General features: G+C 42.1%; 1 protein-coding gene across 1 annotated transcript; it reads left to right on the forward strand.

Annotated features, from left to right (window-relative positions):
• Positions 1 to 3,366: 3,366 nt before the first annotated feature.
• On the forward strand, positions 3,367 to 229,703 carry FSTL4 (follistatin like 4; the record flags this gene model as incomplete). Its single annotated transcript, XM_082291254.1, has 15 exons — positions 3,367 to 3,389; positions 7,680 to 7,815; positions 18,564 to 18,597; positions 71,328 to 71,576; positions 124,505 to 124,695; positions 129,136 to 129,256; positions 190,962 to 191,128; positions 202,092 to 202,212; positions 209,294 to 209,455; positions 210,477 to 210,611; positions 217,340 to 217,458; positions 220,362 to 220,511; positions 221,111 to 221,218; positions 224,122 to 224,231; positions 229,001 to 229,703. Exons 2-15 carry the CDS (start codon positions 7,687 to 7,689, stop codon positions 229,701 to 229,703), a joined length of 2,499 nt encoding a protein of 832 aa, XP_082147380.1. The 5' UTR covers positions 3,367 to 3,389; positions 7,680 to 7,686.
• Between the last annotated feature and the right edge of the window lie 58,655 nt (positions 229,704 to 288,358).

The raw sequence follows: 288,358 nt of genomic DNA on the forward strand, positions 1-288,358 counted from the left end.
GAAGGCTGGGACTGGCCCAAGTCTCTCCTTCTTCACAGTCCTCAACTTTGCCCATATCATATTAACCTATTGTCTTTGCAGCTTCAATTACCCTAAATTTTCAAGAGTTTTCTGGTTCTAATATATATTTTTTAAACAAAAGGAATGGGATGATGCTTAATTCCCATTACAGTGAACTGGTTATCCTGTGTTTCCATGGAAAAAAAGTTCATTTCTCCCCTTTCTCTGCCTAAGAATTTTTAGGTGCTCAAGTCTGTCTTTAAAACCATCCATTTTTTTCTTCTTTTTAACTACAATGTGGGTTTTATTGGGCCTCTTCAATTCCCAGTTCAAAAGAAACCAACAAGTATTTTGCTTCAAACTCATCCAGCCCTGAAGATGAGGAATTTATCACTTTTTCATTGCCAGCCTGCTCAGTTTATTCCTCCAGTTCTCTGAGAAAGCTGTTTTCTTCGCTCAGCTTCACAAAGATGGGTGAACCAGAGCGCGGAGACAGCAGACTCCCTCCCTGAAAAGCTCCCACAGCATCGGTTCAAAAACACCTCTTGGGATGTAGACACACCTCCACAGGGCTTTTAAAGGTCTCAGGACAGATGGAAAGTGTTTGAAGAAGCGGGGGGATGGAGCTTGCTGGAGTGGAGGGTGCGAGGAGAGGTGCCTCCATCTGCTTTTTATAAACAAGATTTTCAAAAGGTTGGAAACATCAAAAGATTTTGAACGAGAATACCACAGAAATGCACAGGACCCAAAAGTGTGAGAGAAGGCACTAAAAATGCCTGTTGGTACCTACTTCTGTAAATGGTGGGAAAGGGAAATATGGCTTGGGAACATGGACACCCTGAGCACCTGAGAGCTGATGGAAAAGCAGACTTTGCATGGGCCAAGTTGTCCAACACTTACACTGTGCAGAGTAAATACACTCCTTATTTAGCTGTTGAGATGCTCAGGGTGATTATTTAGAGGTTCAGGAACAGGTGGGAAAGCAGCAGGACCAGCACTGTTGGTGCAGGAGGTGGGTGAGCCCCAGGAGCTCCACAGAGGGACCCAACAGCCCTTTGGGGGTACACAGCTGATGGCACAGGGAGGTCATGGCAGGCTCAATCTCCCACCTGCCTTGGCTGCCAGGGTCTTGAAGAAAAATGCCTGTGCATTGAAAACTGCATCAGATGATGTAAAATGAGCAAAATGTTCCTCCTGTTACAAAAGTGAGGTGGCAAATATCACCCAGGCAAGCTGTTGGTGGGGAAGAAACTCTGTATCCTCCAGCATGTGTGGATATAAATAAACACGGACTGTGCAGATACTTCAGATGTCTACTAATGCATCTTGTATTTATGTCTGACTTGAAGAGATACAGAGAGATTAGTAAATACTTCAAATTGACAGCATGGACATATTTTCATAGAATAAATGATGCTGGTAAGTGGAGAGACTTTTCTTCCTTCCCTTCAGGAAATGGAGAAGAGTTGTCTCCACTGATATAATTTCCGATTTTTTTCTCCCAGGAAAAAGAAAAAGATCTCACCGGAGATATCATATTTGTCACTGATTAGATTTCAGTGTTATTTTTTTAAAACCTCAGATCTCTTAAACCTACAGGGCACCTATGAAATACACAGTCATTTCTTCCAGGACACTCAGCAAAGACCTCTGTTAAGTTGCCTGGGCACAATTCACAGTGGATACTCCTTTTTTTAGAATTGCATTTGTGATTTCTTTTTAAAATCCAAACCTTAACTCGGCAACTTCAGATCTGCCTAAAGAAAGAAACCACGAAATACCAAATCCCTACAAGCCTTTGTGCATGGTTTGGGTAGAACAAGCTCCATTTATTTGCAAACATTGAAAATATTTCAGTGGTATTGGATTTAACAGGCCAGAAACAAAGGTTCTGGAAAACCAACCAGTCTGATCACTTGGTATTTCCTGCCAAGAAAATAGAAAATACAAAATAAAATCCCCCAAATTTAGTCATGAAAGAGCCTCTTCTGCAACCTCATGCCTAACTTTGTGGAAGGTTTTTTTACGAAACACATTTTCTCCTTGACTTAGACCCAGTTTCCCAGAGTAGCCCGTGTTTCTTTAACCATCAGAACTAAGGGGTCCTGTTCTTTTCATGCTGAAGCCAATAGCAAATCCAATTTAATTCTGCAGGGTCCAGCTGTAAGATTATTTATAGGAAGAAACACAAAATTTGATATCTTTTATCAGGTCTTTTAGACTGTTCCTCTCTTGTTGCTAATTCTGGGTGCTTCATCGCCTTTGCCTAAACCTCCTCACAGCCTTTGGAACAAATACCCCACATACTCTGGTTCTGTGGTCCTGCCATGCCTCCTGCTTGTGCAAACATCCTTGTTAAAAACTAGATAAGAAATTATTATATTGATTTTTTTTTTTTTTTTTTTTTGTAAACGAGATGAAGAGGAAGAGGAGAGTGAATGAATTTTAATGTTTGCCTCTCTTTATAAACATGGTTATGTGGGAATAGAAGACACACCTCCAGAACATCTCAATGCCGTGCAGTGCCTGCTGTGGCGGGTCACGGAGTCCCACCGCAGACAATCCGGTGTCCCACGATGACATCCCCGTTTGACGGCCACACGGCGAGGACCCAATGGTCCCGTCTCGCCCAGCTCCGGGCATACGCCCGGGATACGCATTGCCCCGTAACAGCTCTCCCGAGCACGGGGGCTGCGGGGGAGCTCAGAACGAGGGGCTCAGCAGCCGCACCCCGAGGTACCACCGGCCCCACGAGGATCTCCCCGTGTTCCTGACCCCCCCGATGGCCCCGTGCTTCTGGCACGGCGCGGGGATGCTCCAACACGGCCCCCATCCCATCCCATCCCATCCCATCCCATCCCATCCCATCCCGTCCCGTCCCGTCCCGTCCCGTCCCGTCCCGTCCCGTCCCGTCCCGTCCCCTCCGCTACGCCCCGCAGTGCCCCGAGGGGGCGTCCCCGCTGCCCCCCACCCCCCGGGGGCGGTCCCGCCGCCCGCTCAGGTGCCGGGATTGGGCGGAATATGCAAATGCAGCGCTGACGTCAGGCGGCTATGGCCCGGAGAGCAGAAATAGGGCCGGCCCGGCCCGCGCCGCGCACTGCCTGCGCCGGCCCCGCTGCGCTCCGCCCGCCCCCGCCCCAACCGGCCGCGCCGCCCCGGCTCCTCCCCAGGTGAGTGCCACCGGGAGCGCCCCGCGGGGTTCCGCTGCGTCTCCGCTGTCCCGCGCAGCACTGCGTTCCCATCCCCGCCCGCTCGCGGCATCCGCGTCGCTTCCCTCCGCTGTCCGCTCCGCGGGCGCCTCGGGGGCCGGGCAGCCTCCCGGTGCCGCCGCCGCCCGCCGCGCCCCGCCGAGCGCGCACTCCGCGCCCGCGGGCCGGGCGGTGTAACAGGTGTGCGTCCGCCGCGGGGCCGGGAGCCGGCGGGGCGTGGGGGGGACGGGCTGCGAACGGGGAACCTCCTCCTCACCTCACATCTCGCACCGTGGAAATGCCACCTGTGGGGTGGTATGGAGCGGACGTGACTGCCGTCCCTGGGGCGCGGGGGCCGTGGTGCCGCAGTGCCTGCCCTGTGGGGCCGCCGTCGGTTCAGGCGCGGGTCCCGCCGCGGTCGCGCGTGGGACCGGCGGTTCCCGGCTTGGCCGCTGGGTGGCGCCGTGGGCCGGGCCGCACAGCGCCCGTCGGGGCCCGCGCAGGGCTGGGGCCGGGACCCCCGAGCCGCGCCGGGAGCCGGCCTGGGCTTGACGATGGCATCCTCAGCTGGCCTCTTCAGTCCTCTGAAACGCTGGGAATGCTCGGCTTCCCGGCGGTGCTGGCCGCTCGCTGCCCAGCGGAGGGTCACGGAAGGGCTAGAATGGGACTTCTCCGAGTGTCATCTCGGAGCAAAGCTGTGTTTGAAACGTGTCGTGGGGGCAGCCTTGAAAACCGAGGAGAAATCTCTGCGAGGTTCAGGAGCTTCTTGGTAGTCCTGCATCCTTGTTGGTTTGATGCTCCCCAGATTTCTTCTGGAGCACTGAAGTGTCTTGGAGAATTTCATAATCAAATGAAATATTTTTAAGTAGCCTTTGCTCAAATGCAAAGTCCGCTTTGTACTTAAACATCAAAGCTGATTCTAATGAGTTCTTAATGCACCCAAACTTTCCGTATTTAACTGCAGACAGATGACGGAAATAATTATTTGGTTTCTTTGTTTTGCTGAGAGAATGGCTTTTCTACTTAATTTTGTCGCTTATTTTTGTAGCACTTAACAAGAAATTATGGATGTCAAAATTATTTTGCCAGCAATAGAAATGCTGTTTAGATAAGGCCAGAGCAATTGGGAAGGTTGATGGCAGGAAGTAAGGACCAGATTCTTATCTGATTTTAATAGGGCCAGTTTGTATAGAGGTTAACAGTTATGTCCAAATGCTTTCTTTTTGCTATAGCAACAGTCAGAACTTCAACTAATTAAGTTCAGCCTCTTTCTGATGTGAAGCCTGTTGGAAATTATTGAAAGCTGTTGCAAACCAGTAATTTCTCAAATAAGCTGCAGTTTAAGTAGCCCTGAAAACAAAACCAATAACTGCTTTCGGCAAATTCTTTAATCTCATTACAATCACCATAATCGAATTCTTAAAGCTTTTGTGTTGTGGAGAAAAAAGTTGTGGGCTCACTGCAGGATCTGGCTGTTGCATGTCATAGAAATGCTTTAAACAGTTTGTGCTGTTCTCCACTCAAATGGCCAAGATGCTTAATCCCTGTCCTTTTTCAAGGTGACCCTTTTTGCTTGAGCAGCTCCAAAACCTGTACCCTAAAACCTGTGCTTGTCTTTATCTTTGCATCTGCTTGCTGATCTTCCTCTTCCACTGGGGCTTAAATTTGAGGCTCTCCCTGTGTGTTGGTGCCTGCCCAGACCCATCTGGCCTCGGCATGGGTGTTTTGCTGTTGCCATTGTTTTTGGGCTGCTTCAGATAACAGTGCATAGCCTGGTGCTGCTGTACTTGTGGAGTGTTTCTTGCTAGAGCAGTGTCAGCTGGAAAGAAAGCTGGAAGGCTGCTCTAGCTCAAAGGAGGAAACCACAACCTTCAGGTAAACTTTTTGACTTTGCATACTATATTCTTTATCACAAAGGCCTGTATTTATTCTTTCATTTGAGTACAACTGCTTGTTTTATGCAAACCTTTCCTGTGCAAGGTTTGATTTATCTGGGCAGCAATGTCCATACAAACTCAAATCCAGCAAATCTGTTCCTCCTGCAAGCGAGAAAAGGAAATGGATAGTAAAACTTGTCTGAGCTTACAGTGGTGGTCTGGATCTATTCAATCAATTTGAGTTTTTCTGTTGACTTCAGGGGACTTTCAACCTGCAGTCTGGTAGCCGTATTGTGTGGTGTAGCTGCAGACCGGGTTCTGCAAGGAGCCTTCCCTTCAGCTCAGGGTAAGGCAGTGCTGAGCTGTGGTTTAGGATGCCAAGTGACATGAAAATGCTGTGTGACTCCAGAATAAGCTCCCACTTGATATTTATGGTATATATTTGTTGCTTGGATAAGGCTATTAAGATATAAAATGTATATTAATGTGTCCTCCTCTTGCTGTGACTGAGAGCAATTAGTGTACTGTCAGCATGCAATAAAAATAAGTGACTTTTAAACTGTCTAAAGATGTTCTAGAAATTCTAGTTATAAAGCAACCAGAGTTTCTATCAGGTAGAGTTTGCCCTTTCAGTTTCATCAGTGTAACAGATCGTAATCTAAACACCTTCATGCTTTCTGTCAGTTGTTTACTAAATATACATTAAACTATTGTGTTCCCTGTTTTGTTCCAGTTCCCTGTTTTTTAATTTCAAGCAGGATATGAGTCAGAGGTCTCTAGAACTGCGATGTTATTTGCTGTGAGGGCATCAACTGAGCATACAAAATACCTCTATTAAAGAAAAAAAAAAAAACAAAACCCTGTGAGAAACAATGTTGCTGTGGAAGAGCAATTCATAAAGTAACAATGTACTTGTCGCTTATTGATACAGTGACTTTGGTTTATGAAACATTTATTTGTAGTCCCAGTAACATTACATCTGAGGTTCATAATTGGAATTTAGAAAGCCTAATAAATTTTGATTTCATCCTGAATGCTTTCCATTCAGTGTGTTTACATTAGTGCTGAGAAAAAGCATTGCCTGAGCTCTGTGGGTGCTGTATACTGTGCTCAATCTAGTGATGGGGTGTCTTTGGGCAAACAAAATAACCTGAGACTGTCACTGCTGGTGTAAATGGTCATGGCTCCAAAATTAGGAGTGATGCACTAAGGCTTGGATAAACTCCGTAGCAAATACATGGCAGGAAAACACTATAAAATGAGTCTTGTCAAGACAAGGTATGTCATGGTGAGTTAATTCAGCTTGGTTGAATTTTGCCATTAGCAGGTAACCCTCCTTGTTGATGTGTATGGCTCAAGCCAGGCAGCAGCCTGTCCCTCATCCTATAGAAATGCTGTCACTTCATTAAGGGTCATTATGCTTCATTAACGGTCCATTTTAGCCTTCCTCAGCCATCTCAGAAATGGTTCCAGGCTTGAATATTCCTTTGGTATTTTAATTGTAAAAAGTAATGACACAATCTTGTGTTATTTTAAGTTCAGAGAAAGGACAGCTCCTGGCTTAGCTTGCAGGGCACCAGCACAGGGCTGTGATGTGTGAAACACAGGAGTTCCATCAGACACCACTTTGAGTAACTGCATTGGTGTTCTTTCCAAATTTATTAAAAATCTACACATGACAAGAACCACTGCTCAAAGTGGATACCGATGTAGTGGAAATCCCTCCAGTTCCCTACAGATGATGTGGGCTGTGGTAGCCTGTTGCCAGGGATGTGGTGCTGCTCTTGAGTGGGGTGAGTGTGGGAGGAATTGGAAATGTCTCTGTTTGGGACAGAGGAATATGAGTGCAGAAATCACAGCCGCAGGTAGGACTCACCTCCATTATGGTTGAAGAAACATGTCAGCCCTCTTCAGCAAAGGGTTTGTTTCATGTCTTTCAAGTTTGGGTATGTTTGGTGACCATCTGGGCAGATGTCCTCATCTGGAGGACGAATGACTGTCCCTGTGTGCTGGGTGCCAGCCATCAGCCCTGGCTGACCCTGCACACCTGATTGTAGCTGAGGGGGGTGGCAGTGGCTGTGTCTGCTCAAGGCAATGTCATCTTCTGAGTCAGAGGAGAATAATGATATTTTCTGTCACATTGCTGGGAGCCTCCAGTGGTCAGAGAAGCAAAGGTGGGTGTCTGGTGTTTTCCTGAAGATCTGCTGCGGGTACAGGTGTGAGTCCCTGACCGTGAGTGACCCTGTGCTGCTGGGGCTCTGGAGAAGGGATAAAATTCACCCTTTGGCTTCCTGCAGTACTATAAGACCGTGTTTTGATATGGTTTGCTTTTGGCCACAGTAGTTACAGAAATCCCAAGACTTTGGTTCTGCAGGTGTTGTGTGGCAACAGGGTGGGAACAGCACATCCTGAGGAAGATAGTTTTGGGGTGAAATTACTACAGTATGGGAACTCATTGCCAATACACTGGAGAGTGTAGAGCTCCATTAGCATTGACTGAGTGTGGATGGACACTGTCAGCTGAAGCCTCTGTGTTACTGAACTGGAGCTGGGTTTTTTTGTAAGATGAATGTTCTATAACTGTTCTCTTTTTTTTTTTTTTTTCCCCCAACAGACTTGAAATGATGACATCAAGGAGCTTTTGGTGCTCTCTTGTATTGCTGGGGGTTTTCCCGTTGGTCACAAGGGGATGGATGGATGTGGACCGGAGCAGAAAGCTGTACTCGGATGCAGGGAGGTTGCATCAAGAGGTACTGTACTCCCTCTGCTGCTGCAGCTACAGTTCCTGGGTTTCTGTTCTTGGGCTGTGTTCAGGCTCTCCATACTGCAAACAGAAAGCAAGTGTGGGCTTATCCATGTATATTTGTATTAAACACCTGCTGAGGAGGTCAGTGAAAAACAGTGAAGCAGAAATTCTTACACTTCTTGTATATACTGACATCATCTGGAAGTGAAACTGGGCATCTGGCTGTTGTGGAGATGGTGTCTTTGCCCCAAAGACTTTACAGTATGCTGTATCCTGGGGCTGCTGACACCAGTGAAGCTAAATTTAACAAGCAAACTGTCCTGGCTCTTCACTTGGGTCAGTGGACCTTTAGGTGAAACCTAAAAAAAGCTCTTTTGAAGGAAAACTGAGCCATAGGCCGTTCGGAGAGAATCAGTAAAATTACTGCTTGAAGTGTTTCCCTCCAGACTTACTGATGTGAAACCTCTCTGAAGCGCAGAGCAATAGAAAAGGGAGCGGCAACAGTGACTAGCGAGGGGTGATCTCCTTCTACCCTAGTGCCCATCTCGATAGGGCTTTGGGACTGGGGCAGGGCAGCAGTGCCTCCTCAGTGCTCAGTCCTGGCTCTGGAAGTGGAGAAGCAGCTGAGCCTGTTTCCAGTGCTGAGGGTGACAGTGTTGGCTGCTGTCACAGGGGTATGGATGGAGCAGGCTGTCCCAGCAGGATACTGGATTTCTGAAGCAGACCTCAACACTGCTTGTGGCACAGATGTACACTGAGATTTTCACAAGTCTGAGACGCGAATAAAGACACAAAAACCTAGAACTGTGACTTTGAGCTGTAAATGATGAATGAATGCTGAAACAATTTTAGTTATTTAATTAGTTCCTTATTGTTGTATGTTTGCTACATGGTTGCTCAAATATCTGAAAGTGGGAGATGGTGCAGGAGGACAGGGAAAGGACACTTGGCAATGCTTTTAGCTGCCATTGCCTTGAACACTTATGTGCTGGCAGACACATCAGTCAGTGCCAGTCTAATGATAAGCCCTTGATGGATTCATGTTGCAATTGGATCTATTTAAGCCTTAGGATTTGGTTCTAGTTGGAGAGTCCCATTTCTCACAGTCACATCCTGTCTACAAATACCCAGTTATCTGCATTATAGTTTAAGCCAATTAAAAAGGTGCTTTTTGCTGCTTAGCAGGGCTCAAAAGTAATTTCAATGGTGTTGGATGTTCTGCAGTTCTGAGGTCTGTTTCAGGTGTATTTTGTCCTTGAGGTATACAACCTCTGTTCTGTAAAAGAGAAGGGAAACCGTTCCCTTCCACACCTCCACTCCACAAAATAACTCCACACGGTTATTTTGCTGCTGTGTAGGCTCAGGTAGTACACTGGCACTCTGTTAAACCTGTTCTTGCAGAATCTCTGATCATTTTTGCTTTTTTTATTAAAAATTATTAAATATTTTGCATTCTTGTGCAGTTAAAAAAATCTTATTCTCAACTAATGCACATTAGTTTTGATTTTTTTTTAAGGAAGTTGCACTGAGGAATTAAATTCATTACTCAATTTACTTTAATGTTAATCATAGAACTATTATATTACTTGAAAGACACTAATTCATTTGATCTTTCTCTAAAGACCGTAATGTTATTGTACCAATTACTTGATCTTGCCTGAGGTGGAAGGATCTCAGCTAAAAGCATATTTACTCAGGTTTGCACAGAATTTAACAAGTGTGAATATTAAAATTATGAATGTACAAAGAATGCAGTTAAAATAGATTCAAGAACTGTAAGTTATAATTCAGATTTTTGAAAAAATATCTGTACAATATTTCTTGTTTCCACAAGAAATAGTGTTTATACAGTGTGGCACCCAACACCAAAATTAATCTGAAAGCCGTGAGCATAGCTTTCAGGTAGGGTCAGTAAAACTGAGATAAGCACCTTTTGAGAGTAAACAGAAGTTACTTTCTCTTGCAGAAAATAACTTAGCCATAATTTTTTTTTAATAATAACAGTTACTGAAACCCTTTTCTAGAGTATTGGGCTTTGTTCAATTTGGAGCTCCTTATCCGTGAGAAGTTTGTTAGGTTCCAAATTTTATGGTTTAATTAATATGTAGATCCATTAACATGCATTTAAAAAATATTGAGTCACAACTAGAAATGCTCCTAGCAATTCTCTAAAACCTCTTTAAAAATGAGCGAAGTGTTAATTTACAGGTCAAGTAATTTTGAAGTGTGCTCTGATGGAAAATTCTTGTGAACCTCATCAAAGCAAATATGTAGGTATCGGTCACTGACCTTCACTAATACTTGTTCTGATCTACATAGGAACAAGTTTACTGAATCAAAAACTTTGCTTAATTTATGTTCGGATTGCTAAATCGATTTCTTCATGGTATGTGGGAGAATTATTGCAGTTGTGCTTTGAATTTATTAAAGAAAATAAGACTACAAGTCCTTCTGATCAGAAATCAACCCTTTAACATAACAATGGTGTGTGTTTTTCTTGATGCACAGCTTTTCATCCCTCAAGTTTATGGGGTGTTCCTGAGAAGAGGTTTGTTTTCTGGATTACTTTTAGTCCTGATTAGAATAGTTGATAAATGTGTATATGCATTATGAAATTCCAGTTTCAATGAAAGAGCTAAAATAGAACACTTAATTAAAAAAAAGGACAGCATTAGTATTTGACTGGAAAGCTGCAACTTGTCTGGTTTGTATTAATTTTGGAGAATACTGCTGTGTTCTGTGAAACTTCTCATAAGCTGTTTCCAGGGGTTGCCAGAAAGCTCTTGAAGCTTCTGGGCATTGCATGTGAACTTGGGTGCATCTTCTCAGGGTTGAACCATCATGGGACTAAATCCTATTCAGTGGAATATATGCCAAAATACCAGATATATAGAGCTCACTACTCTGGGATGTTGTTTTTGGACAAGTTTTTTCCTCTGCCTTCAGCAAGTCTGATTGCATGTTCAAGTTGGAAGTTCTAGAGGTGCCTAAAATTCATGGGCAGCTCTGTGCTGGCTCGGAAGGGCTTTGGGTGGTCCATGGTACACCAGGTGATGTGATCTGGGGTCACCTCTTCCTTCTAGAAAGGAATTCTCAAAAAACATAGCTTTCTGAGTCATTGTCAGTGGTAGTGAAGAAAGTTTCCAGTATGAGCAGAAAAGAGACAAACAATCTGGATCTGAAATGACCCTGGAGTTTGGGTTTGGAGGAGAACTTGGCCAGGAGCTTCTGACAGAAAGCCTACGGTGCTAGTCCGCTCAATATCTACAAGGTAATCCACACTAGTAGCTGAGGCTGATTTTTTTTTCAGCCTCCTGGGGTAATTTGCAAAGCATCTTAATAAATACTGAAATTTGACAGCCAGCTTCCCTTCTCCCATTCCCTGCTTTCTCTGTGAGAGGCTGATTTCCTGTGCGTGCTGAAGCCAGGCTGGTTTTGCCATGGTTCTTGGGGCAGGCTTTGCATCTCCTTTTCTGAACCTAAAATGAACAGAGCAGTGCTGCAGGTCTTCTTCAGCCCTTCCAGCAGCAGAGCTCCTCTAACGCAAGTCATCACAGAGCTGCATTTTGGAAATTTAAATTGTGTTATGTTTTCTGGGGCACTGCTGGTGGGTAGCTTGAATAATATTGTCCTGGCTTGATAGTGTGAAAGTGGAGAATAATCCTGTGTTGTGGTACATGGAGAATGGTTTTGTGCTGCATTGTTAAGTATTTGAATGTCACCAAGCTCCTGAGCAGTGACAGTAAAGACTGGCAGGTGTTCTGTGGTCTGCTCAGGTCTACAGAACTGCTCTGTGGTTTTCTAGAAATACTTAATTGCTTTAATTTGGCTTTCATGCCATGCTTTTTTTGCCACCCATCCTCCTACTTGAGAAGTCTCAGGAGACTGTGCACAGCCCCCCATGTTCCTGTGGGGAGAACAGCTGTGTCCCTGGGCAAGGTCCTCTGTACAGAGCTCACAGGTGATGCCCCATGTGCTCATTTTTCAAGGCACCATAACTTTCTTCTTGTTGGCATTTGGCAGGTATTGGCTCCGTTGGCTATCTATTGTTATTGTTCATTATTACTTGAAGGAGAGTGTAGATTCCCATCCCTAGAAGTGTTCAAGGCCAGATTGGATAGGGCTCTGTGCAACCTGGTCTAGTGGAAGGTGTTCCTGCCCGTGGTAGGGGGTTGGAATTGGATGATCTTTAGGGCCCCTTTGAATTCAAACCATTCTGTGGTTCTATGTTTCTATGGCACCTGAACTGCTTAAAATCCCCAAGTATAAATGTACTGCAAACAGCTGGATCAGACCAGCCCTTCAGTGCCCTCCTGCCCAGAATAAACCATTTCTGTGGAGTCCACTCACAGCTTCAACTTTGCTTGTCTAAGAGTATCAATTATTGCCGAAATTCCTAGTTATAGTCAGATTGTTAAATGTTGCATCACTTACTGATGCATCTGAACACCACAGCAGGTTATTCAGAGCAGCAGAAAAGTAATATTTCCTAATCTGACAGACTAGGAAATAATTGGTTTTGGAAGGTAAAAAATTGCAAAGGCTTTTGATACAAGCTTTTTGCTTCTAATTCAAATAGAGACACAATTTCAGAGGATGAGCTTGGAATAAAATAGGCACAGTGTATCAATTTTATATACAGTTGAAGATCTAATATCCTGGTATTTATTTTAATTCTTAATAGTAGTAGTATATTCTCTACCATGTGAGTGTTCTCTCTGCTTTTCAGTTTGGAGAAAGGAAGAAAAGAATCAGATTTTAATTTAAATCTATACTGTGCTACAGCCTGCTCCTGTTTCAAGCATTAGTGAAAGTACAGGGAGACAAGACTTAAGTGTATTTTTGTATCACTTTGGTATGTAGTGATAATTCACTCCTTGTTACCTGCATTTATGTGGTATCTCTAACAGCAGTAATTGCTTTTTTGTAGAGCATCCTAAATCTTAACAGGTATATTATCCCTGTGGAGATGAGATGCTTTTGCTCTGAGTGCTGGCTACCAGAGCATCTGCAGTTCAAGGTGCTGTGGAATGTTTTGATAATATTTGTCATGCATGTTGAGCTCCTTCCTCTGTGTCCCCAACCTCCCCTCCACTTTCTTCTGTGTACTCAAGAGAGCTTAATAAATACTGTATCTTATGGGATGCTCTTGTGCTTGAAGTACTAGAAAATGTGAATGTTGGAACAAGGCAGGTACTGTATACTTGAATAACACCAGAAAATGAGAAGAATTTTGGTTTACATAAATGGTTATGGCTCAATAGTGAGTGTCAGGGATCATCAAGATGCATCTAAAGCACAATGTGAAGATGAAACCCACTTGTTTGTAGTCCCCTACAGAACAAAAATCCTGCTTCCTTTATGATTTTTAAACTTCTGGTAGGATGTGGTGTGTGATACCTCGTGGTGGTTCTGCACTGCCCAGTTTGCTGGGGACTGTCACCTTCCAGCTGAGAGAAGAGGCCCCCCTTGCTGCATGGGAGCAGTCTGTGGTGCATTGGATGTTAATGACCTTGAATTTTGGGTGCGTGGATGCTGGCCCTGGGGAGCAGAGGGACTTGGGCTTGCGGTGCCCAGCTCTGTGCTGAGCTGTGGCACAAACTGACTGCAGGGATCAAATTCCAGTAAGTTTTTCTCATGTCACAGTTGAGCAACTGTGAAAAATTGTACTGAGATGGGGAAATGCTGGTATGATTTTGAAGAAGAGAATGGGACCAGAGTAAACCATGTTGCAAATATAAAAGGAATCAAGGCAATCTTTACTTGGCTATGATGTGGCAGAGGGTTAAACTTCCTGATACTCTGTTTAGAAGCCACTCAGCCTTAAAAGACTAAATGTTGAGCATTTTTTTTTCTTTCAAATGTAGCATATTCTCCCTTTGAAACAAAGGCTGTAGCATTAGTTTTTAGAGGAAGACGGTTCTATTTGAAGTACTTTTGACTGCCAAGCAGGGGAATTCTCAGTTTTTTAGATTAGCAAGGGTACATCGACAAATTTGGGATTTCTAAAAACAGCCATCCCACAAGCTTCCCCATGACAACGTGGAAATTTATGGAGCTGTACCTGGGTTTCTCATCTGGAGTCCAGAAATAGTAGTGAGTAAATCAGAGATGCAGCAATTATCTCAATTAGCTACCGTATGGATGAGCAGATGATACTGTGTGATGTGAGACATCAGAATTTCTCTCAGTGTTTATACCAGACGGGACAAATCTAAATTGCCAGTGTCTGTACCGATATCAAGCTTTCTCTAAACAGTAGCATGTGATCTATTTTTTTCATGCCTGATCAAAAAAAAAAAGTGGATAATCTCTGCCTGATTAACATGGGTTTTTTTAAAAAATATTCTGTATTCATGGCTGTAAACAGAAAATCCTGATTGTCAGAGTCATACATTGTGCTGATGCTCCAGTCCCCATGCAGAGTGTCTCACCAGCCCTGTACTGGGTGCCATTTCATAGAATGATATGGGCTTGGGTTATAACTAATCTAATTCCACCCCCCTGCCATGGGTGGCACTAGACCAGGGTTGCTCCAAGCCCTGTCCAAACTGGCCTTGAACACTTCAGGGATGGGGCAGCCACAGCTTCTCTGGGCAGCCGCAGCCTGTGCCAGGGCCTCACCACCCTCACAGGGAGGAATTTATTCCTAGTATCTAATCTAAATCTACCTCTTTGCTTGACCCCTCACTGTAGATAAGGAAGAGAAGGCTCTGAAGGGAGGAAAAAAATCCATGGCATGGTAGTCTATTAATAGGAACAGCCACTTCTGTATTAATTTGCTAAATGAGTTAGGACTGTATATTTACAAATTGTACAGCAGTTAGGATGATCCTGAGAGCAGGTCCCTGGAGACCTGGAGTGTGCAGAGGTAACATCTGATTTATTGCGAGACCCAGCATGAGCCCAGCTGCAGGGACTGGGTTTGATTTATCTGCTTGCACTGCTGTGTCTCCCACGAAGGGTCTGGTAAGGTCAGCAATGCAGGGAACCTGTGGATCTGGAATGCTACCTGTTCTTCTGCATCTCTTAATCTGCTGCATTAATTGTTGTTTTGCCACTGATGGTGGTGGTTTTTTAGGTTTGTTTGGTTTTTTTAAAGTTTTGGGGTCTTTTGGAAGAGTCTGCTATATTAAATTTTGGTCATAAAAAGGGGTGCCTTTTGACTAAATCTAAATCAGTATTAAAGGGCAAGAGGCTGAAACCATTGCAAGGTTATCCAATGGGTTATGGTGCTTGAGGTGCTTGAGTTTGGTATCTGCTTTGGTGATCCATGCTGAGCATCATTCTGTACTGGGATCAGAGGCCAGTAACAAACAGGGATGGGAGATGCATAGCCATGTCCAAATTTCTAAATACTGAATTAATCCCAGGAAGTGTTCAAGGCCAGGGTGGATGGGACTAGTGGAAGGTGTCCCTGCCTGTGGCAGGAGGTTTGGAATGAGATGAGCTTTATTGTTCCTCCCGACCCAAACCATTCTGTGATTCTATACAAAACAACCTGAAAGTGGTTTTTCTGCTTGCATCTGTTGCTAATGACCATTGGTAAACCTGTTTGTTGTCTACCAAGCTCTGTCTTACGTTGTGTATTCCCTCCATGGTGTTGTGTTTTAACTCTGCACAACAAAGTTCCCAATGCTCTGTGTTTGTTCTGAATGAAATCGGATTTATCACTAGTGCATCATTACTCAGGAGATAATAACATAAACTAGTTATTATGCCTTGGCATTCCTTTTGTAAGAGCAGAAAAGGGCTTTGTGCAAAACCAGTTGTTAAATTGCATCATATTGACACAGGTGTTGGTACAACACACTGCAGCTACAGGGGAGTGAAGTGTGACAGCAGGTAGTGAATTCTGTTCGATTTTGGTTTTCATCCCTCCTGTTCCAGGTAGAATTATTTATCATACTTGATGACACTGGGGTGCTTGGTCTTTTGGAGATGCAGTTTTTCTTTAGCTACATGTCTGGTGAAAGGCAGTCCTGAAGCAAACATACTACATTGATTTCCACATAATGATTAGGCACTTCAGATACAGAACAGAAGGACCTTTCATTCTGTACTCAATTGACTAACATTAAAAAGTAGGAAATAGGTGCTAAAAGTGAACCTTGACAAATAAAATTGTTGTATTGCACTAATGAAATGCTATTTAAAGCAGTACATGAGGAAGCTTTTTTAGAAGGAATGGAAAATCTAAAACAATTTTTTCCCTTCAAAGCAGATGATTTATGCTCTGATAAAATTAGATTTTTAGTTAAAGGAATTTGCAGTCATTAAATGGTGCCCATGAAATAAGTCTCATTTATAACCATCTGCTTTATGGCTGCTACAGAAAAGTATTCCTCAGGCAATGCATTCAAGAACTTTAGTGTCATTTTTATCAAAATAGTTTAGTTCTCTACTGGTAACACTATTAAAACCTTTGAAACCTCTGTGTGATTTTTTTCTTTTTTTAACTTGAGATCAGTATCATCCTCTTCAAGAGAAGTCTGCCTGGAGCTGGTACCTTTTTGTGCTGTACTTTAAGCCCTACTGTGATTGCCAGGTATTTTTCCTTTTTTTTGTGTACCTTCCTGAAATCTTGAGCATTCTCAGTTTCATTGGAGTTTTCTCCATGGAAGGGATGTTTTGGGGGATGTACCAAGTGCTGCTATTTTCCCCAGAATGAGAAGTGATGGCATGCAGCCTGACCTCATGTTCTCCCATTGCAGTTCTAACAGACTTTTCTTCTGAACCCTTCATGTGTTTTTTGGGATAGTTTATATTCATCAGAGCTTACAATTATAAGGGGAACAGAGTAAAAGAAGGGAAACTTTGAAGACCGTCCTTTGTCTTTCACGATGTCTATGCAGACATGGAAATAACAAAAGGGCGTTTTATGAAAGTGAGCTTACACTTGGATTTTTTTAGTAGAGTCTTGATAGTCTATTTCCTTTTGATCAATATAATAGTTGTGATTAGTTTTAGTGTTTCTAAGCTTTTGAACTGCAGAGAATTCAAACAGCTTGTTAGTGTGAGGGACTCTGGGGGACTTAAAGTATTCTTCCCTTTTGCATCTATTGTATGTACACAGGCCTAATAATAGCAGCTGTAGCTGAGGTTTTTTTTATCCTGTGCCCCACCTCTCTAATATTTTGAAAAGCTCAGAGAGGTCCCTGGAGTTTAACTGGCTGCACAGCTTGGAGCTTTGCTGCCTAAAGAGGATAAATGCTTTGAAGTCTGTACTAATCCTGAATGCCATTTTACATATTGCTCAAGATCACTGAGGTAGTATCCTACAGGGAATAATGACAGTATTTTTATAAGCAAATACCCATTTTGGGTTTATCCCCCTCAGTTGACTTGAAGGCTGCCAAGGAGACCATTTCTGCTATTCTGATCCTTCTCGAGTTTGGTGAAAGCTTTGTTTTGAGGAAGGCTGCTTGTGGTCGTGTGAAGGAAGGAGAAGCAGCATCTGCTGCCTGCACAAGTGGTGACAAAGGACAGAATAAACTGTCACCATGTTTGGGCCAGGACGTGGGTGATGTGAGGTGGCCCCTGGGCTGGAGGAGACCTCAGCTGTGGCTCTGTCCTGCCCTGGACTTCCCAGGAGGTTCTGGGAGGGGGCAGGAGGCAGAAAGGAGCATTTCTGTAGGCAGTAAATGGGTACCTACAGCACTGTAGTGTGTGGTGCCCAGAGCCTTCTCTTCTCCAGGCTGAGCAACCCCACCTCTCTTGGCCTATCTCCACAACAGAGGTACTCCATATGGTCTTCACAATTCCACTATTTCTAATACTGTCTGCAGGAAGTAATTCGAAAGATGGAAATTTGGACATATTTGTAATTAACCCATAAAAAATGTTACTGTGTGGAATTAAATATTTATTCCTCTATAGTCTCACCATTAGTATAAGCAGATGGTATCTGGGAATGCAATACCTGCTACAGTGAGGATTCTGTAACATGATGTACCAAACAAGGAAGCCTTGGAAAAGAAATATTTATGGACTGATTCTTGGTAGATGTTTCAGAGATGTTTATTTCTCCAGCCGCCTGGCCGGGATCTGCTGAGGAACTGCTGCAATCACGGGACCCGAGGGTCCTTCTGCCCGCGCAGGGAACACAAACCAACCCATGGGAACGAGGCTGAGCAGGGGCAGGGAAACCCCGTGCCTGTGCCCTCAGGGCCCCTCTCCCAGGGCTACATGACGGGGGAGGGACCCTGACAAATACCTTTTGACGCAGTGTCATTTTAATACAAGTTTCTATATTAGAGATGGTTCTGATGAGTTGCAAAAAATATGGCAAATTATGTAGTGTGTATGGATTGAAATGAGCCCTCAGCTTTAAGCATGAGTAGTCCAGTGGCTTTGAAATTATTCAGATATTTGAAGAAGTCTCTGCTAGAAATATCTGTAATGGCTCCTCCCTCCTCAACCCTAAATCTTTGGTGTAGTAATAATGCTCCTAACTGTTCCCTTTTACATCAACAGAGAAAAAAAAAAATACATTTTCAAGACAAATGTCCTGTTTTACAATGTAATTTATTGCACAATGAGGAATCATTCTAGGTGTTATATTTATCCATTAAATATCTGTGGACAAACTGAAATGTGAGCTTGTAATTACTCCTCAGTTATTGTATTGAGCTTCAGAGATGCTTCCCTGGGTCAGTGACTAATGTTTTTAGGGGGGTTTGGTCATCCTGCCTTTGAGCAATTCTTATGTTTAATAAAAAACACCACAAAAAATTCTCTTTTCCCTTATAGGACTCCAGAAGGTTTGAAGTTACAAGAAGAAAAGGTAGGAAAACCAGTTTTCTTTGTGTATGTGTTGGTGTTGAGTATGCTTGCAGTAACTTTTTAAAATGAGCATGAGTTCACACACTTGAAAGGTTGTGCTGCTGTGGGATTTCCAGCAGTCTGTGCCTGGCGGTTGTCTGACAGTTCTTAGTGTTGCAAATTGTAGATTTTTTTTTTTTCAATGAAAAGCTGCTCTTTTAGCACAGAATTGCATGATGGTGTTGGGTGTGCACCTCAAGGTTTGGGTGCTGGCAGGGCATCTAAATGGCTTTAAGCTGAAGGAAGATAATTTTGGTTAGATATTAGGAAGAAATTATTCCCTGTGAAGGCACTGGGGCCCTGGCACAGGCCACCCAGAGAAGTTGTGGCTGTCCCATCTCTGGAAGTGTCCAAGGCAGGTTGGACGGGGCTTGGAGCAACCTGGGATTGTGGAAGGCATCCCTGCTCATGCCAGGGGTTGGAACTGGATGAATTTTAAGGTCCTTTCCAACTCAAACCATTCTGTGATAAACTCTGACGCTGGAGTGTTTAGGGAGAAAAAGATGCAGACAAGGCTCTCCATGCATCAGCACACCACAGATCCACCCAAAGGTGCATTGATGCTCCCAGCTCAGATCCAGCTCCTGGGAACTCTGCTGCCTCAGTAACTAATTGGCTGCTGCGAGGAGTGGCTCTTTGATGGCTCCTGGCAGCTGGGGGAGAATAGGCCATCAAAGAGGTCATTCTGGTTATCATTAATTTTGATTTTGTTCAGCAGATGTTTTCTGGATCAGGCCGTTGCTTTCCTCATCTGTCTTGGTAGAATGTGAAGCAGGTGGCACTCTCCTGTTCAATGGATTAATGCATTCCCTGTTCCCTTCCAGTAGCTTCTTGAATTGCTTCAGGCATCCCATATGTTGGGAAGAGGTTATAACTACAAACGTTTTACTGCATAAGCAAAAGAAGGTCAGGTCAAAGGGTAACTTGTCATTTGGGCAAATCTCCTTTTTTTTTTATGGTTGTGTTTTTGTGGTTTTTTTTTCTTCTGTGAGGCCAAGGCAGCAGAGAAGCTTGAATGAATTAAAAATACATCTATTGCTAAAGGTGAAATCTCTTTAGTTTAGATGTCCTGTGAATGTGTGTGTTTTATCAAACTTCTGCCACTCTTCATGAAGAAATCCAGTTTTATTGTGTTTCCCTCAGTCTCAAACTGAGGAGGGCTTTTGGGTGGGTCAAGGCTGCTTTGAGATGCAGAAAAGCACCTTGGCATTGTGGATGTGGACACATTTCAGTCATGCTCTGGCTGTAGTTTGTGGTGCAGTTCATTATAGGCATGGAGACTGAATCCAGTCCCGTGGATGTACCTCTAGTCCTGTTTCAGATATGAGTTCTATTTCCAAAGTTTTCTTCCCAGTGAAAGTAACCAACACATATGAGAGCTTAAAGATAGCGATTTTTGAAATCAGGATTGAGTTTACGGATCATGTGGGTGCTTGGAGACTGTTCAAAGCAATAACTGGATTTGGTGATCAGTGCCTCAAGGCACCAAATTTCCAGGCTAAGTGAGGCTGATTTCTCATTGCTTTCAGAGGATGGGTAAGATTTAACTTTCATTTGGAGGGCTAAAACCCCAATTTTTTTTCAAAAGTGAATTCAATATTATGGACTTCTGTTAGATGCTTCTTAGACCCATGGCTGGAGTGAAGGGGATGGCAACTGAGGGAGTTGAGGTGTATAGATAAATTTGGCTTGTGCCCAGCAAGGCAATAATATGTGAATTATCAAGTCTGTCTGAAGAACTGCAAACTCCTCAGAAGTCAAGAAAATGTTAACAAACATGGTAAATACCTCTTGATCACAAAAGCCTGTGGATTTGCAGAGCTGCCTGGGGATTTTCAGCAATGTTTAAGTATCTTCCTCTCTGAAGTTATTCCTCAATAGTGCCTATAAAATAATTCAACTAAAGGCTCCTTCAGAAACCTCTTCAGTATTAAAATGTGCATGGAGCAGGTACCATTCCATGCCAGGAAAAAAATAACGGGAGGGTCAGAATGTTTATTATGCACACAAAAGGATTTTTTATAAATTTTGTGATATGGTATGAGGTGACATTAAGATTGAGGCCTTTTTTCCCCTTAAAATGGTAATTTTTGTGGGTAATGGTTTTTACCTGAGGAAATGAGATGATTGGAAGAGATCGGGGGTTGGGGGCTTATCCTTGTTCTGTTCCCTTGGTGGAAATTTTCGCATTCTCTTGAAAAGCTGAAAAACTAAAAAATATCTTACAGAAACACCCACAAAGGTGAGAGCTCAGCAGATTAACTCTGTATCTGCTCTTACAATCCCAGGCTCATGGATGATCCAAGGTGATTAAAAACAGAGCTTTTGGTGAAAGGTGGGGCAATCCAGGTTTACACTTTTCAGATTTTTTCTTTATTTTGGGACAAAAGGTTTGAGTCCTTTAGATTTAAAGCAGACCCTTTTCTTTCAGAGGGAGCAAAGCCTTGATTTTTGTTGAGCATGAAAACACTTTTTTCCTATTTTACTTGTGGATGAGTGTTGTTAGACTGGGATGCTTTTGGTTTCCAAGGTGTCAGGACTACATATACTGGAGAAGTTTTGAACCTGCTCCAAAGCCAATTACAGTCAATGAATGGTTTTCCTTTGACGTCCATGGCATGAGATCAGCAGTAATTACATGATGTTTTAATTGCTGTGGTATGGAGGAGAGATGCTTCCCTGACTGCAACTGGCAGCCACCTCTCAGTGATGTTTGGAGACTGATTTTCTTCTCAATTGAAATGAAAATGGCTGCAGAACTGTTTTGTTCCTGGGATCCCTAACTAGTGTGCAAATATTACCCTTTTTGACTAAAAATAATTTTTTAATCAAAAACCCCCTCAATCTAGGATTTGATTAGAAGCTGCAGGAATATTTTCCTAAATTCACTTGAAATTTGGCTCAGAGTTGGTCATACATATGACCCACTGTGTCATCCATCTGAATTATGCTCATTCAGTGGAAACCAGAATATTGGGTAGGGTGCCAGGTTTTGTGCTGTGCTTTGAAAACAAACAAACTCCCAACCAGCCAGAAAACCTCAAAAAACACTCAAGAAACTTGAGCATGTGATAAACAAGCACAGGATTTCAATACCACCCCTCTATATTGCTCTGTTGAACTAAGATCAGGGGGCAAGTTTGAGTAGGCAGACATTTTTCCACTGAGTATTTTCTCTTTTCCCATTTTTGTTATTTTTTCATAATTTTTTCCTGCCATTAGTGCACAGGAAAGGGGAACTGAGCCAAAAGGTGAAGAACCTGCACAGTCCTATCAGCTGTCCAGGGCAGTGTAATACTGCAGGAGAGCAGACGGGGAAGAGCAAAACAGGAGTAGGGAGCTGAGAAAAGCACCAGTTTGTGCAGATCATGTGGACACAGCAGGCATTTAGTGAAAAGGCTGAAGTGTCAGAATGGTTTGGGTTGGAAGGAACCTTAAAGCCCATCCCATTCCACCCCACTCCCGTCATGGGCAGGGACACCTTCTGCTATCCCAGGTTACTCCAAGCCCCATCCAACCTGGCCTTGAACACTTCCAGGGATGGGCAGCCACAGCTTCTCTGGGCAACAAGTGCCACGGTCTCACCACTCTCACAGGGGAGAATTCCTTTCCAAAAATCTACATAATCTGAGGAGAAGACCCTGTGCAGGAAACTGGGAGACTGAAGGGTGTGTGTTAGGTTGGAAGAAACACAGGGCCAAGCTTGTAGACAGCACCTGCAAACATTAGGCTGGACAGTGGCAGTGTTTAATTTTAAAGATTACACAGGGAAAAGTCACCAATGAGTGTACATGAATGTGTAGTACTTACCTGTTGCTGTAAATTACACCATACAGCTTATATATGTAGAAGCCACATACATTTATGTCTATCAAATTCCCCGTGTCTGGCAGAAGAGAGCCTCCAGTGGTTTCCCAATTATTTTAATGGCAAGAACACAGGAACTAATTCTGCAACTTCTGGAGCTGACAAATGTTCCCATTTCTGTTGGCACTGTGGGGCTGAAGGATGCTGAGTACTAGAACAAATTGTCTGCTGTGTAGAACTATGCCCAAGCATATGTATAGTCACATTAAGCGTAAAGAACCAGGTCTTCAGAAGATACAAACAAGCAAAGCTCTGCTGAATTAATGGACCACCTTTGCTTTTTATTAGCTGAGATTCTCACCCAAGCACTTAAAACTTTTAATTTGTTTTTATGTTGTTCACAATCATCTGTTCAACAAATTAGTGTCAAAAGATGCTTTTGAAACCATTCAGCCAAGAAATGTTCAAGCAAATTGCTTCTGCTCTGACCATATAATCTTATTAAATGAGATGCAACTCTAGATTTATTCAGACAGATGACATCACACTGCCATAAGGATACAAAGTTTAAGCATCTGGTTTGAATTAAAACTTATTTGAATTGACACTTCTCTGAAGTTTTCACAAGCTCTGTGTTGTGGATGTACTGTTTGTATATATTTATTGCAGATACACAATCCTCATTGTTACACTGTGATTCCTAATCACAGTGATGAACAATAGAATATTATAGTACACCCTGAGCTTTCTCAAGTTGCCAGTGTTACTGAAAAATCTTTGCATCAATTAGCAGTGGTAGAGGATCTAGCCAACAGCTTAAGAAATATTTCATTATTCTCCACTTGACACCAGTTTTTATGTCCTACATGAAAAACTGACTCATGGTTATAAAATAATAATGCCCTTCAGAAATTCTGTTTACTTTGTCCTTTCTTTTTGCCCACTTCAAATTTTTGCCTCTCCATGGAGGATGACAGGCACTCTAAAATTGGCATAAATGATAAGTTGCTCTCCTCAAATCCTTCAGGAACACAAAGTGGTCAGCTGTAATTACTTTTGTAGTAAATCACCTATTAATTTCCCATTATGTTGGTTTTTTCCTTATTACTGGAGTCCAAAAACTTTGTGTTTTTTTCTTATGACTTGGTCAAAACCTACCAAAAAATCAGTAGCCGTGCCTGTGTTGCTTTTTAGAAGCAACTGTACCCAAAGGATCTTGGTTGTCTGGCTATCTCAGTTACATCCAGATGATACGATATAAAAAGAAATATTTGTATGTATATGCTCTGTATAGTGTTGGATGTTCAGAAACACACTGGCTGTATTTCAGGACATTCCTCCAAAGTTTGAAGGACAGCTTTTACATTAAAAATACCTGTTTTGTTGAATCACAAGTTGGAATATTTTCCATGTTTTTTAGACTGGTTTTAACAGTTACTCAGTCTTTACTTTGAACAAAGTTTTTTGTCTCTGTCCATCTCAGATGCCTTATTTTCATAGAAAGTTTTATTATCTCTGGCTTTGCCATTGACTGACAACATATGCTTTGAAATCTGTTACCCAGGGAAGGACATTTGGGTCAAAATATTAATCTGATGTTTAGTGCCTGTGTTTCTAAGCTTGTGAAACCACAGTTTCTCAGCTTTTTTTATACTTCATCCCACTTGAACAGCCTAGCCCTAGTTGGGAAGGGGCAAAGTTGTTTGCTCCCACACATCTATCAGCAGTGGTGTTTAATTATAATTTGGCATATTTTGTGCTTTCAAGTGGCAAGAATTAAAAGAAGGGAGTAAAACCATGTGGTGGGGGAAGAACCTCAAATAATCAACACATTAACCAGTAGGCACAGTAGTAAATTAAACAGGAATGTGAATGCTCCTGGGTAGTCTTAACATTGCTGTTGGTATTGCACATGTGTCTGGGATGAGGAGCAGAGAATTGCAGCTTAACCAGGGAGTTTCTGGACAGCTCCTGAACCAAACAGGGCTGGTCCTGGTGGTCACATTTGGCTGACAAATGACTGTTCATGGAGATGGATTCCTTCTGAAAATGTGAATGCAGCTGTGGTTTAGCCCAGCTTTGCCATAGCCATAGCAAACTCCTTGCATGCTCAGCTCTCTTGACTGGTGGAAGCAGAGTGGTTTTGCAGAGTTAAGGTTCTTGTAAATAGATCCATCAGTTTCTGTAGTTAAGTACTTTGGGGCAGGAGGAGGAATGAATTCTCTTCATGGCAGAATGGGCATGACTGTTTAGTAAGTAAATATAATAGTGTGGCTTTGCTAGAGCAGCAGATTGATGGACCTGAAGGAGCTGAAGTGAAAACTTGAGTGGCTGTTCAGGAAGCTGTTTCCAGCAGTAGGTCGGATCAAGGAGCTTGTAGGCAAGCTTAGGAAGTGGACAGACTTCAGCTCCCAGTGTGGGAAGAGGGAGAAGATGGGGATGAACCAGAAACCTGTAAGGCCTTGTGAGGACTTATAGGGAGATACAAAATAACTTATATATGTATTCCATCCCACCATACATCATAAATAAGTATCCCCAGTGCAGAGTGCTGAAGTTGGATGTGCCTGAAGGCATCTCTCTTTTCCCATCTGAAATCAGAACAAACTGTGCTGATTTGGCAGCTGAAAAAACTGCTTGTGCTGTTGGCTTCTGTCATCCCTCGACTCCACAAGCTTCTCTACTTTTTCCATTGAAACTGGGCAGTCTTTTGGAAGATGCCACTTTGTCCTACAAACCTTGTTTTGGCTGCATCTTCAGCCCCCGCAAAGCACTTTTCTCCAGCTGACCCGGAGCTGTAAAGCAGGACTGGTTTGCACTGGTCTTCTAAGGTAACCTGTCTTTAAGAATAAGAGAACATGTTTTCAGACAAATGGGCTTTTCTTAAGTATCATTGGCAGCAGCCAGGTTGAAATACAGTGAGACTCGAAGTCATGTTGGATTTGATGTTTTGGTTGTTTTCAGTGGTGCATTGTTATTTCTATGAAATACTACTTTTGTGTCCAGCCACATACCTCTGGTGAAATGCTATTGTTACAGAGAGCATTGCGTGATTTGGAAGCCATTCTCATATGAAGCAGACATGTGATGCTTGCACATGCAAGCATCGAAAGGTGCAAATGCACTGTAACTCCAGACGTATAACATAAACTCATTTGTAAGGGTTGAATAAAAAACTGGCAGCAGATGTTTCTGATAATGGCAGCAAACACTCTCCAACAAATCAGTTTATTTGGCATGTCGTAGATATTAGAAAAATGAGTAAACTTGGACTTTGAGACAAAAGACCCAAAGTCCAGGATTGCTTCTGGGTCCAGTCAGGGTTTTGAGTCATGATTTTTGAACATGCTACTGGCCTACTTAATATGTATAAGAGCATGGTGTATTTTCAATTTCAGACTTAATAGATTTCCACATGCCATTTTTTCCTTAACTGAGCTTTACTTTAAGGTAGAGCAATTAGGTTAATATTTTCAGAGCTTCAACTCACTGCTCAAATATGAGCTAAAAAGAGAGGAATAACCATCTTTGTGTTCTCTTAGTTCAGGTACTTACTCCCAGGTGGTCATGGCCTTGGCCTGTGGAAGATGCAGGTGTTGAGCCTGTTACTGGGTTAGCCCAGCTGGGGGTGGTGGTTTATGGCAGGGGAGGCTCTAAGGGGGCTGTGGTGGCCTCTCCTGGAGGTGACCAGGGCAGTGCCTGAGACCATCAGTGATCCTTGCAGTGCTTATCTGTGGGGATATTATATTCTTCTACCACACCAGCTCTAGCCAAACCCTGTGGGATCATAGAACCCCAGAATGGTTTGGGTTGGAAGGGACTTTAAAAGTCATCTCATTACAGCTTCCTGCCATGGGCAGGGACACCTTCCACTATCTCATGTTTGCTTCAAGCCATGTCCAAACTGGCCTTGAACACTTCCAGGGATGGGGCACCCACGGCTTCTGTGGGCAACCTGGGTGCCAGGGCCTCACCACCCTCACAGGGAAGAATTTTTTCCTAGTAGGATATGAAGAATGAACCATTCAGATGTTTGGTGCCATAGCCATGTCCCTGGCTGCTGCCATAGCAAGTACTCTGCTTAAATTAGTGGTTTTCAGGGGGCCCTGCTTTGCGCGTAAATGGTTCTTTTGGACTTTACATTTCTAAGCAAGATTTCATTTCAGTAATTAGCATGTGTCAGTATATTTTTTAATAAGAACTTAGGAGCCCGTGAAATGGTCCAGTTGTTCTTGGTGCTTGGGAAAGAAAAATCTGCTCTGTGAAAGGTAATGTAATTACTTCTCTAAAGGAGTTTTTATTATGCACCTAACTGCACATTTACTGTACTTGATAGACCCAAATAAAACCAAAACAGAATGAATAAGCCATTTTGGTCCATTGGGTAAATAAAAGAACTAAAGCATTTATAAATATGTATTTAGTCAGCAGAGCTGATTGGCCACTCCACAACTGCTCCAGTGTCTCAGTAATCCAAGTTTAATAGCCTTCCATAAATATTTCCTTGTTTGTCATGAGGAAGGAGTTATTTATCCATGCTATGCTGCTTGCTTGTGTTTGATGAGATCTTTTGAAGAATACTAGACAAGTCTGTTGTTTTACATATAACATAATGGGCACTGTGCATTTATGAAGTAGCGTGAGAGTGATCCTCGTATTTTGTACCTGTCTCCTCCTCATTATTATGCTTGCCTCTCTCTCATAGGTGGTATGTCTTTTTGTCATTCTTTTTTGTTCTCTTTCAGTTTTAGTGAGGTTAAGATGTGCCTTCTTTCTGCTGAACTTCTGAGTTCTGTTTGATAAAGTGTCTCCAACAATGTGACAGTCATTAGGGCTGAATATTAGCCCAGATGCTTTTTCTAATTGAGGGTAAAACTATTTGACTCATCTCATTTTGTATATCATGAAACTCATCTAGTCACATGTTTTACCAGGATGAAACTAGCATATGTGAAAAATGATTCTGGACCTATAGACTTCAAACCTGATTCCTTCCAAAGGCATAGGTTGGATTTTGGCTTTTAAATTTGTTCAGCACAGGGGACCAGCTCTGTTGAGGTTGTCAAGGAATCTGTTCCTGGGGTTTGTGTACACAATAGTTGTTGCAAAAGCTGAAATCTATCTTGCGCAGCCAGCAGATAATAGCATCAAATTATGCTCTAGCTTGGAAAATAAAAAATACAAGAAAAAAGTGTTGTGTTTTCCATCTGAAGATTTGGAAATTTTTCAAAATGTCACTTCTTACAAGATTTCAATTTAGTTTCTCATTGCAACTGCAAAGTAGGCGACAGTGGCATCCAGTACCTCTGCTTCTAGTTGTTTTGCTTTTCCCATTGAAATTCTGTGATGTGAATTGCCTATAATAAGATCTTTTTCCTTTACTTTTCGTATCTGAGTGCTTTAAAGAATAACTTTTCTCTCAGTTATTGAAGTTAGGTTTTTTTATTATCCTGGTTTTTATTCTATAGAATTATTTCTCCTTTACCCCTACTTGTTTTTCAAAAATTATTAGTTTTCCCTAAGTTATGTAATAGTCATATTTAGCTTTGAACTCCTATTGCCCATTAAATGCAGAAGTTCATCAGCTGCTTTTAACAGAATCAACATTGTGGTAACCTGTATTCCCTGGGAAATAGGATCAGTGAAGCCAGAAATTGGAAGCAGCCCTATGCAGCTTCTCTGCTGTTATCAACGTGTCCAACTCTGTTGGCACCCATGGCAGTGAGGGATGATCCATTGCCAGACATATTTTTATGGGAAAACACCAGTTTGTGAAAAGAGAGGGTGGCTGTGCTTTGAGCAGTGTCCCAGCCTGTGAGGTGCCTGTGTATGCACCCCAAGATGCTGATAGGACTTCCCTGGTGTGCAGAAGTTGGGATCCAGGCGACATCTGAACACTGTGCAACGATGAAATAACTGTGTGACCCACAGAAAATTCTGATAAATAAAGAAGTACAGTCTCCTAACTGTGTCATAATACTTTAAGCAGTGACACTCATCAGCAGACAGGATGAGCCTGAGTGGGTCTGTCAGAGGGTGGCTCATGGTCTCACTGCCCAGGTTGACTGGGCTAGTGTGCCTGTTCCCGATGCTGATTTTGGAACGAGCAGCTGGAGTCTTAGGAAAGCTGGAGAGAAGTACAGGTTTTTACATGCTTGTAAAACCAAGTTGGGTTTTGCTGTCACGATGATGAACTGGCCAGCCAGGCCTGCAGTGTGTGTGCTGGATACAGGACTGTAACAGCTTCCAGTGGTCTGGGGGTCTCAAAACCAGTAAGGAGCAACTCCTTACTGTAAGGCAGAGGATTCATAGCCTTTATCAGTACAATAATTTATCCTGAAAGCCCAACTGCTCCTCAGTACTACAAGGTGTCCTCATTAAAGCTAAGTCTTCACATAAAGGTAGCAGTAAAGGAGCAGAGACAGCAGAAAGCTCTTTTCCTTTTGGATGTATAATAAATGTTTCCTGCATGGGGAAGTTTGCATTTGGATGACACCTCTGAATATATTCCAAGCAGGCTGGATTAGAGACAGTGCTAAGTGATCTTTTTTGGTGAGTCACAGAGTTTGTGTTATCACTGGATCATCCTAACGTGTCCTGGGAAGCATGGAGGTGCTGGTGAAGTAATGGGGCCCTGAGTGAACGTCAAAAAAATTTCTGTTTGAGACAATGCTGAGAATAACTCTTTCACCCTTTTAATGTTCACCCAGTATAAATAACATCACCAGAACGAGTCCTGCCTGATCTGTTTGTCAGTGTCTTGGGGTGACTTTGTGATTGCATTGCAATTCCTTCTTCAAAGGAAGTGTGTTCATCAGGCCTTGCTTATCACATCTGAGCTGTGTTCCCTCTGATTAGATGGTCCCATCATCATTCAGACATCTTTAACTGAGCACCCTTTAATATTCTAAAACAGAAATAATAATTGCAGCCCTCTGTCTTTCCTTTCACCCCTCTACCTTTCCAGCAGGCAGAAGCGCTAATGTGATTATTTCTCAGGATGCTGTTTGTTCACTGGAGGGTGAGAGGCTGGTCTTGTTGGGAGAATGGCACTGCTGGCCTCGCTGAACGCCTCTGCACAAACACAGATTTCTCTGTTTGGGAAACCTGGGGGATTACTTTCAGTTTCAAATGTCACACCAATTAATATTTGGAATTACATAACTGAAATACATTTTATTGTACTCATTTAAGAACAGGAACACGATGAAAATCATTAGAAGTATCCAACTTATTTTCCTTTGCATTGAGGAGGTAATTTTGACTCAGTCCTCTACTGGTGGAGTTTCCATTTCACTCTCCTGATTTTGTAGCAATAATTTTCAGGCCTTCCTTAAACCAAGCCTGTTGTTCATTCTTTCAGTCTATTCCCAGGGGACAAGAGGATTTCTGTCAAAACAGAAGAACAATTCCTTTCAGGAAGCTAACTGGAAGCAGGGAGGAGCAGGGAGGGGGCGCGTGGCTCGGTGCGCGCGTGCCCCCGTTGCTGATGTGCTGATCAGCACACGGCTGGTGTGAGCAGGGCTCTCCAGAGAGAGTCAGCTCCAGCGGGAGAGCCGTTAATATCCAGCCATTCTTTCAGTGGGAGCTAAGCATAGTGCACTTATTTAATTTAGACATGTAAATCTCTTTCTTAGCACAAACAAACACTCCTTTGCTGGCTTAAATTTCTCCTCAGCAGCTGTGCAGATAGAGCTTTTGTCTGCAAGTCTGCTCTTTTGGGAAGGGCTCGGAGGGGGAGGTGATCACAGAAATATAGAGTTGTTAAGGTTGGAAAAAGCCTCTAGGATTGTCAAATCCAAGCAGTAACCTGGCACTGCCACGTTCCTGGGAGCTCTCCCAAGCCGTGTGCTGACCTGTGCTGGCTGGTCACTGCTGGGGTGAGGGGTCTTTGTGTCTTTGATGGCTCCAAGGGCTTTAGATCATTAAGTAGTTACAGGTGGTTGGTCAGAACTGCTCTATTGAGTTTTCAATTGAAATAAACGGGCAAACTAGATGTTTTTAGCTCACTTGCAAAATCCTATCTCCAGTGTGTAAACGGGCACCCTCTAGCATTATTTACAGGTAAAGTCTATTTGAGAAATAATGAGATGAGCTAATAATTATGAAAACTGGGATTTGTGGTGATTTAAATACAGCAAAGTTGGGGTTTTGGGGTTTTTTTGACTTGTGGTAAGAAGGAGTGAGTTCAGATTTTGCCTCTTCATGAACAGAGATGAAGTTAAGCATTGTCTAGATCTGCAGTGAAGCAAATTCCTCACTATTTGATGCTACACATGCTGCAGCAAAAATAAATGTTATTTCCCACAAATACCACCTATGTTAGTATTTCTTTTTAATTACTGGAAAGATTGCTGGTACTACCCCTGGTTTCCTACAGGCAATGCTGTTTGACAAAAAGAAGATCTGAGGTTTCCAGGAACGTATGCGTGAGCTACAGGCAAAGTTTTCTAAAGCCAAAGGGTTGGGTTTTGTTTAATAAGACTCATTTAGTCCCTGAGAGAACACACAAACTTTCTTTTTAAAGGTCAGATAAAAATCTATTTTCTGTGCTGGTTATTTATCAGGCACTAGAATATGAAGGTCATGGTTTGTAGGAAGTATCTTTTACTAGGCCAACTGAGAGAAAAGGAAATCTGGGAAGCTGTTGAGCACAGGAACTATTCGTCAGGTCTAGAACATTAATGGCAACTGTCAGATAGTGAATGCACTCCCTTTATACTCAAACAGAATTTGCTGTTTTTAAAGTTAGTGTAAACACAGTCTTTTTACACAGTCTATCAGAGTCTAATGATGTGTGTTTGCCAGCTATTAGGATAAAAATGGCTTTCGGGTCTACTGTTCTTATCGCCTTTGTCTTTTTTTTGGCAGGTTTGTTTTTTGGGTTTTTTTCTTGGTTTTTTGGTTTTGTATTTTTTTTTTTGTCTTTCCTTTTTGAAGGAAAAAATTAAAGCTAACTTTGGAAAGTGTTTCCTGTGATGCCAGCTGACTGTAGGACTTGGATAAGAGTGTGATTTGGCAGCAAAGGCTTTGGGGGTACACTGTAATGGGAGGAGGGAATGACAGTGGAGTCTGAGATGGGCATATTTTCTTTCTAATTTATTTACTTTCTAGCATACAATTTAGATTTGATATTTTTGAATTTTCTTGGTTTTGGTGGCATGGATGTGGCCTCCCTGCTGTGAGTGTCCCCTGTGGTCCTGCTAGAAGTTCATTCTGTCCTCTTGAGAGTCGGGCCAGGGTTCCCATCTATGTAAGAGTAATGTGTGCCATAAGGAGTGCTGCTGTCTTCATGCTGTCACATGAAATGGTTTAGATTGGATATTAGGAAAAATTTCTTCACTGAAAGGGTTGTCAAGGCTGCCCAGGGCAGTGGAGCCCACATTCCTGGAGAGATTTAAAAGGCATGTAGTTGTGGCACTTGGGGACTTGGTTAGTGGTGGGTTTGGCAGTGCTGGATCAATGGTTGGACTCAATGATCTTACAGATGTTTTCCAACCTCAACAGTTCTCTGTTTCTATGCTTCATGTTTGGATGACAGCATGGGGATTGCAGCTGAATGCCCAGTGTGTGACACAATCTCTGCATTAGCTGTCTGGGGGTATTATTTTGCCCAGAGCTAGACCTTATTTGAGAGCTAGGTTGTTAGAAATTAAAATTCATGGAGCAGATGATATTTGTCAGGGTGTGATGCTGCATTCCCAGATCCCAGCTCTCTGCCTGTGGGTGCAGCCAGGCTGGCCAGGCTGCCAGCTGGCACCGAGAGGTGAGGGTTTTAGCTGCAATTCCCTATTTATTTCTTGCACTGAGACCTTGTTCAGGATTAAATAGGAATTCATTTTGATAGAAGAAGTTAAAAAGTAATGATCACTTCAGTGATGCATTTTTCCCCTCAAGATTTCCTTCTTCTGCATCCTCTGGTAGGAAAATACATGAAAAGAGGGTTCACTGGTGTGCAAACATCACCAAAGCTGGTGTGATTTCAGAGATAAAATCAGCTGAAAACTAATTATCATAATATTTAACTTTCTAATACTGTCACAACAGTCAATATCTCGTAATCTGATAGTCATGAGGTGCCTTGTTCCTTACAGAATGCTAGTGAATCCTTTAGGTCTTGCTCCCTGTCAGTGGCAGTCTGTCATTGTTGCTGATCCACCTCTATCGACTCTGAGCTCTAAATAATTAAAATTGTGTGCTTATATACAAAAAAAAAGGCAAGAAATGTCAGTAGCAGAATATTCTGCAACACTAGAGTGCAGCTTTTAGTGCTTCCCTCTGTAATTGCTGTGTCTTAGTTTGCAAGAAAGATGTGACCCTCTGAGTGACATGGGCTGGTATTAGTGAGATTTGCAGTCCCACAGTAATTTGTGTAATTGCATAATTATTAGTCTGAAAAAGTGAGGGTTTTTTATATGGGGAGAAGAAAGCTCTCCTCTCTAGGTGGAACTAATGTGGAGCATATTTTTAGTGTTTCACCTGGAGGAGGGAAATGCACAGGAAGGAGCTGTTCTTTCTTGCTGTTGTTGTATTTTGTTTTTAAGATCAGCGAAGTGGCTGATCATTGAAGGCCATGAGCCAAGACCCCATCCCTGACATGTCATGTCTTACTAAAGCTTCTGAGGAAGCAAACCAAAATACCATGATCTAGACTCTCTTGGTGCCTGAGAGGCTCCATCTATTCTGGTACTTCAGTAGCAGAAGCAAAGAAGAAATTTTATGAGAGTGGTTAAAAATAGTCCTATTGGTTCCTGGAGCTTAGTTAGTCTCAGTGATTTCTCTGTATGCAAACCTCGTTCAGTTGCTATTTTCTGCCATTGTCATGATTTCAGTGAGGGAAGTGTAAAGGAAAGGTACTATCAATTGACCTAAATACAACCTGTAAGTGGAAAAGCAGGCACAGCTTTGGAAAGAGCAACAGGGAGATGCTGGCTCCTCTGGGATGCTGATGCGCTCCAGTGCTTTGTCCTGTGTCAGCCCTGCTTGTGCTGAGTGTATGGGTTTGTTTGCATTAATTCATCAATTAGTTGCTTTACTTTGGCAAGTCAGGGTGTAACTGATAAACCCATTATTTGGTCTTAATGTGTTTGTGTTGCAGCGGGGATTACTGCAACAAGTATATTTCAAACCAGGAGTCCCGTGGAAACCGAAGTATATATGGACAGATTTGTGGTAGATGTTTCAGAGATGTTTATTTCTCCAGCCGCATGGCCGGGGCTCAGCTCAGGAACTCCCGGTCACGGGACCCGAGGGTCCTTGGCCATCCCGGGGAACACAAACCAACCAATGGGGAATGAGACTGACCAGGGGCAGGGAGACCCCGTGTCTCCCCCCCAGGGCCCCTCTCCCAGGGCTGCATGGCAGGGGAGGGACCCCAACATCTCACCCGTTTTATTTTAATAAAAGGAGAATGAAAACAACTGGATAAACAGAACAAGAACAGTTTCAAGACAAAACAAGCCACCCTCCTGAGTCTTTAAATGTCCAAACAGATTCTCTGGAACATCTTAGGGCTGACAGAAGGGAGACAGAACTCTCCGGGCATGCTCTGTGGGGAAACTGAGGCAGGAGAGGGTTTAATTTCTTCCCTCCCCCTTTTCATCCCCCCCTCGGTACCAGAGAGGAATTGTAGGGAAATGGAATTGTATAGGGAAGCCATGGGGTGAAAAACGGATTAGGAATAAACTGGGGATAGGGCAAACTTAGGAAGGGGTTCATATTGGGTATAGGGTAAAAGGGGGAAGTAGGCTGTGGGTAGGGAAATTGCTGGGATGGATATTGTTTATAATTCTGTGCATAACGGCTGCCTTTGACTGGAATACCTCCAGGCCCAGTAACATTTGCTGCTTGTAAACCCTTCTTTCCTTGCACTATATCAAACTGTACAACTTCCCCATCTCCTACACTTTGCAGGTAATTTTTAGGGTTATTCCTTTTAATGGCAGTTCTGTGGATGAATAAATCTTCGCCTGTATCATCTCGTGTTATAAATCCATAGTTGTTTTTGACATTGTACCATTTCACAGTTCCTGTGACTTTCGTGGCTACAACTCCTCCTATCACGTGCTTGCGTGTTCGTCGTGGCTGCTGGTCCCGCGTGGCCGCCGCCTCGCCGGCTCCGACGTCTCGGCCGGGCCCCCATGCTGTGGCTGCTCCGGCGCGTGTCTGGGCTCTGCGCGGCCCCGCGTTGCCATCGCCGCTGGCTCCGTGCCCTGTGAGTGGTTCTGCTCGGCCAACTCCACGCTGCTTTGAGAGCGGCCCTGTTCTGGCTCGGCGCTGCGCGGCTTCTCGTGTCGCTGTGGGAACCGCCGCTTCTCCCTCCGCAGGGCTCTCCGAGCCGTGTGCTCAGAGCGGGCTGCCACGCCAATGCCCGGTTCCTGGCTGCTCGTGGCCCACGGCACCCGCGGCGCCTGCGGCATCGCTCCCTCACTCGCGGCCGCGTGGCCGGGGACCCCGAGACAGGGATGGGGTCCGCGATAAGGAGCGCGCTCCCGAGGGGGCCGGGCGCATCCAGCACAGGCACCTCCGCCGGCACGGCTGCAGTCATGTGCTCCCGGGATGGCGGCCGCGCGGTCTCAGCCATGGGATAAGTATGATCTTCTGCTTTAGGGGTAATGGGACCGTTCAAATGCTCCTCAAGGGCTTCCCTGATTATAAGGTATGCACAGCAAGCTTCTCTTTGATCCCATACTTTATCCCAGATCTCATCCCAGAAACACCCCTCACAAGATACAGGAGGTTCGATATTAAAAAGTAAGTCTCGAGAAATACAGGGGAACCTTTTGAAAAGCCAGATGAAAAAGTGTTCTAGATCTCCCGGTTGCATTACTTTTTTGTTTTGTTGTTCAAAGATTCCTTTTACTTCTAGATACATTTTTCTCTGTGGCTCAGAGAGCCCCATTTCCCACGATTCTTCCATAGTCCAGAGAGAATATCCAAACCAAGATGAGAAGAGAGAGGTCTAGAGTGGTTATTTTACTCACGAATTGTCCTCAGGGATCGGTATCTTGCTCGCATTCCTCCACCAGTTTGTTGCAGCGGGGATTACTGCAACAAGTATATTTCAAACCAGGAGTCCCGTGGAAACGAAGTATATATGGACAGATTCGTGGTAGATGTTTCAGAGATGTTTATTTCTCCAGCCGCATGGCCGGGGCTCAGCTCAGGAACTCCCCGGTCACGGGACCCAAGGGTCCTTGGCCATCCCGGGGAACACAAACCAACCAATGGGGAATGAGACTGACCAGGGGCAGGGAGACCCCGTGTCTCCCCCCCAGGGCCCCTCTCCCAGGGCTCCATGGCAGGGGAGGGACCCCAACAGGTTTGGATGCCCTAAGATGTATCTTGACTATCATGAGTCTAATACCTGTAGCTGAGTGACTTGGATGCAGTAATAATTTAACTTCTAGTCACACCATTTTGAAAATAACAGGAATTCTTTGTATATTTATATTGACTGTATGTATGTTCTCAGATGGGTTTCAGCATTTTATATTGAATTTTATTGACTTGGGTTTTTACCCTTAAAGTCACATTGTTATCTTAATCACAGCAAGTAACCTTTATCATGGGTGAAATGGGGATAACACTGGGTAAACTTAGGAATGTTGCGTGGGTTGGTTGAAGTATTTTGCTCTCTTTAAAATAAAGCTGTGTGCATGTGTGCCAGTAATGTACTTTGCTTTCTGCCCAGGTTCAGTTGATGACACTTTGTGGATCAATGACAGAGCCAGGTACAGAAAGCTGCTAAAATTACTGATGGGTTGAGGGCCACTGTGATAGTTGGGTCAGAACTTGCCTGGTATTGATGTGTGGGGTTTGAGTGTTCCTCAGCAGCATCCCTTGCAAGGTCTGCAGGACATCTCTCTCTTAAGTTACTGAGAGAGGAGGGGTGGACAGGCTGTCACTCAGACTGTCGTCCCCCACTGATGGATGTGTAGAAGCAAAGGCCTGTAGCAGGACCACGACTTGCCCATCAGAAGCCTGGAGTGGGGACCTCTGTGCTTGGTGAGGGCATCATCTGCTGTGCTTCTCTCGTCCTTTATCCAGTAGGGCTCCTTTCTGCAACATAGTTCAGACCGAAGTGTGCCTGATACTGTCAGATGTTAAATATAAAATTATATGGAGACATTACATCTTTGGGAACCTCATTAAAATGTCTCTGGTTCCTGCTGCCCTTGCTCTGCAATACTGCATCGTGTGCAGGTGGGCAGTGAAAAGGATTCTTCAAGTCCCTTAAGAAAGAGCTTCAAAACTCTTCTCTGGAAGGAATCTAAGGGCTAAAGGAAAGTTGATGGGATCCCCAATGAAAACAGCAGCAAAGTGGAAAGGCTGCCAGGGACTCTGCTTGCTGCAGGGAGGAAAACTAGGAGGGAGGTACAGGAAGGTGAGGGAGATCTCAATTTCTATCCTGTAACAATTAGGGTGAAAGAGTGACTGGAACAAAAGGGGGAAGCAAGTACTTGGGAAGGCAAAAGCCCCAGGTCTAGTCTGGTTTACCAACCTAAAACCCTGATTGACTTACTTATTCATAGAGGTGAGGCAGTGACTTCCAGGACCCTAGGAAATGGATTTGCTTTCTGCAAAAATTATTTGCTGGGCAGTTACTGGTGCTTACTGGTACTTTCCAGTGCTTTTCCTGTGTGCATATTTGTAGCCAGTGGTTTTCCTGTTGAAGAACTCAAAAGAATAAAGCTGGACATCCTTAGGTTCACTCTAAAGGGAAACACAGGGAATTTTAGAATGGCATGCCATGACAGATATTGGCATGCTTTCAATGCTGAAAGCTTGCTCTGTGCTCTGGTCCACAGGGTATTGCTGGCCTCACTTCTGCATGGAAAACTGTCCTTCTGCCCCAAATATCCCTGGAAGCCATGGCCTCCTTACCACGACCCTGTGGCATTGCTGTGGGCCGGGTCTGCTGGCTGAGCTGCCTTCAATTCCCTCAGCCCATGCTGCTCACTCCGTGTCTCCGGCAGCAGCAGTGGGAGTTGTGTGCTTGGCTGTGTTTGCAAATTTGGCCTTTAGCTGCTTGGTCTCCCATTTTGTTGACGGCTGGAGAGATCATACAGAACATACAGAGGGATGTGGCTGTGTGCCGTGAATAATGATGAAATGCCTGGTTTGTGTTACTGCTTGAGCATGGTTTGAAAGAGAACCTTCATGGTGTTTGTGTTCAGAGACTCTCTTGAAGCAAGGGCAAGCTTAAAGGGAAGGAAAAGCTGACAGAATTTCACATCCCAGCCAGCACCTCCAGGAGCAGCACCCCTCTGTTTGTCAGACATCACTGTGCCCCTTCCAGAAACCCTCCCTGCCTTTAACAAGTAGCACTAAGGATGCTGGAGGTGAATTATCTTTAGAGGAGAACTGTGCTGTCAGAGTGGGTATGACTTTTCTGTTTAGCTGTGCTGAATTATTTTGAATAGATGTTTTTGTGGTATGGACCAGCCCCCAATGACTCTGTAATACACAGCTCTGCAAAACAGCTTCTTAGAGCTCTCTCTGGGGAAGGCAGTGCTTTCCACTGAGTGAGAGATGAGATTGTAAGGGCTGCACTTACCTCCCTTAAAAACAAATAAACATTTCAACAGCCTGAGGTAATTAAGTGTTATCCTGATATTTTGTAAGAACTTTCTTTGAATAGAGGGAGACTTTGTTAATACTGTAGTACTGGAGCAATACTCTGCAGCTGACATTTGCAAAATCTCTTCCATTTTGTATTTCATTATTTAAACAGTTCTTACTCATCCCTAAAGGTTCTGCTTTAGTAAAGGAAGAGCAGATGTGTGTATATGTGATCCAGACTCATGAAAAAAGAATATGGGTTGCACACTTGCTTTTTTCTTACAAATAGAAGATTCAGACAGAAAAAAAAGGTCTTAATTTCATGGCTATCTGTAATCCTCCATTCAGTTAAACCAAGGTACCCCAAATCCTGGGAGTGCAGAAACCAGGGATCAGGAACCTAGGCATGCATTTAGTGTAAATGCAGTAATGCCTGAGCCAGGCATGGCAGCAACCCACCAGCTCATCCCATTTTCAGTACTGGCTGTCCTGGATTTTGCTCCTGGTTGCTTACCTGTAGGAGGTGAGAGAAGACTGAAGCCTTTACAGATTTATCTGTGGTCATGGGGAACACAGGAAAGGGCGCATGGTGTCATCAGCAGGAATAGATCATGAGCACAGTGCTTTATCTAGAGCTAGTGAAGATTTTACCACAAATAACTCATCCTGCTCTGTCCTTCTTATCTCTCCTTAGACCTTGCAAAATATATTTCACGTACACAGTGTCTCCCTGCTTGAGCCAGTTATCTGCCTTTCAACAGCTACTTATTCTTCCAAAGTACTCTATTACTGCTTGGATTTGATGTTTATATATATACACAATCATTTTGCTATTGTGCTGCTTGTATGTGGATGCAAAACTGCCTTAGTTCCCTGTACTCCATCTCACTGCAGTATTGATATTACTATCCATGGTGGTAAAATTAATTAAATTATGTTCTCTACTTATGAGCTAGTTTATTACTTTAAGTATTTATTGCTACTACAGCTAATTTGATATAGACAATATTGAATTCTGTTTCAGTAACTTTTCCTTTTAAAAACAAACTGCTAGTTTGAATTCATTGGCATTAAGAACCTGTTATTGATTAGTTTGGCCTCAAACTGTGTGATGAGGAAATAGTGGCTGTGTGCCATGCTAAGCCTTCAGCCCAGAATGTTAACAGCGAGCTGCAGTTATTTTTCTGGGAACATTTCTTTGGAAAGTGTATGAAGACTTGCAGGTATGTGAGGAAAGTCAAAGCCCTTCAACAATTTCTGTGGCTTGAGCTTAGCTTTATAAAAAGAATAAAGTAAAGAATGCAGAACTGAATAACTGCAATGCCTCCTCCCGCTTTTGTACCTCAATCACAGTGTTCAGACATGCCCTTTACTACAGAGTTTTTTGTTGGGAATTAGTAGTATCACCTGTAGTGGTGACATTCAGTCTGTTCGTCTGTGTATCTCTTCAGTTCTGCTCTCCAATTTGAAGAGCTTAATTCAAGACCATTAAAATCAATTGTAAGGCTTCCTCTTTCTCTTGTACTTTATTTCATACCATAGCTCCAATAATGACTCCCTGGCTTTTCTCTGTGTTGCTACTTTCTGCTGACTCTTCATGATTTAAAGATGAAGAGGTTAAATGGCTTCTCTTCTACCATCTCCAATTACCTGTGATAAAGCTCAAGGGTTATACTTGAGAACAGAAAACAAAGGTCTTGTTTGTAAATTAGAGTTCAAGGCCAGTTTTCAGAGTGTTCTTGATCCTGCTTTTCCATTCATCCCATAGTGACAGTTTGTATTTGGTGACCAGTCCTGCTGTGACCCTGCAAGGCTGTGTCCTGAGGTGAGGAAATGATCTTGAAGACTTCAATGTCAGTTCTTTTGCTCTACAGTAGCTTCTCTGATCACAGTCCTTCTCTTTGGAAATGAAGAAAGCCAACATGGTCCAAAGGTCGTGGGGACTTTTCAGGTGGTCAGCCACAGCATTGCCACCACATTGGGTTTGTTTACAGGCAATTTGAGTACGTGCCAGTTCAGATCTCTCCTGTGGCCAAGCCAAGGAGGTGGTGCTGCTGCCCAGACAGTGGAGGCTGGGGCTCTGCTCCACTGCATGGTCCTTGCGCTGGGTCCGCACAGCTGCAGTTTCAGGTCTTTGCCTCAAATGCAGCATGTGCTTCCCAACAGATATAAAATGCTGTGGGCCCTTGTGGTTTTCTTGTCTCCTAGAGATGCGCATCATCCTTTATGTTCTTGAGCTCTTCTATGGAAAAGTGAAGGGCTCAGGGAGGCTTTTCTGTAACCTCCTTGCTCTGATAAGTATCCTTTACTTATTCTGTACAACAGTGTGTTGTTTACAGCATATGCAGTGATATTAAACAGCTGCTACATCTCAAGCCGGAGGTAACTGCAGCAGGCCTGGAGTGCCTGTGTAAGTGCACGTCAAATCCCCGTGGATGAAGGTCTCTATTAAAATGTAAAATCATTATCACTAATCTGGAAAGTGGACCAATGCATTTAACATATATGATTATAAACTTTGAAACAAGATGATTTCATCTGGTGGAGCATCTGGGAATTGTGTTTTCATTATCACGTTTTAGAGAGTGAAAAATCTTCCCATTCTCTCAGAGGATTTTGTGGGATTAGTTGCTGCTGTTTCCTGTTGCGTATTCCTGCAAATGTTTGTATAATTATGTGCATCTCTAGTTCACTCTGCATCCTTCTGGGGGGTTTTGCATGGCTTTCCCCAGAGATGTGCTGGGATGGTTCCCTTCAGATGGCAGGGAAAATAAGGAGAAGCTTTACCCATGATCAGTTTGAAAAATGATCTGACAATGTGTGCAGGAGTTTACTGATGTGGCAAAGTACTTTCTTGTGCAATCAGTTTCAGAATAACCATACTGACTCAGAAAAATCGCCTGATAAAGTGATTTACATGAATGATATTTTCAGTATGAAATGCAATAGCAACTACGCACTGGTACTTTCACTGAAGGGTTGTCTGAATTCCCTTCTAAACCCCTGACAGCAGGTCCCACTGTCTAGCCAGCATCTCTGACCACACATTTGTGGAGGTCTCTGGTCCTGGTGATTGAAAATTTTGCTTATGAAGAAAGTGCTTCCTCAGCTGGATTTTAAGATAAGTGATACAGTCAAGTCACTATGAGAACATGTTTTTATCAGATAAGGACAGCTGATCCCAGTATGGATTTTCAAACTATAAGGCTATTTGCTATTGTGACAAAAACTGGTCTTAGACTTTTCTATTAGAATAAAGCCCAGTAAAGACAAAACCAAAGCATCTAAATTTAAAAAGAGTAAAGACTTCATCAGTTTAGCTGCCTGGTTGTTGCTCCTCATTTTCAGGAACTTTACTAGAAAGGAGATGCAGAGGAGGAGAGAGAGTGAGGTAAATAGTGTGAGAATGGGAAGGGAAGGGGGTACTTGGAGATGGTGCAAATTCTACATTTGGCTGGGATATCAAGCTGATGTGTTCAAGAGGTAGCAGCTTTTTGGGAGTGTGGGACTAGGCAAGTGTAAAAGTGGTGGAAATATCTTGTAATGGAAAATGCTCAAGTTCCTACCAGGGAAGGACCATGGTAGGCTTATAATTTTTTTTGCAAAAATAATCTACTTCTGGTCAGCCAAGCATGTTTAAATTAGATCAGTGCATAAGGCTCTTAAATCACATCCTTTCACAGGATGTTTTAAGAGTATTACAAGTTTTTCTTTAGATGTTGCTTTCCTGTTTTTAGAGGTAAGACAGGAGATACTGATGGAGGAGCAGGCAAAGCAAGGTTACTTGGGAATAAGGATACTCCAGAGAGTCTTAAAGAATGAAAGTTCAATGGGAAGTTTCTCCCTGTTCTTCTTTGATAGAAACAGTACAGTACAAGCAGAAAGAATGACAGAAAAAGGAGAAACTTCTAAATAATTTGAGCAATATGAGCATATAATATAATTTGAGCATATGACCTCTCATTATTTCTTGCCCACATTTGAAAGACACCTTAAGGCTGTTGGCTTTACTCCAAGGTCTCAACCAGCCTCAGGTCTCGGTGTCTTAAATCTTAATGATCTTTTCATAAAGAAGATGTGGATAAAATGGAGTCTTTTGGCAGACTTTTAAAACTTAATTATTTTACAAAGGTAAACTTAATTAACAGAATCAACTGACACCTGCAGTTGAACTGACTAACACATTCTCTTTCTTCAAATGTTTAACCTCTACTAATTAATACTATTGTGCAGTCTGCTGTAGCATCCCTAACTTTGTTCAGCCATGTGGAAGCCAGGGGTTTCTTTTTTAAGAATTCAAAGTTTGGACTTAATGGTCTTGGAGGTCTTTCCCAACACAAATGATTCTGTGATTTAACTGTAACATCAATTCCAAATGCCAAATCTACACTTTTCCTTGGAGATAGGAGTGTTTAAGAAGCATTTCTTACTTTTCAGTGGGGCAGTGTAATTACCAAACCTGATTCCACCAAGCTCATCTCTGTGACTCCACATTGGGCTAATTCATTCCTCTAGAAAAACCATTTCAAATCTTGTCAAAGTCACAAACTTAAGAGCACGTACAATATGTGAAGCAATTCAATGATTTAACACTGTTTAAAACAGAGGAACTCCTGTTATGCCTCTTACTTTGTTTTTAAACCAATTCCATCGAGAGCAGTTGAAATCAATGACTTTAAACTCCTCTGTACATCCACATGTCTCAAGGAAGGACTGAGGATGTTGCTGAAAATTTGAATAATGACTTTGGAAACCAATAGCAACATCTGTCAGTCACTGCAGTCCCCGCGTGTGGCAGCAAAGAAGGCTTTAAAATACACCGGGTGAGATAGTGCCCTTCATGACATTGCACACTGAGTTGTACTCCTCTTGATAAAGGTAATTTTTAAGGGGTTTTTTTTCTGTAAGCAAAAAACAGGTGATTAAAGTCAGGTGAAGTTTTGTGCTTGTAAAGTGGCTTGATTATAACTTTAAAACGTGATGGTTAATAAAAAGATCAGAAGTAAAAGGGGATGTTAATTTTACTTGGTCTTTAATATTGCAGCAGTTATGTTCAATCATTTGTGAGACAGAAGGCTGTAAAATACATCCTGTAATGAGCTTACAGTAAAACCAAACATTATCATCAATAACAAAATCTCACTATTTATTTACTGATCTCTAAATAAAGTGTGATTGGAGTAAATATGATGGGAGACATTTAATTAAACTGAATGAAGGAGTGTTGTAAACATCACATAGCAATGAAAACAGAAAATTAATGTGTTGGCAGACCACATAGTTAAGACTCCAAAATGCATTTATAACTATGTCCTTTTGATGAATCTTTCAGTACATCTGTGAATGCCTTCAAACTGATTCAAGGATGTCCAAGTACCTTGCCCAGCCTCTGTCAGGGCTGTTGTCCTTCTTATTTCAGTTAAAACATTGCAAGTAAAGAATCTTTTCCATAAGGAAACCTGGCTAATACCCACAATTCCATAAAATAAAATACAGCTTGCATTGGAAGAATTAATGAGTGCATTTTCACAGATGTAAAACGGTTATGGTCTTGATGTAAATCTTTCTGAGGATTGCTTCTTTTCTCTTTTTGATATTTTCTGTAAAAACATCAAAATACATTTTAATTGATCCAATATTGGCTTATGGGGTTCTGCTCCATTCTTCTGTTTTGTTTTGAAATTGCTGGATCCAGAAATGAGGATCCTGTGCCACCGAGAGGAAACTTTGTCTACGATGCAGTTCCTGTTAGAGGTGTTATTTGGAAGAGCTGATGAAAGCCCGAAGTCTTCTGCCTTGCTGCAATAGAGTTTGTTACTTGTATCCACCGTGCAAAACTACTCCATTGCCCCTATGTAAATCCCTCCTCCCTTTATGTGTCCTTTTTTTACTTTTTGAGGGTGATCTAGTCACTCATGCTCAGATTGCATTTTCCCACTGGACAAGCTGTTGTTGTCCTGTGGCTTTATAGAATCACCACAGAGGAGCTTCTCAGGGCACACTGATGAGTCTGACTCTCAAACACCTCTGCCTTTCACAGTGAGAGCAAAGCTTAAATTTCTTTGCTGCTTTTCCAACCACACCAGTGCCCAATTAATGGGAATCCCATATGCCATCTACAGAGCTGTGTTCATCAAAAATGTCAAAATTCCTTATTACATACAAAATAGATGCTGGGAGTTAGGATTCATGGGAGAGGTGTCAGAACCATCAATGTACCAAGCTGGTAAGTACTGACTTTGTGCTTTTGGAGGACTTTCTCCATAAAACAAGGTGGAAAGGAGTTGAGGTTGCAACACCAAGTACACTGCACAGACAGATGAAACCAGAGACCATTAAAAGCCCTATCTCTTGAAGTGTACTTTGTGATAGAAGAACATGAAATCCCTCAATGCACATCCCCATCTGTAATGGTGTTAATGGAGCTTTGAAATGCAGTGCACCATGACTGCAGTCCCACGGTTTTATCATCCTTTTCCCATTATTCCTACCTCTTCTCTGGGAACCGGACTCATCCTTTCTATTCTTTCTCTTTTTCCAGATACAAAGCATGCAGGATGCTGCCAGGATGGCATCGATGTGTGTGCAGGCACACTGCACTGTCCTGTGCAGCCTCACACACTCTGCAGCACAGATAGATCTTGTGCCTAGCAATTGATTCCTATTTCTGTGCTCCTTTCCTGCCATTCCCCTGGACATGGGCTGAGGAAGATGTGCCACACCCCTGGGGAAGCTGGAAAGCATCGCTACTTGTTTCTCTCTCCAAGTGTATTTAAATAAGTTGGGAGCAGAGCCCTTGCACTTGACATTTTATCAATACTGCCTTCATTAGAAGTTCACTTCTGTTCATTAAAGTTCCCTTTTTAGACATAATGTGTCGCTTCTGCCCAAGTGAGAAGAAGGGTATCTACAGGAGTGGGGTTGCTGCATTATTTTGATGATGTCGATTCACAAAGAAATGGGTGATACCAGCACATTGTCAGATGCTCCCCTCCCATTGCTGGAGTTCATACAGGTTCACATTAAAACTCCACAGGTTAAGACCCCTCAGCAGTTTTGACTGGTACCAACCATCTGAGCTTGTAACTGTGGGTTCTGTGGAGCCAAAGCATCCTTCTCTTCCCTACCCACATCTTCCATTTGACTTGCCAGAAAGCAGCTGTGGACATCACCCCACCAAGGCCAGATTTCAAATTCACTACATGTTTGTAGTGGAAGGTTTGTTTAGAGTCATGTTCTTTGCTTAAAGCCAGTCTGTGAAACTTCAGCTGATGATTCCTATAGTGTCTTTTCTAATCTGCACATCAATGTGATGACACATAGGCTACTGAACTACTAAGGAAAATCCTAGGAAGATACTCAGGCTTAATTAAATGCTTCAAGATATGCTACATGGTTTTTAGGTGTAAAGGAAGATGTAGTTGCTTTTCTCTAAAGCGTAAAACAATCAAGCTGAATGTGGAAAATTGGATAAAAGCCTCTTACCAATAAAAACTTCCATATTTGCAGTGCTCTCAGGTTTCCCATTCTGTGCAAAAATGAGCTATTGGAGGTAGGTGGTTGATCATCCCAAAATGTAAAACTGAAATAGGTCCAAACTGCTGGTGATGTGTATAAATGCTTAAAGGAAGGACCCAGCTTTCTTTGCTCTCTGAACTGACTATGCCTTGATTCATATTTATTCAGTTGTGATAGAAATTCTTGGTGGCTTCTTGAGAAACAAATACAATATTAATGTTGGCAATTAACCCAGTTGTTCTACCATGCAAAAGGTGCAATTTTCTTCTTAATGAAAAATTTAGATCTGCTTTGATCATTTGGAAAGCATGAAGTAAACTAATGAAGCAACTTCAGGACACGAATTCCAACATTCTTACTAGGTAACTACACAGCATTGCTCTTCGTAGGCCCAGAGGATCTAACTACAAACTCAAAACAGAAAATCACAGAAGAAATTGCAATTAAATATGCAATGCATTCAAAGAGCTGGAAGAAATTGTGTAAGGCTTGAAAATGTATCATTTATTCTCTTTGCTGATGCATACAGTCTCTTCCTTCTCCATGAGAGATGGCACCAGCTCTCCAAGTAAGTAGAGAATCTGGCACACAAACATTTTCTAGGGCATTAATAGAGTCAAGCACAGATTCAACATATTGATAAAGCAAACTGCAACATGTGCAGAAGGATGTCTGGGTGTGCATTGTAGGAAAAGCTGTGGTGGTGATCAATAACATGCCCAGGATATGGATTCCTCTGGTGAGAAGAAAATCCTGTGTGGGCTGTCCTAGGGGTAGCTGAGATAGGTGATGAGTTGGGGGGTTAATCTACATGTTGTTTTAGCAGAAAAGTTAATGTCTTGAAAGGGAAAGGTAAATGAAAGGGCAAGAAGTCTGGCCGAGGTGTTGCTCATGGTGCTGGCACAGAGCTGCAGCTCAGGCAGCCTGTGAGCAGCTTCAGATTCCTGGTTTGGGACTGCAGGTTGCCAAAATCCCTGTAATGAAGCCGGGCTCTGCCTTGTGTGGCTTTACATGACTCCTTCAGGAATGTATCTGCTGCATCTGTTCAGGGCAATAAAAGGATGGTAAATCGCAGTGGTGCTAATTAATTGTTGTGGGAAAAGTTTGTATCACTTTCATAGAATCACAGAATCGTTAAAGGTGGAAAAGACCTTTAAGATCATCAAGTCCCACCATCAACCCAGCACTACCACCACGGTCACCACTCAACCACGTCCCCAGGTGCCATATACACGTTTTGTGAACACTTCTGGAGATGGTGACTGTACCACTTCCTTGTGCAATTCAATGTTTGACAATCTTTTCCATGAAGAAACTTTTCCTAATATCTAGTTTAAACTTCTCCTGGTGCAACTTGACACCATTTTTCCTCGTCCTGTCACCTGTTGCCTATTTTGTTCTGTATGTCTACAGTTCAACTGCTGAAGTAATACGAAAGTCTGCCAAGAATGAGGAGCATTCATACCCATCAGCATTTGAGGGCTGTGTTTATTTAGAAACCTTTCAGGAGATACAAATTATTGCTGCTGTGAACCTTGCAGTAGGGCTGTGAATAACTTCTTTTTGACATCTAACTGCATCAGAACTGTGAGAATTCATAAAGCAGACATGCAAGCACAGTAAAAAAGCTTTACAGGCAGCTTCCAACACTCCTGCCTTGTGAAGAGCAGCAGCATCAGATGAGCTGGGATAAGTAGATGAAGCTGTGATGGGAGGACCTGCAGTACCCAGCTGTGCTGGAAACTGAACCCAAGGTATGGTGTGACCAGGAGCCTCCAGGATCAGTCTGGGATGGAAGAGGTGTCCATGCTGAAATAAATACTGCTGTCACCTAGTCTAGAGAGAAAAGCCTCAGCAACAGAAAGACAAGGCTGAGGTGACAAGATAGGACAGAGGAGCAGAGCAAGGAGGGTACAGTTCTGAAAAGGACAACCCATGCAAAGACTTTTTTTTTATACTTCGGTATGTGCATCCATGTGTCTAATTGAAAGAGAAAGGTATTAATTACATTCAGAGAAAAGTGCCAAGATGTGTTTTGAAAAGCATTCAAATATGTTGATAAGTTCTGGAGCACTTCAAGGTGTGGCTTGGGTTTTTTTTCATAGCTTGGCTTGGTGTGAAGAATATCTCTGCAATGTGAAAGGAAATTGTATCTTGAAAAGGCATCTAAGCTTATATTGGCTTGACTGTCATTTTCGTGCTAATAGGTTATTAGAGGCTGAGTTAAATTGAAGACAGGAAACCTGTAGGGTCTGTTTAAGCCATCATAAATATGAATACTGCTGTCTCTTCATGTAACTATTTTTATTAAGAAAAAAACCAGAGCCATCATTTATCTTGTAAAGACCTTACTAAAAAGAATGATCAGTATGTCGGGTTTATTTTGTGATATTTTTTGTATTCTGGAAGTTAACACACTCAGTGACGTAGTCTCACTCTCTGTGCTTACTTTGCACCAAGGTTGCTGACACGAACCTGACCGATGGAACCTGTGCTGCAGGAGGTCTGGTTGTACTCTGAACCGTGGGAGTGGGGAGGGCTCAGCCTTGGGAATCTCTCCCAGAAAACCAGCAGGGAAGCTGTGCACACCCTTCTGCAGGAGGTTTCATTTGTCCCCGTACTTTGCAGTGTCAGGACCCAGCAATGTCAGTTATATGACATCTGCCATCCACTGTCATTGGGCATAGTGGAATTGGAAAGCAGAAAAACACATCTTAAGAGACAGCTAAGTCTTACGGCATTAGTAGAAAATGTGGTATGGAGACCTGTTCTTTCACCTGGCAAGGACAGTGTTTCTGTTTACTTCTTGTCATTAATGTTTTTTTCTTGCTTCAACATGGAAAAAAAACCCCAAAGTCTGGGCACTAGAATAGTTTGGGATGAGAGAAGCAATCCACATGTAATGCTTTAGATCGTGATTTCCAATCTCATCACTGTGCCAAGAACCCAGTTACTATTAAGCACTGAATTTTGATGAGATGTTTATGCACAGGGCTGTGAGGTTAAGTCTGTTGTCTCAAAAAATCAGCCCTCCTTGACATTGTCTGAGTCTTGCTCCTCCACCTTCTTCTGGCACAGCCTCGAATAACAGTTTTGATTATGTGACAGGAAAATGTGAAGGATTTAGAAGGATCTGTTCACTTTGGCTGCATACGGAAACCTCTTTGCATCAAGGAAAATGTTCATTAACACCAACCACACAGCAATTAAGGGTAGTTAATATTTACATGGAATTTTGAAGGGGCATGGTGATAAATTCCTATGTGATTTTCCAGAGGTAAACTTAATGTGAAAGCCATGAATAAACAACAAGCCACAAACAAGACAAAGTGAATGGGTATCAGCATTTTGCATCCCTATCCTTTCTGTCATTTATCCTTCTTACTCCTGATGTATTGCAAAGCAAAGGCAGTGGAAATTGGGATTCTACATCAAAGAAAGTTTCTTACTCTTTACTCTGATTTCTTTGCTCCATATTGACCATGCTCTGTCTCCTAGACTTTATATTAATGGATATTTGTCCATTCTTCCATAAACAGATCATGTAGGTGATAAGTAGCTCTTTGAGAGTGCAGGTCTACACACTCAGCAAAACTGCACACAGCAAGACTTGCCAGAAACAAAATCAATCTGTTAAACTTTGAATATTTCAAAGAAGTTCAGTACTGCATGTGAAAAAAGATGCTGTAATGCACTCAAGCCATTTTTTTGGCTACAAAAGCATACCTGGTGGAAAAATAGCACTGCTCAAATATGCAGAATTAAAGAATGCCACCCAAAAATTAATTGTTAAAATGCCTGGTCTCATCCCTCTAATAATCCAGCTCAGATACAGAGCTTTGATAGTCTGCAAACTGTTGTAATGTGACTGGGCGGCAGAGCTTCAAGGAGAAGATTAAAGCTTCACCCATCCAGAATGCATTCCCAGTTGTCCGAATTAGTTGGGCTTTAGCAGGTCCTGGCAGTGCTAATGCCAGTGCTGCTGCCAGCGTGGCTGTGCCCGTACAGGGACCTCAGCCTGGCAGCGTGTTTCCAAGCCAGAGAATCTGCATGTCCGTGCTGTGGCATGAATGAACCTGCTGCTGCAGCATTCAGCTCCTCCAGCGTCTGTGGTGTGAGTTCAGCAGGAGCAGGACCTGTGAGAGCATTGCTTGGATGCTGGGCCTTTGGGACGAGGTTCTGGCTTGCAGCCAGAGGGATTCCTCTCAGTGCACTGCCAAGATGATGTGCTGTAAATCTGTGAAAATTGCATGGAATTTTATTTATGGTTTCTTGAAGGCCCTGTAGGTGTTTTTTTAAGAATTATTTTACATTCTTTATTGGTCCTTAAGGTTTATTAAATATCAGCATCCTTAAGGTCCATGATGCACAGGAAACAGCCATAAGCTCTCCTCTCCTGTCCTTCAGAAAAGCTGTTTCTGTTGTATTCGAAGGTACATTCCTTTCTCTCTCCACAGCCTATTGCAGTGTACTCTGGTTAGGGCTTTAGGAGAGCTAACAGGGAGAATACATTGCCATGGGTTTATGTTTTAATTTAGGTATGATAGAGGACCTTAGTCTGCAAATCTCCACTGTATTTTTTCTGTGTATGTAATGTTCACTGCTTTTGTGAACACTCTTTTCAATCTTTGCTACAAGTTCTTAGCTGCACAAAATTTTAGTAATAGAATGTATTTAAATCATCTTTTGTACAAAGGGATTAATTTTATTCCTTATAATCTACTGAAAGTTTATTGGAGAAGACATAAAATAATTTTGCAGACTTTTCTGAATTTCAGTGGTATAACATTTGCTTACCAAATGCCCTGGTTTTGGAGCCTTTCCATACTCATCTCCCTTTCCATACAGCTGTATACGTCTTCTCCCTCCCTATATCCAATTGGTTTTCAGCAGCAAGGGATTACATCATTCTATTCACATGGCTTCTGCTGTTGCTGTCTGTAAATTCTTGACTGTGACACTTTGACCTGTCCCTCTGGCTTTCAGGATTCCCAGGGAGCCAAGCAGTGACCAGCTCACATAACTGTATAGATCTGCAATTAAAGCAGTTTCAAATGCAACTAAACACATCAGGAAAAGATGTGCATAAACCCTCTATGTTTTTACTGTCTGTTTTTGATGTTTCCTTGTAAGTGCAGTTGTATTCTCCTGAAATGGGTTAACCTGATCATGAAAATGCTGCAAACAAGTCTCACCCATTAACCAGAGCTGATTAAACAGTGGCAAATAGATGCCACAGGCTATCAGGTTTTTGAATACCGTGGGGAAGTGGCTGCTGCACTTAGGAGAATTTTCTTTGACAGCACAATGTTGAATTTTGGCTCAATATTTGCTTGGAAATGTCCTGATCTGGTGCAGAAAGCAGAGTCTCCCAGCTGGGATCATCTTCACTGATGAGGAAACTAATTCTCCATCCACCAGTTGTGCTGTAAGGAAATCCCTATTCTCAGTGTGGATACGTTGAAGGGACCTTAAAGATGATCTTGTTCCAACCCCATGCCATGGGCAAGGACACTTTCCTCTAGACCAAGTTGCTCTAAGCGCCATCTAATCTGACCTTGAACACTTCCAGGTACAGAGCAGCCACAGCTTCTCCCTCCTAGTTCTTGTTTCCAGGGGCAGGAGCCCTGCCCAAATTACAGAGGAGATGTAACACAAAAAAGATCCTGGGAAATTAATAATTTTCTCTTCCCTCTTACCTATTTCCCTTTTTCACTGAGAAAATGCAACAGTTCTGGCAAAGGCTGGTGCAGCCTCTTCTGATGCTGATAGTGTCTGACGTAGCATTAATGTGGAGTCAGACATGGAAAACAATGCAAGTAGCATTGATTTGTTGTTTTCCAGGTTGGTTAAGTTGCTTCTGATTGAGGAAAGGGACTTAAATATATCTTGGCAGTCTGGAGGGAATACATACAACCAGGAGTTGTGTTTCCACAGATCTTAATGGTGACGCTCCCACACTACTTTCAGGGGATTCTGAAATTATTATTAAGGTTGGGACACCAATAATGCTTCCAGAAAAAAAAAAAAGGGGTTCTTAGTTTCCCTTGGGTCTCAGTGATCCTTATAGGTCCCTTCCAAATCAGGATATTCTATAATTCATTGTGGTAGGTTTAAATGCAGCATCTGCTATCCACATTCATGCTTTAACTCCACTGTCATCAAATTCTGCAGTTTACAAATTGCAAATTTTGATTTTTATATGAGGCAAAATGCAGGTGAAGATGAGCAGAGGTATTAAATGCAGTCTTATATAAATAACCAGAATTCTACACTCTTTTTGAAGGCACTGCTGGTGCTGCTGTACTGCTTTCTGCCAGTATCTGAACATCGAGCTCTGCTGGGCAGGGGGTTGTGCTGAGGCCTCGTGTAAGGGCTGTGATCCCCAGGTGTTCTAAATGGGAAAGGCATTGCAAGGCTCAGGAAGGGAAAGCCTTCATAAGGTGATTCTCAGACAACCCATTTTAGAAGGAAGGGTTTCATGAGTAGAATTGTTTTGTCCCTAAAATATTGTGGATTTAAAAGCTCCAAAAAATTTAAATACAATTTTTTAAAAGGAAAAGTATAAATTTTTCTGAAGTTTCAATTTTTTTGTGCTTCATTTGAAGTGAAAAAACCCTTTTTGCCATGTAACCTGGCTACACCCTGACTCCTGGGAACATCAGTCGGATTAATGTGATGGGGCTGAGACATGGGTGGGAATAGGTGAAGGAAGGCTGAGTCCTGCTGCTGCATTGCTCCTGCTGGTGCTGACAGAAGGTGGGGTGGGGAACCTTCAGTGCTGGTAAATCTCTGTTCCCTTGAGTTGCTGCCTTGGTGTGCCTCTAGTCATTTTGAGACAGTATGGAAGAGGATTAGGAATCATGAGCAGGAGGCAATGTACCAGGCAGAGGTGGATGTCCCAGGTGAGCAAGCTCTGGTGAGACGATTCATGTGGTCTGATGTTTGGCATGACCCAGCAGGACTTTGTCAAGGGTGCAGTGTGGGTCCTGGATCCCCTCCAAGGGCTGGTGCTCACCCAAAACATGTCGCATGGGAAGGTCAAGTGTGCATTTGTTCTGTGCTCCGGGGGACAGGCAATGCCAGGCTCCTTACGGTGGCAGAGGAAAACAGAAACGGGTTGTGTGTGCTGGAAAGCATCAATTTTGCTCCCCCTAAAGTACAACACTAAAATAAGCCTGGGACTGTAAGCTCCCAGTTGCTGGAGGAGCAGTTGTGTATCCTGGACTGCGCACCCTTGTGCTCCTCAAGCAGGTGAGACAGAGCCTGGCTTGTTCTTGGTGGGGGCACATCCAAGTGGGATCAAAATACTTTGTGGAATAATTCTGATTGTAATTGTAATGAAGGACTTCTTTTCCCCCAGGTCAGTGAGAAGTGCTTCTGTAGCAGGGATGCCTTGTTCTCTCTTGAGCATGATTTTGAGTGACTGTACCATCCATAGCCCTTGAAGAGCCCACGGGGATCATTGCAACACTATCAGCTGTTGTTGATAATGAGGCATCCATTGCTCTGCTGTTCCACATGGCTGTGAGAGGACTTGGGAAAAGATGATGGGATCCTTCAACAGAGAACAAGTTAAGGAATGTTTTAAAACCTTCATGCAGAGATACCCTTTTGTGCCTAAAGGAAGCTGCAGAAGTCCTCTGTTTGGATGTTCAAGTTGGAATACAGGATTTTGGTGGTTTTTCCGCTGTGTTTTCTTGACTCAGCCTTAGGCTGTCTAGCTCAGAGAGAAAGATTTTATCAAGTCGCTCATCTTATAAATTTCCTTGAAATGTTTTGCTACTTCCACATATGCCACTCGTTTTAACACTGTTGGTATAAGGTGGCAGCAGGGTTGCATACACTGTGTTTTCTTAGTCAGGGATAATGTAGTCCAGGCTTTTACTGAGCTTCATGGGCATGTAGTGGTTCAGGTGTTCAGAGAAGCGCTGGAAATGCCTATTTAAATTCTTCGCCAGGTACTGGAATAAAGAAGATAATCATAAATAAACTTAAATTATGATCTGCCTTCTTGGCAGATTTCTCTCCCCACCTCATGTAGCAGAAAAATCCATGTTGTAAATGCCCTGTGAAGCGCTTTCTGCTGGCAGTTCCCGTGGCTGCGTTAAAGGGATGCTCACTGCCATATTTCAAATCTTGGACACCTTTTATTTTCCTCACGCAAATGTGCTCCTGGGTGCAACTGGGAGAGAAAGACAGCAGTTTGTCTAGATGATGCGCTCTGCAAGCTCAGATAAGAATATCATGTCCTAGAAAAGAAAAGAAAAAAAAAGGTAAAAGAGGCCAGTAACTCAGGGATTCTGGTTCCTTCAGATAATATGAAGCATGCTCAGCACACCTGGGGATGGAGACCCATCTCCTGGGAAGCAGTGAAATTAAGAAGTGCTGGTGCTGCTGAAGGTAAGAGAGATTGAGGTCCTTCGGGTTTTTCTTGCATGAGGCTTCAGCTCTCCGCTGAACTTCCATATTCTGTTCTGAGAGACAGAAGGGAGGAGCTGTGTCAGTGTTACCTCTTGCCACCGTACCTGCTCCACTTTGTTGCTGACGTTGTCAGCTGAATCATGGCGGGGGTGGGGGGGGGAGGGGAGGCTAGGGGGGTGGTGGAAGCACCTTTTCTTGCTGCTTTCTGCTTACCAGGTTGTGTTTGAAGATTAAATTGGGACGTGTCTCTTCATCTTTGTGCCATGGACATGGATGTGCTGAATCTGCACATGGGATGTAAAAAAGAACTTTTTGACCAAAGATTCAGGCTCTGTGCTCATGCTTTATTTATTTTTTCTTTTGGCACAGCTTAGCCAGACTTGTCAGCTCAGCACAACAGGAAGGAAGCAAAAAAAACCCCTGAAAATCTGGTATTACAGCATTCACTGCAGAAAAGTGGTACTTAGAGTGATGATGGTGTCCTGGTAAGTGCAGGGTGCTGTGAAACCAGGTGAATTTTCATTAACACCTTTTACTTTAAGGATTCCTGTTTTCAAGTTCTCATTTGATTTCTGCAGAATTCCTCTGTTGAGAAGAGTTTTTCTGAAGAACAGGAGCCATAGCCAGACTGTAGGCTTGGCTTGTTTCTAGGTTGTGCATTGCCCCAGTTTAATTCTGCGTTTGTGGATAGTATAAGTTATATTATGCCTCTTCAGAGTCTTCCTATGACTAATTGCAGAGGGACTGATGAGACAGAGAATGGATTGGTTGAAAAAGCTGATTTGCAGGTGGGACTTTTGGCAGCCTCATTCCCAATGCCTGACCCTCATGGGATCCCTCATTTCTGTGAGTTTAGGTTTTCCACTGAAAACAGTATACTATGGGTGAGCCTGAGAATGGTGGGACAAAGCAGTCACTATTCCAGCTTTCTTTTGTTTCCATAAGAAATATTGACTGGTTTAGACTGAATGATCAATTAATACCCCACAGCATGCACACACACTGAATTAATTTGATAATCCCTTGTGTAAAGAAGAATATTTTTTGTTAGTATACAACAAGAAGAAATCATATCCTGTAATGGTAAATGTCATGATATTGATCAAAATTGGCAACAGCATCTCCAAAACTTGTTGCCACTGCTCAATACATTTTTCCTTTCTTTTGCCTTTCATTATAAAGGTACCTTTCAAAACCCACTGCATCACTAAATTTTTCAAGGTGTGGGGATTTTGTTGGTTCTTTCTTCCTTTTTCTTTTTCCTGCTGTTAGTACAAAGTGGTTTGTGCTTGACTGATCATTCCTGGTAAAATCCTGTGTGAAGCAAGCTGTTGGTGGGGCAAGGTGGGGGTACCCAGCTCAGGGAGGGGTTGCTCCATAGCGTAATGGAGCTAATGGCAATACAGCTGTGGGTACATCTGATGTTAAACTACCATTATTTAAACTTTATGATGTGAGAGACTGCCAACTCTCCCACTTGCAGCATATAAATTATGTCAATTGCTCATGCACTTTTTTTAACCCTGATTTCTCTTGAATTATGGATGATAGACAGGGCCAGAATTTGCTTTTAGTGTTCCCTTGTGACTGTGTGTGTGCTGAGTGCACTGAACAATCATAATCTCAGTGTGTGCAGTCAGGGGATGTGTAATATAATTTGGGCTATGACCATATAGCTTGTACCCTTACCATTTAGGGAGTTACGACATCTGAAACTCAGAGCTATTTTGGGGCAGGGTGGGTGCTTTGATGCCAGGTTTGACCCGCCGAGGCTGGAAGGTTTCATAGCTGTGAACTCTGCGTCCCTGATGGGTTTTTGAAAGCCAGTGTGATGTTCCCTTTCAAGACAGTCCTCCATTGTGGGGATTAGAGCCTGTCTTCCAGCCTTTATTGTGGGGAGGAATAATAGCTCCTGTCTGTAATGAAAATATTATGATTACCATGCTTTGAAGTTTTCCAGCCCAAATGTGTGGCGGTGAAGTGCATTCATCAAGTCATTCACTTAGTTGACTGAATACTCTTGTGTGGGTAGGGAATGGGTTTGCCTGGAGCAAATTAAAGCAGCACACTCCAAAGGTGATAGGGACCTGCCAAGCTGCAGGTCCCTTGTTGTGATTTTGATTATTGGTACTGCTCCTCTGCACGGGAAACCTTTTAGAAGGTATCAGTGCTGTGTGTGGATATCGTAGCACTTTTGTAGAAGCAAGTCAAGGCAGTGCTGCTTTTAAGATAATTTCTGCAGCATTTATTGAATAATGTGTGTTTTAAGGTGTACAAACGGCAGGTGGTTTTAAATTATATGGGGCAGCTACAAACAGTGTCTGCACTCCTGTTGCTGCATCTGGATTCAACATTAAATTAAGAGTCTTTTTTTTCTTGCTTAAATATGAAGAAAGCTTCACTCCCTGGCATATTGATTTTACAAGCATTAGCACTTTAATCAAACAGCTCTGAAGTGTTGCACTTCATTAACTGATCTTTAGGAGGAAAGTGCAAACTGTTTGCATTCGGTGAAGCCTGTCCTTGCTGATGGCACTCGAAATGCCCCGTGCTGGAAGACATTAGACATGAGTCGTGCTTGGAGTGGAGGCAGCAGAGCTCAGAGTTGTGGAAATGGCTGGGTGGAAGAAATGAGTGTAGTCAGGTGTTGTGGCAAGTGTTACTACAGGAGAACCCACAGCACTGTCAGGCAACAGGCTGCCCAGGGCAGTGGTGGAGTCACCATCCCTGGAGGGATTTAAAAGACATGTAGATGTGGCACTTGAAGACATAGTGTCATGATGGACTTGGCAGTGCTGGGGGAACAGTCAGACTTGATGGCCTTGGGGGCTTTTCCAACCTAAATTTTTCTATGATTCTGTGATTTCACAGAGAAAGTCTTCTAGGCTTGTGAAGCTGTACAGAAGCAAATCCTGGTTTAGCTCAGAGGAGATGGAGATGGGATGTAGAATTCTTTTATGTGGCCAAATGAATCCTCCTGCAGATCCTTTTGCAGAATGAGGTGCTGCCGTAGAAGCTCATGCAGCAGGACCAGCCAGCAGGAGCCAGTGGGAGTCTGGGCTGGACACTGCTTCCAGCTCTGCTGCCCACTGCTGCACATCAGGCTTCTGTGGGCACTTGGCTGCCAATATTACATTTATTATACGGTAATACTATTTACACGCATAATTATGAGGTCTTATTAATAGCAAGCATTGTATAATGAACACTTTTACAAATAATGACTTCATAATGTTGCCTCATTGCTTTAAAAGTGGCTAGAACATTACCTTATTAGAGTAATGTTTAAAATCTAAAGTATGCCATCAAAGTTTCATTTCCTTTAATATTTTCCTTATCCTCCTGTTTTCTTATTTTTCTTTCCACGCTTCTATTTTTGACATTTTGGCATATGCAGACAGTCACCAATAAGATATACTTACCAAAAGTACTGTGGAAGCATTTCCAAAGTATTGAGCCGTGTCTCTTCACAGCTGCAGTCTGTCACTGGCACACATACATGTAAAATACTGTTATGAGACCATTTAATGGGTGCAGTTCATTAAGAGAGGAGAGAGGGGTGCCTTCTTTTCCCTGCCAAGAGCCATGTGGTCCCCAAGATGCTTTGTGAGCACAGACCTCTCTGAAGAAAATCCCTTAATCCTTGGGTGAGCAAATATGATGGGAACGTTCTGTGCTTTGTTGTGTGCTATGATCTAACTGAGATTTAATGCATTCTGTGATGTCCCTGCTGTGGACTCCCTTTGGACCCTCTGGTACAAAACTCGGTGTTGGCAGGTTTTTTTCTGTATCCCAATTTATGCCTTCCAAGACTTTCAGGCTTTTTTTTTTTTTTAATTTGCACATGTGGAATAGTTGTGCTGGGAGAGATGCCCAGGAAGGGAAGAAATGAGATCTTTGGTTTTCCTCTCAAAAAACAGTATTTGCTTTAAGAGTATTGAATTATGATTCTTTCATACTCCCATCCCTCTGTTTAATAATTACGTATTTGCTACTGATTGTGTTAGATACATTTGCACCTCACACAATGGTATCTACTCCCACAGCAATATTTCAGTATAAATTCAACTGGAATTGCCAGTACAAATGTGTGTAACAAATCCAGCAGGAGGAAGTTTTGGACAGCTTTTGGGGCCCAGTAGCTCTCGTCTCATAAGGGAATTCAAACCCACAAAGCTGTCTCCTGTCCCACATTGTGCCTTTCCTTGCTGATCAGGGACACACACTGGGTTTTGACATAAAATATCCAAGAAAAATGGTCGTTCTCCTCACCCCTGAACTCCATCCCTGTGAATCCAAGCCCTGTTTATAATGGAGAGACATTTACATGGGAAGAGATGTTGTAATTTTTAATTGTTTTATATGTTTTAGCCACTAAAGTGGGCATTCTTGAGGCAAATAAGACTTTAACTCAGTGAACTTTGGGAAACTTGACTGCAGTTCAGGATCACTTCTGCCATCACACAGAGAGCAATTTGCCTTTTTCTCATTTTCCTTTTTCATCCCCTCTCCCCTCCTTGCCAGCTGGTCATTCACTCTATTTCACTGTGAGACCCAAGGGGGTTTTTTTTATTGACAGTCTCAGACCTCTTTCTCCCCCAAATGGGCACTGTGCATGTTCTTCCACCTGAGTAACCTGGAGGCAGCGATTTAGCGCCTGCAGGTCATGTTGGAGTCAGTAAATCACCCTCCAGCATCCCTGTGGGGACCTGCTCTGCAAAGGCAGCTCCCATTGGTGTCAGTGAGGATTATGAACATTAATAGTTGGCAGCTCTGGTTTGTCCATTAGGTAGAGACAAATATTTCCATTGAGAAATGCAAGTTTTTAAGTCAAAGCTGTGCTACATTATTTAGTGCAGAAAATTTTCAAATAACACCTTTTTCCTTTTTTTTTTTTTAACGTGAGTTCTATATCATGAAAAACCTCAGCTTGTAGCAGCTCTGAAGTTGTTTGAATCTCACATGCTGGGTGTTAATGGGAACAGGAGCAGCTGAACACATGCACATCAGTAGGAGACTCGGAAGCATAAAAATTGAATTCTCTCCTGCCTTTTCCTTTCCTATAGAGAAAATAGGCCCCATCAGTACAGAAAGCTTTGGCAAGGTGGTATTTACAGTCCAAGGCTGGAAAGCAGCTGCCATCCCCAGTGTGTTGTTCAGCAGAGGACTTCAATTTTCATTGCTGCCAGTAATCCTATTTACTGTGAGCACAAAATGCCAGTTGGATTTTGGCTGCTGGATGTGATGTTCTGTTATGAACGGGTTGAAGTAGTTTTGTGCTGCAGTGGGTCTGATGGAGCCACACATGGGGACGCACTGCCCAGCCATAGATGGGAACTGTCAGCCTTTTCCAAGCCATGGTGTGATGGGAAGAGCCAGGCAGGAGGGGATCAAACACAATTTTTGTCTCTAAAGCAAATGTTTTTGGAAGTAAACTTTTTTCCCCAGGCATTTCCAGTCATCCCTGCCATGCTGCTCCTGTATTTCTTTTGCAAGCTTTGGGCTCTTGTACTGCTGTACTGAGCTGCAGAATATTCCAGCATGCCAGACTGGCGGGGAGGCATTGGCAGGTCCCGGATGGGATCTGCAGAGTGGGAGGACCTGGGTGTGTTGTCAAAGGGCAGTACCAGCTGCTTCTCTGCTGATAAATTCATCACTTGAGCTCTATGTGCTTATGGAAAAGAGCTGTGTCCTTGGCATAGGATGTTCCTATTTACTCTTTGTATGTATGTATGTATGTATGTATGTATGTATTTATTGCCTTTACTCCTGTAGAGTCAAATGTAGTGACTCTCACTGCTTTTTTCCTTTCTGGTCAGTCATCCAGAGAGATTGGTGCAAACACTGCCCCTCTTTCCTTTCTTTTGGTCTGATTCATCATTGCCTTGTTCCCTCCAAGCTGCCTGAGAGCCCTGTGTGCTGATCCAAAGGGACAAGTGGCAATGACAGAGACTGGAGTGACAGACCAGGGAGTTTCTTGAATTGTCCCCCCTTTCTACAATGAGGAGATTTACTTCATTTTTCTAAGGCATCAAGGAAGGAGCTTGAACTATAAGCTGATAGAAAAGCCCAGTTCCAGTCTCCTATCAAAAATATGGTGCCTACCTGTTCTTGGCTCATGCCAGGCATCTCATCTCTCCACTTTGAACTGGTGCCACTGGTTTTCTGGGGTTTTCATGGCATTCACCATCTCACCTGTGTTCAGATGTAACCACTGTCTTGAGCTCCCAGGTGTCTGTGCTCACCTTGTGCTCCTCTCTTGGTGTAGTTGTGCCATATCCATGTGCATCAGCCCAACAACATGCCCTGCACCAAAATGCCTTTTGTTCTGTTCCCTTTCTTAAAGGAATAAAAAGCCCCATAATGCTGCCTTTGCCCAGTGTACTCTGATGTTGATGACTGATGATTGCTCCTAATTCCAGCTTTTTATCCCAAGCTTTTCGTCTTCTGCTATTAAATGTGACCCTCTTGTTTTCTTTTGGTACCTTTGTATTTGAAGGGAAACAGTGTTCAGTTGATTTTATCAGTTGTTGCTCATTTTTATTCAGTGTACACAGCACTTTCAAAGGGAAGGGAGTGAATACATGTACTCTTACTTTACATCGACCCTTTCAGATCCAGCTCTCCCCACGCTTTCCTGGTGTGGGTGACTGAGGAGTGCTCCCACACTCCTCAGGCTGCTGTCTTTGTTTGGCAGCAGGATAAATCCTGGATGGACTCTTTGCATGGCTGTGGACGAGCACTGATGCCATGGAAAGGAAAAAGCTCATTGTGGGGTGAGGGGAAGGGGCTCTGCCCTCCTGGGTAATTTCCCAAACCAGATGCCCAGCTATACAAACTAAGAAAATTCTGATTAAATTAAAACTGTTTGAAACAAAAATACAGCCATTGCAGAAACCCCTAATCAGTTATGGATTTTTATGTATTTTTTTATCTCCTCTTAATTTTTCTTTTTAGATTGTGAGTCTCAACCTGAAAAACCAGTGATATATTCTACTCCTAACAATAAAAATAAAATCAGCTAATCTTAGCATTTTGGTACTAATGCTCCATTTCTGCACTGATACCTTCAGAGCCAGTTTTAACATTATATGAAGTTTAAAGGCTTTTCACTTTCAAAATAGCTTTTTAGTAGTTTTTTTTCATCTTACTGTGTTATCCTTTCAGTAGTTTTGGTAGCCAATAACTCTTCCATCAGGTAAATGCACTTCAAAACGCTTTCTTCAGCACAGAGCAAATACAGAGAGAGTAAAAGGTTTGTAATGCAGGAGAAATGGCATTAATTCTGCTGTCCTCCTTTGTAGAAGAGCACAGGGAAAAGTAACTGCTGGAGGGTAAGTGGGGATAAAAACGATGTCTTTTTGTTGAATTTAGGAGTTTAAGATGTTGATGCATATACTTAACACTGCTTGGTGCAGGTTGGGGTGATGTGGCAGGACTGGGAAAAGACTGTGAAGGTGTACTGGGCTATTTACTTCAGGAGTAGGAAGTGATCTTGAAATCTCATATTCAGAGAGATAAATCTTTAGTCATAGTCAGGGTAATTTCCATTATTGATGCAAAAGTGAAATTCTCAGGGAGGGGGTGAGAAATAGATTTGCCCTGGGGAGAGAGCCTCAAAAGGCTGGGTATTAACAATGGCTGTTAGGTCTAACGGGCACTTGCTGACAGACTCAAGGGGTTTATCCTATATGAGATGAAGGTTTCCATGTGTTAACATTGTCTTCAGATGGAGTTAAAGAAAATGGTGTGTCCACAAAATACCGGTGTCCTGGAGTTTCATGGCGTGCTGGATTAGACAACAAATAGAAAATTAAACAAGTGGAGAATTACAAAAGTAGCACTAGGTGCACAATACATGCATGCAGTTGCTTTAAAAATAGTGTTTCTCCTTATTTCTTAGTCTTGGAACAGAAATTCATTAACAATAACAGAGAATGGGAAAGAGGATTGCAAATTGTTATTGATCGGTGTTGGCCTGTTGAGATGTTTCAGTCTGGTTTCAAGCTCCTGGAGCATTTCCTGCTCACGCTCGCTGACCAGCACTGAATTAAACCCTGGGACACTGCAGTCTCTTGTGCTAGAGCAAGGGGAACTGCTGGGGCACATCTGGAGTCAGGAATTTGGGGGGGATGTTCGTATTTTTTTAATATATGTTGGTAACATTGCAATTAAAAGCAACTTGCTCTGCCCAGCCATGCACACACCTGAGTGCAGCTTTTGCTCCATGGCTTGGCTTGAGCAATGATCTGAGAACAACCTTTGAGTTGCTGAGCAGATGCCACCATTGAGCAGAACTGGGTTCATTTTAGGGTTATCTTCAGTCTCAGTGCAATATGTACATTTGTCTTCATGACTGTCCCATTGGAAGATGTTGAGTTTGTTTGGATTTGCTATCATTCAGATGTGTTTTGTTCCTGAGTTTTTATGAACCATAACAGACAAGCACTGCATAATGTATATAGAGAACATTTTAAAGGCACATCCTGTTCTTAGTAATTTTTAAAGGCAATCCCAAGGTGGGATGCAGTCCTGGACATGCTGCCAGCAGTGTGCCTCACATGTTGGCCTTGCACCATCCCTGGAAGTGTTTAAGGCCAGGCTGGATGTGGCTTGGAGCAACCCGGTCTGGTGGAAGGTGTCCCTGCCCATGGCAGGAGGGTTGGAACAAGATGATCTTTAAGGTCTGTTTCAACCCAAACCATTCTATGATTCTAGGAAAACTATTTTATAAGATATCCTTTCTTCTGTGTCCCAATGCAGATATAAAACATCTTTCTTCAGTATTTGTGTGATTGTTATTCTCCCCATAATGGACCTATTTGGCTCCTGCCTCACACTTGGGCTATATGGTAACACTTCGGCACTCATAATCTGTGAGGCTCTAAGGCATCTAGTTGGGAAAACGTAAATGAAATGTCTTGGGGAAAAAAATGTGAAAAGACACTGTGCAGCCTCAAATGTTTCAAGCTGGAGGTTTATGCTGATTTAGGTGTGATGCAGGAGGGGCGCTAATCCTTTTGCTGGGGCTGCTCCTCAGTCAAGGAAAGTGTCCATGAGTAAAATACAAGTTTTGCTTTACCCAGGAGAAAAAAACACCCAAACACAAAACACCTGCACTAATACAAATCCCATTACAACTAAATAGCTTTAATATTTTGTCCCCTTTTATTTCCAGCAAATGTCAACTTCTACAGAAAGGCATCAGTTCTCAGAAACAGACTCACAAAGTGAATCCAGTCCCTAATTTTCACGCAGAGCTGTCTGCCTTCCTTTATGTGTAGTAGTAAATGACAGAAGTGTTGCAAGTTGTACATAGATGCAACTATTGATAGATTCCATCTGGAAGCTTTTACCCTTGTAAATTAATCTGCTTGGGATGAAGGGGCAGGAGAAGGAAGTGACAGTAAAAGACTCTATAGATTCATTTTCTCAATAGACCTGAGTTGTTCTTTGAATTACCATCCTAAAGATTTTTTTCCCCCTTCATAGTATGGTCTACCTTATCTCCAGTGACGGGATCAAGCAAGGAGGGCAGATTTAGATTAGATACTTGGAAAAAAATCTTCCCTGTGAGCATGCTGAGGCCCTGACACTAGTTGCCCACAGAAGCTGTGTCTGCCCCATCCTTGGAAGTGTTCAAGGCCAGGCTGGATAGGGCTTGGAGCAACATTGCCTAGTGGAAGGTGTCCCTGCACATGGCAGGAGGTTAGAACAAGATGAGCTTTAAGGTCGGTTCCAACCTGAACCATTCTGTGATCCTGTGATTTAATTACTTTATATTGAGCTTGTAGCCACTGCCAACCTCCATCCTTTTCTATCTCATGTTTCTACCTCTTAATACAGCTTTGGGCTGAGTTTAAACGAAGCTTTAAAGGTGTTCATCAAGAACATGACTTCATTTGTAAGGTTGAAGTGTGTGATATGCACCTCTTAAAGAAAAGGAAATGCTTCTGGAAGTGCTGACACTATGGTGACACTAATGGAGGGTTCTAACCTGTCATGGTGAAACCTCCTGCAGTGGTATTTGAACAGTTTGGTGCAAGTCAGATGATTTTTTAATTTACGTAGAGCTGAGTTATTACACAAAGAGTAGTGTAATAAGGAAACTGAATGGGTATTAATTATAAATATCTTCCAATTAAAAATAAATAATCAGGATAATGTTCTTTTTTTTGATACAAACAGAGTGATGAGCTGTCTTTCTGCTTCTGTTCTTGGGCCTCAATGGGCATTATAAACTGATGTCTGAATGAGAAAATAAGTAGGAAAATAGAAAGGTCTATCTATCCAATCTGAAATAACATTGTGTTTGTGCATATATAAGGGTAAAATAGGCATACAATAAAAAAATTTATTTATTTTCTGATAAATGGTCTTATCACAAAGTAGTGAGTGAAAAAATAGAAATGAAGAGATTTCTGTGAGACTGAAGAATGCTCCTCAGATGGGACCTAGGTGTCTTTTGGTTTTGAACCACTGATAATACTACCAGATGTTTTTACATAGGTGTTGTAAGTGATGGCCAGGCATGTTCCCTGCCATTGCAGCATGTCCCACTACACTTAGTTTATCGATTTCACCCTCCTCCAAGTAGAAATTATCCAAATGAGGGTAAAATTGTGAAAATTGTGGAATCAGATTTTGAAAAGTAGGTGGAAGCGAGAGACTTCTGCTTGGTTCCAAGGAGCTTTGGGGGCAGCTGTGCAAAGGTCTCTGGGTTCATGGTGATGGTGGAGGAGCCAGGGGAGGTGTGAGCATCTTGTGGGGGAAAGCCTTGGGTTGTGTGTCCAGGAGGAGAGGGGAGCGGGGAGCAAACCAAAGGCAACATCCATGGCCAGATTTAATGGTTAACAGCTGGGAAAGATCCAGGCTGTTCAGCTTCCCTTCAGGAGCTCCACTGGTAATGTAATTGGAGAAATCGACATGAAAACAGGCAAGTCATCTATAGTTATTTTATTATTGGATTGTAACCTCCCCCTAGTATCTGTCACAAGAATTTCACTGAAGGAATAGCATAAAGATACATGACACAAAGGATAAAAGCCCACTGAAAACAAGGAAGGGAAGCTGGGCTGGTCCTGAGAGTAGGAGTGAAGAAATAGGACAGACACAAGATTCATGAGCAAGATTAAAGGCAGCAAGACTGATTTTGAGCAGTGACCCATGGGAATTTTATTGCCTTCCTTCCAAAGAATCTATTCATTTGATATGGAGTATCATACCAAAGGAACCAAAGTATTAATGTGATCTATTCCCTCCAGATCTGAGACTGTAAATTTTCAGCCTTTTTTTGGGCTGTGGAATACTGAGAAAATGAAAACCACAATCAAGTAAAATACATGTGAGTGCACATGTGCACGTGCATAAGCACGTTGCTACTATGCTTCACTGGGTTTCTCACAGCACTGGAAATATGGGTACCCAAGGAAACATTGAATTAAATCACAGAATCATGGAATGGTCTGGGTTGCAAGGGACTTTAAGGCTCGTCTTGTTCCAACTCCTCTGCCGTGGCTGGGTATACCTTCCACTAGACCAGGTTGCTCCAAACAGTGTCCAGCCTGGCCCTGAACATTAATCCTTCTGATAAATGCAGGAAATGTATTAATCTTCTGCTAAAATTGTGCTGTTTCTTGTCCAGCTGGTTGTGAGGACCTGCTAAGCAGCTCACAAATGCAGGGAGAGGTGTGATGCCAATGAGGACTGCACAAACTTATATTTGTGTCTATACTTGCTGCACAGGAGTAATGTAATAAAATTGCCTTCAGTGTGCAATACCTATCAAAGATAAATTAAGATAAACATTTAATAAAGAGCAATTCTATGAATTGCCTCTTTGTCGGCTCTTTTGAGAAGAGAACAATCAGGAAAATTGTGCATGGTAAAGTTTCATGTCAAGGATCTAAATATATATGGTCTCATACCTGGGTTGGTGTTTCTTCCTCAGTAATCTCTGTGTATGTTTTACATAGTTTGGATCTTTTCATCTCTACGTGTCTTTTGTCTCTTTTTTCCTGTTAGTACCCTCGCAGACCACAATACCATCCAAAAATAATATTTGATTAAGCTTTTGATCTCATAGTGGTTAGATGGATTTGAAATGGGGCAAAATTAGGCTAATCACACTAAGAATAGCATAGTTACTTCTGATTTTCAAATGCCTTTTCATGATATGACCTCCAATGGTTTTCAGAGTTCTAACCGATACAGAAGGTAACATTAGTTCCCATTTTCAGATGTAAAAATTGATACAGAAAATTTTTCTATAATATTGAGTGCTTCCTTGGTGTTGTTTGCCGAATAACTGCTTGCTGTTATTGAGCTTCTGCTGAGCAATTACAATTTGTTTTCATTTGATATTAAATTGCACAGACAGATTAAGCAGTTCCCTTCATTGTGGTGTCCTTGGTGCAACTATTTGTCACAACCCTTCTTTCCAGAGTCTATTTTCCTTTCCTTTTGGGGTTGGTTTTATTTTTTAAAACTCTGTGAATCCTCCTGAAATCACATGACTGTGTGGGAAGTCTTGCTAATTTTTGTTGCGAGGAGGATTTCCGTATTATCCTGCCTTTTGTTTCATGTAGAGCCTTTAATATGGTGAAATGATTGATTCTCTGTCTTCCTCTTCCAAGGCTGATGAGTCCCTCTCCATCCTGCTCCAAAATGTGCACAAACACACAGAGTTGTCTCGTGCATCTTGAAAGAAAATAGTTTGTATCTGTAGCAATCATATGCTTGAAACATATTTTATTCTCTGTGTTATTCTCCAGGACAAGTCACCATTTTTGCTTTATAACAGAGACAATGAAATTGCTGTTGCCTTGCCCAGGTGATTTACCACGTCTTCTCTGCCTCTCCACTCTCACGTCAGGCATGCAGTGAAAAACCCAGAAACTCAAGAGCAGACAATTATGAAATTCCTGCTTTGTTTCCTTTCTTACTGTATTGTGGCAGCAGCAACAAATGCAGCGCACAATTTGCTTGCTGATCATAAGCTAGGCTCAATATGCAACTCAACTTTGGTTGCTTCCAACCATGAGGTACTCAAGATCTACTTAAGATGTGCTGTTAAGGCAGGTTTAGGAAGCTGTGCTGCAGCATCTGACTTTGTGTCATCAGCAAAAATGAGTTTTGTCAAGGGAAATGTGTGGCTGTGTATAATCTGTGTGTGAATAGATGTATGTAAATACACACTTGAACATCTGTGTGTATCACTGTCATAGAGTTTGATTTTATTTTTATTTTAATGTAACACTTGCAAGGTGCAGCATTGCCTTGGAAGGACTTGGTACAGAAGCTTCCAGTTTCAGTCATATATAATTAAAATTTCTAGTTTTAGCCCTGGTTCTGATGTAATGTCTAAACTTCTTCCTTCAGCAATAAACCTGGATGCCCAGCTGCCTGCTGGAGCTCACTGTTACTTGAGGGCAAAATCGCTTTTTACATGTAAAGGTAGTAATTTACACTTCTGCTATAAATGAGCAGTGATATGATAGAGCTGTTTGGTTTTTGAGTTTGCTATCTGTGGTGGGTTTGTCTGGTTGGTCCTAAGTAAAACCAGTACTTGTCCTGAACCCAACCTTCCTTTGGGAGTTTTGAGGAAGTAAGGAATAGGTTTGTATTTGGGAGTGAAGAAAAAAAAGCACGTGAGCCTTAGTTTGATCTGTAACACATTTAGTGGTGTGCAAAAGGTAGATGAGGTCCTTGTCTGTAAGAATTATTGAGCCGTTAGAGGATGTGCGTTCTCCAGCATGGCAGGAACATCTTAATTTCCTCATTAAAGTCTTTGAGATGCAGGCAGCCTGTTAGCCAGCCTTTTGAAATTCCTGAACTCAGTTATTTCCTTCCTGTACCAAACTCTTGTCAGTTTTCCACTGGAACTCCAAATTTCTCAGGGGCAACTGGGAGCTAATTTGAAAAGTCAAGTGTGTTCATGGATGTATGAGACTGGGCTTCCTCTGTCCATCCTTCTGGCTTTAATACAGTGTAACACCTCAGACTCTAGCCATGTTGAGTATAGTTAATCAGTGTTGAAGAGTGGCTTGTTTTGCAAAATGATAAATTTTTAACCTATGTAAATTACTTTCTTTGCAACTAATAAATTGAATAAATTATGCCTTTTCCATGCAGTACAGTGGGGCTCATAAATACTTTGTGCAGGTAGTTGGTAGTTTCACTTGATTACCTTTCCCATTTCTGTTTTTGATAATCCTTGTAAGAGTGAGGAATTCAGACACTTTTAATAGTTCTAAAAAAAAGCAGTGGAAGGCATGTTTCATGCCTGTGAGGTGCACACCAGGGTCCTGCCTGTGGGATCCACCTTGATGCAATCAAGGAAAGTCCTTTTCCCTGGCTCCTGGTGCTGCTCCAGATTAATTAGTTACTTGGATAAAGATAACAGTGCTTGTACAGTCAAACACTTCCTTTCCTCTCCATTTACACTGCTCTGTTCTGTTTCACACCCTGTTGCTGTCCTTGCTGGGCAGAGGGTCCATTGGTACAGCTGAGTGAGCTTGTGGGGAACTTCAGTTCTTCAAAGGATTATGCAAAAGATAATTGCATTAAAGAGCTGCTGTCAACATTACGGGGTTCTGGCAAAGAAAACCCGTGTTAGCACTCTGCTTGCAGACAAACAGATTTCAGAGGACTTGGACTAGGAGAAGTACATCAGGATTCCCGAATACTTGAATATTTCCTTCCTGGTTGTTTGAGGGGTATCTTTCTTATCTCCTTACCAAACTAATCTGTTTAACCAGGAGTTGTCTGTCCGGGAACACAGAGTAAATTAAACTGTGAACAAAATGGATAAGGCATAAATATAGCCAGGGTTTCTGGGGTTTTTCCAAACTAACCAGGATGGATGAAGGAAAAAATAAGTATTTTGTATTTTTTTATAAGCTGGTTCTTTAACAAATTTTTGATGTATCATTAAAAAACTTAAAAATCCCATTATAATAAAAAAGTTTGTCTTCAGTTATGCAAATTTTATATTAAAAATCAAAATACCAAAAATACTTGAGTCTCCTAAGAGCGTTTTTGCTGCTGTCAGGACAGGGTGCAGCTGTCACCTGCTCAGATGTGACCTGGTGCATTAAATCAGAGCAGGCCACCTTGAATGAGGAGGCAGCAATAACCTTCAGTGAGATGCATGACACAGTCCTTGGCTGGTGCAAGCTCTGAGAGATCAATTTTTAGTGATCAAGGCAGCCCACAAAGGTCTTTGCTGTAGTTTTACCTCAATTACATTTATACAGATAATAGCTCCTGAATCTTGATTTTTAAATAGCTCTCATATCAATAACAGTCTCCAAAATATGAATTTTGAGGCACATTGAGATGGAAAAGGCAAGTGCCTGTACAGATGCAGGTCCTGCCACTGAGAGGAACAGGATGCTTGACCAGAGCTTCCTCATGTCTTCATGCTTTGGGCTGCTCTGATTTAGAGCAGGCGCTAATACAAAATATGGCCTTTACAGATCTCCCTGAGGTCACAAATTTCCATTTCTGAGGATAATTTGCAAAACTTATGGAACAATTAGTAAAGTAAGTAAAGAATAGTCAGATACTCTTTCCACGGACTGTACTTTTTGCACTGCTCAGAGATGCTTTGACCTTCTAGTTTATTACAAGTCAGGAAAAGTCAATATTTCTTAGCTTGCCAAGTTGGAGGAATTTTAATGAGTTATTGAGTCAAATAGTTAATCCTCCAATAACAGACTTTTTTTTCCCTTTTAGATTTACAGTGATAAAAACAAAGGCTTATTGGGGAGGAGGAAAAACGGGGTTTTGTTAGAAACTCTTGCTTGTCTCTGCACGTGCTTTAACCCCTTGACCATGAGTAGATGAAACAGAGCTTCAACATGGAGGCATTTTATATTGGCATGAACTGCTGGGCAGGCAGGGGCTGTGTTGATGTTAGCAGGGAATTTAACATGATAAAATGGGATTGAAGTAGCTGGTACTGATGCTCCTCACTCCTTTTACATGGGATGAGGTGCTATGGATGAGATCTGGTCTGTGCTCCTACGCTGAACTGTTTGGCTGCTGGAAAAGTCTGTTAAGGGGAGAGCCCTGGGTGCACCTTAGAGGATGTTGTAGTGCTCCAGTTGTTGCAGGATGTGTTCCACTGAGTGCTGCAGCACATCTGGAGTAGTGCTTGCACTTGAACATCCTCTGAGAGCTGACACAACCAAAACCTTTCCAAGAGCCAAACCTGCATGTGGTAAATGTAGAGAAAAGGGATTTGCTTCCAAACCATCTTGCTGGTCCAGACTGAGTCCCTGGCTCAGGGGCAGCCAGTGTCTCTGGCTGTTGGAAGGCTGTGCAAGGCTGTCAGTGGGTTTTGCACAAGGAAATGCTTATTCCTGCTATAATTATGCCTTTTGCAATTCCGCTTTGTAATGCTCAACTTGGTGTACTCCAATTAGCATAGAATAATCTAATTTCCTGAAACTCTCTTCGTTGAGTGTAATGCTAATTATTGCTCTGAGTGGCTTTTTTGGAAGCACCCTGTCCTGTGTGAATTATTGTAATGGTCTCCGTAAGCCTTTAAGTGAGGAAACTTCATAAGCAGAAAATGTTACAGCACAATGGCAGCTTCCTTACCCTTTTAATAGTATCAAACAGCAGATAGCACAGTAATACTCAGAATATCATATCCAGTGAATTCTTAATAGTAGAAAGTTATTTTTCACTATATGTCATTACTCAGAGTGTAGGAATAGGTACTGATGGTCGTTTTTACGATGACTAGCATTTTCCCATAACATTCCCTTCACTGTATTCAGTAACATTCCTTTCAGTAATGGTCTTTCTTGGGGGTTATTTTTTCCAAAGCTTTCAGCAGTTTTTTGTCTGAGCTTTCCTTGAAACCTGTGTGAATTTTAGCTTGGAGGATACTCTGCTTCTGGGTGGAAGCTTCTGACTCCCAGGGTGGGAGTTGGACTCTAAATGTGGACGGGAGCTGAGTGCTGGCACTTAGGGCACTTTGCTGAGTTTTGTGGCTGGAGTAGTGTAGGGTTTCAGAATTGCTTTCTGTATGTAACTCACAGTCAAAGTGTGAGCACGGAAGTGCTCTCACTGGGTTTTATTCTAGGCTCTAGCATCGTGAAGAGCTAAAAGAACAGAGGGCCATGTGTCCACCACTTTCCAGTAAAGCACTTCGAGCACATGCTCAGTGTTGTGATAAGGGAGAGCTGGACGTCTGGGAGTGCAGATCTGAGCACTCCCTTCAAGCTGCTGCTGTTCAAAGGGGAGCATTTTTTACTTCCAAAACCTTTGTTCCTTCTGCTCCTGTCAGGGCTGTGGTGCTGCAGCAGCCACGTGTGGTCTGTTGAGGCAAATGTGGCTCATGATGGCATTTTCTGCTCTTCCCAGTGCTCTACGGACAGGATGGCCTGCATGCATCCTGTGAGAAGAAGTACTGCGGGCGGGGCAGCAAGTGTGTGGTGAACAGGGACACGAACCAGCCTGAATGCAGGTGTGTTGAGGATTGCAAGTCCAGCTACATGCCCGTCTGTGGATCTGATGGCAGGTTCTATGAAAATCACTGTCAGCTGCATCGAGCCTCGTGTCTGCAGAGGAAGAAAATCTACATTATCCACAGCAAGGACTGTTTCTTCAAAGGTAGGCCATTGTTGAAAATAAATACTTCTGTAGAGCTTTCATCACTTGTCGTAATCCTCGTAAATGGCTGAATGGTATGTTTTATTTCTAACAGCTAAATTTTTCAGGGATGATTTATTCCAGGACAGCAGAGAACATACACAATGTTTTATGCAGGTATTAAGCCCCTGAGTGCCATCACCATGCAAAATGTAATCATACCGGGAACTGGTAAATAATTAACATCACTGTATGCATTGTGTGCACTGTAGGTGTGCTGCTCAGTACTTTCAGCTGCCAGTGTAATAACTTTTTACAATCCAATTCATTTGAAAAGGCTTTGAACAAGACAAAGATGTTCAGAAAAAGTAGAAGGTATAAACAAAATTTTGCTGCAACATTAAGAAACAAAAACCTAGTTAGGCAAATGACAGGCAAAGGAAAGGATCTGTTTAAATGAAATTAGAGGAGTGGGGACAGATGTTAAATAACTTCAAAGACAGTTCTGGTTACCAGTGGCATGCATACATCGGGAGCTCTTCTACCAGTTCAATAGCAAATTTCTTTGTCATTATTGCACCAAATCCAGTCCATGTCTTTCCCATTAATATTTTGTATGCCATGTACCATCCTGTCATCAAGAGAGACTGCAGGAGTAGGAGCGTGTGATAAAATGCCAGGGAATGGAAGAAGTTGTAAATTATTTTACTTGAAAGCTCATTGTCAAATATGACTCCATACACCTACAGGAAGATTTAGGTGGGTTGTTGCAAGTGTATCCAGTGACATTTACGTGATCAAATATGAAAATAATTCCTTTATCTTCAGTTCACTTAAGCCCCCAAGGAGATTGGCTGTATATAGAGCTACCCATCACTAGTTCTTCTTTACTAACATGATGCTAGAAGAGCCTGTTTAAGAAACAGGAGCCCATTTGAAGAGTCTCATTAATATGTCCTTGTGATACCCATTGGAGATAGAAAAGCATTGTTCTTCTTGTGTCTTGGGGAAGACTTGGAGACTGTGACAAAAATTTTTCCAGAGGTATGTAGGCACTGCTTTGCAGTGCATTGCAAAGTCTCATTTGTTTTGAAGATCTGGATGTAGAGAGGACAACACAGCTGGTCAGAGCATTGTCTTGGTAAACACCCTGGGTTAGTTTGTCACAGGCAGCCTCTAAATTTACCAAAGCGGGTAATTAGAATCAATAGACCTTATATGAAGTTAATCATAGAGAGGGGTCACCCAAAGGCATATTTCAAGCACATGAGCATATCAAGGCAAAGAGGAATTTTTTGCTTGTCACATTAAAAAAGAGCATTTAAAAAGGACACTTGTGCCTTGCTCCAACTGCTGTGCTTCTGCCTCTGGGTATCAAGTCAGATCAGGATAAGGATCAGGCTGGAAACAGTGTCCATCCTTGAGTAAGATGCCGCCGGGCTTCTGCATCATGACAAACCTTGCAAAGAAAGGGGAAGTCTTAATTTCAGAGATGCTCAGCACCCCCCACTCGATTCAGGGGATTTTCTTCCCCTGACTACCAAAAAACAGTCTTCGGGTTTTTCATTTTTGACATTACCCACCTTTTTATGACAGTGCTTCTGGCCTGGGTTTTTATTCATTCCTTATTGCATATAGTGTTAAAGAAAATGAGTTCTTATTGCAGTAATCAGCCCCTGCAGTGGCTGTATTATACCTAATGATACAATGTCACGCATGAATACCTCCCTGAGCACACCATGAAATGATGTCAGAAAGTAGGAGTTTTGTGTCCCAGTTTAAAGTAACCCTCGAACTCTTGCCAGGGAGCACTGCTTAAATCTGTTTTTCAGCAGAATAACAGCTTTATGGAAGGGAAGAGAGAAACAAGCTCACTTCTCTTCCCACGTGAATAAATAAAAATGTACTTCACACCTCTGTCTGCAGAGATAACATACAGAAAAAAGTTTACCTTAAGTGGGGAATAATCCCACAGAGTGGGACTCCATAGAAATACTTGGCTTCAGCCCTTTTTTCTGACATGCGGTTCCTGAGTAACCTGTGTATCTCTCTGTTTATTGGTACTTTAGTCTCCTATTTCTAAATCAAGAATGACAGTGGTTTCTTTTAAATCAAAATTTTCAGTCAGCAATTAAGGTACAGGTTTTTAAGCACCATTATAACTGTAACATGAAGTGTAAGATTTTGACTGGAGAAAAATCTTAAAGGTGCAAAATCATAGAATCCCGAAATGTTTTGGGTTGGAAGGGACCTTAATGAGCCTCCTGTTCCAACCCCATTGGTGTGGTCAAGGACACCTTCCACTAGACCAGGTTGCTCAGGTGTACATCACATGTTTTCTTTCTGCTTTCAATCAAGTAGATAATTTAATTATTTGAGTACAGTCAGACAGATGAGTGGGTTGCTTCTTGGTTTTTTGTTCCAGTTGACTTGTTCAATTAAGACTTAAATTCCTGTGTAGAGCTGAGGGGTGCTGCAGACTGGATGTTTGTGTGTGCTCTGCCAGTTTGCCCAGTTATCAGTGACAAACTGGATGGTCTTAAGGTATGACAGAGATCAAATACCTGATTCTACATTGGCTGAGCTAGGTCTCTCCACAGTAAATTGATAATAAAGCAAACAGCAGAGATTTGTTTTCTTTTGTGTATTTTGGGAAAGGATTTTTTAGTCTTTTAGCATAATTATCAGATATGAAGTGCTTTGTAAATACTAGGGGATAGCACATACCTCCTGTGTGAGTAGAAGCATTGCTCCAGTAGCCCAAATTTGCATTCTGTACCAGCAATAGTATTAGGAAGAGCAGAAGAGAATTTGTCCCTGGGAAAATGACTGATTTCTCCTTGGCCTGGCCTAGAATGAAATAGCTCCTTGAAATCCCGAGAGTCCAAAACATTGAAAAAACTTACAGAAATGTGGAAGAAGCAATGAGACATCTCAGCAGGAGTGATCTCCCCAGACTTTATCCTGCAGCCTCTGTTGCAACACAGTTCCCCATACACAAAACTATAAATGCAGTCCCTTTTCCTCAGCTGACAAAGCAAATGATAAATAGGTGGGAAACTTCACTTGGGAGTTTGAAGTCCCAAGGGAAATACTGTGAAGCAGAAGTCCTAAATCCAGACATCTCAGGAGAAATGTCAATCCCACTCATAGCCATTCACATTCTCCTTGATCTGATTGTCTTTCCTGGTGTGAAATACAGTTTGGTTTTCCCATAGGAAAATGTTCTGTTTAGGACTTCTCTACCATGTGGCAGGTTCTTTCCATTTTCTGTGTTTTCACTGTTTTGTGAGTTTCCATAGTCATTTGATTTAGGTGTTGGTAGTTTTTACAAGGTAAGAAACTACTTAAAGATAAAAGTGCTTTTACTGTGTGCCAGACTGGTCAAGGAAGGTTTTCTTCCCCAAAAGCTCTCCCAGTACCCATGAACACTGGAAAGATAGCTGTGCTTATAATGACAACTGTCCCACAGATGTCCAGAATGAGCACTTGGCCTGAAGATGTTCCTATTTGAATAAATGTCTTGGATAATGAGGTTATATCATTTTAGCACAGTATTTTGGACTATGCTTTGCTTTTTCATGGCACTAGTCCCCTTTTTCCCTCTTCTGTTCATTTTTCTTTCCTTTTGACTGTTTACACCCACTCTGTCTCTTCACTCACTTTTCTCTCATTATTTTTGGCCAGCAAAAGCTGTGCAGACACTGTATAATAGTTTTTCTTCCCTTTCTTCCAGAAATACCAGCAATGCACTTCCCTAGCAGTTCACATACATTAGAGAAATTCTGTTTAGAGCTGCGCTTTTCCATTTTCAGGATTTAGGGAGTAGTTTTTTCCCTTCTTTCTTTCTTTCCCTACCTGCTTTTTTCTGCTTGATCAGCAATCTCAAAGGTCCTGTGCATCAGCCAAGCCCTTGCTAGAGGAAGGCAGCCATGTTTGCTTGCCCAAGCTCATTCGTTATTTTCTGTGGTTCTGACATCCTCCCTTTATCCAGGTGGATTGAGTTTTTTATAAAAATCTCAGCTTTTCTTGCCAGCCTGTACAGCAGCTTTGTGCTGCAGCTGGTCAGATTGAGTTTGTGCTCTGGCATGAATTCGATCCAACTTAGTTGACCAAATTCTTGAACTTTCCATTATGTAAGTGCACTGTACCTGTATCAATTACTTAATGTATTGTTTTTTGTCCATTCAGTCCAACTTGTACTAAAGCTCTAATTTTATGAAATCTGACAGAATTTTATGCAGAGAGACGGTGTGCTTTAAAAGCATCTTCATGTCTGGTATTCTCCTTCTTCTCTGCTGAAATGTCAGTACTAATTTTTCAATAATTTTGTCCCATTGCTTAAAATATGTATGTCTTTTTTAAGCAAGTATCTGACAGTAATTTTCCTCCTTATACAAGGTCATTTCTTGCCCCATAGTAAATAATAATTTTGCACAAATTCTGTACATAATTTCAAAAGAAATCTCTGTGGAAAACCACCTGTCTTTCTCCTTTCTGTTACACAATACAGTCCCACTGTTTGGTTTGAGGCTTACACTGTTGCTCAGAACAATATTTCATGCCATTAATTTATAAATAAAGTCTTCCAAAGTGTGCATGTGCACACATGTGAGTGTGTTTGCACATTGAAACAGCCAGAATAATGTGTTCTCTCAGGACATATATGCACAGGTAGTGTAGTAGAGGATGGAACCTGGCTCTGCATGGAGAGAGAACGAAAAGCAAAGGGCGCAGCTGAAACAAGATGTTCAGCCTGATATAAGGAGATGGCTTTCCCTTGGAGATTGGTTGAGTGCTGGAACAGGCTGCCCAGGTGCCATCTCCATCTCTGAGAGCTTTCAGAACCTGACTGGGAAACAGCCCTGAGCAACCTGGTCTGACCCTGCACTAAATGTTTTGATGGAAGCCTCTTCCAGCCCATATCATCCCATAATCTTATGATTTCTTGACCTTAGGTAATGGCATCTTTCATTTTCAACTACTCTATCTTTCTTCCAGTTCTGAAAAAGTTTTTTTCTAATTAAGGAAAATTATTATCTTCTGCATGTTGACAGAAAATTTTCTATGCTTGAATGTAAATAAATTACAAACCTGGGAAAAAAGCAAACAAGCAGGCTGATAACTCGTATCACTGCAGTAATCTCAAATACATATGAATTCAGCCTCAGGTGGTGGTGGTTTATTTCCTCTGTACTTTATTTGTTGTCCATGTGTTAGATCTGTGCTTTGTTACTTCCGGGAGTAATTTGTTCTGCAGAATAGCATTTCAAAACATCTCTGGGAAGGTGTTGAATGTTTTGCTCATTGTGTGCTTGCAGAACAGGCAGACCCGCTCCATTGCTGGTTTGGAGGCTGGAAGGAAATCTGCTCCATTTAACACTCTCTGTCTTTCCAGCTGGAAAAAATCTGAGTGTGAGCTAATGGCACTTTTCCCAGCTGGCAATTAATATTTGCTGATTTAACTTTGCAGCAGTGCTGACAGACTGCTTCAGTGGCAGCAAGTTGGGAACAGGGCTGCTGGGAGGAAGGCAGTTAATCCCTCTGAGAGGAGACTGGGGGCTTTGACATGGAGGTCAAGCCTCTAATGAGCATTCCAGTGTCCAGTGTAAATATATTAGGAGTTCAAAGTGTTATAAAGAGAGATAAGTGCTATGTAAAATGAAGGAATGTGTTTGCTGTCAGTAGAGCTGATACAGTTCTTATTAAACTGAATTCCAGAGGGATTCCTTTCTATTCCCACACTGCTTTTTCAGCTCCCTCCACTTAGTCTTTTGGGGAGGGATCAATTTTACCTGTCTTTTCAGGTTGACTGCTCTTAAATGTGACTGATAGCTTCACACCTAATAAACAGAGTGCATCAATCTTTGGGGTAAATTATGGAAATTCCATTGATTTATGTGAGGATGTGAACATGGGACTGCTAGTCTGCTCCTAGCTTTGGTAATAGAAATTTTCTAGGAATAGGTTTAAGATCTTGAAGAGCATTTTCCATTTTAAGAGAAAATGGAATGCTTACATTCCTGAAATTCATGGAAGGGAAATCTTGGCTCTCTAAGAGTCAGTTGTGAAACTCCCTTGTATAGGTGGGCTTTCACTAGAAATTAAATGCCGATAACAAGAGCGGGGAAAGTTTAGGCATAAGAAAAAGAATCAAAAGTAGCAGAGATCCTAAAGAAGTCCAACAAAAAGAGATCTTTCATTACATATTAGTAACAGAAGACCTTTGCGGGGGACCTCATGGCCATAATGGGAATCCCACAGGTGGGAGGGAAAGTGGGACTGGAATACTGTGATGGACACTGAATTTGACATAGTCAATCAAAAGGTGAATTATGTGCACTGGAACTTCTCATAGCAGGGCCATTACCTGCTTCTGCTTGGCCAAAATTAAATCTCTGTTTCCCTGGTGCTGGGACTCTACATAGACCAGTGACAGATTTTAGTTCTAGTCAGTGAAGCTGAAATGGAGGAACACACACCCTGGATGAAGCTAGTGGAAAAAGTGGTGTTATCTAATGTGATCCCTATCCAGCATTCTTGGTGTTTTTATAGCTCCAATTTGAGGCAATAGCCATTTGGGGAGTGCAGGAGTAACTGTGATGTGGCTTTTTTTTTTTTTTTAAATATGAAATTGTGTAGCATCTGCTTACAACGGTCATGACCATGACCCCCATGAACAGTTTTATTTGGTGACTGTTATCTGTCTCGTCTTACTTATGGGCCTGTCTATTAATCTTGTCCAGTTGCCAGTGTTGATGTGTATGGACATAATATCTCCCATAAAACCAAATGGCTTCATATTAGGTATCAGATAGTGAACAAAGGAATTAAAGGATATTTCAGCAGTAATCTTAACATCTTAAAAAAGAAAAGTGAGAATTATTCTTTCTAATTTGTTTCTCCCTTATAACTTGATGATGTAGTGGTTGAACTGGAGTCACTGCAGCCCATGGTTAATGGAATGGGCAGCTTGGCTCCCTTGCTGGAGGACCACACCAGCACCCAGTACTGTGTAGTAATCCCTGCCCTCCATGAATGTAAAGTATGAGAGGAACTGCTTACATATTGAAAATAGAAAAGCTCAGCCTAAATCTCCATGGTGTGGAGGAAGACAATGCTGGCATGAGGTGGTCTCAGTTTGAAGCACCCTAAGTTTCAGCTTGATGTTCTTGAGGGCAGGGAAATCAGATGCAGGTGGCTTTAGGGTGGCATCTGCTCCAAGCCTGGATCTGCTAAACCTTCACTGCAGTGCTTTCAGGAAAGCTGAGAGATTATAATGAAGCTTTTTTTGATGCACAGTCTTAGCGGTTGTGGTGGGGGACAGAACAGAGGAAGGAGGATGGAGAATCAAATTAAAGAGTGTGGGAAGAGAAGCAGGGAGGTGGTTTGTATTTACCAGTGGAAGTTCCTGTGCCAACTTTGGTGCCGCTATCTGCAATGTTCATTATGTCGGGGGTGTTTGTCTTTCTATCTGTTTTTGTGTGGTCTTTGCATCTGACACATGCTTGTTGTGATTTGGTGGCAGTCTGACCTCACTGTGTCCACATTGCTTTTCTTTGCAAGTCAGGTTCATGTTTATTGTACATTAATTTGGGAGCTTGAACCATACTGAAATACTGAAGAGCCTTATGTAGGAAACATTAAAGAAAGTTTTTGCTTTTTTTAGTGTGTTAAATCTAGTACTAGCTCTCACCATTCCATCAGCAATTTTCCAAAATGCTTCAAGTGGTATAAAACTGGAGAAATGCCAGCAAAGTGGGGCATAATATTACAAAGTCATGATTAAAAAGTGACACATTTACTGAGCTTCTGCATTGCTGAACCTCTCACAGTCCTGAAAAGAGCTTGGATGCTCAAAAGTTTTATCTGCTTTTTTTCCCAACTCAATTATCTTAAAGGTCTTTTCCAAACTAAAATATTCTATGAAGTGTCTGCATCCATAGTTTTCCCAGTGGAAGGAAAGGCTAGCACATGCCATTGCCCAAGTAATTTCAGATGAATTAAAACAAATACTGTAACACTTTCGAAGTCACTGTCATTTCTCTAAAATTACATAAATTGAATCAATAGAAAAAAATTGCTGATTTACTTAAGGCCCCCACAAGTCACCTTTTGAGAAGTGACATGCAGCTTGATGGCAGGGGACTCTCCATAGGAAACCTCCAGCTCTGTGCTGAGACAGAGGCCAGGGAAAACCTTAATTTCACAGTAAATAAAAAAGCCCCAAACCTGAGAGAGATGGAGAGATTGCTTTAAATGAAAACTGGAAAGGTTAAAAGGTAGAGATGAGCATTAAAGATTAAGATGATTAGATCATGGTAAAGGGTGCTGGGAGCTGAATGAAGGAAAACAAATGCCTAGAATAAATTTTAGGGCTAGGGAAGATTGAGGCAGGGAGATTTAGAAGTGCTTTAAAGATAAAAAGGATTGACACTTGAGAACAGTTGATTAAAAGCTATTTAGCACAAATGCTAATTTTTCTGGGTGCTCAGTATAAAAATCCATGGAGCAAATTGAAATTCTGAGTGCCTGGGAATACCAACAGGCTGGATGGTCCGGATTCATTTAGGTGGCTGCAAGGAAAAAGCTGGTCCAGCTTCCCCCAACCTTGGCTCCTTTCCTGCCTCTCTGCTCCAGGATTTAACAGGCAGTTCTTGCTAATATGCTTGAGAGGGCTGAATCCTACCAGAGATGTCCTGAAGTCATGGGAATACTAGTTAAAATGAGCACTTCACAGCATGGGGTACTGATAAAGCCCTTTGTAATTTCCCAGTTGTTTTTTTGCATGTAGTATTGAAGCTCTTCTCTCATCAGGGGCTCACAAAGTGCCAGGGGTGAGGTTATCTGTCTTTCCTCTCCTGCCTGAAATGGAACTGCTCCCACAAATAATAAAACTTGACATAGGGAAGTAATGAGTGATGTGCAGATTTATTGTGTCTGCTCATGGCTTGAAATCTCTTTGGGTAGAAACTTTTTTTTCTGCTAAAAACCCAATTAATAGAGATTAATTTCAAAAGTAAAGCACACAGTTAATTATCAGTGCAGTTGTAGTAATGGGGGACAGGGTTGTGTAGGAGCATCATAGAACCATCATTGACTGGTTTGGGTTGCAAGGGACCTTACAGTTCATCCAGTTCCAACATCCCTGCCACAGGATGCAACCTTCCACTATCCCAGGTTGCTCCAAGCCCCATCCAACCTGGCCTTGAACATTTCCAGGGATGGAGCAGCTACAGCTTCTCTGGAGAACCTGTGCCAGGGCCTTACCACCCTCACAGGGATTAATTTCTTCCTAATATCCAATCTAACCCTGCTTTCTGACAGCGTGAAGCCATTACTCTTTGTCCTGTCATTGCTGGGTGGTGGTGTAGGGATGGGTGCTGCGGTGGCAGGGGCCTCTGTGCCCCATCCCTTTGCCCAGAGCTGATTCAGGTTGTCCTGGTGCAGTCCAGGGGTGCAGCATTCAGCCATGGATCCCACAGTGCAGGCACCGGTTGTCCAGCTCCTTCCTGTGGATTAGCACTGCTGCTCTTGCTGGCACCTTCCTGTTGGGTCTGCTCGACTGCTGGAGTCTACATGTAAATCCCATTACCTCTAATTGCATGGGGATCAATCACAAATTAAGGAGTAAGAGGAAGGCTTCCAGGTGAGATTTAAATTGAAGGCTTTTACTGATAATATTTTGCATTTTCCATCAAAGTGTCCTAGAATGCTTTACAAAGATTAATGAATTAGACCTCACAACACCTTTGCATGCCAGGAAAATAGTAATCCACCCATTACAGAAGAGGAATTGCAGTCTAGAGGAGAGCCAGAGACTTTCTCAAGGTCACAGAAAAAGGCATCAGAACTCTTTGTTAAATCATCCCAATTCTAAGTCCCTATAAAATCCCCTGGCATGTGCTGGTTTTTCTATAGGTTTTTGCAGGGGTGGAGGAGGGATATGGTTGGGCCAGGGCTACAGAACACAGAATCCTTGTGCCCGAGCAGGGATGAAACTGGTAATGAGTGGTCCAAAGAGGAGCACCATGTCTTTAAGTGTGGGATTGTGCTGTCCTTGGCATGCAGGACAGCAGGGTCTGAAACCCATCTAGCTGCTGTCCTGGTATAAAGAGATGACCCATGTTTGGATTTGCATCTCTGGAAGGGAAAGGAAATACTGGAATTATACAAGTGCAATTGCAGCCTCCTCATCTCATAATGGTCTTGGTTGAAAAAAAATATCCCCATGGTAATGAACCCCTGTGATGGAGTAAAACAGAGCTCAGTCTCTTCTGCTCTTTAGGTTAAAAATTGAGAAGGAATGAGCCATGCAATGGGGAGGGAGGTCACAATTGAAATGTGAAACACAATCTAAGTATTTAAATATTTAAAGATAACCTTCATAGTAAAAAGTTGATTGGTGTGATGTATCCAAAGGAAGACATTTTTATTTACCTTTTGAATGAGGGTTGTTTGCAATACAAGCAGCCTGATGGGCTGAGCAAAGGCTCACCTGGAAGAGGTTTGCCATGGGGTGCATGGGGTTTGTCTCTTCCTGCAGTGACTGCAGTCTCTTGTCAGGATCTGTCAAGGCTTTCCTCTTCCTTCCTTGCTTTTAGTCTGCCATGCTGGCAGTTTAGTTCAGAGTTTTGCTGGTTTTCAAGAATGGGGGGGATTTTATTTTTCAAATTATTCCAGAGTAATATATGAAATTTTAGTGGGGTTTTATTTATTGATCCTTATTTACCTGTTCTGGCACAGCAGCTCACCAGGTGCTTTTGTGGCAGGTTTGGAGATGTTGGTGCCCTATGGTCTCTCTGCAGTGTTTAGACACGTACAAGGACCCTGAGGGCGCAGGGCAGTCTTGTCGAACACCAGACAATCTCCTCACTAGAGGTTTTCCAGTGGAATCCAGGGTGCTGAATGCCAGTCATTGTTATAGGGTTTTTTTTCATTTAATCTAGAACAAGCCAAATACTGTGAAAACATTTGTGGTGAATATTTAGTTGTATTGTCATATGTAAGCATTTGGCTGTATCCATGGCCCTGAAGTTCGCTATTCATGAATATTTTAGCAAATTGGTTTACTAACAGGAATGTTGCCGGGAAGCAAATGTTCCTGAATATTTGTGGAAAAGCAGATTTAACTTTAGGTTTGCAGTTACTTGCTGTGGGAGCGTTATCTAAGCCCCATCTTAACACTCCTCTGGGAGCACCAGCATAGCCAATTAAAGCAAATCTTGTTTGGAAATGTGATTCTCATAACCTGCCCATGAGTAAACTGATATAAAGAGTTCTATCTCTGAATAAAGACTGACAGCTGGATCAGCCATGTGCAGCTCACCCTTGGCACAGCACCTGGGTGCCTTGCAGGTAAACTGGAAGCAATAGCAGCATCTCTTGAGGGTTTGCAGGAATCTCTGATATTTGATCTTTTTTTTTTTTTGATCAAAGCTGTGCTGAGGGAAAGATTTAGAAATATATATTTTTGGTTGGAGCGTCCCATGTATTGTGTAAGTTTTTGAAGAGTAAGTGTACTCTGGGTTCTGCTGCGTCCTTCCGGCTTGAGTTGTAAAACAGTCTTAAAAGAAAATTGCTGCAGTGCTATTTTCATATGGCCAGTGTTCAAGTATCTATACTTGAATTCTAGAATAATATAGAACAAAAAAGAAGTGGCATGAATTCCTACTCAGCTCAAGGACTTTAAGTGCTGTGAACTCGCTGTGAGCCGTGCAAAGGCTGTGGCAGTGTGGGACTGTGGGGTGGGTGTTACATTCTCAGGTGCTTCTGGGCAGGGGCTTGAAGGGAAGGGAGAGATTTTGGTCCACTCAGAATCTCATCTCTATCTCAAACACTCCATTGTTTGATCTGTACAGACACATCACAGTGGTGTGTGGTGAGGGAGATGCTCTTTCCCATGGACTCAATGCCATCAGTGAGGTCAGGGATTGGATTTTTAGGAAGAAATTCTTCCCTGTGAGTGTCGTGAGGCCCTGGCACAGGCCGCCCAGAGAAGCTGTGGCTGCCCCATCCCTGGAAGTGTTCAAGGCAAGGTTGGACAGGGGTTGGAGCAACCTGGTCTAGTGGAAGGTGTCCCTGCTCGTAGCAGGGAGTGGAACTGGGTGAAATGAGCCTTAAAGTCCCTTCCGATCCAAACCACTTTATGATGATTCTATTAAGTCATGCTCCCAGCACTGCACCTCCATCCACGGCTTCCCATTCCTTTCCCATTTGTTCCCTTCAGTGGTTACCATACGACTTCATCCTTCACTCTCTTATAGGTATGTGAGAGATGTGCCCATTTTCTGGAGAATTTTTTCCTTAGGAATAGTTTCCCATAAGCAGAAACTCAGGGATCAGCCTATCTAAATGCAGCTGGTACAACCCTTACAGCATTTTGGAAGAGCTCTGCATCCAGCATTTAAGTGAGGTGCTCAGCACATCTGGAAAACATCTGTCTTAGATTCATAATTTGGCATTGTCATTCTTGGAGTGACTGTAAAACAGGGCCTTGTTGAAAATGCTTAATACCCCTGGACACATTGTGTTTTGTGTTAATGGGGAAATGGCTTGTTAGGTCCAAACTAACTGGCAGAAAATCTTGCTGAAGCTGTACAGTGTTGAGGAAGTAAAAGGCTGTTAAGGCTAGAATTTCAGCCTCTCTGAACCCAGGAGATTTTGGCTGTATTTTTACTGGAACAGAACTGAAAGCTAATGAAGGCATTTGGTGGCTCCACACTGGCTTTCAGCTGGCTTTTATTTTACATAATGAGTTGGGGAAAATTGGAGTGCAGTTACTCTGGGCTCACTTTAGAAATGTAAACAGATTGCAGGATTCTGTTCTGGGCTCGTCAGTTATATCTAATTCCTTTGATTGTTTTAAAACAGAAATGCTTTGTTTTCCTTTGCGGAAGGTGGCACAGGCAGTGCATGGGGCTGCTCCAGCCACAACCAGCCCAGGAAAATCATTGGAGCCCTGCCCTCCTGAGCAGTTCTCTCCCAAATCCATCTTCTTTCTGGCCTGATGGGATTTTTGGCTTTTTTTTTTTTTTTTTTTTTTTAAGTCACATTGCACCACTTTTTTAAATTGATGGCAATTTCCTAATAGATCGAATTTCTTCAAATTGCTTCTTTTTATGTTTTCAGAAACACTATGTCTTTTTAAATTTTTTTTTAAATTTTTTGCATTGGGCTGAGATGTTTTTCACAATGTTATGTGAACAGACACCTCTTTTTTTATTCTCTTTCATCTTTTCAATCTTGGTGAATTTATTACTTAACACTTCCTTGCAGTCACCTTCATAAAAGATGAAGAATTGGAGAATTGTTAAAGAAATGCTTCATTATCCTGTTTGATCCTGTTACACCCATGAATGTGGATCTAGTTTGTACTGGCATCTCATCTGTACTGCCTTGTTCACACAAGTGAAAGTCTTTGGTAGCCTGAGCTCGGGGAATCCTGTCATTCTGAAGTTAGGTTCCCATGGGCAAGTGTTCTTTTCCAATAACTTAGTCTTTTTTTTTTTTTTTACTGACACTTAACATACATAAAATGCTAACAATACTTAGAAAAGAAGCAGCATTGAATCCCCAGATCTTGTCTTCCTCCTCCTTGGAAAGGCTCCAGAGAAAGCCATCATCCCCAACAAGGAGCTGGAGAACTCTGACATTTCAAAGTAATCAGGTAGAATTACTGCATCTCCAGATATCTTTACCCTATTTAGTGACATTTCATTAACATCATCTCATAATGTTCATTGGATCAGAAAACAGCCTGGAGCCACATCTGCAAAATGCTTCATGAAATGTTTTGATCTGGGAATGTGAAATCATTGTATAGGATAAAGTATAGGCTACTTATGCAGTAATTGAATGGGATATCATACTTCTTGACTTTTTTTTAAGCTTCTATGGTTTTCCCCTTTTTTTTTGTTCTAATTTTCTCCTCCTTTTGGTCACTGATCAGACATTTGCATACTCTCAGTGTCAGGCAGGAGGCTGCCATGCTCTTTGAGGGGATTTCCTAACCAAGCATAAACTGGAGTCAGCCCATGTGAAGTGCAGGGACCCTGACAGATATTTTTAGCCATATTTCATGTGCCTCCGTAAAGGGGCCGGTCAGTCAGGACACAGCTCAGCATTGCTGCTGGAGCACCAGTCAGGAAAAATAAACTGCAAATGGAAGCTGGAATTTAAAAAATCAGTGCAGGGCAGAGGAGAGCATCAGCAGTGGAAGGATCAGGTTGCTCAGGGTCTTCCTCAGCTGTATTCTGCAGTGTGAAAACCCACAGTGGCTTTACCCAAATTCAGAAATATGCCTGATGTCAACAGGCATCTGCAATCAATAAATTCAGAGGAAGTTAGGAATAGGATTGTGAATGTTTGTTGTTTTCAAAAAGGAATTACCAATATTTAGTTAAAATGCAGGAAGAGCCTTTTTAGAGGCATTGGAAATTATATTCCAGCACTGCAGATGGCTGTAGCTCACATCCTTTGGCAGGACTGTCGTGGCCTTTGAATTATAGAATTGGAAAACCTTCTAAAAACTTGTTCAAAGAAAGGTAAAAAAATAATCTAATTTAGTGTGTTGAAGAAAATACTTAACAGTCTTGTAAAAATAATGTTCTAATTTACAGTCTTGGTCTGTATGAGCTTTTGAGTGAGCAGGTGCTGTCTAAAGCCAGGCCAGGTGAGGTTTATCCCTCTCGAGACAGTTCAGATACTGAGGAAACAGGAGCTGTATTTATGAATTAGTTTCTCTGATAAGTCCTGCCTTTCTATGCTGCTTGAAGCTGTGCATGTTTCTAAGATACATGTTAGGACCCAAGTTCATATTTTGTTAAAGGTTTAAAACAAACAAAAAAAAGAATATTATTTATATATATCTTCTACTCTGACATTAATGGTAAATACTCTGGAGTCGTCTTGGGGATCTTTTCCCACCATAATGATTCTGTGATTCTATGTGAGGAAACTCTCAAGCACTTTGGAAGATGCTGGTCTTAACTTTCCTTCATTATTGCATTTGGCTTGATGCTTGTTACAGTAGGAAAAAACAACCCCCCAGGTGTTTCATAACCAAAAGCACAGAGCAAGTAAAACATCAGCTATTGATTTATTGCTGTTATATTTCGACCATCAGTTTACAGTTATCTTTGATGAGGAAATCATGAGCTCAATGATGGAAAGAGCTTTTTGTCAGTAAGGGCTGTTTGTAGGAATTTAGTACCTGTAACAGATAGAAACTGGAAGGGGTATTTTTCCCCTCTGTGCCCTTTAGTACTGTGAATTGTCCCAAAATTTTAAAAGCAGTGAGGAGCTGGAAGGATGATGGATGACACAAGCAGGTTTTTGCCAAGCCAGTGCCACATGTGGCTCCCTGCTCCCACTGACTTCTATAAAAACTCAGTCTGCCCCAGCCCTGCACTGCTGATCCACACAGCAAAAGGTGCAGACAAATGGAAAAACAGATTTTGTTAGTGTTAAACAGGGAGAATTGTCATGTCCCCTGTTTTAGGCTGATTTACACTTTTCTGTATACTGTTTGTGTGATGAGGGATCAGCAGTTTAGATGCAAGACCGGTCTGAAGTTTTGTTCTGAGGGATCTGGAATCCTGTTCAGGGATCCAGCTGCAACACGGATACCCTGGCAGGCAAGTGGCATTAGATGTGCAGTGCAAGGCATCAAATAAAGACAAAATAGGCTGTTTCTTTTCTTCTTGGGTGCTATTGACCATTTTTAGCAGACTGTTTGGAAGAAATTATGATTAATTGGGTATTTTAATTAGCTGCTAAATAGTTCCCTACTTGATTAATCTAATTACTTTTTCTTTATTTATGCTGTCTTCATCCAAGGGAGAGCCTGTGTCAGTGCTGATTGCAGCTTCCCAGGTCTGCCTGTGCCACTGGAGAAAAGCCCATGGGAATGGGCTCTCCCTTCTGCTCCCTTATTTTTGTTTTCAGTTCCTTGTGTGCATTTATGCGCCATTATTTTTTTTCTTTAGCATTTGACTTATAAGCATCAAGCTGAGTGGTGGAGACTTTACACACTAAAAAAAGGCTCTTATGTGCAGCCTTTTTTTCACCTGGCTCTCTGCTGAAAGGCCTTATGGCACCGAAGGGGTTTTGTACTGGTTTTCTGTGGATGCTGTTCCCATATGTGGTGGTCAGATGTTCTAAACAGCAGCACCAGGAGACAGGACAGTCTTCTTACTTTTGCAGAACCAAGGGAACACTTAGACGGTGCCATGCTTGGGAGGAAAACCTTATAATTTTAGTTTCATTAAGTAACTTCACCTCAAAACAGCACTGTAAATGAATACCTCAGTAATAAAGTACATTGTTTTAAACCAAAATGAAATTAAAATAGTTAAAGACCACAAAATCAGGTTGAAAATTGAGGGGGAAAGGCTGCTTATAAGAAAAGTCTTGTCTTGGGGGATTTGAGTCAATACAAGAAGGAATTCTCTACATGAATAAACCGTAGTAATTTTTAAGTAATTGCTGTTAACACTTTTGGTGACTACCTAAGCACATGCTGACATATGGTGTGTCAGCATGAAGCACTGATTTAGAGTTTGATGTTCTATACCAGTTTTCAAGCTGTTAGATATAAGCTGGAGGAAGCATTATGTAAGCAGACAGGTGGCAAGGATTCAGCAGCTTGGTCGGCAGGTGGCATTCTGGCCTGCTGCTCACCATTGAAAACCCGTGCTTTCCTCCTACCTCATTGACCTCTTTTCCCCATCTCCACTTTTTTCTCTCTTTTGCCACTTTTTTCAGCTTCTTGTGCTGGGGGACCCCAGCAGGGGTCTTTGAGGCATTACAGCTTTTCTTAAGACGAAAGTCAAAATTTCCTTAGTTTTTGGACAAGGGAGGAGGAGGAAGACAAGGAGGCACATTCTCCTTTTATGCCAATGAAAAAGCTTTAACAGCTGTAGGCGAGCATTGCACCTCAGCTCTGTGAATTTTGCAACTTAAAAACATCCTATTTATTGTTTCTAAAAGCATGCATGTTTTCCTTTGTGAGTTCCAAAGCTTGCATACTTCAATAACCTCGTTTATGTACCTTTCCTGTAATTTCTTGCTGCGACAGTTGCAAGTGAAGATGCTCAGAGCTGTCTTTGGAAGCTTTAGCAGCTAGTTTTTGAAAAGGAAATGCTGGCACTTTTCCCAATTTTCTGCCATCTGTTTAAAACAACCTCCAGAAGTCCAAACTTCCACCCACTCTGTAAAAGTTTCCAGGTAAGAAGTCAGAGTAATATAACGATTGGATGTAAAGTAATGCCATGTAGTGCAATGTGTGTGCAACTGCTTATTCCAGTTGGTTCCAAACCGCACATGGTTTGAGCAGAGCCTCCACAGACCATGTACAAGTGTCTCAGGTCACTTTGGGTCCTTTAGATATTGCTCGTACATCCTGATTTATAGAAATGATGTACAAGAAGGTGTATCCCAGATGCTTGGAGTAGAGAAGGAAGAGGAGCCAACATGGCTTGGTTGATTCCTTCTTTCCCCTCTTGTCTTCCCTCTTCACTCCTTCTCTCCCCCTTCTTTTCACCCTGTTTTTTAATTTTTTTTTTCTGTAACTCAAGATGCTGCAGTTTTTCTGGGGAAGCTTAACAGCAGAGATGTGCTGACTGGGGAGCAACAGAAAATCCAATCTGTGATGTGAGGAGCAATTGAAGATGTCTCAGCTGGAAGCAAAGCTCCTTGCCAGGCTCAGCACAGCCAAATTTGTCAGTGCTCAGCAAGCAGCAGCAGATGTGTGGCTGGTGCTGAAAGCAGCAGGGCTGTGGGGAGCCTCAGGAGCAGCGTGCGCAGGGAAACCCAGAGTTCATCCGTAGGGTGCTGGGAAATCACCTGTGCTGATTCTGACATCAAAGTCTGCCGATCTCTTGCCAAAGGCATGTGCTCAGGGAGCAAGGAATTCGCATACATGCAGGAGACACACAGGGCAAGAGTGGGGTGTTATAGAAGTTGATGCTTTCATTCTTCTTCAGGAGCAGTATATCTTTTTTATGCCCATCATCTACTGGACACACAAATCGCACCCAAAATTTTATATAAATAACCCCCATAGGACTCTCAGGTGCTGGTTTTGAGCACGTTTTAGAGACATCATGGAGTAAGAGGGGAAAAAGACAATATGAATACATAGGTTTTTACATACTGTAAGGATGTAGGGGTTTTGTTGTGCTTGGACTTTTGGGGCCTTACACAACTTTAGCAAAAGTTGGGATTTGATTTTTTGGTTTTGAGTTTTATTATGATTGGATGAAACCTTAATTATCGAAGTCCTCAACAATATTTACTGCAGTAAATATGTGAAAAAGTGAATGTAAATAGAACCTAGAAAATGAAATGCAAATATGTTTATTTGTATAAAATGTGTCCTCTTATCTTGCAGGCAAATTTACATTTTTAAGGAGCTGCTTTGAAACAACATCTGCAGAAATCCCTTAATATTAAATAAATAAATCTTTATCTTCAGACTGATTCACGTGTAGAAATAGCCAAACATATTCTTAATACAAAGTAATTCTACAGGGTCATGCACTCTGTCTAATGCTTCATCATTTTAATGGATTCTGGTTTAATTGCTCATATGCCACAGCTGAAGGCGGTTTGTCTTGGTTCTTCTGAGGACCTGTTGATATCCTGAGAAATTGCTGGGGCCATAGCCTAAGCTAAAACACATTTGCTAAGCATTTTCCCTACGTTTGGAGTAGGAGTACAGCTCCAGCAAACCAAGCTGCAGGCCAGGGCTGTGGGCTGATGCTCATGGAGGAGCCCTTGGGTTTTGCACCCCAAGTCCCTGCAGCCTGAAAAAAAGTAACTGATGTGTTGTATTTTGCTCAGGAAATCAATGCCATATGCCCAGTGAGCTCAGACAGAGTACTGAAAATTCCTATTATCTCTGTAAGCCTCAGTATTACAACAGGGCTTTGCCATTTGATTCTGAAGGCTTATTCCAAATCAACCTCTATTAAAATGGAATTATTTGGTGCCGGGGGTCCGGTTTGTAACCGGGCGGAAACACCAATTTAGTGTAGTGGTTTGGTCTAAAATACTCATTACTGTTTATCTTCTGTGAGATAAGAATTAGGAGAAATGCAAAGCAGGCACCAAACTTGAAAGAATATAAAGAAGTTTATTAACAGACCTAAAAGAAGGGGGGAAAAAAAAAAATTATACCACCTTCAGAATTCTCCTCCTCCCCCCACCTTCCTCCCTTCTCCAAGTGACAATGTGAAAAGACAACCCTTAAGATGTATAGTCTGTTACCACTTCCATAATAACCTTGTTCAGTCCATTTAGAAAGAGAAGTCTCTTCTTGCTCGTGCTATGAAAACATTATCACAACGAGACAGCCGCCCACTTCCAAATATCGTTCAGTCCATTTAGGAAGAGGAGTCTCTCTGCCTGCGTGTGAGTCCCTTCCCCCGACTTGCAGCTTTTCCCGCAACTGCTTTCGAGGGTCCACTCTTGAAGTTTTTTGGGGTACAATTTTAAGGTTGAGTCGTTCAGAAACAAAAACAGAGGCCCTTCTCCTTCCCTGGGAGCAAAGGGTCTTCATCATTTTCATCGTTAGGACTATCTCTGGGAGCATCTCTAGGGACTGAGGTTTTCTTCTTTCCCGTTTGGAGCCAAAGTCCTCATCTGGTCCATCTCTCCCTGTCCAAACTTCTCATGAAATTACAGCTGCGTCAGCATCTGCCTATCTCAGTGCAGGTGCTTTTGCTTACGAGTTGAACACTCCACCCCCCATATCTTCATGAAATTACAACAGGATACTCTGGTATATCATAGCTTCACAACAGAATTTCAGCTTTAAGCATCTCCTCTCTCTCTCTTCCCTCAGGTTTTCAGCTCTTCACAGCAATAAAAGGGTTAATCTCACCTCAGCCTTGCAGCTTTGCAGCTGGAATGTTGAATTTTTCTTATCACAGTGGAGAGGGGGGAGAGCCGGGCTGCTCCGGCTGCCCACGGCAAGGCAGTGGGGGGGGTTCCACGGCTGGAACAGGTCCATGGCTCCAGGATGGCCGTGGCCCGGCCCAGCCTGGCCCAAGCAGGGCCTGGCCGGGCCCGCTGGCCCCCACACGGGGCCTGCAGCCACCTGTCCCAGCACCGGAAACGAGAGAGAGCTTGGAGGGGGAGTTTGCCTATTCTTCAATGTGGATCACAGAGGCGGTCACAACTTTAAGTGGCTTAAAGAATTGTCCATATTCAAACTGGCCAGCTGATAGATTCTATCAGGTCCCAGAGGAAGCTGTAAGCACCCCTTAGTAAGGACATCCCTTCCGGGACTATGCTTGCTAACCTATGACATTTGGCAGGAGTAAGTCTGGGGAGCTCTTGGCTTTCCAGTACACTGATGGGTCCTAGTAGCTGTTCCTAAATTCTTGGGGACACTTTAGTACTTCCTCAGATTGATGTATCTGTTACTCTTCCAATGGCCAAAGGTTACCACATGGAGGAAAGGCATGGGTTTGAGTCTGGTGTCCCCTGTGAAGTGAAAGCTCCTTCTGGGTTTGCTGACTGACCATCACAAGTTTGGGTTTCTCCTGGTGAGAGTTGGTTTCTGTCAGTGCCCAAATAATGGCTCTACAGACGCTGCAGGGAATTTGGAAGCTGTGACTGTGCTCGCTGCTGGCACAGGGAGTGTGAGTCATTGGGGGTGAGGATGAAAGGGAGTAGTTATAGATGGTGTCTGCTTCAGTCTTTGATAGCTTGTAGTAAAATCTTACCAGCAACTCAGTTCACGTCATGTCTTAAACTGCTTGTGAAATAAATATAACTGACAGCTCTGCATGCAGCAATGCACCGTTTGTGCACAGAACATTTTTCATTTGAAGCAACCCAGAGGCAGAAATAGATGAAATGCTTGGAGCGGCAGCCTGCATACCCACAGCACGTGTCACTGTGCGCAGGGATGAGTGACACATATCCTGATGGATTTGGGATGGCAGTCGCTCAGACACTTTTCTGTGCTGATAATGAAAACAGTGCCCAAATCTGATTTGAGATCTGAAAATGGGAGAAGTAATATAAGCAACTGAAGTGTATCATTTACCTCAGGAAGCCTCCTCGTTTAAATTGCCAGGGGAAAGTTAGCAAGAGAAAACACTTTTCAGTCTTCAGCTTAACCACCCTGGAACAGGAGATGCCAGAATGTGACCAGGGCTTCAGAGTGAACATTTGGTGTGCAGTTTGCCTTTAATTTGCACCAGTGTGACATAAATTCGTCTTGGGGAATTCCCCTGGTAAAGCATACAGGTCTGTGTGACGAACTTATTTTCCTTTTTTTTTTTTTTTTTTGACCATCTTGCATGTTTTCTTTAAAGAGAGATGAAGATGCATCCTATTCACAGCTGTCCCTTTACTCTCTTGGGTTGCAATATCATGTTACTTCATAAAGTTGCTGAGGTTGGAAAAGCCCTCCAAGATCATCAAGACCAGCTATTAACCCGGCACTGCCAAGCCCACTGCTAAACCATGACCCAAGTGCACACATCTGTTAAATGTCTCCAGGGATGGTGACTCCACCACTGCCCTGGGCAGCCTGTTCAAGGCTGAACAACCCTTTCTATGAAAAAATTTTCCCCAGTATCCAATCAAAACCTCCCCTTGTGCAACTTGAGGCCATTTCCTCTGGTCCTTTCTGTTTCCATGGTTGAGGGCTCATACTCAGTGCTTGGGGCTGGAGCTGTGTGTGCTGCTGTAGATGTGTTAATCATCGTGTTGGAGGCGGGGGTGAAGTCAATATCTGTTCATGAGAGCTTGTCATTAGCGCTGGCATTATTAGAATGCCTCATTCCTTTTTCAGTAGATGTTGTTTTAGACACATAACAGAAAAAGGGAATCTATACTATGGCTAAAGTTACTCCAGAACAATGTATTTATGGCTCTTAGTACACTTTGATGGTTGTGGGTTGTTTTTTGCTGGGAAAAAATGTTCTTTCTGTTGTATTTTATGAAGAATTGGTGACATCTGGTGATCACTTATAATGAACCCTCTCAAGACTGCTGACAGAAATAAACCTTTTAGTCACAAAGATTTGTCTTGCGATGTGTCTAAGAGAGCGACTGCAATTAGCATGTAATTCCTGCTTGCTGCTCAGCTCGGGAACATTCAGAACCTGTGTCAGGGCAAATACTGCTTTGAGCATATTGCAAAATGAAAAAGGTTATTCCCAGGCTCTTAGGTCTAATTGAATAAAGGCCTTTCCAAATGAAAAGGGCAGCACTGATGCTCTGGTCCCTGTGAGATGGGCGCAGGGAGCTCTTGGTGATGTTGGGGAGGATGTTTGCACGATCAGAATGACTCTGTCTTCAGTTAAATGCATTTGTATTTGTGGGCAGAGGGTAGTGGCTGTTTTACTTCAGAGTTTTGTCATTTGTTTTTGAAGTCTAATAAGGCAAAAGTGAAATAATGGAAAGCTGTTTTGGACTGCTGCAGTGTATTGATGATGAATTGATCAGGTGGGGAGGTTCAATCCCTGCTCCATCCATGAATCCACACAGTGCTGAGCTTCCCAGCTGGCACTGAAGCCCTTCAAGTGTACCTGAATATGATGCCAGCAGCCAGATGGGCTTTTTTGCCTCTCCTATGAGGAAAGGCTGAGAAAATTGGGGTTGTTCAGCCTGGAGAAGAGAAGGGTTTAGAGAGATCTTAGAGTACCTTCCAGTACCTAAACAGGCCACAGGAGATCTGGAGAGGGAACTGGGACAAGGGCATGGAGTGACAGGATGAGGGGGAATGGTTTCAAACTGACGGAGGGCAGGGTTAGATTGGATATTAGGAAGAAATTCTTCTCTGTGATGCTGGTGAGGTCCTGGCAGACGTTGCCCAGAGAAGCTGTGGACTTCCCTATTAAAATGCCCGAGGGTATATTACCATGTCCCACAGCCGTAGGGAGGAGGAGAGAAGATCCAGCAGGCAGGAATTGTGCAGCAAGATTGATTTATTTAATTATTTTACAAACTCTTTTATAGACTTTTTTTCTTCATAGTCTAATTGGACAAGGATCAGCCACCCCTTGGGGGTGATTGGCTAAAATCCTAAAACATCTATTGTCAAAATATTTTTCTACTGTACCATAAACAAGACTTTTCAAGGTTGCAGGTGGCTTGGTTGTTTACATAACTCTGTGTCTTGGGGTGACCTTATGATGTGTATCCCATATCGCTGCCTATGCCCAGAAATTAATTTTTGGGCCTTTCTATGCCTCTTTTCTTTTCTATGCCTCTAAACTGAGCCTGAGAGGGGGAAGGAAAAAAAAAAACCGAAGCAAAAACTTTCTCAAAGCAGTTTGCAGCTTGTTCAAGGACACAAAAAGATAGCAGGTTTTTTTTTTTTTTTCCCCAGCTGGGGCAGGGGAGCGAGGAAGCACCCGGCTTGCAGCTTTCCAGTCAGCTTTTGGCCAGTTTTTTTTCCAGTTTTCTTGTTCTCCGGAGAGAGACTGAGAGTTGAACTTTTCCTTCTCTGGAATTTCGGATTTTCTCCCATTTTCTACTGGACTGCTTGATTGCTGTAACATCAGAGCACATCGGGAGGACTTTCCACTGGGCACAGAGGGCCTGGCCCTGGGCCGAGCCCCAGCTCCGAGGAGACCAAAGGGAGGACTCGAACACTTTCCCAGGTTTTTCCTCTACAGTGAAAGATTTTACCATTTAACATTATTTTCCTTTCCCGTGTGTTTGTTAAATAAATAGTTTTACCTTCTTCACTTTCCTTCAAGGAAAATTTATTTTTTCCCGAACCTGGTGGGGGGAGGGGTGGTTGTGCCTTCTCTCAGAGGATATATTTCTAAATTTGGCCAAACCGGAACACTCTGTGAGAGAGAAAAGTCTCTCACGGACTTAGAAAATAGCAAGAAAATCCTTGCTAGCAGCATTTTTGTATCTACAATTCCCCCTTTTTGTTTTATAAGATAACAACTCTACTATTAACCCTAAATAGAAATTTACATCAGTTATTAATTCTAAATATGTCCTTAAGGCTTTAACTATCTGACTCCATAACAAGAAATTTAAAGTTCAGTCTCTGCTTGTAGAAGGACCTGATGGTTGACATCTCGGTCATCATCAGAAGAGTCATTAGGCTGATGATCTACATTCTGGTCGCCATTTGGATGGTTGGTGCTCTGGTAATCATTTGGAGGTTGCCTGTTCTGCCTCTGGTGCTGTAGGTCAGGGTGAACACATTTTGCAGGTAGCCACCATACCCCAGTACCTGTGGAAACACAAGCATACCCACGACCCCAAATGATAAGCTCATGTGGGCCTTCCCACTGGTTAATAAGTAAATTCCGTACCCAGACTTTTGCCCGGGGCAGTTGTGTCTCACCTGCAGACTGCAATGAGAGAAAATGATTCAGAATAACAGGATTATTTGAATTTTGTGATACTGTAAGGTGATTAATTGTATACAAAGCTTTTGCTAGTCGGATTCAGTAACCAAATTCAAAGGTTCCTGTGAGAATCATTGAAAAGCCATGATAACAACCCTTAATTCAACTAACTGAGCAGAGTCTGACTCAGATTGGTGTGTTAATGAACCACTGCAAAGGCAGTGTAGGATACTGTGCGCCCTTACACACAATGACCCCTGCTAAAAATTTGTCCCAATCCGTACCTCCCAAGCTGCCAACATGTCCTGTCCCCAAAGGTTAAGGGAAGTGGTAGCAACATAAGGCCTAATCGTAGCTGTGTGCCCCTCTGAGTCCTTCACCATCACAGGCCGTTCGCTTAAATAGCTCTGTGTGGTTCCTCCTAATCCTGCGATGGCCGATCCCACTGGGGCTAAAGACCATGAGGGAGGCCATGCAGAGAAGGAGATGTTAGTTACATCAGCACCCGTATCAATCAAACCTCGAAGCTGAATCCGGGGCATTCGGCAGGATCAGGGTTCATGTCATCTGTGGCCTTTGGTCAGAGATGTCTGCAGTCCAGAAGGCCTGCAGAAGTTCCACAGATCCACTGCCATTGTCAGTTTGTTGTTCTATCCTGGGGACACAAGACTTAAAAGGCACTAATTTAGCAAGGCAGGTTTTTTCAGGAATAGTTACAGGGGGTTTTTGCATGGAGACCATAGCGCAAATCTGACCTTTAAAGTCAGCGTTTGTAACTCCTGAGTGCACTAAGATTCCTTGATGGGCAACATCAGGTTTTCCCACCAGCATCGCACTGGATCCCTGGGCTAAGGGTCCATATGCATCCAAGGGAACCTTATAAATACCACTAGAGTCTAAGACGACTGCAGCTGCAGTGTGGACGTGAAAACTGTCTGATCCCTGGGTGCCATCTCTAGGGTGGCTGGGTAGGCCTGTGCCTGTACCTGTGCCACCCTCTGGGGGAGCGACTGCATCGGAGAGCAATTCCCCCTCCTTGCACCCCGGCGGAAGTTTCCCAACAACGGCCGACCATCGGCATGAGTCAGGAATCTACAATAGTCCAAGCAATGCCCTGGCCTGCCACACCTCTTGCACTGGGGGATTGGTGTGTTCTCTTTTTGGTTCAGCTTAGGCCGCTTCCGCTTTTTTGCGTGTTTGGGTTGCTTTGGTTCATGATCAGAAGGTGCATGAACAGGCTGCAGGAATGCAGACAAAGCAGACCTTTTCTGGTTCCCAGATCCCACCTTAGCGCAGGCCTTGACCATGTCTGTTACCTCAGGTTCTCCTGGCAAGGCATCTATGATTTTTCTGCACTCTTCGTTTGCATTATCTCTCACTAACTGCCTTAACAACAACTGTCTTAACCCATCATCCTCAACCTGCTTCTCGAGAGAAGCAGCGACTTTCTCTGCAAAAGAGAGGAATGACTCTGATTTCCCTTGAACTATTTCAGTATATCGCTTTCTGGGCGCAGACAACTCTATGGTTTTCAGCAGGGCAGCCATGCTAACCAGTTGAGCTTGCTGCAGGACGCTAGAGGACAAAGTACCCTGTAGGCTGGGATCAGAGAAAGGGCCAGTCCCCATCACAGCATCCATTCCCGCTGTCCGTCTAGGATCGACAGCAGGGAGCTGCATATTCCCTAATGCAGCCTTGCCGGCCAGCTTTCTCCAGGTTTTCTCAAAAACTGTAAATTGTATAGGTTGAAATAGGATTTGACCTAAGTGTCTGATATCAAATGGAGCAAGCAAATCTGTATTTATCACCCTTACTATCTGCATAACCTCAGCAGAACCTAGCCCATGTTGTGCCACCTTGGATTGCAAATCCTGTGCAACCTTCCAAGCAATTATCTCATGCTTGTCATGCTCCCCTGAATTTGGGAGAGCCTTATACACTGGGAAAGCTTGGATCTCCCCTTTTGGGGAGTCATTACCGTCCTGAACTGCTTGCACAGCCTGTGGATGGGGTGTAACAGCTTCCCAATTACCCCCAGAATCCTCAAATCTATTTGGCATTCCCAGGGTCTCCAATAATTTCCAATCTCCCTCCTCCAACGCTCACATTTTAATTGACTCTAAGAAGTGACTGTAGTGGGTCGGATGCACTGTTACCGTGCAGTCTGGAAAGGTCCAGGGGTGAGACCGGAGCAGCCTTTTCCTTCGCCACCTGGCTACGGCAGCTTTACGCCCCAGGGCCAAAACCTCGTCTGCCTCACTTCCCAGTGAGGAATCATCAGGTACAGGCAACTCTGAGGCACTGGGAGCGAACAGAGGTGGGCGGGGAGGGGCACATTGGCGAGGTTGGCTAGAGGCAGAACAGACAGCACAGACTACAGCTGGCTGCACTGCAGTTTGAACAGGAGCCTCTTTTCGGGATGCCGTCTCCGACCAAACTGGTGCTGGAGCTGCTGGAGCTGCTACAGCTGTCTCCAGGGCTGCAGCTGCGCTCAGCGCTGCGCTTGTCTCTTGCTCCATGGCAGCCTTCGGCGCCGTCGCTGGTCCCCGCACTGCAGCTGCGCCTGGCCCCGCGCTCGTCTCTTGCGCCATGCCAGCGCCCAGCGCCGCCCCTGGCCCTTGCTCTGCGGCCGTGTTCAGCGCTGTCACCAGCCGGGGCATGGCTGCCACGTCCGCCGCTTCTATCACTGGTCCCGGTTCCACAGGCAGCTGGAGTGCCAGTGCTGTGCCGGTCACTGACACTGCAGCCGCCGCTGCCGCCTCTGGGTTTTCCCATGGCAGCGCTACTTTCTAGTTCAGAGCCGCGTGTCCCACAGGCGGCACGGGCCTGGCGCACTCTGCACGGCGGGGTGCCTCTGGCATCTGCAGCAGCTGCTTTTGCAAGCTGAGCAGTTCCTCCAGCTGCCATGAAATGTTTGGTAACTGTCAGCAAAGGCAGATACTGTATTAATAGGTCGACAGCTCAGTTCTGCAGCAGTGCAGAACAGTCCAGCGCCATAGAGGGCAATGGACCACACCCAGGCAGTCTCGGTGCAGTCACGCCTGGTGTTACGCTGGCTAAGAAGGTAGATCCGGGCGTTCCTGGCACAGCCGATGCACGTGCAGATGGGCTAGGAGCCACTCTAGGGGTCCAATTTGCTAAGCCGCTAATTCGTGGCCCTGGATAAGCTGTGGCCGCTGCTGAGCCGAGCAGCAAGGCAGGCTGTGCGCCCTCCTGCTGCCCCGACACCCCTGCCTCTGGCGGCGTGGATTCCCTGGGGGCTGCGGAGTCCTGCGATTGTGCAGGGTGAGGCGGCGCAGGCTCTGCCCGTGAAGCTGGGGGTGGTTTTTCGGATCCAGCACCACGCACCCCTGAAGCCCGGTCAGCAGGGTCCTGTTTGGACATCCTTCCATCACTCATCACCGAAATAGGCGAGCCAGCTTTGCTGCCATAGTCAAGGTCTGTCAGCAGCATAAATAACGAACGCCAAGTTGAGAATAATTCTAACGCTCCTGGGTCCTCAGACGGGAGCTCATGCCGGACAGCACAGCCAAGTTCCTGCTACAATCCAAAGTCCAGGGCAGTATCTCTGTCCATGGAAATCCCTTTTAAGGTAGCCCAAGCTAATAATTCCCAAAGTGAGTTTTCAGGAATTTGCTAAATATGCTAAACACACCTTTCCAGACCAGTACCACAGCATCGGTTTGTGAGCCACTGTTCACCATTTCTCAGTCACGTTGGACCTTCTGGTCCCGGGGGGGGAAGGGGAACAGCGTACCTCTAGAGGAATTCGGCTTGGCTCACAGCATGCAGGACACATCAGAGAGTGCAGATCACGTCGGGTAGCACCAAATATTAAAATGCCCTAGGGTATATTACCATGTCCCACAGCCGTAGGGAGGAGCAGGAGAAGATCCAGCAGGCAGGAATTGTGCAGCAAGATTGATTTAATTATTTTACAAACTCTTTTATAGACTTTTTTCTTCATAGTCTAATTGGACAAGGATCAGCCACCCCTTGGGGGTGATTGGCTAAAATCCTAAAACATCCATTGTCAAAATATTTGTCTACTATACTATAAACAAGACTTTTCAAGGTTGCAGGTGTTTCATTGTTTACATAACTCTGCTACCTCTTCTGTGAGAGAGAAAAGTCTCTCACAGACTTAGAAAATAGCAAGAAAATCCTTGCTAGCAGCATTTTTGTATCCACACTTCCCATGCCTGGAAGTGCTCCAGTCAAGATTGAATGGGGCTTGGAGCAACCTGGGATAGCGGAAGGTATCCCTGGCCCTGGCAGGGGTGTTGGAACCAGATGGTCTTTAAAAGTCCCTTCCAACCCAAACTATTATATAATTTTATAAACAGGATGGTTTGCATCAATTGTCTCATCTGTTGATTTTCTTAATCAACACCCTAATTGTTAATACCTTTCTTGGTACTCTTTGATGTGGGGAAGGTTGGGTTGCCATGGGTTGCTCTGTGAATCTGAACAGTAAGGTAGCCCTGGGGTGTTATTAATATCTTTTAAAGGAAAGAAGCATGTTGGCTTGATTGTAGAACTTTGCCTGGTTTTACTGATAGTGAAACCATCTCTATTCATACTATGTTGCCTTTGTTTGCAAAACAAAGTAAAGATTCAAAATTCTTTTCATTTTAGAGCACTTGACCTGTTTGGTGGTATGTGATAGCTTTTTTATTTAAATTTGCAGATGTTTTAATTCAGTGAAGTTCATGCATATGTCTGAAGTCTGATTATATTTTTATTTTCTAAATAGTAACCTTGCTCATAAAAAACTATCCTTTTGTTTTAAAAAACTTTGAAGAGAATTATGGGGTAATTAAAATTTTACATTGAAAATTCAGAGTCTGCTCTGAAGGACTCCTTGTCTCTCGATGTTCTCTGCCTTGGAGCTGTCCTATGATTTTAAACAAACAAAAATAAGCATTCAGGAAATGGGAGAATAGCCCTCAAGGAAATTCCACCCATTTTGTGCAAAGCTAGTTTTGTTGAAGAGATTTGGACACTTTAATTCTTTGAATGAAAGTGCTAAAGCTGGGTAAAAATAGATATATCTCATGCATATGATACATCTTTGAAGGAACATGGTTTTAACTCAACTTTGCTCTTAGTGTTTTGAATTTTGTTCTGTGTTTCAGGGGAGAAATGGCAGTTTTCATGTGCTTTGTGTAGTGCCAACCTGCAGCTGCTTTCACTAAATTGAAAACTCTGAAAAAATCTTGGGTTGGATTTATTTTTAAGAACGATCTCTCCAGATTATCTGAATTGAGCACATGTAAAGCCTGCGTGCATAATCGCTGGAGAAAGTGTGACTTCTTGTGAATAAAATGAGTTCTGAAACACAGAAGGAATGGCCACAGTAGCATTTCTTTTATTTATTTGATCAAGTACAATCTTCTCTTGCTGTTCAGTTTTATAGTCATTTTGAAAATAGCATCTTTCTAATCATGTCCGGAGAAGTGCTCTCCCTTCCCATCTGCGTGACTTTCTCTTTACAATCCCATGAACAGATAATCAATGGAAGAGGCTCAGTGTTAGCCCTGCCTGACCCTCCATTGTTTTCTGGTGCCACAGGTAGATGAAGTTATTGATAATATCTCCGGATCAAGTGGAAAACAAAGCAGTAGCTGGCTCCTTGCAGGCACAGGGTAATGCACACACTGATATGGAAACCATACCCCTATCAGCCTTTTAACTCACTGGTTTGCCAGGAGAGATACCAGTGCAAGGAACAGCTTGGAAACAACAGTCCCTCAATAACCTGTGCTCTGCTCTGTGCAGGGAGATGGGACTCAGAGTGGTGTGGCCTTGGTTTGTGGTTCTCAGTGGCCAGATACAGAGAATTCTAGAATGGTTTGGGTTGGAAGGGACCTCAGAGAGCATTCCGTTCCATCCCCTCTTCCATGGGCAGGGACACCTTTCACTAGACCAGGTGGCTCCAAGCCCCACCCAACTTGGCCTGGATCTGTTCCAGGGATGGGGCATCCACAGCTTCTCCGGGTAAGGTGCCAGTGCCTCACTACTATTCAAGTAAATGTCTTCCTAATATTGTGGATCATTCACAGCTGGTTTTCAATAGCTGGGCACCGATGCATTGTGGTCTCTGCTAGTTGCCCGTGCTTTCAAACGTGTTACGAACTTTCTGACTAATTTCAACCAAATTGCAAAACAGTGGTGCAGAGCTGGATGGCAGTTTTCATGAACTTTGAGACCCTGTTGTGGTTGTCTGTGGGAGGTCAAAACTGGAGCTGAATTTTGTGAGACACTGGAGAACTGATATAAGAGAGACCATTATATGTGAAAAGATTTGGAGATTAGCTCAGTATGTTCCAGTATGCTCTGGGAACAATTTCTTCTTTGTGCCATTGCACAGGAGGAGCCAGCCACCTTAGGTGCCAGGAATTGGAAGAGGGATGGAAGGCCTCTGTTCTCTTGGACTGTCCCCAGGGAAGGTCAGCATTTATTGTGTACTGGTCCTAGATTCCAGTTTCTGCGGTAGCTGTTGCTGCACAGCTGCTTGGTTGGGTTACGTTTGGTTTTCCAGCCCTGAGAGGAGGAGTGATGGATGTTGGGGCACAGGGAGTTCAAAGGACAAATAGAAGCCAAGTCCTGGCCCTCCTGACCTACAGATGTTTTGCTCCTTGTTCCCTCTCACCTCTCTATAATTTTGGTCTAGATCTGGTGGGCACACCTTTGTCATGTCAGCAGCAGTAGCTGAGGAAATATGGGTGCTCTCTTTTTTAAAGGCATAGAAGGATTGAACCTTTTAAAATTATTGTACTTTATCTCTTTTCCAAAAGATCAGTGCCTGAGCCAGGCTCCTCTGTCCCTGGTGACAGCCTCAGCATGGGTCCCCACCTCCCATTTGATTATTAAATTGAATTATTTCCTGCTTTATCTTTGAAAGCAAAACTGTGTTATCACCTTCTGAATGTATTTGCAGACCATAACCATTTCCATTCTTCTGCAGGATACAATGCAGCAAACCTTAATCAGACAACTGTAAAGCTTGGATTTATGGTGTTTCACTCTTTAAGATTTTCATATGAATTAATATTTTTGAGAATGTCTTTCAGGTTTCCCTTCTGCATTTTATTGTTCATTTTAGCACCTTTTTTTGTCCTGCTGCTATGTAATCTTTTTTTGTACTCTTAATCATTGAACTACAAAATTGTTTGGATGAGAAGGGACCTGTAAAGACCATCCAGTCCCAACCCCTGCCATGGGCAGGGACACCTCCCACTAGACCAGGTTTCTCCAAGCCCTGTCCAACCTGGCCTGGAACACTTCCAGGGATGGGTCATCCCCAGCTTCTCTGGGCAACCTGTGCCAGTGTTAAGACCTCAATCATCACTCAAGCAGCACAGAGCTTTGTCAGCGTGTGACATGGGCAGTTCATCCTCAACAGATGTTGAGGATGTTGCTCTGTCTTCTCTCAAAAGGCCAACATTATTTTTGGGTTTTTGATGAGATCATCTGTCTGTACTAGGGATATCAGCTGCTTGATTCCTCTGAGCCCCAGAGAAACAGCATTTTGGTTACCTATTTAGAAAATGGATATATCTTAAAAAAATATTTTTATATTCTGTATTTTTAACACTTTTCCTGTTCAGGAAAGAGAGAGATGCCAAGTCCTCTGGGAACTGTGACTGCATGAAGTGTGTTTTTCTGAGGATTTCATGGAGGCACTAGAAGTCCTATGTGACATTGGCCTTAGCTCTTCCTTGGGCCCAGTGTTCACTGCCTGTGCCAGCAGCTTCCTTGTAGTGAGACAGGGTCATTTCAAAGCTTGCCAGGTTCTGGGTCCTTTGTACTTACCCTCTAACAAGCTCTTGCTTTCTGCCCTGGAAGTCAGCATCCGATTTCCTCTAATGACAGATTTGTTTCAGAGGTCGGAAAGGGCAGCTGTGAGTTACTATATGGCTCCTTATTCATTGCCTGTATAAAAGAGATGCTCTTGAATTGGAAATAAAGGTGAAAAAACAGCAGACTTTTCTGAAGACTTTTTTAGTATGAGGACTAGATCCTCCTGATCTTGCTTTGCTTCATTTCTGGCATCTGTAAAATCCTCTGCTCTAGCACGAATGTGCCAGCAACAGAGCGAGGTGGATGCTGGGCCATGTCAGGGGGATGCTCTATTTTTTCATGGTGGCTGGTTGCACCAGGGAAAGCCCAACATCCCTGGGGATAATTGGGAGGAAAAAGTCTCTATAAAAAGACTGCCAGAAGTTTGTTACCCTGCAAGACTGGAGCATTTTTTTAGTAAGTTTTATTCTAGCTATTGTGCTGGGAAATGTCTGTCTTAGTCCACACAGATCATCTGAATCCCTACGTGTCTTAACTTCCTGGATTAATGTGAACAGATATTTAATTGAACTGGGTGTTTTTCTTCTTCTGTTAATTTAATGTTTTATTTGTAAGCAGTGCGAAAAAGCTCTGCAGGAAGTATCCAGCCACCAGAGAGTGTCACTGGCAATATTAGTTACTTCTGTCGTGCTTTGTTCTATACTCCCAACCATGTTTTCCAAAACTTTGTTATGTTACCTGCAATTTTGCCCTTCTTGATGGTCCTGTTGTTTTATCTATGCGGTTTTCTGCAGACCAAATTATGAACTTGAGTCATCTCTATTTATTTCTCAGTCAGCCTAGTGTGATCTGGGGACTGTGAGAGAGAAGGTTTCACTCTAATGTGTTTGGCACCCTGTCTGGCTCTGAACCTCATCAGGAGCCATCATCACAGGAAAGGGTTTTTTTACTGGGGGATGCTTTGATTTGTTTTATGCTTCCACATCTCCAGCACCTTGAAAGGGCATTTGACAGCATCCCACCTTTCTCCTAAACCACCAGAAATGACTCAACCCATGAGTTGTGCTTTTTCCACTTCAAAAAATCATGACCATCTAAAACCAAAGGCATCTCTCTGAGAAGGTCCTGATCATTTGAAGATACCCCAAAGCTCAGGCTGGGGGAAGCAGGGCCTGTGTATGTGGACATGAGTGTGGTGGTGGGTCCCAGTGCCATTTTGTGGCCCCAATTGCAACCTCCTCCTCCTCAGGACATGAGCCTGTTGAGCAGTGTTGAGGAGGGTGATGGAGAAGAGTGGAATTGAAACTGAGCAATGTACACACCTGCTTACTTGAGTATCAAAGATAGGAATGCTTACACTGACAGGCACCCCCCGCTGAGCCATTGCCTTTGTGCTGTGCTCAGAGTCAAATAAAAACTTGGTTTATGTTTTGGGGACTGTGCAGAGAACATAGCTTGTCATTGCAAACACAGCTCTACAGACTGCATTTTACAGACTAGCATGCTTGCTGTGTCTGAATAATTGCACTAAAAAGGAATCAATAACCTATAGATTTTACAGAAGTAAAGGATGTTTCCTGTCTGCTCCAAGTAGCCATGGCTTGGGTGGACATTGAAGTATTGCACCTCTTACAGGTAGGCTGGATAGAGTCACTGAAGGACTTGCCTTTATATTGAGTTTTAATTTAAATCTGATTCTGTGATCTATTAGCTCCATGAAGTTATTTAGGAGTTACAATCACCAGTATTTTGGTAAGAATGTAGAGACAGTAATCATGGTATGAATAAGGCCATTTCTCATTATTTCTATTGACTTCAATGTGCTTATATTATCATTTCAAGATACTAATTTGAATTTAATACTGTTTAGAAAACAAATACATGTCCAAATTGGCTCCAGATGTGATTAATTTAATTTTGTGCCTTTCAAGATGTTTTTAACAGCTGATGTATGATTGTGGTGGGAGATTGCCAAAACAGACGCTATTTGTTTCAAGTCAAAGAAGCAGAAACTCTTCGTCTAAAACAAGACAGGATTTTTTTCCAATGTTTAGAAAGATTATTTTTAATATATTTTAATGAAAGGAAATTTCTTTTGGCTCTGCATTTAAAGCAAGTGTCAACCATAAATAGTTCTTCTGCCAATACATCCATTTCCAGGTATTGGCAGCATTCAGGTTAGGAGGGTTTAAGGCTGGAGGGGTGATAGTGTGACCATCACCCCATGGCATGAGTAGAGCTACCTGCTGGAATGAGTTGGAAGGGATGGATCCCTGCTGACGAACACTATTTACACATTGTAAAGGAAAAGAAAATAATGAAGCAAACAAATCCAAACCAGGTGGTGGGAATGTTTTGAAAGCTGTTGGCTCTGACTTCCTAGATGCCTTTTTTCCCCTTCAGAAAATACTATTATTTCCTTTGTAATACAGCATTAAGGGAAGAGCAATACAGTTCCATTCCTAGGATTTTTATTTTCTGATTTGGAATGTGTTTTTCTGAGAGCATAAGCTTTTCCATGCAGTGGATGCTCACTTGCAAAAGAAGATGTATGTCCCAAGTTTCACACCTATTAGGGACCTGGCTGACACAGTTTAGGGCACGATTTTTGACCATAAGATTGCCAGTGCTGAATTGGCCAGCAAGCAGCTCTCCTGTGTCCTCCTGTCTCAGACCCACTGAGAGTCTGGACTGCTGCACTGTGTCCTTGTGTGTGCATTATATACATAAATTTATATCAAGGTATTACATAATATGCATGCCCTGCTGAGATGGTTGAATTTGGGGCCATGTGCTGCCACCAAGGTCAGGATAGTTTAGATTTAAGAATTCCTGACTTCTAGGTCCTGATGCTCCCCAACCCCAGTTCTGGCCTTAGCGGATAGAAGGAATAATGGAATTTAATGGTCTGAATCATGATGTGTGTTTGAGTGACATTTAGTTAAGCTTCATATTTAAACTTCTAAGGAATAAAAATAATCCCAGCCATATAGATCAATGTATGTTCCAGGTTCTGTCTAAGAGATGCAGCCGATTATTTCATTTTATGAAGTTTTATAGTCAAAACCTTCAACTGCAGTCTCATAATGCAAGGCAGTCTCCTAAAGGCTGTGAAAAAGTACTGTTAAAAGGTGGCCTCAACTCCTTTTCCCCTCTACCTCTTGACACAATTTTAGGATATTTTCAAGCTTATAGGCAGTGTATTTAGAAAAGCTGAGGTGCAGATAAGCAATAGCTGATAATGTCGGAGCCAAGGGATTAGTTTCATGCTCGATGCTGAGGACTGCTCCCATTTTTTGTTTACTAGTGCAACGTCCACAAGGCTTGACACTGTCTCACAGCAGTGCCATCATGGTGGAATGATGGAGGATGTTGCCGGTGACATCCTTCTTTAGAAAGGGTCCTGATTTGTTAACCTTCTTAGTGCCAAGGCTCCTGCAATTGTACTTTGTCAGCATTTCACTCCTTGAAGGAAATACTGTAGCTGCAGTCTTTCCTTTTATGACTCTGTCCCATCTGCAGGTACTTCTGCCAGGTGTTGTTTTAAATGTGCCATTATCACCATCTTGAACGGTGCTATTTGGTTTTTATCTGAGGTTATCATTGCATCCCTCCCTCGCAGAGGAACAGCCAAGGGAGCATGAGGGAAGGGAAGTACCGTGGAATGTGGCATTAGCCAAATGTGTGTTAACTACACCTCCCTCCATTACAAATACATATCCATGGAAAAAGTGTGCTCGTGGAGCATAACCCCTTCTCAGATAAAGCTTTCCTTAATGGCTTTTGAGGAGTTAACAAATTAAAACTGGGAAAACAAATTTATTTCTGTGTCTCTCTGGTTTCTAATAATGGGTTGGGTTTTTTTAAAGTGCAGGCTTTGCTTTCTTAAAGCGTCTTTTAACCTAGAATCAAAGAATCACAGAATGTTTTGGATAGGAAGGGACCTTAAAGATCATCTCATTCCAACACCCTGCCATGGGTAGGGAACCTGAAAGACCATGGAGAATTCCTACCTGGCATGAAAATTGAATTCTTTTGTAGGATGTAATGGATTAAAATTTTGACATTTGAATATCAATAAGAAGGCAATTATGCCATAATGTGCCATGAGACAAAAGATCCCAAAAAAGCCTTGCAGGGAAAGGCTGTTCATTAGCAGGAGGAGACCGTGCATGGCTTTCCATAGTCAGGGCAGGGTTTGGGAGGCTCTGGGATTGGCTTCTTGTGAAGCTTCAAATGCCCATGGTTTCCTGTAATAGTTTCCTCAAGTCTGGATGTATGGAGGGAACAGCAGATTTTTTTTTAAAGGGAGTGAATGAACTGGAAGTCAAAGGGACTAAATAAGATTTTCAAAGACATGGAAAAAAGGTGATCTAAGGAATGGCACAGCCAGAGAACGGTCTGGGTTCTTTGTGTGTCATAGGAAACAATGTTCGGAATTTAACGAGCATTATTGAAGATGCTGCTCCTCTGACATTTGCTGGTTTGCTCAGGGCCTTGGGTGTGTTGTGTTTTCCATGGATGTGGGAAGTAAGTGGTGGGCACATTGATTTGCAAGGAAACAACTGTGTGGGAATGCATTTCTGTAGTTTCTCACTGTGTCTGTGGTACAAGCATCTCCAACTGCATAGGCGGCATTGCTGGTGACCTTCGGCACCCCTTAGCAGAGATCCAGATGTGTAATCTTTCTATTTCTTTTTTATAAAAGCCAATGGGTTTACACTGCTGCTACAAATCTACTCACAAATACCACCATCACATTTCATGTATGGGTCACTTGCACCAACTTTGAAATATGAATTAGACCAACGGGCTGTTGGCTGGCATATTTGGGATGCCAGGATACTGCCTTATGTGAGATAGCAATATATTTTTTTCACAGCTGAAAATAAATTTATATGACAGCCATACATATATTTACTCAGTGATTGCAGCTCAAAACATTTTGTGGTTTTACAAATTTTAGAAGCATCAAATTTTAGAATATTAGTTTCAAAAGTTTCAGATATTTGGCTGCCATTGTATTAAAAATAAAACTCAAGAGGTTGCTTTACTTGCTTGGATAAGTTTGAGCTGAGAGCTTTGTCCCATTAACTTGACTGGCCACTGCTTATCAGAGGGCATCAGCCAGCAGAGGGAATGGTTAATTTGTTTTCATTCTGTTGATGTGGATGCAGACAAAGCTGTCAAATATTGGTCTGAATGTTGTGTTGTTTTTCTTACAGACGTCATTCCAGCTCAGGGAGATGAAGTTACCAAACTTGTATCTTATACGCGTTGGAAATTAAACACAGAAAATGGAGTGAGTGAGTGAGTGAGTGAGTGAGTGAGTGAGTGAGTGAGTTATTAGCTGCAAGAAAGAGATCTTGAAATAAATAAGCACAGATCTTGATTCCAGTCATCTTCTCTGTGCTGCAAATGAAGAGCAGCAAGTCCAGCAAACTCAGTGATATTCCCTCATGGTAAAACTGGGGTGAGGAGAGTGGGATCTGTAAAAAGGGCAGACGGGGAGAAAAACGTGATCACCCTGTAATTGCAGCATGAATATGTTAACTTTCATTTCCTTTAAAGGCAAAGTGATAAAGACATGGGAGACTTCTGGTGCTGTTTTGATTGCCTGCTGTGGTTTTGAGATGCATAAAAGCTGGGCAGGGCTGTAAGTTGATGGGGGGGCAATGGTGTGCAAGTTGATTTCATCGCCTCCACATGCTTTGGCTAAATTCTAATTAAAGCTTGAACATTGATTTCTATTTTTACTTTTTTTACTTAGCAGAAGAAACCTAGAAGGATACATCTTAGTTTGTACATCACAAAACCACATGGTGTATGAGAAAGACGTGACATGACTGAGGGACTGGCCCAGCATTAGGTTCTTTGGCTCACCCTCCAGTGCAGGAACTTTCACTTGTTTTCTGTGTGGTGCTAAACACAAGGAGAGGAGCATTTGTACAAGACCATGTATGAGCTGATTTGACTCCCATTATCATTGAAGCTTTGCAGGGTGTGTTAGCAAGAGACCCAGATGATATGGGGAGGTTTTCACTGAGAAAACCAGCGTGTTATCAACAAGCCTTATTATCTTACAGAACCTGCCATGAGGGAAAGGCTTCCTTAAATAAAACTTAACTACATCACTTCCTCAGAGCACTTGGTATCCAGACCTTTGCTGTCATTGTAATGCCAGCACAGGCGCTCAGCTATGCAATAACTTATTCATGCCTCGTGCTGCAGGTTGAGCTTCATTAGTCTCCTGAAGAAAAAAGAAAATCACTTTGGGTACCCAGTTCGTGGGAGTGCAAGGCATAAGCATCAATTCCTGCCTCAGAGCCCTCAACAAATAGAATTTGTTAAATAATAAAACTGTGTTGAACCCAACTTACTGTTATCTAACTGATTTTTTGAGCAAAGAGCAGCTAAAGCTGTGCAGCATTGTAACAATTTGGTCTGTTGCAATATTGAATTTTAATCTCCACTGTAATAAACCTCAGAGTTTTATCCTCTCCAGGGGTTTGAGTTTCATTTGGGTCCTGTGCTGTTTGGACACAAATAGGTGGGATTTTTGTGGTAATGAAGGTTGGCTGTAAATTGGGAATAAGCCCAAACCCTTTTGGCACTTTAGGGTTACTGTGAGCATACGGGCATGAAGTCATGTCAGTTCATCAGAGCCCTGGGAGCCAAAGGATGCATCATTTGGATCTGTCACTTGTGTTATAGTTAATGCATTTGAAATAAATATTGAGTGCTGTGAATGTGGAGCAGAGAATGAAATGAAAAGTTTTCCTGGGATGTGAAACAAATTCATAGTTGAGAGTCTGCTGCAGTGCTGTTTGGGCAGGAAGGGGTATAGATGGAAAATATTTTGAAGGCTGTCCTGTAAATGGCTTTAACTCCTTCTTTTGGGAGAATCTAGAGATGTGCTTTCATCTTCTTCCATCTTTCTTTTCTAACCCCCAAACCCTCTCTGATGCTGGGGATGTGTTGCCATTTCTCATCCATATGAGAGGTGGAAATTTGGGGAGCCCCTTTCTTTAGGGAGGTCTACCCTATTGAGGCAGAGCATGAGCTGAAGGCCTGCAAGATGGGGACAGAAGTGGCAGCGCCAGTTGTGCTGTGCCTGGGCAGGCACCTCCCTTGGGGCCGTTGCTCCTGTTGTCCCAGCTCTTAAACTGTGCTAATTCCCTCTCAGTGTAGTGCTCTCATGGATCAAAACACAGTGATTTGTCATTCATGCTTTACCCTGGAATATGTCACTCTCAGTGCTGAAAATCTTCAGGAAAAACATGTTTTCATCCCCTTATTTCTGCAGTAAGAAGCTTCCCTCTGTACTTTAGTGACATATGTAATGAAAAATCCCACTGCCAACAGTTGGTGTGGGGATATTGTTATCTTGACAGGCCTCCAGCAGATCTACTCCAGAACTGGTACCCTGAACCGCAGAAGGGTTATTTGACTTGTCAGTAGCAAAGCACTTCCAGTGCTCAGATAACTGTCCCATTCATCATCCATCATAATAGTGCTTAAGAGAAAATACTAAAAAAAAATCCCACAAAGGAAGAGGAGAGGAATTCATCCCCAAAATTCAGCCTGTAGCACTTTTATTTATTCATTCTGTTGCTTGATCTGCTATATTTGCTGTTCATAACGTGGATTTAGAGTAGAAATACAAATCTTGTTGCTTCTGTTGCCTGAGTTCTGAAGGGAGAGGACAAGAAGCAGTGATGTGGATTTGTGGTGTAAATGGGAAGTTAGACTAGATGAATTTGTGTTTTTCTCTTTGTTGGAGTGCTGAGAGTTGAAAATGCTGCAGCTGCCTTGTATAGGCAGGTCAAGGTGTATTCAGAGCTTGCGTTGAATGCTCTGGTTGATTGGGCAGGTTGGTGCAGTAGGAATCAGAATCCTCATCTGCACTGTTTGTCACATGGAAAGAATTGAGTTTATCACTTTACGTTGCTGGGACACTGTGTCATTAAGTGGCACAATTTGACTCTCCATAATGGGAGACTGTATTGGTTTCTGGAGTGCCGTATGTGTATGACGCTCTATATATGTGTGATTATAACAAACAAAAAATCCAACTATTCTTTTGCAAACCATTGGATCTACTAAATGGAGTACTTTTGACCTCATTAAATTCTGGAGATGTAGGTAGACTCTCATGTCTACATGTGCAGGTTGTAAATGTTTACCTTTAATCTGTTGTTTCTGGACTAATTTAAGAGTTTTCTGTGTGAAGTTTCTTATTCCTTTTTAATGCTTTCTTTCCCCATTAGAAGTGCTTTCTCTCCCTTGTGCATGTTTTCCTCTTCAGAAGTTAACATTTCATAATTGCAGTAATGCCCTTTAGGGTATATGTTACGGTCTACTAATGAGATGCCTGAGAGGTCTCCTAATGACATCTGAATAACAGGCACAGCACATCGTTATCAGACCATTACACACATCCTTAACAATAATAAATACTCCTGCTTACTGTAATTACATGTGTTGTCCTTTAGTGCTCAGCAAGAGGATATGGGAGACTCCACAGTTCAAGTGCAAGGTGGGAAAGTGCTGTAAATCAGCAGTGTTTTACAGAGGATTTCTCTGAAAGCCTGAGGATGTGGAAGGACACACAATCTGGGGAGAATTAGGGTGTTTTCCTCTTGCTTTTGGATTGAAAATGTCACCAGAACTATTTCCCTCTGTGTGCACATACCCTCTGCTCTCCCTGTTGTAAACATCACACACCTTCTGAGTAGGGATGTTCCTGAGAGAACAGGTAACCACAGGCAGTGGGCTCAGAATTGCTTAAAAAACTCTGCGATAGAGGATGAAGCTGTCCTGTGGTCTCGCGATAGAAGCATGAGTGTCTCTAAGAAGGCATCAAGGAAAACCTGTGTACACAAATACCCAAGGAAAAGAAAAAATGTTCTTGATTGCATCCATCACCAAGGATGGTGTGCAGTAGCCTTTGTAATACACCTTGCTGGCCACTTTTCCTGCGCATACTCCATGCAGATAAGAAACCAGACAGTAAAAATGAAAAATACCTTTACCAGGGAGTCAGATTCATGAAATCCCAAGCACTGAGTGATAGTGAAGCATTCCTTTTGACAGCAGAGCCAGTGAATTGTTGGGAAAGGTAAGTGTTTCAGACCAGAACAGAATCAGCAAAATTTACATTAGTGCCAAAGGACTTCAGCGTTTATTAAAGCTTCCAAATAACACATTTGCTATCTAGAAGTATTTGATAGATGTACCAGTCAGCCATAAAAAAGCGAGCATTGGTTACTTCCCAGAGGAATCCAGACAATTTTGCTTTCTCTAATAGGAATAAGGTAGAGGTTTGTAAAATGTCAAACTGCAGCTTGCATAGCATCACCAACTGAAAGAGGCACAATGAGCAAACGTCCTGTTTATCTAACAAAAGCCTGTTTGGTTTGGTTAATTTTAATTAAAGGGTGTCTGCATTGAAGTACTGAAGACATTTTCCATATAGAAATGAGGAATAAGAGTTGGCTACAGTGAAAGGCAGGCCTGGCTTCCTGCACACTCGGACCGATGGACCAAGACTCTTCCTCACAGAACAGCTGAAGTGAAGAGTGAGTGAAGCTAATCATCACTGTATAGTAATTAACTCTTCTAGTTCATGATGTCAAGTGGTTTTGTCATGTATGGTTTCAGGTGCTTCAAGTGGCCAGAAAGACTTCATTTATTTGTTTCAGTCCTGCAGATTGCTCAGGAAGATTTGGCTTCACTATTAACAAAGCAGCACTCCCCAGACACTAATGGTCTGACAGGTTAATTCTCCTCATTTAAATATAACAATCTCAGGTGCAACAAATTAAGCTAAAGCACAGCATCAGGTGTAAACTGGTGCTTTCAGCAGAAGAATTGCAAAAGATATTACTGGCTTTCAAAGAACTCCTCTTCTTGATGTGTTTGGTTTGGTTTTTGCATTGTCTCTGGCCATTTGCATCAAGCCAAGGGTGATAGCTCTTAACTTTTTGTCCATCTCCTGCTTTCACTGCCTCTGTACTTGAGGCTGTAATCCATCACTGACGCAGCATCTGATGCTGCTGTGTGTGCAGATAGAAGGGTCCCAGCAGATCTGTTGAGCTGTGTTTATGCTATTGTCTGTGTTTTGGCAGCACTTGCCAGGAGCTCTCTGAAAGCACGGCGAGAACCTTATCTTAGAGCCTTCAAATGGACTGGATAGACATGGACACGGAGAAATCTGTAGATTAGGACAGACTGCTCCCCAACACCCCAAAATTCCCTGCTGACCTACAGCTGTCCCACAAGTACTCCTTCATAGCCCATCACAGTGAAACCACACTGACAGAGCCTTCCTGCTATTGCTGGTGGCCCAAAGGGTCTGCCCATGGAAAGCAACCCGTCACCCAACCATCCTTACAGCAAAAGCATGAGGAAATATGTAAAATTAATACCACCTAGTCAATTCTCACTAAAAGCAGAGTGTTTAGTTTTACCACTCTATACAGACTGAGTGTGGAGGTTCCTTGAGTGTCCCATTGTGCTGCTGTGGAGCAGCACACAGAACATCAGGGCTCTGGGATGGATGACTTGACCCCAGGAAGTACAGATCACACAAATGGAGATGTCAGTCATACACAATAGGTTTGCCTTTAGTTACCTTTGATTTGCTGAAGTGATGAAACAGAAATTCAAGTCTGGATTTATAGAGAACACCCCTGTTTTCAGGAGTGCTGCTCAGCAGTTACTATCTGGGAGTGTGTCTTTTCACAAATAGGTATTTTTATTTTTTTGTTATGTTGTTTTGTTTTCCATGTTGGAAAGCGGTATTATGCAGTATCCCTTATGGGTCCAATTGAGAATCCCCAGCACCCACCTTGCACCTTCCCAGTCATCTCTCTTGTCTTATTTTCTTCTCTTTCTTACCGTTTACAAAAACCTCACTGTTTTCCCAGGCTCTTTCAATTGAGTGTTTCTCAATCACTGAAGCAACTCATTACACTGGTTTTTTTGGGTTGGGATCTTAAGTAATTAGACATGCTTAAGCTAGATTTGTTGTTGTTGTTAAAAGACCTGTATAAGGGACATTTTTCTCTCCTGCTCCCTTTCTCCCTTGTCTGCACCTTACAATGCAGCATCACTAATTTAGTTTAATAGCTTTTAAAAAGCAGAACAATACAATCTGAAGGCAAAACATAATTTAGAGAGAGTACACAACAGTCACAGAGAGTTGAGTGTGTGGGTAAGATCACGTCTCTGTGTGGAGTAATAGATTTATAGCAGAGCAGGCTGTGTTGTGAGTAAATTAATCATTAGAAACAGCCAGTTTTCAGTATAGGACTCATGAATAATTCACTCAGGATTTCTGTTATATTTACACTCACCTAATAGTTGAGACAAGCAGTATAGGAGTTACTCACAAGTTGTTTGCCTTGACTGCATGGTGTTCCTTCAGCTGCATTGATGTTCATGACATTGTTTCTTCCCTCTGGTTTGACAATAATTTTTAAATTTTTAACAGAAAAATAAGGGCTAATACTCAGCAGGCAGCAAATATAATCAGAATAGCCTTGTTTGCTTTTATGCTTTCCCAGCCCAGGCATTGCTGTTAGTTACATCTTTATGCTAAATAGTGTTTGGGAGTGCCGTCTGAGTGGATCTTTGGGAGAGATGTTCTGGTGGAATGAGAGCAATCATCCATCAAATCACCTAGAAATCCCTGGCTTGGGAATGTGTTTGGGCTCTTTGTGGGCAGTGCAGCCTCACCTTGTAGTACCAGGGAGGGTCTTGAGCCAGCCCAGGGAGTAGGCACTGAATTATGGAAAAGCCACCCGCTGCTGACGAGAAGCCAAAGCTTCTTGCAAACATGGCCACAGTCATTTTGTTGCCAACCGTGGGATGATAAAATTCCCAGAAAATATAGAAAAGCCAGTCATTTAGAATGTGACCTGCCTTAGTGAGAGCCATTGTATCCCACAGCTCCTCATGAGAAGAGCACATGAGAAGAGCACAACAGCAGAGTAGACCTGGGATGGTGACATGTGGAATATGAGACTTACGGTTTGATGTACCAGATATATGCGTAACAAAATTCAGTGGATGGAAATTGAAGCTAAACAAATTAAAAATAAATTATGTTTGCCCACTGAGAGTAAGCAATCATTTGAAAAATTGCTCTTAGATGCTTAAATCAGGCCTGGGAGCCTTCCTGGGTGGTGTGCTATAGAGCAAACAAATTATGGAACTGCTGCAGGGAAAATCGTGTTGAATTCGGTGCAGGTCAGAGTGTGCACATAATCCCTCCTGGCTTTAAAAATCTATAAATCTGTGGCACACTGCCTAGGTGGTGATAGGTGCTTGATAAATTACATTTATCATGTGTTTTCCCACCTGCAGGCTTCCTCTTGCCCTCCTTCCTGGGGCTGCTCCTACTCCCTTCCAGGCAGAACACAAATCTAGAACTTGCCTTTGGACTTGGCAAACCAAGTTGTAATTCTTGGGCTTCCCAAGAAAGGCTGCAAATCTGTCCACCTCTTCCTGTGCATTTGGGGCTGAGGCATACTATTCATTTAGCTTTATGCAGTTTGGAAGGTAATTGTTTAAGATAGGAATAGAGTTTTTGTTTATAGAACTGGGAATTAATATTCTCATGCTGTACGTTTTTAATATATTTTTAAAACTCACAGAGTAATAGATGGGTGCTTTTTCTTGTAATAAAATGAAATATTGAAACAAATATACACTGAGGCAAGCTTTAACTCTTCCAGGTTGTAAATGTCTATTGTTTAATAGTATCTACTTCATGGCATGTATTCCATTCCATTTCTGTGATAAATTTGGTGAGCTCCCAATTGCTGCTAAATTATATATGTATACCTGATAAATGTACATCTTATTAGCTGAAACACATCCCTAAGATAAGCAAGTTAGTTTGGATTTTTATTGTTAATTGAATTTTTTCCGCAGAGGCAGCTGAAGGATGTTCATGAATTTGCATGATGTTAAACATCTGCTCCTCTTAGTGGGAACTTAACCAGAGTTTCATTTAACCTGTAAATTCAGATCAGGAATAAAACAGGTACTCAGCCTTTGAGGGGTTTGGCTGTGTGTAAAGGAGACAGGCAGGTAGTGCTGTGAGAGAACAGGATGTAATTAGCAACGTTGCCTAAATGTCACATCTGTGGTGTGTGGCTTCCTTTGTGCACAGTGATGGTCTTCAGTGATGTTTGGAGGCAGAACGCTCCCTGTGTCATTATCAGGTGTTATAGGAAGACTGCAGTGGGATTACTTGCAGTGTAATTGCTGCAGAACGCAGCCTGGTATTTTATAGGAAGCTTTCTCTGAATGATCAGAAGTTAAATGGTTGTTATCACGAATTTTTATAGATTAAGATTTGGGTTAATTTCTCTTCATCCTAAATTGGTTTGCTCAGACCTTGTATAGAATCGTGGAATCATTAAGGTTGGAAAGGACCTCCAAGATCATAAAGTCCAACCGTCAACTAAATATCACCATTACCACTCTCCCATTGCAAAGTGCTACATCTGCTCATTTTTTAAACACTTTCAGGGATGGTGACTCTGCCACTTTCCTGAGCAGCCTTTTCCAAGGCTTAACCACTCTTTCAATGGAGAATTTTTTCCTAATATCCAACCTGTAGTACTTACAACCTATAAAAATCAGAGTTGGGAAGATTCAAAACTCACAGATAGCTCTAAATTGGAAGAAACGGTCAATTCCAAAAAGGTTTCTTGATGTTCTCCTCCTGCAGCTGCACTTGCTCAGAGGAGTCTGTTCATGTAAACTATTGAGAAAAGCAGTTATTTGCTTCTTTGCAACTACACAGGAAAATTAGGAGGCAAGTCTAGCCAACTTCTCCATGCATGTGCAGAAACAAGCAATTAAAGGAAGAAGAAGACAGATAGAAAGAGACAGATAAAAAATTTGCATGGCAGAATGGGGATTTGCCAGGAGACCCCTGAAGAACTGAAGTCATCTTTAATTTTCCTGTCCCCATGTAAACCTGTTCTGTCGTGTCAAACAGGCCATGAGACAATAGATCATTGGGGTAAAGAGTTCACATAATGTCTCACTCAGGTTCAGCAGTCTGATGTTTTGGGACCACATTTCCACTGTTCAGCATGCCAACACTTTCATTTTGTATGCAGGAAAATGGGCTGGTGCTGATGAGGAATTTTGCCATAAATGGCACATGAATTAAGGAGCCACACTCAGAAATAAATTCATAACATTTTAGTTTAGTAATTTTCTGATCCTTCTAACAGTGCCAGATAAAGCTTGAGTGAAGCACAGTAAAGGATGGGCTGTTTTGAAAACAGAACTTTTCTCCAACTCCTTTAATTTTTTCTAGAAATGTTATTTTCAGTAACCATATCTTTTTTGCCCTATGGATATGGATGAGAAAACAAAGCTTAGTGCTCTCATCTCCTGCACTGAATTTCTTCCTGGAGCTTGAAAACTGCCATAGGAACAGCTGAAAATAGTCAGCATGGTCTGAGAGGAACTGTCAAATAAAATTACACCCCCAATGCTTCCTGTCTTGGAAATTACACTCTTCAGCCTGCTCCAAACTGCTCTTTGTTACCACATTTGGTGGTGGTGAAGGGTTGCCCTGAAAATTAGTGCCACTGGAGTTCCCTCTTCAGTGGTGGGTTATTTGTACTGGGTTGTTATCATCCATGGGGACAGTGAGCAGGAGCACTGTCCTGTTGTGGTGGGTGGATTTCAGGCAGGTGATGGTGGGATCCAGGAGCCAAACAGGGCTGGGAGCTCTGCATGGGATGCCTGGTTGTTATGTCCTATCTCACTTGCAGTGATAACACACTGAGTCTAATCCTTTGTTGGGATTGGCAACACATTTACAGATTTTCAAGGTCTGGAGGCCAGATGTGAGAGCATATGGACTGGGTACCCGTGCTCCAGCTGTGTGGAGATGCCACTCAGGGGAAACTTCTGCAGAGTTTTGGAAGAGTCACAAGAAGTTTGAATCTCTGTGTATGCCTCTTTGTGTGTGTCTTAATAATCGCACACTCTCAGCCTGGATGCTAATGGCTGCACAGCTTCTCTCACTGGTTTTAGGAAGAGCTGCAGGTGCCACCAGCCATTCTTGCAGCCTGTGTAGTTTAGCTCAGAAATAGCTCAGGAACTGGTTGGACTCAAATCTTCTGAAGACTTCTGTGTGTGTTTAGGCTCACATCTACTCTCAGGTGATCCGCACACCAAGGTCTCAGAAATTGGTGCTCTGTAGGTGTTATCAAATCATTTTTGATATTTAAAGAAGTACTGACATTTCGAGTAATCATTGCATTGTAAAGCACCTTGCACAGTAATATTTCACTGGGAGATTAGTTTCCCCATCAAAGCAAGCTCTGCACTTCCTCAGTTTATTTTTATTTTGTACCCTACATTCCTTTGAAGGACACTTTCATCTCCAGCCTTGCTGCTCCTCCATTATCTGCTTTTAGTCAGAACTGGGTTGAAGATTGCTGTGGGATCCAAGTGTAAAATGCTGCAGCAATTCACAGAAACCAGGAGTAAAATTTTTAAAGAGGACAATTATTGAGGGAGCTGGATTAATGATCTGTCATCACAATTTAGCCACATTCACCACTGACCTTTCACAGGGAGGATGCTCTTGATAAATGTAGTTCATTACTGAATTCTGACATAAAAACGGAATGGCATTCTGTGTTTCTTGGCAGGCTGATCAATATTTTATCTGCCAAAGCATGCAGAAGTGCTAAACAGGATGAATTACGTCGCTGCTGCAAAACAGAGCAAGAAGCAGCATTGCTTGGAGTGAGCAGAGCATTTAAATGTGACAGTTATTTGCCACATTTTAGCAATCAGACCTTCATATGCTGGATTTTTCTTTTACTCATCTTCTGTCTTACTGTTTTTCTTTCCCTGTCTCCTTTTTTGTTGTTGTTGTTTTTTGGGGGTTTTTCGGGTTTGTTTTTTTTTTTTTTTTTTTTTTTTTGGTTGTTTTTAATTCAAACAGTTCCAGGCTTCACTGGGTTTGAAAATGCTCTAAACTGATAAGAAGGGCTTGTTTCTTTGGAGATCTTCCCCAGCATGAAGGGGGAAATAATGGACTAGAATTGGAGAATCAGTTTAGGGCATGACAGAATAGCAATTTTAGCTCATCCAGAATTTGCATGGGCGTCTCTCTGTGTGTTGCTTCCCCAGTTGTGGGGTGGGGATGGTGCCTGAGTACACGCAGGGGATCAGCTGGCAGTACCACACAGGCACCTGGAATGCATGTGGTGGCATTTCTGATATTCAGAAACAGGGAAGGGAAGGAACCCTTAAAAACCCATCTCTGAAGAGCAGTGATGGTCAGCTAAAATCATAGAATCAGAAAATCCTGAGTTAGAAGGAACCCACAAGGATCATCAAGTCCAGCTCCTGGCCCTGCACAGGATAACCCCAGAAATCCCACCCTGTGCCTGAGAGCATTGGCCAAATGCTCCTTGGGTTCTCTCAGGTTTGGCGCTGTGACCATTCCCTGGGGAGCCTGTTCCAGTGCCCAGCCACCCTCTGGGGGAAGAACCTTTTCCTAATATCCAACCTAAACCTCCCAACGCGGGTTGCAATGGTGAGCAGAATCCAAATCCCCAGGAAGCCCTAACAAGGAAACCAAGCTGAGAGACATCCATTAGCAAGACCTACCAAGGAGAGCAGCCTGAGATGAGATAAACTGCTAATGATGAGCAAAGGAAACTGGTTTTTTTTGTTCTTTATGTTGCAAAGGAAGCTGTTGGGGGCAGTCAGCAGAGAGAGAGAGAAGAATGGGAATAAGTGAGAGGGCACACAGACAGCTTTTCTGACATTCTTTTTGCTTAACAGTCATGTTTATAATACCTGGAAGAACAGAACAAGAGGTGGCAGAAGCCTAAAGAGACAGTATTTAGTAGATAAAGTTGGTAGATCCTTGGCACAGCATAAGAAGATTACACATGTCAGGACAGCAGGAGAGGGTGGAAGGGAAGGAGAGAAAATACAAAGCTTTGTGCTCCAGGACCTGTAAACCAGCTCAGTGTCAGCAGTCTCTAGGAAACATAGGTTAAAAGATGGAATAATAATGCCTAGTAAATGAGGGGGAGGATCTTTGCTACAGAAGAATCTTGCTGTCTTTGGCATTGGCTTCCTGTATGTTTCACGTTGCCTGAATGTGTCTCCTCCCTAACTTGGCTGAGCAGGCAGTGTCTTTTCTAGGATGCCCCCAGCATCCATGTCTGGTCACTGCAGTGTCTTAATTTGTTTGAAATAAATAGCATTAGATCTGGGTTGTGCAGCAACACATCAGCTCAGATGTCCCAAGCATAGATAATTTCTGAGCTAACACTTTGGCCAGACTTAGGATAAAGTTACAGTTTCAGGTCAGAGTACTTCCTTTCACCTGGAGTAATTTTCCCTCTGTTCTTCCACTACAGTAAGAATAAGTATATAAATTATACATATATATTTATATGCATATATATATTACAGTTGTAGTGCATTTTTCTATCGATCTTTTAGTTCAGTCAAAGAAGCAAATTACCAATCTCACACCCTGGGACAGAACTTTATTGCTTTTACTCGTTGCATGCTGCTAAACAGCTCAGCACTGCTGGTCTGACCAACTGCTTGTGCGTCACTGCAGCCCTCAGATGTCTGGGATGCCAGGGAAAACATGCAAAGGTGTGAGACCCATTCAGTCTGTCACATCCACACTGTGGAGAGAGGCTTGGGATCCACTTCCAACAGAGCTGGAGAGTGGTTTTCTCCAGAGGAAAGTGAAGGTAATGAGATTTTGGCCAGTTTTGACAGGGACCAGAAGCACCTTCTGACTTTCTGCCTGCAGCATATGTTAACTACATGTGAAATTGGACTTATTTTTTAAATAAGAGACATAATTGTCTTACTGCTGGTTTTCTTTGATGTGTTCATCATGGACTGGCCTCACCTGTGCAAGATGGGGGTCTGCTGCATCCGTGATCCTGAACACAGCAACAGTGTGATGGGGAAAAACGTATTGTGTGTTTATAGCAGGATTTGGGAACTGCTGCCAGTGGCTGTCACCAGCTGTGTCCTTCTGTGCTTTCCTTTATTTCATTCTTAGTGCCCATCACACTTGCCTGGAAGCTGCAGCATGGCTGTGACCCACTGAACATCCCCAAGTGCACACATTTACCTTGGGCTGGCTTGCAGCCCAGATCAGTGTGTACTTTTTCAAGAAAAGCAGTTTTGTGGTAGCTTTGTTTTCTGAGCATGGAAAAATCCAGGAGGGTTGTAATTTAGTGAAAGGAGTTCACTGTCTCCTGGCTCACACCATGCTTGAGGGAGCTGGGGGATTCAGCCTGAGAAAAGGAGGCGCAGGGGGTCCTTCTCACTCTCTGTAACTACTTGAAAGGTGATTGTAGCCAAGAGATCTCTTCACCCAAGTAGTAAATGAGAGGATGAGATGAAATGGCTTCAAGTTGTACCAGGGAGGCTTAGGTTGAGTATTAAGAAAAAATTCTTCACTGAAAGGATTGACTCCAGTCTGCCCAGAATAGTGGTGGAGTCACGATCCCTGCAAGTGTGAAAAAAACCCCATGTAGATGTGACACTTGGGGACATGGTTTAGTGCTGGGATTGAGGGAGGAAGGCTGGGAAAGCCCTGCCCAGGTAACAGCAAATATGTGCAAAGATAGTCCCAGGTGCTGAAAACAAAACTTCTGGAGGGTGTAAAGGAAGAATTTCTTTGGTGTGTGCTTGCAGGGAGCACAATGTAAGTGGGTCAGCCCACCCAGGTGTCACCGTGCATGTTGCCTGTAGCTGTGCTGGTGCTCACTAATGGAAACCCCAAAGCAGAAACAGAAGTGGAAGCAAATTAAATCGCTTTCCCTATCTTCATTAGCCCTAGATACTTTTCTGGGATTAACTTTTAACTGAAAATAAAACTCCAGCTCAGAGAAGAAATATTATTGCAGTAGCTGAAACAGTATTTGCAACAGAATGGCTTGATTAAATGGATACAGTAATAAGTTTTTCTCTTAAATAAGCTGGTGATTGAATGAAAAAAAAATTCATACTGCCTTCACAAACCATCAAATGACATGGTTGGGAATAAAGAAGTCAAGAATAATAAACACAACTAATAGTAGCTGAATAGCCTTGTTTTTTCTGTAAAACAAGACTGATCCCATGTGGGACCCAATGCTTTTTGGAGGTTGTTTAGAGGGAAGGAAAAATTTATCAGCTACTTAATATCCCTGAGCAGCAAGAAACTCTCCAAACTAGATGGAACTGAATTCAGGATAGGAAACTAGCCTTGTCTTGCAGTTCTTGTTCATTTAGCAGGAGGGCACTGACCTGAGCATGAGCACATGTTCAACCTGTGTCTTCTCTCACCTTCTCAAGTCACGGTGCTTTTGAAGTTGTGAGCACAAAATATGAAGGGTAAAAAAAAAAAAACTTGACAGTAAATGGGTTTGCTATCAGAGAAGTGCCTCCCACCTGGAATTTTAATTGGGTTTTGGTTGGAGTGGGACCAAGAGGTCCAAAATGTTGCAGCTCAGCAAGAAAAGGACAGGAACATTAGTTGTCAGTGTGCCAGAGTCTTTGTTATTTTTCAGAGGAATAATGTTTAGAATCTTTGGGGAGCTGATCTACAAGGGTATTATCCCTTAAACTGAGGCAGGACCATATTCTCTTAGATTTAAGATAAAGCCTTAGATTTAATCCAACAGGATCAGTGATGGGATTTTAAAAAGTTTGTTTTAAAACCAGTATTGCAGAGAGTAAGGCTATTTACATTATAGGGAAATTACGTTATGGACATAAGGACATCTATGGGGAGCAGCTGAACGTGTTGATGCTGTTGGTGGGATATGGTTGATACCCATAGAGTGTGGGACAGTTGGAGCCTGAGGGTGCTCCAGGGTCTGCTCCAAGGCTCCTGCAAGGCACCAGCCGCTGTGCTCTGCACTAAAGCAAACAGATTTGCACAAAAAGACAGTTGCCATTTCTCATTCTGCTGAACTCTGCCAGACAACAGATGAGCAGAAAAGGGTCATAATATCTTATAGCACTTCATGCATGTGAATGTGTTTCACTGAGGAGAAGAGCTGTGGGAGAGCTGGATGCTGCAGGCACAGCATGAGTTTTCAGGGTCAGGAGGGTTCAATCTGATTTCTTCAGCCAAGCCAGAATCTCTTCAGGGAGAGTGGCTTGAGGGCTTTTCCCTGATAGTAACCTTTTTCCCCTGTTCAGGGGCTGAGGACAGTGTTTAATTCAGCCTGCAGTGGGGTGATGAGAGCAGGCACCAGTGACACCCCAGCTGCAGGGGCTCCCTGCAGCCCTGCACTCCTCACTGTCCTTCCTCTGACCTCCACCACCCCAGGCTGCCTCTAAGGGTTCCTTGAGATCAGCCCCATTTTCGGCATAGGGTGACACTCTGAGGTACCATTTACATTAGTGGAACTTTGTAAACATCAGGTTCTGCAGGTTTATTTTTTACTTTATAGGATAAATTTATTCATATAGAAAAGCATAAAGCCAATTTAATATTTGTGGGAGTTACAAACCTGAGTGTGGAAGTCTGTAACTGAAGTCCTATAAAATCTGGAAGGTAAAATGCTGGAGAGTATCCCTGACAGCAGGAATTAGAAAATCTGCCAGCTATTACAAAAGGTATCGACTACAGGAGCTCCTCAAGTGCAGAGCTGAGTGGGGCTGAATATGCAGACAGATGTGCCTAATTTTTCCCCTTAGGACCTCAGTCCTTTGAAAAGATCAAGGTAAATGCATGTGCTTCAGTAATGTTGTCTTATCTCTCAGGTGACACCTGCACAATGGCAGACTACAGCCGGCTCAAGAGCATCCTGCTGGACCTGCAGGCTCGCCGGCAGAGCCCGTCAAGCAGCTTGGCCAAGGACAGAGTAGCCCAGAAGCGCTTCCTAATTGAAGAGCTGTTTAAGCACTTGGATCTAAACAGTGACGGGCATCTCAGCAGCTCTGAACTTACTCAGGTGGGTTTATTGTTCAGTGAAAATGGAATTATGAAGTGGATTTTCATTCCAAGTGTGAATTGAATGTAATACAGCAGCACTCATGTGGGAATGGTCATTTGTACCTGTCCAGTCAGCAGCAGGTAAAGGAGGAAAATCTAACACAGTCAGTGAGTCTCTCTCTGCATCTCCCAGGAGTCAGTGTTGTCTCAAACGTTTGAAGCTCATCTCCAAACAAAAACCATGGCAGTTTTCCAGCCCCATCCATACTTCTCAAAATAGATACTAATCCTTGCTCTGCTAACTGACATCTGAAGTATTTACGGTTAGCTGGCTTGGGGAGAATGAATTTAGATTTTTTAGGTTAGGCAGAAATCTCTTAATTCTTCCTCCCTGCCTTCTGGACAGGCCATTAGCACAGAGTAATGTGACAGCAAAGTTGGAATGTTTTTCAACAGGTTTATTGTCCCAAAATCCCTGGGCAAATGCTGAAATGTTGATTAGCAGAACTTGATAGAAGAGGTGAGAGTTTGAAAAAACTGTGTCTTGGTTTGAAAGACAGGTGTCTGCCAAGGAAGGCAGGAGTCTCCCTTGAAATGGAAAAGAAAATGCAACCCCCTTCCCTCTGAATTATTATAATTTCGAAATTAAGGGGCTTTCAGGCAAAGATATGAGGAATAGGAATAACAGTTCTTTATTAATATATATATGTATGTGTATATATATATATATATGTGTATAACAAGGCAAAAAACCAACTATGTTTTTAAGTAACTATGTTAAGTAGTTAAGTAATTATGGCAGTAACAGCAAACAATCACAAACCCAGTCCCAGCCTTCTCGGCTGTCAGGCCCTTTCCCCTCGGGTGCAGTTCCGCTCGCAGCCGGCAGGGGCGCTGGCGGCTCCCGGTGAGCAGGGCAGGTGCGATGGTTCCCCCGCGGCTGCAGGGGGCGCTCCGGAGCGAGCTCGGGGAGCACGCGGCACCGGTGCCCTGGGATCCCGGGAAGGGATGGAACAAAGGCTTCACAAACCCCTGGGCAGCCGATCCCGGTGTCCAGCCAGACCCTCGGGAACAGCAGGCTGGAATGGCAGGGACGAGCGCAAATACTGGGTGGCAGACTAGATGGCTCGAACTCTGGAGCTGTAGCGGGAACCCTGGGAGGTCTTGACAGGCAGGATGTGCGGAGCCACAGAGTAGCGAGAGCTCGAACGCAGCAGCGGGGGCAGGGAAAGGTGGGTTTGGGAATCCTGGGGTTTCTCCGGTAGAAAGAAGGCAGCCGAAAGCCTGCAGTGCTGACGAGATAGCAGCAGCCTCTGTCTCAGTCTGAACACCGGAGCACCCACCGCCCACACACCCAGGTCAAAGAGAGTAGCTTGTTGGACCACACCCTCAGTGGCTAGCTCCTTTGTCCTCCCCAAATACCCAGCAATTTGTCGCCCTGGCAACATATATGGGAAAATTCCTCAAGAGGGGAAAAAAAAAAAAAGCCAATACAGAAGGGGAACTCCCAAAAAACCCCAACAAACTGTTATTTCTAATTGCAGGCGTGCTATGCTGTTGGAATTCATCTCATTGGTAAAGTGAACCAAACAGCCATCCCAGGCACTCGATCTGGGTACTCTGTGTCTTCAACTTGCTCTTTGCACATGCAGACCTGTGAAAACAGTCCTGTAAAATGTCTTTTCCATTTCATTATATCATCCAGAAAAAGAATTAGAAGCAAATGCCTTTTAAAAGCCTTTTGGAAGCCGGTCCTATCTGGGACCTATTCCAGTTTCCAAAGCCGTCCCATCACAAAATTATGGAATGGTTTGGGTGGGAAGGGACCTTAAAAAGCTCATCTCATTCCAACCCCTGCCATAGGCAGGGACACCTACCACTAGACCAGGTTGTTCAGAGTAAGTTCACCCTTGAGTGTCTCATCCGCACTCTCACTTCCCAGGGAACACAGAGCATGTTACAGGCATGAGCCTGCTGCTCCCTGAGCTCACTCCTTTCCAGGACAGTTTGTGCTGCATTTTAGTCCTCAGGCTGTTGACAGGATGCTCGATACTTTCCACACAATGCAAAGTGTCAGTGTAAATTTCCTTATTATCTCAGGGCTATGAATATATCCAATATTACCTCTGAAGGCAATGTTTTTTTCATAAAGACATGGTAGCTATAAGAAAACACCTTTATCTGAATTCAAAGCCAGCTTTTACATAGTGACATCTAAGTGTCTGTTCTACTCTTAAATTTCTTTGCCCTTTTTACATGAAACTTATTTCACTGTGATTTTAAAACTCTCATGGAAATAAAGGTTTGGCACCCTGGAAGCCATTGTCATTGCAAAGGAGCACAGACTCAGTGTTGTAAGGTCTGCCTCAGAGTTCCTCAGGGCTTTGTTTGCAGAGGTGCCTAGAGCCCAGGTCTCTCTCACAAGTGCAAACACAGACCTTGGCTACTCTTATTTTAATTCTTCTCACTGTTACCAAATCAGTAAATGTGCCTGAACATCTGGAGCCCACTACAGTTTGATGGACCAGAATAAGTTCAGCCTCAGACAGGAGCCCTCTCACCCAACCATTCTCCATACAATCTGACCACCAGCATGGCTGGTTTGACAGTGGGATCACCTCTCAAAAGACAAAATATTGCCTATTAATGCACAATTTAGATAAGCCATGAGTGCTTTCAATCCTGAGCTGAGTGGCTCTGGTCTTGGGCCCCTTGGTGGCAGCATGGCTGAGTCCCAGCTGGGCTGGGGACACATCTGTGGGGCTGCTCTGCACTCTCACAGCAGCAGGATTCACAGTTAATGTGTAGCCTGCCAGTTCTTTATTTTTCTCTTTAACAAGATGATTTTTATGTGCTCTTACCAGACCAGTTTATCCACCCAGGTTTCAAGGGACATTTTTTTAGGTAATGAGCAATTTTTAATTACCCAGGTTATAGTCTTAACAGAACTTTTCTTGCTTCATTAGGTAGATTTGTGATTGATTTGCATTAGCTCTCTATTTTGAAGCTCTCTGCAACTTTAAATTTCCTCTAAAGATGGGAATTTCATTGCCCATGGGCAGAGGAAGCTGAGCTGAACATGATGCAGTGACATCTTGTTCCCTCTGACTGCTGGATGAGCTGGTGCTGTGCCTTTGCTTTGTTTTATTTAAAAGAAAAATAGTCTCTCGAGCACTGTAACCTTGTCTGCAAGCAAAAATTCAAGGCAGGTAACTTGCACTGCTGCAGTAAAAAGTAATTTTTAAGACCTGGAGGTGGATCTTTAGGAGGCTCATTGCAGAGGGATTCACCCCAAAGGAGAATCTCTCCAGAGGGAATGGTCCTTCATCGATGCAGCACCCATTTGTTTGTCCTCCACAACAGAATTGCTTTGAGCAAAAAAAATGGCAACAGATGGCCCATCCCCTACTATTTAGAGTTGTTTTGCCTCCTGTCTACTGGTAGACCCTATCCAGTATTCTCCCTCTGGACCCAACGGTGAAATTCCCATGTGGTTTTGCAACCATGGATATATAAGGCTGTTAACAATGGTGGTAATTGGAATGTTACTTCCATTTAAATATTTAATGTATTTTAAAGTCAGATGCATAAATCTCCTACGTGTGTCACAGCTGAAGTGTTTTCCACTGGTTTTTTTTCCTGACGTTAAATCAAAAGGACTGGTCAAAACTTACAAGTCTTATGAAAAGTTAATCAATTTTCAATACAAAGGGTAGACAGAGGGAAATTTCCATCTTTAGAGGATTGATCTTGGAAGTTATGGTTGATCTCACTTTTATTGAGTATTTTTTACTTGCTAGGTGAAGGGTCATTTTTTTAGCATTATTACTTTAAATTGCTTCAATATAATGGGTCAAGACTAGAATAGTAAATAAAAGAGTCCTTGGCCTACAGGAAAAAGCTTTCCTGTCTGGAAGATGCAACACTGCAGCAATTTTCTTCATGTTCTATGATAAATTCAGAGAACCCAAATGAAGTGTTGAGAAAACAAAAGAAACAAACTGTCAGGGGCTGAAAAAGCACATTAGATTGAGTACACCGTCCACTGTTGCCTGTTCTAGTCCTAAAAGCAGGGAATACAATTTTGTCCTTACTTACAGAGGAGAAGAAGAAGCAGACTTTCCTTTTTCCATGTTGAATATTTATTTTTCTGTCCATTTTCAAAGTGAAAATGCATTTCTGTGCTACTGGTGAAGGAAGGGGCTCTTCAGTCCATGGTCCATGACGTGCTGCAGGAATACAAATATCTTGATAGAAAGCAAATATGTAATGATAGATATGATAATATATATCTGTATATGTCCATATATCTCTGTATCTATAGATAGATAGATAGATAGATAGATAGGTAGGTAGAGATCTCCCCAAAGGTCATGTCATGGAAAATCTGCCAGGTGAGCCATGCCAGCAGTGTGTAGGATTACATTAAATGTATGGTTACCCGTTCTCTTTGCTACAGCTAATGAAGAAGGAGGACCTGGAAGATGATTTACTGGGTTGTACACTTGAAGACCTTCTCCAGTTTGATGATTACAACAACGATGGCCACCTGACTCTGCAGGAGCTCTACACAGCCTTCCGTGAGTCCCTGCTTTGGTCTGTCCTGGGTGTTTGAAGCATGTGAATATCTGTGAGGGCACTGTTGTCTTCCCACACATGGTCAGCAAAGATGATCCCTTTTTTGTCTTTAATGCCATGAAAATACTTTGGAAGGCTTATTTCCAAAGGTGTCTGTGCTCCACAGGCTAAGCATGAAGCAGGAGGTTGGTACAGGTGTGTCAAGTTTATTGTTTTCTTCTGTGTTTTGTTGTGCTTCTTGTTGATGGCAAGGGAGAAATTGTGGCCTGGCCAGGTCTGTAGAGTATGTGGTTTGCGTAAAGAAACAGGATGGAAACCTGTCCAAAGGTCCTGTGGTAATATGAGTTAGTTTGCTTTGGAGAAGGTGTTTTACTGAATATTTTGCCTGGGAATTATGTTTTCTGCATTTTGTTTCCATGTTAATAAGTGTATTACAGTGTGCAATCGTGATACAAATCTCAGCATCCTATGCAAGGATCTGGGGATCACAGAGCTACTTAAACAGTGGGATATAATAAATACTTGTGTTATCCCATTTGTCTTCATAAATTTATGTTCTCGCTTTAAGTTAAGCATTTGTTGAAATCCTTCCCAGGACAAGGCCCACACTGTCTCCTTCATCTGGGTGATAGAAAGTTGTATTAATGCCTGTTCCTTTGTGATACTAAAGAAAAAGGGAAATGGGCAGGGTTATTCAGTAATCAGGATAGTGAGCTACAGAGAACGTGGGTGTGGTTAAGACATTAAAACTAAAGCAGGATTCAACCATTGACTCTGTTGAGTGCAGGGAAAGGGCCAATAACCAGCTGGTTACCTCTTAAGCAGGATTCATTTTAAAGATGGTAATGTCTGTTTTCTTGATTTACAGCTTTTCATTTACAGAAACCCAACTTTAGATAATAATCACAGAATGGTTTGGGTTAGAAGGGACCTTAAAGATCATCAAGTTTGATCCCCCGGCCATGGACAGGGACACCTTCCACTTGACCAGGTTGCTTCAAGTCCCATCCAACCTGGCCTTGAACACTTCCAGGGATGGGGCAGCCACAGCTTCTCTGAGCACCCTGTGCTAGGGCCTCACACCCTCACAAGGAAGAATTTCTTCATAAAATATCCAATCTAACCTGCCTTCTGTCAGTTTGAAGCCATTCCCCCTTGTCCTATCATACCATGCCCTTGTCAAAAGTCCCTCTTCAACTCTCCTGTAGGCCCCCTTTAAATATTGGAAGGCTATTTAAAGTGCTTTAAGATTAGCCCCAGTTCTCAGCTTGGACCTGTTTGAATCACACATGCATTTAATTCAATAAGCACACTCAAACCAGCAGATACACAGTAAAACATAAAATCTCATACATTAAGAAGGCCTAAAGTGTAGTAAACCAGCTATAAAGGTTTGACATGCAGTTATTTGGGAGCATATTTGGATCAATGGGTTCTCAAAGTCACATCAGCTTGAACCTAAATTCTAAAATTCCAAGAATTATTTATATGGGTTTTTGATTCAGTGAATTTTAAGTAGGAAATGAAAATAAGACAAGTACAAAATATTAGCCAATTAACAGCTATTATACTGATAAACTGCAAAACTATCATAACAAAACCCAAGGTGTAGCAATGACTGTTTGTCAAAGGGATTTTGTATCTGAACAGAATTTCTCACCATCTGTAGCTGAAAACCAGACTGACTTCTCCGTTTTAAGTTCTCCCAGAACCTCCACTTTTATCAAGAGCAGATAATGACTCACCAGCTTTTAATTTAAAAGCTAAGTTCATTGCTTTGAAATTTTGGGGAACCTGGAAGCAAATTTAGTGCCTGGTTGAAGTATATTTTTTCCCTTTATTAAATGATGTAGGAAAAAATCTCAAAAATACATCAAACACTTAAGGGCACACTTTGGTTTATGAAAATTTTGTTTATAAGATGTTTGCTTTGTTATGAGTCAGAATTTGGATTGCAGCAGTAGTTTAAAGGTGCAGCAGTAGTTTAAAGGTACAGCATCCTGCACATTTCTCCTATTTTTTGCCCATTAGAGAGATCCTTTTATTGCTTCAAGTTCACCCAAGCCATGAATTGTGGCTGCCACAGGCTGGCAGCAAGATATGGGCACGGCTGCTCAGCAAGCTGAGTAACATAATTACCAGAATTCAGTGACATGAGAAAGTCTCAATCTAATTTATCCTCTCAAAAACTCTGTCACATCTGTTTTGGTGCTCTGTGCTCTGATGGAGTGTCACAGTGTTGGAAAGGTTTGGAAATGACCTTGATAATGTGAAGAGCTTCCCAATTTGACATTCTTGTGCTGCGTTAGAAGTTGCATTTCATTTTAGAGAGTTTTGTGTCTTCGTTGTAACTCACAGAGCCACAAAATGGTCTCTTTCACTCCATGTGTATCTGTTGCTTTCCCTTAATCCATCCTCTCTCTAAGACCCTCAGGGACCCAAAGGGTATTTTTTCTTCCCCATCACACTGGTCATCTGTAAATGAATGAAAAGTGCATGGATGATAGAAATCCAATGTCTTACATTTTCTGAAATGTGGTTTTATCAGTACAAGCACTACATCTAATAGGTGCTATTTTCAATCATAACTTCTAACCATGCTAATCATTTTCATACACATTTTAATGCACAATTTTGGGTTATGGACAGAAACAGTGGCCTTCCTTATAAACCTATGATCTTTCTTCTGATTTTCTGAAAGTTCTTTTGTTCCTTAATCCCAAGAATAGAACTGTTAAGATGATTCTTGCATCTATGAGGATGACTAGAAATGTCTGTTAACACAGGATTAAAGTTTCAGCTTTTCAAATTGCCTTAATCATACACAAGTAATGCATGAGACAGATGAAACACTCTCCTGGCAGCTTTGGTAAGAACCACTTGTAGGTGTCTTCTAATTCCTCATTAATAAATTTTTATTAGATAAGGAGTCTCAGGACCATAATTAAAAAAATAATTTTTGCTGTGATGATCTTGAGATTTTTCACATGCCAGAAATAGAGTACTAGAAAGATTATTTGTCTGTTGTCTTTTCTGTAAGTTGTCACAAAGATTCAATAAATGACTAATGAATGAAAGGCTTAGTTATCATAAGAGCTAAAGCAGTGCATGCATCTAATTAATCAGCACGGAGATAGTCTGGTGAGTTGGCAAGCACATCACCCAGCTGAGTCATACCTTTAAGAATGCTCAGATGGGTGGTTTTTGGATATAACTTCTGGAACTGTATCTGACTGGAAGTCATTAGAATTAGGCATGTCACTTCTGGCATTCCTGTTGTCTTCCCTAATGGGAAAGTGGCAGGTTGGCAATGAAAGCCCAGCTTAAGGAAAAAAAAAATCCATGTAATCTTCTAGATCTGTATCATCATCATCATCAATAAGGACAGGTCAATTTGTAATACAGATAAATCAGGGAGAGGGAAAAGATGCATTCCATCAAAATGCCTTTATCCTGTCAACATTGTTTAGCTAATAAGTAGTCATTAAACCAACAATAAAATCCCCTTAAATTCTAGCTCATGGCCCATTAAAGTACTGTCCTGATGTCGTATCTGGACCAAAACAACCTACGAAGGAAGTTTGAAAGAAAAATACTGAATTGTTAATTTTCAGTGCAGTCATTATGTGCCATGGTCTATTGCATGTAAGTTACATGTAGACAGAAAATTGCTGTTTCTCTAAGATGAGAGACATGTCGTCTATGGGTATATTGCTATCTAAAGAACACAAGTGGTTTTTAGTAGGGACATTTTTCATGCAGGAATGAATACGGCAGCTGCAGGATTAATGTGCTCTTAACTCCGATTAAGGAGTACATGATGATGTTTTTCTTTCCTCCCTGATTTTGCTTTAGGTCAGATCTTCCTTTTTTTAACATGTCCTTAATATTAACCAAAAAAAGCACAAGGAAGAAATATGAAAATGAGACATATACACTTTCAGCAGGAGGTCAGGGAAATGCTGGATAGCAGCCAGGGAGGGTGGATGGTGCCAGCCCTGGGGCTCTCCCAGCACCGCCACCAGGGACTGGGAGACCAGAGTGAATTTGAATGAACTGGGTGAAAAAATGAATTGAGGGCCTGGGCTGGGCACAGGTGTCAGGTTAATCACTGCCAGTGCAGAGAAGTAGTGTTGGACTGGCTCCAGATTTACTGCAGTGATCCTAAAATCTCCAGGAGCTGTATTCCCCACAGACGTGTGGTGTGGAGGAGGGAGAAATCCATTCCTGCTCCTCCACCATCCTCCAGAGGCTCATTAGAAGTGTGTAGTATAAGACAGATTTATTTTTGAGTTGTGCATGTTTCTGATTCACTAGAAACTACTTTAGGGCAGAGCTTTTAATTGTCCCAAAATTGTGGGGATTGGTGCTGACCAGGAAAAAGCAAAGCTCTATGTTGAGAAACAGGGAATGAAAAATAAAAAGGGGCTTGCAGGGTCAAGTGGGAGAGGAATATGTTGAGTGAAGAAGAAGCTTTCAGCAGTGTATCTGTTCTTGGTAGATATACCAGCATATCCAACTCTATGATCTCATAATAAACAAAGTGATAATGGTGAATAAATACTGTTTGAGGAAAACAAATACCCCTATTTGCTGTCTGTGTGTGTGTGTATATATATGCATTCCACATACAAGTGGCAAGCCAGCTGTTCCAGCAGTAATTGCACCTGTAAAATCCAAGTGTTCATTCACAAATTCATGAAGCTGTTCTTGATGGCACAGCACCTAGGGTCAGGTATTTGTTGCTGTTTCCTTCCAACTGGATTGGTCAAGCCCAGATAATTATATTGGACAAGTATATTGTGAGGTAAAATGTTTTGCTTGCAGTGTTTTCTTAAGCAATGTTGTAGCAACAGTTACCTACAGAATCAAATCATAGTCCTGAGGTATTGACAGTTTGTGCCCCATGCTCTGCCTCTCCCACTGTAATCTCCCTGGCTTGTGATTTTTCTTTCATGTTGCTGCAGATATTGGTACAAACTTGGAAATAATTCATGAGCTTACCAGCATTGATTGCTTCTCCTGTGAGTGATGTGATATCCAAACTTCAAACATGGCTGAGCAAGCAGGGGAGCGACGGCCTCTGCTTTTGGTTTGAGGCAGTGTTAGAGGAGCTACTCAGGAAAGAAATGAGGTTTCCTTTAGTTGGCCAAAGCAGTCCATTCTTGATTGCCTTGGGGAATAGTGTGCAGATGTGCTACTGAGGATGAAGGCAACTTATTGGGCATTTAATAGTAGTAGTAGTAATAATATTGTTGTTATTATATTTACTGTTATTATTATCATTAATAGTATATTAATACTAATTTAGTCATGCAGTCTTACAGCAGAAACAAAACAAAAAGATAAAAAAAATCAAGGAAAAAAGCAGAAATTGAAAACTATTCAGCTTGATTCCTGCAGGAAGTGCCAAGTGGCTGAACAGGGATGACAGAAGAACCCAACAAGCACCTAAGTCACTGCAACAGCATTTTGTCACCAGCATTCCCACAGCTGAGCCATGGGCCCATGCTGGGTTTTTAGGCATTTTGAGCATGGAGCTGGTGTGTGTGTTGGAGGCAGACACAGCAGCTCAGCACAGGGGAGAATGCCCAAAGGCTCATGAATGGGCAAGGCTGAGCTCCGGGTACACGCTCGAGGATGGAGGTGCCTTTGATCAGCTCCTGAGATCTCCCTACTCCATATGTTTTGACTTTAGATCATTTTCAGAAGCACCTAACTCCTTGCCTCACTCATAAATGCAGTGTCAGATGCCTGGCTTGAGCACTAGGAATGATCCTGCTGCACCTGGAAATGTAATTTTTGTCTGGTAGGATGCCTCAGCTGGGGATATCACAGTGAGTTCATCTGTACTGCATTTTAGTGGGCAGCTATTTATTGAATGTGGAAAATTTTCTTGCTTGGGGTTTCTTTTTTTTCCTCCCTTGCTATCAAAGAAACACACTGCAAAGAAAAAAATTGATTTCTTTTTCTGTCTGAGCTCTTCTAAAGCTCTTCTCATTGTGAGAACCTTTTGCACTTCAAGTCTAAAATATATCTCAGGGCTCCACCAAAGTGCCCTGCATTGTTTGCGGTTCCACAAAACAGCTGTCAGAATCAGGTTGGTTGTGTAGTCTCAATTTTTTTGCTGTATTTTGAACAAAGCAAAAGGTATCATCTCAGAAGAAGAAAAAAAATCAGAATTAATTTGTAGGAAGAAAGACAAGTTTCATCTAAGCAAAAAGGCTTCAAAAGCTAAAATGTGGTTCCAGAGAAAAAGTTAAAAGTGCTCAGATCAGGAATAATTATGTTGTATGTGGATGCATGCTTGCCAGTGGAGAGAGGAACATGGTTTTGCCTTGGGCTAAAAAGAGAAATGTTTCCATGTTCAGGCCAGACATTAATTCATTTAACCAGGGCTGCTACTCAGCTTTGTAGCCTATCCACTTTATATATTTGGCATTATAGCTTCAATTAAGAGAGTCTCCTCAAATAAAATTTTAGCAGAATTAATGGTAAACAAAAATGTGATTAGAATGATTGTGGTTTCATGTCAAGAGTAGAGGCCAGATTTTTTCATGGAAAGCCAGGGAGGGTGCCTGACATTGGTTTGGCTGTTTCCATGTCAGAACCCACACACAAAAGTGTCAACTGCCAAACTCCAGTATTTTTTCAAATAGGGAAGCACAGAATGGTTTGGGTTGGGAGGGACCTTAACCTCATCTTGTCCTAACCCCGTGCCACAGGGACATTTTCCAGTAGAAAAGGTTGTTCCAAGCCCCATCCAACTTTGAGCATTTCCAGGGATGGGGCATCCACAGCTTCTCTGGGCAACCTGTGTGTACTAGTTTGAAAACAAACCAGTGGGAGGCACCAAGTCAGAATAACAGCTTAATAGGGAAATTTTTTATAAAGGCAGAAAACACTGGGTTAAACTGACAGAGTCAGGATACAACCTGACACCCTGTTAGTCTGGGTGGTGGCTGCAGTCCTCCTGAAGTGATGGATGTAGTTCTATTGAAGTGGTGATCCTGTAGAAGGGGCTGCTCTTCCTCGGAAGGTCCAGTGGTGGCTATGTAACTCCTGTCCCCTGGGAACCCAGTGGAAAGGGTGTCTGTGGTGTTGGGAATCTCAGATTATACCCAGGATGGAATGCTTGGTTCCTCCCCCTGGGTGGAGCATTTTACAATGGGATGATGAGTCATGAGGCCAGGCATTGATGGGCTCATTAACAGAAAGACAGTCCGGGGGGAGGAGGAAAGGAAACACTGCCCCACCTGGTTCCAACAGCTCATGAGGATGGTAATAGAATACACTGCAACCCAGGACACTGTGCCAGGGCCTCACCACGCTCACAGGGAAGAATTTCTTCCTAATATCTAATCTAAACCCAGGATCTTTCAGTTTAAAGCTGTTCCCCGTTGTTCATATCTCTCATTTCCAAAGATACCATCTATAAAATGTCAACAGGTTTAATATGCAAGAACTGAGTAAGAGAAAGTGATTTAATTACAAGTTGTTATTGGAAATCTATTCTCTACAAATTGCAAAGAAAACTCACTAGAAGACAATGTACTGTTGATCTTAAAATGTTTTTCAGGGTGCATTGATTTGTTAATCTTGGTTTTAAATGCAAGAAATTGCCATGTGGAATAGTGCTTCAGAAGTGATGTAGTACAAACCATGTCGAATGTCTACACACACTGTTGCAGGACTAGAATATTTAAATATTTATAAGTATTTATGACTGACTCACTGGCGCATAAACCAGGCAAATACCATTTCTCAAAAAATTATTTGATCTGCACCAGCAATGTTCACTGAAGCAATTTCACATGCACAAATAATAGTATTTTGGGTTACTTGCAAACACAAAATTATGTCAGTGAAGAGCAAATAGAAATATTGGTGAAATCATAGAATGGCTGACAGTCCTAGACACACATTGAGTCACCATCAACCATTTAACAAACGTGTAGATGTGGCACCTGAGGACATGGTTCAGAGGTGGCCTTGGAAGTGCTGGAGTAACAGCTGGGCTTCATCATTTTTGGGGGCTTTTCCAACCTAAGTGATTCTATGATTCTCTGTGCGCCTTCATGTCATATAGCTAGGGATCTAAAAAGTATAATTTTCATTTTCTATGAGCTGGGAATGAAGAATTGCAGGAGTTCCTATGGCTTCCTTATGGTGTTGCAAAACCAGAGGCCATTTCTGAATGAAAATTGGACCCAAACTTTGTGTTGATTTTTTGGGTTTTTTTTTACTTTTTAGTCTTATTCTGTCTTTCTGAGGAATTGTTGAAGCAAATGTAATATTTTCATGAAGCAAAAATGTCTTTTTCTTAAAAATGGGCAAAATTACACTTAAATGCCTAAGACTTTACATGAAGTCGTGGTATGGTAGCATCCTGAGCAAGCTTTCCTAGATCCTGTTTTATTACATACAGTCCAGAACATTTTAGGTGCAGTTTTCCTCTTTCTTATTTTTCCTCCCTGTATTTCCAAGTGGGTAATTGCTAGAGTTTTATTTTCTTTTCAAAATCTGCCTTCATCTGAGGAGAGCTGCTGTGGATGGTCTCTTTGCCTTTTCAGGCATCTCATGGATGCTTTGAATTGCTTCTCCATTTAAGTGTTCTTCATCTTTTCTTCCACTGGTTGAGCAGATTCATAGCTTTTAAGGCCAAAAATTTTCTATGATATATCAAAAACAAAAAATTACCTAACACAGCCTCAGTCCCACCAGAGTTGGTGCAGAGGGTAAAACTTCCTTTATTACCCTTCCCCTCCCATATTACCTTTCCTCACCATCCAGGCAGGGATCATGCTGCTGTTGTGTGATTTGTCACTTACTGACCCTTTTCCTAGGATTAGTGACCTCATCTGGTTTAGTTTTTGTAGTTCTGCCCTGCTTTCCTTGTTCCTGGTCGTGTGGTCACTGTTTTATATATAATTGCGTACATGGTTATATTAAAATGCTACATTATGCTCAGATGCAGGTTACTGGCTAACCCCAAAAGCTCAGCACAACAGTCCTGCCTCCCACTCCATCACTCTCAGGTGTCCAAAGTGTCAGCTGGAATTTCTGTGTTCATTCCAGATCTCAGTGGAGATGTTGAACAGATTTGGGCTTTGGATGGCTCTAGGAACAGCCCTGTTTGAATGGATCCCTCTGAGAAATGGTTTTAGAGATCTGTCCATCAGCCAGTTCTTAGTTCACTTAGGACAGACTTTATTGGCACTGTACAGCACTACAGAGCTGCAGTGCTAATTTTGTATTTAAAATGCCAGAGCAGCCATCAGAAAATTATCGAGTACAGTACATATCCCCAGTGTAGTGATACAATTTATGGAGAGCCACAGCTGAGATATTTTTATTTCATGTTCTTCACAGGAGAAAGTCTCCTTGACAAATCCAGGATGCCCAGACAGAAACTTTAAAAAAAAAATAGCAGTAGAAAATTGAATAAGCTGAACTCAAAGGTTGGTTCTGCTTTAATACTTCCAAAAAGAATAAAAAAGGGTGCTAGCCTTTAGAAAAAAGTAAAAAGCTTCAGAGATGCTTCAGTGGCATCAGGATTTGAGGTGAAACTCAGCTGTTGTTAATATCTGTCTTTAGCACCACCATAAAAAACTCATTCTCAAGATTCTTGATGATCAAAACTTCAGAAAGAATATCAAGAGCCATCGATAGACTTAAATAAGGGGGAGCTCAGCCCTGCTGTGCCTCCCAAGCACTGTTCCTGCTGTCAGCTTTTCCATCTGCAATATATAAAATTCAGCTGCAGAATTTTTGTTTCTCTTTTTGCAAACAAGTACAGGCACTACTGAACTAATGCTTTATGCCACCCTTAGATTCCTGTAGCTTTCATCACAGTCCAGACACTGATATTCCAGCAGTATTATTAGAAACTTGCTGCTTAGAGAAGTAATTTGTGACCATGATTTAATAGAAGAAAAAAAAAAAAAAAAGAAATATGCTAAGTATATGTCTCTTTATAATTTGTCATTCTGTTCATCATACAAACCTGAATAATGTACTAGTAAGGATCACAGGTCCTGTCCTGGACACTGAAGCACTTGGAACAGTGTCCTGCTCTGTGGCCAGCTGAAGCCCAGCACTGATTAGTAGCACCATATATCAGAGCCCCAAAAACTGCTGAGGTGGGGGAAGTGCAGAGGGTGATGGAACAGGGAGTGGGAATGATGATGATTACACAGCAAAGCCCCAAAAAAGAGTGGGGTGAAAAGACAATGAAAATATCCTCACCCTGGGATTTCATAGGGTATATATGCATCTTTTAAATATTAAATTAAATGAAAGATTTGAGAGCTTGAAAGACCAGAGTAACATTTCAAATACCCTTTCACACTGTATTTTGACATGAACTGTGAGTAACATTTCAAATACCCTTTCACACTGTATTTTGACATGAACTGTGTTTCACAGGGTTCTCCCACATCCTGATTTCCTGTAGGGTCAGGGCAGGCCTCTGGACTGATGGAGTGGCTGTTGGAAATGCTTTCAGGTACAGACTGATTTTGAAGTTTTTCCTGAAAGACGCTGCCCAGACAGACTCTTCCTGTGGTTTTGTTCTCCTGTCTGGCTCTGTGACCTGGTTCTCTATGTCATTCATGCTTCACTGTAAACATGGAGAAAATTCAGATTTCTCCGGTGTTTGGGGCTACCACAAGTAAAGTCATCCATCACACCCCTTTGCTGAAGCTCTGCATGCAGCCAGGGTGCTGTCCTGCTGTCCACAATGTACGAGCAAAAAAATACCCAAGTTAGTTTGACCCTGATCAGTGAAAACCCAAGAGCTGTCGCTGGTCCGGACGCTGTATGGCCAAGGTCAGGCACTGTTTGTTTTTCATAGAATCATAGAATCATTAAGGTTGGAAAATGCCTCCAAGATCATCAGATCCAACCTTTACAGCAATACGTGCATATATTTAATACATATATATGCATATGTTAATATAACGTCTCACAGATATTATTTGATAGCTCTTACAGTTAGACTCGTAAAAATTTTGCTTCACAAATGTCTCCCTTTTACATTCTGCTCACTCCCGAAAGGCTGTTGATCTAAGGAACCCATTGCTGCTGTGGGGAGAAGACATCATTTCTGCAGGAAAATTCAGGAGATGTGCATGGAGCCCTTAGCAAGCTGATGAGAGGAAATGCGTCTTGCTACTGCTGGTCTGTGTGGAATGTTGTTGTTGGTATTTAACCTGTCCATTAGCACATCCTGTAACAAAATTGGGAGCTAGAGGAAAAGCATTTGTTAATGTTTATGTGGTGAAACAGAATGAGATGCTGTGTCACCTGCTACTCAGCATCTTCCCAAGAACCTGGTGGTTTACACACCTGGGAAAGGGTTCCTCTAGAGGATGACTATTGTGGGTATAAGTTCACGTATAAACTTAAAATTTCCTGCAGTTTACAACAGTGGACTTCAAAAAATAACCATTGTCCAGGACCTAATTTGCAGGACAGGAATCTCATTTCTTTATTATTCTTAGAATGCTGATGTGTTTTTCTTTAGTCTGCTAGTTCTGCAGCAAGACGCTTTGGCTTCCTGTTGAGGACACCTTGACTGGGGTGGGAGGCATGGACCTCCCATCCTCCTGCAGGAGGGAAACCCAGATTCATCTACAAACTAAACCAGCTGGAACCAAAATTCCTTTTTCTGTCCTAAATACCCAAACAAGAACTTGTCAGTCCTGACATCTGTCACTGATATGCAGGCATCACTAGATAGGGTTTGCACTCCTGTAGGACCTGGGGGCAAAGTTCTGAAAGAACAAGTGATAGCATCTGGTTGCATTTGGTCATTATGGACAGTGGAGGCAGTTGCCTTCAGACTCTTCAGGGGACTGCAGTTCATTGTAGCAACAACAACAACAAAAAAAACCTGTGCCAGATTCTCCCACAGTAAACAGCATAAAAGTCTGCCCTGTCTATTCTTAATTCCTATAACATTGGCAGCCACCAAATTCATCTCCAGCCTTTGGAACAGTCCATATGGTAATTTACAGGCTTAAGAAGGTATAAAATGGACATATGTTTTGGCTGTTTTAGCACATCTCCACTTACTCTGATTCTAATTATTATTGGGTTTTTCACCATTAATGTATATTCAGTGCAGTATTAAGCACAAAGAATACAAGTGTGTCTCCTAGGTAGACTGGCTTGGAGTCTGCTCAGAGGCGTAATGTGTCTTCTGGCAGGTCTAGAGAGTTGTGTGGCTTTTAATGCAATTTGCTAAGCAATCGTCTGCTAAAACATGAGATGTATATGAGGCTAAATTTGTTACAGAATTGCTATTATCCTCCTTATTTTGTTTTAAGATGTATTTTTATGAACCCATTCAGTCCAAGATGCACTCATGGAAAGACTCCAATATGTTAATCGGTATTTATTGAGTACCTCAGTGTAATGGGATGAACAGGCACTGTGGATTGTAATTAATACATTGACATGCAGTGACTGTAGCTGAATGGAAGATGAAAGCAGTTTAGAATGGACAGAGTGTGCATTCATCTTGCAGTGCTACATGGACACCCACCGAGTCAAAGAGCTCTCAAAAAGAATGGAAATGCATTTTCTTTGCCAAGCGGGAGTTTTTTGGCAATTGCAAAACATACTGACATGGCAGAAATACAGTGTCGGTGCTGGGGGTGCTGCTAATGCATGAACTCCTCTGGAGAGCAGCACATCCCTCCGGCATTATCCATGAGGGAGAGGGATGCTTAGGACATAAAAGAACAAACTTGGCTGCTGCCATCCAGGTGAGCACAGCTGGTGTCTCCTCCTTCTCCCCCCTTCCACCTTTCCCTTATCCTGCACCCTCTCTGACTTGAATTCAGTGAAAACAAGTGCATTGAGGGAGGGCTTTGGCTCAGAAAATATGGTTTTTTCCTTTCTCAATCATGGTGAGCGTAACCCACTTACTGTTGTGATGCATTAGCACAGGTGGCCTCTGAACACAATGCATTAAACAAATTATATGAGCTGCAAATAATGGGGTTTGTATTCCAGCACATAAACAGGGCTTCAGCAAACACATAAACCAATGGCAAAAAGCTACTTTTCAGATTTCACTTTTCAAGCCCTGTAGTGAGGCACTAATACAATTATGTCAAAAGTCTGTTGAGCAGATAGAAGTAATGAACTGTTAGATTCCTGCTCTGTGAGAGCTCTTTAACAGCGGACGTTGAGGAATGAAAGATTTCCCCTGCACCAGGCATCATGTGTCCAAGAGCTTTACAAGTAGCAAAAAAGAGAGTGGCAGGTTAGCTTCATTCTTCTGGCTCTTGGGAGGGGATCAGCAGCTCTGAGGCATCACTGATCAGCACTCCTTTTGTTAAACGTTAGGCAAGAGAAGACTTGGCAGGTGTAATTTCCTTTAAGGAGAAAGCAGGAGGGAAGGAAAAAGGAAGGCTGCGAGACTTCGTACCACACTGTACTGAGCCATCACCTTCATCCTCCTGTGCAGTCACTCTGAGGGGCAGATCTTCCATCAGGTTCTGCAAGCACCCCATGAAACAAAAAGTGCTTTAGTAAGTGTTAGTGATCCACTAATTTACTATAATGAAAGAAACTTTGAAGAAATCAACAGGGCCAGTGGCAAAGCAATTTCATTACATGTCTCATGTCAGCCCACTGGATAATTTACTCTGAGGAATAGATACAAGTTGCTCATAGAATAGGTTGAAATATCTTATGAAGCAGTTATACGACTTGTGGGGATGTTTGACTTCCTATGGTTATTATTGCTTTTGTTATTAGATTTTGTGGACGATGCCCCATAGGAAATGGATTGTGAGGCCCAGCTAATTTAAAATTCCAGCATCAAAAGCTGTCAGATAAAGTCCATTTTAAGTTGCTTGAAATAACAGATTTATTTCAGTGCAGTGGAGGTGACTGGTGCTGAGCTCTGGAAGTAGCCCATGAAATACTGCAGTTGTTGTAACACCTGTATGGAGACAGTGGAAGTGCTGTCTGAGCCTTACTCTTTCTCTTTTCATTTTCTTGTGAAGAATTACCTAATAAAGTGTCAGAGTAACCAAGATGATTTTGCTGTGCTGAAATTTTACCTAATTGGTCTCCTGGGTGGTTCTGCTATTGGAGCCTGGGTGAGCCCCAGGTTACGCAGGGACTGTGCAGCCGATGTGCCCAGTCTCCAGCAAACCCAGCAGTGTCTGACTTTGAAGTGTGCTACTTCTTGTAAATCTGTTACGTATCAGGTTTGTGTTTTAAATACAAATTCTGCACACTCTGAGAGTCTTTGCCTATTCCAGTGGTAAGCTGGAATAACAGCTTGCCCAGAGTAGCCGTGGATGTCCAATCCCTGAAGTGTTCAAGGCCAGGTTGGATGGGGCTTGGAGCAACCTGGTCTGGTGGAAATTGTCCCTGCCTGTAACTTTAATCATTTTTTAAGAGCTCATTTACTTGTAAGTGGAATTGTTCCTGGGTCACAATTCACCTACCTATAAATATTTGCAGTCTCTTTTGACCCATTTGTTCTGCCCACTCCATAAAATCAACAAGACATCAATCACCAGTGCAGTCTGCCTTAAAAATAAATAAATAAACCAGTAACAGCCCTGCAGGAAAAACAGCCCAAGGAGGAACAGAAGCTGCTAATTTACTTTTTTTTTTACTCCCTTCCTACCCTCAGCAGGTTAATACAGTGCAGGAGCAGGGATTCCACACGGCATTCCATCCCATCTTGCAGCCTGCTGGTTCCATCTTGCAGCCTGCTGGTTTCCTGTGCCTGCTCACTGCCGTCCAGGGCCACAGAAGGTGACTGCCCATGGCCACCAGCATCTCCACCCCCATCTTTACATGCCTGGCTTCCTCTTCTCAATTAGACTATTTTTTCCCATACCTGCCTCTTTCTACTCTGATGGAAATAAAGGGAAAGGTCTTCAGATTAAGGCACAAGAGGAACATGAACAATTCCTATTTTGGCAAATTATGGTATTTCTAAGCCTTGTCCTTGTGTAACTCATGAAAAGGTTGACTATAGGTGTCCAAGAGATATTTTCTTTGTTGCTCGGAAATTGTTCTGGATCAACAGCAGATGGGTCTCAGCCGTCAGGGGCTATAACATCTCTCTTCAATTCACAGACACTGAAAAGCTGGAAGAGTCAAGGGTAACTTTTGTCTCTTATCTCACAGATCTCTTTCTAACTAGAGTAAGAAAGAAACCATTTTTTCACCATTTTAAATCCTTCTAAACATACCTATTACAGGACTTGCCATGTCCTCCTCCTCTGGTCGTGGGCTGTCTCTGATGTCCCTGTGGTGGTCCAGTGCAGATGGAAATACATTGGCACTGCATATGAAAAGGTTACACGTTTGCTCATTCCTGTGCTACAAACTTCTTAGACATGTCCACATCACACTTAGATGTGGAAATAATGGTGGGATTTTGTCCAATTGAATTGGGTGTTGCAAGCTCTGCTGGTTTCTAAGGAGGGATTCTGATGGGAGATATCCCTGCTCCAGTGGATGGACAGCATCTCCCTGCTGTGTCAATTCTTCAGGAGTTTCTTTTCTCAGAATTAGCTGGGCAGCAGATCAAGGACTATATCCAGATTTCACATTATGTGATTTTCTTACAACTGTTCATCCCGTAGGTAGCCTGTCCCATGCTGGTGGAGGTTGGTGTCAGCCACATGGAAATGCCCCTGCCAAAAACAGGGTCTTTCTGGTCAGAGTATTGATTTGTGTGATCTGTAGCCATGGGAGTGGTGCTTCCTGGCAGGAATATGTGTCCTCACAAGGTGAAGGAGAGAATAATCCATATATTCAATAAAGTCTTCAGGATTTTGTATGCTTGAACACTGGTACAGTGTCAACATCACAATCTCATCGGATCACAGGGTTTTAGTTAAATAAAATGACAAGAAATTCCTTTGGACTTTACCCATCACCTGAAGAAATTGGTTAGAGTCTGAGTTTGTAGAGCAAACACATTGAAATGAATTTGAAGAACTTCTGGAAATAGCAAGACCTGCATGGGTAACTTGCTTGCAATTTCTATTATTAAGATTTAATTTCTAAAATTGCAAACTATGACTGGGAATTATTTATTACATTACCCAAGAAATTTCTTGGTCTTCCTATCTTTGTGAATTACTTTTTCAATTTTTTTTTTTTATTCAGTGCAGCAAAGGGATCAACCACTTCTCTGTCATAGCTACTTTCACATTTCCACTGAGCCTAATGCCTTCCTAGAATTGAGAGTAGTCAGTCTCTGTAAAACGGGATTTAGGCTTCCCTTTGTGACACAGGACAGCAGGACCAGACAAGGGGGTGCGTTTGGGTGCCCAGTCAGTCTGACTGAAGCTCTCAGTTTTCAGGCAAGTGTTTGTTGTGTGGGTTTTTAATAGTATTCAACTTTTTGCTTTTCTGCCCTCCAGAGATGAATTTAGAAGCCATAAAGATGCCCTTCCTGCAGCCAGCACCAAACGGGCGGTTGTTAGGATCTGTCAATGGAGTCGAGCAGGGCTAGTGCCTGAGGATGGCCCTGGCCCAGGGAGCTCCCGCTGTGACCAGGGATGCGCAGTGCCAGCCATGGCCATAGCAGACGCAGATCCCCTCACAAGGACATTGCCGCTCACTGCTGCAAAGGGTTTTCATGCTGAGCATCGCAGTTTTTTCCCCTCTTGGCTAAAGCCCAACTGCCTTCTACTTCGAATGAAACTTTTGAAGAATACTTCATTTTCACTGTGCCTCAGAGTGACTTCTCCCCAGAATCTGACCTTGCTGTCTCCACCTGAAGCTGCTGTGAGAGCTGGGTGTCCAGGGGAATCGCTGCCACCAGCCACTATTTATCTCTCTCTAAAGTGAGACAGCCACACTCATGTATCACACACAGGGACTGGAGTGACTTTAAAGCCAAGATGACTGTAATGCTGAGGAGTAATTTACAAAGTGGGTAAACTATCATGCTCTGGATTTTTAAAAGCAGTGTATTTGCTGTAGGTGGTTCCTCTCAAAGACCCCTTTCACCAGGTACAGAAAGAAACCCTAGGACAGAGGTGCCAGATTTTCCAATTATTTAAATGCCATCATTTCATTGCAATAAAGGTTAGAGGATCCTGGAACATGAAAGAAATTTTTTACAAGAGACAATATTGTTTCATTTTTATAGAAAAGAATAAACTGTTTACCATGTGTTGGTAACAAAGCAGCTCTGCTGATGGGGGAGGATACAGACTAAGTTTATAACCATCTTCCTGAGCATGCAGAAAAAGGAGTGTTGGGTCCTGGATGGACACCAAGAGTTAGGGCATGTCTCTCTGATTGGGAACATTGAGGAGGATGTGGGGACTGCTGCCTCCAGACAACACCTGCAGGAAAGGACAGGAGCAGCCTCATGGGACAGGTTAGAGCAAGGAGAGGATGGTTGGTCACGTGGAAGAAGGCAAAGAGGCAGGTCCTGGTTTTCATAACTAAGCAAGACTCTGTTGGACCAGAGCTGTAGCACAAGGTGAGCTGATGGCACACCTGCACTGGGTACTCGTGGCAGCTGGCTGCAGCCACTAAGGAGTTTCCTTGTTCCCCTGACTGCTGCAGGGTAATATTTGTGGTATCTGGGAACAGCTGTATTGCCCTCTTCTGAAGCTAAATCTGCTGTAACAGTGGCAGGAGCAGATGAAGAAAGGATCTGTGAAAAAAACCTCTGAGGCAGAATTGAGTAACTCTGCCCTGCAGAATATGGAACTGTCCAGCCTGACTATCTCCCAGAAAAATAGCATCTCTTGCAGAACATGGTAAGAAAGAGAATGCAATAGCATCTGTGATCCAAGGCTCTGTGTCCTTTAATCAGTGAACCTGGATTTATAGAAGTGAACCACCTGTCATTTCCCTTGTAGGGGATTTTTTTTAAAAGCAGCAACATTCCTTTACATCACCTACCATGTCAGGGCAGTACAAACAATGGGCCTTTTTCCATCATGTTACCTGGCTGGAAACAGCAAATAAGGACATATGGAAAGTTTTTATTTTTTTCTGAGCAAGCTCTCCTACAGGAGGTGGGAAGGAGCCCTCATCTCCAACTTGATGGGCTGTCTGGAAAGGTTCAGTCTGGGATCTGATGGCACTATTTCAGTATTGATCATTTTCATGCATTTGGCAGGTAGCTATTTGCTTCATCTCTCCTTCCCACCTCCCCTAAAATTGTTGGGTCTGTGTACTAGTTTCAGTCACGTTTCATGAGAGGCAAAAGTTTTAAACGTGCCAAATATCATTAAAAGCAACTGAAAAGGAAGCAAAAAATTGCATTTTTGTCCCAGCCAAGGGGAACACTGAAGAATAAGCTCACTGCCTGGGGACACATGGGAGAACACACTGGTGAGAAGGTCCTGCCAAACCTCCCACAGGCAGAGAGCTTCCTTGGGAGCTCACATTATCTTAGATGCCAAAGTCAACCTACCTTGGGCTGCTGCTGGATAAAACAAAACTGCTTCAGTTCCAGTGCTGAGAGATGCTCTTTCATATGCATAAACAGATGCTCAGATGGTTGTTGTTAAGTTACCTTCTCCCTGTATTAATTTGTAATAGCAGTAAGAGCAGAATGACTTTGCTATAACCCATGTTTTACTTTCCCTGGTAGGACATGATGTTTTTTTCACAGGACATTTATTAATCATCTGCTCTTATTTCTTGAAAGATTTTTGAAAATAAGGGTTTGATCAGTTCACCCAGTCCAGATTAAACATGTCTCACCACAGCTGTGTTTCAAACCATTCAGCTCTGCTTTGCTCATTGTTGAGCATTCAGATTCCAAGAGGTTACAAATGGCCAGGGAGGAAGATTCATCTCCCTTTAAGCTGTCTCTTCACTTACAGAAGCCAATAGGCTGAACAGCACCCTTGCTGGCTGAAAACATAAAGTCCCATTTAATTATTTTGCTCTCCCTACTTCCAGACTTTGTAATATAAAGTAATTAATCCTGATGCAGCCTATGTGGCAGCTTGCAGCCTTGTTGATATTGCTCTGTTGCTCCAAGCAGAGGGAACTTGCATTGTTGCTTAACAAACTGACTGCTTATAATGGTTTAGAGAAATAATTTCTCTTTTAGTCTATTCCTTTCTTGGTGGCATCAAAAGCTTTCAGTAGTCAGCTCTCTATTACACCTGTGGGCAAGCAGAAATATGTTAAGAGAGGACATAGGGTTTATCTTTACTGCGTTTGCATAAAATACAATTCAAACTATTTTGTTTTTCCGTATTTTCTCTCCTCAAAGGGAAAAATTAAACAGACACGGTTATGTTAAACTGGTGCATGTTGTAACATGCCAAAGTCTTTCACACCACAGAATCCTCAGGGCAAGAATTGTGCCCTGGTTGTTCACATGGTGAAGAGAAAACTGGGAGTTGGGAAAACCAGTTGACTTTTGGGTATTGTTGTATTAAGCTAAACTATACACTGCAGTCCAATGCTATCCTGTGTTCTTGGAAGATGATTGAAATTTTTGAGTCATCTAAATTTGTTCAGTGCTAAGTGCTGTGTGACAGCACATTCACAATTTCTGCATCATCTCATGCAGGAAGTAAAGAACAAAAGTTGGAAATCTGGTTCCATGAACCTTTTGGATAGATTCAGCCTGGCTGGACTAACCGAAATGAGTACAAAATAGTTCTTATTTCATTACTTCTTTTTGGTTAATACGACACTTAAATACAGGCGTGGGATGTTCTGGCAGCTTGAAGTTAAGCTAAAACCAGTTATTTTGAGTGATGTCAGGTAGAACAACTTCCTGTGGTTTTCCCAGGATCCATTTTATGCGTGCTTGCATAAAGATTGGGTCTGTGTGCCTATTTTGGTAAAGAATGCACACATTGGGGGTGTGGGTTGTCTGAAGCACAAGGAAATTCAAGAATGTTTTCCATTCTTTCTTAATTACATTACTTCTACAATTCCAGTGACAGTAGATTGTTTTCTCTATCTTTTGTTCCGCTTTGCCCATTATCTCATCAAAAAATACAGCAGCTTTCCGATCAAGGTTTTGTGGCCTCAATTAATCATAATATATAAGGTATATATTTCACAAGAAAAAGTAAATACTTACCGGTTGTGCTTGGACATCCAAGTTAAGGGGATGGTGAGAACCTGCAGGGTGTGACATGCCCTGAGGCTGAGGTGGGATTTCTTTTGCCACATCTTTCATCACGTGTTTCAGATGCACTGTTCTGCTCTGATGGCAGGTAACATGTGACCTATGGACCTGTGCAGCTTCTTTTGTAGATTTTTATATTTCTAATAAATTTTTGTAGTTGCTTCAGTCAGAGGACTGAGGATGAAGGATTGCTTGTGTCTGCGTAGAAACCAGAGAGAATAAGCACATACAACTGATTTAAATAGGCCTATGGTGACAATTTAATTAGGCATTCAGGCCATTGTTGCCATTTTTTATTTACTTATTTAGTGTCTAACACCTCTTTAGAAAGCCTTGGTTCTTTACTGCTTCATTAAATGCTGCAGTCTCCTCCCAGCTCCCTCCCATCTCTATTTAGATAGATTGGACGTATCCTGTTAGCTTTCTCCTGGTGATGATGGGGACCAAAAAGTCATTTAAACATATTTGGCAGGCCATATATCTTAATGCTACCCAGTAATAATTCAACAGAAAAAAAATATATCTCATGACTGCAGGCTAAATGAAATTAGAGCTTTGGGCTCCCTTGGGGCCAGAATCCTCTGGTCATACTTGATGTATATGAGATGGGCATTTGAGCTGTGTAATCATGTGTAAGATGGAGAAATGATGTTCAGGGTTCTTCACTGGAGAGACGTGGTCTGAATGCCTTTTCAGGTGGGCAAAAATGCAGAAAGCCTTGCAGAAAGAGTGACCCAGAGTTCTGATGGCTGTGTGCAAACCCTCCAGGAGATGCCAGCCACACCCAGCAAACTGTAAAATCTGCTTTTCCAGCAATGAAAGTAAAGGAAAGAAACCAAGAGCAAATAGGGATGACAGGCAAGAGTGTTTCCATACTAGGAAAAAATCAAACGTTGTTCGTCACTGCTGTTGCAGGGGGAGCACATGAGGTATAAACAGGGCACAGATATTTTTATTACTGGGCCATCAAACCCTGCCCAGGGAGATTTAAGGCATTATTGCTGGAGGTAGCAGTCAGTGTAGTCAAAGAAGTGTCTAACCTCGGTGAAGAAATTATCTAAGCTTCTTCCTATAATAAAGTTTATTTTCCCAGCATTAAATAAAAGGGGAGGATGTGTGTCTGGGGTGGAAGCCATGCCACTCCCAGTACGCTCCTTGCTGCTGCCTGCTTTCACCAAGCTTTTGTTTTAGCTGTGAACTTTCCATAGCAGCAACTTCTTCTGGGTTGCATTTATTTATCTGAGCCACACAAATCCTGGGCTTTTATTACCCAGCTTGTGGTTTATGCATAGTTCAGGCTGGATGCCTGTGCCCAGCCAGGCACAGAAGGGACCGACTGCCCGAAGCACTAGGGACTCCTTGGCAAGATATATTAAAGAGTGATAACCTTATGTGCATCAGAATTTTAGCTTGGCGCCCCAGTTTTGTGTGTCAGGTGTATTACAGGCAGCCCAGAAGCAGAGTGAACATCACAGGCTTGGGTTCTTCAGACAGGTGTTGCCCTGGATCAGGGCCAGCATCCATCTGCCCATCCTCATAGCCTCAAGCCCAAAGAGCATCACTTCATGCACTGATGCTGTTTTGACGTGTTTAAATGCAAAGGGACATGTAACATCCCTGGACTGGCAATGCTGTTGGAGTCAGTGGAGTTTTTGTAGTGTGCAGCCAGTGTCTGTCTGGAATGGACTTAGGCCTGCCATGCTCACCATGACCAATAGATGGGAAGCATCTGTGGCCACCACACAGCTGTCACGAGCAGTGATGTCAGGTGGTCTCTTCCATGCTACGTTTTGCTGCTGTGAACTAATTTCCAGTTTCATACTGTCAACATGTGTTCTCCTCCTTCCATTAAACTCTCACTCCATCACCCTGTTCTCCTGGCTTCAGCAATTATTTGGTTGCTGTTTAATGATTTGATCCACTTTTTAAAAGCTCTGTGACAGAAAATCCTGACTCTTTCCAGGCATCAGATCTGATGTCATATTCTGCAAGACTTCTTTTACAAGTATTTGTGTGGTTGTAAAAAAAATCTACAAAAACAACATGAAGAAAACCACACAAGCAAAACCTTGAAATTAAAACGACAGCAGAAGAGAACAAGGGTGCTAGAGAAGAGATCTCAGCTCTGTTGTCATTTTAGAAACGTCATTATCCAGTTATGGGGTTTGATATTGCTATTGATTTCACATAGAAGATACTCAAGTGCTACAGACATGCGAATCGTATAAAACCCAAAGACAGGTCACTGCAAAAATATAGTAAGATTCTGGTTACAGCTTACATTTTTGGTGAAAAATGCCACTAATAGAATTCTGCAATGAAATTGTTCCTTAAATGAATTATTATTCCAGAATTTTCTGATTAATATAAATCCCCTATTATGTCATACTCCAATTAAATTAGACAGGATATTATTTTATGTGAGATTGTAATTAACTAAACTGGAATTTGGCCAACTAGTCATAATTTATACCTGGACAGTGAGAAGATGTATGAGGATTTTAATATTTATAGTTCGTTGAGAACTACCCAAGTTTCACATTCATCCAGATGATGATATTTTGCCTTTCATTCACTGTTAATACTGTAGGACTGATTTAGGACTCCTTTGTGACTCCTACCTTTAAACTTAACCTTTTTTCAAATATTTCTGTGTCTGTGAAATGTAGACATTTGTTTAACATGCTAACATTTCAGCCAAGTTAATTTTTTTGGGGTGGTAAAAATAAAAAGGTAATGGCCCTGGCACAGGCTGCCCAGAGAAGCTGTGGCTGTGCCATCCCTGGACTTGTTCAATGACAGCTTGGACAGAGCTTGGAGCAACCTGGGATAGTGGAAGGAGTCCCTGCCCATGGCGGGCGGGTTGGAATCAGATCATCTTTAGGGTCCCTTCCAATCCAAGGATTCTGTGTCTTGCACATCTGGGATCATGGTGTGCACCTATCTGAGTATTCAATGGAGCCGTGTAGGGAACTGGCCCAGCAGAGAGAGTGCTTTGTGTCAGGGAGAGAAAAAAAGATACCTGGAATCAATACTTTCTGATTTAGGCTTCTATTTTATAGGATTAAAAATGTTTCATGAGTGACCCAGAGGAAAAATGTAGACTGGAGGCAAAGTAGAAATTATTACTGTATCTAATAACTTCCAGATGTCCAGCAATATTTTGAGTAAAAGGGTGAAGTGCCAGTTTCCAAGCATTATATATTATCAGTTTCAAAGTGGGGGTTTGTTTTTGGCTGGTTGCTTGATTGTGGGGTTTTTCTTTAGTTGATGCAAACACAGCCTTTGCTGGAAAACTTTTAAAATATCTGCCTTTTTTCTTAGGGATTAATAGCTTATAAATTATATTTTTAGTAGCCGTGAAATGGGAAGAACATAGTGTATTTTGCAACGTAGTTTTAAATATTCTAGTCACAGGTTTAACACTTACAAAAACCAAATCTTCTATATAGGAGTATAAATTGCTGCACAAGGTATTTGGACAATTCTGTTCTTACAGCCTGGCAATCTATTTATGGAGCTTTATAGGACTTAATGGATTTTTCATGGACTTAACATTAATAACAGCCTAACGTAGTTCAAAGTTGCCCATCCTCATGGTATTTTATTTCTTCGCTGGCTCTGCAGGGATTTGCTTGGCAGTTTGGGTGCTCGGGGGCCGTGATGAGGGAGGACCTCTCCATTGTGGCAGTGGAAGGAAAAAATTCTTGAAAACTCTTAACGTTTGCATAAGTTTCCTGATTGTGTAAAAGTAGCCCTTTGTGTAGGCCTGGAATAGGATAACCTGTGTGGGAAGGCCTGTCATTTCAATGTAAGACAGTAGTAAACACGACAGGTCAAAGCCATGAGATCTGTTGTGCACAGCAACTCATTACTGTCAACAGCAAAGTCATGGAATCACAGAGCTGCTTGGGTTGGAAAGGACCTTTAAAGCTCATCTCATTCCAACCCCCCTGTCATGGGCAGGGACACCTTCCACTATCCCGGGTTCCTCTAAGCCCCATCCAACCTGGCCTTGTCATTTTATAACCTTGCAGAAAAAAGAAAAATTAACCAAGACAATACTCAAAAATTAACAACAGAAAAACCCTCCAAAATGTAAAACTTGTCAGCATGTATTTGTTTAGATCCCAGTGAATAAAAACCTATTGGTTCTTTCTCTGTCTTTAATAAAAGCAAATCCCTTTTCTCACCTGGCAGCTGTCAGCAATGGGAACTTCACCCTTCAGATTATCGTTTATTGAATCTTGAAGAAATTGAATTGTTCACTGTGTGTGTCAGCTGTAGTTTACTAGAACACTTCTGTCCCTCCAGGAGTGGGCTGATTGCTGTAAACAGAGAATTGATTTAGTCTTAAATTTTAGATATTCAGATGCAGCCCTGGAGCATGTGTCTTCTTCCTTTCTTTTTAACATTATTGCGGAGTATTTATTATTAGGAGTATATAGCATGAACTGCCCATCACCCATAAACCAGATCTAATTTAAAAGATTGAAATATATTTTTTAATTTGAAAAAATTAGGGTTTTTTTACAAATATGGCTTGCCTTAGCCTTTGCCCTTTTGTCTGCTAATATCCATACCTCTTTATGCAAATGTACAGTTCATGTCTTCTTGTTTCGTCATGCAACCCAAACATCCAAACTTCTTCTCAGTCTAAAAGGTCAGAGATCTTTTCAGAAGAGACAGATTTCATTTTTCACCTCTTTCTTTTGTCAGACTCAGCTGGGGGTTCCTTGAGCGCCACGTTTGAGTGTCATTTTGTAGTGGGGTTTATTTCTGATGCACAGCAACAGAATTCACATGTACTTGGCATCACTGGCTCTGACTCCTATTACACCTTTTCTGGAGACTGTCCCATCCGTCATGTGAGCTGGTGTGTATTTACTCATGGGCACATCCCTTGATCACTTGACAGATGCTACAAGTGTACAACACTTAGAGGATCCGAGTGTTCCCAGTTCATCACTGCACAGATGTTCACTCTCTTCCCAGGTGGTCTGACCTGCAGAAAACACCACAGTTAATAACTATAAATATCTTAAAATTCATTACCTGATGTAATTAGTGGAATTGTTAGTTCCTTCTGTGCATGGCACAAATGTGAACTATTTCCAGCAGGGTGATCACATCCACTGCACTACACACAGCACTGGGCTGTTTGTAATGCCTTGATTCAGTGGAAGATAGTATTTAGTAAGCAGCATGTGGGGTTCTTCTGCAAATATTTTACATGAAAGAAAATGACTGTGAAGCTGCAGGAAAGGAAGCTTAGAAGCATTCTTATATCAGAACTGAAAACTAGATAAAGATTCAAATCCTGTCTCATTCAACATTACACCATCCTTTTTTACTCTTTAACAATTGTGGGAGATAAATGTTGTGGCAGTATATGTTGCATAGTGCTAAAAATCTTTTAAGATTAAGAGAAGGTGGTTAGTAGAAGTCCCAGCAGGAACATATTCTTCCCAAGTTGCAAAGGGATTTATGAGGATGAGGGGAAGCTGCAGAGCTGGATGCTCTGTGCATCAATTAAAGGGCTCAGTATGTGTTCCTGGGAGCTGCAAAAGGACCAGGTGGTGCCTCACAGGACATTGGCAGAGACTTCTTTCTTGGAAAATGAGAATAGTTACACATTTCTTTTGGAGAAGTTCAGCCTGTGGCTTCCAGTAGGACATTGAACAGGGGATTGACAGTTTAGGAAAGATGTTTTCTGACATCTAAGAACAGGTTAGTGTGCAGGGACCCTCTGTTTTGGAGAGAAGCATCATGTGATTTTGTACATGGTGCTGTAACAGCCCGTACCTGGTAAATAATAAGACAGCAATAGAGTCAGAGTCTGTCACATGCCTTTGTTGAACTATCAGTGTTGAGTTTTTGTCTGTGCTAGTCAGGAATATCTAATACAGGGCTGAGCAGGGGAGAGAGAAAACATAATCCTGAAGAGATGGGGTTAAATGATAGTGGTTGGCGTTGGACAGGGTATTCTGAGAGTAGTGCTCCCCTTGGGTTTTTTTGGATAGTGTTACTTGGTTTATTGGTGTGTGCTGAATTGGACTGCACTGTATTCCCCACTGGCACAGGACTGAAGACCAAAGACTCCTACTCTGAAATGACTGGTAAGATCTCAGCTCTTCTGAGATTTCTTTTTCCATCTCCCAGCCTTGTTTTTCCTCCTGGCCTACTTTGGACACCAAAAATAGTTACTGTGACTGGGAAAAAAAGTGGTTTAAGCCTCTTTTGTTGAATCAGGAAGCAGATTGATTGTGTTATGTGAGGATCAGCAATGGAAGTGATAAGTTCTGGGTTTCTGGATGTCTGAATTAATACTTAGGATGCTCTATAGCCAGCTGCAGCACAGTAATTTGTCCATGGATGTGTGTGTGTATATATATATTTGTGTGTGTACATTTTTATGGTATTTTAAAAATTCATAATGTTAATACAGCAATCCTCCATATTATTCCATGTCAGCCTGTTTAAACCTTCTACACAAACATGGATCTATTTGCAAGTGTCTGTATCACATGTTCTGTTAGAAACATTTGGTGATGCAGAGGCAAGAGCACTCTCTAGCAATCTGGAGACAGACCCAAAGCACTCTCTAGCAATCTGGTGGCGTTGTCATTTCATAAACGAAGTGTTGTAGAACTTGTGGAAAGAAATTGCTTTTTTCTTTGGTAAGGAATTCTTTTCCAGGTAAGAATTGCAAGCTGTTTTCTCCTCTTCATCCCAGCCCTGATGCTGAGAGCCTGCAGTGTAACCCACAGCTGCTTCCTCCCTACTCATTCATTCCAGGACAGTACCTCTGCTGTAGGACCCTGTGTGCTTTTCTTATCTCATAAGAAACATTGTCATTTAGGGTAAATATTATGCTGTTGCTAATGGGTTTAAAATTCATTTCAAGTTTTCCAATTACATATTTCATTCATTTCATGAATGTGAAATGACACTGCGGAGAGCAGAGCTGTTCATAGGCGTGCGCTGAGCTGGACAAGGTTTTACTTCTCCATTTTCCATGTAAACCCACAAATTTAATTATTGAAATGAAAGTTGTTCTTCTTTACTGTGAGGCTGAGATCGTGATGTGTACCTACCACTACTGTTTTATGTAGAAAGTAAAAAAACAGATGGTCCCTAATGGCCTATCCAAGTTCTGACCTTAGGTGGTGGCTGGTGATGTGTCTGGGAGTTGTTTTGGAGACAGGAATACTCTGCAATGAACAACCTTGGTGTTCTTCTCAAGATCATGGATTTATGTCCATTTTTTCTTGCAACCTGCCTGGCTCTGCCTGCCAAGCTGTTTCTTACTGTAGTTTTGAAAACCAGAACATCTTGCTGGTCTTCACTCTGCTCCATGGAGAGTTAGAGGACAATACCACGTGATACAGATCATGTTGTCACATGCATTTAAACATTCAAAAAGATATAAATACCTGATGGGAGTTCAGAAGTGTGAGAGCAGATTTTAAGTGGCTTCTCAGTGGGTGATGGAGAACTGCTTGGGTGTCCCTGAAGTTTCATAAAAATCAAAGTGATGTTAAAAAATAAATAGCCAAATGAGAATAAATAGCCAGATCTAGAAAAAAAAAAAAAAGAAGGACCATCCTGATTTGTAATTCTGCATCGAGTGAAGCCACAAAATTCTGCCCATTTTTTAGCTGTTGTTGATTTATGGAAAGTTTATCAAATCCTGTTTAGGGCCTTAATATATGGATCTTCTGCTGTGGTACACTTGAAAACAGACCCAAAGTTGTAGGTGTGTGAGTGCAGTTCACAGATGAAATTTGCAAACCAGGTGTAGGTTCTGGGGGTACAAACCCAGGGACAAGCAAGGAAAATGCCCAGGATGTCTTTATCCCAGCCCATGATGAAGAGCTGTGCCATCTTCAAACGTGAAATCCTGGTGTTCAGGGGTTTATTCTGCAGACTGAAGAGAGGAATCGGATTTCTTTGTTCAGGGATCAGAAAGAAAAAAAATGCATGTCAGAAAAATGCGTTCACATCTTTATTTTTCATTTGTGCATGAAAAGGATCAATGAGAACAAATGCTTGCTGCAAACATTACAGGTGATAAATTATTTTGGATATCTTTTCTCAAAGCATAGGGAGCACTCAAGTGCAGCAAACTATCTCAGTGTCTCAGGCACTAATAAAATCTCAACACAATTCTTAAACCCACAACTCTTCACCAATCTAAGATACATAGAAAGATAATTTAACTTATTTCATCTCAAGCTGAGAGTTTTACCTTTTTAAAATGGCAAACTGATTTACAAGGTTTTTCCTCTAAGTCCCTTAAAGTAAATTACCTGTCACAAGGGTTGTGGATCCCTGTCTGCATGTTTGAATAAAATGTGTAACAGATTTATAGCATTAATAATGGGGCTGTCATGGAAAGCTCTCAATTTGCAACAGGAGGAGTGGAGAGATGGCAGTTTGGTTATTTAGCACCCTGCTTGTCTTTCTTCTGAAGTTCTGAGAAGGACTCAATTGCTGATTATTTAAGTTATGCATCCTTTTTTCTGATGGGACCTCTCCAACAGGCTTTTAGAGTGCTCCCTCCCCAAATCCATAAGTGTTCATAGCTGCCCAAATCTCAGTCCCTACATCTGGTGGTAGGTGCTGAGCATGTGGAGCACAATGCTCAGCAGATGAGGTGGGGGTGAACATTTTTACTTTCATCAGTGAAAGATGACTGAATTCTTCATCAACAAAAATCTACAGATTAACCAACTGATTAATGTTGACAACATTTGATACCATTCCTGCAGGAATAGCAATAGTAAAACTGCTATTTTAGAACCTCTATTTAATAAATTTCAGTATCATTGGGGTAACATCATGTCTCTGCAGAAATTCATATACTCATGTGTACATCTGTGAAATTAGACTGGTGCACTTGAAATAAAATCCTGAACTTTATAAGCAATTCCAGCTGTGCTCTGTTGTAATAATATTTCTGTATCAGACAGGGAAGAGTGTCTCCACAAAATAGAAGTGGCTGCTCTTCTATCCATTCATAGGCTCTTGTTTTATCTAAATGCTTGTTGCAGAGCCCCAGTGAGACAGCCTATATATCTTACTCATCTGAGAGTAGTTTACATTTCATTCTCATTTGTCTGGAAACAATGCACACAGCTCTATGGCAAGGGAGAGATGGATGGAGTCGCTGATGGGAAATGTATTGCATATCTGAAACACATGCAGAGACCTTTGGATACATCTCCTCTTTTTTAACCAGGTAAGTTTGCTCCAAGCTTGGACAAAAGCATTGTTCTCTCTTGGTGAGGCAGTGGGTCCTAATGTGGATGGAGCTGCCTGTGGAAAGGGGAACACAAGGTCTCAGAGCTTGTCAGCAGCTGCCGTGAGTCTATAACTAAGCTGTGTCTTCTTGAAGCTGTCCAAAGAGAGCACAGTCTTTGGGTTGAGGGAGTCAGGTCTTTCCATCCTGTGAGAATGAACATCCTTTATTCCATCTTTGGCAATTCTCTTTGCTCAACTTCAAAGCAAAGAGAAGTAGTTCCTGGTGGCCCATTTCTCCAGTGGGTTGAGGTCCCTTTGTAAATCTCATAAAATCTCTTCTTAAAATCTCTTCTAATTCCTTCAGTTCAATAAAATCTGGCTTGTAGTAATTTAAAATTCAAAAGCCTTCAAAGGCTGAGAGGAGCATGCACATCTGAAGGACATGGCAGAGTTATTACAGTTAAGATGACCTTTCCAACATTTCATTGCTACACTGAGGAGTGGAAGAGACACTACTGCAAGACTATTCTTGCGAAGAGTGGGAAAAGCTGCCTGGGGCAAAAACCTCCCATGGGGAGTGAAGATGAGTGCTCTTCTCCAGTATCAGTGATTTTTATACCAGTATAGGCAGTATAAACTTGAGAGCTTTTGCCAGTAGGGCAGATGGGGTAAAAAATTACACTCTGAACTGGATAGTGCAGACCAGTCTGAGGATACTGCTGTGCCTTCCTGCTTCTTTTGCTGTCTAAGGAAAATTGAATTTTAAGTGAACTAAGTTCACTAATTCTAAGTGAACATCTTTCTGTGCTGGACAGGGACTTAATTGAAGAGTCACGTATTTATTACATATCTTGTACAATGTGGTAGGTAAACAAAAAAAGAGAAAGATAAAATGACAGACAACCTGGAAATCATTAAAGTACTCCAGAAAAAACTAATGGAATACCAACATTAATATTTTTGTTTCAACAGTATAAATAGTCCCAAAGTACTATTTCTGTATCATGCTATTTATTGAAATACCAGTGCTGTGTGTTTTGGTTTATTTGCGAACCTTGTGCCATCTGGATCTCAATCAAGAAAAAACCACTTCCAGTGGAGTAAGAAATAAGGTGTGCATAGAGTATTAAATTTCCACAACAATTTATATTGCATTATTTTTAATTACATTAGCTTTCCTGCCACATAATTATTTTGCAAATATATTCCGAAGCAAAAGATACGTAGATGTGTTCACACTGTTATCTTCCATCCCAAAATGTAACAGTGCCTTTTGGTATGTTTTGTATGTGCATAACTTAACTGGGAAATTAGTTAAAACTCTAAAATCAAACCATAATTTGAATAACTGTGTATGTTCTTTGGCAACCTGAGGTTGCTTCACTCCTGCTGTGGGCATTGCTGCATTCATGCTGTGGTGCAGATTTCACTTGGAGGGCTGTACTGACCAGGAAACTTCTATTTTCCTAAGAAAATAAGCAGATGGGACCTTAAATGAATGCAATAGGCAGGTCACTTCCACTGCTGTTGTAAAAAGGCAACAGTGAGGGGGGCTGATGATGTACCACAGTTAAAAATGCAAAACTGTAGACAAAGAGATACCTGATGTGGACTTGGCCTTGTGAGGAATCAATCTGCTGATTTATTTTCTGTTACACCAACTTTCAGTGCACGTTTGTCACAAGGAGATTTTATTTCAAATATCATGTTTTAGGTAGCATGTAGGTAACATCTGTGCATGTTACCTTGCAGTAATGTAAAATGAAGAGATAACTATAAAATGTGAAGCTTGCTTGGGCAATATCTACATTAAATTACTATAATTTAAAATTAGACTATTCTAGTCTATAAGAGCCACACACAGAGCTGTCAATTTAATTATATTACCTTATTGTCATTCAAGTAGCATGTACAATCCCTTCCAACAAGTGTGACATTAATAGTGTGACATTAATAGGGTAACTACAGTAAAAAAGGAAATCATTGCTAAGATTTGATGTCGTTTTCCTATTGATCCTTCATTAGATGTTTTCAGGGGTCTGCTGCTAACCCAGGTGGAAGTGCTGGTCAGAGGAAATAAACTGCTTAGAGTCTGGGAAATCAAAATTGTATGTAACATCGACAGAGCCTAAGGAGGTTCTGAGTAACCTTTTTTCTCTGTTTCCAGCAGTCTAATACATGGCACTATAATGTAGAGAAGGACATAAACTCGTCCCTTAATCAGTGCTCAGCTATGATTCAAGGATTTTGACAGAAAAGTGGATATTTAGGACTGTTAAGCTGGGAACATCAAGCAGTGAGAGGCATTGTACTCCTGGAAGTGTGACCTTGCCCATATTTCAAGGAAAACCTTAACTTTAATAATTTTAGAGTTCTAATGCTGCTAGTTAATTAAATATTATTGATCCCTGCTGTGGGTCTTGATACAGTGCTGTAAAAGTAATACCATGCTTTGTCCTGTTTCCCATATGGGAGAGGATTTTGAGATGTTTTCCTTACTGAACCATTATCTGCACTTCCCTTTCCCATCCTGTGCTGCCCCTGGGTGCTATTTTCCTGCAGTTAATTTGGAGTTTTACTCCATTTTTGCTCAGTGTGCACTTTTCCCAGTCTTTCTTGGGCTGTGCAAGCCAGTGTCTGGCTTTTTTGTGTGCAAACAACTGGAGAGAGTTTATCCTTCTCTGATATGGATTGAGTATGTCTATAAGAAACATCCACAGCCTCTTGTGGGATGCAAAACACCAGTGCATCACACTGGCACCATCAGTGTTACTCAAATGCTGTGGGATCTTGCATCCCTTTTTGTTACAAAATCATTTTATTCATGGCTGTGTAATTAAGAAAAATACACTCCAAAAAGCTGTAATTTACCTATCAAGTAATGTGCAATATTTGTTCCTGGATTTGGGGTTTCTCTGTGTTCATGCAGACTAAATGAAAATAAATCTGTAATATCCAGCAGGGTGTTTATGCTGAATTGCTGCTGTATGTATATTGCTGGAATTTAAACACGATGCAAGAACCATAACCAGAAAGCTGGAGGTGTACTCTGCTTAAGCAGCAGTCTTCTAATTAGATCTCTGAGCCTTGGAGTAACCTTTTCTGGGATTTGTTGCTTTTTACAAGGAAGATCTTTAAAACCTTCCTTCATAATCTCAGTGCTGAATGTGCTACAGAGGGCTATGACACAGCAGTAAAAACCACACTATAATATTTGTAATATTAAATTTATTGTGTTCGATAGCATTTATCACTGTCACAGTGATTATCTGCTTCTAATTAGAAAAGAGCAGGGAAACCTCTCAGCACTGGTCACCACAGCAGGTGGGAGGTGGCAGGGGGAGGAGATCTGGTTAACCTTCTGTCTAAACCCCACCAGCAGAAACAACACTGTTCTGCTCAATCCATATGGTTCTCTCCTGACACCTGCAAGATTCCAACTCACAGAAACTCATTAACATGCATTTTTTAAATTTCTGGTGCAAATTACCGTGAAGTGCCCTTCATCTGTTAAGAACAGCAAGTGTGTGCATCTTGTTGCTCAAGCTGTGCAACATCCTCACCCTCCAAACCTGATGTGGGATGCAGCTGGGCTTCCCTGTGTGCTGTGAGATTGTCGGGTGCTCTGTGCCCCCTGGTCCCGGGGAGGAGCACGAGGCATTGTCACACAAGGCAGTTGCTGTCACACGAGGCAGTCACTGCATAAGTCAGTCACACTCAGAATGAAGACGCAATGTGCATTGCTGGTGACTAAGTGGAAATTTTGGGTGATTGCAACCTGGTGTTCTCAAAATCAGGGACCAGAGCTATTTCTCACCCCTCTGTCCGATCTCCACATGTCCGTGGAGGTCCAGCCGGCATTGAATGACATGGTGTGATGCCATTGACTTGCTAAGTAGAATTAAAAACAGCACTTTTCTTCATCCTGTAATTTACATAAAGTTATTCGGGCACAGAAACTGTCTCTGATTATTTTTCATTGCAGTGAGTGAGAACACTGATCAGGACAGGTTCCACCCTTCCGGGGTAGAAGGGTTTTTGTAATATTTTTATACCTTAAATAACCCCAGCATTGATGCATTGGACTCAGCACATTTGTGTTTTGCCAGGATAGGTATTTCATTGAGGGCTGGTATAAGCTGTAGCAGCAAAGCTCATTTTATGGCCCTGTAAATGGCATACAGACAAGGCAGATTTGCTGCTGTGGCTTATCACAGCTGGACTACTATCAGCAGCCTTTTCCTAGCAGGCACCTATCTTCAATTTCAACTTTGTCCCTCAGTCTCCTGTATAACCAGAAGACTTTTGAAAATCTGGGAATAACTTGCTGAAGGCCTTTTATCCATTACTGGTTTTAAGCATTTAATATTTAAATACCATTTTATCATCCTAATATTATTATTATTGCCTACACATCCTGCTGTTTCCTGGGGTCTTTATGAAACTGACTAGGAGGACCCAATGTCCATCCACTCTGCTTTCACCCTGATGCTGGTCCTGGGTGCATCACCCAGCACAGTGATGCTGATATGTCAACAAACACCCAGTTTAAATGTTCCTTCAGCACAGGGCAGGAAAAAAAGCAAAGCAAGATATATCCAGCTCTTCCAATGACTGTCAAGGAATGAAATACAATTTATATTTCTCTGGGGTAGTACTGCAAGTTGCATTGCTGTATGAAAATGCCAACAAGGCTACAACATACCATTAGTAATGAGAATGGAATAAATTACCTCCAGATGAAATTTTTGATTGAATTGCAATCTAATATCTCACTAATATATTACAATAATATTAGGATGATTAAAATATGTTTAAAACCTAAGTCATCTGAAATACTAAGGTCTAGTGCTGGGTAAAAGGCCCATAATGTATATATGTCCTGTTGATTCTCAAAAATGGGCAGGTAATTTGGTGTTTTTTGGCTCTGTGGTGTCGTAAAGCTCCTCTCTGATGTGTGCGTGAAGTGTTTGTTGTCAGTTTTAAATGTTTCTTCCCAACAACAGCAATACTGGGGGCCACCTTAGGTACAGTCACTAGCTATGATGTATTTTGCATAAGTCTACCAGAATACACAGGTAATGGTCACATGGAAAAACCTTAGTTCCTTCCCAGTTTCCTCTGGGAGAGGACTGGGTACTCAGCATCAGAGCTAAAATCCTCTGGAGTGAGTGAGAGGGTTTTGTTGGTGTTAGTGAATTAGTTAAACTAGTTTATGTGCATTGATGACTCTCCCTGAGTGACTTACTTGAGCAGCAGGGGATGTAGTTAGCCAGCAGGTTGACTCCAGTGTGGTGGAGATACTTTTGTTGGCCCTGGAGATTTGATGACTCACTTAAACAGCCCTGCCCTATGGTTTTGTAGAGCTCAGCTCATATGATCACCCATCATGCTAATTACTGGCAGGTAAAGGATTTGCTGGGAAAGCTTCAGGTAGGAAAAATATCACACTGGCCCATTGAACCTGCTTTGTGCTTGGTACGTTGTCAGCTTCTTGTTAGCAGAAATGCAACTGCCTTTGAAGTCAGTGATTTTATATGTGAAATATGTAATATTTTATATTTATGTAGGTCCTGAAATGGACTTTCCTGCTTGACTTCAGCAGGAGTAAAGGTCACAGCTTCAACTGCATCACTCAGGAAACTCAAGGACAATATACTGTGCTAGTAGCACAGCTTGGAGAATACTGGTCTCTTCCCACCCTCCACCTTCCTTCTTTACATTTTACCTCTGCACTGTAACCAAATAGACCATCTTCCATTGAGTAGTTCAGAAAAACAAGAAAAACTGTTCATCGTTTGACTTTTCCAGTGCTATGAGGTTCAATCCTTAGGCCAAGAAGCACAACAACCTTCTGTTGCCACAATCTATTATAAAATTTATTGTGCCTTAATTGGTCTTTAATCGTCCCAGCTTGGTTAGCTCTTATTTATTGCTGAGTAACTCGTACTCCAGAACCCATTGAAATAAAACCTATTCCAGGAGAGAAATTGCTGACTGAAGACTCCTGCTCCCAGTCACAGGAGAAGCAGCACACTCAGAATCCTGTTAGATGAATGCCTGTGAAGGAAGACCCAGCCTTCTGTGAATGGAAAGATAAAATGCAGTCATAATTTAAGCTGTTTGATATAGTAAACAGTTAGAATGTGTTTTGCAAATTCCTTACTGTAGGAGTGAATCACTCCCAAGTCAGTCATTGCACAAAAAGGCAAAGCAAAAGTGTTTATTGTGCATTTCCATCTGGGAATTGAACAGGTTTAGGGGGAAGCGCCTAAACTGACGTGTGCTTCAGGAATGTGTAACCATGTGTGCATCTATAGATACAGGAATTCACACATTCATGTACCGGGAACATCAGAAGCTACCAGTTCAAGAACTTGAAAATCATTGTATGCCAGATTTGCAGTAAGAAATAAGTAAAATAAATTGGATTGTGAGCAGGGGTAGTAGCTCCAACCCCCTGGTTGTCAACAGACTTTGAATCCTTGTTCAGATCACTGAAGCTGCCTCTGTTGGAGCTGGAGGGGCAGCAGGAGGCTTCAGATCCAAGAGGAGAGCAGTGGGTACTGTGGTCCAGCTGCCTCCTTGATGATCACAGAATTGCAGAATGTTGTGGGTTGGAGGGGAACTTAAGGCTCATCTCATTCCAAACCCCTGCCATTGACAGGGATATCTTCCACTAGACCAAGTTGCTCCAAGCCCTGCCCAATCTGGTCTTGAACACGTCCAGGGATGGGGCAACCATAGTTTCTCTGGGAAACATATGCCAGGGCCTCAGCACCCTCACAGGGAAGAATTTCTTCTAAGTGTCTCAGTAACACCTAAATCCACCCTCCTTCAGTTTAAAGCCATTCCCCCTTATCCTGTCATTCCAGGCCCTTGTCCAAAGTCCCTCTCCAGCTCTCTTGTAGCTCCCTCTAGGCACTGGAAGGGGCTCTAAGGTCTTCTGGAGACTTCTCCAGGTTGAAGAACCGCAGCTCTCTCAGCCTGTGATGGCTTTAGTGGAATGGACAGAGCATTGGTCATGGAGAGAGGACATGCAGAACTCAAGATGGGAGGAGAGGACTTCATAGGAGGGAGATAGGGACAAGGCTTTGAAATTATAATATGGTTTCAGAAGGAGCCATGAAAGGGCAAATGAGGCAAGAAAAGAGGAGAGTTTGGGAAAAAGATGAAGCTTTCCACTCCTGCCCACCCACTGTGGGTGCCCTTGTGCCTTGTGCATGAGGCTGGGAGCAGAATCCACTCTGCTTCCCATAGAGACTTTATTTCCAGTTCCACCTTTGCCAATCCAAATCCATTGGAGCTGAAATGCTCCATGCCAGGAACCTGCTGAAAATGAATTTTTAGTTTTTATTTGCTTTCTGGAAACTGTGTGAAAAATTGCTCAGCAGCTTGTGGTAACAAGATTAGAAAAATGCCCAGTGTTTAGTTCCTGCTACGGAAAAAAATTCTTATTAGTACTACAGTGTGAAGGTTTAATATGGGATGTTTTGCAGTATTGGATTTAAACATGCCAGTTGGTCTACGCTTGGAGTCAGGTATCTCACTTCAGCTTAAAGCTGGGTTTAGAAATGAGCTGAAGGGACCCACTTTTGTGCTGTCCTGATGCCCTCGGTCTGCACTGCATAAACAGCAGAGAGTCCTGCCAGTTGGAGAGCCTGACCTTTAGGATTACAATTAACTCCTTGACCCTCTGCCTTTTATTTCAGCTTTTCTAGTGAGCAAGAAGTTTCAAGGCTTTAATTTGTAAAAAGCCTGGGAGCTAAGGAACACAACAGGGAAGAAAAGAAAGAATTGTGGTTTTGTCCTCTGAGGGGGAGGCTGACCTTTGTGTCCTATCAAATTTAGTCCTAAATATGTTTTACCTTTATTTTAAAATGCCCTTCAGCTGGCACAGGAGCTCCTCATGCTCTGAGCTAATACATTCAACAACACGAGCTGTTCAAGGTGAGAATTGAATCTTGTTGCCCCTTGACAGAGATGGAATAATAGTGTAATGCAACAGAACATTTTTGAAATGCTAATACTTGCCACCTGCAACTTAATTTTTTTTTTCTTATTGCCTTTTTTATGACATTTCACAGTCCCATAGTCTCAATAGATGGATCTGCATCATAAAAATGACACAGCGATGATTTAAGGAGGATAGTCAGGCTGAGTGAAACGGATGGAGTGCTTTAAGAGTGTCAGTTTAGCACCTATTACACAGGGTCAATGTTCATTTTCAATACATCATTAAAGCATCCTGCTAAATCACTCAGAAAATGTTCGTGTTCTCCTTTTGAGCCACCATGTTAGATTACAGGGATAATGAAGTGTAACTGCACATAAATGGCAGTATTGCACAAGCATATTTTATTGTTTTCAGGGCCACTGTTTTAGGTTGTTCTGAATATGAAACATTAAAAAATCCACAATGAAATACTGGGTACCTCCTTAGGTGATAGTTCCCATACTTACATTTGCAGTCAGCTACCAGCTCCATCAAATTTGATAATCTAGTGAAGTAATTTTCCCACTCTATCAGTTTTACAATATACAATGTTCACTAAACTAATATCAATAAAATCAAAACTACCCTCAGCCTAGTAGCTAGTTCTTAAATTACATTACAGAAGATGTATTTCTGTTATTTTGAGAAGAACCTGGGAAGCCCAGTTATTTTAATAGAAGTTACTTTTCCAAGGTCATTTCAAGGGCAGGATGATCTTTGCTGTCTCTAGGTGGTATTTACCAGAGCAGAGGCTCAGGGATGCCTCTGTCTCAATTAAAGTTTTGATTATCAGGTTAAAGTTAAAAGTCCAGCTACGGTAAACAGGAATCATGACTTACAGACATAAAATGTTAAATCTTTCGATAAATCATTGTAATGCTGACCCTTTCCATGATACATGCTGGTGAACACTTGGTATGAACCTGGATTCCATGGATAGCATATACAAATACTGAAAATATTTACTTCTGTTGTACTGAAACAGAGAGCACAAAGCTGGCTTCACCCTAGCAGGGAGAGAAAAAAATGTCAGCTCCCCTCAGGGCTATAAAATATTTATTTACTTTTATTGCATTTTGTAATGGAAAACATGGCTTTTATTTACAGAAAGGTGATGTAAGTGTGTCCTGAGGCACCCGTTTATCCCACCTAATCCAGGACATCTGACTGAGGGGTTTAAATTAATACCTTGATTACTTTGGGCTTTCACTACCTCCACAAGTCAGAGACAGGTACCTCCAACTTTTTCTGTGTTCATTATGGAGGACACCTCCAGTTTCAAAGTCCTGACTTGCAGATCACATCTATTACGAGTCACTTACTCTGTTGTTTTGGATAGTGTCATTTTGGTGTATTATAAATGATAACAGATGAAGGCAGAGCGAGCTAGGATATGGAAAAGGGAGTTTTGAGGATATTGTTATGGGCAGCTGCGGGAGCAGGCTGAGGAGGAGGCAAGAGCTGTGGAGGGGCACAGACTTGGACAAGATCTGGCTGGTAACTGGGCTGTATTTTCAGGAGAGCATTGTTTTGCCCATTTTCTTCTGGTTGTCTTTTCCTTACATAGAGCTTCAGTTGTGGGGGTCATATAATTTTTCTAACATTGTTCTGCTCCATTCCAGGTTAGTGCAGAGATCCTCTATGTCAGCAGACAGAAAGGACCCACACAGGCAGAGCCATGAGAGGCTTCGTGGAGAGTAAGAATCACGATGGGAAAGGCTCAAGGGTGGATGTGGAGCGGATGAATGGAGCTGAAGGTGGCACTCATCATTGTGACATGGAGCTGGAGAGGGTGGAGGAGCCTTCCAAGTCAGCTAACGATGCAGGCATTGCAGGATTTTTAATGCTTCAGTTGGGAAATTCCTACCATTAATGAGAAATTTGTCTTAATGACAGGCTTACTTTAGAAAATGTTCAAAGCTAATAACTATACTCAATAATGATAGTGAACGTTATTGAGTTTTCCCCATTCACCTGTAAAGGATTGTAAAAGACTTTTATCCTACTGCCAATAAAGTGTTCAGCAAGCCATATTCTCTGCTGCTCAGCTCCTCCAGACCCTTCCTAGCTGGACTTGCAGGGAAATGTTAATTGGGAAGGTGCTGGTTTGCAAAACAAGGAATAGTTTTGCAAAGAAAGGGTACTTGAGGAAATGCTTTTTCCCAGTACAAGTGAAACAAGTGTGATCTGCAATGGGAACTTGTTACGTGAAGAGCAGAGAATCATGTTCCTGATCTTTGTTCCCAAGAGCTGTAGGTGTTTAAGCACATGGTATTCATTATTTTTTTCCATGTGTTTGAGCATCCTTTCAGGAAAGGGATCAACGTTCTTCTGCTCTTTTTCTAGGATCAGGTCCCAGCCATGGTTCAAGGTTGGCACAAGTCCCCTGTCCCCTCTTTCCCCCACCTTCTGATCTGTGAGGAATAAGCCCTTCAGCATGAACTGGGGTGGGGGAGCTCCCTGCAGTCCAGGTGGGGTGAACCTTCATTTGGGTCTAAGGAAGGACATTACAGTTGAATTTGTGGAGTAAATTACTTTCCACAAAGTCAGTAGAAGGGGTCTCCTGAGCTGTGGAATTTGGTCCTGATTCAGAAACAATTTCTTGTCTTTTCAATTTTTTTTCTAGCCTTCCCTTCAGAAACAAGGCAGTACTCTTTCCATATTCTTGACTTGAGTTAATTGCCTGAAAAAAATATTTTTTTAGCTCTGTTTGTTTTATTTTGTGAAGCTGCTCTGAGTTCTGAAATCTGCCCGTATTTCCTTATTATAGCACTGTCTTACTCCTTGGAAGTGTGACAATATACCAGTATTATCAGGTCTCCAATTCTTTAACTTTTTGAAAGCTTCAGTGGACAGTTTCAGTATTTTCCTCATAAGTTAAGAGGAAATGTCCTTTATTTATGCCCTACCCTCAACTTTTCTGGTCTTGGGCTGGTTCTAGGCCTGTAGTATCTGTTTGATAGAGCAGTGACACTGCTCCTTGCTGTGACCACGTATAGATAGCAATCAAAAAGAGAAGTCACAAGGTTTTGTTTGTTTTCTTATGGCATAATAGCTTTTCTTTGACTTTCTTGCTGTGTACTGACTGGTGGTCTTACAGGTTTCTGTTCAAAATAGATTAATAAATTGACACGTCCTGCCGAGAGCTGCACAAATGCCTCAGTCAGCAGCTGATCCCACCACAGGGTCTGTGCTTGGGGCTGGTTATTTCACCTTTGCCTGCACTGAGCAGCACCTGATTTCTGCACCTGCAGCTTCTTTGTCACACAAGACTTCTGGAAGACAGCTCTAATCTTCTTCATGGTTTAATCAATGGCCACTCTTCAGGAAACCCCTTGGCCTCGAGTTGTGCCAGGAGAGGTTTAGATTAGTTATTAGGAGAAAATTCTTCATGGAAAGGGTTGTCAAGCCCTGGGACAGGCTTCCCAGGAAAGTGGTGGGGTCACCATTCCTGAAAGGGTTCAAAATACATGTGAATAGGGTACTTGAGGACATGGTTTAGTGGTGAATATGTGGTGGTGCTGAGTTGACATTTGGACTTGATGATCTCAGAGGTCTTTTCCCATCTTAACAATTATATGATTCTAGACCTTAGTGGTTTTCTGTTGCATGGAGAAGGGACATCACTTGCCCCAAGTCCAGCAAGTCCAGCTCCACATTTCTCCCCACAACCTCATGGATGGCTGTCCCCAGGACAGCACTGGCCATGGCTCAAATCATGATTTATGAAGCCAAGGACTCCAAGGGAGCTGCAGCACCTCTGTGGGAATTGGCGTAGCCGTAATGGTGGATACAGGGATAGCCCTGTCCCACAAAACTGGTTGTTGAAGCACCTGGAGCACAGGAGCTCCTGTGATAAATTACAAGAATTTTAAGTATTACCTTGAGACTTACTACACCATCTGATTTAAGGGTTCTGGTATTTTACTGACAGGTCAAAGACAAAACGTGTTCTGTAAAGCAGCACTGCACTTGCTCAGAAAAGCAGTAGCTGAAGCTTTTTAAAGGATTATTGTTCAGCCTGTTGTAGACAACACTGTACGCACATAATACCCTCTAACCGTAGCTCTCAAACATCTCCAAACCTTTGAACCAATAACTTGTGTGATGCATCTTGTTGTTTCTGTGGATAAGCTTGTTCCACAAATGATCTTGAGGTGAATTAGTCATAAAAAACTACTGTACCTCATTTAGTACAAACAAAGGAGTCTGAGCATTGGCATAATTTCATTGTAGAGGCTCAGACATGGTCTGATGGTGTGGAAAAAGCAGCCCTTGTACCTGTGGGTGACCATAGCTCTTGTCCAGTGAAACCCAACTGAACTGAAATGTTTTGGCCTGAGTCATATACATCCCTGCATCTGAATGTTACACCACTGTAAAACAAGATACTAGGGGATAAAATTTTAAAGGTTGGTCATAAAAAGGTAATAAATGGGGATATACAAAAGGCTGATGGGAAACTTCATTTATTTCCCTGAGTTACAGATGACCCCATAACTCATGAGTGTTAGAGCAAGGCGGAGTTATGAAAGTCATGAAAGGTCATCAATAACAAGTGGAAATAAATGAGTTAGTCTATTGTATTTTCTGTTTGTGTGCATCACTCAGTGATAAATGTGGCAGCGATGTTGGGATGATGAGGCTGGGAGGGAGCCCAGGAGAAGCAGAGCACTCCACAGCAGTGCTGCTGGGACCCCACCCTCCCTAGGACACAGGGCCATCTTCTCAATGAGAAATGGGATTGAAGGAAAGCTTCTAGCTGAAGTAGAAATTAGGCAAGAAAGGTGCCAGCACAACAAAGAAGGTGATTTGTTGTCCTCATCCTATGGACAATGTTGCCATGGGTGGCACCTGTTTTCCTCTTGTGGGGGTGGGAGCTTGTCTACAGAGCGCATAGAAAAGCTGAGCAAGGATCAAAAGATTCCAGCAATACCAGCTCAGATGACTTATAGTGTAATGTAACATCATGAAGGTGCAGAAAGTCTTAAGCTGACATTTCTTGTTCTGTTAGGCTGTAAATTCAGTGGTTGTGTATTTTAGCCTGGCCCCCAGTCTCCTCTCAGGCTGTTCTTTCAGGTTTGATGGTAACTGTCCCCACTCTGCCCTTGTGCAAACCCCCACAGAAGCCATGGCCAAAACAGGGCATGACGATCACTGAGAACTCACACCTTGCTCACATTTCAAGAGGAGCAACCCAAGGAGGCAGCTGTGTTTACATAGCTCTTCCACCCATAATGGGATTTTAAAGTAATCTCAGAGAGGATGGAAAAGTAACCTTGGGAAACAAGACATGTGTCTGGTTCTGGTTCAGATACACTTTGTAACTGCAGCTAAATAACGTCTGTCTCTGCTTCACCTCACCATCTGTAAAGCAAGGGTTTTTATGTTCTTTCCATAAAGGAATATTACTGCGGAGAGAAAAAAAAAACAACTATGAATTGTGCAGATATTCTTGTCCTGATGAGCCAGCCACAGAGCAGTACTCAAATGGAAAGTCACTAGAGGAAGCTAAAGGAACAGTATTTTGATGAGTCAGTTAAAGAGCCAACAGTCTTCCTTGCTGACAGTATTGAACTTCAAAATTTGGTTAGAAGGCACTGTTTTGCTGACAGTACTGTCTTTCAAAGGACATGCAAAATCAAGACCTGACCATCTGTAGTCATTTAAGATTCACCCATAACATTTTTTGTAATAGAAGGTTGTTAACCTTGACATCCTGGGCAAATGCCAGCTTCTCCCACTCAGTGTCAGTCATCAAGCATAAACAACTCCCATCCTCTTCTCTCATGAAATACTCTCTTGAGTTCTTGGACACTGGATGCTGTTCATACCTCGAGCAAGTGCAGGTTTGTGTCTCCCACTGCAAGTTGCAGCAAACCATAAGATTCACTGATATATATGATCCACATAGTCCTGAAGTGAGGCCACTTCAGACTTGAAGTCTCCCCAAGACTGTGTCCACAAGAGACTGTCCCATGGAGGTTTGTTCTCCCCTGCATAAGTAGTGCTATGTCAGATGTAACAGCCAGACTTCTCCTTGGAGTGGTCTTCAAGGAGGTACCTGACTGACGTGCCTTACATTAATGGGAGATTAAGAAGAAGGGATCTCCTCGCTTTTTACATCCAACCTCTGTAACCCTGCAGGAGATAATGATGCTTTACCCTTAAACACATAACAAATTCTGGTGAGCAGTTAACCCCTTCAGGTATTGCAAAGGGAAGAAGGTACAAAACATAGGTTAACCAAGTGTCCACACCACAGTAAGCAGCATCACAAAAGATCAGCATTTCTGTGCCTCTCTGCATGAGAATATTAGGAAGCACTGTTGCACCTGTGTTAGTGTCCTTGGCTTTTCTCCTTCCTTCAATCACTATTATTCGTAACTTGGAAATAGAGGCTCCATTCAGCCTGGAAGGAGCAGTTCTGCTGCAGTTTATGAATGTTTCGTTTGCTCAAACATCTGAAATATATTACTCTGAGTCATTGAGAGCCTTTTTTCACAGTATGTCCCTGACTTCATCCTTGATGTTTCCTATATTCACACTGCTCTTGATTTACACTGAGAGTTGATGATTTGCAGTACATTAAGTGAGACAGTCATGCCTTTGGCAGGGGGATTTAAAATTACAGGCACAGCTTTGGGTGGGGCAAAGAACAGGAATGCCTGTGGAAGTCAACCTTTGGTGCACACCTTGAGGTACCACTGATGCTTTTCATTTTCAGGAATAGGTACAGGCCTGATCCTACACTTCTGCTCCAACCTATCTGGTGAGGTTTATCAAGCATTACCACAACCCTGCTGGTCTGTAAGCCTGTGTAATCCAAGCACTGTTTTGCAGAATGTCTGAGGGTTTTTTCCTGAAAAGTTCATCTTGTCCATGGTTGGAGGTGAGGTTTGCCTGACTCATGGCAGGAGCACTGTCATCTCCTTCTTGTAATGAAATGGGGGTGGAAAATGACATCCTCCTTAATCTGACCTGGACTAAAAAGTGGTGTCTCTTGGCTTTTGGCACTAGCTGGAGGCATTTTTACTTACAGGATGCCCTTTTTATAGGATCAGAAGCAATCTTTTCTATTCCATGTGTTAGCATTTTGCTGCCTTGCTCAATGTAGTCTTAATAAGGGGAATGGAGAAAATAGCAGAAAAGACAGAGAAATTAGGGTTTTGGCAAAAGATGAAGCATAAGTGTAAGACAAATGAAAGAATATTTATTTCACCTGTTTAAATAGCACAATCTAGCTAATGCTGGTTAAATCCCTTTCACCTAGGATTAACCACAGACAGGAACATTCACTCATGCACATGGGGTCTTGCCAGAGAGAAAAATCCCAAATACTTGTAGCTGAGTTGGTCAGCAGAGTGAAAAGACATGAAAGCCGAATTCAGCAAGAATATATAAACAATTCTTCCCACACTAATTTGTGACTTTTTTGGGGGTTTGTCAGTACAGCTCAGGAGCAGGGAGACAAGGTTTGCTCTGCTCAACACAAGTTATTTTCCCTATCTATGCCTTGATTTCCCATTCCATCTTCTGGCTTTGTTGCATATTTTCATTCATGAGCTGCATTTCTAAAATATTTTTCATATATTTTTGAACACAGCTTTGCCCTGTGAAGCCCTGACCTTTGATGTCTGTGGCTCACATGTAAAATCCAAACCAGACCTTGTCAGGCATCATGTGTGGCACTGTAAGAGCATTGGGACTAATGAAATAATAGCTCCATAAATTACCATTAATTGTTTACCCAAATTAATAATAACACAGTTGAGCCAATTAAGAATGTAGAATTTAAGATTACTTTGAAGGTATATTAGCCACAAAGGACTGTACATCAATAAAAATACAGCAGAAGGCTTTTCACTGCATGCCCTGCAGGTATGTGTTATATCTTAGTGAATGAATATCATGTTATGTTTGTGAAAATCATTTCATTAGCAAGGCCGTGATTTACACAATGGATAATAAATACTGGCATCTACAAGCCAACCACTGCTCTTATTAATATGTGTATTGGCTGAGGGTTTTGCATTGGAAATTTTTAACTTTGGCATTACCATAGTGAGTAGTAACTACACTTTAATGTTGATTTTAGTAGTTTTCTTGCCACCAAGGTTTTACTTAAATAAGATATTACAAAAGCAATCGAGCCATCAGTGCTGATGTTCTGTCCATGGCAGTGGCTCTTTATGATGTATTAATTTGTATCTGACTTTTGGTGAGTAAATTAATATATTGTGGATGTTGTTTCTGTGTCTCTGCATAAACGCAACACAAAGGAAGGCCTGGTTGGAGCAGGTGAGGAATGCTCATGTTCAGGCAGGAACCATCTCTGAGGATGGACACCATTTAACCATTTCTGTGATACGGTTGTTGTGATGTGCACATGGCCATGCATTCTGAGAGAATTGCTGGACTCTTCTTCACATTAAGCATGCATTATTTCTTGGAAAAACAGAGCATCTGGTCAACAATATTTGTGATGAGTGCTGTGCTAAAGATCTTAAAAAGAAACTGTCCCCAGACTCTTGATGTGATGAATATTGTTATTTGGGGTGTTTGGCATATGGTGGCTATGCTGGCAAATAACTTAGCATTAAACAGTTTCATTTGGCCCACTGGGTTTCTGGTCTGTTTTAAATTAAATATATATTTAAAGATTGTGTTTCTATTTAATTTATAGACTTAATCAACAGTAATTCATTATATGTAGTGCACTGTGCATGCCTCAAATGTTCAGTTCGTTGAGCTGATTTTAATTTGTGATCATTAAATGTAAACAATTATGTATCCACTGCAATCAGCCTAAAAAGTCACCAAAATGGTGAGATCTAGGATCCTATTCTTTCAGTACAAGAGAAATCTCTGTGCTGTGGTCTTTAATCACTTGTACAGGGAGAAGGTGGTGGGTAGCACAGAGCCATTTAATGTCACACACAAAGAGATAATGAGATATAATTGATGGCAATTGAGAAGGGAAAAATTAAAAAGTAGGAAAAAATTAAAAGACCATTTTCATAGGAAGAAGGAATGGAAATATGCCCATTAGAGTGAAGTTGTAGCTGCCCAATCGCTGGAAATGTTCAAGATCAAGTTGGATGGAGCTTGGAGCAACCTGGTCTAGTGAAAGGTGTCCCTGCACGGGACAGGGAAGGTGGAACTGGATGCCCTTTAAGGTCCCTTCCAACCCAAGCCATTCTGTGGTTCTTTTAAATACTGTTGGTTGGAAGAGTTGATGAAACACATGTTGAAGGAGGCTGGTGGTCTGGAGAGCAGAGGTGGGCTGAGCACTGGAGGGGTGGGCACAGCCCAGGTGGGGCCAAGTTCTGAGTTGCAAACTCAGGTACAGATTGCACAGACTCAGGGAAAAGCTTCTTGGGTTTTGGCAGAGAAATTCCTTTGGTGAGAAGTGGTGGAGGTTATCCCTGCAGAGGCAGGAGCAGTACCAGCCATGCTTTGTTCTGTCAGCCTCTGCTGGACCTGGGAGACATCAAATCCAGAGGTGATGCAAGAGCTGTGCTGTGGCTGTGGGGAAGGGAGATGGGGACCAGCTCTCCACGGGATGACTGGTGACAGCTGTCAGTCAGAGTTACAGTCAGTGAGGTGGGGTGACTGAAGCTCAGCAGGAATGGGAGATTTTGGACAGGTTGGAGCTGGGAGCAGGCTGAGCAGAAACGAGGCAGAAGGGCTAGAAAGTCCTTTATGGCAAATAATCCCTCTCTGAGGCCGCATAACTCAGCTAAAGCAAACATGTCAAAGGTGCTCACGAGCATTTCTGAAGACAGTTTAATGGTGAAGGGTGTTACAGAAAAATCCAGGGAGCAATGAATCATTTCTGCCTTCAGTGCTGCATTTGAATAGTTGAAAATAAGGTTGAGGATATAAGATAAGAAAAATAAAATTGTTGAATAGCTGCTCTCTAAATAAGTCCTGTCTGTTCTGTGCAGACCTGGTGTACGCCAACAGAATGAGAAGGGTGCTGGGCAACCCAGGTGATGGAAGCTGTCACCACTCCCCACTTCTGCAGCTGCTTCCTGTCACAATCAGAATGTTCTTCTAGTGCCAGGGGGTTTTATATGACATAAGACTTATAAGCCTGAATGATAAAGAACAGCTTCCATAAATCATTTTGTTCTGCAGATGTAAAAGTTTCAAGATGCTGATGTTGGGTGGGTACACAAAATACAACTGGCCATATTTTGCCAGCATATCTTGCTTTTCAATATGCTTTTTAATATGGTAGTCTGGGTGATTTTTTTTTTCCTGTTACTTTCAAGGATGCAGCATTTATCATTTTTTTATTGGAATTCAAGTTTCTTACAGCAGAAGCTTCAAATCTCAGCTTCAAAGTATTTTTGTGTAATTAAATTTCAGTTTTATATGTGGATTTTATCTGGGAGCCTCAGAGGGGCTTTAATGAGGAATCCAACATGCTTGTGGGTATTTGTGTGAACCCTATTATTATGGTTCTAAGAAATCTTTTCAGACACCTTATTCCTAGAATGTCCTGGAGAGGTATTTTGTATGGGGGAAACTGAGGCAGAGTAGGGTTCAACTGTCTAGGCGCAGATTAAATCTGCTTCTCCTGCTATGACTACAGCTTGGCGCGCTCTCTGGAGCTCCCTGCAGAGATTTCCACTACACCGAAGAAGCCACCTTGGTGTCTGTACTTACCCATTCCTTGCTGGTCCCTTCCAAATCTTTTGTTGTCCATCTTGATTCCAAATCCTGTTCCAACGCCCCAGCACTGCCTGCCTAGCATTGCACTGGAGGTCTGATGAATGACCCAGGTAAAGGGTCTTCTGTGCAAGGGCTTTTGCAGAGAAGGGTTTAAGCAGGACAAAACCTGCCCACAACTAACAGTGCTCTGTTTCCTGCTGATTGCAGGAAACCAGGAATTTTCTTTAGGAACTGTTCTTTGCTTTCTGCTTTCCCTGCACCGTCCTCTCTAGAAAGAAATATTATTGAATTACCTGGTTCTTTGCAACTCACTGCTGTTCACCTGCTCATTCCTGACTTTCTCCTAAACTTCAGTCAGGTGGTTCTGAATAGGGAAGGACATAGTGAGAATGCTGATGCTGAAGTTTTTACCAACTCATGTGTTTTGAATATGCAAGATGTTATCTGGATAATGTTGCTGCAGAGCAACCTTGCTGTAACCTTGCAGGATCCCCACTAGCCAAATTTGTGCTGTTTGTGCCATCTCCAGATTGGTAGATCATTGCAGCACACATTAAACTGGTCACCTTCCAGGGCAGGAGCAGTAGCACCTCAGGATGAGAAGAAATGCATCACAGATGATTTGGGTTGGAAGAGTCCTCAAAGATCATCCAGTTCCAAACCCCTGCCATGGGCAGGGACACCTTCCACTAGACCAGGTTACTCCAAGTCCCATCCAACCTGAAGTATCTCAGGTTCTGTCTCAGAATTGGCATGACCACAGAAGAGCAGAATCCTTGCATTTATTAAGCATCCTGAATGCAGCTGAAGTCAGGAAAGATGCAAAATCCAGATAATCATCACAGCTAAATTTGCAGTCATCCATAGAAAGAAATGAAAGCTTCGTGAAAAACATTACTAATGCTTATTTACAACTCCAAAGGTGTGCTCTCCCTGATTTGGTTGTTTATGAGTGCAGTAAATGTGGGAATATGAAAGAAATATGTATACTTGATTTTAAATGCTTGGGATTTTTTTTACAAACCCTTAATCTGAGGTTTAGAAGAAGTGCATGGCTAGTTTAGTTTCTAGGATCCTTGTTTCCTGGTTCATTCATGTTTCTGTGTATCACATTCATTGCATAATGCTGGCCAGGAACTCAAAGGAAAATGGACAGAGAATGAAAGATTGGAGCAGTTTGAAATGGCCATTTTTGATGACTCAGGGGTTTTAAATTATATGTGAATATTTCTTGAACCCCAGATATCCCGTAGCCTGACTTGTCTCTATTTTTGAAGTAATTTACATACACATCTTAGTGGTTCCCACAAGTCATGCTGAACTTAATGTTCTGACAGTATTCCCATGATAAACCCTAGGGGTTTATAGACAATCCATAAAAATTCACTCCAGGGAGAAACTTGGCATGCCACATCCTCCACCAGCAGCTATCTTCTTCCGCCTTAAATCAGGTATAAATCAGTTCAGGTGTTGTAACTTAGAAGAGTTACAAAAATAAGTTTAGTGGTTTCATATGTTTTTTTTCATTCTGAAACTCTGAAATACTGTAGTTTAAATATAGATAGTGGCTGTTCAAAGTCTCTTTGCTTTGACAGAACCTGCCTGTGCTAAAGAGTTCTCAGTCTCAAATACACGGAATTTCTGGATTGGGAGAAACTTTTTAACTCCTAAAAATGCTGAAGTATACCTTCTAAAAGAGACAACTGTTGCTTTTGTGGCAATCAAACAACTGATGTGAAACAGTTAATTATGTCTTACAGTTCCAGTAGGATAGACAATGTGAATCTCAGAGAGCAGCTGCAACACCTCACATTTGTCCCCAAAAACTCGTAATGTTCTTTATTTTTTGGTGGGGTCAGTGAGAGATTTTAATTCTGCTCTCCCACAATTATTTGGAGAGAGGCAGAGGAGGACTTTGTAGTGTGATTTTGACCTTTTTAAGAAAAAGAGACAAGTCTTTTGAGTCTCATGTTAAACTCATGTGAACAGGTTGCCCAGAGAGGCTGTGGCTGCCCCATACCTGGAAGTGTTCAAGGCCGGGTTGGACAAGGCTTGAAACAACCTAGCCTAGTGGAAGGTGTCCCTGCCGAGGGCAGGGAGGGTGGTGATGCCTTAGGTTTTAACTTTTATATTTTTCAAATCCTGTACTGCTTAGTATGTAACTCTGAAACTTCATATAGCCTGTTAGGTGCTGTTCTCTCATGCTGGTTAGACAAAGCAAACCCTCTCTGGGCCTGAACTCAAGGGCACCTTGTTGTCCCAGGCCCCAAAATATGTAAACGAAAGCCTCTAACAGGGGATGCAAACTTGGGGTAATTACATCATTAACTGAAGTTGAAACATAGATTTAGAAGAAACATAAAGATTTTAGTTATAGGCTAGCTGTGTTGAAATTAGTTAGAATAGGAAGGAATTTGGGCACAGCTGGAGTTAATTAAAATAGTTAAGAGAGCTGGACCTGAAATGGGTTTTAAGATGTTAGTAACTGATTACCAAATAAGTGATGATCTGTCATTTGTATGTTTGCTTAGCTGTGCTTAGAACGAGGAATAGAAACTTCAATAAGTCGGTGTAGGGATCAAGGACAATTACCGATTTCCTCCCTTAGTGGGAACCCATTCAAAAGTCATGCAAGAGGAAACTTAGAGGTCACTAAAGTAATTAAGATTGTTAAAGCTCAGAGAGGCGAAAAGGTCAAAATGAGGAAGATGAGTTACTTCATCTTTTTTGGGACCACTGACCCAATTCAAGACCACCGACTCAATTCAGGACACACACTACGCATGCTTAATGACATTTAAGCTCATTTCCATATGAAGCAGAGAATGGGAGGTGTTAATGTTACGAATATACATTTGTATTTTGGATATTCATCATATTTGGAAATAAAAAGTGTCGTGTTTGCTTGGATCGGGGCCCTGCGTCTTAGGGAGCTATCCCACGCAGTGCCTGGTGCCAAATAAAACAAACACTTTCTAACTCTAAACTGTTGGAGAGTTTTTGTCCGTCTCAGGTGGATATTGATATTAGATCGATATTCATATTTTGGTAAATCAAAGTTATAATTGGAGAATTAACCCTGATGTGCAAATGGACCAAACTTACAACAGTGTAAAGAACTCGTGACCCAGGGTCCATCTTGGGTGGAGGCTTTTGACTCCCAGGGTGTACCTTTGAAGTCCCTTCAAATAAATACCTACTTTTATTCTCTTATTTTTGTCCAGTCTCTGTTTTCAGGTTAGCCACCCCAAGGCATCAGTGGAATGAGATGAACTTTAAAGTCCCTTCCAACCAAAATCATTCTGGGATTTTGTGACTCCCAGAAGGAATTCTGAGAGCCTCTTAGACCATGAACAATTTTACTTTTCAGATTAATAAATTGGCTTGGGAAATGCATGGCTGCTACAAACTCGGCAGGACACTCTTGGTACAACATGGGAATATTTTATCAGATATTAATCATATCAACATTGCTCTCAATCTGTGGGAAATAGGAATTTAAAATAAAAACAAATGCTTTCATGTAAACTATTCTCTAAAATAGACTACTTATGCCTATTTACATAATGAATCCATCACTACCCTCAGGATATTAGATAATTAAGCACTGAACAACTTATATTTATTCATGTACTTTCAAGAATGAATTAATTATCCCTTCCTGCACAAACTCAATGTTCTCCCTCTGATTAGTAGCAGGAGGACAGTGATGGGATTTTGTGATGGAAAGTGTGTTGCTTGTTTTCTTTAAAAAAAAAAAAAGGAAAACAAATTGATCATTAGGATAAAGTATGTAAAAAAGCTGTGTTTGGTTAAAAGTCAATATAAACAGTTTTTAGCAAATTTATTAGCAAAGTGAATATGCTTGATACAAATTCATATGGGAGAGCTGGACTTCTTTTCTTAAATATGTATGATCTTTGGAAGGACTTTGTGTATAAGTTAGATAATTGTTTAAGCAGCTGTTTGAACAGAGTTTGGCTCTCCAGATGTGACATTTCCAGTGCAGGTGGCTTGGAATTACTCAAATTAAGATTCTCTCTAGTCAGTTCTTGGGAGCAGATCACCAAGCCAGGCAGGGTGACGCAGGGTCCCAGGTGGGCTCGGGAGGGGATTGAGGCACCCTCTCAAACATGTTGCAATCCGGTTTAAACCCAGAAGAGCAAAGAAAATGAAGTCTCTGTGTATAAACTGGAAAGACATTAGAAGGTTCAAAATATACCCAAAAAACATGATTAAAACCAATCGAGGTTAGATGTTGGTGCCAAAAAATTGGTATGTTTTATTTAATAGTAAAAGAGACAAAGAGAAAGAAAGAGAAAAGAAGGAGAGAAAGAGAGAAAGAAGTGTGTATGGGGGGTGAGGGGACAGGGAGAGACCGGAAGCATGTCACCCTTCCAGAGGTCCCAATGACGTCTCATTGCTCCTCTCCATCTGGTTTTCTGGATGGTGAGGGTGCCCCGTCGCCACGCTGCATCACACGCCACCACACGCTGAAGAGTACAGAATCCCCTGGATTAACATACTCTGGGCAGGTGGGAACACCCACGTGCCTCCCTTGCAGGGGCTAGTTTGTCACTGTCCCTTGCAACACTGAGGGTCTGTTGCATCGTCTCTGGTGCAGGGTCTGGGGACCCCTTTGATGGGCCATGACACCTCCTCTGCTGTCCTTCACATGGATGCAGCTTTTTCCCCGGGTGAAGGGGCCCTCAGCTGGGCTCCTCTGCACATCAGAGGTTCGCTGCCTCAAACCAGATGCTTTTCCAACACACACCCAAAGCCTCTCCTCCCCCACGTTTTGGCACAAGGGTCTATTCAAGCCTGGCAGCTGGTAGCCCTGGGGCTGTGATCTCCACTCCTGAGTGTTAAGGTTGTGCTTTCTGAATGTCCCCAGCCCTGCATTGTTACTTTATTGTATCTTCATCAGCGAGAGGTTATGGGCCTCTCAGCTCCCCATTCAAGACATGGTAGTCTTCTCTGCAGCTTTTGTAATACACTTTTAGAAGTCCTTCATGAAAATGTTTAAGTCATAAACTATAATATTTCAATCACTGACATACCAGCCTCCATATCTGAGGTTCAGGAGATCTGAATTGATCCTCAGATGCTCTCAAATCCAACTGTTGGAAATGATGCTCATCTTCCCCTGGGGCATTTCCTCACTCTTCCAGGGGGGAACATGCAGGTATTTCATAGAAACAGGACAGTGTGGTCTGTGTGAAGTCCTAATCCCCTTAGAAGATGACCCAAACTCTGACAGTAAATATTTTTTTTCAAGTTATGCTTTATTTTATGCTGCATATTCTCATTATATAAATAATCAACTACTCTGAGCAACCTGGTCTAGTGGAAGTTGTTCCTGCCTGTGGGAGGGGGTGGGCAAGATGAGCTTTGAAGGTCTATTCCAACCCAAACCATTCTATGGAATGTCATTAGTAGCATATTATGGACACAATTGATGAAGAAAAGTAAAAAGTATAATAATATTTAATTATTTCAACAGTTGCTTTTCTCTTATATTTGTTCTAAGTCACGGTCACATGGACTAGATAGGGATGAGAGGTGGGGTCTTTTCCTCTACCACCACACCAGAGCCAGGTGTCGTGAGGACTTGCACACATTTGTTTTGAATTCTACAACAAGACAGGGCATAGCCATGTAAGGTTGGGACCTTCCTCGGGGAGTCATAGCCTGTGGCCATCAAGAGTAATGACAGAAGAGTGCTTCAGGTACTAAATTGTGCTAGAAATATAATTATGCCTTTTTATGACTTAGAAAACAGCATTACTAATTTAGTGAGAATTTACACTAATGCTTTCTGAAAATGCTTTCTGAAATAGCCCACACAAGGTCCTGAGGATTTATAAATTACATTAAGAACCTGAATTACTGCAGTTGCAAAATAAAGCTGAGATATGAACATTTCTACTTAGCTTTAGAAATCATTTTACTGCTCACATTAATTAAGCTTGCAGTCCTTAGAGGTATGTCTTTTTGAGGGACACCAAGCTCCTGAGATGTCCCACAGTGGCAACTGGTGGGTCACACCAAGGGTGGCCAGAGGCAGAGCCAGTTCCTGGTGGTGTTTTTCACAGGTTATAAAGCTGGAAATCTCATCCCAATCACCTGCACTGAACTGATGTGGGAGCTGTAGGAATTCTCTGGGTTCATTAATTGTGAACAACTTTAATCATGTTCATTAACAACTCTAAGGTCACTAATTAATAACATAAACAATTTTAGTAGCATGACTGGCTTTCCTCTAATTCTAAGTTGGCGTTCAGAAAATGGAGTTTTTTTGGCTGGGTGATGGATAATCCTTCCACCTGACTCAGGGCAGGTGAGAAGACGGCAAATATGTCTGGGTAAGACCAACTTATTGAATCTTAATAACCAGCAAAATGTGATGTCATGGCAATGTTTCTTCTGCAGATAGTCCTAAAAACAGGCAGTGGGAGAGGTTTGCAAAGGCATGCAAACCCAGGCTGTTTTGTGTACTGAGGTTGTTATTAATTAATTTATTTTTTCTATAAAGTAGGGTGGAAACTAAATCAAATCCTAATATGAGTAATTTTTAAGCACATTATACAGTGTTTTACAGATTCAGACCCAGTGCGAACCCCCCTTCCTTGCTTTTAGCCTCTCCCTGCTGTGATTAACCAGATGACATCCCATCCCAGTGTGTCCCCAGCAGTATCACCGGAGTCCCTCCATGGCTGGCCAAACTTCACCTTCAATTGCATGTTTAGAAATATATCTCACGTACAACACGGTCATTTTAAAATCAATTAGCTGCAGTTGGCTCAGCTTTAAGAGGGTCTAAAATTTCTCCAAACTCTATGTAAAGCCAGATACATCTCATCAAAATTATTGGGGAAAAGGGTAATTATAAAAGGTATATATCCTGTTTTTAACTGTGTTCTATTAATTGTTTTTATTTTCTTGATTCAGTTAGCTCCTCACTTGAGAATGTGTTCAGCTAGAGAACTCTTTTATCTGTTGAAACAAATGGTAAAATCACCACTGACCTTCATGGCCACAAGGCAGTAAACAGATTTTACTAATGTAATGCAGTGCATAAACACAGCTGCAGGACTTGGGGAATTAAGTAGACACTAAAGTTTCCATCCTATTAAATCAACCCTGACTTGAACTATTGCTGGAGAAACATGATGCATTTAGAGCTGTGTTACCCATGCTTCAGTTCACAAACAACAGGTCTCTCTTCAATAATTTGGGGAAGAATCAGTGCTGGAGACTTTCTTTGAAAGTCGTTCTTCTATTGAACATCAAACAAGGGTATGTTTTGGTTCATTGTCTCCCTTCTGAGGATGAGTTACAGAATTAAAAAAGTATTGCCTTGTCTCATAAGCAGGATCTAAGTGACAGAGTAGATTAAATAACCAGAGTAGATTAAATGTTATGTGGAAATTCTCCCCTGTGAGGATGGCGAGGCCCTGCCATAGGATTCCCACAGAAGCTGTGGATGTCCCATCCCTGGAAATGTTCCAGACCAGACTGGATGGGGCACTGAGCAACTTGGTCTAGCAGAAGGTGTCCCTGACCACAGCAAGGGATTGGAGTGAGGATGATCTTTCAGGTCCCTTCCAACCCAAACCATTCTTTAATTCTACAATACTCTGTTTCAGCAAGGCAAGATAGCCATGAACAACTGTAATAATGATTAAAGGTGGCAACAACACATTAAAATATTTATTTTCTTTAGATTTAAGGGAAGAGATCTAATTAATAATATTAACCACTATTTAAAGTGTGAAATCTGTTTCTGTAGGTAGTGCAGCACGAGCAAAGGCAGGTGTCCAACGTCGCTATGTAAATTATCTCCATGTGGTGCTATGTCAATGAAGTTTTCTCCATAGATGTTCATTCCAGGTTGCTCCCTGTAATGACCTCAATTACACATGTCTTCGTTGTGAAATTATGATTGCCTTTGGTGGGCTGCAAATGACAGCAGAGAAAAAGATTTCTGTGATAAACCAGCACAACAGGTAATACCTGCTGCATTAGTATGCAGAGCTTGTGAAGCTGCTGTGTAACTCCAGCTTAGCACCTTAAATAACCTTGGAGAAGAGAAGGGACAGAGGAAAATGTTCAGCAATATCTTTATATTTTTTCACAAGAAAAGGAATTACTAAGACTTCACATTCTCGCGTGTCACCGTGGGACCTGGTATTGCAAGAAATTTAATGTAAGAACATCCGGATGGTGACAGCTGGGTCACCAGAGGTGCTCAGTGCTTCAGGCTGAATATCGTACCACCAGGAAAGGTGGGAGAGGCAGAACAAGAGTGATCCCTCTGCAGAATAACCCCTTGGCACTAACCCCTGGCACACAGGGAGGGATCCCTCACCCTCCTGAATGAGGGAGATGGGTCTGAAGGTGGCACTGTCCTAATTCCTGAACCACAGTGTTCAGGCGCTGAGCTGCTGCCATCACCAATGGAGAGTTTGTGGTGTCTTGGTTGCCTTTCATTGACCTTAATTTTGTTCCACATTTGGTGTCTTTCATCTGTGTGATCAGGGATTACTTCTGGTCCTCAGATGCATAGGCACATGCTTACACCAATTCCTTCTTAAAGAGGATCATTGCAAAGGCTTTACCCCCATCTGGAACCATTAAAAGTTGAATGAAAAATGATAGCATCCCATTCTCTGATAATACCATCTCTCTCTGATGGCAAAATAGTTGGCAGGAACTTAGTATTTTCAGCTGGAATAAGCTTCAGCTGAAATCCCAGAGAAGACTATCAGGTTTGACACAACTTGATAACTATGGTCAGCAAGGACTGATACTGGTCGAACCCATGGAATGTAGAAAAATGGTTTGTATGCATCATCCTGCAGAGTTTCCAAATGAACATAACATTGCTTGATTTTACGATCAAATTCTATTCCAGCTTGTGTTCTGCAAATGAGCACCCTTTGAATACTGCCCTATTTGTTCTGTACAGTTTTATACCCATGGTAAAAATCCTTTTATTTCCTAAAGATTTTTAAAAAGAAAATGAACAGTGTTCAATACTTAATCTAGAAGCTCTACACAAAATCATTATGGTGACTTGAATAATTTTTACACCTAAACCAATAGCAGCAGTGTGTCTAAACTCTATAACTTAATACAAGATTCTGGGGGTTTTTTAAGATTTTTAAAAAGCTCAGGCCTCACATCATCTTAGGGAATCCTGTTTCCTCCCCAATACACCTGCTTGTATAAGGAAATCTTTTCTATTGAAAACAACAAAGCAATAACTGAAACCATACAAAATAATTCTGTATTAGTAGAAAGGCTTTTAGATGTTAATAAGAGTCCCTCAAATGTACTGGTAATAAGATGGTGTCTCGGTTTTGAAAGACAGGTGTCTGCTAAGGAAGGCAGAAGCCCCCCTTGAAGTGGCAGATATAACCCCTTTTCCCTCTAAATTATTATATTTTGAAATCAAGGGCCTTTAGGCAAAGATGTGGGAAATAGGAATAACAGTTCTTTACTACATATATATATATATGTATGTAACCAGTCAAACAAAACAACAACAACTATGGCAGTAACAGCACACACAAACCCAGTCCCAGCCTTCTCGGCTGTCAGGCCCTTTCCCCTCGGGTGCAGTTCCGCTCGCAGCCGGCAGGGGCGCTGGCGGCTCCCGGTGAGCAGGGCAGGTGCGATGGTTCCCCCGCGGCTGCAGGGGGCGCTCCGGAGCGAGCTCGGGGAGCACGCGGCACCGGTGCCCTGGGATCCCGGGAAGGGATGGGACAAAGGCTTCACAAACCCCTGGGCATCCGATCCCGGACTCTCAGGAACAGCAGGCTGGAAACGGCAGGCTGGAGCGGCAGGGACGAACGCAAATCCCGGGTGGCAGACGAGATGTATCCAGATGGGAGAACCCCACGGATGCCCAGGCAGGCAGGGCGAGCAGGGCTACAGCGTAGTGAAAGCTCGAAGCAGCAGCAGCGGGGCAGGGCACCCACAGCTCGGCCTCCAGCAGGGCAGGGAAAGCGGCTTTTGGGATCCCGGCGTTGTTTCCAGCAGGAAGAAAGAACGGCCAAAAAGAAAGAAGCAGCAGCTCCTTTCTCTGCAGCTTCTCTCTCTGGACGCTCAGAGTGAACTGACCCCACACCCAGGTGTAGACAAAGGAGTAGCCAGGCCCGCCCCACTCCCCTTTTTGTCTTTCTTAAGTACAGCTATTTGTCCCCAGCAACATGCATATGGGAGAAAATTCCTTTAACAGGAAAAAAACTAAGACTAAACTAAAACCCCAACAGATGGTCTCAAATATACTCCATAGAAATAATCTAAAAAGGAGTGCATTTGTATTGTAAAAGTGGTCTGTGCTAATTACATGCTTTAACATAAAAAACTCATCTCTTGCCGTTGTATGGTTCATCCAAGAATGGCAGTTGTGCAAGGTGTCTTCTTAATTAAAAGTTAATGTATTTTTCATTATTGTGCTTCTAAAAAGGAAAAGCCAAAGCCTTTTTAGCAGTTGTTTGGAAGATGGGCAGGAAGCCTTAAATTACGCTGCAAGAGAGCACTGAAAAAACGTTGCTGAAGAAGGAGCTTATGGGAGCCCAGTATGAGCCAGGGAACTCAAGGCACCATGAAAAACAGTAGAGGGAACTAAGTAAAACAGCAGTAAGATTAAAAAAACAATTCTCTTGTATGAGTGGCCCTCTATTTCATTTCTCCTAAAGAAGAGATGTCCTCATTAGCCCTACTGCATGCTACAAATTATTGTAATTATCAGTTCTTTGTCCTGTCAAGTGCACTGCAAATATTTTTTTCATTAAAAGAAGCTCTTCATTATGTAGAAAATAACTACATTACTAGCCCCTATGTGCTGTTTACATGCTTCAGGCAGCTGGATGAGGGTGGTGGGATGGACTCTTCATCCCTGAAGAGTTCAAGGCCGGGTTGGATGGGGTTTGGTGCGGCCTGGTCTGGTGAAAGGTGTCCCTGCCCATGACAGGGAGGTTGCAACAAGATAGTCATTAATGTCCCTTCCAACCCAAACCATTCAGTGGTTCCCTGGGACTTCTCTATTCCTATGGGCCTCTGCCCCTGCGTTGCCACATCCCTGATCTCATCCAGCAGGTACCTGAAGGCAGTGTGATTTAGTCTTCCTGGCTTAGCTGCTAACCTGCTCAGTGATCTTGATCGGGGTAATGTTCTCCTTCCCAGTATTCCCTCATCTCCCCTTTTGATTTTTAAGGTTTGATGGTCAGACTGTGTCAGTCTTCTCATGTAATGCCACTGGGAGCCACCATAACACAAATAGTAGCACCATGTTGGTCAAACATTCCTAATTTTGATCAACCATTGTCCGTTTCCCGCGCTTCACGTGTCGGAGGAAAATAACTTCAAGGGATGGGACTATGCAATTACACGAATTTATTGTTTAAAATAACAAATGCATCAGTCGAGGCGTGAGATTTTACAACACCTCCGAGTAATGGCGACTAGTCACAAGATTTAGGGTTACATCGTAATTTATAACTTTCTAATCCAATAGATACTTAAAACGACACTTTGTTTTAGATTAATGACCTATCACCTGTGGCACTTCTCACTGCAATGCAGCTATGTCTTGACCAATAACTTCTCATGTCACGTACACACAGATGTCTCTCTTATACCATCTACATTCTTAACTCAAACTATATAAAATCACACTATTATATTTTAAAACCCTTCACCAAAACACCCAGTGTACAATTTTACTTATAATGATAGGAACACAAATTTGTAATCCTTTTGCTTAAAAGTCCACAAATCTCTGTCAATTAAGCCAGACCTAGTCTCTTCCAGGGTTGTAAATCAAAGCCTCCTTTAATTGCAGGAGTTTCTACTCCTCTGTCTCCCACAAACCATCTATCAGAACTATAGTTACTTTTTATTTAAAAGAGCTTGTACTCTTCCTGAAATAGCACTGGGAATTTTGAGTGGGAGAAATGCTCACTGCTGGCAGACACGGCAATGCTATATGGACCTTGCAGCCCAAAGTCAGGCTCAGATCCACAGTAGTGAATATACTTTGTGACACATTAGCTTCTCACTTAGGTGGAAGAAGCAGAAGAGAAGGGGTACAGAACTGTTGGAGTACATTTTCACAAGCAGGTTTTGCACTAATTCTTCAGGATCAGTTGCTATACCAGAGCCCTGAGTCTGTCCAGGCTGCCCAAGGCTGCTGAAATAGACTGAATATTTTAGTGACAGATTTAAGAGGTTTGCTACTCAAGAGATGTTAAAACAATTTTTCAATTGGACAATATGTGAAGAGATGGAAAATTGTGCTTGCTAATGTCGATACTGGAGTTTTTTTCATTTTTGTTCCATGTATGTAACATTCAGAACTTGTATGGGGTGTAAGGACAGAGTTGTGAGGTAAGTGGACAGGATGAAGAGTAACTTTACTAGTTGATGGGAGGGAGTAACCTAAACCCCATGTGTTGTTTTATGGTGTCAGCACTGCTTGAAGTGGTTCTTCCCAAAGCACATGGCCTTGGGTGAGGTAGTGTCTGTCTCTTTGATCTATGTTTTACTGCTGTTATTGCCAGTGGACATGAGGAAGGAGGAGCCTTGGTGCTGAGAGAGGTTGTTTCATTCCCCAGCCCAGGTTTTGGAATTGGCTGAAGCAAAGTAACACCAGCTGTGAACACTCCCCATTCCTCTCAATGGGCCATTACCTTGAATTTTCATCATTTATATGCAATATAGTTTTCTTATTGCAGAGCTTGGGAATGAGATGAAGCAAAAACCATCATGTGAATTACAAAGCTGTGGCTACAGGAGGTTGGACAATGTGGCCTGATTGCCCAGTCACTGTCTCACTGCTGCCAAAATACTCCATAATGGCAATCTGCACCCAGGGTAGTTTTGGTATCACATCTGACCTTTCTGTGTGGCCACACATGGCAAAAGATGCAGCCACATCTGGTGGTGTTGGCCAGAAGGAAACTATGTGACATAGTGTTGTTTCAGAGTGGTAAGGTTTTCAGTAAGGTCTGCTGCCTCAGGAGTTTCTTTTGTGTGGCACGTGTAAGTCAAAATAACTGGGGTTTTTATTTAAATAAAATATTAGAAAGCATTTATTTTTTAGGACATCTGTATCTCAGGTGCCATATGTGACTGTGTTTGGTAAACAAGTTTTCATGCTTGGTGACTTCCAGTGTTTGGGCAATTTAAAAACTGGTTTTATCTACATTTCAGTGGCAGCAGTCTGACCTTAATTCTTTTTTCAAGGAACAGACCTATTCTCGTACCTTTTCAAAGGACTTTGGCAGGAGTGTTCTAGAGAAACAAGCCCAGATGACCTCAAGCCAGAGAGCCTTTGCTTGTCCTCCTGTTACTGACTGCTTTGTATAAACTACTGCAGCCAGGCTGGCCAGCGAACCATCTTAGTGCCCTCATGCCACAGCTAAGATGCATCAGGAAATGGATGCAGCGAGTTTGATTGAGACAGATTCAATTTGTCTCTTACTTGGCTTTACTGTTCATGGGGTTTTTTTGTACAGCATAGGTACCCCATCTCCTTGCCAAAATCCTCTAAAGTTACTCCTGAAATGAGAAAGGAAGGCAGAGAGGGGAGAAGAGGAATAGCTTCCCTTTGTGGTATTTGATGTTATCCCTGTTATTTTGCCTTTTGCAGAGGTGGTTCGGCTGAGCCTGCCGGAGGACCAGAGGGTCACTGTGACCACCATCACCGTTGGCCTCAGCGCCGTCCTGACCTGCAGCATCCGTGGGGCGCTGCGGCCTCCCATCGTTTGGAAACGCAACGGCGTCATCCTCAACTTCCTCGACCTGGAGGACATCAACGTATGTCCTGAGCCACTCCTGTTATTGTCTGATTGGGGCATTGAGTATGACCTCATTTAACTGATGGCAGATATAAGGGTGCAACTTTTATCTTATTATTATGGAAAGTGGAAGATGGTGTGCTATTTAGATTATGTGTGAATATGTCTCAGGAATAAAAGCAAAGCAACGTGCATGCAGGGGAGAGCAGGAGTATTTGGAATATATGAAATTATGCTCCTTTCATTGGTGCAACCTGTGGGCCAGAGACATCGAAACTCGGGGGAAAACAGCTCTGCAGACCATTCACTCCTCAGGGGTGTCTTTCCCAGTACAACAAAACAGGTTCGTCAAGAACATGAAACAAAACATTTATGGTTGACAATGAATCTCTCCTTTCTCTAAACCAAATAATCCATTTTTATCTCCAATCCTCCTGTTTCACTTGCCTTTGAGCCAATTCTCTTCTCTCATTCCTTGGCTGTTATTTCTGACAAGCAGTTTAAAAATGGAATTATTCGGCAAGGTATGGCAATGCCCTTGCAGGAAGAAAGATGAATCTCTTTTAATTCACAGTGCTGGTCTGATCTGTGACTCATAGTTGATAGTAAAGACAATACCTGAATGATGATATAAACTTATTTATTTAATAACATTTAATTACTGAGAGAGTGCAAAGTAGTGTACAAAAAATATGGTCTGTATTTCATTTCTCTTTGCATTAAAGTACATGGTGAATCAGGTTTTATTTTAATTACACTACAGTAAGAGTTGATTTATATTTTTTTTCAGATCTTGTTAATTTGATAACCACTCAGTTCAGAGTTGTTACAGTCAATACTATAGCTCCCTAAATTGTTGTGTATCCAGGATTGCTGAAATGGGAAAAATCTTTGGTTTATTATTCTGCAGTAAAATATGAAAATTACAGGACATGGGACAGAAATACACACAGCATCTCAGTACTTTATTTGTTGACTCCTCCTTAGCAGGAAAATCATGTGCACCATGTATAGGTAATTACTGTGTGCACAAACTCAGTAATTAAAACCTTCTAAACATCTTTTTCTTTTCATCACAGCAAGTATTACCCTTTTAAAATATTTTGTATTTCTTGTCACTGCTTCGAGCTTGACATGGAAATGCAGCAGAGCCTCTGGAGGCTCAAGAGAGGTCTTAGGATTTGTTGAAAAAATAAATAAAAATAATGAAAATTCCAGGTATTTACCTTACATTTATGAAATTTTGGTTATGATGACATTAATCTTAAAGAATTAAAGTTCCTCTGTGAACTGGACGCAAAATGACAGCCCAAGAATCAAAGTAGAAGCACATTATTGAAGGACTGATAACACTTGGCTCTGACGGTTCATTTGCAACTCCTACTATTTTAAACAGAATGTTGAATATGTTTTCATACTGAAATGCCAGTTCCTCACATAATTTAGCACTGGCCCAAGTGGATTTCTGGTTTGCTTACAAGTAATTCTGTTTCTTATTGGTGATTCTGTGTTAAGAGGCAGGGTTATGTCTTTGCGCATGAGCTGACTGGTTCCTGAATGATTGAATACCCCCATGGAGTGTAATACAGCAGGAAAAAAAAAATCTTTTTTTGATCTGTTTCAACTAGTATACCACTGAGAAACCATATCAAAAGAGCACTCTGAGATTGTTACAAGGAGAAAAAACAAGATTTATGCCTCAATTTTAATGTGTCACATACCAGTTCATGACCTCTATCGCCTTGTCGTATAACACCTACTACTAGTGACCATCAACTTTTTTTAGTCTAATGAACACCTCCACACCTTTTTCATCTTTAATTAAACTGTGTAAATTTTTTTGTGTTCTGTATATACACTGCCATCTGTATTCTGGTCTGGTTGCTTAAGGAGGCACAATTTGGGGATTGCCATTTTTTGGTTTTCCTCTTCTGTGGTGGGCGTTATGTAGGATGCTTGACCTCAGGCATGTCTACTCTTCTGGCTACTGAGGATGGGCACTTGCATGTCTGAAGCACTTGGTGGCAGCAAGGACAGTCCTTCAGCTGCTAAATCCAGCCTTTTATTTATCATGGTCTGGGTTGGAAGGGACCTTAAAACTCATCTCATTCCAACCCCCCTGCCATGGGCAGGGACACCTTCCTCTAGACCAGGATGCAAAAAACTTCATGCAGCCTTGTCCAGTGTCCATTCCACCTTTCAGGAATGGGGCATCCACAGCTTTTATGGGAGCTGTGTCAGTGCCTCACCACCCTCACAGAGAAGATTTTTTTCCTAATATCTAATCTAATCCTACTCTCTCTTAATCATTCCCCACTGTTCTGTCACTACATGCCCTTGTTAAAAGTCCCTCTCCACCTTTCTTGTAGGTTCCCTTCAGGTACTGGAAGGACACTATTAGGTCACCTTTAATCCTTCTGTTTTTCAGGCTGAAGAATCCCAATTCTCTCAGCCTTTCTTCATAGCAGAGGTGCTCCATCCCTCTATTAATCGTGGTCTTTTCTTAAACACCTAACAGCTCAGGTCAGGGGGTGGCAGCAGACAGTTCAAAGCTTCAGCCTTACATGGGTACAGAAACTCACATAAAACAAAAATCTATTTAAAGGCATTGACAGCAGAAAGTAAAGGCAGTGTGCTTCTTAATGTACTTGAAGGCAGTTAATTAAATTACTTCAGTTTTCCTTTAGTACGCCTCAAGCAGAAACTCGATTGCATTTCTACTTTTCACAATACGGTTGGCAATTTGGCTAATTGGAAATGCAACAGGAGATTAATTGTACCTTTTTAACTTCAAGAAAATCCTCCCTGCTCTTGGCACAATGGTAGTCACATACAGACCTACAGGATAGTCACACACTTGGAAAAATCCTGGTATTATATTTCAATTAAACTCTTTCTCTTCTAAATGCTAATTCAGGAAGTCAGATGAAATTAGAAGCTCAAGTCTGAAAAAAACAGAATCATGCCAACTAAGTGTGAAAGCAGCACAGGAAAGGCACTGCTGAAGTGTCCTTTGTTGCTTTATTCTCTCCAGATTCATGACAAATGTGATCTGAGAAGGCAACCTCTATTCCAGGGTAATACTGGGAGTGACAGACAATCAACAAAAACCTAGATAATACTAAATGTGCATAGAACTGAAAGATTGAAGATTACTATAAAGCCTAGTTGTTTAACTGCATTAGTTAAATCATTTTTATGTGATATCTTGATTGGCAACAAAATATTTATAATTTTTCATTGCTCTCTTAATCAGAAGCTTTCATAAACAACTAGTAATAATTTGTCTTGTCCTGTCTGTGGGAGCTCTGTTAATGAGTTGTCACGTAGCTATTGCAAAAGAGCCATCCTAATGGTACATGTAATTAAACAATTTCTCTTGCAAACATTTAAGATTGCTTTTAGCATAAAAATATTATTTCTCCATAAATTACCCATCCATATTATTTATCCATTAGAAGTCCCTTTGCAGTTCCACTTTATTAAAGTCACATCAACTTTTCTCATGCAGAAAATAACTATAATGTAGCTGAAACTGATAAAATTGTTATAGCTATAAATTGATTTCTGACTACAAAAGTGAAGTGGTAAAAATGTGTCATCTTTCAAAATAATATGCTTTTGCCTCCTAGGGACAAGTGATATGTTTTCTCAAGTATGTGATTAGGAAAGCATTCCTCAATTTGAAAATAAAATAAACTCCTCATGGAGTCAAATGTATATAATATTTATAGGGTAGTGTTTCACATGACTTGACACTATTTCCAGAGAAACATGTGTAAATGTAAAATTTATAAATATAATTTGTTCCTTCAGAAGCATGGTGAAAGAGAAGATTACTGTAAGAAAACAAATATGGTGTAGAGGTAGATAAGAATTTGGTGAATTACCAAGTGTAATGCAGGTAGCTATAGCCTAAGCTCTTTAGTGTCTTTCATTACTCATTTCATTTTAATCTGTACACTTTAACTCACACTGGCATCGGATCATTAGTTCAAAAATAGGCTTTACATAACCAATTGTGTAAAGACAGAGTTCTTCATTTCTGCTGATGTCAGGTAGGATGGCGTGGCCTTGCTCTCTCAAAACATCCCACCCAGGGACAGGCACAGAACTCCAGACCTTGATTTCTGGTATTCCACATCCACCTGGGAAATCACCTCCATGTACATCTCATGGCCCTTACAAGAGCTGTGCCTACCTGCCTTGATACACATTTCATGTATATTCATGAAAATGTCCATTTTACATGTATAGTATTTGAAACCCACAGCAAACAGCCAACCTTTAAAGTGCAAGTCACTGGGATTAGTTTTCTCATTAAAACAGCCTGTATGAAGGCAATATTTTCATGTTGATGTTTTTAATGTAGATTCTCTGTTACATAATAAAAAGATCATGTGTGAATATCCCCCATTAATTCCCTGCTAATAGAATTTGGGCCATTAAAATCATCAAACCCTGGGCCATCCTAGATACTGCAGTGACACAGTGATGGGAGCAAGGTACAAAAAGTTGCATATTTAGAACCAAGTTTTTTCTCTTTCAAATCAAAGTTTAAGAAATTGCTTATAGTTTCTTAAGGTTTTTATAGGCTCTAAAATAGAGGTTAAGTGCAAAATTACTACTGACAGTATATTCTGAATATATAGTCTCACATTTTGTCATAATGAAGATTACAGAAATTGTATCCACTTGTATTTTTAGAGGAATGCACCTACTATTCATTCTCCTTGTCATGTTATCTCTGAGTTTCTCAGGATATAAATCTCACACATTTTTCACGTGTATTGTAATTACACAACTATATAAAAAGTTCATTCCATATGTGCAAGGCAAAAACTTTTTTTGACTCTCCATCAGTCTTATGTTGTGTTAAATTCTTTGAGCAGAAAAACAAGAAAAGATAAATTAATACCCCATCAGGCTGTATTTGCAATAGCATTCTGGCATTTGCTTAAGGCTGAATTTCTCTCCTTGTAAATGACTAAAGTGATGTGTAAAACCAAGAACAAATAATATTAATGAAGCAGAAGTTCTCAGCTGGTCTCTAGAAATGAATTATTAAAAGCATCAAAGAAAGTGATTTAAGGACCCATGATTAATTTAGTTTTTATTATTTTTATATGAATCACTCATGAATATATTGTAAAAAAGATCAGAGACATTTGATTAGTGAGGAGAAGTCATTTCCAAAGTGATAGCCATTATTGTAGATTTTGCATAATAATAATCTCATTAAATGCTTGGGTACATTTCATTTTAAAATCGTGTAAACATTATCAGAGAGAGATTTCTAGGACACTGAGGATCAGGCAAGCTTTTTTAGTCTGGACTAGTTAATACATCTTAGTTGCTTTCCTGGTGATTGTGAGATCAGGATGGTGTTTTTCTTCATCTGGCCAGGTTGGATGGGGCTTGGAGCAACTAGTGGCAGGTGACCCTGCTCATGGCAGGAGGTTGGAATGAAATGTGCTTTAAGGTCCTTCCAAGCCAAACTATTATGGGATTCTAGTGGAAAACCGGTGACACCAGCAAGCCCCTTTGCCAGGACTAGTTTCGTCAGTAGGCACTGAAACCACATGGAGAAGGTCTCCAGCTTGCCTGGGCTTGGGAAAGGGCTGAAATGGAAGGGGTTAAAAATTAAGTGAATTATCATTAGTAATAGGTGTAGTAATAGTATTTGGAAAGCAAATCTCTGAAGAGAAGAACCACTCAGGGAACTTCATTCCCTCTGCCATTATTTCTGCTATGAACACTTTTAAACCATCATGGTGGGAGGTATCAACTGTCTTTGGGGCTCCCCCCCAGTATTTATTAGGAGCATTCAGTATCTAACTTGGATGGTTTAAAATCACTGGGATTAAATGGCTTGGTCCAAGGAGTGTGTGCCTCATAGTGTCATACTGTGGGGTGACTGGTGCCAGTGTGCCCTCCCTGAGAGCTGGGGATGTGAGGAATCTCTGGCTTCATGTCACTGGGATTAATTTTTCTGTTTCTTCTTCCTATTTGTAGTTTTAAGTCAAGTTTGTGATTTTTTCTCAAGCAACTGGAACTTAACCTAACAAATAATAAGCATCTATGCTCATTCCTCTTCAAACTTCCTGAAAACCAAGAAACTGACAAAAATTTAAAGGGTTTTAAATGTTGGAACAACCCCAAGGCACGTTAGAAAGCTTCATGAAAATGCATCTGAAACAGGCAAAAGGTGGGTGGCAGTGCCCTGCACCCTGTGGCATCACAGCCAGCTCAGCATCCAGGGTTAATGTGGCTTCTCTCTGCCAGCTCCTTCCTAGGTGTCAGAGCAGGAGATTTGTGGTGTTACAATCACATGTTGGAATTCACTTGAGACAGAATGTGAACAAGATTTACAAGCAATATGCAATGTTTTACACATCTCTGAGCGCGGTGTCTCTGAACCACGGCAGAGTGCATGACCAGGGAATGCATTAGAATGGGAATGGGATAAATAAATATGAAAAATCTTGTGTTTGGAGAGACCAATGCCTTGGGTAATCAGTAGTGATGGAAAGGAAAGTAAATACTATACCAAAAAAAAAAGGTATATATCCATTTTCTAGGATCTGCTTTGTTATTTTTTTAGAGCAACTTTTTTTATATATATATTTTATAGATTACCAAGCTGTTATCAATGTAAAATGCAGGGTGGTGCATTTTTTTAATCTTGAAAAGTTAAAACATATTTTGAGGTCATTTAATCAATCCTTTGGTTGAAGAGTAAGTGCAAGACATGAAAGAAGCTCCTGACAGGCAGAGAGCTTTTTATTTGAAAAAGGGAGAGAAAAGGTGATATGAACTGCTGGAGAAGTCAATTTATCAGCTGCCACTAGTTGACCTTATCAATTATGATAAATTATAAGCATAGCTTTCTGAATTTTTTATTAGAAGAATTATTTTATAATGAAATTCATAAGGTAGAGGTGATGAACACCCTGCCCTTATCTGGCTGCCTTGATGCAGGGCTCATGATTCTGTGGGGTTAGATGGGTACTTCCTCTAGTTTCATCACTTCTCTTTCTTCCTCTTCACAAGAAAATGGTGAGACACCCCATCCCTGAGCACCCACATCCATTCCAGAGACACCCCATCCCAGGAAGTGTTCAAGGCCAGGTTGGATGGGGCTTGGAGCAACCTGGTCTGGTGAAAGGTGTCCTTGCCAATGGCAGGGGGGATTGGACCATATGAGCTTACAGGTCCCTTCTAACCCAAACCTTTCTATGATTCTGTGGTAATTCACCTTCTGTGGTAAATGAGGAAAACTGTGTCTCAGAACTTGCTTTTTTTGCCTTTCTACTGATTGCCTGTTCTTCTTCATGGGATGGTACATTTAAATGACTTTTCAATTCACTGTGGGGCATTACTGGGGTCGAGTAGGGCAGTAACAGCTCCCTGGGGTGTGCAGCACTTGCTGAGCCTCCTGGACAGCCCTGAAATACTCAGTTTTAAAGCTGGGATAGAAGAATTATGTTGCATCAGTTTTATAGATGTTTTTGTTCTGTTTTGACTGCTTTCGTGCTCATGGTGACTTGGAAAACTGGCTTAACAAGCAAAAGCTATATGAACTAAGTCAAAATATCTGAAAATGTTTCCTCTCCTTTTTTCCATTGTGAATTCTTCCCATTTCCTCTGCCCACTCGATCCACATCCCAGCAAACTGGAGCATGCAGCCCAGCAGCTGTCAGTGCTCACTCACACCCTGTTAGCACAGGGCAATGGCCTGTGAGCAGCTGAGCAGCTCCTCAGAGCTCCCAAAGGCAGTGCAGTGGAGGGTGGGGCGGGGGGGTAATGGAACACATCCCAAATACATCTCACGGGTTCCAACTGCAACGCAGCACTCCTGACTGCAAGATGTGAAGTTAGAGGCTATTAAGGAATCAAAGACTCATCATTTCCTAATGCTCCAGGGCTTGGGTTTTTACAGCACTTCCAAATAAACTCTTATGAAATACACACAGAAAGTGCTTGGGCATAAGAATGCATCCATAGATATAAAATGTAACAGTGAAATCCTAATGTACTAACTATATCCACAGAGATACACAAGGAGAAACCATGAGCTGCAATAAACACAGAAAGTCATTAATTTGTTAGAGAATTCAGTCTACTTTTTTTGGCAACAAAAGGTTCAGTATCATACATTTAAAGACACAATCACTTTTTCCTTCCCACACCTAACACTTTTAATAATATTATAGTTATATATGAATTTACTGTGTGTGCAGGTTCTAATTCAGGTTGATAATTCCCTTCTATGCTTAACAGGGTGATAATGGTGTTAACCTAAATCATCTTTTATAACTTTCTTTAAGCATTAGAAGTCAGAAAATAGTTTTTAAAAGTCGTAAACTGTGCTTTTACCAATATAAGCCCCTCTTTTCAAGAAAAACACATTTGGAAAGGAAGTGAATAATACAGTAGTGTTGCATCTGTTTGGTTGTGCAAGGGTCTTTGCTTATATTAATACATTTGTATGCATTGGAAAAAAGCAGATCATCCTTAAAAACACAATTAGCACAAACCAAGCATTCAGAATATTTTTCTGTGACATTTTAAAGGAAGCAACATGCTTAAATAGAGATTATATTGTCCTGTTTTTCCACAATTTCTTATAAATCATTCCATTAAAGTAGCCATCCTGCTTTTATTGATCTAAACTCAATTTTAGTTTCTTTTAACTTACAAAAACTGTTATTAAGTCCCCTCCAGTGCAAGCATTTTCTCTATCTCATGCAAGTACCATTTGAACAGGGTTGGTGTCTTTTCTATTAGCAGTTATTCATGCATCTTTGCTTTCCATCAGGAAAGATCTAACTGACCAGAAAACAGGCAAATGCTTGAAATGGGGATTTTTGAGTAGATATTTGTAATAATGTAATGGATAACTTAACCAACTTATCCCATAGTATACATGCCTGACACCAAGGTGACAGTAATATCTGAGATGCTTTTGATTATAGATAATGGATTTCAGATCATCTATGGATTTAATCTGATTCTTTTTAATTGTTCATACATTTGCCCATTGGGGCAGCACAGCCAGCAGAACCAGGTTATGATTGTGGATATGTCTGCACCCTCTCAGGTGAAGGTCTGTGCTCTGAGAAGGGTTGCGCCCTATCAGTAAACTCCATATTTCTCAGTGCTCACTTTCAATCTGCCTTAAAGCATGTCTAAAAACTAGGCAAGTTCTTAAAATTCTCTCCCCTCTGCCAATGCTGACCTGCCACTGAGAGATGAGGCATGAAGACTCTTCTTAGTGCCAGACAGAAGATTTTGGAGAAGATTCAAGAGCTGACAGAAGTAGTGCCAGATCAATCCGTACTGCAAGAGATGAGCTGTTTTGTACTTCTCTTGAAGGGTGCCAGCTGGCAGTGCACGTCTGCTGCAGAATTGCAGCTTCCTTCAAAAAATTTTCAAAGTGTGGTGTCTGGAAAGGAAGGTTCAAACTGCAAAGCACGTGCATCCTGAAGAGGCAGGAAATGTGAGATGTAAGGAGGCCCAAAAGGTCTGGGGGTTAGAAGTCAGCCCATCCAGTGATCAAACAACTCATAATCTCTGAGCACCTGGCAGGGGTTGGCAGCAGCAGGTGCATGTGGATGGTTCCTTATAGTGCCAGAGCTGCCATGGGTGCAGCAGGGAAGGAGCAGTGTCAGAAGCTCTGTTTGTGGATTCCCTTCCTCCAGCACAAAGAAATCAGGACAGGAGTTCTTGACTCTGAGCCAGCAGACCAAAGTGATGTTTCTGTTCAGTCTGTCCCCCGTGGTGGGTTCTGCCATGGCAGAGGAGGCAATGAGCTGTCAACTCCTCACCACACACTGCTGCATGTCCCAGACACAAGGGTGGCAGCAGGCAGGACCTCCTGGAAGGGCTTCCCCTGCACAGCCTGGGCTGTAGGCTGGCTTCTGGCTGCACACTGGAGCTTTGAAAATGAGTCCTGTGTTTTCGTAAGCAGAACCACTCTCCAACATTCACCCTGTCATACTGGGTTTGTGCCACCCTGACTCAGTTGAATTTTCCCATAATATTGCAGTGAAATTACTCAAAGAGTTCAATTTAGCATACTTGACATGTGGGGATGATTACAGAAAAATCATTCTTTCAGCTCATGAACTGTTTTTAAGTGTATCCTCCGCAGTTTGCATAGAAACACAAACACTCTGAAGCTGCAGAAAGTCTAAATGTTGGTGGAGTAATAAGAGAAGCTGCTTCATATAGCCATCACTGCTGCAGTTCTGTTAACTATAATCTGGTAAACAAATATTGAAATTAATAAATAAATAATTAATTGAAATAAATTCCTAAGCAGGGTGCTTGTACAACTTACTAAAGTGCCAAAAATGTGTCTACTAACTCAATCCTTCCCATCTGTAATCAAAAATAGAAACAATGCAAGAGCAGGTCTAGGAAGATGAAGGGGATGAAGACAGATCCCTGTTAAGCAGTTGCAGATCGAAACAGGTTTGTTTGAGAAAAGGCTTTTTTGTCTTCCTTGTCTTCTGCCTAGGATATTGTCTGAGATAAGTGACAAAGAGCTTCAGTTCTTTCTTATCAAGTCTCAAGGCTGCAGTGCATTTTCTAAGAACCAGCACAGATAAAGGAAACCTTAACCTACCCAAATGTTAGCATTTTACACATCTGAGGTTAACAGGTAGATACTAAATTCCCCCATAAATGAAACAGCTGGAAATGGCCATCTTTTTTATGTGCAAAGAGCGCCTTGTTAGCAACGAGCACAAAAGTTCATATTCTCAGATGAGTCACTTTGCCTTACTCTTAAATTGCTGCTCATTTTCTTACTGCATGTTGATTTATGAACTTTATAACCTACTGTTCAAAATTCAAGCTGTGTCCCCAGGATGCATTGCTATCAAAACCACTGAACGGGCAGTCTCCATTCATGTAGTGTTTAAAATATTGTTACTAAATAATAAGGCACCTTTCCTGTCTTTTGTTCCATTCAGGATTTTGGAGAAGACAATTCCCTCTACATCACCAAGGTAACAACTATTCACATGGGCAATTACACCTGTCATGCCTACGGCTATGAAGAGCTGTATCAGACCCACATCCTTCAGGTGAATGGTTAGTAAATGGCCTATATGACATTCCATGAAAACTTTTTCTAAGAAAAGTTGTGTGTTAACCTCATTCACACAGAGATGTGTAAAGTCACAGCCCAAATTATCTGTGCACGAGAGCAAATGCAGCTCGGGGTTCACTCACTTGCGCTGTCACACAGGCAGTCAAAAATAAAAGTATCAAGGGGGCATGTGTATAATTACCTGGGCTTCAGAAGGTATCCTCACTGTAAAACAAGCTGTCAGTGACATTTCCATAGAGTTAAGAGCAGTGTTTCCAAGCATCTCTTGAAGTAATTGCTACTTTTGTCAACAGAAGTGTTGCCTCAATAATTTCTTCTTCCCGAAAATCATTTCTGTTGCGTGAAATAGCCCAGGATATTTAAATAAATATGGCAGTATTTCCAAAACCAGCTAACTCCCAGCTATATATCCAGAATATTACCTGGTTGTACTGAGCTTGGTTTGCTGAGGGCTATTTACACTGGCTCACTGGGTTGCAAAATGAGGGCAAACCATTTCACAGATGAGAGAATTACACAGTCCATATTCCAGCATTCTCGTTCACATCCGTCCCCTGGACCACATTTGTGCCTGGTGGAACTTCTATTCAGGTGCTTACTATCTTTCTCCTGACCTCAAACTCACTCAGTCAGATTTAGTTTAAAATTACATTAGATTAAGCCAGCATTTCATCAAGGGACCAGCCCACAGAATATCCACCTCCCTACCAGCAACCAGCATTTTCCAACTTTAGACCCATTTTTACATGTGCTGATGATGCCCAGCAGTGTCTCCAGAACAGGGGACAGGGTCACCCATTACTAACTGTGGGTACATTCTGATGTACTCTGGTATGAAAGTATTTATTTTTAAAGAAAATTCAGTTACTTTATTACAGAGTATATGTATTATAAAGAAAATTAATATTTAGTCCTTTCTCTAGGTGTGTGCAGACCTGCACAAAGGAGAGCTTTCAGCTGGTAAGAGCTGAAAATTAACACACAAGTTAATAGCGAGAGGAAAAAGAGTAAAGAGGGATATTTATGCACTTTAAGAAGAGCTGTGGTTGACATGAGGTTTTGTTTTGACTGCAGCTCAGGTCTGCTGGACGTGTGTAAGTGCTCCCCCCCACTACAGCAAGCACCTGAAGGAGAGCATGAAGTATCTGGTTGATCTGAATGAAAGCTGACTTAATGTCTCTCCATAATAATTTGTCATCTTTTGAGAGAGTAAACTGTAAATCTCAGCAGTGTGGATAACTAAGTTGTGCATGCTGCAGCTGAGAAAATAGGTTTCCTTCCTCCAAGTGCTGTTTGTTTGATGAATGGCAGTTGAAAGAAAAGCCAGCTAACAACTTAATCCTATGTCTATTATGTGATGTATTATGAGGCCTGAATGGAGTTTAGTTGGCAGACAACAATGTAGACTTTATCATCACTAAGAATAGAGGGCCCAAAGGCTTTGAAACTTAAACCAGAACGAGAGGAAAGCTGGATGGAGTGTGGGGAGGAGGAGATCTGTTCCACACTCACACCTGCCACTTAGATTTAACTTGTTGTTGAAAGACCACATTTTCTTTTTAAGTGGAAGTTTCATACCATAGCTGCATGGGGGTTTTCTTACTAAAAGAAAAATGCTGTTATACAAAACCCACTATCTATGTGGGCTTTTTAATGTGTTATATAGTCACTAAATACAGAATAAAATGCCTTGCATTCTGGTATCAACTCAGGCTTGCTAGAAAACATTGCAGGGTCTAGAAATCTTTGTCTTACAGCATCTGATATTCCCATGTGAGCCATTAGGCTTTGCAAAGCTGGGTTTTTGCAGTTCTTGATGTGGCTGGCTGGCTGCCCACATCACTAAATTTCCTCCTTTTCTGCCTGTGGCACAGTTTCTTCCAGCAACTGATGCAGGGGTGACAGCCCTGATGGCAGGACAACATTGTTTGCCTTCAAATGCATTGGAGGGTTTCCCAAGGCAGAGCCCTTCACAAGGAAACCTCGGTTTTTAGTAACTGAAAGGACAAATTGAGGAATTTTTCTTGACAGGAGTAGAGAGAAGAAACTGAGCCAAACTGAGTTAAGATGCTGAGAATCTAAGTGTAGTTGATGGGCTCTGTTCAGCACTGGGGCTTGTCTCTGTCTGTCTGTATCAAACTAAAAACTCCAGCATGGGAGGGTTTTGTTGCTTTCCTGTGTTGGACTAAAATGGTAAGAGAATGTGACAGAACCAAATCAGCCAGAACTTGGGTGTATTTGCTTGCCTGTCTCCTCTAGGGAGGCACTGATCTACTTTCAACATCAAAAGCATGGTGGGTTTTTATTTTATGAAAATCATCAGAATTTTTCTTTTCACACCTCCCAAGTTTGTCTGTTGGGAGAGAACAGAGAAAGAAGAACCAACTGGAAGTAAACAGGTTTATCCCTAACTCTTTCCAAGCTTGCTGTGTCTGTACAAGCAGGTTCTAATTTTTAGACTGTTCTTCAGTTAATTCAGTGTTTTCAAAGCTGCAGTAACTCTTCCAGCATCCTAAGATCCTTTTTTGTACCACCTGGGCCCTGTTTTACTTTTCCCACTGAGAAAAAACAGTCCAGCTCTTAAAAGAATCTGATCCTACTTACATGTGCTCTCTTAATCTGCTTTTATCCAACATATTAGATGCTCTTTATTTTTTTCTTTGCCTCTTTTTAGAACATGACACTAGCTTCTTACATTGATTAGGTAATATAGAAAATAAGGAAATATAAGCTTAAATAGAAAGTTTGCAGCCCAATATTCACAACATTAAAAGGTTCTGAGATTTGGAGCTCTACTACTGCTCAACTGCTGAATGCTATGCAGTGTTTCCCTTTGTACCAGCTGGTTCAGGATATCCCAAATAAGATGGTTAGATCCAGATGCTTATTTTGGCAAGCAGAGGTGAGAATCCTCTTAGGCAGAAAATGTGAAGATCACCAGGTGAATGCCCTGACGTGCTGGCTCGCATCTGGGCAAGAAGCATGAAGCACATGTGAAATGCAGCCTGTTTGATGTGAGAGGTTTGGTTGAGTTCATCAGGACTCACAGTTACTAGTAAAATTTGAGTCAGTGTATTTATACAGCTTGCCCTTAAAATCTTCTTTGGAGAAAAAGAAAGTGCTGAAAGGCAATATTTAAACAGTTTAAGAACAAAAAGTTCATCTTGCATTCTGGTATCTTTGATCAGGAGAAGCCAAGAACAGTAGGAAAACTATGTTCTCTCCCATGTATGGGTATTGCTTGGGAAATGTGTACAGCATACACTAGCTGTAGAGAGGAAGCAGTTTATCACTTTCAAGAGGAAAGAAGAGATGCTGAGGATAAAGGATCTCATAAAATAGTAATCAACTATGAAAATTGATAGTTGGCAAATCAAGAGACTGCTGAGTGTAGGGCATCATTTTCCTTGGTCCTTGCACTCAGGAAAACAGCAGCATAAATCAGAATATTGTATTCCTTGAAAACAGTTTTAAAAAAGCTGTTTGATCCTCAGCCCAATTATAAGAGTCCAATCAGACAAATTTTCCAGTAAGCAAGATGTTACAAACATGGATGTTTCGTTAATGTGGCTTTTCAGGAGAAAACATAAAATGCTGCAAACTTCTTTCATATCATAAATGGAAAGAGTAAAACATCTCAAGTAAATGATTAATCTGTTAATTATTGCTACACCCTGGAGTATAGAGCTCCTACGGCAGCAATGAATGTCTTTGGGCCTTGGTGCCACCATCTGTGCTCATCGTGTGCTTTATCACCTGAGCTGTTTTATAGTAATGAATTGGTCTGCTCACAAGTGAGGTGCTGCTCAGTATGCAGTAGTAGGCAATCTACCCAATCTCGTGCTTGTTTCAATGCCCTTTTTTTCCTACTTTGCTTAAGATAATGGCATTTTTATATTGCCCTTGGCTGCAGACACAGTAATAGTTAGCAGTGATATATATTCACCAAGGGAAAAAGCAAAGGGTAATCCATATATCCCAAAGTCTGGAACTGAAATCTGTTCAAGTTTAATGTGCTTACCTGGAATGTATTAATTTGTAGCAAGGACAATAAAAATACATTCTGCAGTTTGCTGTTATCACAAAGCATTTGCATGCAATAATTTACCTGTGCAGTGAATTATGTAAGACAAGAGAGAAGAAATAAAAAGTTTAAAAATAGAAGGAGAAGGAAAATGATAAGAGAGCAGGAATGGAGGTGCAGCACATCTTTTTTGTAGGTGAAAACAAACAGTTTCCTTATTAATCACTCTCGAAAAGACACCTTGCTATAATTTTAAGTTAATTTTCATACAGAGCATTGATTCAGTGTCTAGGACCTGTGAGCTACCTTTGGCAGTATAAATCTATTCTGTTTTCAGCCCTGAAGGTAAAATAGGTGGTTTATTCATGTGCAGACTATCAAGGTGTGAGGTAAAAACCTGAGAGATGAAAGTACAGTCTGTTTGGTGAAGAGGTGCCCTGATTCTGGGGAGCTGATGGCCGTGGCCATCCTGGGAAGTGCTGACACAGGTGCCCAGATGAACAGGAAAACCTAAAGCAAACAACAATAAGTAAGTAACAACCCATAATGTTTTTGAGAGCATTAAATAGGTGATAACTGGGATGGGCTCTGTCTCTGAGAGCTGGCAGGTGAGAAGAAGACACTTGGCTTGGAGTAAAATTGCTCTGATGCCTTTGGCCATGTGAGATCTCTGCCAAGTCAGTTGATTTCACCAGGATTTGAGAATCAGACCTCCTTGGATATTGTAAATCTTCTTCGTCTACATTTGTAGGAGGCACACTGTCTTTCTAAATAAATCATGTAGGCTTTCAATGGAGCTCACTTACTAAATCATTTCATTCAAAAAATGTTACTAGTAGCAAGCAAATCATAGGTAAGACAAGCATTGAGTGCAGGACCTTCATAAAATTTTGTCAAAGTAGACAAAAATTACTACCTTTATCCTATCATCCCTGGAGACACTGACTCAGAGAAATTTAAATTAATTTTCTAAGGTACTGATGAAATGAAGAGCTCCTGACTCTCAGTCTTATTCTGCTGAATTGCTGGGGCACTGACTCCTAAATAAAATAGGGACGGTTCCAACAGCTGCCAGCATCTCTGGCAGCAGGTCCCTTCCCCTGCTTGCCTTCCCCTTGATCTGGCACCTCCTGAAGTCAGGAGGAACTGCAAATCCAACAGTAATGGAGGAAAGAGAAGATAAAATGCTCCTAAATGCTTTTATTGAAATTGAAAACTCAATAAAACAAACCTCATCTTTTTGGTAACCCCCTGATTAAAAAGTTATTGCATGATATTTCCTTCACTGCCCTACACCTTACAACATCTTTTCTTCTCAAGGAAATAGAAGACAGGGAGCTAAACCCACAGGTCCAGTGCAGAGGTGCAGTTCAAAGCCATTCCTTTACTAGAAGTCCCTCTTTTTTTCCCTCTGCAGTTGGCTGTAGGCATTTTCTCTCAGATTACACTTCAACAGTCTCTCGTTTTTAAAGCTATAAACCCTGAGTAGACTTGAGAGCTTTCTGTCATGGCTGATTCCAAGCTGACAACTCAGCCCTGGTTCACGCTTGGCAGTTGGTGCAGAAAACAGGAGTGAAATACATCTCTCTCTGGTAAGGCCCATAAAAAAATAGATACAGAAAGATGGGAAGTGTATGCTAGTGAATGCATTTATTTAAACTATCCCCACATGGATATATAGACATATAACAAGCTGCAAACCCAGATTTCTTTTTATTCTAAAGCAAGTGTTAAGACAATTTAATTTTGATAATCATGGAGCCTAATGATGCACTATATAAAAACAGAGCAGTGAGTTAGATACCTTAAGCCAGTGATTTCCAGAAGTTTATTGTTAAATCATTCAGGCTTTCTTAAAAGAAAGCCAAACACAACCCACAAATTTTCCTGTCTTCACCAATGCCACTAACAGTTATTCATTTTTCTTGGGGAAGAAGTTGGGCTCCCCACATATCATATCCACATTGGACTCTGCCCATGGTTTTACAAAACTGTGCAGCTTTTGGCAGCTACATCAAAATCTCCTAATCTGGTACAAAAGTTGGCTGCTTCATTGTGAAATATAGATACCATCAGCCATGGTATGAGACATCCTCACATTTCCTTTTATTTTTCCCTCAAGGTGAAAAACTCTCACTGGTATCTTTCACTGATGTTGCAATATTGCAAATATTTTTGAAAGTACATGAGTAAATTGTTAAGAAATAGTTAATGGGTGGTATTAAGCCTTGTTGGTTTGAGCAGTGAAGGCAACATGATTGAAAATCAATTAACATCTCTGAAATTGTAATATAATTAGTAGTTCTGCCAATTGAGTGTATTATATAGTTCAGAAGGGCCTTTGTGAAACGAGGTAAGTCATGTTTTGAAAACCTCTCAGTGAAAAGAAGTAATTGATAAACAGTTTATTTGTTCAGAATAAGAGCTAGTGAATACACAGGCTACTTCCTGATGGATATTCAGTTAAATACCGAATATTAAGTTACTTCTCGTAGGCAAGAACTCAAATTCCCTCCTAGATTCAGTGAAGATCTGAAGTTTATACTTTGAATATGTGAGTACCCACCTTAGGTCTTAATCCAACTATTAAGTTCAGTTAATTACTCAATGAAAGCAAGAACAGTCTAAATGCAAAATTGGATCTCAAGGTTGCTCCCTGGCATTGGTATATTAGTTTACTCTTTTCTGTTACAGAATTACAGGATCACAGACTGGTTTGGGTTGGAAAGGATCTTAGACACTATCTCATTCCAATCCCCTTCCACTAGACCAGGTTGCTCCAACCTGGCCTTGAACACTTGCATGGATGTGGCATCCTCACCTTCTCTCATATGCCAGTGCTTGGAAAATTACTGTTTTCTATTTTCTGCCCCCAAAGTCAAGCTGTAGAGACATCATTCTTGTAGCTTGCACTGATAGCCAGACGGAGCTTATCTTGCTGGTTCTCTGCTCAGAGCCCCTCGTGGGACTGCAGGACAGCAGCAGCTCTCAAGCCCTGGAATGGGGGTTTCAAGTCCCCAATTCCTTGTTTCCCGCAGTGCCACCAGTGATCCGCGTCTACCCCGAAACGCAAGCGCAGGAGCCGGGAGTGTCAGCAAGCCTGAAATGTCACGCTGAAGGCATCCCTAATCCCCGAATTACCTGGCTAAAGAACGGCATTGATATCATGCCGAAACTATCCAAACAACTATCGCTCCTTGGTAAGAACAGAATTTTGATTAATTAAAGTATTGTAGACGGATTACAGAGGATTATTTTGCACTTTAAACCAGAAGTTCTTGTACTTTGCTAAGCCACAGTTGTTGGAAATCATGTTATAAAACCCATTTTTTTCCCTTTTATCTCTTTCTCCTGTGAATTTCCCAGGAAATGCACTATTGATTGATGTAAGTGGTAATGGCATTCTGTTCAGAGACAGCCTGCCTGTTTCTTCACTGCCTTGCTTCTTGTGTACAGCACAGCAGAAAAGAAATGCATCAGATTATTTGAAGAGAAATGTATTAAATTATTTGTTCAGGTCTAAGCCCACACTGGATGCAAGTCAGCTGAGAATCAGTCTGGCACTCAGCCCTGCTGAAGGAATCGGGCTCTTAATTCCTCTTGGTCCATGTTCAAATGAGGGTGCAACAGGCACAGCAAAAGGCAAAAGTATTTATTTGCAGTTTTCTGTGTGAAAATATTAACCCCATCCTCAACACATGCCCCAGTCTGGCTTTGGTGGATTGTAGCCCTCAGCCTGTGTTGGTAGCACAGGTATCCCTGCATGTCACATACAATATCTCAATATGTTCCAAAGGTTTTAGGCAGTGGTCTCACTGCAGAAAGCAAAACAGTAGGAAGAACTGTAGAGAGACCCCTTTAAACCAAAGGTTTTGGTGATCTGATGAAAAACAGTTTGCAAAATTGAAATTAATTTCTCTTCACTAAAGCCAAAGCCTTTTCCTAACAAGAATAAGAAATAAATGAAATGTAATTTATTGTTTGACGTGGGATTGTTCTTTGTTCTCTTCTGGTGTTGAGTGTGTACGTGTTGATGGAAAGGACAAGACATCGGCTCCCATAAGACTCCCCAAAAACCTCTAGTTAAATAGGGGGAAACACAGTGGGGTGGAAACACCCAGTTGAGCCATCACCGGGCAGCTATGGCACCGGAAGACAACTAAGGCAGGGAAAGCAATTAGCAGCAGTGAGGAGCACTGTTTATGAGTGTCTCTCTTACAGCAAACGGAAGTGAACTTCATATCAGTAGTGTTCGGTATGAAGACACTGGTGCCTACACCTGCATTGCTAAAAATGAGGTGGGAGTGGATGAGGACATATCTTCCCTTTTCATCGAAGATTCAGCGAGAAAGACCCGTAAGCTCAATTTTCCATGTATCTATTTCTTTAAATAGTGTTTCAATGTAATGATATACATGTAATTTGATAGTTCAGGCTATTGCATGCAGTCAGTTGGATCCTACATAAGGTGATGACAGTTCAGACTGCACTGTGATCAGAATATTGGACACTTTTTGGGGTAGGAAACATGCAGACAAGGTAAAATCTTGTCCAGGAAGATGGTGCCTTTCATGTGCCAGAAGTATACCAGGTGTGTGATGGGTAACAGCATTATTAGAGTAACAAATTGGCAATAGTTTCAGATATCAGGGAATCCAAAATGTAATATTTTGTCAAATTTTATAAATCTCATTGATTTCTGTGCAAGACTTCTTTTGAAGACAGTTACCAGTCAAAGTTCTCGAATATTTAGACGTCTGAAAAATGTTGTGATTAAACTATTTATTTTACCTGGTTTTGCATCACTGACTGGCAAAAGAGGTTTCCCTCAGTGTGAAATTATCTTCCACCTGGAAGACAAATACTCTCCCAGCTACTCTTCCCACATCTCCTATAGGAGTGCAGCTGTGTTATCTTGACCGCACTGACCCCAAAACACAATCGCTGAAGGAGGTGATCAGTTGCCCCAGTAGGAAAGTTTCCAGAGGCCTGATCCTTCCTGGTTCTGCCATCTTAACTGCTTAGGAGATTGCCTGGGTTTATTGGTGATGCTAAAAGTCTAGGTGCAAATGGGATTTTTGCTGCTTTTCTGGCTGCAAATATAGAGTGAGAATTGGTAGCAAAGTTACCCATAAATATGGGCTCTTGAGGAGAATCTTTGGAAAATATATTCTATTTCTCATTAACTAGATTTATGTACTATTGTTAATATTGGTCGTTTTCCCTTGAATACTTGAGCAAGGGAAATTGCAGTATGTTGAGAAATAATTGGATCTATCTGGAACAGAAATTCAAATGCAGGTGTACTTTCAGAGCTTACGTGAATCCTGAAAGAGAATGCAGTTGCATGAAGTTCCAAGAAAAAGCGCAGCCAAGGGTGTAGCTGCTGTAGCTGCCAGTCTCAGGCTTCTTCTGAAAGATGTTGGTGGACCTGGCAGTGCTGGGTTAATGGTTGGACTCAATGATCTTAGAGCGTTTTTCCAACCTTAATGATTCTATAATTCCATGTTGTGTTTCCTCATTGAACCTGCACAGAAAATCACAGGCTGTACCATACCTCCAGCTGCGTTTGAAGGTAACAGCTTCTCTTTAGTAGGTCACTGATGTTTGAACAGCTGCCTTCATTTCAGGAAGGATTTTTCCCATGTCAAAGTTTCTGAATTGTCTCTAGAAGGAGCAAATGTGTTTAGAACTCTCTGTCTTTCCTGGTATTTTATTTGAATGAATGTTACAAAATTTTCACCAATTAAACAGTTCATGTAAACATGAGTATTTATTCAGTTACTTGCTACAATGAAAGTTTTGACATTGTTTTGTTGTTTTTTTTTTTCTTTTCCTGATTATTTTCTGGCTTTCCCAATATTCTGATGCTGCAGTTGCAAACATACTGTGGCGAGAGGAAGGTACTGCAGTAAAGTTCTTTTGTCGTAGTGATAATGTGCTTGTCTGCTTTAATAATTCTGTGATGGGCCATTCTCCACTGACTTGCCACTAACCCTATCAACTTTCACAGTTACCAGATTAAGTACAGACCAGACATTTAAAAGCTAAATTATTCAAATTAGAAATGTCACTCTTGTACCTATAACTTCTTGCATTTTCCCACTATGAAATAATAGATTACCATAAAATATATAAAAATATGAATTTTTATATACTGCCAGAAGTGTGATCAGCCTGAGATTCTCGAGCTGCATTAGCAATCACACAAGTGTCAGAAGTGCTCCCAAATTACCATAATTGAACAAGTAAGGCATAAATTCAATATACTGCATTTTATGCAAGCAATTCAAGCTCTTCCTCTTCAGTAGCATGTATTGATGTTTTCTAGGTAAGCAACAGAAATTTTGTTCTTGACTGTTAGGCAAAACAGAAATCCAAACCACAACAGGTTTTCTTCCTTCTATCTTTTGAATCGATGCAAGGTAAAGCTTGCCCAGTTTCTCCTTGTTTTAATTGGCAGTTAAGATCTCTAGTTTGATCAAAGTTACAGTGTGCCCTCCACAAGGTCAACAACTGTTTATCTTGGAAGCCAAAGTAGGAAAAAACCCATCCTGAGCATCTAATTGACTCAAAGATATTACGGAGGCACTTGAATGAAAAATCACCTGATTTTGTACATGCTTGTGCTGTCGTAATTTCCAAAACACCCAGTAAGAAGCATCATGCAACAGCCCCAGGGGCTCTCACACAGGTTGTCCATCTGCCTCTGTAGGTGTGGAGCCCAGGTATGTGGAGGGGACCCTGTGACACTGGGCTCCTGGAGGGCTGTGAGCAGGACATCCACTCACTGGAGGAGGGTTCTGGGGTTGAAACCCAGGTGTAAAACAGTTCTTGCGTCTGCCAGCTGCGTATGAGGCAGCTGAGACCTTGGTGTCCTTCCAGCTGTGTGGGAAAGTTTGCTGTGCAGTGAAAAATTGTTCTCGGCCACATCCCCCTGCCCCCTGCAAACACCCGAACTCCCTCACGCTGCTTGTCCAAGAAGGGCTTCAGGCTCACTCTTGTTTTGGAGGGTGCAAAAGGCCCCTTTGTAAGTAGTGCCTCCAGGTACCCAAAACAATAGCTGGGCTTCCTGCCCTCAGCATGAAGCTTTCTGGGTAGCTTGGCTTGGCGCAAAGGATTTCAGGGGCAGAAGGAAGGTGCCAGGGTGTGGTGACCGAAGCAGCCTGGTCCACGTGTGCAAACACCTGGTGCACGCTGTCGGTGCCACTGTTGGCCACAGACACACAGCAAGTACACTAGTTTATTTCTAAAGTCCCTTCCAACCCAAGCTAAATGCAGCTCGCTGGAGGTCAGAGAGGTGGTGCAGTCACCTAGGATAGCTCCCCAGCACTTCTTCCCAAATACCCCACCTGCAGGTGTCTGGTGCAGAGCTGTGAGGAGTCTTCACTGCTGACATTCCTGTAAATGGCATTATTGGCACTAAGAATTGCTATTTCTACTTGGAAATGAAATCTCTAATGCATCTCTCATCAGTCCAGCATCACCTGCATGGTGCTCCATGGCTGTTTATATACAGTGTCCCTTATGCTCCTTTTTAAAGAAAGCAGTTGGATAATCCTACCAGATGTAGAAGTAGAGTAATATTTAAAGAACAGCTGAGAAGCTGGTTGCAGAAAGTCTTCTTATAATTTTGCTAAATAAATGGACTTACTGCTTATCAACCTTGCACATTTTAAATAAAAGTATGAGCAATGTTGAGGCAAAACATGGCCAGTAAAACAGATTTGCTGTTGATGTTCCTAAACGATTCAGTATCTGTAGATCAGGTTTATTACCCTGCTTTTCTTGTTCTGTAGTATTTCATGGACACATTCATTCTAGAACATACTTCAGCATGTGAAATCTTGGCACAGAGAAAGCTGGAAGACAGGAACGGTATTTTTGGGTTTACATTTTAATGTATTCTTTCAATTCCTTACTATGTGCAAGTAGCAATATTAACAAATGCATTGGTAGATTTGAGCTTCTTTAAAATGATCACAAACTCACCCCCCCAAGGTTTGGAGTAATTAAAACCTTGCGGAAATACCTAAACAAAATATGGTACAGAAAAAACTTTTGCTGCAAGTCAAACTTTTAACATAAGTATTTGGTCATTTTAAAAGTCAGTCTGTCAGTTTGTTCTCAAAACCTTTCAGACCACGCACAAGCAAAGCCTCAAGAAATGAGTGCACATAGGGCAACCAGCCAGTTAAACCTGGGGCTGGAAGTATGTGCAGAATTTACTTATACAAATAGTTTTTAATTTTGTCCAGAGAAAACCATGAGTCACCCAAATGTAAAGCAGAGATTTGTTTTCATGCCAGTGTTCATTTCTGTAGCGAGCACTGCTTGCTTAATACCCGGAGAAAAGGAGCATTTCATGCCAGCAGGCAATCAGCAGTTATGTGAATGTATGGACTTAAAAAGCTGAAAGCCTTTTCATTACCAAATTTAATTTCTAAAATACTTCCAAGTATTTAGATTAAGTTGAGGAAAATTATTTAATTATCAGATCAGAAGAGAGTATTCCATGGTGAAAAATTTGCCCTTTGATCTCAAAGGAGGGATGTATAGATGTACACTGATAGAGACGCTGTATTTTTGAAATAAGCTCTTGTTGATATCAGGTGTCCTCCTGAAGTTTTTTTTGTTAGAGCCAACTTATCTGGAGTGGATCAAATAAGAACTGGTATGTTTAGGAAACCCTCATTCTTAATTTTTTTTTTTAATATTAGGGTTTTTTGCTATACAGATGAGGTATGTTGCCTTTCATAATGCCTTTAGTTTTTGAACTAGTTGTGTCATCTAACCTGAAATGTCCTCAATTCAAAAGAAAAAGAAAAAACCTCCTGATTCTCCTCATTAGTCCCCCAGTTCCCAATTTAATGCCTGCCTCACTACTGTAAAAAACAAAATACCCCATTGCCCACCTCTGTACTGAAATAATTCCCAATTCCCAGCACTAAGTAGGTGCAGCAGTATAATCAAAAATTGAGTCTGTTTTACTGATGTCCATGAGATTGTTTAGGATGTACCCCAACCAAGATTTGGCAAATGTTTCATAAGTCACAATAAAACACCTAGCTTGTCTAGCAAAAAACCTGCTTGGTCTAAATATCAGTGTGAAGATCAATCTCTGGGAAAAAAAGGTGGTTTAATTTAAATTGACAAGCTTTTTTTTTAAAAAGAGAGTAGCTGAATGCTCTCAGTAATTTGTAGTATATTTTAATCAGTCTGCAGAAAAACTTGGACTCATTTTACTGCAAGATAAGTAGTGAAACTTGCCAAGTCTCTGACTCTAAACCTGCTGGGGTAAAAATTTTAATCGAAGTATATTTGTGGGTAATTAAGGTCTTACTTCCTAAATACACCCTTATTGTAATAGGATCATCAGACAAAATCACGCTACTCTTGTGCATGAAAATAATAAGTACCTTCACAGTAGTCATAATAGATTGCCTGCCTGTTTTCACTTCTTAGGATTAAAATCCTTTACCCATGGAATATGTGCATTCATTCCAGGCCAGGGTCAAATTCTGCCCTCTGACGTGTTCACTCAAATCCCACTAAAGCAGGTGGGAGTTGTGTGGATGCTGGGAGCACAGGTTTTGGTCCAAAGTGCCTGAATGAAATGTTTTACCAATATACTTGGGGAAAAAATTACCCTTAGTCCATGAAATAACTCTTGATGGAGCTTTGTTAGCTTTTTTCCTACATGCATGATCCTGCTCTGTGGCATCACATTTGAGGATCACAGTTCTTGTACCCACCTGATGCCCTAACTGGGGGATTTCTGTGCTATAGTTTAGAGACTCAATTTGAACCTTGTCAGTACAGCAAACACCACATGCTGACACATTATACTCTGAAGCGACTTACTTGGCATCAAAAGAAGGGGGCTTAGCATCAAAAAAACCCTTCTAGCCTTACTGAATACGTGTTTTACAAATTTTCCAAAAATGCATTTGTCCAAATTATCCATATTTTTACTGTCAAGTTTCCTGTGATGATTTAGATCTCAATCCTGCAAAAGTTAAGAAATGTGAGAAACTCTATCTCTGTGAGCAGCATTTAGAGGTGCCACCACAGGACCAGCAAAGGGTATTTTTAACACTGAACACTGTTCAGAGCCATAGAATGGGGACTTTATTTCTCCATGGGAAAATGGAATTAATTAGAAGATACAAATTATAGTATCACCATACGGTTGGCAGATAAAGTACACTATCAACACTACTAGGGGTGACAGTGGTCATTGCAAACATTTACTGGTGGTGGTATGAAAAAATAGAATTAATGGATCTTTGAAACTAGAGTGTTTGAAAAGATCCTGAATATTTCTTAAAAATCTTGTCACTGCTATTCCATGTAGCATGACAGAAGTGATAAAATACAATCTCCTAAAGGCAAAGCAGTGACAATCAGCCACTTTTCCAAATCTCTTGAAATGCCCCAGTTGGATAAATGAGGGCTAATGCGATGCTGAACTACTCCATATTTGTGAATTACAGTTTGCAAGATTTCAAAAATGTATTTATTTTGGTGGCTGTAGTTAGTTCTTTCACATAGTTTAAGAAAACAGAGAAATCTATATATTTTCATCCATGGAAACAGATGCTAAACACTTCTATTTAACATCACAGTTACCAGCGGTCAAGTTGCTTGTGACAGGATGACCTTCACTTTAACTAAAGCTTTTCTTTCAGTTCTCAAATTATTGTCAAGCTGTTTTTAATGAACTCATAGGAAAAAAACAAATTCATAATCTGAGGAGGGGTAGCAGTGCAACAGAGGGGTTTCTTGGGATCAAATCCTGCTTTGGTACCTATTAACAAGACCCAGCCATAGTTATTTGGGTACAACTACCGCCACCAAGGCAATGCATTTTTGAATGTGTCTGTACCTCCTCACTCCTTGAAGCCCTTGTTGTGACATAAAATTTGATTTTGTGAATGCTCCAACTGCATCCAAATGACCAACTTTTATGTAAGGCAGATTTTGTTTGTCGGGAGAGGAGGATGCGTTCTTAAAAGAAGTCCTAACAGCTAGGGATACATATAAAAAAAAATACAACTCCTTCTTCTTTATCCCTCTTTAAGGCCTGAGTGTTGGGAATATGTTCTATGTCTTTTCTGATGATGGGATCACAGTCCTTCAGCCAAACGAATGTGAAATCCGGAGACATATGAGGCCTGAAGAGAGGATTTTCACAAGTTACGTAAGTCCTAAACCCAGCAGCTACAGCTGACAGCTGGGAAACTTTCTCTTAATCTCTTCAAAGGTTGTTATTGCTAAAGGACCCGTTTGCCACAGGGGTGTTGGAGCTTGGTGGGCTTCATGCAGCATCCCTGAGGTATAGCATCTTCTCTTGAAAATCAAGGGATCCACGTAACTTCTAAGGCTGACTTAGAAATGGAGGATTTACTGACACACTGAAGAGAATTTGGCTAGTTATCACATGAGCAAAGACTTTCATTTGTCCTGTTTGATCTGTTTACTTATCCATGCCCCAAATTTGTAACTGGGCTTTAGGGAAGGCACAAAAGTCAATAGAACAGAGATGTGCACATCATTCACTGGTGCTCCTTTTACTGATGCCTCCATAGGCAAAGAAGTGAGCTACTTTGGGCTACGTTCTGCTCTTTGGAAGTAGCTTGCCATGTTAAACTGCAGCAGGGAGGCAAATAAGAATGCCCAGAAAATGGTTGTGCCATGGAGGTCCTCTGCATCTTCTGCCACTGAAAGGGAGACTGCACTGTCTGTGTTTGCTGTTGGCACTTTTCTGTCAGCACTGAGTTTACCTAACCCTTGATGTAGGAAATCACGAGGAAAATTTTTTCAGGTGTCAGGAATGTCAAGCACTGGCTCATAGGCAGTGGAGCTCAACATGGCCAGTGGGATAACACGTGCCTGGAGGCTCTGTGAGGTCAGTGTTCTCAGTTACCTGTGTTATGTACTCCTGCACAGGAACACACATCAGGTATATCTTCATGAAACTGTCAGTTCTAGAAAAGCACAGGTGCTGAAATACATCCAGAAATGCTTTTTTAGTCACTCCTTTACTTAGTTTCTAATTTTTAAAAGGGAAAGTTGAGAATGTGGCTCAAGAATGTGGCTCTTCTGAAGAAAAGGGCTCAGTCTTGATTTCAGTTTTGGGAGGAATCAAAGGGGAGAATCACTCTCACGACCCCTGCAGGTTGGGTCAAGCTCTGCTGCTGTGGGTCAAGATCATCTTACACATCTGTAGTAAATATTTTCTAAATCTCAGTAAATTCATGGTTGATACTGATTTTTTTTTTCCCACTAGATTTTAATATACCTTAGAAGAAGTCCAGACTGATGCTCACCCCAAGGCTAATCCTTAACATGGACTTAATATTATTAAGCCACACCCAAGCTGTTGCTTTACAAAGACAGAAATCCTGTGTTTCTTTTCCAAAGAACTGTAAATATTGAAGAGGTGGTTCTGGAAAAACAGATTGAAAAGAACAAAAGAGAGAAGGCACTTAAGGAAATAATGTCAGCACGTTGGTGCACATAAGAGGGATTTTTAACATCACTTGTCTGCTCTTCAGAGACACCTCTGGGGGATTCCTACAGATCTCATAGGGCCCTTCCCTTGGTCCAGGGAGGATTGACATTTATTTCCTCCCTTTTCCCTTTTACTATCTTGAGTATTTGCTACACAGACAGTGACACAAGCCCAACTTTAGGAATGGATCTACAAAAAAGGTTTCTTCATTTGCTCTTAGAGGGCACAAAAGCAGGTGGAGCAGCTGCAGCTGAGCCCTGTAGCAGAAAGAGTGGTGACCTTTCCCTGCTCCCCTTGGCTTGGGTGGATGCTATGTTGTTAGAGCTGAGGATGAGGAGGACAGTGTGGAGGCTGGCAGGTGCCTGACTGCATGAATGGCTGCTGGAAGCCCAAGCCTGAGCTTTTGTATCATCTTCTAGCTTGTTGTAGCATAGATTCCCAGCCTGGCTGGAGGGACAGAAAAGAAAATGCAACCAAGTTATTGAGTCTTGTATCTTCAACCCTTGCTCGTGGTCTCCACCAAGACACTCAGCCAGCAGAGCTGTTCTGCTTAGAGGTGACAGCTTTTTATCCATAATTGTTGCACATGGTGTGGGTCCCTTACAGCTCAGGATATTCTATTCTATTCTATTCTATTCTATTCTATTCTATTCTATTCCTCCAATACAGACACAGTGTTGACACTGCTTTTTGTTGTACCTCCTCTTTCCCTGAGCAAGCTCTGATGCAGCTCCAATCACATTTCCCTTAGGGAGGTTGGGCCATTATTTAAAATTAACCAACAGAAGATCTAAAATCAGCAGTTCTGCTCACTGAAATATATATGTGTTCATTCTTGTTTTACCCCATTTCCTCCCCACAGCCTGGTCCCACACAAATGCTCTTTCAAATAAAGCATCTCAATAGAAGGAAGATCGATGAGGAGTAGCCAACATGCAGAGAGCTGTTGGTGAGACCACAAGGGACTCTTCAAACTCAGGGTAGCTGTACCAGTTCTGCACAGGACTCAGTGAGTGGAGTATCAGAGACAAAATATGGCATCAGGCAGCTGTGAACAGAATTTGGCCCAAAGCGGCAGAACTTGGTTCCTTTTGAACAGGGGAAGTTTCTGTAGCTGTAGGATCGTGCTTGTTTTGTTTCTGTTTGCTTGAGCATAGGTGTTTTAGAGCATGCTCTCCTGCACAGAAAATGAAGACTTTATGAAAAATATAAAGCAGTGAGTCAATTAATGTAAATCACTGTTTTTTCAAAGCATAGAGTGATATTTCTGTTGCTAATAAACACTGACAGCACTGCAAGTCTTGATGAACCACAGCATGCTTCAAAAGATCAATCCATAGGCTCTGTGGTTATTTAAATTCGATATAAGTTTGCAGGAGGTCCAGCTGCTTAATGTCATTGCATAGAGCCAGGCTGAAGTGTGGTACCTGATAAATTAATTATTTCATGTTTTCCAGGAAAGAAAGGGGAGAAATATCATCCTAATGGAATCCCCAGGGATTTTTTCCTGCGGTTTTCAAGGCTAAGCTTCTTGCTGCTCCAGGCCCTGAAATTGTAAAAATTAAACCTTTTCTTTTTTAACCCCTCAGGAGGAGATCTGTCCTAGAGTGGAAGGTGAAGACACTCAGTCCTGCCTCTGGGCTTCAGCAGTCAATGTCAGAGACAAGTACATTTATGTGACACAGCCAAAGCAGAACAGAATAATGATAATTGATATCCAGACTCAGAAAGCCATACAGGTACTTACAAGTGAACACATTATTTGCTGATGGCAAAAGACTTGATATAGGACAAAAAAACCAGATCTTTGCCTGGTGGATCTGCTGGGCAAAGATCTGCTGATCACTAAAGAGCTGGGCCTGTGTTGCTTTCGCCAGTGGGATCACATGGGGTTCACTGTTCTGTAACCTCATTGGCAGGAAAAGAGGTTCTATAACCTCTCCTCGATGGGTGGGAGATCACAGTCTCAAGGCTGCATCTGCAGCCGAGCTTACAGTGAGTCTGGTAAAATAACATTGGGATGAATTCCTGGCTTAGCTACCTGACCTGGGTTATAAGCAGGTTGGGAATAATGAGCTGGTGTGGGTACAATTCAGACAGAAATTGGCCCTTGATCTACTGGCTATAAGTAACAGTGTAAGATGGAGTGATGTCTACACAGAAAATGGCACCAAACAGCCAAATTTTTCAACTGCTGCTGGTCCCCTACTTGATTTGAAGGCAAAGCTGCACAAGGAACATAATAGTGGTGCATGGGACTGCCTGCAGTGAGCTGATGTAGTATTTGTCATGTGCATTTGGGTCACTGTGTAAATAACTCTCTCCGGGTTTTTTTAAGTCCTTGGATGTGGACCCATTACCAACCAAATTACATTATGACAAGTCCCACGACCAAGTGTGGGTGCTCAGCTGGGGGGACATGAGGCAATCATCACCCACACTGCAGGTAAGTCCTTACACTTTGGAGCCTTTGCTCTTCCTGGGCTCAGCATCACTGGTTACAGACTGGTGGCCGGTGGGTCGCAGGTATTTAACAGCATTTAATGGTCTGGATATAAAGCTGCTGTTTCATTTGCATATCCAGTGTGTTTTATGCATCCCTCCTCTGTCCATCCTCACATATTTTTCCTGCTGTTTAATTTGTTTTTGAGCAATGACTGTGCCGCAGGCTGACAGCAGGGCTGCTTTGTGCCAAGGTCTGTTTTGTTTTAAGACTGGTGACAGAGCCAAGTGCCATAAAGTTGTACAGCAAGGGCTGGCAGCTAGCTGTGAGCAGGACAAGCCTGCTGTGCTCTACAGCACTGGTAAGGCACCTTGAATCCTGTGTTCAGCCCTCACTACGAGACGGACATTGAGGTGCTGGAATGTGTCCAGAGAAGGGCAAGAGAGCTGGGGAAGGGTCTGGAGCACAAGTCTGATGAGGAGCAGCTGAGGGAGCTCAGGGGAGACCTTACCAGTCTCTACAGTGGTAGAAGTCAGTCTCTTCTCCCACGTAACAAGTTATAGGACAAGAGGAAATGACCAAAAGTTATGCCAGGGGAGGTTTAGGTTGGTATTAGGAAAAATTTCTTCACTGATAACTTTGTCAAGCCCTGGAACAGGATGCTAAGGGCAGTGGTGGAGTCACTGTCCCTGGAAGGATTGAAAAGACATGTAGATGTGGCACTTGGGGACATAGTTCAGGAGTGGGCTTGGCAGTGCTGGGGAAAGAGTTCTACTCAATGATCTTTGAAGGCTTTTCAATCCTTAACAATTCTGTGATTCTGTGATTCTCTCACAGTAAAATGTAAAAAGGGGCTCTCTAGGGTATGAAAAAAACCCCAAACCATCAGAAGTAAAACCTGGGGGACAAATTGTGTTACTGGGTGTTAGTGATTCCACTGCAGGGGTGCCAGTGATATCCCTGGAGCTCCTCCATGCTCAGCACCATCAGACCCACAGTGATATTGGGACGCAGCACTGCACTTGAGTTTGGACAACTAAATTAGCTTCCACTTCCAGATGACCTTGGCAGATTTACTCTTCTAGTGACAGTACAGAGAACATGGAGAGTAGTCATCTAGTGGGGCATTTTGCTACTGCTCTATGTTGTATGACAAAGTTGACATGATTTGATCAATACAGACATCCCCTTCTCTGGTAGTTGTTTTCTGGCACTTGCTGCCCAACCTTTCTAGAAACAGGTGTCATGTGAATATTCCTTCTGCCAGAAGTGTTTGCTGGTAAGTCTACATTAAAGCATTCCCCAGGAGGCAGAGAAGAAGGGGGGCTGTGCTTTCTGACCTGAAAACCAACAAATTGGAATCTACATCAGTTGTGGGGCTACCCAAGATGCTGCCCCATGAAGACCAGATGATCCATCCCCACCGTCCACATGCTCCATCCAGTGCTGTCAATAATAAAGACTGGACCAGCTACTCATCATGGGCTATTTCAGGAAAAGATGCCAAAACCAGAATGGAGGCAAATAAATGAAGGTTTCCAGGGCAGCAGCACCAGGTTGTCTCACCTGGGGATGCGAATTTCCTGTACCGGGTATAAGGAGACAAAATGGGCCCTCTTCACCCTTTCTGACTTAATTTCTTCCATCCAGCTGTGAGAAGTTCCTGTAATTAAAGGAGAGATGGCCCAAGCATGTCATTATTAGGAAGAACACACCATCTGCACAGCTGGAAACTTGTTAAAAGGCTCCAAGTCTCAGATAGTCCTTTCTGTTACCTTTATGATGTGCAGTTACACACATAGAGATGAGATTAGCATCAGCAGATCCTTTATTTTTTCTGACTTTTTTTCCCAAAAGGTGGGCAGTGGCTAATTGGGCAAAGTTCCTTCTTAAAACCTGCAGTGTTTGGTTGCACAGATGCAGTAAAATATTTTTTTTTACAAAGATGCTGCTGCAGAAGTTGATCTAAATTTCCACTCATTCTCTGGAAGTCAGGGATTTATCAAACTGCCTGTGCAACCAGCTAATGGGATGCTGTTGTTTGGCCATTACTGACTAGTTGGAAGCAAATATCTGGCCTCTCGAAAGCACTGTGCAAGGGTGGGCATCCTTCTTGAGCAATCTAATTGGAAGAAATCTAAATGGCATGACCACAACAGCTGTCTGTCTAAACCTTTTAGGTGTTTAGTATATCTTTAATGAATTATGTAGCTGTAAATTCAAAGCAATGACTGCTGCATATTGGAGCAGCAGAAGGTCCTAATGAATGGACTAAAGTCATCTTGGACCCAGCAAACAATTCAAGTGTTTAACATTTTAATTTTTGAAAACTTTTCCTTTCCGGAGCAGTGGAGGAGCTGAGTTCCCCTGTCCATGGAGATGTGTGCTGTGCTGGAGGACAGGACCAGGGGACAGCCAAAGGGCGCTTCTCCACTCCTCCCTGGACTTTATATCGATGGATGAACAGTTTCTCTCCTTCAAAGTGATAATTAACTGCTGTGAGTTAGTGTTTGATCCTTCAGGGTGGTAAATTATCACTGTGCATTTATGTGAGATTAATAAATATTACCATGAAGTAAATGTTTACTTTAGACAGTGAGGGATAAATTATTATGGTCCTAGTGTTGTCATACAGCTTCAGTTCCTGTTGACTGCTCTTTCTCAAGATGTAAACAACTTATGAAAGTCAAGTTGTGTACTTACCTTACAAATGTCAAGCCCCAAATACTATTTGCTAGCACACCTTTTGAAGACAACTACAGCAAACAGTGTTTTGAAGTCATTAATCAATTTGAGTCTACTACATCCTGGAAAGAGCCACTCGGTACCGTGCATGTAATCTGTATTTACCTTTCTGCCTTACTCAGTGCTTATCCTGTGCTCAACCTTGTGTGTATTTATTGTAGGTAATTCCAGAGGCGAGCGCAGGGGAGAATCCACGTGTTATCCGCACACCCTTTGAAGGAGTGGATGATTTTTTTATACCACCTACAAATCTTATTATTAATCATGTTAGGTGAGAAATTATTTTAATGAATAATAATGGTGACCATGCTGCTCCTTTCTCATCACCTTAAAGGACTGTACAGATATAAAGGGAGGGAAGGAAGGAAGGAAGGAAGGAAGGAAGGAAGGAAGGAAGGAAGGAAGGAAGGAAGGAAGGAAGGAAGGAAGGAAGGAAGGAAGGAAGGAAGGAAGGAAGGAAGGAAGGAAGGAAGGAAGGAAGGAAGGAAGGAAGGAAGGAAGGAAGGAAGGAAGGAAGGAAGGAAGGAAGGAAGGAAGGAAGGAAGGAAGGAAGGAAGGAAGGAAGGAAGGAAGGAAGGAAGGAAGGAAGGAAGGAAGGAAGGAAGGAAGGAAGGAAGGAAGGAAGGAAGGAAGGAAGGAAGGAAGGAAGGAAGGAAGGAAGGAAGGAAGGAAGGAAGGAAGGAAGGAAGGAAGGAAGGAAGGAAGGAAGGAAGGAAGGAAGGAAGGAAGGAAGGAAGGAAGGAAGGAAGGAAGGAAGGAAGGAAGGAAGGAAGGAAGGAAGGAAGGAAGGAAGGAAGGAAGGAAGGAAGGAAGGAAGGAAGGAAGGAAGGAAGGAAGGAAGGAAGGAAGGAAGGAAGGAAGGAAGGAAGGAAGGAAGGAAGGAAGGAAGGAAGGAAGGAAGGAAGGAAGGAAGGAAGGAAGGAAGGAAGGAAGGAAGGAAGGAAGGAAGGAAGGAAGGAAGGAAGGAAGGAAGGAAGGAAGGAAGGAAGGAAGGAAGGAAGGAAGGAAGGAAGGAAGGAAGGAAGGAAGGAAGGAAGGAAGGAAGGAAGGAAGGAAGGAAGGAAGGAAGGAAGGAAGGAAGGAAGGAAGGAAGGAAGGAAGGAAGGAAGGAAGGAAGGAAGGAAGGAAGGAAGGAAGGAAGGAAGGAAGGAAGGAAGGAAGGAAGGAAGGAAGGAAGGAAGGAAGGAAGGAAGGAAGGAAGGAAGGAAGGAAGGAAGGAAGGAAGGAAGGAAGGAAGGAAGGAAGGAAGGAAGGAAGGAAGGAAGGAAGGAAGGAAGGAAGGAAGGAAGGAAGGAAGGAAGGAAGGAAGGAAGGAAGGAAGGAAGGAAGGAAGGAAGGAAGGAAGGAAGGAAGGAAGGAAGGAAGGAAGGAAGGAAGGAAGGAAGGAAGGAAGGAAGGAAGGAAGGAAGGAAGGAAGGAAGGAAGGAAGGAAGGAAGGAAGGAAGGAAGGAAGGAAGGAAGGAAGGAAGGAAGGAAGGAAGGAAGGAAGGAAGGAAGGAAGGAAGGAAGGAAGGAAGGAAGGAAGGAAGGAAGGAAGGAAGGAAGGAAGGAAGGAAGGAAGGAAGGAAGGAAGGAAGGAAGGAAGGAAGGAAGGAAGGAAGGAAGGAAGGAAGGAAGGAAGGAAGGAAGGAAGGAAGGAAGGAAGGAAGGAAGGAAGGAAGGAAGGAAGGAAGGAAGGAAGGAAGGAAGGAAGGAAGGAAGGAAGGAAGGAAGGAAGGAAGGAAGGAAGGAAGGAAGGAAGGAAGGAAGGAAGGAAGGAAGGAAGGAAGGAAGGAAGGAAGGAAGGAAGGAAGGAAGGAAGGAAGGAAGGAAGGAAGGAAGGAAGGAAGGAAGGAAGGAAGGAAGGAAGGAAGGAAGGAAGGAAGGAAGGAAGGAAGGAAGGAAGGAAGGAAGGAAGGAAGGAAGGAAGGAAGGAAGGAAGGAAGGAAGGAAGGAAGGAAGGAAGGAAGGAAGGAAGGAAGGAAGGAAGGAAGGAAGGAAGGAAGGAAGGAAGGAAGGAAGGAAGGAAGGAAGGAAGGAAGGAAGGAAGGAAGGAAGGAAGGAAGGAAGGAAGGAAGGAAGGAAGGAAGGAAGGAAGGAAGGAAGGAAGGAAGGAATCTTAACTATGTTTATCCCCATGTTCACACATGAAATGATGAAATGGAGAAATGGTTGAGGAAATTGCCAGTAGTTATTCAGCTAATCAATAAAAGAGCAAGAAACAATCCTGGACTTCCCTTAGGCCATACATGAGCATTCACATCTCACCTTGGTCAGCCTTCCCTCCTTGCAGCTTATGGCACACTGCCCTGGCTTCCTTGTGCCAGGAATTTGATGGCCCAAAAATCACCTTCCTTGCCAGAAAACCATTATGGATCTGGGCAGAAACCCGTGTCAAGGATATATTGCTTGAAGTGGTAAAAGTGTACTCTGCCTGAAGCACAAGATGTGCTTCTTCCACATTTCCAACTTGTTCAAGTATTGGATCTCTGCATGGGATGTATGGTTGGAGCAGAAAAATTGTATGCACTGCACATAAAAAAAAAAAAAACAAACAAACAACTCCATGAACCATCAGTTTCAAATGTGATGTAGTGGTTAATGAGGTTGTGTAACTAACATACTAATAACCTGGAGTAATACTGGCTGCTTCCCAGCAGGCAGAGGAAGCCTCCCATTAACATTATCAAAATTCTGTCCATGTTATAACATAACAACTGTTTAACCATCTTCTGTCCTCTATATAGTTTAACTAAGTTAAACACTCAAAAAACATAATGTAACTCCTTACAGTCATCTTAGGTTTCCTGCAGGAAACACCAAGAGAGAGGGGTTACATTTAAATGATTATATGTTGAATCTGTTCCAAAATAAATAACTTTGCCTGCTGAAACACAAAATAATGATGCATGCCTCATGGCTGTCATTTGTAATTTCTCTCTGCTTCATATTTCCAGTTTTCTTTCACAATTTCATTGTGACTAATAGTAGTGCCACGAGGTAGATGACTCTGCTGAATGTTAAAGCCTGGGCTGAGAAGGTGAGAATTGGATTCAAAGGCAGGAAGGTGGAACAGTTACACTTTTTTGTTTATTTAATTGTCCTTTTGCTGCAGTGTGATTAGTTAGCTGAAATAATAAATATAGATTATTGTCTATAGTTTTCCATGTGCAAAGCTGCAAATGCTGTGCCTTATTTGCTATTGCATTTGTTCAGGGACAGATCATTGTCTGCTCTCTCTCACCCTCAGCACAGAAAAATAACTTTTTGCAGGCTAATGAGATTCATTGAGATGATGTTCTAAATTCTCCACTCAGAAACAATAAATGGCAGTACCAGCATTTCCCAGGAAGGTGAACATTTAAGTAATTTCTTCCATGAGCCAAGTAATATTTGTATGCAAATATTCCTGCATATGTGTTTCAGCTACCTCTTATTTCAGATGGATATCTAGAAATGCATCCATTTTTATTAGTTCCAAGGGTAGACTGTTGTCTATTTAGAACTCTCTTAAGTGCAAGGTTTGCTTTGAGATTTCAGATCACAGATTTCATGCGAGGGATGAGCCTCTTCTGCAACTGTGGGCACATAAAATATATCCTGACACACTTCTTTAAATGAAAGTTTATGATAAAAACCATTTCTTAACTTCTTCAGGCATTTGGCCAAGTATTAAGGAAGTCTTGGGGAAAAAAAAAGCTGTAAGGGAAGGCACTTTTTAAAGTGTACTTAAAATGCATTCATCCAGGAGAAATACAAGTGTCATATCTGATTTCCACACACACAGTGTGCTACGACTTTCCACTGCAGATACTTTGTGAAGTCTCTAATGGATGTGAGTATAATGGGGAGATGAAAAGCTTAGCCCAGTGATTTTCATGGGATCACACACTACAGTGGCTCATTCTTTAGAAGTTAAATCATTGCTGAGTGTCTCACTGACAGATGGATTAAGAATAAAGAAATAAACCTAGTGTTTCAAGCAAAATATGTATTATCTGCACACAAGCACGTTGTTCTCCACATTTCACAAGGCAATTTTACATCTTTTGCGGAAGAGATACAACACTAAGCACTCACCTAATTTCCTTCTGTCTACATTGAATGGATGAAAAAATACTCGAAGTAAAATTAGTTTCTGTAAGTCAGTGTCAGTGACCTGTGAATCCAGGGGAACACAAACAGGCTGTTTCTAAGGACTCCCTCTCAAATTAAGTAGAAACCTTTCTTCGCTATTCTTGACCTTTTCTTGTCTTCAGCAAAGGTCAGATGTGCTGCAGCATATATCTTTTACAGAACATTTATTCTCTGCTCACTGTCTTTTGCCTTGTCTTGAGACAGAAAATAAAGACCACTTATCTTCAGGGCACCCTGGTTATGTTCCTCAAGAAATGTTTTACACCTTCCCTGGGCTGGCAGGATGGTGTTTGAGAGTCTGGTCTGCACTTCAGCCTTGCCATCTCCTGCAGTGGTTCCCAGGCACCATGGGTACCAAACACACACCACAGCTTCCCTCTGGTGCTGTCAGTTAAGAGATGAGGTTAGACACGGTCTTCATTCAGTGGTTATACATTATATTGTACACAGCCATATTTATTATATAGAGGTACTCTCTGGCCCCAACCTGGCAGCAATATGCTTTATTTTGAATGCTTTTTTATTTTGAGATTGAAGGCTTGAGTATATATTGAATTTCATGACTGTAATCTCAGACAGATTAAATACAAACCTGGTCAGTGTTAGCCCACTGAACACCCAAACCTTGATATCATTTCTATAGTAAACTGGTCTTCCCAATAAAAGATTTCAGCTTTTAAAGATTCAAACAGCTAAGCACATAGTCAAATTTCCAGGATCAGGTTGCTAATTTGAACTGAAATATATCCCTCATTCTAGGGTGTTTTAGAAGCACTAAAACAAGACATTTCTTACAAAAAGAGACAGCATTATTGCACACGCTTCCAAAACCAACAGAATAAAAGCTTTCCGATTCTGCTGACTTTGCTCAAGCATGTAACCATGTCCACAGAGGTGAATTCAGTGTCTTGTTTTCTGTTTCAGGTTTGGCTTCATTTTTAACCAGTCGAAACATGCGGTTCACAAGATTGACCTGGAAACCGTGACTCACATCAAGACCATCAACCTCAAAGCCCACAGCTGCGTGCCACAGGCCATGGCGTACACACACCTGGGTGGCTACTACTTCGTGCAGTGCAGGAGGAACCGCTCGGTGGCCTCGTCACTGCAGCTCGTCATCGACAGTGTCACCGACACCATCATCGGCCCCAATGGTGATGTGTCGGGCACACCCCACGTGTCACCTGACGGACAGTACCTGGTCAGTGCAGATGAAGGCAGTGGCAGGATCAGAGTCCAGGCTCTAACTGTCCGAGGCGAAATCAAGTTGATTTATGACTTGAAAACAAACATACGTGTATCTGATCTGACATTTCAACCCTCTTTCACTGAAGGCAATCAGTACTATATATATGCTACTTCACATTTGCAAACAGATGTGCTTTTTGTAGAGCTGTCAACAGGGAGGATGAATGTACTGAAGAATTTAAAGGACCCTATCACATCCAAAGACTGGCCCTGGAGCAGCTACAACAGAATTATGAAAGACAGTGGATTATTTGGACAGTATCTCATTACACCAGCTAAAGATTCATTGTTTGTTATAAATGGGAGGCAAAATACATTACGCTGTGAGGTTTCAGGTATAAGGAGGGGTAACACAGTGGTCTGGGTTGGGGAGGTATGAAAGTGTAGTAGCAGTGGGGCCTTCAGCAGGCAAGGACCAGTTGGACCTTTACACTGCAGCAAATGAGCAGTAGCATTGTACATTTTTACACTGGGAAAACAAAAAGAAAAAGACAAAAAATCCCTGTATAGGCTTCATGGTACAACACTGGTCTACTTGCAAGTTTTATAATATAAGGTATGCTCTGCTAATAGGAAGTGGTTTTGAAGGGATATTTTTCATTTGTGGGTGTGATTTGTGGTTATGAGAAAAATGCTGGGAAGTGAATAATATCTCCACTGAGATATCATATAAGCCACGAAACCTAGTGATTCTGTAGAACAAAACAGATTTTGACTTTCCATACTGAGGAGCTTTTATGTTATGTCCAAGCATCAGTTTTCTTCCCTGTATCCCTTGCCTGTTGGCTGCACTGACTACCCCACCCCAGCACAGGGAGACTGCAGCAGCAAGGACTGCAATGAATATTCACCTTTGGATGATGAGGGGAACTAAACATCAGAACAGTTTTCAACCCAGAGAAACCTAGGAGAGTGATTTAATGAAAACTGATCAGTTTTCTCTGCAGGATGGCTTTGGGAGGATTCGCAGATGTGATTTCAGAAGGAGGCATCACAGAAATAGTAACTGTCAGCTCACTTGCTTCTGCGCTTCATTTTGCTCTTGGTCCTACTGAAGGCAATGGGATGAGTCCACCCTCTTCCAGTGCATGTTTGTGTGATTGTATTTGAGAAATTTGCCATGAAATATCCAGGCCATTACCCATCCAGGCCTGGGTAGAAGCCAGAAAATACTGATGGGGGATCAGAGTTTATGTAAACAATTTTATTGAGAAGGTGGCATTAGTCTTTCAACAGCTCCTGAGTATGGTCAGTTTGGGCACAATATACAAAATCTACTCTTTGGAGGCAGAGAATTAGTCATGGTTATTCCCATAGAAGACAGCAACACTTCTAGAAATCATTGGTTACTCTCATTAAATATTTAGGAGCACTGAAATCACTTGGTTTTTCTTAAAATAACAGAGGTTATTTTTAATAGAAAACTCACTAATTTTCTAGTCATAGCCTTAATTTGCCTATTTATTTTCAGAAATACCAGGAAACAATTTTTCTTTGTGGTTTTTTTCCCTTTCTGTTTATAGTACACTTGTTTATAGTCAATTATCTTTTAGTTATGAGCAAAGACATTCATGTAAAAGCAGCTGAATTATCCAAGAATGCAACAGCTGGCATTGAGAAATTTCAGTCAAGTTCCCATAAAAACATACAGCCATTTATTTGCACACTTGGAAGATATAAAAACTTTTCTAGTTGCATTCTTCTTTCTTTTTCCATCACCATGACGTAATGAAGGCAAAAGCTGCTGTGACAGCAGAGCCAGGAAAGTGGTGCCATCTGAGCAGTTGTAACCACCACTTGAAAAATGGGGTCTTGAGGTGGGTGAAAGCTCTCTGCAGGTAAATATCAGTAGCATTGGAGCCACCCATTGGCCTCCAGAAAGACCCAGCATGGTTTGCTGAGGACCTTGTTGCCCAGAGTCTGTAGAAAGCTGCCCTTGAACGCATACAGTGATAGGTAGTGGTGTTGTAATCATTTTCCTCCACAGATACTTTAAGTCACCCATTTCGCAACACACAGAGAGAGATTTTAAGCAAGAAGAATTCAGAATAACACTGACAGTCTTTGCTTTAAATGTTTATCAGAAGAGCAGCATTTTAGCATAGCTGTAGACCTGAGGTATTTTAAACCATTTCAGTTCTATAGAGAATATAAAAATCTGTTCTGACAGACGAAGGAGGGGAGCTGAATCCTATGAATTCATTAAACGTGAAGTCCTTGAAATTGTCCTTCAACACCCATATGCTGAATCCTACATTTCTTTCACTTATGAGCCATAGGGGTTAGAAGAGACTCTTCCATCATTGCAACACAGACATGTGAAACAGATGGGCATAGCCTTCCTTTAGCAATGCATGGTGTCCATGATTTTGTACTCATCCCATCAGGAAACATATTCCATGTCAAAGAAAGGAGAAGACCAGCTTTGTAAGTACCTTTAAATATGCACAGCTCCTTTCTTGAACAAAGCTGTATCCATACATTGCAGCCATCCTAGATGTGTTTTACCAAGGCCAAACACTGCTTTCGTGTTACCTTTTATGACTTCTTGAGTATTTTGTTATGGTAAGTTTTCCCTGTAGAGACGTTCATTGTGTCATAGATCAAGCAAATATTACTTTTTTAAGAATATTAAAAAAAAAATCCCTGTATATATCTGTTCAGGTAAATATTCTTGAGGCTGGTTTATATATAGGCTGTGAAAGATGTGTAACAGACCTCACTTTTTCCTGTTTGTTGCAAAATATTGGAATAGCGTTCACTTGAAAAAATCCCACTTGGACCTTCCAAAGATGTTCCCTTTATTCCCTTTCCTGCCCAAGTTCTGGTGATGTGTTTTTCTAAATTATCCTAATGGTTATATATCATACTTAGAAAATGAAGTATAATTTAGATTGTCCACACTACTTGTGAACAGTTCCAATGACAGTCAAATCTGACATTAAAGTGCTGCACATTTGTTACTCTGATTTTATTTCTTTTTATGACACAGAAATTTTATATACACTCAAAAAAATGTTTAAACTGATATTTGCCTTTCAACTGTCAAATAGAGACTATATTTCCTTGTGGGCAGTTTCTTCCCCTATCCTTTTGGTTTTCCACCAATTCACACTTAATTCCTAGTTAATAAATTATTAATTAATCATGATGATTAATTGAAATTGATCTAAATTGAATTAATGACCTTTTCATTATCCTATACACTCATATGTCAGGGTGTTCTGACACTAGAATCAAGGGAAAAATAAGTCTCCAATGCAAAGATCAGATGCATTTGCCATTCATCACTGAGATTAAACAGCAGTATGATAGAAATACTGGTTTGTCTTAGTATTTCCCCCAATATTTTCACTTTCTGAATGGAAGTGCCTGTTCGGAAACCAACCACTTTTAAACTGGAAGCAAAACTCACAAGTCCCTTCTTTGGAATCTGTGAAAGTTAATGTATTCTTATCATTAAATACTTTATTTTTTTATACCACTAAAAAAAAATCAACTAAAGTACCAAAGTATTTTGGTGGGCTTGTCTGCAGGATGGGTGGGAGATAGGAACTGGCAGTGTGGGTCAGTCCCCCCTGCAAAAGAGCCTTCATGAGAGGCTGTTGAAGGCCTTGGCCCGTTTTGCTGGATTGACCTCCATGAACACAGCTTTGCCCAAGAGGAACACTAGTCCTGATGACCTGTTGACAGGTACTTACTTACTTGATTTATACCATGATTAGGTCTTAATTGCCAGAGTGCCTGGTAGTGTGCTGGGTGCTGTGTAAAACAGATAAAAAGGTCAAGATCTCAATTCTGTAAGGAGATTAATGGCTAATTCCCTGTATGACCCTACAGCAGGTCAACAAAATGAACAGGAACACAGGAACAGAGGCTGGGGAGACATGTGTGCAATAACCTATTCATAAAAGATGTGGGCATGCCATAATGCCTTTGTATTTTTTTCCCTAAGATCCCCTTTGTCCCTCCCTGTATCAGGCTTTGTGACCATCTCTTGGGTAACAGGCATAGCTGTTACCCTTCACTGAACCCCTAGGACCCAGAGATTTCCCCATCTGCCATGTACTCTTATTATTCACCACCTCATCCTCAGATAATTTTTTTCTTAGAAAACCTGGGGGTAAATCCTGCTTTTCTCAATGAAGTGCATTCTGCAAGGCAAGCAGCAGCACTGGCTTTCTGTATTGGATTACAATTCCCACTCTGCTTCCCATCTGTAACCTGCACTGATCATCTGACTCACTGCTTTGAATATTTTCTCATTGGCCAACAAAGCAAAGAAAAAAAAAAAGCCCCTACAGTATGGTTAAGTTATGGGAAACGGAGATCAGTGTTACAATTGGCACTTTCAGTGCTGCTATTTGCTCAATAGAGCTCATTTCCCCCTGCCTGGCAAGCCTCACCTCCAACCTACACAAGTGCATCTCCTCTGCCAGCCATGGGCTTCCACAACAGGTACCAGCAGCTGCTGTTTCTAGAGTTAATAATCAGAGAATGGTTTGGGTTGGAGGAGACTTTAAGTTCATCTCGTTCCAAGCCCTACCACAGGCAGGGACACCTTCCACTAGACCAGGTTGCTGCAAGCCCCTTCTAACCTGGCCTTGAGCACATCCAGTGATGGAGCATGCACAATCCACATTTCACACATTTCACCCTTTGTGCATCTGCAGCACAAGGCACTCCAGACATGATGTGGGCACAACTCCTGCCCATCACTGTGGTGTCCCACTGCTGCCAACTGCTTCTACAGCAAGAGATTTTTTTTCTTTTCTTTTCTTTCCTTGTTGACTTTTGGAAGTAGACTGAAGTAAAACACAGGGAAATCTCTCCATCTGGAGACCAGGAAGACTCATGTGTTTCTTTCACACATGAGATAGTGTGATTGTGTGTGGTGTTGAAGACCAGACAAATTCCCAGCCAAGCAGTGCAAGCCCAGGAATGGACTGCTCCTCTCTGCTAGTGGAGGAAAAACACACCTGAAATCTCACCCTTTTTTAACCTGCCTCCAACAAGAGGGCTGGGGATTAGTTTGGTTGGATTTTTAACTCTTGTTTCTAAAAGAATAAGATAGCAAGTCTATAAAGATTTTTTTAATAAGCCTGAAAACAGAAAACAGTGACAGGCAGGCAGGAATCTTACATCTGTTCACATCTGCTAGGAATCAGGATGCCCCGAAAATGCAAAGGTGCTGACCTGGGGGTCATGCACAAGTGATGGGGGCTGAGCTGAGCTTGGGCTGGGGCCATCTGATGAAGGGGCTGACAGACCTGACATTATTCATTTATTTTTTTATCCCGTGCAATGTGAGCTGGCTGTGTAGCGCAGCTTAATGCATTGGCCAAAATACCCTCAATTCTGAACCCCCTGGCTTCCCAGTACACTGGGGTGAGATTTACAGCCTGTACAGGCAGAGCAGGATGGTTTGGGCAGGACCAGTGCAACTTGTTAAGTTCTTGGCCCAATCTACTCTCTGCACCAGCTGAATTAATGGCCATAACTCAGTTCCGTGGCAGCAAAAGGTCATCACCATGCAGCCCAGGGGGAAGATGTAGCAGTGTTAATGACCCTCGGTGCCTTGGCACACGATGCTTAGGTGACTTACATTCCTCACAGACGTGACTGGCTGCTAAAGAAGCTCTCTACCTTTGGGGTTTTTTCCCTTGTGATTTTATTTGTCCCTTATTCCTGAAATTCATGAGAAAAGATGAAAACTCATCTTAGTGGCACAAAAGGCTCTTGCATGTCTTATCTTGAGTTTAGGAAATATGGGGATTATGGGTCTTATTTTCCAAATGCTTGTAGCTGAAAACAAAATGCATGAAAAAGAAAAAAAAACATTTTTCCAGTTCACAATACTAACTTTAGAAGAAAAAAATTTTTTAAAAAAGAGTTCTGCTGTGGTACTTCTACCAAGCAAATCCCACATCCCAGAGGCTTGTTTAATTAAGCACTTCGGCACTAACCCTTGGCAGTCTATGGTGTCTTTGACACTTGTCCAAAGCCATCAGATTAAGGCAGTGAGCACAGCGAGAGCAGAGAGCCAGCTGTGCCTCGTAAACAAGACAAGGACTAAATCAAATAAGCAGCCCATCCCAATTTGCAAAGGTCAGACCACTGGCATTTCCAGAAGTGTAGCTCCAGTTCTCAGGTTAGCACAGGTTTCTCCCACTGTTGGACACGGGTAATGCCATGTATGGCCCAATGACCACGTTGCTCCTGCGCCATCAGATGCCCAGCCCTGGAGCTGTACGCTCTTCAGCTACTCTTTAATTAGAAGAGAGTATAGACATGGCTGGCGCTGCAACCACCTGTAGTCATGGAAGAGCAGGGCGTGGAGTTATCTGGAGAGGAGTTTTCTTTACTGCAAGAAGTATTGCAGAGGGAGAGTTTTTAATGTTTTATTTAAGACTACAGTAAACTCAACATTAATGGGCTTTCACAAACTGGAGTTTCTGTGGAGGAAAGCTCATCATTTCTGCAGAGGATTTGCTTGGGGGCTGGCAAAGCCTGAGCCGAGCTGGGTCAGGCAGGAGAACCAGTCTGGCATCTCCCTTTTCTTTTTCTTTAAATAAGGCATGGCTAGGAATTTGGGGTGGTAGGGGTTTTTGAACAACTGTACTATTTCCTACTTTTAATCCTCATCCTATTCGGCACAGCTGCTCCTGCAGGCCAGTACCTCCTGTATCTGTCGAAGCTGTTCTGACCATTAACAATGCATTTTCCACAGCTGGAAATCAGCCCTATTTTGCAGACTGTTCCATGTGAGCTGCTGTGTTATATTTATCTGTATTTGGAGTGTCGCATTGGGTTTCACTCTTAGTTTCACATTGAGTCCAACATAATTACTTTAAAATATAGTGTCAAAGATGTTGATGTCTCAAGAGTTGATGGACCACAAAGACAGCCTAACTACTGGCTTATTATCATAGAATCATAGTATGATTTGGGTTGGAAGGGACCTTAAAGCTCATCTCATTCCAACCCCATGCCATGGGCAAGGACACCTTCCACTAGAAAAGATTGCTCCAAGCCCTGTCCAGCCTGGCCCTGATGGGGCACTCAAAACTTCTCTGGGCAACCCTCTCCTCACCCCTTTCTTCCTAGTGACTGTTCTGAAATGGTCCATTTCCTGCCAGACAGCTCAGCTTCAGCTTGCTGTCTTTATCCAGCCCATCAGCACATCAAACCCCAGTGCAGACAGCATCGCGTGCTGTGTCAAGCACAGCTGAGCTCCTCCAGGAAGGTGTCCTGCACTGGCTCAGACAGCAAGTGCCAGCCAGTCCTGCTCCCTCGGCACTTTTCCCGTTCCCAAGCTTGCACAGCACAACGTCAGGTCTGTGTAAAACACAACTTCAGCTTTGAAGCTGGCTGGCTCTGGCATCCTACCATTAGCACATAGGATGCCAGCCTTGTCCCACAGCCAAAATTACTCAGTATTTTCTCTCAGTAAAATTATTTCAGTCCACTAGATACATTAGCTTGTTTATGATTTGTTAAGTATATTTTATTCTCTCAAAGCAAGGTATTTTCTCAAGCCTTAAAACTCTTAATGTGATTTTTTAAATTTATTTTTCATATCTTCATTTCTCCCTATTTTCTATTTTTTTAATGGAGGAACGGGATGCATTCACATGCAAAGGGTTTGGCATTGCCCTTTCTTCCCTCACATGTGGACCACACTGGCAAAAACCCCCGGGGGTAGCAATTTCTAACACCAACAGGGCAGATAGAACATCAAGCCCAACCATTCCCCCACTCTGCCACCACTAAACCATATCCTTAAGTGCCACATCTAAATGTCTGTTAAATCCCTCCAGGAATGGTGTCTCAACCACTGCCTTGGTCAGCCTCTTCCAGGGCTTGACAACCCTTTCCATTAAGAAATTTTCCCTACCATCCAATCTAAACTTTCCCTGGTGCAACCAGCTATCACCATTCGTAGCACTGGTCCCTCCACAGCTCGTTCTGGTGTCAGAGCTTCTCCTAAAAGCAATAGGGCTGAACTAGATGAGCTCCCAGTGTTCTCAAGCATATTGTACTACTGCTCTGTGGGTTTATATTTAAGATTAGCTGGACATGTCTGTCTATTTAATTTATAATTATAATTTTTGTCTGGGAAAAATTAGTCTGTCTTTACATGGAGCTATTGTAATGCTGAGACACAGATTGCTAATTGTCAAAATGTCTAATAGCATCTTTGTAATAGTCCTAAGGCAAAAAATTTTGACAAGCACTATTTGCTGAAACAAATTCCATTTAATTAAGATATGAAATCTGGGTTGAAACACAGCCTAGCTTATCAACAATATTAACTGCAGCAGATACTGCTAGAGGTTATGTTTTGCGTTAAGGCTAAGTGGTAAAGGACAGGACCTTTTGGAAAAATTTCTGGTTTCCCTGTATAACAAGGTTAAGCTGGCTCATTTTCTTGAGCAGTATTTTACTTTAGAAGCACAAATCAGTGTTGATGAGAACACCCAACTTGACAACTTTGGAGGCTGAAATCCTCTTTGTATCCCAAAAACTCCTTTCACCAGCACAGGCAGTTCTGTGTGCCCTGCCCCAAGGTCTGGAGAGCCTTGAACCCCACAGAGGTGCATGTGGGAGCACAGGGTCTGTGTCAGCAGGACCATCACCACTTCTGAGTTCTTCTCAAAACAGGTTGGAGGTTAAAAACCATCCCTCCTTGAAGCACATCAGCAGAAACCATGGCTTTCATCCCAGGGATGCAGAGGTTGTGTTCACCACTTGTCAACTGAGACTTGTTAATGCATGGAGGGGTTGTGTGAAGAGCCAGCAGCTCAAGGTCTGCAGCATCCCATATGGCAGTAAAATTATTCAAGGAGAAATTATGCAGATAGTCAACAAGTTCAAGCTGCAATGAATTATGCTGAAAACATCAGCACAAGTAACAGTCAATTTGTGTTAACGGTCAACGAGCACAGTTCACTTGTTTTCTCCTGTTTGAGGCCCTGGGGGCTCAGGGATATTGGGATGCTCTAACGAACACCCTATAGCTACAGCTCTTACAACGTTCTGTGACAGCACTTGTAAGTTAGCAGGACAAAAATGTCTGATAGTAACAGCCATCATGCAAAGGACACAGCACTTCATCCACTGGCAGCTCATCCACCAGTTTTCCAGATGTACCAGAGGGCAAGTGTGGGAGGAAAAAGGGCAGCAGGGAAGGTGCTGCTTTAATTACTGCAGTTTCAGCTACAGGCTGACTCCTAACATGCTACAAGGGGGAATTGCTTCCAACAAACAGGGGGCAGGGTTAGATTAGTTATTAGGAAGAAATAACCACCTGTGAAGGTGGCAAGGAACTGGCATAGGGTGCCCAGAGAAACTGGGAATATGCTGTCCCTGGAGGGACTGAAAAAGCATGCAGATGTGGCACCTGGCGACATGGTTTAGTGGTGGTCTTGGCAGTGCTGGGTTAATGGTTGGACTGGATGATCTTAGAAGTTTTTTTCAACCTAAATGATTATGTGAGTCTATGACTCTGAATGAAGCACATATTTTAGAAATAATAACCAGGTTTGTGTCAAACATCCTTAAAAACAGCACCAAAGCAGGAGGGAGGCTGATACAGTCATCACGCATCAGGCAAGGATACAGAAGCGATTTGTGATTATTTAGATCCTTGCAGCAATAAAATCAAACCCTCCGTCTGTGGTTTCCAAGTGTTTCTTTGAGTCAGCCAAGCAAATCCCTGAATTATCATCTGCAGCAAACAGAAAACAGACACACTTTTAAGCCAGGCTGTAAATATCACCGAAAGCACACCTTGACCAGTAAATTAGGGGCTGTGGTGGCAATGGTGTTAATGCAGGCTGGGAAGGAAAGGCTCACTAGGGGAAAATAATGTATTTGTGGTGTTGAAGGAGAGAGGCAGCTAATGGATGCTGGTTGTGTAGCGCAACTGACTCATGAAACCCCTCAGATCATTGTCAAGAACCTCACAATTGATGGGCAGAATTGACAGATGGAAAGATTTACACTTCTTTTCACACCTCCCTGGGAAGGCTGGGATGATCCAGAGCATGCTGTGAGTTTGCTGAAAACTCAATGTCAGAAAAAGCAGTCAGTCACCCAGCCCTGGGTCCAGGCTGCCAGTTCTCAGATCATCAATAAAGTGGAATATGGCATCTTCAGGAGTTTGCTGTCCTTTCACCTCAAAGCAAAAATATTTGCTCAATGAACTTTATGACTGGCTGGAGCTGTGTCTGGAGCTGGAAGCTGAAGGAGCAAATGAGCTCCAGCACCAAGGGGGAAACCTGGGATCCTGCTCTGCATGAGGCATATGGTGGTCCCAAAGACACATCTGTCACCAGGAAGGGTGTGTGTATGTGTGTGACTGAAACCCAAAGGTGGTCCATAGGTAGCCCAGGACAGGAAAACTGGCTCCACTTCAGTAGAGTGAGTCTCACTACAGTGATGTGTTGTATAAACACATGAAAAGGAGTAGGAAAAAATAAGGAAAGTTTAGTACAGAATTTACAGAATTTAATGGAATATACAATGCTGTCAACTCTAGTAATATTGGCATTTCAATTCATTAAAAGTCCAGACAAATTAGATGTTTGTATTCATTTAAAATAATTTCTCCTCTTTGACCTAGCTTAATTTATCATATTATGTCTTTCTGCAGTGCTTAGCCAAGCTGCTGTTTAAATGAACCCAAAGGAATATACGAGCAAAATATTAAGTAGTTGTCATTAACAACAAGGTCCATTAAAATCCAGCACCAAAGCTTCCGTACAGTTATTTTTGCCAAGCCAAACACAAACTATTCTCCTACAAATGTAGGATTTGTGTTTCTTGCTGTATTAAAGCCAAAACACCTTGTGACAGTGTTTTCACAAATAACGCATGAATCTGAACCGTAGTCACTGCAAAGAAAAAGAAGCAGCAAAGGGGAAGTGTTGTGTCTCAATATAAGCGAATCCTTATTCAAATAATATTTACTCTTTGTTTCCTAATAAAAACCTCCCATGTTTCTGCTATTTCATATATACGTTTTCAGATTTTCATGTGGTTTTTATGAGTAGCTACATTTTGGTGGTGAAAAGAAGCTGGATAATCAGCAAACATCTACCCAAACATTCAAATACTCAGTTTTGGAAATTAATTTTTGTTTATGTCAGTCCTGGGTCCAACACAGGGTAGCATTTAGGCACTCACTCAGAGTTACAGGTAGCCCATGAGTAAGCTTCTCTCATAACTGCGTTATTCATGTCTCCATCATCAGAAAAAGATAGTGTCAGTGAAGGCTACATAAATTATATTTATCCAGCAGGCTTAACCAAAGACATTAGAATCTTGCTAAGGATACATAAATGTGGTTGTCAGATGGGGAGAGGGATAAGGAGAAAATGCAGGACTTCCCCAACATCTGGAGCAAATCAGGGACAGAATGGAATTAACTGGTTAAGACAATGCAAATATTAACTATAGCTAACATAACCTCAAAAGATCCTTTCCAGGATGTTCCTCTGGTAGATGCCAGCAAAAGCCATTAGTGTAATTTAATAATAGCATAGATTAGATAGATAGATAGATAGATTGATTGATAGATAATCAAGTGGCTCTCCAAAGATGATACGGATTTTTGTTACATTTAGCAGGCAGGGTATGCCATGCAGCAAAAAATATTCTTTCCTCTATTTCTCCTACAGCACCAAAGTCTGTGGCAAGGCATTTCTGCTGTTTCAGCTCTACCTTATTAAAAGCTTTTTACAGAAGACTTAATTTAAATGTACACTTCTGCTGTTCCTGGCCATGGTTCCCAGGTGAGCAGGTTGACTCGTAATGTCACGACTACCATCTGTTGACTGTCTGGGGTGTTCAGGGGGATCTTTCCATGTGGTCTGATTTGATTTCTGCCTGAAATCCATGATTCTTCCTTTGGATGACATCCAGAAAAAACCTGCAATTTTTCATTTTGAAATACTGTTTGCAGCTTGCTACATGCTAGCTGGAGAGCTGAGAGATCCTTGGGGAAATGAGTGACATCAGCATGAGCCATTTGTCATAATGACTCAGAAAATTACAGGATAAGATGTACATATTAGCATGACAATAGGAGGAGGGCTCACTTGGTCTCCCCATCAAGCAAGTGGGACTTTCTGCCCCAAATCTACTCCCCTCTCACCCCACACTGAGCATGGTTTGTGGAGCAACGCCAATGATGGACCCAGCCTCCTTCACCGCAATTCAAGCTGAGCTGAGAACAGGAGAGAGGTGGCACTTTTTCAGCTTGAAAGCAGAAAGGTCAGTTACGTGTGGAGAGGACAATTAGTTAAATATTAATAAATAAAATTTTATCCATCAGCTAAGCCTACAAAGGCTGGACTAGTCTTGGAGCATTCCTTTTGCTCTGTGCTGCAAAGTCTCTGCAGGTACCCAGCAGGAGATGGACCTTGTGATAAGGGGCACATCAGAGATGTCCCAGCAAAGGGCTCTCCAGGGCCAGCTGGCCTGCTGGGAGAAGCAGGACTCTGCCCGGTGACAGGTGAGCAGGCAGAGGGACAGGGATGCACAGCAAAATATCGATAAATAAAAGCCACAGCCCAGGGAGTTCTCCCTGGTAAGGCTGTTGCAGCCCATCTCTAGATATGTCTGTGTGTGAGTAGAAGTTTCTCTTCTTGTTCAGTAGCAGCTCAGAGCTCAGAAAGGGACCTCTGCCATACTGCCTTGTAATATAATAATATATGTGTGATATCTGAAGATCAATACCATTTCTCTATTAAATTAGATAACAAATAATTAGATAATTTTAATTGACTCTATGAATCTTCTAGAGAGTAAACTGCTTACAGGCAGCTAATGCAATATACTTACTTTATAAGCAGAGAGCAACATCTGTTACCATGAAGAGTCTGCAGCAGGCATAAGGATTCTGTGCACACCCAGCCATAGTTAGAGTAAATGTATCATTAAGTTGGTATCCTTTCCTATTCAAAGCACACTTTTCAAGATTTATGTACTGCAGCCAATGAGATAGAAGGAGAATCAACTTGTGCTCAACTCGTCTTGCATGCAGACCCTGTCCCATGGCACGATAACTTTAATAAAAAGGGTAAGACAGAGCATGGAAGTTAGGTCACTCCTACATGTGGCAAGGGAAGTACAGCTTCAGCCTCACACACATACAAAGGAATGGCAAAACAGAAGCTGTGCTGAAAGGGTATCCTAAAGGTCACAAAATCAAGCCCTAAAAAATCAAGCCTCTTCATCAGTCTTCCTCCCATACTCACTGCTGACAGGGATGCAATTACAGGGAGCATCCCAGGCCTGTAGGCAAAAACATGAGTTAATATGACTTCTAAAAGTTCTTCAATATCTTAACTGTGTCTGTGAGAACTGCAGTTTTTCCAAAGATATGTAAACACAAAAATTAGGCAAATAGGAGTGACAGAAAGGGATGTTCTTCATAAAAAGTTCTACTCTGCCATGGGCGTGACATTATTATTCTAGATCCAAAGGGTGCTATGAAAGATCAGCAAATACATTTTCAGTTGGGAAAAAGAATGTATTAAAGGGCACATGTTAATCCACTTCACCTTTTTCAAAGCTACCATGACACCGCATTGTGTCCAGAAGTGACCAGTGATTTCTTAGGTGCCCTCATGGTTTGAATGGTGAAGAAACCTGGTTTTTGGCAGATGGATGCCTTATTGCCATTGACACAGCTTGCCTAGATTTCTAACTGATCTGGCAGAGCAGTCTAAAAATAAAACCAAATCAGCCAAGCAATGCTATTGTGCATTTTAGCAGTAATAGAAAACCACATTGTCCCTTCAGGCAGATGAGCACAGCACTAAAGATATTGCCTGATGTCATTTATGTGAAAGTTACATTTTTATTATAAATTAATCTACCATGTCAGTCACACATGCAAACCCTGCCAATGGTCATCACAAAGCAAAAAATTAGCCTTACTTGCTTCTCAATTTTGCAGTTGCTGACTTCTCCTGTTTAAGAGGAATTCAACAAGATAGGATTAATGGGCAGGAGTTTGGTAATAATTGTGGGGAAAAGGGACAGCACCAAGCAGGAGCACAGGGCTGAACCATCCATGTATTTGCTGTGCATGAAACTGCTGGAAGGTCCCTGGCAGGTTAATTGGGAAGAATCTTGTACCTGCACTTTCACTGCCATCATGGGCTCTTACAATCCCCTTTTTCTTCTTTGTAGACTCTGGGGCAAGTTCCAGTGAGGGTCACTGAGTGTATGGATGGTTTGTGTCAACACCTTCAACTTTGTGTCAATGTCTTCCCCTCAAGAAGATTAAAGGTTTTGGGAAGAACAAACTTGAACATCATGAAGCAAAGATAAGTAAGTCATCACAGGAGTCACATCACAGTCAGCTACACAACAAAGCTCCTTCCTAAGGTGTACGTGGTGGAAAAATCCAGCAGACACTGGATTTACCCTTCAGTACAGAACTTCTAGAGAGTTACCCTTCATGTAAAGCTCTAGATAAGATGCAATCCAAGTTCTTCGGCTGCTGGAAAGTGTCACCTGCTATGTAAGGACACAGAGATCCTGACATGATGGATGGCCAAGGAATGATCATGACAATGCTAGTACAAGGTCACTGTGATTGCCATACACCAACATTGGAGCCAACTGCATCTTAAACATGCAGCACAAGGGCCTGCGATGGCCAAGGGACCAGGGAATGATGCACTGAAACCTTGGAAGTTGTAGCCCTGATTATGGACCAGAGCCCTTGGTCATATTTCAGTGTTATACCCAGAAATGAGCTATAAAAACTCTTTTTTTACCTCCTGAAGATTATTCCATGCTAGACCAGAATTAGTAGAAATTCCTAGGGTTTTCAGCACCAAGGAACCAATCCCTGTATATTTTCCCCCTTTTCCTGGTGGATGGGAAGATCCTGTGGTGTCCTGTGTTCTGCTCCAGGCAAGTACTCACAGAAGGAAATGGAGAAACTGTGCAAGATTCACTTTGACAATTCATTTTGACTCATTTTGAAAACTTAGAATTTTCAAAGTAAAATTCTGTTCACATCTCAATGTGGAGCTCAAGGTCAGCATTTGTCGATGTTCTTTATATAAGAAACAGGCTATTTTTAATCACATTGTTATTAGAATCACAGAATGGTTTGGGTCGGAAGGGACCTTGAAGGTCATCTCATTTGAACACCCCCCATCCCTGTGGACAGGGACACCTTTCACTAAACCAGGTTGCTCCAAGCCTCATCCAATCTGGTCTTGAACACTTCCAGGCATGGGGCATCCACAGCTTCTCTGAGCGAAATATGCCTCTTCTCCAGAAAACCGAATCAAGAAAAATTCACAAAGCCTACAGCTGTAAACACTCTGAGGGATGGCAGCCACTTTTGTTACTGAGTATGAGGCTTATGCATAGATGTTGATCTGTACTTTGCTGTGTGATCCAGGAAGAGCCCCAAGGGAAGGGAACTTGAGTCATTTTAGAAGATGTGCATCCACAGCCCTACGCACAGGCCCATCTGAACTGTCATTGCACCTGAACTTGTCCAGCTTTAAATAGTCCATATATTAACCCTGTGATCATAATGCTCTGACTGTGAAAACTGGTTTGAATATGGGGCTTTATGCTCCAGATTTGGCTCCATTATCTGTGGTTGGGTCAAGTGGTATAGAAATACATGTAAAAGAACTGTCTCAAAACAGCTTTCAGACTCATGGGCCATTCAGAACAGTGCATACGATTCCCATACGTGCAGAAAACCCTGTTTGAGTTGTGACACAAACCACTCTGTGGGGGGAAGGAGGGAGCAGCTTAAGATGCACTTAAAATTTGATAACTGGATTAGGCACAAGACAGAATTTCCTGAGGGGGCAAGAATCCACATCTTCTCTACTGAGAAAGATTTCTAGACCAATCTCATTTATCATGCATTCATTTTTTGAGTAAATATTCATAATATGTAAGTGCTAGTGTCACTTTAATATTCTGATTAACATGGAACATCGTTTCATCTGTCTAGATAATGGTGAAAGTCATACTAATTGAAGTAATGTTGTGTGTCAAATGATACAGAGCTGATTTACTTAAGACTTGAATGTCTGCTCCAATTAAATTCCAAAGTACATTGCACTGAAGTTCCTTTTTCTGTTTTTTTTTTTAAATTAAATAGAATACATAAAAATTGCGAGTTGCAAAGCAATTCTGCCAAAGTTCACTTTTACCATCTCTCGACATATCCACTCACCTTCAGCCAGCCATTTCCAAAGCAGAAAGAAGCCTGCAAAACTCCTAAGAGTTATCCCCTGCTCCTGTAATAAATTCATATCTATTTGCAAATGCAAGCTCAGAGAGCTGCCTAGTTCAGATCTCAGGCTTTTCTGTACACTGCTCAATTGTTACAGTAAGCATCCCTTCAAGAGAGAAGGAAACCTCACGTGGAATAAAATATGTGAGAGATATAAAGTTCATATGGTTGAGTGAAATCAGATCATTGTGTCTAAATTGCTTTTTAAATGCTGTTGTGTGTGTTTATAATCCATCTTTACAAGGCACACAAAAAAGCACCCATCAGGTGGGCTACCATTGAAAGCCTGACCTTATTAATACCGCACTCTATCTTGTCATTTGCACTAACACTACCGGAATATATTGTACCAGCCACCCCAATATTATTGCACTTCAGAAGCATATTTGAAAAGTAGTTTACGTGACAATCAAACACCCATTTCAGTCCAAGTGAATGCAATGAATAACGAAACACAAGGAAACGTTAGCTGCCACTAACAGTAAAAACAGAATTACTTTGGCCACATCAGTTTTGAATGAATTGAAATAGAACAAAATATTCAACGGTTGCATAGATACTACTTGAGAATAAATGGGGGGAAGCATGAAAGTCTGTAATCCCAGTTCTTTTGATTGTTAAATAGCAAAATTACTAGTCCAGGTGCCTGCACACTGCTTGTACTCAAGTCTATAAAAATTAATTGCAGGAACTGTAGGAAACCAGTCTCTGATTCAAAGCACTTCAGCCCAAGGTATAACCCCACACCCAAACCTAAACCTCCTCATACAACATGAGATGAGTACTTGTTCACATTGCAGTGATTTTTAAGGGGAATTTAGATACAGTCTTCAGCACTTTGCTAAATCAGCCCTTAGCTGATCTTCCGGATTTCCAGTCTGTAGTGCCAAATCCCAAGAAAGGGTTTATGCAGTATCTACAATGTCTAAGTGCAAAGAGAGGATGCGGGAATGTGGTATCTGGATCCTGCGGGGCTCGGCTAGGAGCCACCACCACCCCCGTGCCCACAGCTCCAGCTCTGGGTTCTCTGTGGCTGCTGTCCAGCTGCTCCTCAGCATTTAGTACCACTTTAAATTCTTCTGGTGAGCCAGAAGATCCTGAGAAGGAACAAGTAAATATTTAATCTACTGTCTGAGTTTTAACAGGTAGTTCTGGGGAGAGCTATTGAATTTTTATTTGGAAAGATGATTTGTGCTCCGAATATCAGAACATGGTACTCACACAGGGATATTCAGAGAAGCAAACTCTCCCCAGAAATACTCGAATTACCAACATTTCAACTGGGTTTTTAATGACTTGTCTAAACTGAGAGGACTTTGTCAGTATTCATGCAATGGACCAGGTGGGGGAGCTGCAACGGTATCACTGCCTTTTCAAAGCCAGGAATGAAGTTGATTTGCACCGTTCAGTCACCAATAGCAATATCAAATACAGTTTAATCGATAGTAGCTGACAGCACTGGAATAGCTTTGGTGATGCAGACATGCAGCCAAGCACAGGCTCTGTCAGAGCATCAGTTATCGGCATGGCCACGACTGCGCTGCACTCCTACCGGCTCAGCTTCAGCCATGTAAACATTCCAGAGGAGAAGAAAGTCAAGCCTGCACTTCCTTATTTTTAGTTATTTCCTTGGGTTACTTTAATTGAGTAATTTGTATTTAATTTCCTGTTCAAGGGGAAAAAGGATCAGGAGAAACAGATGTTGCCCCCTGCAGTCCACAGAACAAAGAGAGCCATGAAAACTCATCTGTCCATCTGATTGCTTTTGTATTAAGTAACACAGATGCTGGGAAGGTGGAGAGAACTGAGGTATGTCAAAACACTAATTTCTGCTTTGGGGTTTCACCCCATTCTACTCTGAATTAGCTAAAATAAGATGGAAAATAAGGTAGTAAACCTGCTTTCTCTTTCAGCCTTTGAATAGACAGCAAACATCTGGTTTTGTCTTTTTTTCTAACATGAGAGGGAAGTGCAACTAGGGACTTTTTGTAATAACACACTGATTTTTCTGAAGAATGTTTAAGCAAAGGTTTATTTATGTGCTTCGTTAGTACAGGATTCATGTTTGTCTTTCTTGTAGAGGTTCAAAGTCATAACAGCTAAAAAAGGTGCAGGAAAGATTTAACACAGACTGACATAAATGTAAGTTTTTTCCACGCTGTTTGAAAACTTGTCAAATGGTGCAGTATTGTGATGTATCCTCTGTGCAGCGCTGTAGGGGTTGCAAATGCAAAAATTGCCTTGGGTTGCAAAGCAGAAGGAACAGGAATGCGTCTGCATGAGATGGGGCAGGGAGTGAGGAAAGAGAGGGGAAATTCTTCAGATCTGCTTAGTTTTAGCCATTTTGTCAGATTTGTCAAACACAATAATAGATTCAAAAGATGTAGAATTCTGTAGAAACATATATAGAGGTTACATGGGGAATGGCCTCTTCTGAACATGAAAATCTATTAATCTATTTCTACAGCTCTCTGGCCATGATCAAATGAGTTTAAGATTATACAAACGGGATTGCGGTAACTGTCCTTTGATTTCAAGTCCAGTCATTGTGTAGTGAGGGCAGTGGAGAGCCTGAAGGCTGAGTCTAGAGGGAACATTGAAGGCTGATCCTGGAGCAGAGAAGCCTTAACCATCATTTTGGGTCAGCACAGCACCACTCTCCCAGCTTTGCTTGGAGCTTCCCCGCTGCAATTTCTTCACCAACTCAGCCATGTCTGTTTCAGAGACCACTGTCAGCAAGTTTGGTTGAGACCCTCAAGATCACAAAATCATGGAATCACTAGGTTGGAAAAGAAATTTAGGATCATCAAGTCAGACCATTAAGATCTCTTGACTGAAACATTTTCACTGAGAAATATTCTGACTATTTCTGCTGCACTTTTCCAGCTGGAGGACATGTCAATCCTACACCTTGTCTATGTAAAGATCTTTTTATCTACCTGGATTTCACCAGCCTGAGAGCAGAGTGAGCTGTACTTACCCCCAGCTCCATGGGATCAGGGATGCTCAGACCCAGAGGTTTGCAGAGGATTTTCTGCTGAGAAAGAGGAGAATACACCTAGAGGAGCAGTCTGCAGGGATTAATGGGAAGGAGAGAAGTCATAACCTTGCCCTGGGAAAGTGTACAAGCATCACATTTTTAGGGAAGAGATTGTTCTGCTGGAGGAAAATGATGCTGTTTTCTTCAATAAAAAATGTATTTCAAATTACTAAAATATGTGAACCATTGTCTTATATTCCACTAGCTCCAAACCATAAAAATTTATAGCTGAAGCCAACTCCACATCAGGTTGATGCTGGTGAAGGACACTAGACCATGACTTGTTATGTAAATAAGCCTATAAAATCTTGAGATTTTACATTAAAATCAGATCTGCAACAACCATTCTGCCTTAGCTCTCTAGATTGTTTAATTTGTATGTACATGATTATGCCGTGTTATTATACAGAGAAGGCAGTTTACAAACCTTTAAGTGATCAATCAGTTAAATAAATAAAGCATCTCTGGTGATGCTGTACTAACTCTTTAGGCAGTGCCTCATCCTTCTGTCATTAACATAATCAGCTTGAATAATGTTTTCACAGCAATTACCACCAGTGGGTCAATGTCTGCTATTAGCAACCTTTCCTCCATGGATCATGAACATAATAAAGCATGATGGCCCCAGAAGACACCGGGTGTCAGAAGACTTTCTCTAGTATTGCTGCCAGGCTGCTTTAATGTGGCACATATAGGGACAATAGATTGTCAAGGATCACTCAATGCAACAACAACTTACAGTCTCAGTGGGAGTTTTCTTGCTTTGACAAGTTCAACAAGTGTTATAAATCTATAAATTATATCACATATGCAAAAGTGGTTTGGCACAAATAAAAGTTTTCCCTGCTTTGAAATGGCTTTTTCAATCTGGATTTTCTTTCCCCAAGTTGTTACCTCTTAGCATTAGATCACATGGGGTCAAGCTGGCACCAACATTCACGCTTTAAAGCAATTTGTTGCAGAAGAAATGCCAGTGAAATGTTTTAGAAAAAGCATTACTTGGTCACTAAACTTAATTAAAAGCAATGTGATTTAAACCTAACACCCGGAGGTTACCTGGGGATTCTGAAGGTTAATTGCAATTGTTACTGTATCACTTTCTAAACTCAGATTTTCATTCCTCATATGCTATAAATCTTGCAAAGTCAGGGTAGAGAACTCTACATGTAACACATGCATCTTGCTAATTCAAATATACGAAAGTGTTCTACAGACACTCAGCAGCTTCCAATAGCTGGAAAACCCCTATCATAGACTGATGGAACTGATATTGCAGACTTCATGCCAAAACTCGGGGGACATGAGGGCAAGTGTGGGAGCAGAATCCAACCATCACTCCCAATGAGCACACCAGTTTTCACTGGTCCAGCAGAAAGGTGTCAAAGCAATAGGGTGACTGGAAAATGTAATGCTGCAAAATCTTTGGTTGTGAATAAAATAGACAATTTTCTCTTAAATACATTGATGAGGTTTTTATTTTCTTGTGCAAAACACATGTACAGGTAAATCTGTCCACAGAAGTAAGAATCAGAAAATAAAAACAGTTCCACAGGTATAGGTTACCCTTACATCCAGCCCAGTGGTTTGAATTTGTGACTGGGTGCTTTGCAATAATTTCCTCACTTCCTTTCAGCATCAGCCCTTGCAGAGTGAAGCCATCAGCTGCTCCAGGTTGGAGAAGGGACCTGGGGCTTTCTGCAGGTGAAAGGATTGCAAGAGCCAGTTCAGCCTGCATGGTGGGCACTATTTCCTTGGTAGCAATAATGTAAAAATGTAAATAAAAAAAGCTAAGGGGGGAAAAAAAAACCAAACCAAACAAGAACATGGGTAATATCTGAAGTTTTGATTTGAAAATATATTTTCCCTTATTTTTAAAATTCTTTTCTACTGCCATTTTGAAGTAACAACCAATGAAGTCTCATGTTTGGTACTATAATATTCAGCAAATTATTGTATTTAGTCTGCAGAATTTAACATGATTTTTGTGAGCAAGAATTTGAAAAGCAAGCTCCACCTCTGTCTCCTCTTTTTGGAAACATTTCAGCTATTCCCAGTTTCAATTATTTTCAATTCCACCAGTGTGATCAGCATATTTAAAATTCAATCAGCTTTCTCATTTAAAACATTTCATGTGTGTGTCACACTAACAATCAACAAGAGTCCCAAATTTAACATCTGTTCCTAATAGCAAAGAGGTTTAATTTGAGAAATGAAAAAAATATAACGTAATTACCAGGCATTCAATCACAATGAATAATGTGTCTGTTACCAGCATTCTGTTCTGTCAGCAAAAACTCTGGAGATGCAGAGTGGCAGAAAAATGGAATTGCTGGAAACTGAGGGAAAAACATCAAAGTACTGAAATGGGAGAAAGATGCTGCTGTGCCTTCCCTGCAGATCATTCCCGGGAGCACAGGGGTCGCTGCTGGCAGATGCACACTAGCCAGCTTGTGAGTAGCAGTGATGCTCTGCTGTCTTCATCTCTTCACACCATCCCTCTGCCCTGCTTGATTTCTGAAAACAGGATGGATTCATCACCACAGATGGGTACAGTGGGTGATGCCATGCCCAGCCTGCTTTGTGTGTATCCCCCCCAAAGCAGTGTTTGTAAAACCACTAAAAGATAGCCATTTTACAAACTTAAAATAATATTTGTTTCATCTGATTTGTTTCCTGTTAGGTTGAATGCTATGAAAAATTTAATCACAGAAAGAGTGGTTAAGCATTGGAACAGACTCCACACGAAAGTGGTGGAGTGGAGTCACCCTCCCTGGTAACGTTCAAAAAATGAGTAGATGTGTCACATGCTCTCTCCTGTGAACCTTACTGATAAAATTTTCACTGAAGGCAAAAAAATCACTGCTTCCAGCTCATCAGATTATACCCAGAAAAAAAATTTACGTATTTTATAAAAACATCTTCAGAGGATTTGCTATATATTGAGGAAGAGAAAATGAGAGAAGAAAATTTGGGACACCTTCCAAATTAATTGCCATTCTACTGATGGCAGATTAAAGCAGTGAGCTGTCAGATTGGTATCTAGAAGTGACTTTTTTTTTCCAAAATGCTGTTTTGTTGAGTTCAAGACAGGCATATATTGTTTGTCCCTTGGAAATACAGAAATGAGATCACGTATTACTTTAATCCTAAGAATTAGGGCTTAGGAGGTGACATGAGAGTGACTGGATTCTCTCTGGGACTGAACACATCTTGTAGCTCTCACTCAGTAAGCATCCAGCTTTGATATTAATATAAATTTTTATATATTGGCATTAATAAACTAAATCCCCTGCAATGCTGTCATCAGCCAAGGCTGTCCCTGGCCCAGATATTGCCTCCAAGTATACCTAGAAATGCAGATGGCCACCAATGTAGAGATACTAATATTTTTCCAATACTGCTCGGACCTATATTTTAGCACATTTTCAGGCACAGGAAAAGAAATGGAAATAAAACAGCAATTATTTTGAAAAATTGTGATGTACAAAATACATATTTACTCCTTTTTGCCTCAGAAGTAGAAAAGTACTTCACTACTTATATTTTTGGGCAATGCTCCATTTGGTTCATAATTTAGATGTATGATTTTGCACTTCGGATCTGCTCAGTTAGATGCACAACAAAATTTTAATTATTTCAAAATGATTTAAATGGAATAATAAATCTAGTGTTTGATGTAACATGGCTGCCTGACCCAAAGAAATATGTGGGTAATTATCATGTTTCCCAAGTGAATTTTTTTGTTCTTCAAATCAGTCACTCATTAGCGGCCACACTCAAAATGATCACTCAGAGTAATTACGATGTTTTGCTGCATTGTTTCGGACAAGAACAAAATAATCCTCTTAATGAAAATAAATGTACAAATTTTTTCTCCTAGGCCAAAATGCAAATGTAGTTGCTCTGATGGTTATGAGCATAATAAACAGAAGTGACTTTAAAAATACAAAGGTTAGGAACTTGCAGTACTTATTTTCTAAACAAGAAAAGTTGGTATCAACCCTGGGCACAAGCAGTGCGGGCAGACTCAAGAGAGACCAATGCATTCTCTTCCCAGTGGAAAACCAGGGTACCCAGCCTGAGCTGTCCCACACTGCAGAGAGCTATGCTGGGCTTATTTGCCTATAATTAATCTGTTGTCTTTGAATTAATGTGATTTTTTGAAAGTATCTTCAATTCCATTATTGCAGAACACTTAACAAGGCCACAACAAAGGAAGGTAAACATAGATAAATCTAGTAATGAAAGGGTCTAGCCATGAATGAGGACTTTTGATTAGAAGAGGAAAGATTGGTGTACCTTAGGGATGCTTTTAAAACTTTTCTGTATAATAATTCCTGTGTGATACACCACCATTCCAAATCCCATTTTTTCATTGTAGCTCAACCTTCTAACATCCAATGTTAGGCAGCAAAGTCCTCTTTAAAGGCCAATGACCTAAATTAATAATAACCAGCAGTAATAATATTGATTTATCATCTCTGAAGCAATATTTTTCACAGGTGTCTAGTAAAACTTGGAGCGATCTCCTGTATCTGGACAGTTTTACTCTCAGTGCTGTTACCCAAGTGCAGGTTTCAGTTGCTCTCAGGGCTCTAATCTATGTTTTCTCTTTGACGGCTCTGGGAAAATTAAATAAAAAATAGGTTGCTGAGGCATGAAAAAGGATAAAGAAAGCCAAGAAGAAGACATGAGACAAAAGCTCTGCCCCAAATCCTGCCTCATTTCATAAATCCTTGATTATATGTGGAGAGGGTGACATAACCTCAAAAAAATTTCCTCAGACTTCTATAGTATTTCAGATAAAAAGAAATATTCCTTCTCACTTTCCTTTTAGTCTGAATATTGGTTTTTTATTTACTGCATGTTCTTTCTAAAAAATAATACAACTTTACTTGAATACTATGGCGTTTTTTCATTCTTTAATTGCATAATATAAATTTGTGTGTAAACACAAAAAGAAAGGGAAAGAGCTGCTCTGCACACAGCCCTGCCTCTTTTTACTGGGCTTCCTGTATGGTTAAATTGAAAATGTTAAAAAGTGCACAATAAAAATAAATATACATTAGTCATTACCTTCAAATAACTTCCATATATGCATAAGTATATATATGTGTGTGTGTGTGTATAAATACACATACACATATATATATGTGTGTGTAAATGACAAGTTTATCTGTCTATATACAAAGAGTAATGTATCCTAACTACAGCCTCTTTAGCGGAAAACTTTTCCAAAACATAACAAGTAAATCACTTACATAAAACCTGGAGATACTATCTTCTGTGACAACCTGGAGCTGCTTGGAATGACACATAACTGATTCTCTCTGGAGAACTGCACAGCCAAAACCAGCACAGACATTCCCAGTTTGGCCTCTTAACCCAGGGAAGAGCTAACCAAGGGATATGGAAAAAATCATTATGATTAAGGTTATTTTGCTGGAATTTCATAGGATGCCTCATCCCTGGAAATGTTCAAGGACAACTTGGATGGGTCTTGGAGCAACCTGGTCTAGTGGAAGGTGTCCCTACCCATGGCAGGGGGATTGGAACAAGATACGCTTGCAGTGCCTTCCAACCCAAACCATTCCGTGATTCTATTAAATACATGATTATAAATGTCTCCCAAAAAAAATTCCCCCTAATTCTTTTAGGTTTACTGCTTGTCTTCAAGGGTATAGAGCATGACCTAATTACAGCAGCAATTTAATGACAGTTTTAAAAACTTAGTGGGTGGAAATAAAAAGGTTGGGTTTGTAACTATTGACCATAAGTTGGTTTACTGCAGATTCCTCTATGGAGCTGTCCCTGGCTGGCAGTGAAGTCTGTGAGCCCCTGCACCATGTCCCCACTTGGCCTGGACCTTAAAACCAAACCTCTGCCCACGGCCCAACGCTGCTACTGCTGTGGAGGATGACATTGCCCCAGCATGAGTTTCACATCTCTTTGCTATTCCACATCTTTTTTGAGTGCTTTCAGGTAGTGGCGAGTTGTGCTGATCTTACTCTTATCAGCAGTCGCCAGGGCTTGGGATGGTAACTTTGAATTAGCACAATGAGTAATTCTACCAGTCCGTTGGAAGAGCTTTTAGCAATAGCTGCTGTATGAAATTATGCATTTCCCATTGCTGTCAGCAGTTCTTTTATTTACCATGATTTTTCTATCCTTTATTCCCAGCCCTAATACTGACCTTTAACTCACCGGTTCCATTCTATCCTTTCCACGGTCCCCAGAAATCCCCATTACTCTGTGTGGGTGCTGTGTGAGAGCAGGTACCTCTGCTCTCACTCCCCAGCTCCTGGGCTTTAGGTCAAATCTAATTTTTGCATGTCTGCATACACCAGAAGTACTGATCCATCGGAGCAGCTGCTCATCCCTGCAGGACTGCAGGAAAATGGCCCCAGGGTGTAAAGGAGAGATTGGAAATATGGACATGCACAAAATCATAGAATCACAGAATCTCCTGAGTTGGAAGGGATCCACAAGTATTGTTGAGTCCAGCTCCTGACTGTACTAGTTTGAAAACAAACCAGTGGGAGGCACCAAGTCAGAATAACAATTTAATGGGGAAATTAAAGAAAAGGAAAAAAAGACAACACTGGTTCAAACTGACAGAGTCAAGATACAACCTGACTCCCTGTTGTAGCAGTCTGGTAGAATGGTGGCTGCAGTCCTCTGAAGTGGTGATCCTGTAGAAAGGGGTCTGCTCTTCCTCAGGAGGTCCAGTGGTGGCTGTGTAGCTCCTGTCCTCTGGAAATCCAGTGGGAAGGGTTGTCTCTGGTGTTTAGAGTCCCAGCTTATATCCACGATGGGATGCTTGGTTCCTCCCTCTGGGTGGAGCATCTCACAATGGGGTAGTGAGTCATGAGGCCAAGTGTTGATTAGGCTCATTAACAGAAGATAGTCCAGAGGGAGTTATCTCTGAGTCAGGCGGCAGGACAATGATGGGCCATTAACAGAAAGACAGTCTGGGGGGAGGAGGCAAGGAAACACTGCCCCACCTGGTTTCAACGGCTCATGAGAATGGTAATAGAATACACTGCAACCCAGGACACTGACCCAGCCCAGAGCCCCAGAAATCCCACCCTGTGACTGAGAGCATTGTCCAAATGCTCCTTGAGTTCTGTAAGGCTTGGTACTGTGAGCACTGCCCTGGGGAGCCTGTTCCAGTGCCCAGCCACCCTCTGGGGGAATAACTTTCTCCTAATATCCAACCTGAACCTTCCCTGATACAGTTTCATGGCATTCCCTCAGGAACACCAATGTCATGTAGACAAAATTAAAATATTTACAATGGCAAATGCAAGCTGGGGAACTCAACTTGGTCCAGTCCTGCCTCTCAGGGCATCCTGTCTCAGCTGGTGCAAGGAGCCCTGCTCATACAGTCATTTGCAGCAGCACTGTTTGCTGCAAGTAAACCCACATGTCTACACCATCATTTAAATGAGTTTATCAGACACATTCGCATTCACTCGCTCCATGATGGTGCCAGTGCTTTATGGTTATGAGATGTCACATCAGGGGGTTTGGGGATGACAAGCACCAGCATTTGCCCCTACCTGCTCACCTCACAGATGGAAACATGGAAACAGAGGGCAGAGACCACAACAGCTTTGGCTCCTCTTTCACCATGACACATTTTGATGGGAATGTCTGGTTCTTTAATTATTTCCTCATTATACATGATACAGCATCACTTGTGTGTGAGCTGTTTCAACGAATGTGATTTTGCTATGGAGAATGCAAGAGAAGGTGTTTCATTAATGTGCTTGCCTTGAACAGCAATCAACACGATGAACTCACCACACGCAACCAGGAAAAAACAAATTGAATAATTCCTGCAGCTTTTACTTGTCTGCTTTCCATCCAGGTTCACAGAAATCACATTTCATATTAAATCCCAACCACATAGTGGACATAAATTTATACAAAGGTATTAAATTGTTTCTATTTATAAAATAATTTTCAGTAAGATTATAGATTCCTTGCTTGGATTGACTGCAAATTCACCATCCTGTGACTTGATAAAAATGCATTATGAAAGGAAGAAGGCAGGAAGGCAGCCTGTATTTTCCAGGCAGAAAAAAAGGATCCAGCTTGCCCTGCTGAATGTCCTTTGAGCAGAGTCACTGCTTTAGCAGACAGCTGCACCTTTGCTGCGTGCTCAGATAAGCCCAACTCCAGAATGCCACATTTTCCATTCCACATTTCCATTTAAAATTCCTGTTTCATATGTTTTTCTGAGACCAGTTACTTGCAATCTGGATCTTAATGCAAATATTTAAAGCTTAAGACAGAACCAGGAACAGCTATTTTGAGAATTGATAAAGCATTAGAAAGCCTTTTGTCTTCCCAACTTACCATTTCACATTTGATTCAGCACAGTAAGTAATGGTGCATGGGCTGGTGTCTGTGTCCTCATTAATGAAAATAAGGACAACAAGAACGAACAGCTGAAACAAATTTCACACAAAAATGCAATTTTTAGTGAATGAGAACATTCCCCAGTGCTCAGACACAGAGGACTGTGAGTGCCAGGGAGGGCTGAGCTGAAGGTGAGGACTGCAGTGACCCCCCAGCTTGCCCGGGGACCAGTGGGGCATGGGGAAGTGGCGCTGGGCAGAAAAGCACAGCAGTAACACCACCACCAAATATATGCAAGTTTTTGTGTGCGTGTATACTTTATATAGGTATCTATATAACCTTTCTGTATATATACAGAACAGATCCAATCCAGGATTTCTCTTCTTTATACAGTATCAGAATGCCCAGACCTCGGGGACTCACAGGAGGACACATAGACCCACTATTGCCCTATACTCTCCCCCTGTGATCTTCTGGCATTTAACTTAAAACCAAAGGGCATGCATGAACCCTTTCCCAAGTGTTTGTATCCTTCAGTTGTAATGGTGGGCATTCCTTGTTGCTGTATGGATAGCTAGTCTTTCTGGAATCTATAAATATAACATTTCAGATTTATAAGAATTTCAAGAGGATACTCTTGTGCTGTATTTTCCATTTCACCGTTGCAGAGTTAATGGCAAAATGCCCTTAATGTCCCTTTATGGGGATAACCAGAGATATGTACCATAGCAAATCTACCTCTAATATAATGAAATGTTTGAATTGAATTAAATGAGATTCTGTTGATATCTTTTGCTGGAAAATCAACCTCTTTATTCTTAAATTGACCTATCCTTCAGTCTCTGAACACCTAATTATTAATTCCCTGGTGTCTGCTAATAGGTTTGAAACCAAAGGAACATGAACTGGAAAGGTTTAAATTCCTTCACACTGATTTTTTTTAAAGTCCTTTCTGGCTTCTTGACCCTAGCTGTGCCTGTGCACTCTGTGTGTATGTGATTGTGTATGTGTGCTCTGCAGAGACCTGCACACACACATGTGCTGTGGGATTTGTACCCATAAATACACGGGACCCAGCTTGGAAATGGCAATACCACAATGATGTTCATTCAGCCAGTGCTACATTTTGGTTTGGTGATTGTATTCTCCAGGTTTGTTAAAATAATGTCTAAATACTGCATTTTCTTGGGATTCAACAATTAGAAAACTGGCAGACTCTAATTCTTACTGGCCTGTATGTGATTGTAGCATGACAGGGGCTGTGCCATAGGGGATGGGAAACGGAGCCACTTGTGATTATTCTGATGGTGTGGTTTGGGGTTGGTAGCAGGTATAACAAGTACCCAGTGCTGTACTTTATCTTCTCATATTTTAACCCCTAGTGCCAAAAGGTCACTTGCTTCTGAGCGGTCACTAGCTCCAACAAGGAGCAACATCTTTGCCAGTGTCACTACCCCTCCCCTTTGGCCCAATCAGATCTTGCCAAATAAATCATTTAAAAAATTACTTTAACATTCCAGTCATACCCATCTCCTCATCTGGTTTCAGTAATGCCATCTAGGTGGAATTTATGCTCAGTGTAATCAATCCAGAGAGTTTCCTTCCTTGATTAATTCTCTGTCTGATATTTTGATTTGGTGTTAATTCTGCTTCCTCTTTTAATCCTGCCATTTTGTCATTGGGGGGTGACTACACAGCCAGTAATAAACCCCGTGCATTGCAGCTGCCCATGGGTGTGGCTGCCCACTCCTGTGCCCTATCACTGTGTCAGCCCTGGTGTCACTGCCCTTCCCCAAACAACACTAGGTCAGGGATCCCACCACTACAGATGCAATTTCTTCTCCCTTTCCAATATTTGAAGTATTGCCTCCAAGAAGGAGCTTCCAGTCTATTCTCTCCTTTGTTCATTGCCTGCATGACATATTTTAATTCAGATTTTAAATAGATACCTCATCAGAGAAATACAGAAATCATGTATTACAAAGGCTCCCAGCAACACTGGTACCTCTCAGACCCACTGTCTTGGGGTGATTTTGTGACGTGTATTCCCTATCGCTGCCCCATGCCCAGGAATTAATTTTGTGCCTTTCTATGCCTTTAATCTGAGCCTGAGAGGGGGGAGGGAAAAACTGAGCAAAACTTTTTCAAAGCAGTTTGCAGCTTGTTCAAGGTCACACAGAGATAGAGATTTTTTTTTCCAACTGCGGCAGGAGAGTGAGAGGGAAGGGAAGCACCCCGCTTGCTTTTCTTTCCAACCAGCTTTCGGCAGTTTTTTTCCTCATCTCCTTTTCCTTTGGAAAGTTGAACTTTTGTTTTCCTGGGACTTCGGGGTTTTTTTCCCTTTTCTCTCTGCTAGACGGTTTCAACATCAGAATACACCAGGAGGAATTTCCACCAAGGCCTTGGCCCTGGAGGTGGGCCCACCACCCCGTCCCAGCTCCAAGGAGGGGGAGAGAGAGATCTACGGAAGGAGTCTGAAATTTTCCCAGGTTTCTCTCAGAAGATCAAGAAGTTTTATTATTTAGCATCATTATCCCTTTTCCTGTGTGTTTGTTAAAGAAATAATTTTTATCTCTTTCACTTTCCTTCAAGGAAAATTTATTTTTTTCCCGAACCTGGTGGGGGAGGGATGGATATAGCCTGCCTTCTCTCAGAGGATATTTCTAGATTTGGCCAAACCGGCACACACACACACACACACAAGAAACAGTGGGTTTATCTCTGCACAATGGTGCATGAGAAATACTTCTCTGCTCAAATAAAGAGATACAGGTGAAAACCAAAAGATATAAAAAAGGTAGCGCTTCTAACACCCAGTGAGATAACAACAGTGTCATTCATGCTCACAGATATGTTGGAAGGATTTGAAAAAATCCTGCAATTTGTCTCTTCTTCTGACAAACAGGATGCTCATCACCAGTTGCAGCTGTGGGTAATGCCATGACTGTGGATCCAGACCTCAGCACCATGTGCAGAGGGCCAGTTACCCAATGTGGTATTGCACCTTCAGAGTGAAAACAACTTCTCTCTATTTCTTGCTGTACGGTACAATCAGCTGCAAAGACCTTAATTTTTCCATATTGGTCATCTTGGTTATAATTTCCAGAAAGCCTTTAAAAAAAAAAGCACTCCTGTACTTTCTGAGCATTATCCTCTACGTACATAAAGATACACTGTAGATCTTTCCAGCCATCGCTCCAGCCATGAATCCAATATTAACTGAAGCAATCCCTGTTTTAAATCCCCCTTTTTTAACACTGATCTTAGCAGTCACAAGGCGAACGTGCAGTCCGACATCTCACTCTGTGCATCACTGTAGCAAAACAGGATGGGGCTAGTCAGTTCTCTCCCTCTGGGATTCATGAGGCAGACGGATGGACCATTGCTGTTTAGTCATTTCTGGGCAAAACTTTGTTATAAATCTTCCACAGCAATGAGGGGAGAATGAGGGAGACAGGGATCTCCATGTCTCTTCAGCCACAGTTAGCAGCCTGTGAGGTGAGAAAATAGACATATTTTGAACTGATCCCCAACCATGGGCTTCAGGTAATATTTTTTCTCAGGAAATCATTGAAACATTGAATGGTTTGGGTTGGAAGGGTCCCTAAAGCTCATCCAGCTCCAATCCCCCCTGCCCATTGGGCAGGGACACCTTCCACTATCCAGGTTGCTCCAAGCCCCATCCAACCTGGCCTTGAACACTCCCAGGGATGGGGCATCCACAGCTGCTCTGGGCCAGGGCCTCGCCATCCATGGCAGCTGGTGAGGGGTCAGTAGCTCTGACCGACGAAGCTGTGACCGGTACGGAGAGATGGTCCCCTGGAGGATCATCTTCCCGAGGCCGGGTGTCTTCCTCAGCTGCTAACTAGGAGGGCCGGTGCAGAAGCCGTCAGCTCTTTAATGATTATCAGCCCATGATTTCAGCTCGGCTCTGCAGGGCAGCCTCCAGGCCAGACCAGGGAGAGCCGAGAGGCCCATGTAGCTGTTCTGCACGAGGTAGCTTTATTAATCCGTACTCCAGTGAAAGGGAGGCCAGGGACGAGCATCTCTCTGCCCTCGCAGGGGCAGGGGGCTAGCTCTTATACGGATACAGGGGGTGGGTGTCCGAGGGTAAGGGCCAATGGGTTACAAAGGATCTGCATAGGGTCTCCCAGAGGATTCTGGGTCTGTCTTCTTCTCGCCGTAACTGAAAGTGGTTGCCTTTCCAGGGGAGTTCTGCTGGGAGATTGAGCAATCTCCTTATCTCAGCAGACATCCCTCCAGGGCAGTGGCTGGGCATGCCCTACAACCACCCTCACAGGAAGAAACTCTTCCCCATATCTAACCTAAATCTCTCCTCGGTCAGTTTGAAGCCATTCCCCCTTGTGCTATCACTACATGTCCTTGTAAAAAAATTATGCAGGCAAGGTTCTCTGGTGGTGCTGAGGTCCTGGTGCAGTCTCATTTCTCCCCTCCAAGTGCCAGCATACAGCCCTGAGCTGGCCCAGTGTGTTCATACATCATCCAGATAATTTTGACACCAAACCCAAGATGAGTTCAGTCCCACATCAGAGCCACACACAATATATGGTGCATCACACTTTGAAGAATAAAATCTTGATCCCCATTGGTTTTAACTAAAAACAGTGTGAGTGGGTCTCTTGTATCATATTGCATTAGTTCTTGCAGGTCTGCTGCCAAAGCCTTTCTGTAACAAGCAAGATTTTAAGTAACCAAATTAGTGTCTCCATCACTGGCAGGATTTACTCAAAATAGGAACATTTTTATGCACTCAATATTGTCTCACACAAGGCATGCTGGATAATTTTTATCGGATGATCAGCAGGCAGTAATATTTTGATGCTCTGATGCTATAGAAATAAAGACATCACAAAAAGCACACTGTACAGTTTTTATCTTGAGAAAATCTAATGCAATATGCCACTTCAAATTTTAGTTAAGTGGTCTTACACCATAAAGAACAGTCAGTATTTTGCTCTGCATAGCAGAAGCAATCTTCCAGGTACAACCTTTCCCAGTTGTACTTCATCTTATCTTGTTAAACATAGCGTTATAAGACAAATATTATTAGCACAAAGAGCTTTAAAATCTTGAAAGTTTGGATGCTTGAGGAATACAACAGCCTCTAAAGACACTAAGCATCACCAGGATGAAAAGCAGAACAGACCTTCCTTGCTGTGTCAACAAGTATTTTAAATCCTTGTTGAAAAGCTGCACTATTACATTATGAGGGAAAGTATCCGAGGAAGTAAATATTCTCTGATTTCCCCTGGTACAAGGGCATGCTGCCTGTGGATTGCTGAGACATTTCAAAATCACTTGGCATTCAGACAGGAGCTGATGAACAGCTCATGATATATAATGAGGGAAAAAAAAATCACCAATTAGAGAGCTGGGAAACCTTCAGGCAGGAAAATGGGCTTTTCCTGTTATCTTACAAATGATCCCTCACACTAAGAGAGTTAAAGAAGATGGCTCAGGACACGCATGCAGCTTGTAGCAGTGCCCTTCTGTTGCTCAGAAATTATCTATATCAAACACAAAATATTAAAGTAATGATTCCCTGGACTCTAGGGAGGAACACTTCATCTCACTTTGCTTGGAAAGAGAAATCTTCTCTTATTTCATAGCTCAATTATAGAGAGTGGTCAGTGACACAGTGGTGAAAAGGACAGAGGGAAAAGAGGGGAAAGGGAAAGGTCACAGCGTTCATGGAATGAATTCATGTCTTGGTACTAAAGAGTTTTTCCAGATGGGCATTTTATCACAGACCTTCCTGTTCATAATGAGAAAAAATAAAGTTGTGGCTGACCAGTTAATACTGCTGGGGCAGGGATACAGTTACAGAAATAAAATCTAGTCCATTAAAAAAAAAAACCAAAAACCACAACCTGATGGCCAACTAAAACCTAATATCTACTGGTATTGCTGTCATAAACAGCTATTAGAGGTAAAAAGGAATGGAGATTTATGTTGCTAATCACTTCATTAACTGCCCTTCACTCCTCTACAGTGGGGCAGCAATACTGCTCCTTGCAAAAGTCACATGGAAGCAGCTAACCTTACCTGAACCATCATTTTTTGTGTGTTAGCTGCCCTTAATGTCATAAAATTAAATTAATTAAATACAAACTTCTAACACAGCAGGATAAGAATCAATTTTGCTTTAAAATGATTACACAGACCCGATGCTGAGCTTATATAAGCAAAACCATTACCAAGTTTTGCACTTTTCGTTCTCAGCCTCACCCACTGTGAGGGCCTGTGGCTCCCTATCCACTCACAGTCCCATAGCTGGGCCAGGGTGATGGATCCATCACCCTGGATGGATCTGGCCTGGGGTGCCCAGAGTACCAGGGGCAGCCAAAGACCTGCCCAGGAAACTTGGAAATATTCATGCAAAGACATTTCTGAAACCAAACATCGGCAGCAAAAGTTTGCTTCCAAGGGTTATGGTCAGTCAAGGAATGAAGGGTTACCAGGAGTGCATCCCTTCTGCACTCGAAGAAATATCTTGACATGAAACAGTCACAAGAAAATCTATGCAGATTTGAGAAATTATTTAAAGCTAACCAGTGCTTTTAAAAGCAACTTTTTTTGGTAGATAATTCACATAAAATAAGTAAGATGGGATTTGTCAAACAAATTTTGCACTCAACGGAAACTGCTGAAGAGCTTCCATAGGTTACCAAGCTGTTTCTAGGCTCAGGATGTCTTATGAATATTTCTCTAAGCTGCCAGCTTTCCAAGCAGCTGTACTAGAGCATTGTCCCTCTAGGTGAGAGATGAATTTACACAGCGTATTTAGATAGTAAGAGTTGGGAGCGTTTATATAAAACAAACAACACAAATATTTAAACAAATACACAGTCTGTGGCTTTATGAAAAGATCATGACTGCATAATGAATTCTTACCAGGCTCTGCAAATTCCTGCATGGTTTAAGCCCATGTTTTCAGAGTGTGACATTTTAAAAAAGAGGAGAAAAAGTACTGGGGGCAAGGCTGAGAAGATTGTCTTTCATGATATTGTTGCCTTGGCACTGCAGGCAGCCAAGATGACTTGATGGGTAATTGGGTAGGCTCCTACCCTGTTCCTCAGCATTGTCCAGGCACCTGCAGCCCCCACTGGCCACCAGAACGGAAAGGCTTCCCGCATCCTGAAGAGCTCAGAGGCCAAATGCTGAAACACATCCAGCATTACAGCGAGCATATCCTCTATCTTTCACTTTCTCATCATCCTGAAATACTGAGATTAATGACTTTGCAAAGTCTGCCCAAGCACTCTCCTCTAAATGTTCCACTTGACGACTCCCTGATTCCTCAGCCACTTCCACATGACCCAGTCGCTGGGACAGTAAGCCCCATTTTGATCTGAAATTCTTCATATTAATAATGCCATATATTACATTTGACAGCCTCTAACTGATTCTCTGACTAGTATGTCGCAAAAACTTCTGGCAGTGTTATTTGCTTTCCCTTTTTTATTAACTGCTCTGACTGGCAGTGAAATCCCCAGCAGAAGTGGATGCTCCTGGGGGAATTTTTCAAAGGTTAGATCCTCTCATGCTGATGCAACGTTTTTGTCATTATTCAAGGAGACAGATTAATCACTTAGGCCTATATCCTAATCACAGTGAGGGAGAAAAGTCAGTCAGGTTTTTAATAAAGGTTTAAGCATTTAAATACACTTCACAAATTTAGTCCCTGGTAATCAAGCACTGGAAGAGGGAGAACAGCAAAGGGAGGAAATGAGACAAAGGAGCAGATGTTCATTACAAGACCAAAGACAATGGAATCAGGAATGGAAAACTTCACTGGTGAGATGTACGAGACCATTTTTTTCTTAACAAGGAGGTAGAGACTAGGACAGAGTTCTGACCCTTGAAGTGCAGTAAAAAAGTCATAATTCACAGCTTTTGAGGACAATGAAGCTAAAGCCTAAATCACTCACAGATGGTTTCTCTATGTTATACTTCCAAACAGGTCCACAGCTTCTTCAAAACACATAATACTGTACTGTATTCCTATAGCCAAGGAAAAACACATGGGCCAAGAAAATATATTCAAACTGTCCAGTAAACTTGCATTTTCTCCATGTCTTCACTCTACACTTGAGGCTGAAATCTGTCATGTGTAGTGAAACCTCGTTGATTCAAACCTTAAGTAATATCCCTCAGATGGACAGGGAGGGAACGGGTATCTTGGAACAGATCTCTCCACCCTAGGTTATAGTGTCCAAAAGGTGTTTGTCCTTCTTACCTCCTGCTGTCAAAGGGCAACCCCGCCTTTCCTTCACTCTCTGCTTCACAAGGCCAGAGGGAGGAGCCCATCTCCTTTTCTCCAGTTCCCTTCCAACCCAGCTATGGATCATGCTCAAGGTCTGCTGTGCAGAGCAGTCCCAAACTCTTTGGCTCTTTGAGGGCAGCCTTCTCCCCTAACAAGTTTATCTTTCATCATACTGAATGATGTCAGCTCAGAAACTGTGCAAAGGTGTATTTTGGCAGGTAAAGTCTATTTCCTTGTTGCTCAGTCATGGTGGAGCTCATCTGTTCAAATCAGCTCCCAGATTGTTTACAACCCTGTGACAGAGTCCTGAAGTCAATATGAAGTCTGATTATTATGGTCGAATGACTCAGCTCTTTGGGCAAGTCAGCTGTCAGTCACTGGAAAACCCTGATGTTACTTCAGGCCTCCATGTGAATTCCAGATGAATGAGCAGAGCTGCTCTCATGTGGCTTGCAGGCTGCACTGGTTAAGGCCATGTACAATTCCCTAAATACCATTGCTTTATCCACCCCTATTCTCAGTTTTGTTGCATGACTCTTAGTTCAAATGACATTTGGCTGAAAAAATTTAGTCTAGTTCATGCACAAAAATGCTCGAGGCAGCATCCTGTAATAAGATAAATCGCAGAATCATTAAGGTTGGAGAAGACCTCCATGATCATCAAATCCAACCTTTGACCAAACACTCCCATGTCCACTAAATCATACTGTAAAGTGTCCCATCTACTTGTTTTTTGAACATTAGGGAAGGGAGGGAGGAAGGAAGGAAGGGAGGAAGGAAGGGAAAGGGGGAAGGGGGAAGGAAGGAAGGGGGAAGGGGGAAGGAAGGAAGGGAGGAAGGGGGAAGGAAGGAAGGAAGGGGGAAGGGGGAAGGGGGAAGGGGGAAGGGGGAAGGGGGAAGGAAGGAAGGGGGAAGGAAGGAAGGGGGAAGGGGGAAGGGGGAAGGGGGAAGGGGGAAGGGGGAAGGAAGGAAGGGGGAAGGGGGAAGGGGGAAGGAAGGAAGGGGGAAGGGGGAAGGGGGAAGGAAGGAAGGGGGAAGGGGGAAGGAAGGAAGGGAGGAAGGGGGAAGGGGGAAGGGGGAAGGAAGGAAGGGGGAAGGAAGGAAGGGGGAAGGGGGAAGGGGGAAGGGGGAAGGGGGAAGGGGGAAGGGGGAAGGGGGAAGGGGGAAGGGGGAAGGGGGAAGGGGGATGGGGGAAGGGGGAAGGAAAGGAAAGGAAAGGAAAGGAAAGGAAAGGAAAGGAAAGGAAAGGAAAGGAAAGGAAAGGAAAGGAAAGGAAAGGAAAGGAAAGGAAAGGAAAGGAAAGGAAAGGAAAGGAAAGGAAAGGAAAGGAAAGGAAAGGAAAGGAAAGGAAAGGAAAGGAAAGGAAAGGAAAGGAAAGGAAAGGAAAGGAAAGGAAAGGAAAGGAAAGGAAAGGAAAGGAAAGGAAAGGAAAGGAAAGGAAAGGAAAGGAAAGGAAAGGAAAGGAAAGGAAAGGAAAGGAAAGGAAAGGAAAGGAAAGGAAAGGAAAGGAAAGGAAAGGAAAGGAAAGGAAAGGAAAGGAAAGGAAAGGAAAGGAAAGGAAAGGAAAGGAAAGGAAAGGAAAGGAAAGGAAAGGAAAGGAAAGGAAAGGAAAGGAAAGGAAAGTTCTCTTCAATGACACAGCTCAGAATGGAATTTCTGAGGAAGGAAGGCCTTTGCACTGTTCTAATATGTATGAAAACACAGAAGGGTACTTGCCTTTGTAAACTAACTAAAATCACAAGAAAAATGTTGGGACTTTGCTTAAATTCCAGTCTTTTAATTCTATCACATAACAAAGCTGACATGGTTTGTCTTCTTTCCAGGCATTAAAGCAGTAGCCAGCAATTTAAGTCAATCATTCAGTACTTGTCAGATTAGTGTAAATCCTTTCCTAACATGCAAGACAGAACAAGATTAAAATTAATAAAAATAAATGGGAGGTTGCACAGAGCTGCACTTAAGAGACTGTATTTAGTGTTTAAAGGCCTGATACAGACTCTATTGAAATGTTCTTATTAACTTCATTAGATGTTGCATCATACTCTTGGACTACAGCAAGACTGTGCAAAAATGGACATAAAAGAGCAGTTCAGCTGTCTCTGATAACTGCTCAGAACAGACTGCCTATTGGCATATTATGGGAAAGTGTACATTTTAGGGGAATTGATAAGTCTTTTCAATTTATAGATTATTTCCTAAAAAGAAGAATTTATCACATTCAATTGAAAACGAAAATCTTAGTGCCTTTTCATCCGAAGAAATGAGAAAATGCATTTGCTCTTTATTCTGCAAATCTCCTTATTTCAGGAGACAGTACCTTTTAAGTGCTGCTGTACATTTGTTATGGTGAAGGCATTTCTTTTCAGCTTCCCAAGTATATGCTGTTCTGGAGAAAAGCCTCTGCTATTGTCCTGGATCTATTTTGTACTTGGTACAAGGAGAAATGCATTTCCACTATTACCTGAGGAACTGAAGATATTTTGCTTCAATAGTTAATTCTCTCCTTTCCTAAAGCACACTTTGTCCCTGTACAGACTCTCACTCTAATATGCAGAATTTAGAGAGCAGGATCTGTCCATCACAGATTGATTCTCACAATTTCCATAGTGAGAAAATTTCAAGCCAAGATTTACCCTATGCACAGTCACACTTCGAGATTTAATTGTAAAACACAGCCAAGTATTCAGACTAGATAATAATTTATTTGCTTAAAAACATTCAAGAGAAGAAGTTGAATTTATTCTTGACATTCCCCCCTGTAGATAATAGCTCATGTAAACATGGCATGAATAGTCAATGTACAAGCCTTAAAATTTGGACGGTCAGTTAGTTACAGAAATCATGCGATATTACTGCTTTTGCTTCATGACATATGTAACTAAGCAACAAATCATGAATTCAAATATTAAATTTATTACATTCTGCCCTTTTCACAGGGATAAGTGATACAGAGATTTCAGCTTAGCAGGAGGTGATGGGTCATGCTGTCCTGAAGGCAGAAAATCAGAGAAAATTGTCAACTCAAAATCCAAATGATGCTGCCTGTTCTGGATTAGAATTTACATAATGAGCATTATTGTCCTGGAAAGGCTCAATTTCTCGGTTATTCAAAAAAAATTTATTCAAAATACCAAGAATAGGGTCAAGCCTGAATTTTGATGAAGATGCAGAAAGACCTACTTGACCATGGCCAACACTCATTGCTGGTTGTAAATTAGCAGAACATCTAAAGAATTCATAATAATTGCTGTAGTTAGTTGTGATCAGAATGGGATGTGGTAACACGATGAGCTGGAAAAGCAGGGCAAAACAATGAGGTCTCTTCAAAAGAGCTGGAAGAGACATTGGTCATTTAAAGCAAAAATTGAAGACTTCTAAGAGAAAAAATGGCAGAATAACACCTTAGAGTAAGAGGTATTAAGGTACTAAAGGGAGTAACCTTTAAAGCCTGCCTACAAAACAGATCCCTGAAGTCCTGAATCATAATAGTAGAGGGAAGGAAGCATTGAAATACATGAACATTACCTCAGAAATTTCCCAGGGATGAGGGGGAGAGCAGAAGTTCCTTGCTAAACTATTCACTTCTGAACTTCTAAGTAGCATGGAGTGCAAGAGGAAAGGAGAAAAGAAGGATAATAGGAGGGAAAATAAATCTCTTCCTTTAAATACATTTAGTGGTGTAGCAATAGGGGTAGGATTACACTCAATTTTATTTGAATGGATAACACAGGCCAGGATATTATCTGTAGTTTTCTTAAATTCTCCTCTGAAACACAGCTTTAGCATTTCTATCTGCAACAGCAGTTTGCTCCCTAACTGTGGCATTGCCCACAGCACTCCACTGCTTAGGTTAACCCTCAGCAAAATGGTACATGCACAGCATGGTACAGCACAGAAAAAAAGTGGTTTAATTCCAGGGGGAGATTGAACTAGTGAATAGGGTGGCAGGAGTCCTGAGCTGGTTAATTTGGGGAAAATTACATGAACCACTTGTGTAAAACTGCAGGGATCCATCAGTAACACACGTAAGCTGCGGCTGTTGTTAACCAGACAGAAGAGACAGAGGAGATTGCAGGAAGACCTACCTAAAAAATCAGCTATTTGCTTTCACGTACTTTGTGCAGTCCTTGTGAAGCTGAGAAACCATTCACTGCTTTGTAATAGCAGGTTGTAGGTGTAATCTAGTCCAGACAGGTTACAACTCCTGGCTGCTCCAACTTGCTGTCCTGGTCTAAAATCCACAAGACCCACCATCACAGGGATGCAGAAATGGATGACGCAGTGAAATTTTGGAGCTGTTTGATTTGAATTTGCCAGACATTCACTTCAGTGACTGCCCCATGGCAGGGTTATGCCTCCTGAATATCTCATCTTGCTTCATGTTCACGTCTCCTTCTGAAGTTGCTGTCCAGATACTGGACTGAGACTATTTTATGCAATATAGTAACATAGTGCCAAACATGGGATAGAGAAACAGATGAAAATTAGTTCTATTTTTATGGCAAACTTCCTACTGGTGCTTAATTAACAATATTATAACAGCTAATCACTTGGTGGCTCCTACCTCCACTTACTTTCTCAGTGACACAAGAGCATGCGACAGGGGTGACTGGCTGTGCCTTGTCTGCTTGCAATAATCTGTCACTTCACAAAGGGCTGTAGTGCCATTAACTGGGTTAATTGGGTTCAGAATTGTTGCCAATCCAGACATCTGTGCTCAGCTGCTGACACTTAAGAAGAAAAAAGAAGCTGAACACAAGTTCCTTGAAATCCTGATGATGAGAATCTTGCCCCCAGACAGCTTTTACATCCCAAAGGATTCCTGGAGAGACAGAGGGTATACAGGGGAGAGCCCTCCTTTCTGGGAAGATGTGCCTACTTTCAAAAGTTATCTCCAGAAACACAGTTTCCAGAATATGAACCCTTAATTTCTTGCAACAGCTGTGGGAAAAATTCTAGTTAAATAAGACTAGAAATGCAAATGTGCTTTGGCAAAGGGAAAATATCAAGGGAATTCTTTTAGCCAGCAAAACATTTATTTTCAAGTAATATTCACTACTGGAGTTGTCTAAATTCCTCTGTAGTGCCTTTCTCAGAAAAAAAAAATACTGGGAAGGAGAAGTTACTGCTTTCTGGATTGGAGAAGAAGATATGCTATTACCTTCTTCCCAGAGGAGGTGGGCATAGGCTGAGGAAGATTTAATGGCTATGGGTAACAGAAGATTTACAGGTAAATGGTAATTTAATATCATGAACGCATTGAATTAGACATCATTTTGTGAAAACTCACAACTAAGAAGATTTTTATGAGTGAAATTGAGAAGTTTGGGCTTTTTCTTTCCTCATAGCTAAAATTTAATGTATAACTGTTCTCTGTGATTGATGTTACATTTTAGATGAGGGTTTTTTGTTTGGGGTTTTTATGTGCTCTAGAGAGTGACACTGAGTTATTTCATGGGATTAGTTATTTAAGTGATGTGAGCAGGTTGCTTGTCAAGACCAGCAGAAGCTACAGCAGAGCAGCATCTGCTAACTGCAGAGATTTCAGATGATGTAGTCAGCAAGAGCAGCTTATTAAATGTATAATAACCTCAGGAAACTTACAAAGGGAATCAAAATTCTGTAACACAGGGAAGCAAAGTTCCTGAGTACCAGCATATTCCTGTAAGATTCTGAGGTGACATGGGATTATTATAAAATACTTAGTGAACAAATTTCTAATTGAACACATGAGTAGAGAAAAAGAATTTAGGGCGGTGTATTTTTCTTGAGAAGAATTTCAAAGTTTGGCTTAACCACGCCAACCATTGCGGCACTGCCAGCCTCCTGGGGTGGGAATCAGATTCCTGTCTTTCATTGCAGACCATGTTTTCCAGTCACTAAACTATCACCATTTGAATCTGTACATTGCTTCTGGAGATCTTTTTTGGCTTTTTGTTATCTCCTATGCTTGTATCCCCCCAGCATCAAAATATTCCCACTTTACTCAGACCCTGCTTTGATTTCAGACATGATCCTCCTGACTTTACCCTGCAGACATTTCTCTCTGCATCTGCTCTCACAGAGAAATCTGAGCATCCCTGCCTCCAGCCTTCCCCTTTCATTTAATGGGTTGCTACCAGTCTGCAATGTAAAATAATAATGGTTTTGGCAATTCTTAAGCTGTGGACTTCTACAAAATACACATGTTCATCTGCACCTACAAACACACCACTTCCAGTAGAGTCAGACTTTGGCTGGATAGTACGTACAAGGTGCGTCCCCAGAGCAACACAAATCTTGATCTCCAGAAAGTTCTGTGTGCTGGTTAAATACAGGATGTGTGGGTGGGTGATGGAAATCTCAGCAGAAAGTGGAAGAAATTAAAAACAGCTGTAAGCGAGTGAGTGCTCTACCAAGGGCAGCTTCATCAAGGTTATCTGCTGGGGGAGTTCTTGCTGTCAAGCAAGAGACTCCTCATTTCCATCAGGTTACCAACATTCCCTTGCTTCTTCAACCCAACTTTACTTCTGTTATTGAGTCCTGCTGCATTCTGATCATATTTTACCATTACAAAGTGAGTGTTGCTCCTGCCTCCCAAACTCCTCATGCCTATTTGAGAGCACAGGGCAAGATTCTGCGGAGGATGGCAATGACTTTTGGGTTATGCCATCCTCCGGGTAGGTGAATCATAAAATCATTAAGGTTGGAAAGGACCTCAAAGATCATCAAGTTCAACCTTTGACCAAATACCACTCTGCCCACTAAACCATATCACAAATTGCCATCTCTACTCATTTTTTGAACACTTGTAGGAATGGTGACTCCCCCATTTTCCTCAGGAGCTCGTTCCAATGCTTGATCAGTCTTTCAGTGTAGAAATTTCTCCTGATATCCAGCCTGAACTGCCACTCCCAAATGATTGTGCGGAGCCTTCTGTTAGCACAGGGGTCAGAAGGCACACAATGAGTACAATGTACCACCAAAGCTGTGGGAACAAGGCATACAGGGCAGCACAGCACGAGCAACAGGGGAAAAGATGAAGCATGAAACTTGCATGGAGTATTAGCAAAACTTGGATCTCTGCCTCCATTCCAGTCTTTGGGTATCTTCAAAAATTCCAACCCTCATGAAATTCCAGTGCTGAAATTGATGAGGGACTGCAAGCAAAATGAAAACAGTACTTCAGCCCAGACTTCATAACATTATGTTTATTAGCCAGTTTTCTGATTTGGGGACATAGGCGCTGTCTTAGAGGGTGTTTGACCCTTTTTCTCCAATAGCAAGGAAAAAGTTTTTTCATTTCCTTTTGTGAAGAAACATATACAAGCTAGGCAAGAGGAAGGTGTCTGCTCATGTAAAATGTAGGAAGATAAAATGGAAGTTTCACCATACCCTTTCAAAGTACCTTAATACACATACACAACACGCAGACTATTTCAGTTGCAGAATTCATTCCACATTTCCATGCTTTCTGTTCAAAACATGTGAAACATGTTGGTTTTATTACTAGGATGCTGTCATTTATAGGTATGGCTTCATTGGAATGAATGACTATTCATTTAGCAAAAAAACTCTTTGTCCAGCCAAAGAGAATAATTTCATCTCTGTCCAGCTGGGGAATAGCTACTGATGCTGTTTGGCTGCAGCTGAAACTCAGGGCAGAGAGTGCCACTCATCTTTTATTTTCATCTTATTCCTTCCAACCCACAAAGTTAAACAAATTCTTTTAAATTAAACAACATAAAGAGTTCATTCAGTAGCAGAAACTGGAAGAAAATCTTGCTTTTGCACAGGAGACACTATTCCAGAAGGAAAGCAGCAAAAAGGACATTTACTATTCAATTATAGACCCGTTCACATGCCAACAAAGGTACTGCAAAATTCTGCCCTGGATTTCCATGTGAAAGGGGTTACTAAGTGCCTCAGGGTGCTGCAAATATAATATAGACTGCCTTGCTGGGGTCTTTAATTCAAGCCAGATGAGATCTCACTGCAGTGAAATAGTAGAGATTTTATCATAAAATATACACCACACCCTCTCCCTGGATTTATAGGGCGTTTGAAAAAAATCTTACACGTGCTGGATTGTAATGATGGTGAATTTTCATTGTCTTGCTCCAAATCCTGAGGTCAGCCAGCAAGAGTATCACAGGAACAAGAGACAGGCTTTGGCTTGCTTCTCCAGAGGGTTTGTTTTTCCACACACATTACCAGAATGCACACATGATTAAAAAAAAAAAAAAAAGCAAACATTTGGTTTAAGCTGAAAAGAGAAAATATTTCGCTTTATAATTTTGGGCTCCTTCTCACTGCAAACTCTCTAGTCAAAGGAAAAAATACCGTCAAAAGGTAGCAAATTAGTTGGAAAGGGCAGATTCTGACCTGGTAAAATTGGCGTGGCTATTTAGAGAGCAAGATTTCATTAGAGTTGCTGTAGCAGCAATTGGAACAGTTTGACTAAAGCTAATGAATGATTATGACAGAAATAAAGCTATATGCCATCAAAAGCTATAGGAACAGAAGCTTCACAGGTTTCTGAGCAAAATCCCTCTGGAAGTACTCTGATCTCCCTGGAAGATACCACATTCATTTCAAAGAGTTCTCCTGGGTATTCACTGAGTGCTGACAACAATACAAAACCAAGTGCCCTCTCCACTGCAGAGCTCCTCATGAATTTTCTTCTCTTAAAGGCACACTTAGTTATTAAGTGCTTTATTATAAAAGTACTTGGCACTTGTGTGGCACCACTCATCCCAGGGCACTGGGAAGCTCCTCCTGATGCTGCATTAACTTTATCAAAGACGTATTAGATAGTCCTGTGGCTGAGTAAAATGAGCCAGACATGAAAGGACTTTACTTTCCAGGGACCAAGCAGGGAAGCATCTGATGGGCAGAGCTCCCAGAGCCCACACAAACCTCAGACACATGAGCAGGGGGGACCTGCAGAGCTCCCCGCCCATGAGGTGCCCCCATGGCAAGAAGTTGTTGCAATGTTACAGTGCGGATACTGTAACACGCATATCAAACAAGGAGGCCCGTGGAAAAGAAATATATATGGACTGATTCTTGGTAGATGTTTCAGAGATGTTTATTTCTCCAGCCGCCTGGCCGGGATCTGCTGAGGAACTGCTGCAATCACGGGACCCGAGGGTCCTTCTGCCCGCGCAGGGAACACAAACCAACCCATGGGAACGAGGCTGAGCAGGGGCAGGGAAACCCCGTGTCTGTGCCCTCAGGGCCCCTCTGCCAGGGCTGCACAGCGGGGGAGGGACCCTGACATTGCCAAGTATCTTCTGGGTCCAGCTGAGCTCCTGCTACACTGTGGGGTGCCTCTCCAAGGCATAAAATCAAAGCTCTTGTCTGGCGGGGGGTGGTGTTCTCAACTCAGACTCTGTCTGAGGCCAAAAGAGTTTTCAGGAGCTGTGTAACTATATATATATATACATACACATATATATATATATATATGTATATATATACACACACACCTCTTTATTGCATTATATAATGCCCAGCACAACTTCTCTCACGGGGTTTTCCCTCAAGTCTGAGACGGAGAAAAAAATTGCCTTCAGGTCAATAGAGCAAATTTTAAACAATTCTCAGCCAAATTAGCATGCACCCAGCCAGCCCATGCATCACAAGAGCAAGGAGGAAGAAGAGTTCCTGTCTCACCTCCAGCTCCCAGCCCCTCTTGCTTTTGCTCTGTCCTTAAAGTCAGAGCTCTCATTTCCAAAGGTACATGCAGACCTATAGCTCTTTGAGGGAGAACAGCACTGATTTTAGGTTGTTGGACATGTTGAGTTGTGACCCTTGGACTGACCTGCTCCATCACTGGGCAGAGTTTAATCATGGGATGGATCTTCAAATGACAGACATGAACCTGCAGCAGGAGGTGAAACAATTTTTTTCTTTGTTAGGGATTTCTGTATAGTGTTTGTCCAGCATAAAAATCTAAACCAACAACAAAACCTGTCCTTTAAATAGTTTGACTGATATTAATGGAGTTAAATGGAATATAATTTGATTCTGGGCTTTTTGAAGCTAACCCCAGAAGAGCCCCCAAAGCCTCCTAGGATTGCTTAAGGATGTAATAAATTATGACTTGAATTTAAAAGTAAATTTCTTCCCAACTTTGCCAGAACTGGACAGTCAGATCCTGGGCCAGCCAAACCACAGGGAGCCATGGCGGGTGACCAGGACAAAACAGTACAGCAGAGAATATGTAGAGCTTCACTCTGCTATCTGCTATAGGAAATAGCAGATAAAGTGTGTTTTGTTTTCCAAACATTTCTGCTAACAGCTCTATAAATTAATTTTCTCTGTTTGTTCAGATGTATCAGTCTGATGGCGAGTGTTTGAAATGTGCCTAAGCATCAAAAAAATGTATTTTGACATAAACTTTGTTTCCAGCAGAAAAACTGCAAAATATTTAATACATTGGAGGCCTTCATATATTGAGGCAGTGTGCTAATTGTGCTGTGGTGGCTCTAACTCACTCCTGAAAAATTACCTTCAGACTGCTTTCGTCAGATAGACACAAAAACAAAGAGTGCTGGCTCTCTGGTGTTGGTGCAGAGGGCACAGAGAGCACAGTACACTCAACTATTTACTGACTGCTGTATTAAATCTCATTTAATCTGCATTGCAGGTGATGTCCCACTTGAACCAAAGCCATCAGCCAGCTGAGTGCTATGTCTGTGCTATATTGAAGTTTGTCAGGGGCCTGGAGTGACAGGGCAAGGGGTAATGGCTTCACAGTGACAGAGGGCAGTGTTAGATTAGAGATTAGGAAGGAATTCTTCCCTTTGAGGATGGTGAGGCCCTGGCACAGGTTACTCAGGGAAGCTGTGGCTGCCCCATCACGAAAGTGTTCAAGTCCAGGTTGGATGGGGCTTGGAGGAACCTGGGATAGTGGAAGGTGTCCCTGCCCGTGGCAGGGCGTTGGAATTAAATAAGCTTTAAGGTCCTTTCCAACCCAAACTGTTCTGTGATTCTATGTTTGCTTGCCCCAGACCTGGACAAATACTGATTTAGATTCAGAAGCATGAGATTTTAAATCTCCCTCCAGAAAGTTTTTCTAACTGTTAACCCTAATAACAATGGTTATTTCTCTTTGCCATATCAGATAGGTAATCACTCTATGAGGTTCAAGTCCTCAGTCTAAATTCTGCACATGGCATTTCCACTTAGCATTTAGACTAAAGACTCAGCACTGATAGAGGGATTAGACATTTTCCATTGCCATGGTTCATATTCTAATATATTTGAGTTTATAAAGTGATTTCCTTTGCATGCTTTTGGGTTGTTGCCTTCCAGTTTCAGCATAAGTTGCTCAGTACCTGCACAAAAAGATGGGGAAAATGGCATTTCCCACCCAATGTATAGTAAAATGTATTTTACTCTTGAGCAGGAAATTGAGAAGAAAAGACACGCTTTTTTGCATTATTCATTCAGCTTCAGTAGCCACTGCAAGCACATGGAGATATGGGAGGGGGATCCTACCACCCATTCATCTGTTTGTCTTGCCATTGGTCCAACATGGCTCACCAGTGAATGCCATTTTGGAAGTGACAACTGATAATTTCTGAGTTTCAACTCTCATCTCTTGTTCAAAAGGAAGGCAATAACCTTAAAAGAGGTCCATAATGTAATAATTCTACAGAAAGATTGAATTCATGCAAGAGCATGAACAAGCCCTAAAGATGAGAATGTAAAATTACAATGATGTTCATATGGGGAATTGTATGCTGGTGATCTGCACCATTTTATACAGAGAGATTACAGTTTGGTTATCAATTATAATGTCCTTCCTTTCTGAATTAAAATTTTTGCACAATTATTACCAAGAAAATAAAAATTTAATAATCACAGCGCCTTCCAAACACTTGTTTTCATTTTCGTCCCTGCAGTTACTTGCCAGGCTTCTCTCTCTGCTTCTCTAACATTCACTCCTACACTTTTCATTTCTTTAAGGTCACTGTGGAGTAACTGACTACAATATGTTTGGCACAGTCTGGAGTAACAGGGGTCACACCATTAGACTGTCATTTTCTTAAAACTTAAAAACAGCCTAAAAATAAGAAGTAGTAGCATTTGGGGAAGTTTTCAGCATATGTCTACATGAGCAAATTTTAAACATATGGGCCATCAAATGCATTCAAGATGTGTTGAAGCCCATCTAGTGATCCCCAGCCAGATATTACGTAAGATTTCATAAGGTGAAGGACATAGATGCCTTTTTCAGTCTCATGACTAGTCCACAGACACTTAATCTGCAGAAGAAGATAGAATTCATCCTCAGTTAAAGGGTATTTTTTCATTTATTGCCTGGGAATTTCTACGGTAAGAAATTCACCTTTGTGATTTCTCATCTTTGGTTCTTGTACTAAATAATATCCTTTTGCTGTTAAAGAAAGAAAAAAGGAACTATCAAAATATGTATTTAAAATATGTGTTTAATTTAACTTCATAGAGGACATGTAGGAGAGCTGGTTCATCGATCCTCTCTTAAGAATGAAAGCAATAGTAGGTATTGTTGGTTATATTATCCCAATGGGAGACAGAAATAAACCTCAATGCAGAAACTTAAATCACAACTTGCAATTTAATAAAACAAAACAGAACCAGAAGGAAGTATCTTTTATTTCTCTAGAAATATTGTCATGGGTTAGCAAGCATAGTCCTGGAAGTGATGTTCATGCAAAGGGGTGCTGGCAGCTTCTTCTGTGACCTGACAGAACCTATCAGCTGGCCAGTTTGAATATGGACAATTCTTTAAGCCACTGAAAGTTGTGACCGCCTCTGTGATCCACGCTTAAGAATAGAAACCCTGAGGCAGAGGCTCTGTCTCGTTTCCGGCACTGGGACAGGTGGCTGTGGGCCCCATGCAGGGGCTGGTGAGTCCAGCCCAGGCCCTGCTCGGGCCAGGCCAGGCCGGGCCACAGCCATCCTGGAGCCGATGGGCCTGTTCCACCCACGGAACCCCCCCCACAGCCCTGCTGTGGGCAGACGGAGTAGCCTGGCTCCCTCTCTCCAGTGCAGCCAAGATTCAGCTGAAAGCTGCCCACCTATGTCTGGCAAAGGATCAGGTGACCAACAGCCATAAGCGACATTCCAGCTGCAAGGCCTAGGTGAGATTAACCCTTTTAGTGCTGTGAAGAGCTGAAAACCTGAGGGAAGAGAAAGAGGAGATGCTTAAAGCTGAAATTCTGTTGTAAAGCTATGATATATCAGAGTACCCACTGTAATTTCATGAAGATATGGGGGGTGGAGTGTTCAACTCGTAAGCAAAAGCACCTGCGCTGAGATAGGCAGATGCTGACGCAGCTGTAATTTCATGAGAAGTTTGGACAGGGAGAGATGGACCAGATGAGGACTTTTGCTCCAAATGGGAAAGGAGAAAACCTCACTTCCTACAGATGCTCCTAGAGATAGTCTTAAAGATGAAGATGAGGAAGACCCTTTGCTCCCAGGGAAGGAGAAGGGCCTCTGTTCTTACAGATGAAATGCTCCCAGAGATGGGTGAAGAGAACTTTCGTTTCTGAATGGCTCAACCTTAAAATTGTACCCCAAAAAACTTCAAGAGTGGACCCTCAAAAGCAATTGTTGGAAAGCTGCAAGTCGGGGGAAGGGACTCACATGCAAGCAGAGAGACTCCGCTTCCTAAATGGACTGAACTGAGTTATTTGGAAATGGGCAGCTGTCTCGTTGTGATAATGTTTTCATAGCACGAGCAAGAAGAGACTTCTCTTTCTAAATGGACTGAACAAGGTTATTATGGAAGTGGTAAACAGACTGAACATCTGAAGGGTTGTCTTTTTACATTGTCGCTTGGAGAAGGGAGAAAGGTGGGGGGAGGAGAAAAGTTCTGAAGGTGTTGTATAATTTTTTTTTCTTCTTTTAGGTCTGTTAATAAACTTCTTCATATTCTTTCAAGTTTGGTGCCTGCTTTGCATTTCTCCTAATTCTTATCTCACAGAAGGTAAACAGTAATGAGTATTTTGGGCCAAACCACTACACTAAATTGGTGTTTCTGCCCGGTTACAAACCAAACCCACTACAAATATCCAATGTAAAAATTGCAACAGTGACAATTAATAACTATAAAGGAATAATTGATGATAGTAGATCTTTTGTGATGTCAAAAATATTTTATATAAAGCTGGAGCATTTTTTCCTCTAAGGACAAAAGGGCTTCCTGTTGTCTTAAGTATTAGAGTGAATCAAGAAAATTTTTTGTTTGAACAGTTGAACTAGTGGGTAGCTTGTAAGAGCATAACCCTGCCTCTTGGCTGTAACTTAACTCAAATAAAGATGTCCATCTTAACTTACGCAACAGGTACTCACCAAGAGAGCTGCAAACAGCCAGGCTAGCACTGTCAATTCATTGTCATTTGTAGGTTATTAATAACTAACTCAGAGAAGCTGCTTAGCCTTAACATTTCAGTTATTGACTTTAAAATAGAGAGATTTTCCCTTTTAGTGTCACTCCATTCCTCTATTTTCATTTTGCCTTTGTCCTAGGACTTGCAGTTCCTAGGACAAAGAAGCAGGTAAATGCATCCTCTGCTGCAGTGGATATTATCTTGCCCTTCAGCTCAGCTCAGCTCCAAGTGCTCCCTATGATCACTTCAAAAATGTCAGCTGTGTTTATGTCAGCTCCAGTCAAACAAGTGAGGGAACAAAATTCTCTGTTTCTCCAAAAGCGCACTGAGATGCACTACTGGAAACCTGATTCTGCCCAGTAAAGACTCACAAACCAGTTCCAAAACCTGACTGTGGGAAGAGCAGTTGTGGAGTCTCCCTCACTGGAGATATTCCAGAAACATCTGGCTGCAATCCTGTGCAGTGCGCCCCAGGAAGGCCCTGCCTGAGCAGGGAGGTTGAACCAGATGACCCACTGTGGTCCCTTCTACCATGACCCATTCTGTGTTTCTGCAAGTATGCCTCTCTGGGGTGGATAAAGCTGGGTTCCCTCCTGAACATCAGAAAGAATACTGGAGGGGATTTGAGGGCAGTGACCAGGCATAGGAGTTTAAAAGAAAAAAAAAAGAGAAAGAGGGAAAAGAAGACTTTTTTAAAAGGAAACATCATCGTGCTGGAAGGAACCTAGTGCTCCACGGGTAGCAATTCCTTGCAAGCATCTCTCTCTGCAAGCACCTCCTATATATCCACACCAGCCTTAGAAATAAAAGAATCTTTCAGCAAATAGCAATGCAATTTTTGCAAGGTTATCTTCCCCAGGGAGAACAGCTGGGGCTCGATATACTTCACTGAGCTTTTGCTTTACAAGGTTCATTAACACTTACAGAGAGCGCATAAAAGTTTGTGTTTCACCTCTGACAACCTGCTCATGGGCATTGCTGGTCCTTGCCAGGGTGAGAAGAGGAAACAGCTGGGCTGGCAGCCGAAGACTCCTCAGTGCTCCCATGGAATGGGATGAAGAGCACAGGCAGCAGACAGACCAGGATGAACATGTGGGCTTTCCAATACCACTTGCGAAGGACAAACTGAACAATCTCTTAAGAGATTGTCTTAAGATGAGGAGCAAAAGTGAAAGGTCAGTTGGATAGTGAGATAAACATTAGGCAACATTCAAAGTAAATAAGGAGGGAGAAAGAATGAGAAGCAGCAGCAACTTTAAACAGGTTGCCAAGGTAGAAGCAATGTGTTGGGAGAAATAGCTCTGTGGTGCTCCCTTTAGCAGCAATATTATTCAGCCCATTCCTGAGGTCCAAGACCTTTGATTTATCTTCAATGTTAAGCCATCTCTTTGGAATCACATTGGCTGGGCCATGCCTCTGGCACAGCCAGGCATTCCTGCTCGCTTTCTGCCTGCAGACACAGATGAAGCTTCTCATTCATGGTACCATCAGCATCATCCCCAGAGGGCAGGTTTCACATGTGCCAAGTCCCTGTAGCAATAGTCCAGTTCTGTGTCACTAAAGGGCCCTGCTGGTCCAGGCCTGTTTTCACACACAGAGGGGCTGACTGATCTCCATGTCCTGTGTGCTACACTTGTGAAAGAGGTGAGACCTGTTCTATCCCTTGCCCTTTAGTGCAATGAAATGCATTGTGCTCTCAGATTGAAATCTGAGCTGCCTCTGCGTCCTTTTTGGAGCAGTTCCCACTTTGCCCGGTCAGCTCTGGATGCAGCAGGCTGCGGGGGCCAGCCTCCGGAATCCGGGAGACCAGAGGTCTGGCTCGTGGGTCCTTCCACAGGACCGCGGCAATAGAGGCAGGTGGTGGAAGAAGGAGGCAGGCTCAATTGTGGATGAAATCCGGAAGGTTTATTGTGTCTCCAAACAGGGGACCTCGCCCCCCGGGGCTGTCCAGCAACGAGCAACCCTGAACGCGCCTGCCAGGGGTTTTATGGGGGGGTGGCGACAGGGGAGGGATGACAACGGCATCGAATCAGGGAAGGAGAAGGACGGGTCTGCGGGATGAGGGACACACAAGGGAACCTATCTCGGGAAGGGAAGGGAGGGATCCTCTCCCCAAGACCAATCACTCGACGCCCCTGCCAGAACTTTCTAGAAGCTTGGGAGGGGTGCCAGAGCGATTGGCAGGGGTCTGGGAGGAGACGAATAGAGAAAGCAGGGTTATGAACACGAAACCAGGAGGGTATAAACTGGGATGGTACAGTAACACGAAACCCAAAGGGAAGACCCGGACTGAACCAAACAAGACACACTCCCACACTGAGCCCTGGCTGAATTTAAACTTTTTATTTTTGTCTTCTTATTTAGATGTTCTCTTATCCATTTACCATGTTTTATCTTACCCACTCTGTGTGTGAGAGGGAGGCTTGGCTGAAGGGCATTTACACAGGATCTGTCACGCATATCTGAGTCCAGCCCCGCAGTAAGTCCCTGGCCGGCAGCATTCAGGAGTCTCTGCAACGTCCCCATCACAGCCCTGTGCAAAGCCAGGAACAGGGGAACTCCCCCCTCCATCCCAGGCAGTGAGTCCCTGGCTTCTGTCAATGTTCAATTGGAAGATTAATATACAGAGGAGGTATTTATAAGAGTAACATAACAAATATCACAGTCAGTAATACAGTTCTTTCCCAGCAGAACTCTCCACTGTGGAGAGGCTGAGAAAGAAAAGCAGAGGATGTGACCCTTAGTAGAGGAAACTCTTTAGAAAGTCAGATTTAATTGAAGCCCTCAGAACCCCTTAATTTTTGAGAAGTGGGCCACATTTTCCTAACACTGAAAACAAAGAGCTATGTAGTGGAAGCATATAAAACTCAAAAAAAGGACGGTAATATATAGTAACGGCAAGTAGCTGTTGAATTCCTTGGAAAAGCAGAACCAGAAGGATGTTTTTCTCTGGGATCACCTTTTCCAGATTGCCTAATTGATCTGTTATTATAATTTAAACAGCTACAGCCTCTGGACATTACTACAACTCACACCAAGTGTTTTGAACACCACATGGTCCACAAATACATCTAAAATACTCAGCTGGACTAAGGCAAATTTTTTTTGCAAAACCAGACAAACAAATAAAACATTTAAGGCAGGAAAGCCACAGAGTGTTGGAGGATAAGGAAGACCTATCTGGCCTCAGGGTTTCCACATTACAAAGTAATTGCTGGCCAAATTAGAGATGGAACCTCCTTGGTTCTGCAAGCAGCAGTCATAGGGAGACACGTTGCCTTGCACAGCACTAGTTCCACACCATCCCTGCTACAGTCAAAATTGGATTCTTATATCATTAGTTAGATTATTTAGATTAATGATTACACCTAAGCGATGAAGAAAAGCAAGGATGGCTACCCCAACCACTCCCAAATCATTTGCCTGTCCTTGCTGGAACCAGATTCTGGGTGTGGCACAACTGGATTTCAACCAGTGAACACTGCCCACAGATGATCGTTTTCTATTCTCACCTATATTCAGAGCAATTTATCCCTCATCACTCCATTACTACCACTTTTTCGACTTTTGGCACCTTGATGCAATGAATTTTTCCATGTGCCAACCAAGACAGTGCCCAGCTTGGCTCTTCTCCAGCCTTTAACATAACACAGAGGAGTTTAATAAAAACCAACAGCCTTCAGTGAAACACCGCCTCCCACAAACCCCCCAGTGATCCTCTCTGCAGTGAACTCAAAACACAAACAAACAAAAACCTATATGGCAGGACAAACCACGTTCCTTATCCTTTGAATGTGCTTCATATTATAAATCACCCATGAAGGTGATAAATGTGCACTTAAAACAAACTACATGCTCTGCTCAACAGGGCTGTTCAGCATAACAAAGCTGCCGGAGGGCAGCTGAGCTAAAATAAATGTATTGCTCTTATTGGCATTTTTGTGGTCTAGATGTGTGTGCAGCAGGCAGGTTTCCCAACCCACCACGTGATTTCTGCTTTACCCTGCAAAGTCTTTCTGCCACATTGACCTGAAGAAGTACAGAGGGCAAAGGGCTGGGCAGGTGCCAGGCAGGTACATCCCAACAGTGACAGTGATGGGATGGGTGTTGTGTTTGGCACACAGACTGGTTCCAGGCGGTTAGTGACATTTTTCATTCTGTCATACTAACTCCCTTCCTAACACCTTCATCTCATTATCTGGAAGGTTACGTTTTATAGGAAAGATCATTATCTGATTCTGTCAGCTGCTGTTTGATTTCTGTGTGTTGTTCCAGTGAGATTTTTCTTATAACAATGACTTTGCTAATGGCCATCCCCCTGTGCCGCCCATTTATAACACCTTTGCTATTGTACCTCCTAGATGAGATCTGACACTCACAACAAACATTACTGAATTAAACCTCAGCTGTAAAGTAAGCAAACCTTATTATACCCAATTTTACAGCTGGGTAAACTTACATACTGGAGACATTTAAACGACTTTCCACAGCATTATGGAAAGAGCCAGTGAAAGCACAGAGCCTAGAAAAGTCCAGCTCTCAGTCACTTGCTGCAGGCCCCACTTTGAGAAAACAAATTTATTAAGCATGTGTTTAATGTTAAGCTTATGAACAAGGGGGCATTAACCCATTACAAAGCTTACTTCCTTCAACATGCCAAAAACCTGCTGCCAGCCAGCAACAGCAGGATATTAGTCATGCCTTCCACTGTCTCCATGGTCAGAAGGCAGCAGTGACTTACCACTTCGCAATAGAAGGATGTGATATTCACAGCTTGTGACACGAAGTGGAGAAAAGCACACTGAGTCAGGGGACATTTGGGGCCCATTTGTCCCAAAACTTATAGGAAAGCTACAGTAAAGCAAGCAATGTGATAAAAAGTGATGCTGTTTTCAGAAGCGGGATGGACCATTTTGCAGAATTCACAAGTCCCTTATAGGGATGCCACTCATCCCAGCGTTTGCTTTCTTTTAGAAGCATCAGTCTCCAAAGATGAGCTAACTGGTGTAGACATTAACAGAGTCAACCACTCAAAGCCAGGGAGGTGCCAGGGACCCTGGTGGAGCCCAGCCTGAACCTGCAGCAGAGGACAGAGACTCATCTCCATATTGCTCACACTACCAGACTACTAAACCCCCAATTTTTTCATTACTATCCATTCTTGGTTACTTGACTGTCTGCAAACAGGTGCATTTTCCCTTCTCAGTGCCCAATTCATCCTCTTAGTTTCATTCCACAATGCTGCCATTGCCTTTTTCACATCACAGGTCACAGAAGCTGCAATCACCTTACATTGGATTGTCATTGTTGGCAGAAGGAAGCAGAAGGAGCTGGTGGTGAGAAAAGACGGTTTTATTCAATAATAACCAAGGCAAATGAGTAACTTCAGAGAGAATTGCATTAAATGTAAGTGCTGCAGTGGAGAGAGGAGGGATCTTGTGGTGTAGTATGTGATTTTCAGGGTTTGGAGGGCAGAGCCTGATTAGAAAATCAGCTGAGGAAAACAGTCTGCAGTGAAAAACTAAACTGAAATTATTGCAAACCCAAGAAACTGAGTCACTGCTGTGTTTGGAACCTCCTTGAGATTGGAAATTGCTTTCAGCTTAACCTGGAATTTGCCACCAAATAACACACATGGAGCTCTGCTCTCACACCTCATTTTAGCAATAATTAATAACTTGAGAAATTGGGAAAGAAAATAATTAATTTAACACTAAGAGAAGGGAGGCCAATGTACAGTTGGGAGTAGGAATACCAAGCCTGATTAGAAAGGGGTTGGAAGTTGGTACCAAAATCATCCTCCAAGATGTCCCCTTCACACCAGGCCCCAACGCAACTTCTTATCTGCAAAACCTTGAAAAAGATGTTGTGGCCCAGGAGCAGCATTTCTCCCCCTCCAGCTCTAGCTTGTTTCTTCCCCCTTGCTCTACTTTACTTTTTCTGTCCTAATTGAGGGTTTTATTCTTCCAGAGGAAAAAGAAAAGGGCAAGACAAATCCTGGCCACCTTCCAGGAAGCTCTAGTCATTTCAACTTCATCCTGAGATTTAGACCCTAAAATGAATTATAAATAGACCGATTTTACACTGCTTAATGGAAGCTTGTACAAGGCAGAGTAGGGATTCCAGGTCTCCTGCCAGATGGGACAATAGCCTTAGAGGTGCCATGCATTTCATGACTTGGGAAAAACTCATTTGAGATTTCCTTATAGGTAGATTCAAGGTGCCCACAAGCCAGAGTCCTCTCACTCCAGCATAAGCCCAAAATCCATTCACTAACCCATAGGGAGGAAGGGAGGGAAAGAACAAGGAGAAACCAGGTCATGGTGATAACTTTGGGACTCTGCAGACAGGGGCTGTGGTGAACCCCCCCCTTTTTTAACTAAATCCAAATGTAGATGGATAAAGGATTCTGATGCAAACACCAGCTCAGGGCTTGAGCTCTCCCTTCTCTTTCCCTGACACTCACTGAACTGGGTCTAACACCTCCAGAATTCCGTCACGGAACATGACCATGTGGGATGAGCAAGGACACTAGCAATGCTTTAAAGAGAGCTGCATCTTTTGTCTGAAGCACTCATCATTCCCAATAACTTCTGCCAGATCTGCAACACCAGGACTTCAGAAATAATCATACCTAAGTTATTGAGCCAAGGACAGCTGCCCAACAGGGTGGGACTGGCTCCTTTTCTCCCTGTTTCAGCAGCAGATGAGGAAGGACAAGCACACTCTTAGCTCACCAAAATACCCAGGGAGAACTCTCTTTCACACTCTAGATGACACTGCATCCCACACAGAAGTTGTGATATTAAAACTTACTCAGTGCATATCACACAGAGGTATAGGGATGAGCTGTGTTTTATCACGTGAACTTTACAGCCAGAAAAATCCAGCATGTGTGTAGTGGTTTTGGTTCAAAATATTCATTACTTACTTATTTTCCTTCTGTGAGATAAGAATTAGGAGAAAAGCAAAGCAGGCACAAACCTTAAACAGTTGCAGTACAATGAAAGAGTTTTATTACTAATAGAATTAAAAGTAAAGAGACAATAACAAAACAAAATTAAAGCAAATCCCCCCCCCCCCCTCCAGCACTTCTCTCCTTTTACCTAGCTCACACAAGGGATAACAGAACATGGGATGTTAGTCAGTGTTCCAGTTCTTGAAAAGTCTCTCTCTTATGCTTAAGGGAAAAAAGGGTTTTTCCTTCAGTTGCACGTGGTTCCCAAACTGCCACCAACAGCAGATCCGCCCGGAAACAATCAATCTGCTGTGTGTAGAACATCTCTCCCATGAAAAATCTCACAGTTCCTTCACACTACAAAACATGGGCCATCACATGGGGTTATTCATCTTTTTAAGGATAAGTTCTCTTGGCCTGCACACAAAAGCTTTTTTCTTCGCCACAAGTCTCTAGCAGCCTCTTACTACTATATAGCCTGGCATCGGCACTCTTCACAATCTTCACAGGCACACGAAGATACTCTATCCCCCCATGTTCTTCAAATGGATTAAAGAGACAAACAGTTTGTGGTATTACAGTTTCTTACCACGGCATGCAAGAAGGTTTCTTTTAAGCTGCGCGCCAGAATCGCGGCACCGCCCTCTTTTCTCCCGTCGCCATGCTCAGCTCCGTCCCACGTGACTCACTTCTCTTTCTCTCTGACTCTGACGCCGCCATGCTGAAGGGTGCTCTTGTTCAGCCTTTACGGTGGGGAAAGCCTCGCTCCCTTTGTGCTGCTGGCTGCGTGGTGTCCTCTTCAGTTCAGCACGAAGTGTGCTGGCTGCAGACAGGAGGTTCTGCCAGCTCTCGTTGACTCCGCCGGCTCCGCACGGAGAGGAGAGGGACCCGCCGGTCCCCAGAAGCCGCGCTGGATGGGTTTAGCTGTGAGCAGTCCATGGCTGGTTTTAGCTGCCTGTGGCTCTGAGGCAGTCCCCCCCAGCCACCCAGGGTCCGTGCCGCAGCGTTGGGAAAGGGGGAAAGGGGCAGTGGCCCGGCCCCGGCCCGGCCCGGCGGGGCCGGGAGGCTCGGAGCCCCCCCCCCACCTCCCAGCAAGCGAGCTCCGACAAAAGCGGAAGTCCCGCCTTTCTGTGCGGTTTAAATATGTAAATTGTGAGAAGCGTAATTGGTCTTAAAGACTGTCCATCAACTCAGGGTCAACCCAATACAATGTGTCAGTACCTCTGCAATTTCATGCGCTCCCTGGTTTCCACAGCATATGGTCTGATGGTGCTATACCATTTGCTGTCCCTGGGAGAGCAGTTTGAAACGGAGAGAAATAGCATGGTACATTTGAGTTTATGGGGTATTAAAAGGGCTATAGTGAATGGTAGCCAAGGCACCAAAGTGAATTATTTATAGTGCAGTTGCACTTTCTCCTAACCTACCCTTCAGACGGGTCAGGCCTTGGACACTCACATTAAGGTCTTTTTAAATCCAAATAAGATAAGGTTGTATACAACAATGCGGATACACCAGTTTTACATTAAATCATGTCCAAGTAAAATTCCTTCAAAGTAGCACTTTGAGAATGACATTACTTGGTTCTTGGGTTAGAGGCACATACATATTTTACATAAACCTCCCTTCATCTAATTTTTATTGCCTTTTTTGGATGGTATTTCCTAATGTATCATGACCTCTACATTTTCAAAATGATGGGACAAAACCAGACTCCCT

This window comes from Coloeus monedula (genome assembly GCF_965178545.1).
Source record: "Coloeus monedula genome assembly, chromosome: 15".
Taxonomy (NCBI): domain Eukaryota; kingdom Metazoa; phylum Chordata; class Aves; order Passeriformes; family Corvidae; genus Coloeus; species Coloeus monedula.